Raw genomic sequence first — 215,046 nt, forward strand, 5'->3', positions numbered from 1 at the left:
AGAACATGCTTACTTTATAATTGATGTATTTTAAACTAACATATTATCACTCATTGTCATTGGGATCCTGCTCAGCGTAACTCTGGACAGCGATGGTGAATGGAGGAGAGGCGCTGCTTAATGGCTCACGTTCCTGTGAATTTCTCTAGCTTCTGAGCGGCATAGAAATTTGTGTTGCGTGTCAACATTTTCCTTCGAAAAAGAGCGAATGTCCTGTTTACTTAAACTGCGATTTCTATTCTCACCTGCGCCCCCCCCCCCCCCCCCCCCCCCCCGGTGAGACCCAGTAACCGCTGATGCCTTGAGAAATGCTCCGGCAAACAAAAGCCAGCTAAACAAAGACCAAACTGCTGCCAAGTTGGGATCCACGTTGGCGTATTTGGCCACTGGGGTTAAAGGTCAAGCGACCTTGTGTGCAGAGGGTCAGACGGCAGAGAAATTGTGTATCTGGAGCCGTGAAACAGCTGAGATGGTCGCCCCACAGAACTCAGCCCCCCCTGAACTCTTTGTCTCCATTTAGAATAAATATCCGCTCCACTGTGAACCTGGCAAATACCTTCAGTGCAAATTAATTCCTGTACAGCTTCAGAGCACTTAAAAGATAGATTAACAGGACTATGGAAGCTTCCTGAAGTTACGTACATATACCTATGAGTATAACCTATTCAGTATGTATAAGCTGAGCAGATCAAAACTAAGGCTTTTACTGGATGCCATTTAAAAGCAGGCCTGTCATTTTTAATAAAGAAATTCAGTTTAAACAAGTGGAGCTTACATGGTTGGTGCATTTAATTTTTATTTTGTTCATCGATATATATGACTTGACATAGTATTTAGTACTTGCGCAGTACTTGTCAAAACAATTTAAATAGACAAAATGTATTTTATATACACTACCAGTCAGAAGTTTTTTCACACGCTGAGATTTTCTGCATTTGCATGTCACTCATTTAACATTTACTGAAATATACTCTCAATACTCTTTGCTAAGAAATACAGCATGTCCACCATTTGAGAACCATCATTGGCAGAAAAAGTCATATCTTTGATTCATCTAAGTAACCTTCCCCAGCAGTTATAAAGGCAGAGAAAATTCAAGGTATTCTTTGTGCAAGTGACACAAAATACTGATCTGTTTCATAGGATGAAAGACTTAATGCATTTAAAGTTAAAGGACAGCCTAGAATGTGACTATGCCATCACCGAACAACCAGTTAACAGGACGTCAGACATGCACTGTTACATACGCTTTCCACGTTATAAAGGAAACTCGTTTTATTTGGCGTATGTTTTCATTTATAGTTATTCACTCATCTTTCCAGTGCTTAACAAGAATGAAAAATCTGCAGTTTATGAAATAAATGGAAAAGTGGTAAAAAAGCTGTGGTATGTAAAAACTTTCGACTGGTCGTGAATATAAGCTTTTAGATTCAATTAGAAGAAACAACGTACAAAATAATAAATGTACAATGAATAATCTATTAAGCTGTTCTTCCTGGTCAGGGTTTCCAAGGGCCTGGAAACAATCCCAGGTGGCGTAGGGCATAAGGTTGGGGCTCATCCTGGATGAGAATCCAGTCCGTCACATGAATGTTCCATACATACATACAGCCACTACCGCAAACAATTTGGGGACACCAATTAACCAGTCATTCTTTGGACTGTGGGCAGGACCCTATGCAACACACGGAGAAAACGCAAACTCCACGCCCAGAGAGCACAGCCGGGATTTGAACCCACGACCACCATGTAGCCCCACAACAAAAAAGTGACCAGAAATTCCACACCATGCTCCAACAGGATGTTGGATTACATCTCTAGGTGAGTGGAGTTTAAGTCAAGGGAGGTGATGCTGTGATTATATAATTCCTTTGTAAGACCCCACCTAGAATATTGTGTGGAGGTTTGGTCACCATACCTTAAAAAGGACATTGCTGCCTTGGAAAGGGTGCAACGTAGGGCTACGAGAATGGTTCCTTGTCTTAGAGGAATGTCTTATGAGGAGAGGTTAGCTGAGCTGAATCTGTTTAGCCTGGAGCAAAGGAGACTAAGGGGAGACATGATCCAGGTGTATAACATTCTAACAGGTCTGGGTGCTGTTCAGCCAAATGGCTACTTCAACATTAGTTTATATACTAGAACTCGTGGCCATATGTGTAAATTAGCGGGAGAATATTTTAAACTATATTTGAGGAAGCACTTATTTACATAGAGTGTAGTTTGGAATAATCTTCCTGTTAGTGTAGTGCAAGCTGAAACCCTGGGTTCCTTTAAATCAGAGCTAGATAAGATTTTAACAACTCTGAGCTATTAGTTAAGTTGTCCTCAAACAAGCTTGATGGGTCGAATGGCCACCTCTCATTTGTAAATTTATGTTCTTATGTGGTGGACATCCCGGCTCTCCTGAGGAAGTGAAGGTGTTGGTGGGCCTTTTTGGTGACAGCTGCTGCATGCTATGTCCACTTGAGGTTATTGCTGAAGGTGACCCCGAAGAACCTGAAGCTGCTGACCATCTCCACAGCATCTCCTCCGGTATAGAAGGGGGCATGAGCCGCATCTTGTTTCCCGAAATCCACGACCATCTCCTTAGTTCTGCTGACATTGAGAGAGAGAATGTTCTCCTGACACCACTCTGCCAGGAGTCTCACCTCCTCTCTGTAGGCCATCTCATCATTGTCAGCATTCAGGTTCCTGATGGTCATCAGCAAACTTCATCATAAAAGGGTACAGCCCTGATACAGATTTCTTTCCTAAGATACAAACAACATCAATGTTCCCCCAATGGTACATGTTCTTCATTGTCCATTTCTGCAACTTAAATTAGACTAAATAGTACATTTACCTACAGCTAGGGTATAATTGGCAGCCCCTAAAGGGTACGCACTAGTGACAAGTAATTGTATATGCAGGTACAAGGTACAAACTGGTACTTTTTTGGCAGTGTGGAATCAGCACTTATGTAGATGGTTTTAGCCCCCAACTAGTTGTCCAAACCCGCAGTCAATATGGACATTGTTGCATCCAATTTTTTTGTAATCTTTTAATCACTTTTCACCTCTGAATCGAATATTAACTGTCCATCCATTCACCATTTCTTCCTGAGATGGATTACAGGGTTTCCTTTCTGGACCAGTAAATCAGAAACGCTACGCAGTCCTGACATCACCAACATAATGCTTAGTAACTGTGCATGCTAATAGAAGGTAAGGTTTCCTTATTCCTATTTTTGGAGCATTTATCTTCTGTGAATAAGGAATTGTTTACGCTCTGCGTAAAGGGTCATTCCTCCTCCCCCAGTAATTTCCAAGAGGATGTATTAATCATACTTTTTCTGCCCCAGCACCAAATAAATGACTGGGTAAGGGATTACTGATATCACCTCACTCTCCTGTTTTTTTCTCCATAATCATATGATGGCCCTGTGTTGTGTTTCAGTAGGCAGACTGTGCTTTATAACACCCTACCACCAGGAAGTACAGGTTACTCAGTGTCTTCCCCAGTGCTTGACCCCCCCCCCCCCAGACCCCTAATTCTTCATGGAATTGCAGCTTTCAACTGAGTCCCATAGTCCCAGCCATCAGAAGGGACATTAGTGTGGTATGGAGGTTTACCTACGTGGTTTATTTCGTCTGTCACAATTCTGAATAAGCTAGTTGAAATATCACGGAAGAGTAGACTTCGTTATTAGAGAGCCTTTGAAATCGGCCCAGCCATTACTGAAACACTTCTAATGTTTTGCTTACGTGTATCCAGCTGGATCTAAGGGTCTCCAAGACCATATTTAGAAGCAGAGAAAGGGAAGTACCAAGATCTCCCCCCACGAGCTGTCAGGTCCGTGCCAGGCTGAGGCGGCCCATGGCCTCAGGAGCCAGGGCTGTGAATCTGTGCCATGTGCACACGGGTACAGCAGCAGTCCTGAGTGCTGCACATATCTGACCCTGAGCTCCGCACAAGCCCAGGCACAGATGAGAGCGCAGGATGAAGCATGGGCCTCTGGGCTTCATCATGGTGACACGTGTTTAGCCTTGTCTTCAGCCTGCAGGCTTGGACGGGAAGCACTGCACCAGGGCACAGTCACACCTCAGGTGAAAGTACAGCGACACATTGTCACACCTTATGGTACAGCTGTACTCTGTCACACCTCAGAGTATGGTACAGTTATACGACAGTACACCGCAGAGTATGGTACAGTTATACTACAGTACAGAGTGTGGTACAGCTATACTACAGTACACCGCAGAGTATGGTACAACTGTACTAAAGTACACCGCAGAGTATGGTACAGCTATACTACAGTACACTGCAGAGTATGGTACGACTATTCTCTGTCACAAATCAGTGCAGGGTACAGCTATAGTACGTCACACATCAGACTATGGTACAGATATACTACAATACACCGCAGAGTATGGTACAATTATTCTATGTCACACCTCAGTGCACGATACAGCTATAGTATGTCACACCTGAGAGTATGGTACAGCTACAATCTCTCACATTACAGTGTACAATAGGGCCATACTACATCACACCACAGAGTACAATACAGCCATACTACATCACACCACAGAGTACAATACAGCCATACTACATCACACCACAGAGTACAATACAGCCATACCCTATTACAGAATAAACTAAATAAAGCTGTTGGGCAAACAAATATACAAGGGTTGGACAATGAAACTGAAACACCTGCCCAATAGTGTTTTAGGTTTCACACCTATATATATATATATATATATATTGGCCACCTATAGGTTTCACACCTATATATATATATTGGCCACCTATAGGTTTCACACCTATATATATATATATATATGTTGGCCACCTATATTGGCCTGGTGGCCAATCTTCACTGGCTGCACATCCCATCAGTAAATGCAGAGTGTGAAGGTTGAATTAGCAGAGCAATAACACTGCTGTACATTGTAAATATTACAATGCACACAACATAATAGGAGACATATTAGAGTTCAAAAGGAGACAAATTGCTGGTACACAGCTTGCTGGTCCATCTGTGACCAGGACAGCAGGTCTTTGTGGTGTATCGAGAGCCATGGTATCCAGGGTAATGTCAGCATACCACCACGAAAGAAATTGTCTAAAGGAATGTCTCTAAACTGGATTTCATCCAAAAAGCATAAAGCCGCAGCTGCCCAACTCAGTGCAGAATTAAATGCGCACTTCAAGTTGCCTGTTTCCACTAAAACTGCTCCTTGGGAACTCCACTGGGTCAATATTCATGGCCGGGCTGCTATAGTCAAACCTTTTGTGTCTTGGGTCAATGACAAACGTTGGCTTCAATGGTGCTAGCAACACAGATATTGGGCCGTGGGCAATGTGAGACATGTATTGTTCTCTGATGAGTTCACCTTCACTGTCTGTTCCACATCAGGGAGAGTGACGGTGTGGAAAAGCCCCAAAGAGGCTTATCATCTGGACTGTTGTACCCAGAATGCAGCACGGGGGGTGGATCAGTGACCATTTGGGCTGCAATATCATGGCATTCCGTATGGTCACTATTTGTTCTGGATGAGTCCATATCTGCCAAGCACTACTGAACCATTCACAAGGACAATCTTTACCCAGTGGTTCAAACATTGTTCCAAGGTAGTATCGAGATTATAATGCACTAATACACATGGCAAGACTAGTGACAGAGTGGTTTGGTGAACATGAAAGTTGAACATCTCGCATGACCCGCAAAGTCACCAGATGTGAATACTTTTCAGCCATTCTGGGTTGTTTTGGAGGAGCGAGTCAGGAAACATTTTCCTCCACCAGCATCATTCTGTGACCTGATCACTGTTCTGCGAGAGGAACGCTCACAATCCCTCTGGCCACGGTGCAGGACTTGTGTCTGTTATTCCCAAGATGAACTGATGCTGTATTGACCGCAAAAGGAGGCCCTACACCGCACTAATAAACTATTGCGGTCTAAAACCAGGTGTTTCGGTTTCATTGGCCAGCCACTGTATCAATGTGTTGGTTGGGCATCAATCACATGGTATGACATCACTAATGTTCCCCACAAGTAAAGACAGCTGTGTGAGATCTTTAGTTGTCTTCTCCTGTTGGATGTTGGAGCGCACTGTGAGGGAACAGGGAGGTGACACTGTTTTGCAAGGAATTCGTGGGAAAGGCAGCACGGTGGAGAGGGCGGGGAGGGGGGGGTCCCTTTTGTTTTAGGTTCTCAAGTCTTGCTAGTTTTTAAAGTTATGCAGACAAATCAGCAAACCTTCAAAGAGCAGCATTATATTGTGCAAAGTAGTGTTTATCTTCGGAGTGTGCAAATATGGATCAGATGTTTCGCCAGAGGGCACTATAGTAAGCCGGCGAAGTCAGCTAGTCCTTACAAAGATCTGTATCTGTATATCCTGTATATTCATTACTCGCGTAGTGTTTGTAGGCATCCTACATCATCTGCAGGGGATCACTTTACCGCAGTCGTAGCCGAAGCGTATTAAGGGCCAGCATTTTTGCTGGCCGTCCGTCTGTAAACTAATTTTCCCTTTATGGAGCTATTTTGAGCTCGTAGGCATTATTTAGTTCTCAGTGAAACTTGGGAAGAAAAAAAACTGCATGTTTCCCCGGAGCAATGTTTCCAGGATTTGCGCCAGCGTGGACATAAATAAAAATACCTAAAATCGTGACGCAGGAATCCCCCCCCCGCCCCCCGATGATTTTGAAGAGAGCTGTTTACGGGGAAAGGCTGGCGAGTGAAGCGATTTTGATTTTAGCAAGGTTTAGCAATCTAGATTTAGCAATAAAAAGCGAGCTGCGAAAAACGGTTTGTACTGTCGTTTATTATTTTAAGAATAAAAATCTATATCTGTATGGCTTTGACTCTTTGTGCATGTTCCCTTCCCCGACGTGTCATTTTTTTTTTCCTTACATTTTTATAACATTCGCCACTTGTTCGTACTTCTTCCCATTTGGGCGCAGTCCTGGGATGTCCCCCCCCCCCCTTGGTTTTCTGAAAGCTCTGCAGTGTCACCGGCGCTGGCAGGCTGAGATAAATGGGCTTACAGGAAATGGGGAATATGTTTAGACTCATATCGGGGGAGCTGTTTCTATGCGGAGTCTCGCACTTCATCACCCCTGCCATCGCGGTTGCAGGGCGGTAATCTCCGTCTCTTTCGCTGATGGAATAGCATCCTCACTAGTGGTACCGATTTTTATGACCAGAGAGCTGCGCATCGCTGTTATTTTGTCATTGTAACATTGGGAACGCTCATAATTAAAGAATAAAACGACATTTATGCATAGATTTCTGTCACCGCTAGTCGTAAACGAATGGATAAGCAATGAAAAATAATCACCCACCCATCCATCTTCCAAAACCACTTCTCAGAGGTCACAGTGCAGGGGACACCCTGGACGGAATGCCAATCCATCCTAGTTCACACACGACCACACTACCATTGTCAATATTTCAACAGTATTAAATTTTAATAATATTAAAATAATTACCACTAATAATTATGATGCTAAGATGCATCTAGTACTGAGTTATAATGATAGCTTGAATGCGAGTCAAAGGGATCTTTCTTCAAATTTTTATTACCCCCTTAATACCACATTTTCTTCAGATTTTCAAATGTTTCATATTCCATACCATTAGTGCATCAGACCTCCAAAGGGTCCATTCCCAATTTTCTACTTGGAATGTGCCATTAAGTGTAAACTTGGGAAGATCTTGGTCCCTCCCCAAGAGTCCCAATCTAAATCCCTGAGTGGCCAGAGCAGTGGGGGCCTGGGTAACGGCTGTCGGCCAACAGCTGCAAGGGATGACAGGGGCACAGAGAGAGATACGGAGAGAGACTGAAGGACAGAGAGATACAGAGAGAGACTGAAGGACAGAGAGATACAGAGAGAGACTGAAGTACAGAGAGATACAGAGAGAGACTGAAGGACAGAGAGATGCAGAGAGAGACTGAGGGACAGAGAGAGACTGAAGTACAGAGAGATACAGAGAGAGACTGAAGGACAGAGAGATACAGAGAGAGACTGAGGGACAGAGAGAGACTGAGGGACAGAGAGTGAGTCAGAGCCTAAGACACAGGCAGATCCCAGGATACACTGAGATTATGACTGTGAGACACGCAGGGACAGATCTGACTACAACGACTGCGACTCTGAGTGAGGAACTCCTCTGAGTCCGGCAGCACCAGCGATGCTGTGGACAGGCAGCCAAACCTCCTGGGCTAGTGTTTCACAGCTTGTGGTGTCACGCAAGACAGCAGAGCCTGGGAAGTGACAGGGAGTCACCCCTGGGGAACAGGAACCAGCTCGGGTCAGGCACGGCTTCTGGTCGGCCACGTTAACAGATCCATCCACCTCTGCTGAATACAGGTAGGAATAAATATGTTTTTTTCAGGTAAATAATAAATTCTATTATGTGTCACTAATTCATTAATCAATCCTTCCAAAAGGATGGCTTTCAATACTTCTCCCATCCTGGGTTGTTCCCTGCCTCGTGCCCATTGCTTCCGGGATAGGCTCCGGACCCCCCGCGACACAATAGGATAAGCGGTTTGGAAAATGGATGGATGGATAGATTACAGAATAAAAAAAATCTAATATTGTGGAAAATTGTTACATTTTGATTATATCAGTATAGTCTTCAGTCTTCAGTCTTCTTTCGGAATCTGTGTGACAGAACAGCAGTGTTGGGGAAATTACTCACAAAAGTAAACCATTAAAGACAGAGGTATAAAGTTCAGGTCCAGAAAGTACAAATCCAGACCAAGGTTTTGTTTCAACCAACCAGCTGAGCTCTCTGTGACTATAACACTCTATGCTCAACTGGTTGGTTGAAACAAAACCTTGGTCTGGATTTGTACTTTCTGGATCACAACTTTCTACTTCTGTTTGTAATGGATTACTTTTGTGAGTAAGTTCCCCACACTGTAGAACAGGTGACATTCCGTGTGACTGGTGCACTACCATGTGGCATCGCCATTTGTAAGCAGTTTCCCCATCACATGAGACAGCCTGCAGTGGCAAATGACGCTAAGCTAACAAACAGGCTCATAAAACCTCCCAAAATCTTCAGACGGTGACCAGAGAGTCAAAGGAATTTTAACCAATCAGCCGTCAGGCCTTCCCCACCAATCCCACTTCACACAACTGTGGAAAAATTCAATGAGGTCACCTTCTCTCTCACAACCAATGCCTGGGTGCTAAGCCCATCTTCTGGCAGTTTTAGATCGAGTGCATTTTTTATTTATATCAAGAGAGGCCAATCTTATCCAGAAAGGGCCATTTTGTATGCACGTTTTCACTGCAACTCCCTAATTACAATACTAATTAGAGGACTAATTGACCAAGGAGAACAGCTGACCTAAAGGGTTCCCCAAACACCTGCATACACACCGGCCCTTGGTGGATAAGACTGTCCACCCTGATTTAGATGAGCTGCATATTTCTTACATAAATCACACACACTATTAGTGAACAGTTTCTGCACACACTGACAAATAAATTTACAGCATGTTCAGCATTTGAGAACCTTTATTAGCAGGAAAATTGCATATCTTTCATTCATTGAGCAGTTTAGCAGTTACAACAGCAGAGGATATTTGAGACATTCTTTCTACAAGGGACGTTAAATATTGCTCTGTTTCATGGGATGAAACAGTTAACTGACGCATTTAAAGTTAACAGGGTGTCAGACGTGCACTGTTACATACTCTTTCCATGGTATAAAGGAGACTTATTTTATTTGATGCATATTTTCATTTATAGTTGTTCATTCAACTTTCCAGTGCTTAACAAGAATAAAAAGTCTATGCATTTTATGAAATAAATGGAAAAGTGGTTAAAAACCTGCAGTGCGCAAGACCTTTTGACTGGTCGTGTATTTCACTGGATTGGTAAAGGCAGCCAATGTACTTTACATCACCCATGACCTCTGATGACCTCTGATGATCCATGACGATCTACCTGGCTAAAGGAGTAAGCGCAGCTTTGCTAACGGAGGTATGAACCAACACAGCAGTTATTTATGGTCTATTATACTTCATTCCTGCTCCACACATCTTTTTGCAAGTTGTATGTATATGATTTATAAGTAAAAATACAAAGCATACAAAATATGATGCATACATATTTAATATTTTATCCCTTGATGTGCAAAAATCTCTCAACCAGTCAAATCAAGACTGGGTTGTGACTTACAGCAAAACTCAGCAATATGTTTTGAATAGTGTTGTTTTATACATAAGTATTATATGTATATATATAATATTTTTGTACATCTGATATTTTTTTCAAGAATTAACCCCTGGAATCAACAAAGTTGATCTAACCTAATCTAATCTAATATATATAAATACACATTTTCACTGCAAAGCCAAAACAATCATAACAATTCTGTTCCTCGGTGTTGCAAAGTTTACGGGATATATATGGAAGGTTAACTTCAGTGCAGAAGAGGTCACCCTAATATATTTTGAGAACAGGATGTCTCCACTAGTGATCCCCGTCGATACTAAACCGAACACACGTTGTAATGTGGAAGACTCCGTTTCATATATACAGAGCACACCCTTACGTTCACACGTATGTAAACATTTTTAAATATTGAAATGGCACATACTGTATATAAGGTAAATTTTGTTTATATAGTATTTTTACAGCCTGATTTGTGTGCCTCTGTGTGGTAAAACTGACAGTGATCTATGACCATTAGCAAATTAACGTGACACTTCCTGTCAGCTTGACTCCGTTTGTCCATCTTCACCGCGGATCCTTTTGTGCATTTCTCTGCCCTAATTTGGTCACTGCAGCCAGTCGACAGAGCCCCCCGCAAGCGAAACTGCTCTTTTCTCAGCCCCCCAGCCTCTAGATGAGGGGTGGCCATTCTGAAGTTGCCTCAAAGGCTCCATTTATTGAAGGACTTCATAATTATCGCTTAGTGTCGTCCAGTTTCTGAGTGGCAGTTTGCTTGTTAAGGTAATTTGGAGTTAATGTCATCCGTTATAACCCTTAACTAAACAGTACAGATGAGGGCTGTACTGACTTTTTAAAAACATGTATAGATAACACACACCAGAGTGGACTCTGCTGGACTGCAGTATACTTGAGTAAAGCTCTTAAACTTCATTTCAATAATAAATTTATAGGAACCCTTTACTTGAGAGGACTCAAGTAACTTAGTAACTCAGTAACTGCTCAAGTAAAAATCATGAATAAATACAGTAACTGCATGACATACATGAACCGCCATGATTGATTAATGATGGACGGGGCCCCTATCTGGGCATCCGGGCGGTTTTTCAAAAATCGGCAGTTTGTCCAGATTTAGATCTGCAATTCATGTGACCCTTGTTTCGAAAGTTACAGTGGAGTACCAAGTGAAGGAAAAAGCACCGGCTTTCAGTGTACGGCAGCCGCTCAGTATCATCACACAGCGTCTGCAGGGCTCCTGCACACGGTTACTTAAAGAATCAAGCGATATGTTCACCCCTGCGTCTCACACTGCTCAGGAGTGACCTCAAGCTTCCAGAATTCCACTGGTACTTTGACACTATATTTTTGTTTTCATGTGAACAGTGAATCACATCGTTTGCTTGAAGTTTAAGAAACTTTAGCTTAGTGTTTTGTAACTTTTGTTGACAAAGACTTATATATAGGTATATTGTGTTGATTGTGTGTAGATTGTAAATTGACAGTTAAGTGTAAGGCTACTATGCATCCAGGTTTGCCTGGACACAAACGTTCTTTTCACAGGGTGGGTGGAGAAAACTTCATTAATATTCATGAGAGATGCTCAACGTGATTGGGTGGTGAACGCCAAGACTCATTAATATTCTGATTTATGGACACGTCTTCTTTTTCACCTCACCAAATATGGAAGTCTTACACCTGCTTTAAAGTAAACAAATGCAATTGCATTTCAATGGGAAACATTGTAAAAAACAGTTTTTTTGTTCTGTCATAGACACACACTCTATATATTACAGAGGATTATGCAGTTACTTGAAGCTTGGCTGTTCTAATTGAAATGAATGAATTAGTTGATTAAACCTGCATTTGATTCCTCTGTCAAACGTGTCTGTGATGTAGACTGAAGCGGGGCCACGTCACCATGGAGATTTCCTCCTCCCTCTCGTCTGGGAACACAACAGCCAGACCCCCCAGCAACATCTCCCTGCTGCCCTCAGAACCGCCCTTCCTGAAAAAGCTAGCCCACCTGGACAAGCGCCTCTACAACGACTTCTACAGCGTGTGGATCGCCCTGGTGGTCATCAACATGCTGATCTTCGTGGTGGGCCTGGTCCTGAACAGCCTTGCCCTGTATGTCTTCTGCCTGCGCACCAAGCCCAAGACCACCTCGGTGGTGTACACCATCAACCTGGTGGTGACGGATCTGCTGGTGGGCCTGTCGCTGCCCACGCGCATCATCCTGTACTACAGTGGGGGGAAATGCCTGGTCTGCTCCTATGTGCACATCTTCAGCTACTTCGTGAACATGTACTGCAGCATCCTGTTCCTCACCAGCATCTGCGTGGACCGCTACCTGGCCATCGTGCAGGTGGAGGCCTCCCGTAAGTGGAGGAGCCCCAGCGTAGCTAAGGCCATCAGCGCCTGCATTTGGCTCTTCGCCTTTGTGGTGACCTACTCCTCCTTGACCACTGCCCTCAAGCAGGGTGCCTGCTGCCTGTCCAAGCTCTTTGCGCTCACTGTCTTCGAGTTCTTCCTGCCACTGGTGGTCATCGCAGTGTTCACTGTGCGCATCACCTGCGCCCTGGCCGGGCCGCGCCTCATGCAGCAGAGCCGCGAGCGGCGGATGCGGGCGGTGCAGCTGCTGCTCACCGTGCTGGTCATCTTCACTGTCTGCTTCACGCCCTTCCACGTGTGCCAGGTGTTGGTGTACTTCTACCCGGACATGCCGCACCACGTCATCGTCTACCATGCCACCGTCACCCTCAGCAGCCTCAACAGCTGCATGGACCCGGTCGTCTACTGCTTCGTCACCAACAACTTCCGCGCCACGATGAGGGCCATCTTCCGCAAGGCGGAGCCCGAGCACACCAGCGGCGACGTCATCAGCATGCAGCGCAGTTCCCGGGGGTCCAGGGGCTCGGGGGCGGGCTCACCGGCCGCCAACGCCCACGGTGTGAAGCTGACGGAGCAGAATGCGCCCCAGCAGGGCAGCCTACCTGCCTGAAAGACTGCAACAATTTAGGGCTGGACTTTGGCAGTGTAGCCAGACATCTGTAGAGACTGACAGTGAAAGGGGCGGGGCATTTCGGTTTGGGGGGGGGGCACAGGCCTCATATTCCTGTATTCTATGCTTTTTTTGATCATGTGTCAATGAAAGAGAGGAGAGTATCTCATAATGAAGTTCCTTTTTGAAAATGATCTGGGATTATGGGGTCCTAAATGGATCCAAGTAAGGTTTTTAACAGCTGTAATGATGAAGTCAAATAGGTGATTAAGAGGGTTATTTATTCATTATAAAGTTTGGGCGTATGCACATTAACTACTATAAAATGCGTAATAGGTACTGCATTGTATTGCATTGATGTATTTGCTATTGGTTGTTAAATAATTACATTATGGGAATTTACCAGCCAGTCACGTGGCACCTCTTAGACAATGCATTGAGGACTTGACTACGTCACAGTAACCGAAAGTACACAAGTAACAGATAGCAGCTAGGGTCATGGTTATATTAATGTTAATTGTGATGTAACCCAGTCCATCCTAGTAGGAGAGAGGTCTTTTACCATTCTGCACCGTTAATGAACATAGATAAATAATAGCGCATAACAGCGCATATGTTTTGAACATCATTAAATGTGGTCCCTTCTTATCCACGTGTTCTTCAGTTGTAGCTGCATTGTTGAACATTTCAGTGCTTGTGTAATAATTTCTATGTACATTTCTGCACAATGTTTATTAAATAAAACTAAATAAATAAAACACTATATTCTTAAAATTTATTTTAATTTCTAGTGTGTTGTTTATCGTGGAAGGTATCCTGAGTGTAATCTCACCCACACAATCTAGGTTTTTTCATATCTATCGTAAATTCTCCAGCGTCTACTGGAAGGTTTACACAACTGCAGCCATCGAGTCTTAAAAGTAAAAACCGCAGCTTCACAATATCTGCTGTAATGTATCCTGTTTCCTGCGTTCTTCACTGTTAAACAATGAACACGTACTCAGTTTACCATGCAGACTTGAACATGGCATCTATAATGTAAACATTTTCAGTTTGTTTAAAATATTTTTCCGCTAAGTGCAATGAGAATGAACGTATCCGGTACCTTGTGAGTGAGTGCGCTTATCGATATGCAGATGGACAGATATACATTACATATGTTTGTGCCTCAGAAAGAAACAAAACGGCCATTTATTAGATAAATTCTCTTTTTTCTTATATTACAAAAACTTGAAAGTACACACAGACAAACAGGGAAATCCCATTGCTTTAATTGTAAAGAGCTGACGTTTTGACGTTCACCGCCCAATCACTGTTTTTTCATGTTTTTTCATTGGTATCTCTGACCAGAAATTCATTTCTCGAGAGGATGAAATATTCCTACAAGACGCCTTGATTTCTGTTCCACGTTTCAGTTGTCTTTTGACTTATTTCACTTAGCGTACGGCTGCCAAAATATCACTTACTAACTAGACTCTGCTAGAGGTAAAAAGTAATCTGTGAATATATATTTATATATTTTAATGCATTTTCAAGGGGACGTTATGAAAGAATAAGCAAGAATATTACTTGTAGCCATTTTGATGGATTTTAGATTCATTTACATGTTACGTTTTTGATAAATCAAATACAACAAATGTATATATTGCATCTTTAAGATGGTGATCAAAAATGCATATGATATATTATATACGATAACATAATAAACTAATATACAGAGTGACTTATTCAGGATATCCCCCCTCCGTACCTGACCGGTTCTGATTTAATCCCCGAGTACAAACTAGTCCAGTCGCCGCGCAGCTGGATTTCAAATTGTACTTATAAATGTAACCACTAGATGGTGGTATAATACTAGATTACGTAGCATATTTGAGTCGGTGGTTCTGAGGGAATGGAGTTTGAATGTTACATTAGATATCAAGGATAAACATCTAAATTGCCACTACTGTCATGTGAGAACGACCTTGACCAGAGTTACCAATGACAAATACAGAAGTGTGGTGTTTCTTTTCATATCCGTTATAATTCCCCAGCTGCATGTGGCAATACACAGGCACTGTCACCGGTAATCCTCTTATCAGCAACTTTAGCAAGAAGGTACATAAATGTACCGTAACCGACCCATGTAACGGTAATGTCGCAGCTGCTGTTACCTTGGTCTTAGCGGCACTGCTGTGTGGTCAATGACATTTAGCAAGGCTCCAATTAAGATCGTATAGTTTGGCTTTTAAATGGCATTATCAAACTTTAAATTCTCTGAAATGAACAACAGGTCTTTCTTCTCCTTTTGGCAAAGCAACAAGAATGACTCTTACGGTTCTTTAAGCTAACCATGTGACTGGAATAAAGCGGTATATTAGCTGCTATTCTACTGAGATCTGTGGCACATTAATTAAAAAGTAAATCAAGTCTGCTGAGCAGAGCCGTGGTAATACATTCCGATAATGAAACATTTTTCACGGAGGGGAAAACTTCAGATCTCTTGGGTTAATATTACCGTTGTGTTTTTAATTCTAGAGAAAACACAATAACAGTATATTTCAGTTTCTCATTTATATCAGGTGCATTGTGCCACTTGAATACTGTAATTTATCTATTGTTTAATAGTATCATATAAAGTCAAGCCGATCTTCCATTTGGCATTATTTAAACGTAATGTAAAAAATATAGCATGTATTATGTTTTGCAAAGTTGTTGGTCCAGATATAGATGCAGAAGGACGGGTAAGTGCTTTGGCCTGTGTGCTACCACGTCCTGACCTTCATTTAGCCCGTTGGGTGTGAAAGTAAGGAGACACTGACCTTAGAGATAATTGTCCACTTGACATAAAGAGTAACCCAGTTTGGAGGGACGCCAAGCTGAGCTCCTGGAATGCTCAGGCGTCCCAGTCAGCACCTCACCAGTACACCAACTTCCCGTCTATTCAGATACTCCTCTGACTGAAGAAAGGATCATATCATCACTCACTTGTGACACGAACATCTACAGTTTGGATCGTTTTGTTCTTCTGTAGATAGAGCAGCTATTGTTTTGTAACTCAATTGAACAAGTAGAATATGTTCTTTTCACGAATAGCCCCTCTAGCCAGTCTTTAGGGTGTGTGTGTGTGTGTGTGTGTGTGTGTGTGTGTGTGTGTGTGGATGCAATGAAACAGCACTTTCCACTCCATGGTTGATTCACTTCACTGGAAAAACTAACAAAAGGAAACAAGAACGTCATTCATTCCGGACGAGTAAATTGTCATGTAATACTGACTAATCCTGAATAATACAGAAATATCTATCTATCTATCTATCTATCTATCTATCTATCTATCTATCTATCTATCTATCTATCTATCTATCTATCTATCTATCTATCTATCTATCTATCTATCTATCTATCTATCTATCTATCTATCTATCTATCTATCTATCTATCTATCTATCTATCTATCTATCTATCTATCTATCTATCTATCTATCTCAGCCATAACATTTAAACCAGTGACAGGTGAAGTGAATAACATTCATTACATCATTGCAATGACACCGGCCAAAGGTGCAATTATATATTATCCAAGCAAACAATCAGTTCTTGCGGTTGATTGTTGGCAGCAGGAAAAATCGGGGAAACGTAAGGATCTGAGCAACTTTGACGAGGGCCACATTCAGCTCACTGCTGCATATAGGGCTGCGTGGCAGAAGACCGGTCACAGTGAGCATGTGAGTGTCAGAGCGGGGCATTGGAGCAATGGAAGCAGGTGACCAGATGAGTCATGTTTTCTTGTACATTATGTGAACAACTGGATGCGCCATGTGGGTCGGGGGCACCAGGATGTCCCGCGCGAAGAAGGCAAGTGGGCCGAGGCAGTGTGATGCTCTGGGCAATATTCTGCTGGGAATCTTTGGGTCCTGGCATTCATGTGCATGTTACTGTGACTTATAGACTTACTACCTACCTAAACATTCTTGCAGACCAAGTGCACCTCTTCATAGCAACAGTATCCCCCGAGGGAAGTGGCCTCTTTCAGCAGGATAATGCGCCCAGCCAGACTGAGAAAAGTGTTCAGGAATGGTCCAAGGAGTTCAAGGTCCACATCTCAGTCTGATTGAACATCTATGGGATGTGCTGGACAAACATCCACGGAGATCCCACTTCGCAACTTACAAGACTTAAATGCTCACACGTGCGAGTTTAAATCAGCTTTGTTAAGCCAGCACCTTTTCAGCGTGCGTAATATGAGAGCAAACGTATGTTTGCATACGTCTTTGTAACTTTGTGATATGAATTATTGCGGTTCTGTTAAATGATAGGCCTCGTGGTAGAATCATTGCTGACTTTTGATATGAAAATTAATTGTGTAACATGGCAAAATACACTGCACTAATATTTGAAATGTCAATGAAAAACATTTCTCAACAAATTTTATAAAAATTTAATCCACTAATCATCCACGATAGGACACATGAAAAGCTTTTATGATATGTGCAACTTTGGGAAGCGGATGTCTTCATGGGTAGGTAGGTTGTTTATCTGTTTGTTAGAGCGACCCCTCTCCGTAGGATTTGTCCCTCTCGGTCCCTTTAAATCTTAAAGCCCACCCCTTTATTTAAATCAGCATGCATCCGTCAGCGGAAGCGGTGCGTTTATTTCCGACAGAAATATCTTTTTAAAGGAGAAGTAATACAGCGGATCATCTGCAAGGCGTCCCGGAGGATCGTCTTAATGCACCAAAACACGTCTGGAAAGGCGTTAAAAAAATTGAGGCATTATCCACAGTCACCTAGCCTCAGAGACTTAAGTCACTACAGAAGAAGGACGTCAGGTAAGCATTTTTTAATTTTATATATGTTTATTTTTTTTATTCCTTTAATGTTCTTTTAGTATAGTGATGTTTTGTATATGTTTGCCTTTTGCTGTCGGGACTTTAATATTTCATCGCTGCAAATTTGCAGTAGTATATTTCACTACCTTCTGTCTCGGTATTAGCTGATGGCTTACAGATCATATATTGCACGTATGGTTGTCTGTGGCACTTCGAGCTTAGTATAACAGTATATCAGTCAGAAAGCTTGAAATCACATTTTCACTGCATCATCCCAGCATGCCCAGTAAATTGGCGAATGCTGATAAACGTGACATATTTGCATTTTGGAATTAATCGGCGCAACAGTCCTTGGAAGTTGTAGGCTATAATCTTTATACAGGAACGCGAGGCACCAGGCGATGCTCTCAAATTACAGGTGCACGACTCGCTAAGCGGACTGTATGCAGGGGAAGAGGGCTGCAAAATAAGCATTTGCACCATGAAATACGCTGAAAACAAGCAGAATTATAAAGGGGCACGCGGGCACTTCGCCATCCGATTCCCCCTCGTGCTGCTTCAGCCGGCGTCTTGCCTTAATAAAAAAACATATTTATAGAAAAACAACTTGGCACGGTTGTTCTGAGAATGGCGGTGAGCAGTCTATATAATACAACGGATCATGTGTGCATGTACTCCATATCTACCTTTAAAATACCCGGCAAATATCATATATATATATATCAACTGCTTAAAATAAAGCTGTCTTAAATGCACCGTCTTTAATGTTTTGAAAAAATCCGGTATCGTTTGTGTATTATAGTATACAGCAGCGGCAGTTCAGTGTTTGTTTCGCACCTTCTTGTTTGTAAACCTGGGGGGAATCAACCAAAGCTTAGACGGGGGGTTCTTGTTGATCGTGTGTGATCGCAGCCTCGGAAGGTTAAATTACAGGCCGATAACCTTAATATCGGGTCCTGTACTCCTGCTTATATAAAACCGACCCGGTCAACGCTGTTTCAAATGACACTTGCTAGTGTAACTGCTGGTCCCTTAATTTTACTCGTTTGTAACGCTGGAGTTTTTTTTTGTCGCATGTGTGGATCATTTAGTTATTCCCGTGAATGAAAGTTTATGGGACGTAAAGCAAGCGGGCATCGTTTGATGATGAAACAGGCCTCCTCACTGGGAATTATGTAACTGTATGTAGGGGATACTGGCTGCGCTGCATTGGCATCTGCATTGTAGCGATGGACACATTTAATATGCACACGTGAAATCCTGCATAATACAGATAACCCGATCTAATTCATTAATTGATATGACAACATAGTTTTACAGGTTTAATAATGCATGAAAACAAAATGAAACATTTTGATTCTTGAAGGTGACTTATTACTAATAGTAAACGAAGACTACTATTGTTATTTATCCTACCAGTAATAATCATTAATAGCTTCGAGGAGATGCGCGCGGTTCCGGCGGTTGAACGAGTATAAAAATCTTAAAAGACGCTCCAAAAGGCTGTTCGGTCCCACAAGGCAGCTGACCGTCCGGATTCTGCTGACAGCTGCACTGCGGGGAAATGCGTGTTCACTAACGTCACCTGCATAAACGCCGTTAAACTTGGCATCGAGATTTGGCTTTTAAGCGTTTCGTTTACTTTTTGAAAGTAGGAAGTTATTCAGTTACCCTTTCTGTTATTTTTTTATTATTATTTTATATTTTCTATCACTTTTTCTGGTGTGTGTGTGTGTGTGTGTGTGTGTGTGTGATTATGTTTATATTACATTGTGGGGACCAAAACCTGTTATTTTGAAGTTGTCAACCATTTTCAGGTCCCCGCAAAGATCTGTGAATGCAATCAAAAAAACGTATTTTGCTTGTTTACTTATGGTTAAGCTTAGGTCTGGGTAGGGGTTAAGGTTATAATGTTGGGATTAGAGGGTCCCCACAAAGATATAATTACAAGCCTGTGTGTGTGGGTGAGAGAGAGAGAGAGAGGGTGTGTTTGTGCTGGTGAAGGGGCTTGGGCAGCATTGCAAATACTCGAGGTCTTACACGGGGCAAAGCTGTTTGCGTTTTGGCGATGCTTAAACCGTCTTCGTTTGACCTTTTACAGGTGCCAAGGCTGCTGTCCTGTTCAAGTGGAACCAGGCGGCTTTGTGATCTGCCGCTGAATGAAGTCAGCAGATATTTATGAAGCATTCGCGGCCCTTTGGTGAGTTGTTAAACTACGCTTGTTTTTACTCAGAGAATCTGCAGGGGATGTATTTGTTTTTCCCCCAGTGTATCGTTGAATCAAGCTGGTTGAAACTCAAATCGGTTTAGATAAATCCAGAACAAGCGGCTTTCTTATTAGAATTTCCCCTAGATGCCCACACTTAGCCTTGAAATGATAAAATGGTTACAAGAAATGTTTATGCTGAGTAAAGAAGGTATTTCTAAACTTGAAACGTCACTGGGTGTTTCAAGAAGATGGGCTTCTATCGTAACACGATGCGCACAATGACTCCGGCAGAAAACACTGACGATGCATCCAAGTTAATGCATCAGAGGATGTAAGATTAACTGAAAAATTTTGATATTCATAAAACTATCAAACCTGTGCATTTTACTGATAGCTCTAGCTTCAGCTGTAGCTTTTAGCTTGTGATTGGCTTCCTATTGGGGTCACCCTAGACTTCGGGGTCCCCCAGAGTAAATTTCCTGGGGGGCAGGGGGTGTCCCACGATAACTTTTGTCAATTGATGGATTTTACCTGAGCAACCCTGGTTCCTGTCTTGTGTGATGATGCTGGTGGTGCTGCAGTGGGTCCCATCTATAACAAGCGTGCATACATTAAAAAACAAATCTGAAATCCCTGAATTTACAGTATGCAGCACCTGACATCTTGCAGGCTTTCACCTCGTGCCGAGAGCTTCTGCTCACCCAGGCACATGTTTACCCCCTGCCTACTAGCGACTTCTGCTAATCCCGCTAATTTCTGCTTGTATATTTTCTGAACAAACAGTTTAACTTTTCTAAGCATGTGATTATTATTTTTTTTTCCCACCGCTGCCGCTCCCCCCCCCCCCCCCCTTTGCTGACCTGGCAGAAACACGGTCCCAGCTTGGTCTGGATTTGTTTCTGCTGTCGCACTAGAAACAAAACCATCACTTCCCATTAGCGCCTGCGGGTGCTGGATGCTAACGCCACATCAGCTGATTGTCGAGGAAGACTTGCATAAGGAGGGCTGCGGGGCACGTGGCGCCCATGTGAGGCCTGGCGGCTCGCAGACGGCTGTGGGTTGTTCGAAATGTCTCTGTTGTGGCCCGCAGGTGACGGAATGGTTGAGGAGTCGGACTGGTGGCAGGAAGGTCACTGCCCTGGGGTAGCCTCGGTAAAAGCCCTGCAGCATGTCCAGTCCGTACTGCCGTCTCATACCCTGCGTAACCCTTCCGATAAAATCGCCAGACGCGCTAATAAGCGCCGTTCATCCCTGCCATGTTCCGCATGGCAAATTTGCCGAATAAAGTCCGTGTGATTACAGAGCCGGCGAGTTTCACCTGTTCGGAGACACGTCCCTTAATTACAGCGTTCCTCTGTTTCGTAACAGAGGGGCCCATTACTGAGGAATGGTAATTCCGCCTTATTAGCCCCCATCCCAAGCTCGAGGCCACCACGAGATTGCGGTTATTACCTGGAGTTGGCACAGGGTCCATCTCGGCGAAACCGCCAGGCCCCAGTCCACGGAAATGTTTTTCGCTTAACATCTAGTGTCTTTGCAACTCCCCCCCCCCCCCCCCCCCCCCCCCAGCCTCTCCCTTTTGGGTCCAGGTTTATCTCCTGCTAAACTTCATTTCAGAGGCCAGTTAAAATCTCTGACTGAGCAAGTGTGTTTCAGCCAGTGTGCAGTTGCTAGAACATAAAAAAAAATTGAGTATTTCTGTTATGCAAATACGCAGAATCTTTTGTTGCCGCCCATAAGCTTTGTAACCCCCCCTTCCCTGTTCTGTTTGATATTTAAAGTGCTGCCCCCCCCCCAATGCAGAGCTGTGCTAATAATAGCCCATTTGAAGAGGGAGCTCTTTCAGCACCCACTGATGATCCCCTGGCGTAGGGTCTCCGCATCCCACCCCCTGACAGGGACAGTGGGCCCAATCACTCTCTCTTCTGCCTCCCTGGCTTTAAGATGGACGGGGCCGCGCAGATGTTTCTGCAGTAGGGGCTCAGTGGCGCCCCCATAAGGACCTCCTTGATGGCTTCCACTGGGCAGCTCTTATGTCTGCAGTTTTACCAACTGTTAACAGTCTGACTCTCTCTGCTATTGCTGTCTCCACCTTGGTTTGCCTGTTCTCTCATCCATCTGTCTTGCAAGTGCTTATTTCGAGCAGGGTTTGGGGGGGTGGGATTGGGATGACACACTATAAGAATGTTAGAGATGCCAGTTAGCTTGGCTGTATGTTTTTGGGCTGTGGGAGGAAGCGTATACGAGACGGAGAACAAGCAAACTCCACACACGGGGGGGGGGGGAGGGGGGGGCAGGAGTGGAGCCCCCCAGTCCTGGAGGTGTGAGGCGACCGGGCTGCCAGCGGAGTCTCTTACCGTTGGGTGATGACTTGTCCTCCACCGGACGGACACGGGTGCGAGACACAAAAGGAAATGAAGGTTGACATTCTCAGTGTAGAATCTTCATGGAGCCATAGCGTGTCTCTACAGTCTGGGCCAGAGCTGGTGGCACATGGTGAAGGCGGAGCTATGGGAGGCGGGGGAGTACCCCCCCCCCCCCCTCCACCACTGGGGTTTTTCCATTTGAGAACCTCTCTCTCCACACGAGCCAAAACTGAAATAGAGCCTTTAAACCGCAAGTCATTCGCAGGCAACTTGTGTGCTGACCAGGTTTCCTGGATTTTTGGTTTTGGTCTCAGCAGTTAGGGTGTGCGTGTGTGCGGGTCTTTGCATGCACGAACCTGTGGGTGTTTCTTTGATTTATTGGACAGAATTCTATTTTTCCCCCCCCTGCCCCAGTTTTCCCACTTTGAATTAGCTCCAAACTAAGACCAAGTATTCTTCTCCAGAATAGCACATCAGTGGGATTGGTTAGTTAGTTGCTAACGGTAACCAGTTCATATTGTATTCCCATTGTTTTACTATGTAGGTCTGGGGGGTGGAGCCTGTCCCAGGCAGCACGGGGCACAAGGGGGGGTGCACCCTGGACAGGATGCCAGTCCATCACAGGGCACAGACATGGTTATAATCTATGGGCAAAATGGCGATGCCTGTTAGCTGAACTACAATTCTTTGGAGTGCAGGATGGAACTGAAGTACCTGGATGCAGGAGGAACATGCAGACTTTGCACACACACAGCACAGGTGGGATTTGGAGCCTTTCCACCAGCAGCTGCTAATCTGAGCCACCTATGGACATTACCATGTACCTTTTGCAGTAAAAAGCTCCAAGATCTGTGTCGTTTTAGACTGTAAATGTGCAGGCAGGTCCATGCAGATGTTTCTGCAGTAGGAGCTCAGTGGTCCTCAGACCCAGCATAACACGCTGTGTGCTGCAGAATGGTGACTCTCGTACCTGAGAAATGTCACGGGTACCAGCACTGTTGAAGTAAATCCATCCTACCAAAAGTGTCCAGATGTCCAACATGCTGGTATTTCATGCTTTTGTGGTGGAATCAAACAGCAGTACAGCTGCTTGGTAGAGGGAAGTGCCCTGAATCCAGTTCATAAGCTGCCTGCCTTAGGCGTGCAACCATGACTCCATCTTTGGATGGTTCCTGTCTGCCGTCATCCCTGCTGTTGACTTCCCTGCTCTCCCTCGGTGTTGTACTTGTGTGGTTTGGCGTTTTTGGTTTTGAATCAGTTTCTGATTTCTTGGCTATCCTTTTGGTTTTGATTTAGTGATTCGGTTCCTCATCTTTGTTGGTTTCAACCCTGTTTTGCCTCTCCTACGTACCTCACGGTCAGCGGCCGTGCTCCTGCCAGTGCTAAACACTCAGAAGCTGACCAACAGGAGAGGACAGGGAGTCAGAAATCCTGGCCACACATCTGTGTGCGGTCTGGGGTGTGGCCGTTTGCCTCTGTCGGTGCACCTTGCTTATAACTTTATTTACCAACTCTGTCCTGTTGCCGTGATACTGACCCCTCCTGGGACAACATCTGGCTGGTTTTGCAATCGATCTTTTATCTCTTTTGATGATAGTGCAGGCAGAGATAAGCAAATAGACCTGGCATTAGAGAAATCGGCATATTTGGGTTGTAATGAAATAGCCGGCAGATGTCCGTCAGCTCATGCATGGCCGATGCGTGGTTTCACTGTCTGCACTCAGGTCCTTGCAAACCAGGGATGTCATTTCAGGCCACATAGTCACTCAGAAGCGGCGTAGTGAACCATGTGGTCACGCTGCATCATCGGACACCTCGCTGGATTGGAACTTTCTAGTGGAATTTCCAGGAAATTCTATCCATGTTGAGTCCAGCCCTGCAAAATATTTTAGTTTGCTTTTTTTTTTTTAGGTAGCTTATTCATCATAAATCGTAATGTTAATAATATAAAAATTTAGATCTTCTCCAGAGTGAATTTCTTGCTCACGCCACTGTTTTGGGAAGCCAGTGCCACATGAACGTGTCGTGGCATCTGCACTGCTGTGTCTCTCCAGCTGGTCCTGCCCACTGTGGGGTGCTCTTTGTATGTCACTAAATGTCACACGTCACCCTCGTCTCCTGGAGATTCACATTCTGCCTGCGTCTTGGGTACCGGTGCTCACGGACCCGATGGACTCATGTTGTCGTTGCTCGGCCACCCCTGGGAATCCCCACGGTTGACCTGTTGATGGGGGGGGCGGTAAGCGACTCCATGGGTGCATCCGTGTCACTCTAACACCAAAAGTCGTCATAGAGGGAAGACAAACATTACCCAGTGTAGAGGTTTTTATGTTTCACTTTAACTGTGCCGTGAATCAAAAGCCTTTCATTTCTTATCTTTATAGACTGATAACTTTAAAATTTCAGCCCCCCCCTCCTTTCTGATAGGGGCCACAGAGGTCTGTCACATTGGCTAATGTACCAAACCACTTTTTTTTTTTTTTTTTTTCCCGTGAGTCTGCCGATGACCTGAAATCAGGCTTCCTCATCATACTTTTGTGGGACCCAAAGCTCTACAGTCCCCATGTAATACAACAAAGAACTCGTGTTATATTTCCACAAACTCATTAAGTCTACAAGTCTACTGAAATTCATCCAGTGGACTGAGTGAGATCCGGAAATTTGCTCTTCAGTCAGCCTACGTTTTTTATTTTGGGGGGGGCACCATGCATTATGGTACTTCCCCCTTTGGCAGGAAGCACGTCAGTTGGGTTAACTCAAAGGCTTTATGTTTCATTCTTACGGTAACAATTGTGACTGGAGCAGGCCATGTCAGCCTGGCGGGTCTGTGATGATCCCTGTGCACGAAGCTCTCATCATCAGCCCTATAAATAACCATCAGCCCTGGCGTCCAGCTTCACGCTTGGGCACAGTGTTTGTCTGTCACTATGTACAGGGGAAATTGTCCAGGCTGGCTAGCTAGACCCGACCCCTACCTCTCACCTGCAGTGGGGGGGGGGGGGGGAGGTCCTTCTAAAGGGGCCCCTCAACCAGGTGACCCCCACCCCCAAGAAACCACTAAACCACCAGCTCATATTTTGCAATTTGTAAATAATCAGAATAGACGTCACCGTATAATGCAAGTATAGCTGCAATGAAATGGATTAAGATTTTATAGAAAAGAACAGCGACATGTTGTTCAGTAACTGGGGTTTGTGTGTGTTAAGGACATTTAGCATTGTTAAGTTGAGACCGACTCCTGTCTTTGGCTGTTGAGAGGGCCCCCGCCAGCAGGCGTGCTTAAAATTGTTTGTACCACTTATGAAATGATTGACGTCGTGGGTTTCGTGACCTCGTACCAAGGCACTTGCTGTCGCCCCCTATTGCCAGGCTGAATCCCTCTCTTATGCTCTCTGAGGGGGGGTTTGTGTAATTCTATCAGTCTAAAATGGGCCCCAGCCGGTATCAGCAACTTTGTCTGACCTCGGCCGGAATGGGTCATGTGATGCCAGTCAAGTCGGTGGCAGTAAACGTGGCATCCGATACAAACCGTGTCGTGCCAGGGCCGTGAGCCGTTCTCGTGTTCCCGGGGCAAATTGACCTATTGTTCCGTGTAAAATGGCAGCCCTCGCACCTTCTCACCCCACCCCAAACCTGAGCCGCCTCCTGGTACTTCTGGAATAGTCCGGGGAGTTGGGTTACGGCGGAGCACAGCTCTGGAGGGTGTGGACAGCCGTTGCGTAACTAGCGCCACCGACGGCTGCTAAATATAAAGTGGAACCCTTTATAATGGGGCTGTAAGTCGTCCTGGAAGAACAATGCTGAGCGGCTCTGTGACCTGTTGTAGTTGTAGTTGATATTTGGTGGCAGTTTTTGATACTTGGTGATTTTTGGGAATGTGGGTTAAAAAATGCCCTTGCTTCACATTCCGATAAGGTAGGATGGGGGAGGACACTATGTACAACGGATCCATTGTGTCCTCTTTACGTTGGCTGTGGCATGTTTAACCACCCCCCCCAACACACACACACACACACTGTAGTAACCACAGATCAGGAAGTGCCTGTTGTCAACGGCAACCATACGCTGGAAAGCGTCCAGCTTGTGGATTTGGAGAGTGACTGAGCCATGTAATTGGGCCCCAGTTCGTTGTGTGAGGACCTGCCCGCATGTGTCCCCCTGTCCAGCACGGCAGCGCTTGTTTTTCAGATGACCCCCCCCCCCCCCCCCCCCACGGCTGAAGGTGGCTGATGTGGTCTGATGTGTCCTTCAAAATCCTAAGATGCTAAGACTTCATGCACAAACAGCGCGGCCCAGTTTTGCGCTGATGTAACTTGGCAGTCATGCTTGCAAATAGTTATAGAGATTATTGAAATGCCTTCTGGATGCTGACAAAGCCGCAGGTGTTGCCCTAAATTAAGTCATGTACTGTGCATAATTCACTATCCAACACATGTGATTGCTGTCTGTGCGTCAGGCTTTGAGCCTGATCAAAAACTCCATGTACTGGTCAGCCAGAACATCTTACTTCCATTGAATGACAGCATCCTAAAGATCCTCAACAGAGCTGTGGTGTGGGGTGGCACTCCCCGTCCCGCTTGGACAGAACACGATAGCCGCACTCCCGTCGTCCAGCACGGCTACTGTGCGGAGTGTAATCCGTACCGCGTATGTAGGTCAGCCAGGCTGATGGGGCCTTGTGCCACTTTGCCCACATGGCGAGAAGAGCTGCCTCTGTGTCTGGGAGAGCTCATAACGCGAAGGACGCAAAGGTGTGATTTCTAAGCAAAGATGTCTGCGATAACCCCAAGGTAATGGAGTTTTTTTCTCAAGCTGCGCTTTCAGCTTACACCCATCATTTTGCCTTGAAAATAAACAGAAGGATCCCAGCCACCCTGGGAAGGAGGAAGGTGAGGATTGGTTGCCCGTTTATGACCCCCCTCCCCCCGCCGCCTCCCCCGTTTGATAATCCCAGACGGCTTCCGTACCTGCCTCTGCAGTACAGACTGTCTACCGGCTGTCATCTGACCTCAGTATCACTGAAGGTTTTTATTTATTCAAGCGCACTACAGAATCTTCACAGACCCTTCTGTATTCCCCCCCCCCGGGCTGCCTTAGCGCCCCATCATGGCTCCGGGGTGTTGCCTGAAACCCTGACCCTCACAGGAATGTACCATCTACATCTCATTTGCGGTAACCGGTCTGCTCCCTCTGGCTCTTGGGTGAATTAGAACCTCTCTTATCGGTGCTAGATTAGATTTTCATCTCTTCTGGGTCTTGAATGATTAAACGGCTGATGCTCCGTCTCGCGGGGAGTGTCGCGCTTGTGACCCGTATCCAATAGGGACTCTGAATCTCGTCTACGTAGTGCGTTCACCGTGTGACTTTGATTAATAGCTGTGCGGAGACAAAATGCGGCTTCTCTCAACTGCTTCTGGTATCTGCTGTCAGAGGGTGAAAAAATGTTTAATCTGGTGAATTTGATCTGCTTAGAAAACAAGAAAATGTCCTTGCAGTCATAAACTAGTTTATGGGACTTCTACTTGCACAAAAATGTTCTGAGGATAGAAGGAAAAATTATTGGTTCAGTGAAAGAATTGATTAGTTTGTAGAGGTAGTGGATACAAGCAACTAGAGGAAGTGGGACCAAGACGTCTGATTGGTTGGTCTTGCCTCCTCAAGTTCCTTGGACCCACCTCCTGTACAATCTGATTGGTTCAGAGAGAGAACCAATAATTGTTTCTTCTGTCCTCAGAGCATTTTTGCGTAAGTAAAACTCACATGAGCTAAGAAAGACCCATCCACTCTGTCTGCGGGAAATTTCACAATTCCATGTGGTCTGCCTTACAGGGTGTTTAATATGCCACAGATGTCTCTGAAGGACGATCACCGATTTTTTTTTTTTTTTTTTTTTTTTTTTTTTTTTTTTTGAATTATTCAAAATTTACCTAGCATGTGTATCACGTTTTTTGTTTGTTTATTTATTTTTTACAAATGTGCAAAATTGAATTCTCTGACAGCAAGAGTAAATCTCTACCGGCCAGGTCAGTGCCTTGAATTGTAGCGAGTCTTCCAATAAATATATTTATTTTCATTTCACAATTTGAAAATGAAGTTTTCACCTGAGGCCAAATTCACAGCAGCAACCAGAACAGCTGTATTGTGAGACTGCAACAATAGCATAATGAAAATAAAAGCTTTTCATATTGAGTTCTTGCTACACAATTTAAATAATTCATGAAGCATTCTCGGCCTTTCAGTGCTAACGCAGAGTTAGCATCGTGCTTTTCTGTTTGTGTGTATTGGCAACACTCTTACAGATGGCCGTCTGAATCGTTTCTCGGGGCGATCCCAGCCCCACTGGAACTAGATTGCTGCATGGTCACTCGGGTCACGAAGAGAGGGGTTCGCGTATTTTCCTAACAAACATAGTTAAGCTATCGCCCTTAACGCCCCCCCCCCAACAGGTTAGGCAGCTCTGTTTTATTGTGTGTGTGTGTGTGTGTGTGTGTGTGTGTGTGTGTGTGTGTGTGTGTGTGTGTGTGTGTGTGATTATGTTTATGTTTGTCCAAGGCCTTGTCATCCTTATGTTGAAAACTAGCACTGGGAAAACTGTGTGTGTCTCTGTGTCTGTCTGTGTGCGTGTCTGTCTGTGTGCCTGTCTGTCTGTGTGTCTCTGTGTCTGTCTGTGTGCCTGTCTGTCTGTGTGCCTGTCTGTGGTGTTTTTTTTGCCTCCCCCAGCCCTCAACTCTAACCTGATTTTTATGCAAAGTATACTTGTAAATGTTTATTGTTCTGTGGACATTATTCTGGATGTGTCATGGGCGTGATACATTTCATGGCACCAATAATTGGTCATATTGTATAACAGGAAATGGATGCTAATTGCCATTTTCCTACTTTCCACTAGATATTCTTGTGGGAAACTCTGTAGAGTGATTTTGAGAGAATTCTGTGGTTATGTAAAATAGATCTGCGTACTTGTGACTTAGTGTTGTACACCTATGCAGAAGAGATTTGTTTTTATAAAAGTTTTGCACTCTTGAGTTTTCAAAGACACAGATTTGCAACTTCACATTTGCACATTTTTAGAAGCCATGTTACAACTACGAATCGGGATTATAAATCCACAAACTCAATATACGACTAAGAATTGGGATTACATGTGCACAAGCTCAATATACAACTACGAATTGGGATTACAAGTGCACAAACTCGGTATACAACTACGAATCGGGATTACATGTGCACAAACTCGGTATACAACTACGAATTGGGATTACAAGTGCACAAACTCGGTATACAACTACGAATCGGGATTACATGTGCACAAACTCAATATGCGAGCTCTGAATGCTGGGACTTATGACAGCTTTGTCACAATCAAAGTTTTGTAAACCCAGAACTGCCAGACAGGGAGCAGCCAATGGGCATCATTTGATTTTGTTTCAGTTATTATTGCCTGGTTCTGCCTGACTATCAAAATGAACTGGATGTCTAGACAGGGGTATGACTATCTGCTCTAGTAAGACAGCACCGAACCGTGAACCCAAGCTGAGACAGGGAATTTTGTTTTGAAATTGTTTATTATTAAGATTGCAAACACTATATAGGAAATATTATAAACCAAACATGAAGCAGGCCATATGTTTAACTTTAAGACAAGGCCATATAGGATGTGATCATCTCTTTTTTTATTAAAACGGTGTGGTCAAAACAAACTGAAATGCAGGGTTTCCGTCCTTGTTTGCAAGTATGGCATTCTATTTCCATTTTTAAACATCAGTTTCTTTCGGGGTCGAGGTCATTGGGGACCATTCAGCCCCAAATGTGAAGTTGCAAATCGGTGACTTTGAAAACACAAGTGTGCAAAACCTTTTTTTGTAAACACAAATTTCGCCGCATGGGTGTACAAAACTAAAATTCAGGTACGCAAATTTATTTCACACAGCCATGGAGGTCTGTCATAAAAATCACCCCATAAAACTCTTGTTGTGGAACACTGTTTAACGGCACTTTACTGCTAATCGTCGTAATCTGCCAAAACATGTTAATGCATCTTATTTCAAAGGAAAATTTAAAACCCTTTACGTAATTTTCTTGTTGGTGGCGACTTACTTAACCCAAAGTAGTCAATGGAAGTGTTTGGTTTTTTACTCACGTTCAGTTTTAACCCTGCTGGAGACACACTGAAGAAATTCTTGAGTATTTATTGTTTATTTGAAGTTTTGTGTTTGGTTGGAGAGCTGCTTTCTCCGAGACTAGTGTGGCACAGAGACCTATTGTGTTAACAATACCTTTAATGGCTTTAAACTAAGAATAGAGGATTAGTACTTCTTAGAACCTGCCCACAGAGTGTCAGGCTCAGATCTGACTGCGTCGCTGTAGTTTTCCATAAGATTCCCTCTCGGCACTCATGGGACCCGCCTCCCAAAGGTCAGCCTGTCGTGTCCTGAGCTTGAAACGTGAATAGGGGTGGAGCCGCAGGTCCGCTAGCTGCAGCTGAAACCTGATTGGCTCCCAGAGTGCCTCCTCCCCTGTCACTCACTGATTCAAAATAAATCATTGGCTAATGATAAGGTTGGTGCCTACCTATGAATTATGTCCTTGCTTATGCCTCCCTCCTTAAAAAAAATCCTTGAATTGCCTCTGAATGTGAAGCCACTTTGCAGCCTGCTCATGATGTGTGTCTGTCTTTCTCCCTCTCTCTCTCTCTCTCTCTCTCTTGCTCTCTCTCGCTCTCTCTCTCTCTCTCTGTCTCTGTCCCCCCCATCCCTCCCCGGGCTGCCCGGACCCCACAGATTAATCGGCCACTCGATGGGGATTTTCAGAGGAGCTCCCACCTGCGCCGCCCCCCCTCCTGTGAACCGCCCGGACCCCCTCTTCAGCACCGCCTCTATAGAAATCATGAAACTTGTATTAACTGAATGGAATTTGATATGGATTTTTGCTGCTTGTAGTAGACAGTAAAAACCCGACCCATGTCTGAGCCATATCTGAGTTCACACCCATACCAAATACCCGAGTCTGCCCTGCACGCCCGTCACCACCTCCCAGACACCGTACGGAATATCTTTGTGCACTGAAGGGCTTCTGGAGAGTTCCTGATCACTCGGGACGGAGAGCGACGACAGGTGGCGCTGTTGGAGTCCCCTGCACCCTTCTTCAGACCTCTGGTTCTTTTTTTTTTCTTTTATTTTATTTTGTTCGTTCGGAGTGTGCACAAGCTACTTACATGCTGGTGGCGATGGCTCCCCAGAATGCCGAGTCGGATACTATGCAAGTGCAGGGCCTGGAGGTGGTCCCTGTGAAGAAGCCGGCCGGTGGCCAGGAGCAGGAGAACCGGGACGAGTCGGTGAGCGAGGGGTCCATAGACCGCATCCCCCTGCGCAAATGGGTCATGCACGGGGCCGTCATGTTCGGCCGGGAGTTCTGCTACGCCATGGAGACTGCCTTGGTCACACCAGTATTGCTGCAAATAGGTAAGTCCCGTCTGATTGGCCGGTGTGGAGGATGGGTTGTCCATCCTCAAACACAAATCATGTGTGAGAACAACATCAAAGCAATAGGGATTCGGATGATGTCCTAGTTATGAAAAGCTAATATCTTACTCAGTCAAGGTATAGAAACTTTATCGTTGTGGAATGTGTTTCACAGGAAGTGGAGCAACGTGAACAGGAAATAGATCCCGCACAACTATCTTGTCCCTCGATATCATGGATTTGTCACTTTGTAATAAACATGCAGAAGGGCACTGAATATTTCAGTACCTTCACAAGCTGCATCCAAGTACAGGATGTATCAGACTGGCACTTTATGACACGTCTGCACTCGTTTAAAGGTTTCCCATCCGCCGATGAGCTTCTCGCATGCATTTCTGCATGATGGTGCAGTGCAAGAGCTACTTTGAATAAAAGCACTTTGCTCAGTTAGCAGGATAATGTTTCGTGAAGCAGATGGATGTGTCAGCTCTGAACTTGTCTAAAACGGAGGCTCGTTTTACCCCTACGAGGGCCTGGAGATCCGTGCAAAACCTGTATGTCCTGCTGCATGAATCGACTTCATCTGGGATGTTCTCCTCCCCTTATGTAACACCCTGACTTTTACATCTGGCCTCGGTAATGTGCCCGGTGCCTCAAATCTCATTTTTATGACGTGAGTCCGATTCATCCCAACTCGGAGAAAGGTTGGTGCTTCCATTTGGGTTTAAGCACATAGGTGGAAAGAATGGGTTGGCATTGATAATGTTGCACATTCCCATGTCACCATGGCCATAAACGACCCCATTGTTGGACACTCTGCCATCACATCATAAAAACAGGGCCACCACATAGATACTCCGTAACCTCATACCACTTACAGACAATGGATTCATGCAGACTGTGATTGGCATGCAGAATGTAGTTGGTTTGACGTATATACAACCATGGGCTCGTTTTATCGATCAGGCGGGATGTTTCGAGTATCGCTCCGGGTCACCGGGTAGCAGGGACCTCGATCCCTCATCGCCTGACATCTCCATTTCCCCAAAGGCAGAGATCCCCCATAGTCGTGTTTGACGGGCTAGATTCGGAACCAGCTAAAGGTGCTGCTCTTTGGTCGGCCTTAGCGAGGGGAAGGGACCACCCAGAAGCATACAGAGTGCAGCATCTTCCTTTCATAATGAGCTAATTGGTCAGGCAAATGGGAAAAAAAGAGAGAAGTTCCCGATGAATGCGATGAGTTACCGCTGATGAAATTACGTCTGGTCTTTTATGGTCCTTAATGGACGCGTCTGTCTTATGGGAACCGGCTTTACACTCGATTGCTGAGGTTACTTTTACAGAGACGCGTGAAGGGAAAAAATCCTGTACGTCACAGGAACTGAACCATGTCTTTTGTCAGTGGAAACTGAAAGAAGAATTAGCCTTTTGTTTTTTTTTTTTTGTTCCGTAGTTGAGGCGCCTTGTCATTGTGCTCAACGATGGACGCTAATGCTTTTTTTTGACCTCACGGCTCTAATCTTACACGGCATGAAGAAGAGAAGGGCACTGTGCCCCTTGATGTCTAAGGCACCGTTAGCAGGATAATGCTGCCGTCAAGCCCGCCCTGATGCAGCCACCTCTCCTGAAACGCTGTCCTCCGATCCTGATGGCCTGCTACCCCTGCAGAACCCTCATCACAGCCCTACCGTCCTACTCTATCGTCTTGCAGCCCGGAGCTGTGGAGATGCTGAGTAAGGCTGCGAGTGTGAGGCTGTGAATGTTCACTGGAGCCATCTGGCGTGGCACAGGCTCTCTTGCCACCTTGAGCCTGAAGGGCAGTGCTGGGGGTATTTTAGGAAAGATGGGGGGGGGGGGGGGGGGGGTTAGTCACTTCTTGGTCTTTTGAAATTTCCCTGTCAGCTAAGCTCTCCTGAGCTGGAAAGCCGCTGTGTCGTTGGTGATTATAGCAGAGAGGTTGTCTGTACAGATCCGGAATTGCTGTATGGCTCAGAGGCTGTGCAAGGCTGCCCAGAAGCTCAGGTGCCATTTCATAGCTGGAGATCCTTGGAGCTGTACTGTGGGCTGTGGTTTAGCTTCCTGTCTTCTGCCTATTCTAATAGAAGCCTGATGAGGCCGTAGGTCTTCTGTCTAATCAATAGTTTTATTGACTGTAGCTTTCTGGCTGTAGCTCATCATGCTTGCGCTGTAGGTGGGCTTTTCTCAGAGCCAGCTAACAAGTGATTGGTTTGGGTGACCTTACCTGGTTGTTAGTCTTTACTACTGGGTTTATTCTCCTTATTAACATAAGGTAACGTCGTCCTTGATGCGCTTAGTGGTTTAATAATTATTGGCTGTTTCTAAGGGTCTCACTGCTGCTTTCACATATAGGTGTGACGGACCAGCAGGGGGCACTGTGGAGGGATAGCTGAATTCTCAGATAAAGGGCCATCTTTTAGCCAGATAGAACTTCACATGGAGGCTTTACTTAGCCTTCAGCAGAAAGTCACAAACCGACACTTCCTCAGATCAGAGGTGCCGGGTGGACTCGTGACTTTCTGGTTGCCCTCAATGTGAGCATCCACTTATCCTTTGGAAAACCTCTAACATGATGATGTACAGCTGTGATGGGGGGGAGGGTTTGTACACCTGCTGCAGTTATCTGGATGTCTCCTTGAAGGACATTGATGGGAAAAGTATGTGAAAGTGCAGGATGACGGCCTCTTGAACAGAGGGTAATTGGAGCCAGGTGTCAGCTGTCATCGCTTTGAATCAGAGGGGGAGGCTAATATCCTGCCATGTATAGTATATGGTCACTTCGCTGCTCGTTTCTGCACTGTTGTGAATGTCGATATGGACTCGGCAGTGCAGCATCCGCCTGTGACGGATCGTCAGCCCAGCTGCTGCGGGGAACGTCGCCATGGTCCCTCCCCGCAGGAGATTGCCGCTTGCATCCAAGGCCGGCATTGAAGCACTATGAGGTTCCCGAGGAACTGGCTGGTTTCCCTCAAAAGTCCACGCAGACCTATGGCAGAGAAATTCAACCGGCAGAAGGGTCCTTCTTGGGCCAAAATGGAAAGTTGGGGTTAGAGGTCAGCACAGTTCCTGTCTCGGGTTTCCAAGTTAACTCCATTTAAAATTTTTACCCCATTTTTATCTCAAGTTAACTGTGTCCAGTTAACGTTCTTGAGAACATTCAGTCCTCATTACTTTGGCACAGCTGTTGTTTTAGTGTCTGTGTCTCTTTGCTGGTCGAACTAAGTCTGTTACCCAGCTGGCCGCCGTTTAATCTGCCATCTTGGGTGTCGTGTTTGAAAACTTTATTCAAATGAAGCGATGGGAGTCGCCTCACCCACGCAGAGCACCTGGCCGATAAGGGAGAAGAATCTGCCAAGTGTGGCGTCTACGGGAGGGTTATGCTCCTCCGATCGACCTTGATCTCCATTCCAGCAGCCCTGGTTTCCCCTGATGACCCCTAATGGATTAAATCAGTGTTTCCCAATCCAGCCCTAAGGGACCCACAGTCGGTCCATGTTTTTGCTCCTTCCGAGCTCCCTGCCAGACAGTCCACAGTGGATTACCCTCCTCTGCAGGGGGGGGGGGTCTGGTTTATTTTTCCTCCCTGGCCTCATGCGCCGTCTCCCAGTCAAACATCTGATACATGTGACGCGTTCTGCAGCGCCCTCCACAGGTACACCATGCTATTGTACCCTCCTTCCGGATGAAACGGCCATGTGCATCTACGTTTGATCTTCCCTGAAAAATGCACAGGTCAGATAACCCTGCTTGACGGCTGATGGACCTCTTAAGGGGCCATTTAAATACCCCCCGCTCCAGCAGATGTTTGCAAATAGCCCTCAAGAACATCAAACCCCATTCTGGCTGAAATGTTCCTGCAATACAGTGGGCTCGCTCTATATATTTTTTTTCTAACGGAAGAATTTTGCTCACCGTACCCACAGTGTCCCTCCTCTGTTTCCTGCTCCCCGCATATGGGGAGAGAGAATTTTTTAGGTGTCACCAGTGGGATCAAAGTGTCTTTAAGTCTGTTTCATTACAGCTGTGCATTTACATACACTGATCAGTTTACTTTGCAATAAAACAGACTTGCATTTGCACAACGCAGACGGGCTACTCCTGTCATGCCCTGTCCAGGTGTGGTACGGTGCACCTACCTGAATGTGAAAGCAACTGGGTAATACCTTACTTGATGGGACACACATACTCAGTTACTACTGAAGTACAAACTATGAACAAATATAGTTGCTACTTGATAAAAGATCTCATGATTCATTAATGTTGAATTAACATGAGATCAGTATGTAACCAAGACTTTATTTGTGGTTAATTAATACATAAGTAATAGTATAATACTATATTATTTGTGCCCTATCAAGTAAGGTCTTAGCAGTAATTATTATTCAGGATTAGCATGGTCAATAAAATTTAGCTCTGACATCCAACATGAGAAGAAAGTTTTAAGGATTTATCGACTGATCTGAGGCCTGTTTTGACTTGCAGCTTCTCTGGCTGTGAAGCGTGTCTGTTTGCTCACAGCAGCTTAGACGCCGGCCCCCCGCTTGTTCTGTGACGTAGGGTAATCCCCGTCAATGTCAGATGTGTCATGTATTTGCAGAAGGAGCAAGGAAGTTCATTGGGAATGTTTACCTCCCGCCTGTGCCGGTGGGGGTAACAATGGGGGCTGTGGATTTTGGTGGGTTTGGCGGGAATGTGTGAGTAGGCACATTTCCGACTTCCTGTTTTCCCTTCTGGGGGGTTCTGTGGTGAGCTTGTGCTAGCTTTGGAGGGTGGAGGATTGGGTTACATGGGGGTATATGGGGATTGGCCCCCTCCTCATTCTGTTTGCTTTCGCAATGGTATTTTGGGGATGCGTCACGTTTCACGGGTTGTTGACAGAGTTACATGTCGTCCGCTGATCACAAGCTGGGGGAACAAAGGGTTTGTCGCCATGTCAACGCTCTGTCATTTCCAGGGGTTTGCAGGCAACACTGAGCCCTTTCAATCGACGCACCCGCGTTTAATCGCGGGACAGCGGCGGCTAATGGCGTATTCAGAGCTCGTTTTACAAACCTAAACTGCAATGTTGGCGTTGTGCACATGTTTTCTGAGTTTTGCCATTGAGCAAGACATCCTGTATTTCTACTTTTTAAAATGGAACATTTTAAAAATTGAACCACTCTGTTACAAATATTCACGGTCCAAAATGACTTTCCATCCATCCATCCATCCATCCGTCCATCCATCATCCAATTACATATCCTGCTGAGGCTGGTAGCAGACCAGCAGCCTTTCCCAGGCAGCACAGATCACAGGGCTGGGGAACACCAGTCTAAAATGTTTTATACCGTGCTGATTTTCATGCTATCTTATCTGGCGACCGGCTGTGTTGTGGCAAACAAATTAGTGTTTTTTGCTGGACTCTGTGCCGCCCCTGCTGACATCCTGAGGCGTGTTTCCCTTGGGAACCAGCGTGGCTTTCCAGGTGTGTCAGTGGATTTGAATGTCGGCTCAATTATGTAAAACGTCTTCGTGCCGCATGGAATGACGAGGGCATCCCACTGGCCGCCGGGTTCCCAGCATGCCCTGGGCCTGGAGGCGTGGGATTGGGCCAGGATGGCAGCCAGTAACACATTGATGAAGTTGTATTAAAACGATGCTCAAAAAAGAAGCGTCAATATAGATTATGCATGCGGTGAAATAATGCTTAATAATGCTTAATAACACTTAATAACGTGCTGATGGACACAGTCAGTATAACTGTGTAATGTGGAGCCAGAGGGGCTGTACATTTGACCGTCCACCGCTGGGCCTCATAGGTGACACTTGCTCCGATGTCAGAGTGGGTTTCTGGGAAATGCCCCCCCCCTCCCCCGGGGACTTTTCACACCTGTCTGAGACCACCGCTTTTAAATAGAAAGCCATCTCTTTCAGATTTACCAGCTTTCCCAAACCTTGAACAAGTTGCACACAAAAACAGGAAAAAAATCTCAATATAACCCATAATAATCCCTGTTTATTAAGTGTGTGTTGAGGGGGGTGGTATTGTTTAAATGTACAAAAATACTTTAAGCGCTTTATGCGGCTTCTGTCCCTTGTGGCAATACGATGAAATACAGCCGCATACTGCAACAAAACACCCTGTCCTGGCCCAGCCCCTCTCGCTAGCGCTCTCTCAACACCGCTACACTGACCTCGACATAAACGGCTAATCTCATCCCAGCAAGGTGCCAGAGAGGCAGCTCACTCCTCGGATTGTTTGGAAGCAGAGTCCTGTTTCTCCCTGTTCACTTTCAGAGCAAATCATGGCGCAGCTCTGTAAAGCAGATTAAGTTCAGCTCGTCTCTCTTCCGCTTGTTTATGTGTGATGGGGTCGCTAATCCGCGTAAGAGCCCTGCTCTCTGTCACTGGTGGGATGTCAGCTCGCCTGTGATGCTCGGGTCCTTGTGCCAGGCTGCCTGTCCGCTCCTCATTTCTCCCGCCGCGTCCCCGCGCTTTCACTGCTGCAGTGTTATGTAACGCGCGCGGCCCGGGAGCGCCCAGCTACGGTGCAGCATTCATGCAGTTTTAATTGCGCCCTGCAGGGGCTGTAAACACAGGGAGGGCTGGAAACATGGAAATCTCACTTCCTTGATGGGAGGGGAGTGGGGGGGTATCCCGATGTTGGGATGTACACAGGCTACCAATCGGCACCTTCGCTGCAGCCCTGCATTGTCAACAACCACCCCCCCCCCCCCCCCCACGCCCCCATCATGCAGTGCTGCGCAGGTGACCTTGACTGCGCAGATGAGACGTGCTCTGTGCTCCGCTTGTGGTGGGAGTATCTGCAGTGACTCAGCTATCACATGTTAACGGTGTCTCTCTTGTCCTGGTTGCCTCCCAACCCCCCCACTCCCCAAGATCTGGAGGACTGTTTATGAAAATGAAACCTGCTGTGCAAATGCCCCCCCCCCCCCCCCAATGGGCTCTGAAAAAGTCACTGAACAAGTGCTGGGTGAAGAGGGAACCCATCAGCCCCTCACCAGTCAATAAAGGGGGGTAGGGGGTGAATCCCCTGGGCTGCAGCCTCCCCCCCCCCCCCCCACCACTCAGTGGATTCGACTGTAGACTTGGTCAGTATCTAAGGATGCTTACCACCGCACCAAGTACCGTACTTTTGGTACGGTACTTTCAGTACTTTCCCTTACCTATTGATTACCAGCACCCAAAGTTCTAGTACCAAAAGTGCCAAACTGGCTAGAGTACTTTTTTTCGGTACTTCGGTTCTTTGTGGTGGGGCTTGAAACGCAGCCTTTGTTGATTGGTTATGCAAATAGTCTGCCTCTGAAATGCAATAGAACCGCTGTCTTGAAAAAACTGTTATGAACTGTTCTAAAACAAGATCAAAAGAGCATGACAAGGAAGTTTTTTTCTTTTTTGTGTCCTAGCACATTATTGTAAACGTTTTAAGTATTTTAAGTATTGTGCTGTAATACTTGTGGGGTTATTTATAAACTAAAAAACAGTTCAACCTTAACTTCTCCCAAACCTGTCTAACAAGGGTGAAAATGACTATGATTATCTCTCAGAATGCTGCTTTTGCATGAGTGCTGCATGCAACGCTGAACTTTAAACTGATTTTTAAACTTATACTAGATATTGAAAAGGAATAATTAAAATTGTAATACTTGCTAAGTTTTTTTTTTTTTTTTTTTTTTTTTTTTTTTTTTCCTATAACAGAGCAATAATGTTTTAGGGAGACTCCCGTGTTATAATGTCCATGCAGTAGGAAGGTCTGAAGAAGCCTGATCTCAATCTAGCTATATATTGTGGTTCTTGTCATGTAATTACATCTGCATAATATGCAGTGTCGTTATTAATGTTGCACACCATCCTGCCCTATAATATACTACAGCAAATTCAGTGCAAAATACCTGCCTCCAGTTGTGATGTCATTCAGCACCGGAACCAGTTTTTACAGCAGTGGAAAACCAACTTGGCTGTTAGTGTGTGGTTCCCAGCGTCCAGCTCCATGAAGGCCGTTGCTCCCTGTAAGCCGGGGAAAGCAGGTGTTCTAGTCCCATTCGCCCCCAGCATCTGCTTCCTTCCCGGCCTCGGGCCCCCGGGCCCTTTCGCTTTTCACACCATTCAGCCGTATCCCGGATCTGCCGTTTCTCACAGAAAGTGTGAAAACTGTCGCAGAAGAGAATGGGATTGTTAACAATGTTGTTTTCCTCGATGGGGGTGGGAGAGGATGCATGTGACTTGCCCCCCCCCAACAAAAACGATCCACTGGTTCTCTGCTGAATCAGGACCTACTCTTCTACTATTCTGTCACCTCCCCACATCCCGCCCCATTCTGTTTTGGTGGGTTAGGTCGCTGTGCCTGCAATCGGAAGGTCACTAGCTCAAAACCCAGAGTCGCTAGAACGATTTTCCCTGTGGTCTTTAACACCCATTGCTCCATGGGAGGCTGACCCTGCTCTCGCAATTGTGCATCACTTTCAATAAAAGAATCTGCTAAATAAATGTAAATAAATAAATCAATAAAGGTGAGTCAGATGTTCAGAGCAGCAGATAACCAGGACATTGGCATACATGGCCGATTTTTAAACACACAGTGGTCTGCAGGGGGAGTGAGCGCATGCAGGTTCTCTGTACTGTAGCGTAGGTCAGGGGGTCATGTGACTGACCGGCCCTGCAGCTTACGACACTGACCTTGATCAGAAGGTCACTGGCTGTTATCACCATTGGGCACTTAACCCCGCAAACTGCCCCAGGGGGCTGGAAAAACAGCCAACTCTGCACTCTGACCCCAAGGCCGTCTGCTGTGTCTCATAGATGGGACGTGAATGCTAAAGATTTCCCATGAACTCGTGCAAATGGCAAATAAAGTATAATTATCAGGTCATTATCATTATGTGGGGGCAAGGGAGGGGGGGCAAGGCTCCAACCATCTGTCTGCATACCAGATCACCTTTAAGGAATGACCGAGTTGTGTTTGGAGCTAAAACTATGCACACAAACTTTGTTTTGTTGGTGTATTTTTTCGTTTTGTATATTTTAAAGCAGCTGCTTTCATGCAGAAGTTTGTTTGGCTTCAGTCTCTGATTTTCTGGTTAATTCGACCTGACGTAAACTTTTTGCGTCCCGCCTCTAATATTGTAAATATTTCCTGGAGTGGTGAAAGACTGACTGCTCCCAGTATTGTTAGGATTTTTCGCCTGCTGGGGGAAAAAAACAGCATTATTTACTACAGTCTAATGTCCTGTTTGGATGTTTACCGAGTTTGTTTTGAGGGAAACAACATACGGATTAGCTGATTAAATCTGTCTGTCTGTGTCTTTTGTTTCTGCCAGTGGTACACAGTTGGGGGAAAATCACCCCCCTCCCACCCTATAATCTCATAACGGAAAAATAGGAAGAGGAAGTTGAGTCCTGCGGGTGATCACGCGGCTCTGTCATTTCTCTGGGAAGGAATGGCGTTGCGGAGCAGAATGGAAGGACGTGTTCCCAAGCCTGCTCGCCCGCGTTACCAATTGTCGTTTTCCACGCAAGCCGAAATGGTAGCTTGCGGCGAGATCCTGTGTACAAACCGTTCCCGGGGAAGGTTGCTGATAAGGACCTTTTTTTTAGAATCTTCTCACGCTCTGAGGTGTTCAGTGATGAAGAGCCCAGCTTAAGAAAGCTGTAAAAGATCAACAAAAGCATGTTAGCAACTTTGACGCCTGTGCTTAACTAGCTTAGCAAATCATTTTTCTCCTCGGAATATAGTAAACATTCTCCTGTTGGGTCTTCTAAAATATGGCTGTCCCACAGTATTCAGAGATCACTCAAGAAAAGGACAGCTTTGGTTAATACATCGCTGACACACAGCAGTAATCAGCTGTACGACATCCAAAGCCACTAGGCAGGTTCATCTTGTTTGGTGTATTACAAAGCAGGCACATGCCGCACTCTTTCACCAGGGCTTCGGAGAAGCAGTCTCATCTTTTCATTGACGTGCATTTAGCGCAGAGTTGGAGGAAAAGCATCTTAAAGATATCAGACAGCTCTTAACTTCGAAATGCAGTCAGGAGTCAAATGCAGGGAACAGCCCAGCTGTACCAGGTGAAGCCAGTTGCTGGTGGTACTCATGATGCGCCAAGACATTGTATTTGTTTGTTGTTGCTTTTAGTTCCACACAGTCATTAAGATTTAGTAGTATCACCTTACTCTGTATCATCTATATGTTCTCCACCTGACACCCTCTGTAACCTGTGGCACTTTTCCATCCATTACCAATAAAACTGTTGCGTAATGTAAGATTATGCTTTGTGGTTTCGTCCTCCTGTCTTCCGGAATTGTCTCGGTGTTCTGTCATGCCCCACCTTCTTTTAAGTACTGGACAGTATCGGTTTCCTAAAGTGTGTCCAGCTGATGCTTTTCGCGGCGGCTGGGGTCCGGGGCAAACGTCAAACATCTGACTCCAACCACACAAAACAGAGCAACTTATTCTATTTCCGTGGCTCCCATTATGCTGAATTGTGTCCTGTGAGAGCCGGCCACAATTGCATTGTGGGTAAGCTGTGTCATCCATGTCACTGGAAGATAACTGAGACTACCATTAACAGATCCGCTTGGGCTATGATTTGGAAAGACACACTTTTACAACTACAAGTATATTCCAGATTAGACCTTTTTTCCCTCCCTGGTAGACCAGTTTTTTTTTTTTTTTTTTTTTTTTTTTTGTAGTTACTATGCAAATGGAATGTCACTTTGTAGCCATATTTAATCTAAATTAGTTACTGGTCTGGTCTGCTGATATGAACATGGGTCACCTAGCACCCTCCAACATATCTAATCCCATACAAAGGAATGCTCTCCACCACTCTCCTTCAGACACTCACCCATACATCTGAGGAGGCTTTCAAACATCCTCCAGACCTGAGAAGAAACTTCGAAACCAGTGCTATATATGTTGCAGCTGTGAAAGGAAGTTCCAAATTCAGATTCTCCTTCTAGGTGAGGGAACATTTTGCAGAATTGCTGTTAATCCCTACTTGGCATCACTACATTTTAACCTTGGTTATTGCACACGCTTGAATTGCATTATGGGAAAATGGAAGATAAGGTGGAATTTGTACTTACTGCTAGCCCTTTTGCTACTAAAACTATTGACATTATGGGGAAATGATCTTGTGTCAGAGTCTGGCAACATGCTTTTTACCGAACATTTTCACTGAGCCACCTCACACCGTGGAGCAATAAAGATTTGAAGGTGATAAACACTGCATCCTTCTTCCCGCCTCCTCAACCTGTGGCTTTCACAAGCACAGCATTTTGGAGATAACTTTTTGGGTTTCACAACTGTGACAGAGGGAGGCTTTGCTCTGTCCAGTTAACGTTCCTCAGCCAAGTGCACTTAATTTGTACTGATATGAGCCCAGTTTGAGTTCAAGGCATTAATGTTTGTAATTTGAACCCTTATATAGCTGAGGCACAGACAGTTTTACCTTTCACACATGGTTTCACTCAGGATTAGATCATGCAGAATTAATTCCGTTGTTTCGACCCATTATATTCCTGAGCTCTTCATGTAGAAGGTGGAGAAGAGGGTCTCACTGTACATTATATATATTTTTTTAAAGTCAAGGACAGCGACTATAAGCTCGTAAACAGACTGGTCTCACAAGCACAACCACATGTACATATGTAGACCCTCATTTCGTGAATAAACACAGTGTACAATGTACCGTATCAGCTGCTTTGGTTTGCATGCTGCTGTTCCGTGTCCTCACGGTGACCCCGGCGGTGCATTGTGGGTAAGCCTTTCCAAGCCTGTCACCTGAGTGGTCACATGGCGAAGAAGGCGACCAAAATGTGGAGCTGAAGCCAAGCGGTTTGTGGATACTCATAATAGCTATATTTGTGGGGCGGGGGGGGAGTGTTCTGGTTTCATTGGGTTTGTGTTTTGCAGACTAGTTTTTTCCAAGTGTTTTTGTTTACTGTATGCTAAATTTGGGGCTGCGGCCAGCCAGTTACAGCCTCGTTCTAAATGAAGATACTGTGTAGAGAGTGAAGCTCACGCAGCATGTGTCTCACTGGCGATCGCAGTGAAATGTTTGATGGTAATGTATGGGGTGTCCAGGCCTTCACATCACCCTGCTGCGCTCAGGGAAATCAGGCATCCATAAACAATCGGAGGAGAGTGGTCAGGTTCGGCCACGTGAAATTCCCATCTCCGCATGAGCAAATGTGCAAGAATCAGGAAATCATTACCCCACCCGGTGTCTAATTATCTGGCTTGGAGAGCCGTCCATCATTTCAGCTAAAAGGCCCAGTCGAATGAGCGGCAGAACTGAGTCAGCATTTTGGGTCCTTGTTTACTGCTGCAGGAATGTCTGCAGTGATCCAGTGTGATTATCCATACCAGTGGGCCAAAGAGCAGGTTGTGCAGTGTGGTTTTTATTCTCGGTGGGGAGGAGCATTCAGCTAGGACCACTGCCCGGTTCATCTGTGCTGCAAATGTTATTTTGATATGACGGTTTTTGTTCTTGTTTACATGGGCTGCAGTTTTCCACCTGCATGGCCGCAAGTCCTTCCGTCCGACGTAAGACTCCCATTTTAACGCTGGCGGGCCGGAACATACCGTCAGCATGTTGTCATTGGCCCGTGTCGGAGGTGATGGCCAGCCAGTGCATCCGCGCGGCTCACATGTCACCCCCCCCCCCATATTGTTTAGCTCTACCCCGCCCTCAGCGAGCTGCCCCACTGGCGACAGTCCGACATGGACGGCGGCGTCTCCGTTTGTTGTCTTGTTCTCTGTCCGCGCTTGATCAGGGTATCAAATTAAAAGCCGTCGGGCAGGTTATTCATAATCTCACGATGGCTTTTAGCAGAGTGCACCTGGGCTCGCCGGTCCCCGCGGTGTTACACATCGCCGCTGAGATCGATGGGAAACGCCCTGGGAAACGCACTAGCCAGCGTTACGTCGGATCTTAATGGAAGCTCATCCCCCTGTTCCTCTGGGCTTCAGTTCCCATTTCCCGGCTTTGCATATATTTTCGTTTCGACACCCCTATGCAGAAATGCCATGCAGTTTTAATAGGCATATATATCAGTATTTTTCATCGATGTGGTTGGTAAGTTGCCAAGTGCTGAAGGGTGTTTACTGGTTATGGTTAGGATTGTGTGCGTGTGTGTGTGTGTGTGTGTGTGTGTTTTGGGGGGGGCATCAAGACGTGGAATGGAGCTTAGGAATCATTGTCTCAGCCCTTCCCTTTCAGTTGTTGATACTGGAAACGCATTATAATGTTACCAATGGGAATCCTGACTTGTGTTCCACTGTCCCCCCACCCCTCAGGTCTTCCAGAACAGTATTACAGCCTGACATGGTTCCTGAGCCCCATCCTGGGCTTGGTCTTCACGCCTCTGATCGGCTCGGCCAGTGACCGCTGCACACTGCGATGGGGTCGGCGGCGCCCATTCATCCTCGCGCTTTGTGTGGGGGTGCTGTTCGGCGTGGCGCTCTTTCTCAACGGCTCTCTCATCGGTAAGACTCCGGAAATCGCCACGGGCCGAGTCAGCATCTTACCAACCGGCTGACTGAGTAGCTCGTGCCATGTGTCAGTGTCGCTAGCCTCGGACTGAGCTCGGTTTTTGCCGTGGCCCGACCTGCATGCCATATATGGCCCCTCAGGCCACAGCTGGCGGTCACTGACTAATCCAGGGGTGGGCAATCTTATCCAGAAAGGGCCACTGCGTACGCTGGTTTTCACTGCAACTCCTTAATTAGATTACCGATTAGAGGACTGATTGGCTGAAGAGACCTCACACCTGGGGTTGAAGAGCTGACCTAGGGGTTATCCCAAAAACCTGCATACACACAGGTTTGCGGATAAGATTAGTCCAAGGGTGGGCAATCAGACTAGCCCTGTTAGTGTATAATTAGCCTTTTTCAGCCCATCGAGTATACAGAGGTAGGCTGAGGATTTACCTCCGCAAAGACACAGAACTTCCATGGAGGAACTGAGGCCATTGCCAGTTAGTTTTGCACACTTGCAGTGAGGCTGGCATGTTCTCTGTGACATTAGTAGGTTTCTTGACTGTAGGAGGCCAGACAGAGGGGCTTACATACTGTACACAGCAGCCTACAGGTGTGAATTTCCGAATGCAGAGGTATATATTGTGTATACATTATAATATAATAATGTGTAATTGTGCAATATACATGACTCAGGGGTACTTCCTGCTTGGGGTGGTGTGTGTGCATTTGGGAGAGGCAAGTTCTCTCAGGATGGGATGGTAGCACTTTTGCCTGTGACTCAGACAGACTGACTCGGTTCAGCTGGGCCCAGCCTGGCTCCGCAGGTTCTGTTTCGTCAGTCGGCACCTCCCGCCACAGCCATCTTTAGCAGGGCGGGCGACGTGAGCGTTCCGGCTGTGACATGGGAAAGGACTAGGAACCAGTTCACAGGGAAACACTTCCTGTTGTGGGCTGTTTTTACCTTTCTTTGCCTATCTGGGATCACTTCCTGTCTCCAGCAGTGTTCTGGTCCGCAGTGGCGGCTCCATTGTCGGGAAGCGTGGCACTAGCGCGGCACGGTGTTACCCTCCGCCGCACGGCCTCCGTCTTCACTCATTCTCACCCGTCTCTCAGGGAGAGAGAGCGAGAGAAGAGCAGCACCTCTGTGAAAAATACAGCCGAATAATCAGTTTCTGTCAGCGAGTGGGAACTCATCCAAGGTCCGAATCGCTCCTGAATGGGACAAGCTATAAATATAAAGGCTACGGCTTCCTGTGAAATTACGCGTTCGCCGCGACTCGTACCCACGTCCATCTATTGTCTTATTTATTCCTTTAGTCAATTTCCAGCAACTGTTTTAAAAGGTGTAATTTATGGGTTTGCGTGGGAACGAGAAATGAGATCGGAAAATATTTAGAATAAATCAAAAGGCGCATTTTGCTACGGAGCCTTTTTAAGCGGAGCATTTGAAGAGGTGTTCGTTCCCTCGAAGACTGTTTGTGATGAACGGCTTGTCATGAACAGGGACCCCTGCTGTGCGTGATATTCGCTTAGTGAAATGCTGACTGATCCTGCTTAAAGCTGGATCTGATACAGGCCAAAATGCTGAGTGCCAGGGCAGATGGGAGCCGACAGCAGCCACCTGTGCCCTGTTTGCCGCTGACCCCAGACTGGGAAGTCTGTCCCTTAAAATCATCAGGAGCTGTTTGTTCCGCTTCCTGCCTGTAGGTGTCAGGTGACCTGCAATCCAAGGTCAAGGTTGAAGGTCACAGTCTATAAAATGTAGGTCGGTGAGACTGGATTGGATTCTGACCTTTGACCTATAAAAGTCTTATAAATCTTCTGTTAATGAAAATTGCTACCTGGCTCATGCAAATTTAATAAACTTTTTTTTTTCTTTTTTGCCTTGAGGGATACAAAGTCAAAAATGAATAAAGAGCAACTTTTTAGCTATAATCACGGAGGGACTTTCCAGAAATCATAAAGAGGATTAAGTTACCATTTCTGACCTTGTGAATGTATTTCTACATGTAAAACTTGGTGTGTCCCTGACAGTCTGAATGCGTTCTGCTCATTCTCTATGCTTTACCAAGGGAAGGTCATCTCTGCATGCCTCGTTTGAATAAAATGTGAAAATGCCTCGTCGCTGTACGTCCCTTACAGTCAGAGCCCATATAGATGCCAGAACGTGAGTCACTCGCTTTAGCAACGAGTGTCTGCACGCAACCAGACCTTGGGGCTTTCGATCGGTGCTGCTCACTGCGTGTTTACATGCGTGTGCGTGTATGTCACTGTGTGCGTGTCTCTCTGTCTGTGACTCCTTCCGGTTGTTTATATGCACATACTTGAAAAGTTACCACTTCGGGCTTCTCTCTCTCCTCTAATTCCACGGCATCTGACCTGGACTGACCCTTTGTGGTGAAGCACGTGCCTATGATGCCCCATTACACACCGCAGAGGGTCCCCGGTGCTGAATCGACCTCCCTCTTCTTTCACTTCTTCATCGGAGATGTTGCATTCGTGTCATCCTGCAGGTCTGGCTATCGGAGACGTGCCGAGCAACCAGCCGATCGGCATCGTGCTGACCGTGCTGGGCGTGGTGGTGCTGGACTTCTGCGCGGACGCCACCGAGGGGCCCATCCGCGCCTACCTGCTGGATGTGGCCGACACGGAGGAGCAGGACATGGCCCTGAACATCCATGCCTTCTCTGCCGGTACGGTACAGCAGGGCTTAGAGGAGATGGTGGTACCGGGTGTTTCAGCGATAAGCGACAAGCGAGCAAAATATGCAGAGATTCAGTTAGCGGTACCTGTGTGACGGGACGGTTCTGCTGTGCCTTCCCTGTCAGCCACCCACGTCGCAATACATCACCGCCTCCGCGCCCCAGCGTGACTCACTATTGCGGCAGAGCCGGCGGGCCGGGGGGGGGGGAGGGAGGGGGGGCGTGACTCTCTCCAGCTGGGCAGGGATCAGAATCACTGCTATTTGCCAAGTGCAAAGACAACAATGTACAAGGGCTCTTCCCTAGTGTTGATGACCTACTGACACGCCGGTGAACATAAACATGAGGATGGTGGATGCGTGAGGAGGGAAACAAGCTCATGAGTAGATGAGATGTAGATTTGTGAGTGAATAGAGGCACGGATATATGATGGTGCTTCCATACAATTATAATGGAGATGAATAAATCCTATCGCTTAGTGTCATTGTAGTGCAATATATTACTCACATGTTTATGCCGGAGTAAAGAAACCCTACCACTACCAGTGCTGCTAGCCGTGTAAAAGTTCAGCACATATAATTACGCGCAGCACATCTTCGTTAATGATAACTACATTACTGGCTTATATATTTACCGTACTATGCTTTTTATTGTTATTTGAGCATGTACTCTTTCCACTTAAAAAAAAAAGTTTACTGTAGCCTAGGTGTGTAGTAGGCCTTGTACTCTATGATTGTGCAAGTACACTTTGTGATGTGAACACCATCACGCAATCGCCTAATGACGCATTTCTCGTGACGTCTCCCTGTCGTTAAACGACGCATCACCATACTAGTGCATCTGTGCAGACAGTTGTGGGGTCACGCAAGGTTATATAAACATGCGTGTAGGATGAGCGGCTCGAGCGGCAGGTCAGGAGTGACGTCCTGTGGCGCCATGTCTGAGTGTTGGGTGGACGGAGTGTCAATCTGGGACTGAGGGAGGGCGACTTCATGTCTGTTCCCCATAGTGGGCATCTCCACCAGGCACTACAACGATTCACTCTCTATGTTACCTCTGTTCATAAATGTCTTGGCTATGTTATAAGAATTTTTATCATAATTCTCTGTTCTACATTGTGTTTTTTTTAGATCAGGCTTGTGTACTTCAGTGTTTAAAATCATTTAAGTTAGAGAAAATAAGATTAGACTGGATGAATATGTAATCATGTCACAGGAGGACGTAATTAGAACAATGCTGGATGTCTTGATCCTGCTCTTGATGTCCTTGACCAGAGTTGTCTTGTTTTCTCAATCTAAATTGGGTTTGTTTGCAGCAGTAGAGGGCGCTGTTGCACATGATGACACGTATCTTGTATTAAGTAGCTGACTCTTGCCGGTCTTTTTGCGTGTGTGCACACAGGGCTGGGGGGCGCTGTCGGCTACATGCTGGGCGGTCTAGACTGGACTCACACCTTCCTTGGCCAGGTCTTCAAATCGCAGGAGCAGATCCTCTTCATCTTCGCTGCCCTCATTTTCACCGTCTCTGTGGGACTTCATCTCATCAGCATCGAGGAGCGGCAGTACAGCCCGCAGCAGGACCGGCTGGATGAAGAAGCCGAGACCGCATCCTCAGTCAAACTGAACGGGAGCCTGGCCGCCAGCGCCCTGCCCCAGCTGGATGTCATCGACGAGGACGAGGCCTACTGCGCCTACGAGGACAGCCGCTCTGAGCGGGACGTGGACATGGACTTCCTGGAAGTCAGCATCGTGAGGAGTAAGAGCGACTCAGTGCTGGCCATGCCCGACGCCACGCTGGACCTGGACCATGACACGCTGTTCCTGCATGAAATCGAGCCTTCCATCTTCCAGGACCGCCTGTCCTCCTGCTATGGTACTCCGCCGCGCCGCAGCAGCAGCGCAGGCAGCCAGGACGCCTTCCGAGCTAAGCTGCAGCGCTTTTCGGCCCTCCTGCAGGATGCGCCAAACGATGGCGAGGAGATGCTGCTTAGCGACCAGCTGGACGAGGCAATCAAGGTCCCCAACGGGCTCCCCGCCGGCACCAACAGCCACCCGCACACAGACATGAAGCAGTCAAGCACCAGCGCATCCATGCGACGCCGCCGTCATGCCTTCTACCGGCAGCCGTCCTGCACCTTCTCCTACTACGGCCGCGTGGGCGCGCGCCGCTACCGATACCGACGGGCCAACGCAGTGCTGCTCATCAAGTCGTCGCGCAGCATGAACGACATCTACGAGATGCAGGAGCGGCAGCGCCGACGTGAGCACCGACAGCGGCACCAGAGCGGAAACACCAACTCCAGCGGGGACACGGAGAGCGACGAGGGCGAGGTGGAGACCAGCGTGCGCCTCCTCTGGCTCTCCATGCTCAAAATGCCTCCCCAGCTCCTGCGCCTCTGCGTCTGCCACCTGCTCACCTGGTTCTCCATCATAGCCGAGGCTGTTTTCTATACGGACTTCATGGGTCAGGTCATCTTTGAGGGTGACCCAAAGGTAAAGCCCTGTCTCCCCCCCCCCCGGTTGTTTGCACCCCCTTGAAATTGAGAAGCCTATTGGGCAGAGATGGATAGTTCAGTTGCAGGAACTAAAAATCCAGGCCAAGATTGTGTTTCAGCCAACCTGTTGGGTATAAAGAGTCTCAGTTACTGGTTGGTTGATTTTTACTTTCTGGACCTGAACTATCCACCTCTGCATCAGGGTTTTACTGAGCGGACAGGATCACATGAGGACATCTTTGTTTCTCCTCACCGTAGGCTGCTACTAACTCCACTGCCCTCCAGAACTACCACAAAGGTGTCCAGATGGGCTGCTGGGGGCTGGTTATCTACGCTGCTACTGCTGCAATCTGCTCAGGTGAGTGGTCCGTGTGGTACAAGGGGCTAAAGTGCTTCATGGCTACAGAGCAAGGGTAACTCTTCTGGCTTTCGTAACGTTCCCCTTACCGCCCCTGCCCCAGTTGTAGTTTACAGTGTTCACCATTAATTGAAAGAAATCTTATTACTGTTACTCTGCCTCGACGGTGAGGGTAAGGACTGGAATGAAGGACAGACTGGTATATGTATGAGTGTATATCCATCTGAAGTCATCGTGTTGTCTTGCTCAGCTCTGCTTCAAAAATACTTGGACAACTTCGACCTCAGCATCAAGATTATCTACATATTGGGCACTCTTTGCTTCTGCATTGGCACAGCGGTGATGGCCATCTTTCCCAACGTCTACGTATCCATGGCGATGATCAGCAGCATGGGCGTCATCTCCATGAGCATCTCCTACTGCCCCTATGCCCTTCTTGGCCAATATCATGACATCAAGGAGGTAAGTCTAGATCAGTTCTGTTCTGATCAGGTCAGTTCTAGATTATGCTTTCCTGGTAATTTCTAATGTTCACTGAATTGTTTCTCTGCAGTATATCCACCACAGTCCTGGGAACTCAAAGAGAGGCTTTGGCATCGACTGCGCCATCCTGTCCTGTCAGGTCTACATCTCCCAGATCCTGGTGGCCTCTGCTTTGGGTGCAATGGTGGAAGTGGTGGGCAGTGTGAGAGTCATCCCCATCGTGGCATCCGGCGGCTCGCTCCTGGGCTTCCTCACGGCCAGCTTCCTGGTCATCTACCCCAACACCAACACCGATGAGGCCAAGGCTGACCCGGCCAAGGCCTTGCCGCCGGCAGTGCCGGGCCAGAACAAGCCCGTGGAGAAGCCGAGTGTGCTCCAGCTGACCCGGAAAGGCGACACTGCCGCCTGTAAGGTGGGGTGTGAGTCCACGCTGTGATCCCAACAAGAGAAACCATCGCAAACCCCAACAGCATTAACATCCCCCCCACGTGACTGGTGAAAGACTACCCATTTGTGATTGGCTTTACATAATCTCAGCACAAGGCCTTGTTACAGCCTGTCCTCGCATGGTTTTAGGCTACGGAGCGCAGAGGTCTGTAGCTTCACCCTCTCAGGGCCTCTGAGGGCACAATCATGCAGCTCTCTGGGGATTCAGCAGAACAGCTATCAGGAAACTCACAGCATGTTTTCGCTCCAGTTCTCAGTAACCTGCAATCCGCTTGAATCAAAATAAACAATAAGGACAGAAGTCACATTCTTTATACAGATCCGACAATAATTCTAAAAATATTTTTCACCACCCATGTTTGAAATTGAATTTCGGTAAATTTCCTTACACGAATTGGCAAGTTAATTTTCAAACTGATCAATTATTCTCGTAGACTCACATCGAGTCTCCTGAGCTGATAGCGGGTGTTGGTTCTCATCATTTCCCCATGAGGTGTAGGAGGTGTGAGGATACTGTTTGCTGTGCTGATTCACTTTCGCGTCCCTTCCAAGTGCTTCATGACGTGGAGATGCGCGAGTGGTGCGTGCTGCAGCCGGCATGAGACAGCTCTGCAGAGGTCACCCTTGCATGGTTCCCAGAGGAACCCATTCGTGTGTTCGGTAGTTTCCTTGGGTTTGCTGTGATCTTCCTGTTACTATGGAAACACTGGTTCATTCACTTTCTTTAAGGCATTACTTATGAAGACTACAGTAAACTACCGTTACTTGTTGTGAAAACACTTCCGTCGATAAACAGTATATGAAGATTTCATGGGCACTTTGGAAGCGCGTCCAAGATGGAGCAGAATTTGAAGTACTGGATTGACGTTCTCTACCACTTTCTCTGGTTGTTTTTCTATGTATTAACATAAGTCAGATATTAATGTAAACTGGTTTTGCTTGTACCAGTAGGAGGTGCCATCGCCTACAGGGACTATGGCAGGCAGAAGGGACAAACTCCTTTGCTAGTTGCACTCAGAGCTGAGACACAAAAAAAATCGCCCTTTCCTACATGTACATGTACTGAAAAGTATGAATGACAAGCCAGTATGGAGAGGAGCTACGTGGCCACGCTGCTGGTTAAGTGAGAGACTTGATCCTGCCATTTTAGTTCTGGGGAGGCCTGTTCTCTGGCCTGGGTATTAAGACTACAACGTCACGAGGTCCCATGAATCACTGGGGCACTGACCTTGATGTGACCCACAGATGCTATGGGGCAGTTCTTAAGTCACACATTGTAGGTTTTACACTGAAATGCAATGATGCAAGTTTCTTTTTTTCCTGAATAGAGCCATTGCACTTATGGCTGCGAAGTATTGGAGGCTGACACTTGTCACGTACTACAGGAATAATTAAAAGATAGCGCGCGGTTTCATTTTCCGAGTTAGATTTATATATGATAAACACGTTATGCTCAATGTTTATTTATTCTGTAAATAAACAGAGCGCATAGTCATCTGTATCTGCATATGATTTATATATATATATACCTATCAATCTATCTATAGAAGTAGATTAATGCAAATATTAGTTTATTGCGTTTAAAAGAAAAAAACATAAGCTGATGTCTTCAAAATATGAAAAGATTAACAAAACTTGAAAAGAAACCCCCCCCGTCACATTTCTGACAAATCACGACAGCTGCAATAATGTCTGCCTCACTGCGCGTGTTCAGAGGCAGAGCGATTGTGGTTTTATAATGCATGAGTGGGTGAATGCGTATTCTAGTTACCTTATTTTAAAAGTAATTATGGCTGAACATACAAGGCTTAGAACTACTCGTAAAGGGTATTTTTCAATACTTGAAGTTCGATTTTAGTGACATTCTCCAGAACCTCTTACCATCGACTACGGAATGTAGAGACCGGCCTGGGGTCTGAGTGGTCTGACCCAGGCTGTAGTCTGAATTTGATTCCATCGGATCACAGTGGAAAAGATCGAATGTAATGTTTGTTAATTTACAGCAAAAGATCTTACGGCGCGTGGAACTTGCACATAAAGTTGGGGGGGGGAGGGGCATCTTTCAAAAGAATATGAAACTGTGGATATTTATTTTTTTGAGCTTGTGAAATGGACACTGACTTTATTTAAGAAGTTATTGAAAAATATATAGAGAGAGACTTGGAGCTCTGCTGAATGTCTGAGACCTCTAGTAAGGTGCAGATGGAAGTGTGTGCATGAGCTTGTGGGACGGCTGGGGACGTCGTCCGACCTCGGCTCTCCCCGGCCGGCCGGCCGCGTGTGTCCCCGTCATCCCGCGTTTACAGTCCACTGCTTTGTTTTCCAGGTTAAACACTGACAGCAGATTTTATGAAAGAAAAATTCGTCACCGTTTGCTAAGTGTGCTTAATTTGATGTTCTCATATGAATGCTGACATCTCGTTTTCCTATAAAAAAAAAAAATCACAATCACTCAGAATGTCATTATATAAAAACAACACTGACCTGGGGTAAAAAGGAGAGGTGTAAACTTAATGGGAATCATACTTGTATATAATACAATATTGTGCTTAAAAAAAATCAGAATATTTTTTTGCAGTGTATTATTCCTCATTTAAAGGTTGTAAATAATTCTTGTAGTTCTTTTGCTGCTATTAAAGGCTTATTTTAGTTTTTTTCTATAAGTACTATGTATATAAATAAAGTTTGTGAATATGCTTCTCCTGTAGAACTATGAAAGAACATTATATTGAATGCACCTTTAATGAACCTTAAAACCAAAAATTCTCTACTGTTGTATTTGTTTTCATTGTGTACACATTTCTCTTAGTGAACAGTAAACCTGACATTGTCAGAATCAAGAGGAACTGAAACTGATCTGCATTTTTTTTAATGGAGCTGAACCATCCGCAGGTCTCCTGTCACCCATTTAGGAATTTTCTTGCTGTCATACCAAAATTTTCTCATCCATCACAGAATTTGTCCCAGATATGTTACATCCTGTCAAACAATATTGATTTTCCTCAATTACTGTATGCAGGGAAGAATATACACAAGTACAACCAGTATACGTTTAAGTTTACAGAAAGCATCATTTATCGCCTGTCCTATTGTTATCAACCCAAAAGAATGCCTGTCTTCCTCTCCTATCTTTGTTATGGATTTGGAACCATGTCCTGGAAGGCTGCTTTTTTGATGAAGGACATGAAGAATTTGGATCACAGGGCTCCATGTTGTTTTCAAAGATCGTAAAGTTCAGACTTTTCACGCACGTTTCTAAATCGCTATTCTTGGAGTTTGGTGCCTCCGTCATTTAAACACAACACAAGATAAAATATCACTTTTTATTAAAAGAAAAAAATCGCAGTTTCTTCTATAAATCCATTACTTTTCATTGAATTTATAAAAGAAAACTGCGATTCCCGCCCCTCCTCTAAATTACACATTTGCCTTTAAAAATACCGACACCAGACAGTTTCTTTATTGTATGGTTAACCTGATTTTAACATCGCTGCTCACTTCTCTAAAATGATATATAAACTAGGTGTTCGACGGATGAATTTCGTCTACAATGCAAACGCCGATTTAACATTGTGACTGAACACCCACAAATGCTGAAATAAAATGATTTTAAAATATTTAACGTTGCATTCATTTCGTGTAGTGCCTAACTTTACAGGATCATATAACTTGTTGGATATCGTATTAATTTTTAAGCAGTTTATCTAGTCATATAAATAACCACATTAATTACATGCAAAAATATCCGTTATAACAAATAAAGATTCTTTTTTTAACACACAGTGAATGCAATGGATATTTTTTTACGATGAAATTTAACTGTGTATAGTCACCACGTTAACTAATTAACAAACTAGTTAAAAATATATTGAGAGCGATATTCAACTATTTTTATTTTGATTATTTAATTTATTCACTATCTATCATATAAATTGCCGACACTCCACTCCCATTCACAAATAAATAAGAAACGTTTCTTTTCCCATTTTAAGAGAGGGAACTAGTTAGAATCCAGAACCCCGATTATGTACGTTAACTAGTATAGTCGACGGATTATTATTACATTAATTAGTGTTGTTACTATGTGTAATTACTATGTGTAAATTAATAATGTTTTCTTGGTGTAAGTGGATTACATAATTGCAGTTATGAACCATATGTAATACTTTTTAAATATTTGTGGAGAAGCTTCACCACCATTTCACCGCTCGTTTTTTCTAAATAAAAATGTTGTAAGGTTAAAAAACGAAATATCTCTATTTGAAAAAACTGACAGATTGATAACTTTTTTACGTCTTCATCTATCTTCAGAACTGATTTAATTAAAACGTTTAACGTTTTATTGGTTTTCTTCAGAAGATATTTATTTTAACTCGTCAGTTAATTGTAATAGAAATTCTTGAAACAGATTTTCAAAGACTAAGGACAAAACCGCAGTAGTAACACAATTAGTTCGATAGAAAAACTCAGCTGTAAATCTATCATATTTACAGCCTACGTTCGCCATCTGCTGGACAAGGTGAGAATCTTACGAATTATCAAAATGTGCTTTCTGCCAGGTTTTATCTTTAATTTAATGTATTTATTATGTGGTTAATTAATTTATTAGTCGGTCCTTTAAAACTTGAGGCCCATAACTAAACGGCTTATAAACTGGATATTTGCCGGAAATATAGTTAGTTTTACAGTAAAGCCGGTGTAATGCCCCTTTAATGAAAAAAAAAATCGTTCTTCTCACACTTTTTTCCTCGAATAATAATTCAGACAGGCCTCCGCCAAGGAAAAAAATCTCCAAAATTTTCGGATGTCGATGATAGAATCAATAGCCGAACCTTGTGGTGAGAAAGGCTAAACCCTGCTTTACGCGACTTTTCCAATCACATTTAGAACTATGCACAGGTCCGCCAGTAGAGGGAGCTATGTCAACGCACCACGTCATTCCATCGCAATATGAATCATCTCCCATAGTCACATAAATACAACCGTCTCTACGATACCCGCAGCATAGTACAGCAGATTTTCCCCAACTGACCTAGCCACTTGCACACATACTTAATTCATCCGTCTTCTATACCCACTTATCCTATGCAGAGTCTGCTCCAGAGGCCACACGCACAAGGTAGGCAATAACCCAGGATAGGGCACCACCTAGGGTGACCACCTAATCCCTGTCAGGGGGACGCTATGAGTTAGGACAGGATTTGCAAACTAAACTAAACCATTTCAGTTAATAAGACCCGGATTTCACTTTAGCGCTGAGTCCTTGCTGTGTGCTGATTGGTCAGTCTCCTATAATCATGCATGTGTCACGAATGATAACGTGAAACAACTGGACGAGTCTTTCAATCGAGAAAACAAACCAGTAAAGGCACAAGAAGAATTGACCTAATTAGCCAAACACATGAGCCTCTCGAGATTAAAGTAGATTGTAAAACCTGTAGCCCGTAGCGTCCCTCCTGGCATGGATTAGTTGGTCACCCAAGCACTAACCCATTACAGGCAGGCAGGCAGGCACACATATCTTGGAAACACCAATTTGCCTTAAAACAACCCAGAGAAAACTCCACAACAACAAAAAGAGGGCATACGAACTCCACATAACTAGAGCCGGGACAAAGACTCAAACCCCGGTTCCACGGGTGATGCAGCAGTGCTAACCATATCTTGCTTCTCACACAACCAATTTGTTAAGTCCTTGTTAATTGTTAAGATAATTGTCTTCCTGCTTTTTTAAACGTGTACTCCTGTAGATGATGGATATATCAACAGATAATGCTAGTTTTGCTCTTAGGAACTGCGATCTAATATTAGTTTCTGAATGACATATAGACAGTACGCTATTCACTTATGATATTGCTTGAGCACTGCTAAATTGGACTTTCCAATGGTCTTTCCACCGGGGTATAATCTTGCACAGACTTTTGAAAAACGATCTCACGGTTAGTTGTGCAGAATTGCCATTTTTCAGCTATTTTTAGTAATACGCAGTGGGTGTGACCTTGTGTGTCGTCGTCACGGTGACGCAGCTGATTGACATCCGCAGCCTGCGTCGCTACACAAGCACATGCCGACTGAAGATAGAGGAAAACCACACAGAATGCGCAGAAGTATTTATACATATTCTGCGCATTATGTAATTATATCATACAAACAAAATAAGCTTTCTATACTGAGTACGATAGTCGCCCAGACACATAACAAACGCATATTGCGTTTAAAAGTTTCAAACTTGTAAAAAATTCAAGCGTTTAAAACCCGGCAACACTCCGCTTATTTACTCAGCAGATGGCAGCAAAGTATCTCATAAAGTATCACCGCCTCGCATGGCCGGTAGTTTCTGATGTCCTATTTCCAAAAACTATTAAACTCAGATTCCTTCATGTCTCATCATGTACCATAATAAGCTGTAAATATCCAGCCCGTGATCTAAGCATTGTAAGATTACTATGCAATCAGGTTTTTAAGGGTGAGCCGGAGTGGCTTATTTGCCGTGGCCTGAGTGGGTGGGTCTGCGCAGGTTACGGATACAGGAAGGAGCGCAGAGCGCAGGCAGTTCAGCGCGTTTCATCGCATCGTATCGCAGCGCAGCGCTGTGCGGAGCGGAGCGGCTCCGTCTCATACTGACCGGGGGCTCTTCTGCTTCTCCTCTCCGCCTGTTTCCAGGTCCTAACGCCGAGGAAACCATAGCAAACAGGTAATCAATTATATGACTTAAGTTTGAGCGTTGTTACAGCATTAAGAGGAATCCAGATTATTATTCTGGTGGCAATTTAGATTTAAGCTAGGATCGGTAACACAACAGCAACATGCACCTTATTTCATGTTTCTATGATTTTGCCCGGTTGCCTGTAATCCAGTAGGCGTAAGTCAGAGGAACGCAAATGTGATTTATGAAGGACATGTCTTCCAATGTATGACACAGCGGCATTAGATCGGTGGGGTCCCGTTTTGTAAAAGGCAACGATTTGTTTCAAACTTTAGTTGGAAATTATGATGCCATTGTGTTTTGTATAGAGACACTGTACATTGATTCGTATGTATAGGATGATCATACGTCCTCTTTTCCCCGGACTTGTCTTCTTTATTGGGACCTAAAAACGCCTGAAATGTCAGGAATTTCGCTTCGCTTCGAGTTGACATTTGCTTTCTATACCGTCACTACACTTTATGTGTGTATTTGCGTTGCTTAGTCGCCTTTCTTTGCATCCTGCTTCTGCTGTCCTCTTTTTTGCAAAGCAAAATATGGTCACCCTATATGTTTATACAAAACTATTTATACCAGCTACAGATACCAACTGTTCCTTTAGCTGTTTGTAACACTTAGGAGGCACTGTGAATGAATGCACTGTCTTCCCTTTTCCATTACCTGTGGAATACGTGCTTAAAATGCAGTTATTCAGGAAGGGAGGAAATGGATTCCGGTTAAATGATGTGGCTCCCAGTTTTAATATGGAACAGATGTACATGCTCCATGCTGGGAGGCTGCTCGCTGTGCGGACGGTGACTGCGGGCTGTTTGAATGAACTCCATCGTAAACGACTAAAAGAAAAGTAAATTCATATTCTCGTGTTTCGGCTGCTTATCATGGGCAAAAGTGAGGGGTTCTTGGGGGGGGGGCATAAAACAAAAGGCTGGTCTACACAATGGATTGGATGGGAGTGTAAAGATAACGAGTCACTGTCTCCCTATGTTTCTTTAGTTTACAAAACACACACTTTGCGCGTGGTGAGCTTACGGCCAGTCATAAACAGCATCCGGTTCCAACATTTTTTCCTCCCTCCTTCCTCAGCACGAAGAACCGCAAAGGGTCTGTTTTATAAGCTTAAATGACGCTTACCTAAGACATGCGTGCAAGGGACTGGGTAAATGTCCTTTTGTACAAGACCATAGTCAAATATCTGTTTTTTATCAAAACAGATGTGCAAACACACATGTTTTTGTGTCTGTGTTATATAATAACCTGAATTAAAGAGTGTACACCAGTACCTGCTGAGCTTGTATCAATAAACACAGATTTGGATATTAATTATAGTACATTGTCTTCTTATCACAGTGAGCCCTTTGGTGAATTTACATTATGTTCGATGGCTGGAATCTTGATAAGCCAGTGGAATAAGTTAGGCAGTAATACCTTACTGGAAATGGTATTTGCTTCTGTTTCAGTGAAACTATTGTCGAGTGTAGAAATGCACGATTTTTGTGCTGATGTACTTGTAGCCGCACGAAATTTTATGAGTAGTGTTACAGGTATGAATTTGTGTAAACTTTTTTTTTTCTTTGTGGTGAATGTTATGAAACCAAACTCGTTTTTCACATGTTGTGAGATGTCATCTCTTTATTCGCTTATGTAACGCAGCGACAAACGCTCCGCCAAACAAAACGAGGCTTAGTATCAGCGTAGTGACAAATGAGGGCTGCGGGTTTCCTATCCTGGAAGACAGGCTAATGGCCTTTTCTTCTTACTCTCAGTCTGCTGAAGTGATTGGTTTCAGTTCAGCCCATGCGTATCAGTGTGTCAGATTTCCTTTTTACGCTGCATAAAAAATCCATTGGTTTTTAGTCAAGACTATTATTTTTTAAATGTAAATAATAGAATATATTTTCCGTTTAGCTCTGTTTAGTTCTTCTAGTGGGAGGGGAGCAGAAGTTGCCTGGTGTTATTACTGTTTATTTTCATGTTTTCGGCATGTTTTTTAATCGGGAAAATTTTACTGTTACGTTTTGCTATTTTTATTTGATATATTGTGTTATATGTTGATATAGAAACTGATTGTCTGTGTAGATTTGCTGTAGGTCGTAGACCCACTCCCGGTCAAAGTTTAGGCTTGCTGTTCGTTTGGCGAAAGCCGGTCTCTCTGGCCTGACAAATTCTTTATGACCTCTGATAAGAGAGAGCCATTCACGGAACTCACTTCCTGGACCGCAGTCAACAGGTCTTCTGACTCGCTGGTCTTGTTTTGGCGCATTGTTTGGGTGAGGGGGGGGGGGATCATACCTGTCGTGCTGATTTATTTATCTGCTTGTTTGATTGTTTGTTTATTTATTCATTTTTGGGGTGACTTTTGCAGGTCGTGTCCCTGGCAATATGTTAGGTGGGGCGGTGGGGGTGCTGGGGGAGACAAAAACTCCCTCCGCTGTATGAGTTAAGTGTGTGAAATTTAAGAATGAGCTTCCAGCGATTGTGCTGCTGTGCGGTTTTGTTTAACGGGTGCTTTTCTGTGTATGATCTACAGCAGTGTTTCCCAACCCGGTCTTTGGGGACCCACAAAAAGTCCACATTTTCGCTCCCTCCCAGCTCCCTACTGGAGCAAAAATGTGGGTTGTCTGGAAGGGAGCTGGGAGGGAGCAAAAACACGGACCAACTAGGGCTCCCCGAGGACTGGGTTAAGACACGCTGAACTAGAGCACTTCAGTCTATGCAGGTGTCATCCATGTGATGATATAGGGGCTCCTGTTCTCTTTTGGGGGGGGTCTACTACTTCCTTTTTACCAGTAGTAATTTCAGATGCATATTTTTGAAAACCTGCAAACACTGTGATCACTTCCAGTTTAACAAACCACTTCTATTTTCTCACTTTTACATTCCAGCATTTTAAGCACAATAATTGCCGCAAATGGAAAAGTTATACAGAAAGTTATAGCGGCGCTGAAAAGTTTGTGAACCCTATAGAATTATCTCTCTTTCTGAATAAATGTGATGTAAAACATGACAGTCCTAGAACCGCAGAGTGAATCCAATTAAACGGGTGACACAAAACATTTTACATTCTAATTTATTTTAGGAAAATGATTCAAAGGTACATATTTGTGTGTAAAAAGATATGGGAACCTTTTAGGAATTCGTATGACCTCCATGTCCAGCAGCAACTTCAGCTTCACTTTTAAAAAGGCTGTGAACCTTTTATGGCCTCTATGCAGTTTTGACCTTGTATAAATTCACAGGTCCATGCTTGACATGATGGAGTGCAATGTTTGATAGCTGGCTGTAAATCAAACTGTTTTTGTTTGCCTAAAGAGCAATTAAACAAAGTCAGAGACCAAGCCATTTAAGTATTAAAATCAGTCTTAATGTAGAGTTGAACAGATGTCTTTGCTAAACCTTTTGTGGTTTTTCTTTTTCCTCATTTAGTGCTATTTATACTTGTGCATTTGCATGAACATCCTTTACACATTTACTTAACGTTGCTTTAATGCAGCGTATATTAAATAATCAATTTTCAGGTGGAAATCCCCAAAAATCTGGACCTTTTTACCTTTTACTGCGACTAAATGAAGGTGTTGTGGAAAAGTGTATAGCGCAGATGTCATACTGCGTTTAAAAAAAAAAAAATGCTATTGTGCTAATTGCACTGGCAAGCGCCGCAACTTTGCATTCCCGTTGCATTTCCAATACTACGATATCAGCTGTTTGAGGCGTAAGATTGAGACGTATTGAGTGCTGAAGAAAAAGTGATATCGCCTGTATTTCCCTTTACTTTAATGATGACAAATTATCCCTGTCGTCCTGTAAATAATAATCGATACTTTATTATTCTCTGTGGGGAAATTGTCTTCTTTACGCCTCCCTCAGCTTGCTCTTTGTGGAGTAAGTTGTCCGTGAAGGGCAGCCACCCGTAGCGGCGCCCAGGAAGCTGGGGGTTAAGGGACTTGCTCAAGGACCCGCAGACGCGCTGAGGCTGGGTTTGAACCGGTGACCTTGTGATTACAGGCACACAGGCTTAACTGCCCCCCCCAGTAACAGCAACCACCAGTGTTGCCACTGCCCTTGTTGGGTTATTCGGTAAGCCGCTCCGCCCTCCCTCGCAGCTCTATGCCGCAGGCCATTTGCGCCGATGCCACATGCCAAACGTGGGAAGGCCTTGTGACGCAGGGAAGCAGCAGTGTTTAGGTTCTCGCCCATGCGGGGCCCACAGGTGAAAGGAGCCAATGGGATTAATGAAGACGCTTTTCCACCTACGCAGGCTTAGAGTATGTTTTATCTCGATTCCGAAACTAAAAGAAGATCTTACTAAATGACATAATTGGTGGCCTGTTGCCTGTTTGGACAATGATTATGAATTAGGCAAACTTTATTTGCATGAAGAATTAAAGTTTTTGCTGCAACTTGCATGATCCGGATTTAGATCTGGATTTAAATAATATAACAGCTGCTTTAGGTTACTGTGATCTTAGAACATCACAGCTAAATTCTTTTTCTGTACTTTTCTAAGGCATGACCTATTCAAAAGGTTTGTTTTTTGTGGCTTTTTTCGGCAAATGAGGTCCCGGCTATCCCGGCTGTAACGGCTCAAATCAGAGTGAGACGTTGCATCTTCATGATATCTTCTGACAAGGAATAAAACAGAGACCGCCAAAATCTACTTACCGTTGTCGTACTCGCGTCGTAACCATTAATCATCATGAGACTCGCACTTGCGATAGACCAGAATTCTCTGTCCTGTTCTGGGCGGCGCCAGAACGTTTTCATTCCAAAACACACTGCTTTCAACTGCCACATTATTGGCCTAATAAGGACCATATAAACCTTGATTAAGGCAGGGTTGGAATGGAAACATTATGGTGGGGGGGGGGGGGGGGGCAGGAACAGGATTGAGAACGACTGCATTAGACTGTATTCTGGAATTTTTAAAGGTGAGTTTTGTATGTGGGAAGAAGACAATCAAAACATAGACGGCAGAGGAACAATGATTTTGTGCTTCAGCAACACAGTATATAAAGATGAATGAACAAAGTTCCAGTTCACAATTAAAAAAGAAACCCAGTAAAATTCCATTTTGTACTGGTTTGTTATGTTTTGTTGGCTTCTTATGTCTGGATATGAGGCTATTGGTAAGACAGGTCCTACCAGCACACCCACTGCTGCTGTCTTAAACGTGGGACCTGAGCTCAGCCTGGACTCAAGCGTGTCTCTAACAACGTCCCGCCTCCTAATAAAAAGTCCAGTATTCTGAATTTGATGCCAAACGGAAACTGCAGGTGGTACAGAATTTATGAAAATAAAGGATCATGGGATACGGATCTAGCCGTTTAAATGAATGTCAAGTCACCGGGCATCTGCGAATGAAACTTCACTAGACTTTGACTCCTTCAGAAAGTGCAAACTCTAAGGCATTTATTTTAGTTGCTATAGCATTTAGTCAATGACTTACTAACTGGTAGGGCTGGTGAAACTTGGCATGTTTCCCATCTGTGAACAGCTGTTCTTGGTTTTCATCTTGGTCCCTTCACCCCAGACACATGACACACCCCAGCCTTTCTGCTTTTCATATGGCACGGTTGACTGGTCTACCATAGGCCCCTTCATCACAAGCCTTCTTCTTACCATCAGGTACACATCTGGCTCTCCACCCACAAGGAGCGAGGCCATGGTCCAGGGGGGGCCGGTGAAGGCGGCTCAGCTCTCTCGTTCTGATGGCAGACCTCCTCCCCGCTGGTCTTCTGGAAGTCTGCGTGGTGGTCGGAGCCTCTAGCGACAGGCTTAAAGACATATGTGAGGTAAACGGGGGGGGGGGGGAATAAGTCAAATCTCCTCTCTTAAAAATGTACTTTCTTAAACAAGCATTTATTAATGGTTTACCGCCATTCCATCTGCTGCATAGTCATCTGCAAGATTATTAATGTGGTGCTCGCTTCTCAGGGGAGGGAGAGGGAGCTCCCCCTACTAGAGGCCGAGGTCCTGCAGGTGCACGCCCCTCCCTTCGTGAAGAAGGAGAATGAATCGGAGCCCCAGGTCGGCCTCACTCAGGTGCAACGTCGGCGCTCCTTCATCAAGAAGAAGAAGGAGAGATTCGAGGGCACGGCGCCTGCTGAGTCCTCCGCCAAGAGTACGGACCCAGAAGTGCAGGATGTCACTGTGCCCATAAACATCGACTTGGTGGCCTTGCCCCAACTTTGCTTTCCTGGTGAGTCAGTGAGGAAGTCTCCTAAATAGAACAATGGTGGGTCTTCTCGTGACATTTAACTGCACGTTTGAGAAGTAAACAAGATGCAGGCCTTAGGGTCGAGCAGTGCGCCCCTATGCAGGAAGCCGTTTCTAACACCTGTACAAAACTGATGCATTTGTGAAGGAAATGCGAGTTCCACAGTTTAACACTGTGCTGCAACACCACTTATAACAACACTCTAAACGTCTGGGAACTGAAGAGTTTTGAAAATGAAATGTTGTCATTCATTCCTTGAGAATTTTATACAGCATCTGAACTGTTTGGGAAACAGGATTGTACAAGATCGGCAGACGTAGGTATCTTCACCACGAAACCGTGAAGCATAGCAGTATGACGAACAGATGTTTTTACTAGCCACTCCCATAATGTCACAATACATTCCAATTCGCTTAGCTTGTAGACAGAAAAATAATTAAAAACCTATCATGGATTGTGATTCAAACCAAAAAGAGCATGACGTGACATTCTGGCCATATCGACCACCCCTGCTTGGAACATGTTTGCTTGAATATGCCTCTGATTCAGCCAAATCAGGAGTCATGGCTTAAACTGAAACTGGAAAACGGGAGATTAATCCCACAATAGCGAGCCTTCCGGTGAAGGACGAGGATGTTTACCACATCTCTTCTCTTTAATCAGAGGGACTTCACTTGTCGCGTGATTTTCAAGAAGACCATTACCACTTCCTCGTTTTCACCGATGTCCTCGGCAACCGGACCCATGGAGTGGTCGTCCAGTACTATAAACCAATCCAGGCAAGCATCGCGGGACATTCCCTTTACTTTCTTCTGTTCTTTTTATTTTGAGTTCTTTTGGGGGAGTTGTTTTTTCTCCTTGCTTTGCATTGAGGTCATCGGCAGGATGAGGTCACCCACTATGTGCCTGTTGTAATTGTTCCAGGAGAGGGCGCTATATCAGAATGGACCCTGGTCATCCCCAAAGGGCGCCAGTCTCTACTGCCCTTATAGTATCTGCGTCATATCCAAGTACCCCTACTACAATGCTCTCAGGGACTGCCTGTCAAGGTGGGCTCCTCCACCCGCTGCCAGCCTCCCATGGCTCTCTGTGCTTGGATCTGGCATTAACGTCACCCGCTGTTTCCGTCCTCAGCCTGATGGCTCAGCTGAAGACGTGCCGGAGGGCCGAGTGGGACATGGTGAAGGACTTCGCTGCCAGGCTGGCCCTAGTTCCCATTCCCCCCCCTGGTCAGCTCCACGTGGTGAGGTGTTACCGGGGGGAGCCGTTCCCCTGCATGATTTCTGAGTCCTGTGAGGTCTGAGATACACGATGCTAACCCCCGGCCCCTCCTACACCCAGGTGTTCAACCTCCGACCGCTGCAAATCATCCTGCCCTCCACAGAGGACAAGGAGCAACCTATCATTGACTTAGACCTTCACCTTCCCTTCCTGTGCTTCAAGCCGAGACAGCTTCTCCAGGTGGGTTGGGTTTGGGGGTTGTGGTGGGGTTTCAGTGCTCTGAGTTCATGGTAGGGACAGGCTGGTATCTGGTTGTGTTAACTGCTCAATGTAGAAGACACAATATGTTTCAGTATCTTGTCCCGGTGCCTAATAGCCCTTTTCCTGAAGAACAACTACATTGACACTTCAGAGAAATCCATCGTCAGAGATGGCACAGCCTGTCTTCCTCTTTGCCCATGCTATGAACATGGTAGATAAAGCCCCAGAGGTGCAATATAGAGACCTTCTGACCAAGTCTGATGTCTGACAGCCCTCCATCACAGTCTACATCAACTGGACAAGGATGAGCTTCAAGTCTGCCAGGTCCAGGTCCCTTGTACTGAAGAAGAGGAGGATCATGGACAAGTTCTGCTGTTACCTGGATGCCTTTGCAATTCCAATCATCACACAGAAACCAGTCAGTAGACTTGATGAGGTCTATGACTCCAGTGTCAAAGATGTAGCTACCATCTAAACCACCATCAAGGAGCTTGAGACTTGGCTCGATAGGGTCGAGAAGTCAGGACTGCCTGAAACATTCCCAGCAGCAGCCAGAAAGCCCTAGAAGATGGTTGCTACCAGGTGGTGAAGGCAATGGCAGTCATCGCAAAAAGGGGGACACCACTGTTCCTCTAGAAAGCAAATAGCCTTTGTGAAGGCAGGAGAGCATCTCAGATCACAGCCGCACAGGCGTACGCCACACCGCTCATGACTGGCAGCTACCTGTCAACCTAAGCAAGAAGCTCAAGTGTTCCAGCCCACATCACAGCAATGTCTTTACGACCAGATGTTATTCTTAAGGCTTCAAAACAACCCGCCCTGATTAAACTGTGAAGACTATGGAGGAGGCATTTCAGAGAATGCAGGCCAAGTACCAGGAACCTCTGGAGAAATGTTGGAAACAGGAATTTTCAGAAGATAATACTTAATGCATAACATCGAGGTGTGCTTAGGATCGTTATCTTGTTCAAAAACTAATGATTTTCAGATTTTTGATTGGTATTGTATTTATCAAGCACAGTATCAAGTAATAACTTGAATGTAGAGGGATAGTGGTGTGTTTACGTTTAGAGTAAATGTGCAGGCCCTGCTGTGTGGTGTAACCTGGTGTGTGTGTGTGTGTGTGTGTGTGTGTGTGTGAGCAGGTCATCACCAGCATGCTGACGGAGCAGCGGGTGGTGCTGCTCTCCTCGGACTGGGCCCTCCTCACCTTGCTGGCACACTGCTTCCTGCTCTTCATCCGCCCGCTGACCTGGCAGCACCCGTTCGTGCCCATCCTCTCGCAGCAGATGCTGGACTTCATCATGGCGCCGACTGCCTTCCTCATGGGCTGCCACCTGCGGCACTTCGAGGAGGTGGCGGCGGTAAGGATCTGGCAGTCGGCGGACTTTTGATAAACCGGTCACTCTCCTTGCCCTGAAAATGAAACAAAAACTGCATTTGCTGATAAAAAAAAAAAAAAATGGAGGGAGATTCCGCCATTTCCGCAGGCGAGATAAGTAGCGGAAGCAGGCTGGCTCCCATTGGCTGTTTATTTCCACCAGGAAACCGATGACCTGATCTTAATAAACATCGACGAGGGGACAGTGGTGTCTTTCTCGTCGGACAGCACTGGCATCCCCGAAGTCCCCCTCGTCGCCGAGGACTGCTTTATAAAACGGTGAGGGTCTCGTGTGTCTGGTTCCCAGGGGTCAGAAAGCCTCTTCTGGTTTTTCCCTTATTTGATTATTCATTTCCTGCGCTGTAAATCTACAATAAATTTGATTTGATTTGAAAATGGCCTTCTAAGCTTGTAAGCTGATCAAATCCACATGCCCCCCCCCCCTCCCCCATGGCCTTTCTGACTGGCCTCCCATGTGGAATGGGGGACCTTCAGTTTTACTCATTCACGCTTCTTCACTTCAGACACAGCAGAAGTGTGGTGTTAGTCGCTCGGAATAAGCTGGGAGTAATTCTCCTTAGAGCAGAGAGAGCAGTTTAGCTCCTCTCTTCAGAGACCTTTCAGTAGAAGCCTCGCCTTTGATCTTCATGTTCCCTCCCTGGTTCTGACTTTGTGGGAGTTCCTGTGGTTAGCAGTTGGCTACAAGCTACTCGAGCCCCCCCCCCCACCCACCCTTTGGCAACTCTCTGGGTGCTCAGGTTCAAACTCTGCTTCGGCTCTAGTGTGCTGGCTTTAATTTCACATCTCTGTGGTCTCTGCCCTTGGAGACGGCAATCAGGGGTTTCATCCGGTCTTCCAGGTATTGTCTTTTATCAAATGATGGCATCTGACCCGCTGACTTCACCTGATAATTTCCGCAGTCATTTGCACGTAGGCCGGTGGTTCCACACATCTCCTCACACAATCTGCAATGGTTTCATTTTTGGCCGATGTTTTAATTTAGTTACTATCCGTCTTTCCATTGTACTTATGGCGATTTTAAAATAAAGTACTACAATTTTAAAAGTCTGCAAATGTGTTTAAAAAGGAAAGAAAATGACTAAAGCATAGTTAACCGTTTTATTTAACCATTACATAGCCTACCCAGAGATGTTTGGTTAGTCCTTTTTTTGTCGTCTTTCAGCATGCATAAATAGAACAGAGGAAATTAAAGTTGTTTCTGTTCATAAGTTGGCTTTAGTGTCAAAGCAAATTTTTGCTCCAAGTTGATCGAAAGCATAGGTGAACGTTTTGTGAAGAATTGTCTTTCTCCACTGGTGAGCTGTCAATCCAAGTGATGGAAAGGCCATGCCAGGACAACTGTTCTTCAGAAGAGGGCAGTGGGTTAAAGACCCTGCAGCGAAAAGACGAAGGGGAAATTACAGTTAATGCCGAAACGTGTTCACCGCAACCTACGTTCACCAACATCAAAAAAAAGCCTAATCGGTTGATCTCGCAGAAGGTTGAAGCTCCAACATCCTGTGCAGAATTAAAAAATAATGCAAATGCAGATTTTTGAGCTGGTCAATTCTCTCTCAACGCAGGGGAGAAGCTCTGAGAATGCACTACGACCTGGACGTCAGTCACCTGGCAACCAGCACAGACATAAATGACCTGAGGGCACAGAGGAGACTGTGGCAGCAGAACCTGAACGCAGAGGTCCAGGAGATAACACTAGAGCTGATGGTCAACATCTTTAGGTACCTGCCCTAATGTGGAGTGGGTCTCTTAATTTCTGATTTTTGGGTTGCTGTGAAACCAGCAAACTGAACCAAAGAAAAACACATTTTATGTCCTTAAATCTGTAAAATCTCTTACAAAGTGCTTTCTGACATCCCTGGGCCATATCTGCTCGAAATGTCAATAGTATGAAAGCTTTGTGAAGGATTATTTTTCACTAACCGCATGGCTTAAATTGTTTTAGCGAATCCTGCAGCTGAGTCCAATTCCTCCAGTTTTAATGAGTATTTTTGGATCCCCGGGGAGGTCTGATGCACTGCACCATGTTCGGTGTCCATAATGGATGTCTGCATTTTCAGGGAGGTTCACGATCATCTCAATTACGAGCACCGAGTGTTTAACAGCGAGGAGTTTCTCAAGTCCAAAGATCCCCGGGATCAACCCTTTTATGAGAAGGTACTCCTTTTACCCTCACTTCAGGGGGTGTGAGGACATTGGGCTTCCGATTAGTTTCTTAGTCAGTGGCGGGGGTGAGGTCTCTGAGGCTCCAGAATCATAAGAACATAAGAAATTTACAAACAAGCGGAGACCATTCGGTCCATCGGGCTCGTTTGGGGAGAACTTAACTAATAGCTCAGAGCTGTTAAAATCTTATCCAGCTCTGATTTAAAGGAACCCAGGGTTTTAGCTTGTGCTACACTAGCAGGAAGACTATTCCATACTCTAACTACACGCTGTGTAAAGAAGTGCTTCCTCGAATTCCAGAGAACATAAGAAATAAGCTGGTCAGGTTTATAGGCCAAAATTATTGACACACATGGGGAATTTGTCTCTGTTTTGTTAGTGAGTCATGTATATACCAGATGGATACATAAGTAAGACAAGGCCATGGTGAAATACAGCCTGGCTGATATGTGCAGCGTGGATGTGAGGTTACTGAATGTGTAAATGCAGGAATGCATGTGGTAAAGGAATGGTAAATAAGTCAGCATATCTATTACAGTTGTTCCACACCGATGTTGTATGGCGGGGGCAGTGTAGCTGGGTCAGCTGTTTATAAAGGTCATGCCTTATAGAAAGAAGCTTCTCTTCTGCCTGTTTCTCTGGGTACATAGTGAACTGTACCACCTGCAAGAGGGAGGAAGTTCATTGAGGTTGTGCGGCGCGTTTATTTAATATTTCGTGCAATGCCTGTTTGCAAATGTATGGTTTGAGTTGTGGAAAACACTGCCGCTTCTCTCGACACCATATCTCTGAAACCTTAAGGTTCTGGAGACGCACATATTTAACTGCTTCCTGAAGGAGCGTCTCAACAGGAAGATGGACGCTTTTACACGTCTGGAGATGAGCACGCGGTCGCAGAGGTAAGATTCGGGGCCACCTCCGGATGAACCAGCCAGTGTGATTTATTTGTTACTTAATTACCGTCATGGTCGGCGTGACGCTCTTCACGGTGTTAGTCAGAGTCCCTGATGCCTGAATGATTCCTTCGGGGCTTACCCGCAGAATGAAGGCCATGCTCGACTCCCCCCGGAGGCCCATGATGCAGGAAATGGCAGAGAAATACAGCAAACCTGAGAGTCGCTTAAGCAGGAAGCTGGGAGTGGGCATGAGCGATACGGGGGAGGATGGCTCAGGGGGTCTACCCCCCCGGCAGAACTCGCTCAGGAACACGCCCCGGGGGCACGGTAGGGCAACAACCGGCCAGCAGTTGTATGGTTGTTATGTTTTATGTAGTGAAACTTACCAGTCGCAGAGAGGCTAAGAATTTAACCATAAAACCTTAATCAGGCATAATAATAACTAATAATAATAAAAATGAGTGATATTATTATTATTATTATTATTAATAACAATGCAATATTAAAGATTATTGCTGTTGTTCATTTATTATAAAAGCCTTAGTTAAGAATAATGCTAATATTAATAATCAATAATATCATTAATAAAAATATTATCACTCTCATCACCATAATCAGTATTATTATCCATCCATCCATACATTTTCCAAACCTCTTATCCTATTGGGTCGCGGGGGGTCCGGAGCCTATCCCGGAATCAATGGGCACGAGGCAGGGAACAACCCAGGATGGGGGGCCAGCCCATCGCAGGGCACATTCACACACCATTCAATCACACATGCATACCTACGGGCAATTTTTAGCAACTCCAATTAGCCTCAGCATGTTTTTGAACTGTGGGGGGAAACCGGAGTACCCGGAGGAAACCCGGGGAGATGACATGGGGAGAACATGCAAACTCCGCACACATGTAACTCAGGCGGAGACTCGAACCCGGGTCCCAGAAGTATGAGGCAACAGTGCTAACCACTGCACCACCATGCCGCCCCTCAGTATTATTATATACTGCAATAATAATAATAATAACAATAACAATAATAATAATTATTATTAGTAATAATAATAATAATTATTATTATTATTATTGTTGTTATTGTTATTATTATTATTATTATTATTACTATTAATGATAATGATAATGATAATGATAATAATAATAATAATAATAATAATTATTATTATTATTATTATTATTATTATTATTAGCATTATATTCACCCAAGGCTTTTATAGTAAATTTATTTACAACAGTCATATTTAATTTTTTATTTTTTTTGTTGTTATTATATTATTGTAGTGGCCATAATCATATCTTCCTGACTTACCGTCCCGCTGCCCCCACCACAGCGTCACAAAGGGGCGTCACCACCTTCAGGCTTCCTGACTTTCCCGACCCCCTGGATTTTCCCCGGGTGCAGCTGTATTACTGTGACATCATCAGCTACCTGGACAGGGCCATGATGACAGTCCCTCCCGAAAACTCAGCCCTGCTGGCGAGGTACCGTTATCTGCGTGGCCTCATCAATACTACCATGGGCAAGCGGCTGGATGCCCTGTGCGACTTCCAGAACCTCTACAAGATGGACACGGACATCTTTCCCGGCGAGCTGGTGAGGATGATGGCCGACTCGCTGCCCCGGCAGGAGAGGGTGCTGGCGGAGCGGCGCTCCGAGCTCCAGCGCCTCATCAGCAGGGTCCGCAAGGACCACGAGAAGGACCAGTCTGGCCAGCGCGATGACACCGTGAAGAAATTCGAGCTTCCCAAGAAGCACATGCACCTGGACGACTTCGTTAAGCGCGTGCAGGAGTCCGGAATTGTGAAGGACGTCGAGACCATCAACCGGCTCTTTGATGCTCTCACCGTGGGTAGGTTTTGGGTGTGTGGGGAGCAGTAACAGTGGAGGTCGCATATTAATGCATGCGCTGATGCGGTTTCATTTCTGCGGGTTTCTCTTCTTGTTTGGGAGCATTTCAGGTTTTGTTCCTTAAAAACTGTAGCTGGTGGATCAGTTGAGCTTTTGCTGTCCCCACTAAATCACTACATTGTTTCTGTAACAGACGTACAGATACACATGTTGTGTTTATACTGTGTTAACCTGTAACTGCTATACAGGCAGATTAATTTGAATGTCCCTTAATGGCAAGGTGCGGACGATGCAATGAAGGCTTCTTCCCAATCAGTATTTTATATTGATTCTGCTTGGAATGGTAAGCGGAGCATGCGGCATGCTTTGTGTTGCGCTGTGCCCCCCAGGCCTAAGAGCTTTGGACCTGCCCTCATTTGGCATCGCTGTTCTTTTATGGCACCCCCTGTCTGTCTGGCCTGTCACTGTTCAGTCATTGCAACACGCTTGCCTCTGCTGTTAGTTTTATTGGAAAAAAAATGCTTCGTGCCTTGCTTAAAGAAATATATATAAGACAATGCTAAATCGATGCAATAGCACGGTGCTGCTTTGCAATAGACAGAAATGCGACGGCTTGAGCATGTTTGTAGCGCGGCTCTTTAATCCTTCAGAGAGTAAGTCTAATGCCTACATCTGTGGCTGCCATCTGCTCTATACTCTCCCATCTGTTGGAAACAGAATAGTGACAACTTCACGTTAAATTGCAGTAAGTAGCTGTTTGCTCCATGCCCTGTGTAAACACACAAATAAAATGTCCTCAAGCCATTATGTTATGAAAGTAAGACATTAGGAACTTGACAGTTTAAGCTGGAATCGGAACTGCAGTGGAATTGAAATGTTGCAGTGAAGAACCAGAAAGAAAACAATAGGTTGATTTATGATGGATTAAAACAATAGTCTAATTTGTCAAAGACGCAGGTACATACATCGTTGACTTTTGGGAATATCTGGCAAGACCAAGAACCAGCTAATCATTTGCCCTCTCTGCCCCCCCGTGCCATAAACATCTTGCCCACCGAAAGGTCAGCAGAAACAGGTGGATCCGGAAGTATTCCGTGTCTTCTACACCGTGTGGAAGGAGACTGAGGCCGAAGCACAAGATGTTCACCTGCCTGCTGGGGTCATCGGGCACCTGGACACCAACGAGTGTGTCTACAAGCTGTCGTCCTCAGTCAAAACCAGCCACGGCATGGGCAAGATCGCCCTGACGCAGAGGAGGATCTTCCTGCTGACGGAAGGCCGGCTTGGTTACATCGAGATCACCAAATTCAGGGACATTGAGGTGGGCTAGGCCATCGGTCATCAGCCGAACCCCGGAAATCAGTCTTTGCTTTCAAATTCCCATGCATTTTTTTTATTTTTAATTTTTTTGCAGGATGTGAGAATCTCTTCTGCGCCTTTCCTCCTGCTGAGAATCCCGACTCTGAAGATCAAGAGCAGCCAAAGGAAGGAGACGTTTGAGGCCAACCTTAAGTCGGAGTGTGACTTGTGGAATTTGATGATCAAGGAAATGTGGGCCGGGAGGAAGATGGCAGACGACCACAAGGTAAAAGCTTTTGCCTCCCAACTGTATGTGTGTTGGCTGTTGACAGAGACTAAGCATAAGAATGGGAATTTCATTGTTTGCCGCCTCGTCGTTTAGTTGGAATGTTCCCTTCTGATCCTTTGATGGATATTCCCTAAATCCCTACACAAGAGCACCCTTTCTATTTTGGCCACTTCCTCACTGTGAAATGCGTGAATCACATTTCTTTTTAAGGACCCGCAATACATGCAGCAAGCTTTGACTAATGTCCTCCTGATGGACGCCGTGGTCGGCTGTCTTCAGTCGCAGAAGGCCATCTTCGCTGCCTCCAAGCTGGCGTATTTCGACAAAATGAAACTGGAAGGTACAGACTGTCTTTCTGAGACCTGTGACGTGTGCTTACCAAGGTCAGCCAGACCTCCGTGTACCAGCAGAATGGCTCACGGCCGGTGTCCCACAAACAGTGCCCGTGATGGTTCCCAAAACTACCTCTGAGACCTTGAAGCATAAGATAAACCCCTCCCTGGACCTGATGGCTCCGCAGGCCGTGGACGTCCTACTCTACACTCCAGGTAGGAGCAGTTACACATCTTCGTCCAGGTCAAGAGCGGAGATTTCTCTGGGTCTATTGCCTATTACCGCCTGGAGCTATGAGTGGTGTGTCCTTATGAACGAATATCGACTTTAACAATGAAAACTGCAAAACCCTCCATTTCTCAAGGGCGTAATACGCTACTCCTGATTACCACACTAGACATAATAGCTCAGACATAAGAGACATAACAGCATTTCTGCTCTGGTCTGACTCGCATTATATAGAAAAAGCTTGAATCATAGAATCAATAATTCTATAATCGCTGTTAAATAGATTCTAGAGTGATACTAGGTAGAAAGTATAATTTTACAATATTTTATTTTACAACTACTTGCCCTATTTCCTGTCTCTGTTTCGTGTAGTCCAAGAAGGTCACATGACCAGTAATCCGCCACTGGAGAACTTTAAGTGGCACTGTTGGAAAAGTACAGGGCCCTGCTGGGGGGGGGTTTGACCCAGTCTCAGGCTGTAAATTCCCTCCAGGATAGTCAGGTCACATCACTGTGCTTCCCTGAAGGAAGCGGTGAACAGTCATGAGGGCGCTTTTGATCCACGCTCACAGGTCAGGGCTCTGGGCTTTTGATCCACGCTCACAGGTCAGGGCTCTGGGCTTTTTTGATCCACGCTCACAGGTCAGGGCTCTGGGCTTTTTTGATCCACGCTCACAGGTCAGGGCTCTGGGCTTTTTTGATCCACGCTCACAGGTCAGGGCTCTGGGCTTTTTTGATCCACGCTCACAGGTCAGGGCTCTGGGCTTTTTTGATCCACGCTCACAGGTCAGGGCTCTGGGCTTTTTTGATCCACGCTCACAGGTCAGGGCTCTGGGCTTTTTTGATCCACGCTCACAGGTCAGGGCTCTTGTCTGTGTGTTCTTCACTAAGATAGCCCCTTCTCTGCTCACAGGGCAGCTGAACCTGCCAGACGCAGAGGGAGGTGGGAACCCCAAGCTGTGGTGTGCCCTGAGCAACGGAAAGGTGGTGGTGTTCGACGCTGCTAGCTGGTCTGTGCGGCACAGTTCCATCCAAGTGGGGACCTCCCGCCTGGTAGGGGCTGGCCGCCACACTGCCATGGGCCATGAAGAGTTTAAAATAAGCCTGTTTACAATAATGCCAAATATTCTCAAATGTGTTTTTGTGTGGCAAGTCAAAATAAAAAAGAATTACACAGGTTTACTGTTGTATTGTTATTTTTCAGTTAAAAATAAGTGAAATTTGAAATATCTGCATTTCCAGATGTAATTCTTGTGTAAACTGAGAACCTTCTGTATAAAATTAAGTTATTAAATTAACATATTTGCTTAAGTACCTTGTGACCAGTGGTTCTGTATATTTTAACAAATATATAGGATTTTGCTTCCCTCTAGTGGTAGTTTGTGAATTGCCATGTAAAACGGTTTGCGTTCACACTTGAACTGGCCAATGCTGAGAATCAGATCTGTAAACCCTGTGTTGTACATCTGCAGAACTGCATGCTGGGAGTGGACCAGCATCAGTTGTGGATTGGCTCCCAGGATTCGGTCATCTACATCATCAACACCCACAGCATGTCATGCAACAAGCAGCTGACCGAGCACCGCAGTGAGGTCACGGACTTCGCCCTGGAGGAAAAGGACCAGAGATTCACGTGAGACTCTACTGTCTGTCAGTTTTGTGAATGTCTAATCTACTTTTAGTGTCTCAGACAGCAGAAACCCTTCTCCATTCCTGCTTTTGGCCAACTAAATCGTCATAAATTACCTGTGTATGGAAGATATTCTGTCGTGTTGCCCCCACAGTCTAAGAAGAGAAATGGAAAACGAATGTCCCTTGTGCTACGCAGTAATTATAGGAGCCTGAAGTTGGGGAAACCTGCTGACCTTTCATGATTCATGGCGGGATCCGCTGGTGCACGTGTCATTTACTGTGAATCTCCACTCCTCGCAGTCAGACCCTGGCGTACTCCTGCAGTGCCGACGGCGTGGTGATCACCTGGGACGTGTCCACGCTGCAGGCGCGGAAGCAGTTCAAGCTCACCTGCGACAGGCTGCAGTCCATTCGATTGGCGGGTGGAGCGCTGTGGTGCTGTGAGTTCTGCCCCCTCACCGACGCCCACAGCATTGTGGGTAGCCTTACAGCAGTGGCCCCGGGTGTTTTGGGGAATTCCGGTGAATTCCCTGCTCTCTTAGCCGCACTGCAATGGGGCTGTACAGCCAGTGGCTCCTCATTGTTATATACACGACAGCACTGCTGAGTTGGCATGCAGTGGCCCTCTGCGTTGGCACGTTCCAGGAATTCCCTGATGGCTCCAAGCCCTCGTCCACTCCTAAACTTTTCACAGCGGCGCATTTCAGAGCAGCTAACTAATCTGTGCTAAATTATGACTGAATATCATAAAAAAAAACTCTGTACAAGAAATAAAGCCCTTTCTTCATTACCGTACCTGAAACTTCAGATGAATGTGCCTTCCTGTATAGGCTCTGTGTCTTTCTAACTGTAAGAATGTGTATTTCGACTAAGTTTAACAAATCTACTTATTTGTTATAATGTAAAATGCGTTAAAGCTTCGGGTTACGCACGCAGCTGGGCTGAGAGTACATCGGTGCAAGAATCTCACGCTGGTTATGTTGCGCATTTTGTTTCGAAGCGATTCTGCTCACCGCTGCACGTGACATGGTTTCTGCTCGCCGCTAACACGGAATTCCCCTCGCTCCGACGGGCAGGTGCCAGGGACTGCGTGCTGGAGCTGAAGAGGAATGGAATGGTGTCCCGCCGCCTGTCACTTCCTGACGATCTCCGTAGTGTACCGACAGCCTTTAGCTGCTTCATCCACATCGCGGAGGTATGTGCCTCGCACTGTGTCCCCTCACCAGGCCTAAAGTCTGCAGCTTGTCCTTTTTACTCCTGTTCATGGTGTTAATTTAGTCGCTTATTCATTTTATCTGAGGCTTAAAACGTTCTTAAATAGCCACACCTATGGTAACACTTTACTTGAGGGGACATGAATGTAGTAGTACATGCTTACTTAATGCATTAATTAATCAGTAACTAAGTGCTTCATCATTAATCAGTCAGGACAGTTTGTGTATTTAATGAGGAAACCTATGTTAGGTCATGATTTGTTCTTGAGTAGTAAATGAGTTAATACATTTTTGCCCCAAGTGATGTCATACCATTATTAACTAATTGGTTAACTGTTGACTAATATATTGCCTGAATGGAATACAAGAACTGTCATGATTAATGATGAATGACCATGGGATCAGTACATTAGTAAAATTTAGTCACTAGTTAATTAATATATCAAGTAAGCATGAAATACTTCATTATTAAAGTCCCCTTAAGTAAAGTGTTACCATAAATATATAATCATTTACTTAGGCTTCATTTGCAAGCCCATTTCCTTAACTGCTACACCATCTGCAGCCATATTCAGGAATAGCCCGGGTTTTAATGTAAAATGGACTTTTGGCTTTTAAAGCCTTGGTCTGTCAGTGGTAGTAACACTGCACACAGTGATGTCCAGTAGAGGTCTTCGTGAGGGATAACTTGGAGTCCTTCCATATGAGAAGGACATTGGCTGATGTTGAAAAGCCCAGCGCTTGGCCTGCTGATTCACGACCTCGCTTTCTCCCGTCGCCCATGGCTCGCTGCAGAAAGAGCAGCTGTGGACTGGCTGCACAGATGCGGGCGAGCTGTGCGTGTGGCATTACGGCGACCTCTCCGAACCCGCGCACAAGATCCAGCTGCAGGACTGCGCAGGCGTCAACTGCATCATCAAAGTCAAGAACCAGGTGAGCATGGAGCTTAGACGTGCATCTTCAGATTAGAGCTAATTGAAATTCATGCATTCTGCAAGTTACAGCATGACTTCAGTTCAGTGCGAGTCGGTGTGATCTACTTAGTACTTCAGTTCTATGGTTCCCAAACGTCTCCCCCATCTTTCCTTTTTTGTTGCGTTCCTCCCACTTCATGCCAAACTAGCTAACTGATCTTCAGGCCTGTAGATGAACCAACTGTGCTTGAAGTGAAATATAATAAACGTATGGAGTCCTAGAATTCTAGAAACACAGGAAATTTAACAGGGAAAAAGTTCCCGCTGACTATTCTAGCGGTCTTGGGCTACTTTAACGTCCATGACTGAGCACATAGAAGCCAAGCTGGTGCTGTTTAGAGATTTACACACAGTGGTACTCTAGTCGCAAATACACTGTGTTGTTCAAACCCAGGTGTGGGTCGGCTGTCGGGGGCGGAGCCAAGGGAAGCCCAGGGGAAAGATCTACGTGGTGGACCCGGAGCGGCAAAGCGTGGAGAAGGAGCTAGTGGCGCACGGGGACATAGTGCAGGCCCTGTGCTCCGCCGAGGACCGCTATGTGCTAAGCGGCGCCGCCCGTGAGGATGGGAAGGTTGCCATCTGGAAGGTGGAGTAGAAGAGGTCGTGGGACGACGGCTACACTGCCACCTGGTGGCCGTCGTCCATCATCTGCACCGCCATGCCTGCCAGCCCACACCAAAGAGGGCTTTGTGAGTGTGTAACGCTGCTGCTCGTGGAGGCTGGACGCTGCGGAGAGCGCAGACTTGCCATGAGACAATAAAACGTACAATGAAGACAGCCAGTGAAGTGTCTCAGACAATAATACCCTCACTGTTTCCAGCTAATTCATAGTGGTAATAAGAAAAACTTATGCTATGTTTTATAGTAACTTTTACCATACAGTTTACACACCTGCTACAGTTATTTTATTTGGGCCATTTTGGCATATGTCATTTATATTCTTTTGTTATACATACATATAAAATTTTATTTTGTTCATTTATTTATACTTTTTCGTATGAACTGTACATGCACTAAGATCATTTTAGCTTATTAATTCTAGGGAGAGGAGGTAGTGTAATACAGGCTATCGGAGAGCTTAAAGTTCAGCTGTAAGTGAATTCATCAGATCCTATCAAATTATGATGTGTTCTAGAATTAGCCTTGTATTCTGTCACCTGTAGATTTCAGGTACACCAACAGGGGGCACTAGATACTCCCAGGTTAAAAATTATTGTATGCAAGATTAAAAGCCAATAGCACAAACACACATTTGGGAGCATTGGTTTTTTTTTAAAATCATGGATTAGCTCCTTATGCCGGTTTTTGCAAAACCTTAAACGATCACTTCTATATTCCTGGCAGTTTTGCTGGAAGTACAAACTATGCTTTTCCTATCTTAAGGGTACATTTTGAAGACTGAATATATTCTGTGCGGACTTAACTTCTAGTAGGGAAGAGCAGACATACATTTGTAAATATAAAACAGTTTGTTGGAATAAAGGCTCTGTAAGACTGCCTCTTGGTTTTGCGGAGATGTTTTCCCAGTAAGGGAGTAACGAGAGCCCACCACCGCCTTAGTGAAACTCTTTGAAAGCGTCTCCCTGTTTTCGGGCCTGGGGGTGCGGTGAGGGACACGCAGGAGCCCCGGTGTGAGTGCGCCTCTGTAAGCGCCTGGCTGTTCGTGCCAGCAGAAATAAACCGACCATTTGACGTTACAATCGTGAGCTTGTTTACACCGTGGTTGGAAATGGTAAAAAGTATGTTACGTTCATCCCCCCATTTCCGGTTTAGAACACGTTACAGAATATATTAAAGAAAGGCAGTCTAAATTCATCAACCATAGAAAGACCTTTTGATACTAGAGTACACTGCTGTTTATGAATAACTACTTTATTATTTTTCTATACCTACCTTCTACTGAAGTGTTTTGCGGGGATACTTCGGCTGGACCAAATGCATTTAAAATCGGACAGTACTTTTATTATGGAATGCCTTTATTTACATGCCAATTTATATATTTGCGAATTCTTACACTTCCTTTGCAATACAGGCTTACAGCACCAGGGGTATTTTATTCTTATTTTCGAGTTTTTATATGCACCAGCAGAGCACTGATTGGTCAGTGTTAGTGCATTGATGTACAGCGCCCCTTATGGTCACCACAACACTTGAAGCCTCCACTTTTTTCTTCCCCAGCGAAGATCTTCTAACCAAATACTCGGACGGACGAAGCCCGATTAGCCTCAGCCGTTTGGTAAGCATGCCTGACATAGGGGCATGGCTGCAGTCCTTGAATTCCTTTTCCGCTGTTCAAGTGCAGCTTTGCTTTTAGGATTATGCAAATGTGACTAATGTCTGAAATGGAAAGCCAGTCCTGAGCTGACAAGTTTCACATATTTATTTAGATCCTGTACGCCCGGCTTTCATCATGTGCAAAAAGCATATCAGGCGTCGTATTACTGTTAATAGTTCATGTCCCATAAAAACACACAATTTACGTTGGATATTAAAACCGCTTATTTAAATGATTGGAAGGTCAAACAAAATCATTATACTGTACACATATATTTCTGTTAATTCTATAACACTTGCGATCCAATGCGTTTAGATTCTCTGGGAAATGGATGGTAAAAGGAAATCAGAACAACTTGTTATTATCTGATTAACATGATTTGCTTTTTCTCCAAATCGAACCGTTCATTCTCGTCCAGAATGCTGAGGGCGGTAGCAATGCATTGTGGGAAACCACTCTATAGCGTCACTGACCCCAGACTTACATATCGAAGCACTACCTAGAGAACCATTGGAAGAAATGCTCTTGGATGTGCCTGTTCCACAATGGAAACTCACAGCTTCTCCACCCTTTTCACAGTGTGTGGGTGTGTGTGCGCCATGTGGAATGCATAGTTTTCTACTTGCAGTGAAAACGTCGCCTGTTGGACTGAAATCACTTCAGTTGCACACTCCATTATCAAATCAGATGAAAAGAGCAAAACAATGACTTCATTTTTCCCATGCCTCCCTGGAATTACTTACTGCATAATTAATTAAACATTTCCACAAATGGGCTTTAGTTTGGCCGAAGAAGATATGATGGTAATATATAGCTGGGTTGATATTTCTCCATAACCAAAAATGTATGCTTAGTTGACTATAATGTCCTGCGAGAGACTGTGATATATTTCGTTGGCTCCTAAATGTAGTCACGACGTAAAACCGCGAAAGTTAATGAGATCTTCTCCTCGTAAGCATTTTGTTATATATCAACCCTGCCGGGTGGGGGAGTGATCGCAAGGAGTGGGTGGATTTTGGATAACATTAACTAAAGACGAGATATGCAACACCCAGTGCTAAATCGGGATTTAAAAACACAAAATGAGCAGTATATTATATATATATATATATATATGAAAATAAGTCACTCTTAGTAACCGGTTTACTGGAAAAAATATTTTTTCCACAAATTTATTACATTGGATAAACCCGTCTGCTAAATTGGAAAGCAGATAATCATTCGGATTTGTAAAGATCAATAATAATAAGGATGTTTCCTCGGTACACTTGCAAAGTCAGTATTATCTGTTTCGGGCAAGAAATCAATACTCCTCAAATCATTTGGATTGCCTAAAACTTTTCACGCAGAATCAAATACATGAATTTGGTTGACACGGTACATACCTACTTTCACGTAATTCATCAAGTCACACCTATTATCATATTAAAGATTAGTTTTACTGTAAGTTGCTGTGTTCTAACCGGCAACCTCGAAAAAAGGCATTGAACATTCAATTTACATTGCACTAATTTAAAGCATAAATATACTTGCAGCTGGCCACTGCATGACCTCACCACCAAATAGTGTATGGGACTATTATCGGGGTTAGAACAATAAAGAATGGAGGCACTGGTACTATTATTTTCCGAGTACATTTTCACAGACGCTGTGCGTGCAGCTCCGCCGGCTCGGCCGCGCTCACTGCGCCGAGAGGGTGTGACCGCTGCTTGGCTCCTGCTCCGCGTCCGCCATGTTGGAATGCTCAGCCTGGGATGCGGCGTTGCTGTGTCAGTGAGGGAGCCGCAGCGGGAGCGAGCCCAGAGACGAGAGCGAGCGTCGGAGCGGGCGCGAGCCTAGGAAGGGGACACGGAGCGGCGGGCACACGCACCGCCCGACTGGGAGAGAAGGAGACGTTTGACGGGATTTTAAAACGCCTGATAGCAGCACATAAACACCGAAAAAAGACAGGCGAGGCAGCAGGCGCCGCCGGGGGGGGACTGAGGTGGGTACATTTTCAGTGGTTTTCCTGAAAGGTTTTTTTTACGCCAAAAAAAAAATGAATAACTTCGGCGTGTGTGGGAGCTCCTGACAGTAGTGACTGTGTAAGTGTGTTTGTTATTTCCACGCTGAACTCCAGTGAGGAAAAAACAGAAGTAATTAGATTGGAAAACAAAAAAACAAGGTTTCTTATTTAATAAATTGTTAAAGCCTCCCCGCCCGAATGGTGCAGCCAAGTACGATATGAGGTTCATCCCCAGTTCTTAGCCATGAGCGGACGGTAACGGCCGCTGGAGCTCGGCGTCCGGACTAGCTGTGCGCCTTTAATCCGCCGGTTCTCCGAGCTTCTCGGTTGTTCCTTTAAATCCCTTAAAACCCCACACTTCCAAGCCCCAATGCCCGAAATCACAGCGGCGGGATGCGTCCCCGTCACGTCGCCGTAAAAGGCTCTTTGAGGTTGTGGAGATGTGTGGAAGATCTGTCCACCCCCCCGGTTACTCCTAAGCCGTGTACCTTGCTTAAAGGCTTTGGCACTTGGTTTATTGGTCGTTAATATATATTGCCAATTTGTAAACGGATACTTTTAGATCGGTGAATGTGCCGATCGCTGTCGGTTCATGATACGCGGTGCATTTCCATACCCCGGGGCAATAGGAATTACAGTGCAGAAGGCCGTGTATTTTTAGACCCAAACTGGCTGGCCTTAGCTGCCTACATGCACTTTACATCCACCATCCACGCCTCTTTCTGGTTTATTCTCCTGTGCAATAAAACGCAAAAAATAAACGTCAGCATTGTTCAGCGCGACGTACTCTCCTGTGCACGATTTTTATTGATGTTTAGCAGATAACGTCCGCTTTTTAGCGTGCTTTTATTTGTTGACAGACGATTCGGGCGATTGCGATTTTCAGGTAATGCCTAGATGAGCGAAACCGTCTAAGCAAGGTTGTCTGGTGTTTCCATAAAACATGACTTGCAGAGAACACTGTTTCAACTTTAAACTGGATATAGATGCTGTTAGGATATGCACACATTTGGAGCCCTGACTTTAAAATGAAACAGGTTTCACTACTGATAAGCTGGTCAATATGTAGCGGCTATGCGTAAGTGAAAGGAACCTTAGTGAAAACTCACAGCATTGGTTTAATTATTCATAACAAAATTCTGTTTGTGTGTCTCTTGGTACCAAAAAAATGTTCGCTAATTCTGATCCCAGGACGTCAATGTATGGCCAAAGCCACACTTCTTCAACTTTTTTTTTTTTTTTTAATAAGTTGTTGATGACGGGAAGCCTGCATTAGTCTCCAAGGCTCGTTGCTTTGTTTTGCTCTGATTGTAGATGCAGGATGTTCTGCCTCATTTTGTGTCCCGCAGGATCCAGGGGAAAACACCCTTTTCCTCCTCCAGGCCTGCTATTCTGATACTCTGATCTGGTTGATCTAGCGAGCTGTCTTCTGTATGATACCTTATTTCTTCAGCTTATAATGAGAAGAAGCTTGTAATAAGCATATCGACCCTGTCTGATGAAAACTACATATTTCCTCTTTCTGATTGTGGCTTTTTACCAAATATGGAATATGCACATTCTGTCTACTGACAGTCTGACATCTAAGTGACCAATGAAAATAAGGTTTATGAAGTCATCAATTTTAATAAATTGCTTAATTAAAATGAGTTAATTGTTTGATCTAAACATTTTTACTCATGATGGTTGTTTGCATGGATTACTTTATATTGCTAGTTTTAACAACTTTGATAGCTAGCCAACCAACATTTTTGTTAATTGTCAATATAAAGCGAGATTAGTCAGTCTTTTTGGCTCTAACTTTTACCTCACTGGCAATAATTTATGAAAGTCCGTTTAAAACATTAAATCATTCACTGACAGCTGTGGAAAGACCGTTTTCTATTTGTGGTACGAGGGTTTATTATGTAAAGTAGTTTTGGAGAATATGCATTTTTCATGGTCTTGGAATAATGAAATCTGTGTTTTTCAATGGACAGTGACAAGATTAAGTATTATTGGCATCTGATATGATGTTTAAGGGCTGTGTGCTGAGTGGATCCTAAGGTATGAACACCTGACAGACAAAATTGTGCAGTTATCCTCTGCGTTTTGTCTTCCTCTGCCTACATATCCCTTCAATTTATCTGCTTATCCTGTGCTTTTGTTTAAATTCTGACATTCAAATAATGAACCTGGATGACTTGCGGTGCACTAGGTAACACTATCATGTCACGCAAGGTCGCACATATAAATTGTCCAAGGTGTGTGTGCGCTTGCTTGTCCTGTGGTGGACAAGGTAACCCCCCCTGTCTTATTTCCAGAGCCGTCTTGGGATTTGCTCCCTCTGACCTCATACTAAATAAGTGATTGAAAGATGGATGGATGGATGGATGGATGAAATGAAGAACCTGTTTCTAGTTTTTCAGCAGAAATATTGGGCACTGTAGTGTAAAATAAATTATCATGGGGTCATATTTTATATGTGATGTTACTAGTATTACATCGATATTGGGGGGTAGTGACATACTGTTCTTTCACTTTTTTGTGTAAAACCAAAGATTTGTCTTTAGGCCGGATTGAATAATGAAATAAAATCCTGTCTTCTAAGAAGAGCTGTTACCTCTTGTGTGTTTTATGGGATAATCCCATGTAGTAAAATGCTGTGTCCTGTCTTGAACCAATACGTGATCTCTCTTGTATTTTCAGACCATGTTGGGGGTGAGGGCATCCCTTAGTCCCTCAGATAGAATGTAACAGCCATATTTCTGCAGTAAGTGCTGAATAAGCCAACGAAATCCTTCGTCCTCCGCTACGTAAAATGCTTTGTCATCCAATGCAGTCATGGGCATTATTTTAGTAATCATGACTTTAGCCTGGTGCAGCTAACTGTAAATAATGATAATGTTTAAATATCGACTGGCAGTGTCAGCCAAGATTGACACATTGGACCAATATTGATATCTTGACTTTTTTTAAATCTTTTTTTTTTTTTGTAACAAATATCAGCCAATACCAATATGGTAACTGATATCATGCATCTCAAGGTATTCCAATATCATGTTTATATCGATGACATTAAACTTGTACCTAATACGGATTTTCTCTATGCAGGTACACGCTGCTTGTGGTGCATGGTAATATTGCGAATGGTTCCGCTGAGAAACTCAGTTGTTAGCACAATCTCTGTATCCTGCAGGTTAAAGTGTGTTTCCCTATGCTGAGCTGGCCATGTGTCACTCTATCTGTACATATGGTTTATGTGGCTTTACTTCCTTTTGGGTGGTTAGCCCAGCATCACGAAACATGCTATTGCGTAAAGCTGTAAGATGATTAGTGGGTGATTAATTTAAGTCTGATTGTGCTGGCTGTCTCACATATTGTGAGTCATTTTGTTAAAGAAAATGTGTCAGCTCACATGTTAGGGTCTCAGTGAAATCACAGCCTCAGTGAACTGCTGTATAAACATGAGGCTCTGCTGAAGTGTATAGGGTTGTGAAACGGGCATGGCAGGGTGCTTAGGTGCCACGGTAGTGGCTTTGGTAACCTCAGATACCTGGAGTCTGAAAGGGGAGGATCCTACTGCAAGCATTGAGAGGTTTATCGCTCAGACTGCAACACTGGGTATCATAAATCGGTTTTACAGATGTGTGGGTCTATCTGTCGCTGCTCCTTGCATCACGCCGAACAGATCCAAGGAAAAGACTAAACCTGATGCTCAGAGTATGGGCTCAGGGTAGATGTTTTTAATGGTGCCTTACTGGCCATTTTTGACTGGTGATTTCTGAGGTTAAATTCTATTCGGACCACCTGACGTTGATATTCCATCAGACAGTTCTAGTGACCCATGTCTTTGGACAATCTGAAATTTACCTGTCTCAAATGAAAGGAAGGGATTTTCGTCTGGGGAGAAGTCCAGATGTTTGCAAACGTTATCCTGAATGCTGGCAAGAATGGCAGGAAAAGGAGAAACAAAGAACTGTAGCACATGTCCTGACTACTCTGTTAGCGCATGTCTGAGAACCTCGACCATGTTGGCAATGCAAAATGTTTGTGCGTGGTCACTGAGTAACGGATAACTTAATCCAGTTTTTTGCTTTTTGTCGCTGTTAGTGGTCATTTCGCAGTCCTTGGATCCAGAACATCCTCTGAAAGCAAATTCAGAAAAATGTTTTGACAAGATAGAAGCGTGTAAATTTTGGTGTGCTGTGCTCCTGAGTAAGCTGTCTAATTTAAATTAATGTGGCGACGTTCTCAAAAGTAATTTAGAAAGGCCTTTATTTTCATAAATCACAACAATTCTTTATTCTGCATTTCAGGAGAAATGGTATCTGAAATAAATTTTATCTTATTTACTGGTCTAAAATGCATGTGATAATTCTTCCCAAAATGAATAATCCTTTACAAATCAAGGAATTTTATGTACCCCACCCTAATTTCAACTCTCGCTTCCTCAGTATCACAACAGCTGCAAGGATTTCTGGGTAGAAGTGTTTCAGTACTTGGGGAAAAAAATACATCTATTCAACATATTGCACAGGAGTACTTGTGCCTTTTAAACAATGGTTATGTGCTGAGCAGTCTGAAGAGGGCTTTTCTAAGTGGTTTGCACAGTTGATATTTAATGTCAAAATTAATTAGAATTCGTTATTTCTGAGGAACCATGAAAATATTTTTCTTCTATAATATAAATGTTAAATGTTAGTTTTCCATTATGTTAAATTTGAGATATAATTAATTTTGTTTCTGAAAATTACAGGGCAGGATTTTTTTTTAATGTCAAGTTTTCATTTGTGCGTGGATACTAAAAAGAAACTTCAGTGAAGATTTCACTAAATTCAGAAAGTAAAATCAAAAGGCTGGTTGAGTCTATGTGAACTGACTGAAGTTCTTACAGATTTGTGCAAAAAGGCTGATTTAGGTTGTCTGTCAGCACTGCTGTGTCGTTTCTCACCAGAGTTTGGAATGAAAGTGTGGTGGAACTGAGCTGAGCAAGCCAGGTTGCTTTTGGGGAATTAAAATGGCTCTAATGACCATCTTGGGTGCAGTTTACATCTATCTATCTGCTCATTGATAGCCTGGAACTGATAGGAAAGATGTCATGTCTGCAGGAGTAAAACACAAGACGTTTCCTGCACCATGCCACGTACTTGTTTTGAGCAACAGACAAATGCATGATGGAACTGTGTCCCTTTCTCATGGTAGGTGCGAGACATGTGTAAGTACTATATTTTGGTATCTTTATGACCAGACGTCGAGTAGGTTGATCTGTGACTGATATTAGCTGGTCCTGGGTCTTGCAGGTATTGCATCACCCCACCCCCAGCCTCACAGCCTGTCAGCTCGCATAGCCACATAAGAAACATCAGATAATGCGTGCTTCTCAGATTCAGACCTAGATATTTTGTGGGGGGCAGAAAGCGGGGTAGTGTTTGGGAGGCCATGTCTGCTGATGGTGATGTTTAGGCTAGAGGCCAGGTCCTGTAACTTAGCCCAGCCCCCCGTACTGCGTGCATTCTACTACCCATAAATAAACCATCATGGCAGTTCTGTGAAGTGACCTCCTTCATTCTGTGGCTAAATTTAACTTTTACAGCCGTTTTCCTGTCTTTCACTAATTAAAAAAAATTAAGCAGGATGGACACATTCTGCGTCTGTTTGTGGAGTCGGTGCTAAACAGTTTAATTTGTCTTTCGTTAGTCATTTGATTAACAGCATTACAATGATCGCGATGGCAGTCGGAGGGGTGGACTCCTGTATCTTTTACATTTTGAAGAGATGACGGTTGTGATGAGAATTTGTGTGTCTGCTTGCATGTAGGTAGAGGCAGGCCACGTAAACATACCTGTGGTCAGATTCCTCTTCAGAATAGATGGACTTTTAGTCTTGGTAGGTTTTCGGTATCTTTCGTTTTCAGGCGCGATCAATGAGCACTTTGTGATAAAACAGTATTATTCATTACAATCCCCGCTTTACTGGTGTGTATTTTAGTCACGATGAGGCCGTTTCTTTTGGCGGTTTGTCTGTGTTATTTACGGAAACGCTTGAGAGAGTTTACACTCTTTCCTCAGCTCCTAGAGGCTGTGAAATCCATAAGAATCGTGCACAGAATGAATGCAGGTGTGCCGTGTGATAAGGAGTCACATTTATTTCACTGTTTTATCACTTTGCTGTAGCTTCAGGGCTGTAAGTTTTTCTTTTTTGCTATTTTATTTGTCTGCCGTTCCAGCTCTGGAGGGGGAAGGTGTTGTGTGATCCATTCTAAAATGTGGGCAAAATGTCTGATTCAGATTCACCCGTGTGTGAGATGAAGCCGCTGTGTCTGTTCGCAGTTTGGTGGTTTTTGAAGATGCTTGCTTGTTTAGTGATGGCAGTTTCTTACTGTACCTGAGTCTTTTCCAGAGCTCCCCATGCATGTTCATCACTAAATAATATAGAGCAACCAAATGATATTTTATTAATCAGTTTAAGTTGTCATCTGGTTTGTGCTGGGATGTTCAGTGTAAGACAGTTATTCTTTATTAAATGTCATGATTGTTTAAAGTACTTACCTAGCCTGTTTTAAGTTTTTGTGTAGTTAGCTTCTTTTATCAAAAGCAGGTTATATTTTTACTCATTTATAGCTGGCTGTTTTAATGGCGCAGTCCAGCGTAATCCTTTTAGTTCTGTGACCCCTGACAGCCAGCTTTCAGGGGGTTCACCTGGAATGGGAACAGGTCTGTGGGGGGCTGGGAGAGGAGCATATCCTGACATTTCTGGGAGGCCTGGGGGTAGGTGTCACGATCGGGTACGGGTGAAGCGGCGATCGTGCAGGCAAGCAGGAAGCAGGAAGCAGGAATACGGGGCAAACGGGAGTTTAATACGAGGACAGGGACCGGGAAACAGCTCACGCTTACGAACATCAATGACAGACAAAGCAAACTGGGGAGACCAGGACTTAAATACACAAGACTGATGAAAAGCAAACGGACACAGCTGGGTACAATCCGGGAAACACACGTGGGTAATCAGGGGGCGTGGCACACACGAGGAGCGGACGAGCCGGGCATGACAGAACCCCCCCCCAAAGGCGCGCTACTCCGGGCGCGCCAAGGAAGGGGGCGACGGACGGGACGAGGCAAAACAGGACCTGAAAAACAAGAACAGAATCAACGCAGGACCGGGAACAAGACAGAGGCACAAAACACAGCCAGGGACAAGACAAAGGACAAAACCTGACAGAGGGTCGGGAAAGCAGACAGACAGACAAGAAAGGGCGAAGCAGAGGGCACAGGCGGGACACAAGGGCCAGGAGTGAACAGAGGGAACACAGGAGGACGAGGAGCAGAGACGGGAGGAACGAAGCGAGGGGGAGCAAAAGACGAAGGGGCAGAGACAGGCGGGACAAAGGCAGGGGCGTAGGGAGACAAGGAGGGGGAACAAAGGGGAGCCCGAGGGAGACCCAGCGGGCGACGGGCGGCAGCCGGAGGGGCCGCAGGCGGCCGGGAGGCCGGAGCCGGAGGGGACCGAGAAGGGGCAGAGGAGACAGGGCGAGGGACCCGCGGAGGGGCCAGGGAGGGAGCAGGAGGGAGCACCGGGGAAGGGGACGAGGGAGCAGGAGGGGCCAGGGCGAAGGCCCGGAGGAGGGGGGAGCCGCAGCAGGCGGCGACGTCCGGGGAAGGGCCGGAGGTAAGGGCCCCGCAGGCGACCGAGGAGCCGCCGTCGGGGAACCCCCAGGCGACCGACCAGGACCCGGAGAGGGGAGCGAGGCAGGGCGACGAGGCACCGGAGAGGGACCCGCAGGCGACAACCGACCCGGAGGGCCAGGACCCGCAGGCGCCAACCGAGCCCCAGCGCAGGCGAGGCAGGGCGAGCCAGGGGGCAGGGCGGGCGGGACCCCAGCCCTGCGTCTGTGTCCCCTCCCTTTACGGGACACAGACATGACCCCAGGTCGGGGTCGAATTCGCCGGGGTGAGAGAGACAAAGTCACTGGAGGAGAAGGGACAGGAGCTGGAGCTGCTGCAGGCGGAGGGGGCGCCTCTGGAGCGCGGTCAGGGACTGGAGCGCGGTCAGCTGGCCCGGGAGCCGCTGGAGCGCGGTCAGGACTTGGAGCGCGGTCAGGGGGCGCCTGCCCTGGAGCTGCAGCAGGTGGCTGCAGTGGGGGCGCCTGCCCGGGAGCTGCAGCAGGTGGCTGCAGAGGGGGCGCCTCTGCAGGAACTGGAGCGCGGTCAGGAACTGCAGCGCGGTCAGGAACTGGAGCGCGGTCAGGAACTGGAGCGCGGTCAGGAACTGGAGCGCGGTCAGGAACAGGAGGTGGCTGCAGTGGGGGCGCCGGCCCGGGAGCTGCAGCAGGCGGCTGCAGTGGGGGCGCCTGCCCGGGAGCTGCAGCACGGTCAGGAACTGGAGGTGGCTGCAGTGGGGGCGCCGGCCCGGGAGCTGCAGCAGGCGGCTGCAGAGGGGGCGCCTGCCCAGGAGCTGCAGCAGGCGGCTGCAGAGGGGGCGCCTCTGCAGGAACTGGAGCGCGGTCAGGAACTGGAGCGCGGTCAGGAACTGGAGCGCGGTCAGGGGGCGCCTGCCCTGGAGCTGCAGGTGGCTGCAGTGGGGGCGCCTGCCCTGGAGCTGCAGGTGGCTGCAGTGGGGGCGCCTGCCCTGGAGCTGCAGGTGGCTGCAGTGGGGGCGCCTGCCCTGGAGCTGCAGGTGGCTGCAGTGGGGGCGCCTGCCCTGGAGCTGCAGGTGGCTGCAGTGGGGGCGCCTGCCCTGGAGCTGCAGGTGGCTGCAGTGGGGGCGCTTGCCCTGGAGCTGCAGGTGGCTGCAGTGGGGGCGCCTGCCCTGGAGCAGCAGGTGGCGGCGGCAGCGAAGGCGGCTGCGCAGGCGGCGGCGGCTGCGCAGGCGGCGGCAGCGGCAATGGCGGCTGCACGGGAGCGGGGTCCGCCGGCAATGGCGGCTGCACGGGAGCGGGGTCCGCCGGCAATGGCGGCTGCACGGGAGCGGGGTCCGCCGGCAGCGGCGGCTGCACGGGAGCGGGGTCTGCAGCCCTCTGGAGCAGTAGGAGCTGCCGCACATCCTCTGCCATACTCTCCAGCTCCTCTGGGTCGGAAGCGGGAGTAAACGCCGCAAAGCTCCTCTGGAGTCGCTCCGCTAGCCCCGCTACCTCCGGACTTACTGGAGGGACCAGTTCCCCCCAGATCCTCCAGAACAACCCCTGGAGGGCAAAGAACTGGGAGGCGCAGTTCACCGGCTTCCCTAAGTGAGGCGCGGGTAGCGCCTCCGGGGTGGTTACTGCAGGGGGAGAGAGCTGTGTGTCCGTGGGCGTTGACGGAGGGAGCTCCTCGGGACAGGCAATCGCCGGTCTCCTCCTCCTTCTCCGGCGCCCAGCGGCGGCGAGAGGTGGTGCGATGTCCTGAAAAACAGGCGGTGAAAGGATCGGCTCCGGCTCCGGGTAAGGGTAGAGGAAGGGCTCCTCGTCCTCATCCTCACTGGAGAGCCAGTACTTCCACACGGGATCGGGGTAGTGTGTGGTCAGCTTCCGGGCTGGAGGTAGAGCGGGTACTTCCCTCTCATTCTCCTCCGAAGCGATCCATAGCCGGGAGAGCGAACAGGCTCCCAGGCGGATCGTCTCCTCCGGTCCTCTCCTTCTCCGGGGGCCTTTCCTTTTGTGGTCTGTCATTCTGTCACGATCGGGTACGGGTGAAGCGGCGATCGTGCAGGCAAGCAGGAAGCAGGAAGCAGGAATACGGGGCAAACGGGAGTTTAATACGAGGACAGGGACCGGGAAACAGCTCACGCTTACGAACATCAATGACAGACAAAGCAAACTGGGGAGACCAGGACTTAAATACACAAGACTGATGAAAAGCAAACGGACACAGCTGGGTACAATCCGGGAAACACACGTGGGTAATCAGGGGGCGTGGCACACACGAGGAGCGGACGAGCCGGGCATGACAGTAGGCCTCGCTGAACCACGGCCCAGTCATTCGTAGGGCATAGCAGCCCACGTTTTTAGCACGACCCGCTGGATGTTTGGCCCAGTGTTGAGGCACATTTCAGGGCTGTAGGCCCAGAAGTTCCTGCTGAAAGAGCTACTGTATTTCCAGCATGAATTGCACAGCTGTAGGTCACACTTCGTACTGCCTCTGTAGGTGTCGACTATGTAATTACTATGTAAACGTGTTCTGCATAATTTCCAGTGTGATTAAGGTGTGAATGTTTCTGATAATGTATTGTTTATATTTCACACAATGCATATGCTCACTTCTGTACTCTGAAACTATAGAATGAATAGCTGCTTAAACCCACTACAAGTTGCACTTTAAAAAAAAAAAAATGTAATATGCCACTCCCACCGAATGACAGGGCGGTGTGGCTTGTGTAAGCTCAGTCTCCTCTGAGAGGTCAGATTCTTCTTAACAATAGAAGGAAATGTCGCCATTGGGGGGGGGGGTCCTTAACCTCCGGTGCTGTGAATGTGTGCCTGAGTTACAGAAGCGGTTCATAGCCGTCATCCCTCTCTAGAACATGAGCAATCAAGTACCAGTGTGGGACAGAAGGAGTGGATCTTACAGCCATTTTCCTGCAGTGATGAGAAATGCATAAGAGGAAACAAATAGTGTCTATTCATTCCTGTGTAACATTTGCGGATGGAGGCCAATTCAGTGGTAGCCTTAGGCTTGGAGAGATACATGCCCCTCTGCTAAATTATGTTGCTAAGGATATGGAATGTCCTCTTGATAAAGCAGACATCTCAAGGTTATTGATATCTGAATAGTACCCCTGCGTCCTGGGAAGGGAATCCTCAGGAGCCACTTGGATCTCATTGTGCAGTGTGTTGCCTATATGTCAAATTTTTGTATTGATTCAGATGCTTAAAGTTTCATAAAGGATTTAAATAAGGCAGGAACTTTGTTAAAACCCGGCTATCACTCTGTCCAAGTCTTAATTAGGGCTGGGTGATATGACCTCAAATCAGTATCATGATTAATTGAGCATTCTACCTCGATCTTGATTAATGTGCAATTTTGTTGTTTTTTTTTTGTTTGTTTTATTGATTATTTCGAACAATTGAAATCAAAGCGCAAATTGCTTGAAATAGTGATCATTCCTGTCTGGGTGAAATTGATCACTGTAAGTGGATAATCATTATAACCAATTTTTTTCTTTTTATTTATGTCTCAGGCATATTACCATCTAATTGACAATTGTATTGATATATATTACACGAATATAAGGTAATAATATGGACAGCGTCAGTATTTACTGAATTTTATTGAGTCTTTCAAATACGGTACAGCTATTTTAAGTTTTTCAAATTACAGTACTGTACAAATGAAATTAAATGTTATAATACAGTATTGTACATGAAGTATAGTTTATTGCATCTTGTTGGCTTGTTTTTGGCAGTTTATCATAGGCTTTGATGAGTCTATATTCATAATTAAGAGAAAATAACTTTCTTTTTCCTGTTACTTTTTCTGTGCGCACAGCAGCCTCAGGTAGCTAGCCAGAAGTGGATGGGGTACCGCAAGTGAAAAGAAAAAAAAAATTACCGTAATTTAAAATTTTCCATATGTTGTGTATAAAAAGATCTCAAATGTACACTCTAACAACATTTGATTAAGCGAATTATTAAAATAGTATTTGTATAGGAATGATTCTGTCCCAAGCTTTTTGATCCATATAAGCAGTCGAACACTATAAGCGTGATCACTATACAGAGTTTCCACTGCATTTTAAATATTGCTAGTGGTGGTATTATCTTTGGTAGTTGAAATGGTTTTTCTGCAGCATGTGCATTTGACCTCCTTTTGCTCGGTGTCATCTTCCCTAAAGCCGCAATGTGTCCAAATGACGTATACAGCATTTTTATTTGGTACAAGCTCCTGGAGTTGCTCACTCGGCTTGGTGTTTGAGTTCTCCTCCATGTCACAAACTGGACGGCACGGAGTCACGTGACAATACACACAGCAGTGTGTTTTTTAGGTAACACTACATGAATACACATGGGAGAGAGTTTTTTTTTTTTTTTTTTTTTAAAGTATTTACAGATTGCTAACAGGAAAAAAAACCAAGTAACCAACATGGGCAGGATTATGTTGATTAGAGGTTCTGAATGTCGGTTTTGATTAATTTTTGATTTAATTACCTAGCCCTAGTCTTAATTATTATTAGTGATGAATTATAATGTACTCCAGGAAAAAGGTGTTCAGGCTGGTGTTTGAGACCAGGTGATCTCCAGGGTCTTTCTAGGCACAATCAAGGCTTTTGAATCCAAAAACCATTTTACAGTTTTTCAATGGAATACTGGTCACGTGGTCTGTGATAAAGGAGGATGCAGCTCTTCGGGATTTGCTGTTTGACCTCTGTGGGCTCCCCGTGAGGCACCTCTGCATCCTGTAGCCAAGGCAGCCCTGGAACCACTTCTGTATTCAGCTGTGCGGTTCTGGAAGTTCGTGCCCCAGTGCATGACGACTTACGGCACGGTGCTGTGCGAAGGCCAGGCTTCATGACTCAGCCTGGGACGATCCTCCCCCCCCCCCCCCCCAGACAACTCAACCGACGTTTGTAATTATGCGCTGTGAGTCATGGGGGACCGAGCCTGGGGGGGGGGGACGGGGGGCGGACGGGGGGGACGCCATGACCTCCACGGCTCTGTCTGATACGCTGGATGCTTGTTTTTAGAACATTTTGTTTCTGTAAATGCACAAATGGGGGATGGGGAGGCGGTGACAGGAACTAAAACCTTTCAATATCCGTGTCACGACGGGTTATTTGCTGTTTTAACATCTAGCAAAAAACAAACTTAACTGGAATTCAGAAATGTCTTCAGTAATTGAATTCCGTTACTTTGCTGGCTTGAGCCTGCTATAGTGTCTACATTTATTCATTTTTTAATGCCAGGCTGGTGCAAGATAGTCGTGTTTGAGAAGTAAGAATCTTCAGGGAAGCTCTTATAAAATGTTACCGCATTATGTCATTTATTGTATTAATTTGTAGTAATCATCAGAAATTTTCTACCCCTTATCCATTCAGGCAGTGTTCAGTATTCAGTCCAGTTATAAAAGCTGAGCGCAGTGATATGTATTCTCTGCCCAGTGTTCACATCTACTTCAGGTTGAGATGCATGCCCTGCTTCAGGTTGTTTGGGCTTTGCACCCTCTATGTGCTTCCTGATCAGTGCAGGACTTTCAAACAATTAGAGCTTTGTTCATGTTTTATGGAGGCTTTTCTAAATCACTGTATACCATTACAGCCGATTGAATCAGCACCATCGAATGGGAAGGAGGGTGATGACATCTGCATGACTAAAAGTGATACCGTGATGTAAATGTTTCTGTGCAGCTGGGTCCCCGCTAACATTTCGGGGAAGACTGGGGAGTCGGATTTGGTATCGAAATCTGTACTTTCCCTTGGAGGATTTTTTTTTTTTTAAAACCAGGCAAGTAATTGCCTTCTGCTATTAGTCAGAATTGTATATGTGCTCTGACTATAAAAGGTTTTTCAAAGGATCAGGGGAAAGGTGCTCGCTGGCCAACAGGTTTCCGACTCTCTACTTTAGCCTCATACCATCATGTATGTAACATGAAGTCAATCCTAAGGTCTACAGTGCCTTTCTGTTGCTAACAATGAGATTAATTACAGGATCTGAACCACTAGGGGGATCACTTGCGTCTGTCGCGTTGCACGCAATTTCAAAGGACGCCTTACAAGCATACCTAAGCAGAGCTTCCCCAGGAGGAAACCCCCCCCCCCCCCCCCCCATTGCACTCTCTCATCCATACACATGAAGGGATCATCCACACTTTTCTCACTGTCGAGGCTTTTGATGGGAGCGTTCGAATGCCAGTGTTTAAAAGACATAGATGTAACACTCTGAACAACTCATGCAGTGTCGATGCCTGGGTTTATAATCTGTGGGGAGTGTTTTATTAAGGAGCTTTGGAGCTGAATGTTGCCGCTTGTCAAAGCACTGGAACTATGAATGGAATGTTAAGCTGTTTCTTTTAATGGTGTGAAGCTCAGCTGATGGGGTTAGAGGAGTCACTGTTGTCTTATGAATGAAAGTACGGTTTTGTGACCATCAGACCCCTGGAGCACAGATGGAGCCAGCGGTAGACGCTGTTGCCATTTTCCTTTAGTTAATAATAAGTCTTAAAATGAACGAGGGTTTAAGGCTGTGGGCCAAAATTGAAGGGATTTAATCCTGGGATAATAAGAAAATCCTCTTTTCTGCATAAAACTGCAGGAGGAAAATTGTGGTGAACTCACTGGAAATATTAAAAGATGTTAAAATCTGCAAAGCCTCATGCAAACTACTTACAAACGGTGTTCTTAACAATCTGGCCTTCCTTGAGCTGCACCTGAATGACCACACTGAGGAAGATCTCTAATCAAACTGAGCGTCAGCAGTGTAGGTGTCAGGTGAAGATGCTCAATGAGAAGGTTCTCTGCATGATTCTGGGTAAGCATCCAGTCGCCTATGCCTGTCCACTGTAGTAGGGAGAGAGACATTCCCGTGGTGCTTCAGTATGGTGGTCTTTGTACGATGCTCTAAGGTTCTCTGTATGCGTATAATGCTGACACACTGTATGGGGGCTCCCTTCTCAAGAGAACGCTCAAGAGAGCCAGCTGGGAGGCAAGGAGCGCAATTAACATGTCACTATTTTACTTCCTGTGTCCACCAAGGGGGCACTTGCTGAGACAAAGATGCTTTAACAGCTGCTGAGACCCCGACTTGCAGAAAGGATGTATCTCACTTCCTTCAGACATGATCTTAAAGACCGGCAGATCTGGGGATGGGGGATTGGAGTCCTGTAGAGGGGAAGTTAACATCTGTGTATTGTTAAAATTAACTCGCATTTGAAGGTCTTAACCACATTGATAAATTGAAGTACATTCTGAGAGTAGCTTTCCTGGTTGCTGTAGCAAATGTGCATATTACATTAGCTCCTTTGGCAGATTCTGTCCTGAAGTACATGTCAGAGCGAATAATGGATGTATTAAACAAACAAAGCTTCAGTACAGGGACACAATCAGTAAGTGCTCTGACTCTTGTGCATTGATGAGATGCAGTAGTAATGACGACACAATAGGAAACACAGTGTTCTGATTTAAGATGCATGAGAATACCAGCGGAGTGCTGGCTATGTGACGCATTGTACAAATAACCTCACAACGTGAGCAGCGCCGAAAGCTGAACGTTCACATGCATCCGTGCAGATCTGTAAGATCACTGGTCTCTGGCAAACAATCAGGAAGGAGGCTGCATGGATTCAGGGCTCAGTTTGAGGAAACAGGACGGCCCTCTGCCGCTGGTTTTGCTTTAGCCAGTTTGATGTGGAGCTCAGCATGTCACACACAGTTTTTTTTGTTTTAATTATTCATTTGTGTTCATACTGTGTCATTCTGGCCAAGCTAATTGCGATCTGTCTTTTGATGGTGCTGGAGACGAGGCGTGGTGAGCTTAGGGATAGCTTCTGTGTCCTCTTTTTTTTTTGTCCTTCTCTCCAGTCTCCTGGGGTTTCCTTATGTCTGAGTTGGTAAAGCCATGTATCACCCTCCTACTGCTAATGTGACCGTTAAGTTCGTGTCTGGGTGGCCCCGAGTGGCTGAGGAGCCACTGACGCAGTGCCATCAATGCAGAATAGCTTGCCAGCTCCTCTGCCCTTCGCAGAATGTCCTCAGACTGAATAAAACTTCCTGGTTGCACCTTCCCTGAAGGAAAGAGTCAGGCGGATGAATTATGGATTTAATTCAAGGCTGTTTGCATATGCTTGTGAACGCCGCATTTCATCCAGTGTCCTGGCTACATGCCTTGCCCTTTTATCGCACCAAAATCCAAAAGCATTTTCTTGATTGTCTGATTGCTCTTAAGTGAGAGACTGGCTTTGCTCAACAGTGAGTCTCAAGAGACATGTTTCTGGCCAGCTGCTGCAGTGTGTGTGTGTGTGTGTGTGTGTGTGTGTGTGTGTGTGTGTGTGTGTGTGTGTGTGTGTGTGTGTGTGTGTGTGTGTGTGTGTGTGTGTGTGTGTGTGTGTGTGTGTGTGTGTGTGTGTTTTTCCTCATGTTTTGCATTAGTGTCATCCGGGCCCTCTCTTGCAGTGAGAAACTGTTTCATATCAGAGGTCTTGTTTTGATTTAATAATTTAATTTTAGTATGGGGAAGAGCACTTTTAACATAATATTGATTCCTGTCTTTATTGTGGTAAAATCATCAGTTAATCCTTTTTTAACTGCATGGGCGTCTGCAAGTGTACAATGTGAGGTGAAGCTGGTAATTTGGGAGTTTTGTCCCATGGAGGATTCACACAGGTCTGCCTGCCTGATGATGACATTTTCGTGTAATTGTTCCTTTTTCAGTGTCATGGATTCCGGAGCCCAGGTACTGCACCTTCAGATGACAGTGGCGGTGTTCTTTACATGACTGCTGCTCTGATGTGAGCTTGCTTTAAAGGAATGGTCTGCACCTGAAAATGAAACTTCAGATAAACAAATTCGTTATGATATGACATTGTCCTTAAAAGCAAATATCTTTAGTACATCCTGTGCATGATCTGGAGTGAAAGAAGACCCAGTGAAATGCATTATTTAGTGCTCAGAAGAACAGTGCTTATGTGTTTATGGTTTGTAGATTTGTATATATGTGAAAGTATGTATAATAATGGTTATACCCTGGTTCCGAAATAAATGAGGGTCTTTAGTAATGGTTTGACAGTGATGGGTGTTGTTAATTAACGGTGAATAGACTGGATAATCCTGGTGTGTAACTTTTAGAAAGTTCTATTCCTTCTTGTGGCTAGCTGCTTGAATTCTGGAATGAAATCATTATAAAAGTAGATTTGGTGGAAGATTAATTGGTGGACAGTAAAATTGCATTTTTTTCCAGTTATCTGCTGGAAAGCAGAAGTGGAAAAACAAACCCGTCGTAGGATGTGAGGAAAACCATAGGATGCGATTTAATTTTTCTCACACAGCTGGTTAGTGGAAGCATAGGAAGTGTGTGGGCTATTTTCAAGGGGTACAGGCTGTTTCCAGGGGCTTCACTTTGATGTGACCACAGTGAATAGTTTTCCCTGTGGCCCCAGAGGTGATATCCCCACATGGAAGCAACATCCCTGTGTGTTTGAGATGTCTGGATGAGCTTGAAATCAACTGAAATTGGTTCATTTTGTGTGACTTTGATTCTGATTGTAGTTGTCACAGGTTCTGTGCCCCCCCCTTTATTGCTCTTTCTTTGTATGGCATCAAGGATTCATGAAATGAGCGCATTATGGACCCATTACTAGGAACAGTGTTTAAGAACGGTGGACACTGGTTTATGAGCAGTGGTGTTGATATTCAGATCAAGGAAATGCTAAGAGTTTCCATCCATCTATTTTCCATACCCACTTGTCCTGTGTGGGTTTAGCATGGTCTGGAGCTCTTGAGCTTAAATTTTACTGTTCATAGACTTTGAAGTAAAGTGTCCCTGTGTAATATCGGACACGGTACAATTTTTCTTGGACACACTCTGTGTTGCCTGTGAGGAATGAAATGAGCTTTTATTTCTGGACGAAATATGCTTTATATGTTGCTTTCTGGACTGCTAGGTGAGTAAGAGCTCCCTTTGGCTAATATTAGGTCTCAAATGCCACTGTAGTGCTGCTGGTAATAAACATGAAATCTCACTGCAGCAATCGGCAGGCTCAGGTTCTGCAAGATGTTACATAAAGCCCTGTTTTCTTCATTGTTCCTGCTCTGTAACTGTGTGTGTGTCGGAACTTTACTGCATCGGAAGCAGAGCTCATGTCTCACATCAAGCGGCCCCATCATTTATGTTTTCACCGTTGAAGACAACAAAGCATCTTTCAGACTTTGCGTCATGTTTTTTTTCTCTCCTTGGGGGTAGACAAGGCCTGCAGTATTCATGTGCTGGAGTATAATGTTACATGTGGCTTTAGAACAATGATTTATTCCAGAAGATAGGATATACATGTCCTATTATTAACTGTAATATTTTTTTCCGTTTTAAGACATGTAGAATACATTCTGACGCTCAAAAGCTGCTGTGTAGTTCTTAGGATTCACCATTTCCCTGTTTGATCCCACACTTGTTTTGCCTGTCAGTTGAGGGGAAACGCTGCATAGGTTGGTTGCCTTTAGCTAATCCGAAGATTAGATTCTTCTCTAAGTTTTGATTTCTCTTTTGTTTGCACTCCATGAAATGGTTTAATTGCCCTTCTGTTAAGTTGCCTCTTTTGTCGTGGCCATTAAAGCTTCAGTTGAAGTGAAGGATTAATGTACCCTGTCTTGTGTCTCAGTTGATGGGCATCCAACATCAGGCAGGCGATTGCTTTTGTTTTGTTTTACGTTGTCTCCTGCGTTCCCTCTCTTTCCCTCCTTCCCTTGCTTGCTCAGTCCCTGTACTCCCCTCCTCTCTCTCTCTCTCTCTCCCTCTCCCTCTCCCCTCCTCTCCCCCTCCCCTCCTCTTCCAGCTTTGAATGAGAGACAAAGACCCCCCCCCTGCCTTCCCTACTCTCATTTCTTCTGCCTCTGGTCTGGAGTTCGTCTGCTCGCGGTGTGTGCGCGTCTGAATCAGCACAGGCCACTCTGCCTGCCACCCCTCTGTCACTCTGCCACGATCCTGGACAGAAAATGAAATCGCTTTTACATCAGCGAGGCTAACAAAGACGTTGAAGGAGGACCCTGCAGGATTCCGCACTGCTTTCAGAGCTTGTTGGTGGACCAGTTAGCCTTTTAAATGGAGGGACTATATCATGGTGAGAGTGCCTCTATTTGTGCGCTTTTGAAAAATTTCTTTTCTTTTTGCCGTATTGGTGTCCTGTTGTCCTGGCAGCTTGGGTGTTTGTAGGGTGATGTATAGTAGGTTTGCTGGCTGTTTGTCCAAGAGTGCTAACTTTACCGTTTTCTGCAGATCGGCTTGGTGCAGGGAACACTTCAGCTGTTTGTTTCAAACGTTGATATTTCAAAAATGGGAGTGAATTTGTACTATAGTGGTAGTGAGCAACATGTCGGAGGTAATTTAGGACCTCAATGTACATGTTTTATTATGTGTTAACTGGAAGATTTAAGCCCTTGTTTGTTAATGGCAATGTTGTCATGCTTATACAATTGCTGTACTTACTTGAAGTATACTGTAACCCTTCCTGTCTAATGCAGTGAGGGGTAGTGCCTTTATAAGGGAGATTTTTACCTGTTGTACTTAAATTCCATTTTTGTATTAAGGTAACAATAGTCTAAAAACAATATTCTTGAGTCTACTCCAGATTACATGTAGAACAATCAGTTCTGTATGACTTTTTTGTGTGTATTTAGTATTTTGGCTTAAAATTTATTCACAAAGTTTTTGTTTGCAGATCTGATTTTTCCCATTTTACTTTTATGTCAGTCACTCAGTACATGTGTTGCATGATTAATGTTATTTTCAAAATATGCACATTAACATGCAACTAATGCAGTTTGCCGCGCATCTGTTACAGATCAGTTAGATTGATTCCTGGTTCATTACATTGTTTTTTTATTAATTTTTAATACAGCCTTTATTGTTGTCTATTAATGACGCATGGATGATAGCTGCTGAGTTAGCAGGTGTTGGGTACGTGAGGACTGTAATTTTAACAAGTCTTTACACATTACTCATTCTTTCCACTTTTTTCATCCCATATGTCATGTTCTTTAACTTAAATGATTTAAATACTATAAATAATTAAGATCTTATTACGCATCCAGTGATGTGTAGAGATGTCATTAATACTGTAGGTTAGGTAAACAGTTTTTACATTTTTTTTTATATAAACATACTTTTGCAGTATTGAGATAATCACAGCAGATCTTTTCACCTGCTCTGTCCTGTATTGATACTAATGTATATGGCTCCGGAGGATATTTTGGCCATTTGGCGGCGGGAGCTCATGTGCTTCTCCCCCAAGAAGCGCCCCCAGTATGGCCTCTCCACGCACTCCATCTGCAGGATCCCCAGCATGGTGTCCTAGGACACAGCCATACACCCGTGCTGCTCTGTGTCCGTCCCTCTGAGTGCCTAGGATACGTGCGAGGTGTGAGTGAGAGAGAAGGGGAGAGAAAACGGCATGGGCAGAGCGAACGGCTTCATGATGATAGATGTCAAAATGTCGGCCTGTTAACAAAATAGAAGTGCTGGATGTTATTTATGATTATGGGGTTGTTTGTGTGAGATGGGGAGAGAGAATAGCGTGGCAGGTGTTAGACCCCCGCAGGCCGTCGGCTTTCTCCGCTCTGCGCTGCAGCGTGTGCCCCAACAGAGCCTACAGCCTCAGGGCCTTTGTCTCGCAATGGCCCCGCACCGGCGTAAGCCGGGCCTGGACAGGGTCGAAGACAGATTATCTCAGCGGTGGTGGGCGGCATTGGCTGTGAGATGGCAGTCTGTACCGGTCGACTAGCACACTTCAGACCTGGGAGTTGAGTGGAAAAAACACGGCACATTAAGGTAGCATTGCCCTGAACTGCATCTTATTAAGCATTTTTGCAGTCTATATTCTGAAAGGCTTGGTACGTTATGCCAAGCGTCGCAATTCGACATCGCACATCATTTCTTAACGACAGCACAAACTAGATCACAGTGGTCAATGCTCAAAACAGGCTGAAATAATGATACTGCCGCACTTTAAAAAAGGAGCAAATTTAATAAAATGTCTGCTTTACTTGCGAGTTGCTTTGTTGCAAAACGAACATATATTCATTACCGAAAGCTCTTAATTTGTTTTTTGTAAAACACAAACGTTAGGGGACTTTTGTTTTATCTAAAGAGCTGCATTATCCTCTGATGCCGACCTCATCGTACGGTTTTGGGTGATTAAGCGGCGTCTAAGAATGAGAGAGCGGGGGCTGTGACGTGCTTCACGTGCTTCTGAAGCTGCTGTTCTCTGCAGTGCTATAAGGTTGCATGCTGCAGATAAAACGGATCACTGCAGTGATGCAAGTCCAGGCTGCAGTGGGTCACTGTGCTTGATGGCCTATGTGAATACCTCAGTATGATGCTTAGATTGATTTATTGTGATTTTTCACTTTGGTCTTGCACAGCTTACAAACTGCATTGCTCATATTCAAGCCATGAGATTCGTGCATCTTAGGTATTGGAGAAGCTATGTGATGTTTATTGGCCTTTCGCAGCTACTGCCATCTATAGGCATTACATAGCTATCGCAGCACACTAATTGAAATGGAGAGATGGGTATGACGACATGCAGAAGTTTCGATGCAGGGGTTCAAAGTATCAGTGCAGCACTGTGGAAAAATATAAACATAGTTCAATTAATTGTAGTATCAACACAGCTGCAATATCCATTTAATATCCTTGATTTACTTGCCTTGATAATGACCACTGAGTTGTGTTACCAGAAGTGAAAGTCATCAGACTAATCGGCATCCAGAAAATAAAAACTAAGCCGGAATAGGTCTTTATTGCGTTCATGTGTAAACGGCGGTCCAAAGAGTCCTGTTTTCTTCTTACTTGTGGAAACGTGCTGGAACTCGTACCAACTCTGTGTGCCGAGATACCGAGGAGTTGCTCCCCATCATCCAGAAAGGCGGCCTATGATCAATGGCACCAGGAGCCGTTCAGAAGAGGAATTACATGGCACCGCTTAGCGTCGCTGTGGCCCTGTGGTCAGGGCCCTGCCAGGCAAGCGCTGTACATCAACCTTCCTGCTGCGTAGACCGACACTGCAGACCTACAGATAAAATACTCTGTGGCTTTGGATACTTGTTTTCCAGAGGCTTTTTGCAGTTAAATGGTAGCGGTTTTACAGTGAAACGTATAGTCTTTCTGGTTAGCCAGTGAGGAAGTCCTATTCTAATTGGAAAGGGTCAACTGGTTTGGTTAACTAATCCCAATCGTGATGTTAAGGTCATCCAGTCAATCAGTAAGGACTTGTGGTTCAAAAGCTGTACTCAAACTGAATTATCTTGTCCTGACTTGTTTAGGATTTTGGGATCCACTTTGTCAACAGGATTTTCACACAGACCTGCCTCCCTTTACCAGTCCCAAGGGCAGGAAAAAGGAGAAGGCCATCCCAGTGTTTGACAGTGAAGTACCAGTAGCCTTGCTGTACTCACAGCGTTTCTCTATTGGAAAAAAATGTAACTCATTCAGTATGAATGAAAGGGCTGAAAATGCTTTGATTGCATATCTCCTGCTTGTGAGCTGGACACGCTCAAGTGTGCACAGTGTTTTTCTCTCTTCCAGCAGAAACGTGTGTAATTATCCTGGAGCATAATTGTTGGGCTTGTATTTAAAATAGTCCCATTACAGCATTCTTCACCCTTTTGGAAATTTGGAAGGCTTTTTTTAAACCTTTTAAGTCTAAAATACACTTTTAACAGTTACGTTGTACAGCTTTAATGAGTGAGAATATATGGTTATTAGGTACAATCAGGTACTGTTACTATCACCGGTTTCCTTATTCTGGCAGATTGATGTCTTTCGCTCTGTACACTGTCAGTAATGCCTGTCAATGTTCTTTCCATTAATATTCTTGTTTCTGCACCAGTAGTCCTTAATCTCCTGTTTGATGTATATTCCAAGATAAAATACCAGACACATGATCTACTGCCTGTTTGGGTTTTGTGGCAGTACCCCACCACCTCGCCTACTGTTTTTGAAACATCGATCTTTGCAAATCCCAGGCTGCAGTTAAGCTACGTATCGTCTCCATTCTTGCTCCAGAAGCTGCACTTTGAGCCGGGTTTACACCCCCCATATTATTTCCTCAAAGGCTAAATGAATGAGAAAATGCCCAAGTCGATAAGTGTGTCCCGTTCAAAGGCCCCCGGGCACGCAGGCAGACTGGCAGGTGTTTGCCATGCAGGCTTTTGTGAGGTTGGGAGCAGAAGTGTGACGTCCCAACCAGCCTGACCTCCATGTGGGCCACATGAAAGCCTAGCATATGTAGCCCAGCATGACCAGTCTAATAAAGAACAACCTCCCCCTGCCCCGCCCCACTTTATGAAAAGAACCGCAGAGCTGGTTTTAATCCCTTGAGCCCGGAATGAGGTCAGCTTTGGTACCCATCAGCTTCCAGTTTCTCTTGCCCCCTCCAAATTGAGTATTATTGGTTTGCTTAAGTAGGATATTTTACCATTGTAAAGTGTTTTTACGTGCTGAAGCTGAAAAGTGATAGTTCACATGCTCAATGCACAAGCTTGTTGTTGAAGTTTGTAGGGAGTGCAGTGAGGAAATCAAAGAATTTGCATCCTAATAAATGCAAAAAGAGGTCAAAGGTCAAGCCTGTGACATCACACTTGATGTATGTGCTTAAGGTGGAAGGTGGGATTAGCCATGTGGACCTGTGTCTGACAGCTGTCCTTCTAGCTAATAACTATTTCATTGTGCTTATACAGACCAAAATTATGGAATATAAAGTATAGCGTTTTAAATCTTGCGAGGGTGGCAGATGTAAAACTTTCAGCTGTAGTTGCTATAGCCTTTTGCTCTTTGGACACTTACTGCTCCTTATTTGATAGCCTCCACTGAAGACCAGTATGTAACCAGGCTGTTGTGCTGCAGACCAGATGTCTTCAGAGGCTATTCAAAACAGACGTGGTGCAGAAATGTGATGGCTGGGGGTGGAACAACAGCCGCTTAGTAACCCTGTCTCTGCAGCTTCCAGTAAACCCCTTGTTTCTAGTTCTGACGTGCCCACTTTAGATCCTGTACTGGATCACCAGTAAGGAAGTAACTTCTTGTGATAGCTTGAGTACTCTGGAAGCCGTAACAGACTCTATGCCACCTGCCAAAGCAGGTTATTTCCAGAGCTGTCCTTCATTTCAGGGTTAAGTCAGACTCAGGCAATGTGTTAATAGTGTTTATATTAAACATAATTTAACTGTCTTTTTTTCTGTTAATATTTTTGGAAGACTTTGTTTTCTAATTATTTTCAAAGTTCTCTGATTACTTTTGGCTTTGCCCTTTCTGGGCTTTGGTGAACCTGCATTATTATCTTTCCCATACTCTCTCTCTCTCTCGTTTCATACCTTTTCGATGCCCTTTATTGCTGTTCATCTTTCTCATGTTCGGTTAATCCTCAGTCTGGTTTCACTTCAGCTCACTATTTGGGGAAAGTGTTTACAAATGACAGAGTACTCACTAGTATATCACTGCGTTACAGCTGTACAAATATGAAAATATGTATGATTATGTAGTGCATCATATAGAATCCTTATCTGTTTGATGCAGCTGAATTGTGATCTTGGCATACGCGAGGTGCTTCTTGGTATGGTTGTCATCTCCTGGGTGATGATACACAAAATGCGGAGAGTTATGAACATTATTAATTTGCTTTTTGCAAGCTGGGGCCTATTTTAATGAAGCACTGTTTGTCTTATCAGCCCATATTGCAGCTTGGATTTGGCTTTTAAATGAATAACCCCTATCGGTAACTGCAACCTGAAATGGAGCCGAGTCCTTCCTGTCTGTATCCCTTTCAGGGCTGCCATACTGAGGTGGGGGAGGGGGGGAGGGCTGAGTTTCCGTTGCCTAATTGCTCTGTAAATCACTGACTCCCCCTGACCAAGGTGCTGGCAGAGAGCCGGCTGCCCGTCATCCTGCATCTGCTCCCAGGTGTCTCTCTGGTACCAGTGTAGCCCAGTGATTCACCTAGATGTTTTAAAATGGCGGAAAGTGATACACAGCTGACCTCTCTCTCTCTGTCTCTCTCTCTCGCTCACAGATATTTCAAGAATTTCCTACTACACAGGTAAGTGCCTTGAAGGTATTTTGAAATATGCAGTATGTATTAGGTTGGTCATTTTATCAACGTATAAAAAAGTTCAGGTTTCCTATAAAAGACGTAAATCAGCACATGTTTCTAAAGCTCTTTAATTAATGAAAACAGTATCCTGTCGTGGGGATTGATATGATGTTGAAATAAGGTATGACGAGGGTTTCTGAGTCCGAGAACAGTGAGTGTGACTAATGGGCTTCTCCAACCTCGGCTGCTGTTTATAAAAGGGCCAGGAGACGAAAGTCTACTGTGAAGTGCTTCGGTTTTCAGGGACATTCAAAATGATGTCTGTGAGCATGATCTCTCTTTGAAATTAGTTGAAAAGGCCAAGTTGCTGCCACTCTAATCGACATTTAAGAACCTTAATTGATGCGAGTACCACAGAAGTAGAAGTGACTGCATCTGAACGGTACACTGGTCTCCTGCTAAACTTTTTGAAGCTGAATATTCTGGTCTTCTACCAGTGGTGTTGTAAAGGATTGAAGTAATTGGCGATCGAAGGGGCTTCAGAAGATGTGCTGCTAGATGACCGCAGTCTGTAGCACTGTATGTCAGCTTGTCTTTGTTGAATGTCCAGCACATTATTTTTAGGGATGCACTGATACCGGTATCGGGTATGGGGCCGATGCTACGCTCATGTGCTCATACTCGTTCTTGTAAAAATTGTCTGATACCAAGAACTGGTACCACTTAATTGCAACTTTATGTTAAAAGTCAAAGCTGCTGCATTTTTTTTGTGCTGCCCAATCAGATTTTTGCATCTAGCAAGAGATTTGTCAACCAGAAACATTTGGGAAGGATAAATGCACCAGAACACCGACTTTGGCAAATTGGCAAGTATATGTGGAGGATGTCAGCAGTTTGGACGTACTTTAAGATAAGAGACGACGACAGAAGTAAAGCAGACTGTAAGCTCTGTTCTACTAAAGTGTCAAGAGGAGGAAGGAACGGCACGTCATTTAACGCAAGCAATTTGATCAAACATCTAAAGACACACCATAGTGCAGAGAAATTGGAGTCTGCTAATGCTAGCAGAGAAAAACTACAACAATCTTCAGCGCAAATTCTGGAGCTCATGCTGCTTCCCTGGGACATACTGTGTGAGATCATGCTGACGGTCACGTTTATGAATCCCCTGGCAGATGGAGGGAGAGACGGCAGCTCAAGAACGAGTGATATAGATCGACAGTTTAATGTTGGCCATTGTGTGTATTCTGAAGGTTACGCTCTTAATCAGAATATTTGTTCTCCATTTTCTGGCCCGAAAAGGGAAGTCTGTCTCTGGCTCCAGTAGAACTGTGGTTGCAATTTAATATATATATACACACACACACACTGCAGTTATGATTAACAAGTGTTTGGAAAGGTGGGGCAGACCGCAAGAGGCGGAGGTTTTGTGTAAAAGCTCAATGTTGAAGCTGGTGTTTAACTATAAACACGCAAACACACTTGTGAGTTATCTAAGGTGAGGCCGAGGATTTATGTTTGTTTCTGTATGTCGCTTCAGGGAAATTCTCTTGCCCACTTTGATTCCTTTCATATCATCACATCTCATGGCCATGTGGTTGATTAATTATTCACGGTGGTCACTATGCGCTTGTCTGTGTTAATTGTTCTGATTTGCCTTTTTCTGAGAGATAAAAGGCTGTCCTTCCTAGCTGAATACTAAGCAGAAGATTCAGAGAAGCGCCTTAGCTTTGCTTAAGCGGCATAAAAAATTCAGAACATTTTTTCATTTAAGGCTCTTTTGAAACACAGTGGATGTATAAAAACGTGGTATTTCCATAAGAAGGTGAAATTGAAAGCAACCTTGTACCTGACCGGTATTACCCATGAATCTTGGCATCAATATCAGAGGGAGACAGCTGGTTAGATTGAGTGTTTTTGATAAGCCTTTCTGTTTGACACCAGGGACTTGGGTGGTTGTGCAGAGAAGCTGCACTTATAATCATATGCAGTTTGGAAGGCTGCTGGATCGATTAATGACAATGAAAATAAATATGGGTTTCAAGCTCGCATATCTCTGCACCCTGGCTTTGTAGCAAGCTTCACGCAAGTTAGTAATCTATATAAATTCAGCGTATGCTTATGCGTTATCAAACTCGGTTAGTGGAGCACGTCACATACTTCTGTTTTGGTATATAATGGAAGCGATAAGCACTGAAGTGGCGGTGAAGAAAGGAACAGCTCAGCAGCCATAGCATCTTTTGAAAGAGGAGATATTGTGGACAAACAAATTTTATGCGGATTATTAACCTTTGGGTATCACAATACACCTCCCACTAATATAACGGACATACTACTAATCTGTTTACCAAATTGTGGGTGTAAGTAAATGTCCGTATTGTACCAAAAAGCCAGCGTCTGGACAAACGTTTTAACCGTCGTCTAAAGCTGTAGTGATTATTGTGCATGCACGTATAACCATGAGGAAATCATGATCTGATGTTATGCAGCCCTAGGACTCGGCGAAAGGACTGAATCATACCCTGTCCTATTGCTGTCCCTTGGTATGTAAATGACAGCTTGAAAGTCAGTTGAGTGAGATGGTGGGCTGAATGTGAGGTTTTGAGAGGAGCACATCAGGTCTCCGGGGCACCCGGTAGCCTCCTTTGTTTTCTAGTCCTTTTGTTATGGCCTTGGGTTCCTGTCTTTGTGGTGTCATGTTTATAGCTACAAGCACAGCTGTGGCCGTTCTGGAGCTGACCTCCACAAACTCATTGCTCCTCCTGTTTGAGCAGGCACCTTGCGCATCATTTGTACATTTGTACATTCATTTAAGCTGATGACATAGGTTTTAGATGGTATAGCAATGGACTGGTAGGCTTTCCTTTTGGCATTTAACTGGTGAGTAGTAATTTAGGGCCATTGCAAAGGTTTTCAATAATGTGCTTAATTGTTTCTGACATTGGGGGAATTTCAGCTTCTCTTCTATTGTGTTTACTCGATACAGCTCTGCTAAATGGGCCATGAGACCTATATAGATACATTGATGCATGCTGAGCAGTGAAGCAGGTTCCTGATTTGCCAAAAACAAATGGTTTCTGCTCACAGATCTGAGGCCTGTTCATTAAGGTAACTGCTGTAATGTTTAATGTCCAGTCAAATGGAAATGAAGAACCTTCATCCTTGTACTAGCCAGAAACGGCGAGTTGGTTCCTGCCTTGGTGTGATGATAGAGTGGGAACAGACCACGTGCTCATGACCCTTATTCATACAGTGTCAGGTCCCTCGAGCTTCATTGTACCTGTGTCCAGAAGGAACATATGGCTGAAACACTGCCCCCTCTGGCCAGGAGGTAAGCTGCACTTGTTCAAATAGTGGATGTGTTATGTACAAAAACCTATTCTTGTATTCCCTGCGAAGGACTAACATCCTTATGCTGACTGGGATAGGCTCCAGACCTAATTATGTTTCTATTACAGGCCAGAATCTAGTACTGAAATATAATGAAATATTTTATTTTGGGGGTAGTACTGTTGCTGCTTAGCTCGAGGCTCAGGGGGTTGAATCCAGCCCCCCACCCTGTGTGTTTGCACGTCCTCTCCGTGTTGCATGGATTTCCTCCAGGTGCAGATAACTGCATAACTGTCTGTTATGCAGACAATCCGGATTCTCCTTCACTGGGACTTGGGAGGTTCCAGCACAAGTGTAATGACTGGGGAGGTGTGAGGGTCTGCACCACTTGAGCCTGGGGTGTATAATAATGCAGAATTGGGCTGGACTGGTCCTGTGTCTCCAAGGAGATTGTCCGTCTGTATGTATTTTAGGGTTGTTACACAATGTCTGCTATTGGCAAGTACTACATTTCAGTCCCTTTTATGAATAATTCACATTGGCAATGTAGGGTTTTGCATCCTCATCCCAGGATGTCATGGTAACAGCTTTTGCATGAGAGAGGCTCAAACTACAGACTTGATGCTATGGTTGTTTGTCTGTAACATGGAACTGCTCAGGCTGTGTGTGAGGCTGGGGGATCTCGCCAGTCCTGTTTGACGCAGGCATGTTGGCTGGGGCCAGAGCCCAGGCCGTGAGGTATGATGTTAACCATTTAGGTGTGAGGTTTTACCAGGCTGAAGGAGTGGTTAGGAGTCGGCCACACTTTCAGTCTTTGTCACACGTATCTTACTTTTGCTCTCTTGATCTGATCATTTCAAATCGTTTAAGGAAATCTAGTGGAAATTGTTTTTTCTTTTGGTATAAAAAGGATATTAAGGTGGGCGAAACACAAATTGGTAATAAGGGAGACCTTTAATCTGCAGGTACACACTCCCCGGGAACTATGCAGTGCTGTCTTATGGAATGAAGACAGAGAATAGAGTGTCATTACCCTGATGCGTGATCTCGCCAATGTCACCCACCTGGGAGCACGTGCCCCTGAACCTGCCATTGTGGCAGATCTGACCTGTAATGCTGAGGCCCACTCACCGGAACATCAGCTCCTCCGAGGAGCACAGAGGGGAGGCCCTTATGTTGCTCTGCAGGGAGTGCTTAATGTTGTTGGGAGACGGGCCCCAGTAAATGAAGACACAAGTTATTAATGTGGAGCTGCCTGATCGACTTGCCATGCTTACAGTGGCTTTTTAGCACAACCACAGCTGGGGGCGGTCTGAGGTGGAGATCAGAGATGGCGCTCTGCGACTACAGCAGGTGGAGCTCTGGCAGAAGCTCGTTGTTTGAAGGGGCGGCAGAGTGCCTGAGGCCAGGGGTGGTTTACTAGCTGGCAGACATGAGCCGGGTCAGCCTTGGTTTGCAGCCCCTTTCGGCTATGGAAAATGCCCTGTCCGTTTGGTAAACACCGAGCAGGCTGTGAATTGGAGCAAAGCTGAGATTAGCATATTAATGAGGGTGCTTCTCTAATACCCCCACTCGCCCTCCTCCTCCCCCTACTTCTTTGTTAGTAGCCCACCCTTCCTCAATTCCTGAATGAGGCGGTGGACACAGGGTCTCCCTCCCTCCCTGTCTGTGTGTGTGTGTGTGTGTCTCTCTCTCCCTCTCTCTCTCTCTCTCTCGCACTCACTCACTCAGCCTCCCCCCGCCTCTTTTGCTCCCTCTCTCTCTTTCTCTGAGTCACTCTGTCCTCACACTGCCTGCCTTCCTGGTTGATTCGCATGTAACAGCTGCTCGCTCTCGATATGGACTGAAGGAGTCGATGGATATCTGTTGAGTCTGGGAGTTTTCTGTCCTTGAGGAGCTGATTCTTTCTTCCCACCCCACCCTCGGTCTCCTCCTACTGATGCCACTTTGGATTAGGAGTTGGAGGAATGCCCCTGGCAGGGGATCTGCCCTGAGTCGTTTTCCTTGGGAAGAGCGAGTCGGGAAGGGGAAGAGTGGTGGGGGAACTTCTAGCAGCGCGCTACCTTCTCGTCATGCCCCGTGACGCGCCCTGAAGTCCCCAGCCTTGCTGCTGTGACTCTCTACCCCCAGGACTGCCCCGCACCCAGGGTCAGAGGGCTGCGGCTGGGGTCGGGCTGGGGGTGGGGCTTAGGCCGTCCCCATGGAGACAAGCGGCTGCAGCCCTTTCCCCAAGTGCTGGGCTCCAGGTACCTGTGCTTCGTGCCTTCCTGCCTCTTTGCAGTTCATCCTCCACCCTCTGCTGGTGTCCTTCGCAGTCGCTGTTTATTTCTCTGCTGCGGGGGACTTGCTGGCAGCATACCCAATGCCCCTGGCTTATAATCGTCGCTTCATGGAGCTACTGCAGGCCTGCACTCCTATCCCTACTGCCCATCTATCCTCAGATTGTCCGCTGTCCTTCGGTCCACACTTTTGTTTCGAGCAGAAACTGTGGCTGAGGTCATTCTGAAAGTACAGTAAAAAAAAAAATGCTTTTCTCCACAGGGTCACATCAGTCTGTTTCTGTCTGGAGGAGACTTATGTTTCTGTACAGGACAGCAGGAGCTTATGATTGGTCTTTTGTATGTTTTTTTTGCCTCATTGCTGGTGCCAGGTTTCTGTTTGTGGAGAGAATGATCCCTGTACCTGGGTGATGGGTCTGTTGCGTTCTCCTATCAAACAGACCCATTACTGACCGTGGGACCACAGCTGGTTTGGGTTTTCTGGTAATTTTCACTGTCAATGTGCAATAAACGGGATTTACGCGCCTCGTTTCTCATTTATCTGGTGCTAAAGCTAGGAGGGCACCACGTAGCGTGGTGGCTCAGGATGGCGACGTGTTAAAATGCTAAAATACGGCATAGAAATCTGTATAACTTTGGATGCTTGGAGGTAACTAAGCAATAAAATGTAAATGGTGATTAACGAAGGAATAGGATTTCCTGTGGGGCCTCTGGTGCATTTCTGGTATCGTGTGGCACTGAGCGGCGCCGTGTGACTGGTTATTGCTGACCGTGGTTATCAAACCCTAAAGTACAGGAACTGAATTTCACTGCTTCAGTCTGTGCAGGGCAGTGCCCTGTCTTACTGCCTGTGACGGGCATGTCCCTGCCTCCCACTCTTCGGTCCTCTGATTCACGTATTACCTTGCGCTACAGCGGACAGGTCCACTCTGACAGACAGGTTTTACGTAACACTGGCACAGCAGGTGTGCGTCCTAATGGTCGGTGCTGAACGTCGTTAGTCACGCTTCCTCTGACATGAAAAAATGAAAATCGGACAAACTAAAATAATTGCAGCCTGTATTACGAAGCGGGGTTACTGGCTTATCGGGGTAACTTGTCGGATTTAAGGTAGCACAGTTTAAATGGACTTCATATCCGTTCACTTGCATTTTGCCCAGGCTACCTTAAATCCGACAAGTTACCCCGATAAGCCAATAACCCCGTTTCTTAGTACAGACCACTGGTTACTAAGTCTTGGTGTTGAATGAGTTAATGACATGCCAGGAGTTTCTGGGGAATCAGCTCATTCTCTGATGATTGATTTAAAATGGTAATTAAAATTAAGTGGCGCAAATGGATCTTTCCTGTTTTCTTCTGTGCATCTGTATGTGTCCTTGAAGACGTGGGGTTTGCATCCCTGTCCTGTGCGTGGTGCTTCCCTGAGGATGTTGCCGGCATTCCCGATGAGGCGTCAGCTAGCAGATCCCCGCCGTCTCTTCAGGCTCACGGCACCCCGTCAGCCCTGATGCCTGGGGCAGGGGCTTCTCACTCTCTATAGATTTACCGTTGCTAGCGTAGAGATTTCCCCTCTCTCTCTCTCTCTCTCTCTCTCTTTCCTGCCTGTCTTCTGGTCAGTTATGGGAGGTGGACGTGTTGGCTTACCTGCTAATGGACTCTGGTCACATAGCGGGTGCAAAGGGCTTCTTCCGGGCTTAACAGGCTGGAATATCTAGGCCTATATGTAGCAGGTTCTTCTGTGTGTGATGCATGTAGACCAGCTTACGGGTGGATAGTGGCTAGGTAGCCTGCATGCTTTTTGTAGAGGACAGTGGATCTCTCCCCCCCCCCTCAGGATGTTGGATATGCTGACAGGACTCGACCCGGCTGCCCGCGGTGCCCAGCTAGCTAGTGTATTAGAATTTGGACGCCCCTGCTTCCTGTGCAGTGCTGAGTCCTAGAAAGAAGCACTACTGAACACTATCGGGTTCCCACAGCAGAGATGTTGGTCTGCCTCAGCCCTTCGTGTTTGTCTATTAGTGTCTGAGGAACCTTCTGGTTAAGTTTGCCAACCTGGAAAATAAGCTCCTGTAAATCAACCAAAATGCCCTTCTTTGTGTTATGGGCCGTCCTTCCCGAGCTGGAAAACCAGCTGTTTCCGTGTTTGCTGGGTTGATTTTGCGTGTTCCATTTGGCTCTGTGTATGTTTATGTGGTTGCCTGTACATTTTGTGTTTTTTCAAACCTTATGGGGATGCCGTTCGGTAACCCTGAAAAAATGACATTGAGGGAGAGTCGTGCTGTGTAAAAATGGTGTCTTCCGAAAAATGAGTTAATGTGCTTTTAAATCTTGACGGCGCAGAGGTCGGATTTCTGCTCTGAAGTGCATTTCTGTGTGTTTGTGAGGGGTGAGGGAGGAGAAAGCGGCGCAGCACGGCGTGGGAGAGCTCCTGGCTGGAGATGACCCCGAGCCAGGCCGGAAGGTCCAGTGATTAGCAGCTCTTTGTTAGCACCGCATTGAACTCCCCATCAGGTTAGCTGTGAGTGGAGCCGGTGCCTTGGCGCGCCCTGCCACGCTCTCAAATGCTCTCCCGTCAGAGGCCGAATGCTGCCTGTACTCGCCATTCCTCACTGTAGTTTACAGAATAGCAGCCTGTCTGAATTACACTGCCGTAACGGCGCGATTTTCTTATATCTGGTTACAGATTTACTACAATGAAAGTAATAATGAAAACTGATGAAGACGGAAAACAAGGGAAAGCTGTGTGCCGTGTGTGTGCGAAAGGTCAGGTTGCTAATCTGCCGTTCCGAGGGATTTTGTTTTCAGCAGAATGCTTGATAGACCCTTTCATAGCGCTGCCATATCGGTTATTGCCTGGTGTTCTGTTAGCTACGTCCCAGGTCTTTGTGGTGTGCCTGGTAATGAGCAGATGTTTTTGCTGCCACCATCTGACCTGAAACCTGTGTTGAATGGATATGTAATGAGAGTGTGGTGAAGTGAATGGGATAATAACTATTAACAAACTCTGACAAACAGTCAGTTTTTAAAACCAGAGCGACCAGGTGATTTATAGGCGGTGTTGTACTGGGCTCGCCAGGCTGACCCACAGGTTTTTGCTTGAAGATCCACCTGTATGTCCTGCATGTTCCTCTGACGATTAGGCGTGTTTTGTTGTTTTGTCCTCCTGCATATTAGTCCCTGCGTGTTTAGCTCCTTCGGTGTATTAATCACTTTCCTGGCTCTTCAGGGATTTTAGTGAAGTCGAGCCAGAGGCTTTCTTTAGATTTTGAAATGAAAACTAACCTTAAACATCTTATTGAGGTTGTTTTAACACTTTCTAATTATTTCTGACATTTTAACCTTTTCACTCTGTTTAGGGCTGCTGCGATTAGTGAGATAGTCGATGTCGACACTAAATTAATTGAAAACAATATTTAAATCAATGCAACTTTTTAAAATTAATAACATTACCTCTTTGATTTCTGAAATGCTTCATTCCATTGTAACAAATGTTTGCTTGTTGGGACCAGTGTTCTCAAACTAAAATTGAAATGAAAATGGACTCATGAACACCCAGTAGGACAAGCGGTTTGGAAAATGGATGGATGGATGGACTCATGAACTGAAATAAATCTAAAAACGATATTTACCAAACAAAGTGTTAGACTTTAAACTGCAACAAGTACCGCCATACCACCACTGTCGTTTAACCTTGTCTAATCAGTTTATAGAAAAATAGTCCTTTTCAACAGCCCAAAATCATTTTACTCTCCATTTGCTCACCATGAATATAGCCGTGGTTGCTGGCATTGCATTAAAAGCCAATTTAACCATTAGCCTTGGGGTTGTTTTGTTTTGATGCCCCACTTTACAGGTGACTCCTGGGTAATATCTGAGGCTGCCGCATATGGCCCACTGCTGAAGAGCCGTCCATTCATTCGGGGCACCATCAAAGCAAGAGAAGGGCTCTGTTTTCACAATGATGGCACCGGTTCCACCATCTCAAGCAGGCCTCCTGCTCTTCACATGCAATGGACTCATCACAAATTGCCAGAACGCCCCACGTAAATCACGAGCATTTGGGAACCAAAGCGCAGATGTTATTACGGCGCTAGTTTGATATTTTGGTAGTGGGCATGATGCTCACCGGAGTAGAATGTGTAGCTTGCCAGACCAGTGGGTAGGAACAAGAGATACGGTAGCCCCTTCCCCAACAACAAGGGCAGGGCCTTCAGTCCTGGTGCCCTTGGCATAGGGTACCTAACCAGCACACTGATCAGGGTGAATTGCAGAAGGAGGGTAACGCCATCGCTACCCCAGTTTGCCTTGATGCGCATGTGTCTGTTGATGGACGTCAGAAGGTAGAGGCCCAGCCAGGGTTTGTTCCAGTTGACCCAAAATGCTCCCTCTACGAGAACCTGGCTGACTCTCGTGTGTCTGGCACATATCACTTCTGTTTTGGTCTGAAGTAAAATCACACATGAGGAGAGCGATAATCTCACGCTGAGTAAAGATGGGCTTTTCATTGGTAAGACCAGTTGTCATGGTTTCAAGTGCTTGGAGCATCCCTCCAGTGATTGCTGGAGATGAGAGGCTTGATTAGCAGGCGTGGTGGTGTGTGAGGGGAGGTCATGCTCATTTTCATTTAACTGCCCGGCCTTCTGCTGACATCTCGGCCTACCAGCAGGAGCACCAATGGACATGTGGTCTTCGGGGGCACTGACCTATGGGCTCGTGTTTGTGCCCAAGCTCCCCAGCTGGAGCACATGGTGACAAGGACCAGCAGGTGCCAGCGTGGCGCTAGTGTGAGGCTTTCTGCTCAGTTGGTTGGGCCCCCCAGTATCCTGAGCAGGGACTGGGGGTGTTTGCTAAATGCGTAGTTTATTTTTGTGGGCCTGGTCAGACATCAGGATGGATGGCTGCTCCCCATTAACAGGGCTGTGACCGGCGGAGTCGTCCGCCTTGTGCTCAGTGAGCCGGCCGAGCCAACGCGAACCAGCCCTGTGCTGCCATGGCACCATGCCAACCCGATCGGCAGAGACGCCTAACTTGGCACCATGTCTGGCGAGCTAAAATGTTTCTCTGTGACCAGTGACCAAGAATAAACGTGCAGCTCATTATGGTTTCCTTAGCCTGTGTACGTATGATATATCCATTTGCATTTTTTTTGTAAGTTTATTTGAATGTCTAAGGTGTTTATTGTTAAAGACATTAAATGGCATGTTTTTGTTAGGTTTAGTGTTTTTGAGAATTCAAGACTGGCTTTTTGTGGCCGCTTTATAGTAGAACTTTTTTTTTAATTACTACGTTACGGGGATTGTTGTTGTCCAACGGGCAACCCTGTGCTTTGTTTACTGTTTTGAATCAAGCTCTTCTGGGCCAGTCGTTTCAGTGTTTCACTCCCCATTTTGTTTGGTCTTCGATAGGTGTGCCGTTCCCACAGTAGCCTTGCGCGTCTGTCTTCTCAGTGCTATATGTCACGTTTCGCTCATGGTCATACCCCCTGTGAGCCGAGCAGAGTTGTCTTGAGTAGAGCGTTAAAGGGTCCTGCTACCCTGAAAGAGAATCACTGATCAAAGCTCGACTCGATTAATGTATTAATGGACACAGCCTTTTTAGAAAGCAGAGCAGATGTGAAGCTGCTCTACACATGTTTTTTTATGTTCAGACACATTGTTGAAGGCAGAAGGAATGGTGTCTCTGTGTTTGCTGATATATGTAATTTTTTTACTTTAAATTAAATCACAATCTTTGAATTTTAAAGAATGGTGTGATATGTCTGAGTTCTAAAGAAGCTGCCTCGCATGGTTTTTCTTTGACACAGCACAAAGATCTTCTGGGTAATGCACAGGTATTTAGGGCAGCCATGTAAGGGTTGATCTCAGGCCGGAGGGCAGGTGTGTGCAGGGCCACAGGCCGGGGCCATCCCCGCTGGCCTTAGGCCCGCTGAGCCGCGCGGAGCTTGTTTGTGCTGTCAGCTGGCGTACCTCTTCTCGGGGGCAGCGCATCGCTGTGTGACGCAGCACCGGCTCATAATTTGCCCCCACCCCTTCCCCCTGTGGGGCGGGGTACCTGGAGTCTCACTGACAGGAGATGGGAATGAGGCCAGGAGCCTGGCGGTGCGGTCTGGCTCGCTCACTGGAGGCTCCAGGCGGGAGGCGACGCTGCGATAACCGACGTGTGACGTTACGGCACAGGAAAGAGGCCAGGCCGTGCGTGTGTCTGCGAGTGTGTGCGCGCGTACCCGCACAGGCGTGCACGCTCTGGTGTGTGGTGCTCAGCTGCGGAGGGAAAAGCAAAGGAGGACTAGCAGCAGCTCACAGCCGCCCCGCAGCCTTGGAGCGGCCCGGCACCAGACGTGCATGCCGGCTCTCAGCTTCCACAGCGCGCCACTCATGTACTCTGAGGCCTATGGCTGCCTGTCAGCACGTCAGTCCAAGGTGGCCTGCACCTGCTGGCCCTTTCTGCTCAAAGGTAGGAGCGTGTTCTCTGCCTATAGCCGCGTTGTCGCCAGGCTCGAAGGGATGGTCGTGTTCTTTAAATCTGTAAGCGTGTTTTTTTTTTATTAGGGCTGAGAAGTAGGGCAGTGTTCTTGTGATCGACGCAGCTCTGCTTTACCAGGGCTGGGGACTGGGGGAGCGCTGTCTGTCTTCGTGTGCCTGTAACCGTGTGCTGTCTTAGGATTGAGAGGCGTCCTGTGTTTTTCATAAAGGTTGCGCAGTGGAGATACCGTTTCATGTCTCCCCGCTGACGTCTCCATGAGCCTCTCACAGGCAGCTCGACTCCTCCACTATAATCAGGGTCGTTTTTTCAGCTGCATGCTCGGTGGGTGTGGCTGGCTACGCACTAATTGTACCAGCAGGCTGCTGCTTCGATGTGGTCCGGCCGGGCGCCCTTTACAAGGCGGGGGGGCGAGGAGGCCCTATTTCTCAGGGAATTCTGTCCGCAGTTCACGGCATACGCCTCGTACGACGGAAGGTTCTCAAAAGCTCACACGGTCGGACACAACCCAGTAAAATCAGGGAAGCTGGCATCCCTGTTCAGTGGGGCTTGAGCAGATACTGGCCTAGCGAACTCGTGGTCAGTCGGCACAAAGCCTGCAGAAGCCCATTGGTGTAACCTGAGGCGTTTATGGTTTTCGGTGAGAACTTCTAGGGATGGACGTGCTATTTTTAGGCTGGTTTAAATAGCACTCGATCATTCTGCGACACGTCCCCAAATTATTTTTAAGGTTTCACATTAACACAAGCGGGCCACCATATATGTGTTTATCTTGGATGATATTTGAACTAGCTAGAATACGATGCTTTTTTTTTCCCAGTGCGGTTAATTTATGCTGTTTCAGTCATAAATGTGAGGTGGTATTTTTGCCTCTGTGTCATCGTGCCAGGCCTTACAGCTGTGAAATTCGAACTGCGTTTACCGTTCTGTTACAGAAGTGGCATCTGAGTGTAAAACCGCAGTCACAGTGGATCCTTCACTTGATTACCCCGGGCTCGCTCCGCATCAGGGTTAATTCACGTGTGGCATGTTGCCGTCACCAGTCGCCACATGGGAATATCATGTGATGTAGATAAAACTCCAGTCCCTGTTAACATTACAAACAGGCCGTATCTCTTGTCCAATCCAAACGAATTAAATGAATGTAATGAGCGTGTTCCTGACTGGCTCCGTGTTTGAGTCCTCCCCCGGGAGTCCGGCGGATGGGCCTCATCCACTCAGCGCCCACATTCCGCACAGTGGCACTAGAGTGGGCCAGGGGTCCCTGTGAGAAACGTGCTGTTTTCAGCCACCATCTAGCAGCCTCTGCTCTCTCCTCCGCTCAGATGATAATGCTGACTGTAGAGAAAAAGGCCTTGCTTCTCTCATGCTGCTCTTCAGTGGGTCTCCTCCTTGCTTTATGAGGACATATTTACTTCCCAGCTTCTCCTCCATGCAAGCGTGTCTTTATATTTTTTCCATCTTTTTTTGGTACCGTTTCCCTTCTGACTTTCTCTGTTTGTCTGAAGGGGGTGGGACGTTGTTCACAAACTTCTGTCTGTGCATCAGAGTACTTTCTCTTCGGACCACCTGCTCTAAAATGCCGACCCGCTAGAGGCTTGTCACAGCACGCAGCACTAATGCATGTAACTGGTTTCCATGTCTCACTGGGTCATGAATAAACTTAAGATTCAAGAGTCTGATCTTTGGCTTTGAGAGTATCAGGAAGTGGATCCAATGATTTCAAGTTGAGTTTGAGCTGTTGAGTGTTGCTGAAGGTCCCTTTTAAGGTTTTGCTGTGTGTTTGATTGTGCATGTGCCCTGGGTTCAGGTTAGGGTTACCTGGTAAAAAAAAAAAAACCACGGTACTCGAGATTTGAAATCGGTGTAATACCAAATTTGTATTTTTTTAAAAAACAGTACTTTTATTATGCAAATGGAGTGTTTGATCTGGCTAAAAGGAATCTGTCTGACAGCGGTGACATTGTGTTGTGTGACACAGAGCAGCAGCAGAGAGAGCAGTGCCCTTTTCCACTTGGTTCAGAGAAGAGATGGCAGCGGCTTCAGCAATACCTGAACATACTGACAAACGGGGAAGTGAAATATAGAGAGATTTTGGCTATAAAATGGACAAAAATACGAGCCCCTAAACACAGCAGCACTGTTGTGTAAGTTCTGTTTTAAAGTGTCTCGCACTTCTGTTGGACCTGGCCAGATATCTGTTGGACAAACATCTCAACATTTCTCAATCAAACAAGTGATAGTTGGCTAGTTCACTGCCCTGCTGTGCCCATGAATGAAGTGAGAGTGATTTGAAATGCCTCTCGGCAGCAATGATACACAGGAATGCGCGGCTCCATTTTACAGGTAGTCCACACTCGCTGATTATTTAAACCTGATAGTGATTCGCACCGCTAATATTAATAAAGACAAAATGAAGCTCGACCTGCTTTTTTGGTAGCTTATTATGCTTAAGTTTTATTTTAACTGACCCACCCACAAATGACCCGAATATGATGAAAAACTTGGAAAAACAGCACAATAATCAGATTTGAAAGTTCCCCCCTTTTTTAGGAACAGTATAGAAAATTATTGAAACAGAAATTCGTAACTTAATATCAATATTGAAACAATATGGTATTGTGACAACACTAGTTTAGGTCACGTCAGTTATGGTCACCTTTTGTTCATTGTTTGTAAAGTACACAAGATGCAGAAACACCTTTTACCATTAAATATTATTTCATTTTGACTAGAGCTGCATGATATATCGCAATGCAGTTGTTATTGTATGGTGCATGCGCAATAATCATCAGGGCTTTAGGTGACAGATTATCATTTGTTTACAGACAGTAAACATTTGTCTGGATGCCGGCAGTATATAGAAGTTTATACTACCGGCCCACAATTTAGTAAGCAGATTAGCAGTATGCTTAAAATATTAATAAGCAGCATATTGTTATACCAAATGTTAGTAACCTATATAAATTTGGCATATCCTTATGTTTATTAAAATTCGATTAGAGGAGCGAGTCACATCCCACTGTTTTGGTAAATCATGGAAGTGATAAGCGATGAAATGGCAGCGAGGAAAGGGCCAGCTCAGCAACCACATCATCTCGCTAAAAAGGAGATATTGTCGATAAACAAATTTATGCAGATCGTTGACTTTTGGGTGTTACAATACACTTCCCATCAATATTTTAGGCATACTACTAATCTGCTTACCAAATTGTGGGTATTAGTGAAAGTCTGTAGAGTAAGGAAAAGCCGACGTCCAGGCATGTTTACACCAGTCATCTAAAGCCCTGGTGATTATTTCACATGCGGCATTTAATCTCGATGAGATATCGTGCAGCCGTTCATGTAAGATTTTTATTTGTTCTGTTGGAGCTAGTTGGTCATTTGATGGAGTCCTGCATAGTAGCATGCAGCTCATGGACGCCGGGCACTTTCCAGAGCTTTCAGAGGGTTTGCCCGTTCGGTGGTGAGGCGGGATAAAGACGTCGTGAAATGCGTGCTTAGCTGCACCATGCTTGTCAGTTTCATTCAGTCGCTTGTACTCGATTTTATAATGGAGTAGTGAAGCCACCTGACCCTGCCGGATGCATCTATAATTCATATTGTCTGGGTCTGTGGCCCAGTGTATCATAACTTCCTTTTTGCATTCAGTTACATTTCAATCAATAATCGACTGCACTTACGGCCTTCTGCTAATGTCTCTCCTGGATTCTCATTGGCAGCAGTATTTATAGTCGGTGTTATTGCATGTCTGTTTCCTACTTAGCAGAGGGGTAAAAACAGGCTGTTGAGAAGGGGGTCCTTAGTCTGTACTTTGATGTACCCTGACCCCCTAGCTTGTCTTGTGCATCATACTTGACAGCAAGCCCCCATAGCTTTTCAAATAGTTATATGAATATTTGCACAATAATACTGTGTTTATTACTGTGTGTTGTGTGGGTGAGCTTTCTCTATGAATGAGCTGTGTTGTCATGCTTTTCATGCTTCTGCCATGATTGATTTCCCCTCCCTTGCTGCCTCTCCCTCATCGGTCTGCTTGACTAACGTTCTGCTTGCTGTCTCCTTGTTGTTCGAGCAGAATATGACCGACACCTAGCACCCAGCAAAGGCATGGCAGCAGCATACCTGGACCCCAACCTGAACCACGCCCTTGCCTCGGGGGCCAAGTGTCGCCTCAGCATGGGCACGGAGCGTTCCCCCGGTGCTCCGGATCGTGTGCTCAAGGTCTTCCACTGCTTCGAAAGCAACAGCGAGCCCAGCACCTGGGCCAGCAATATCCGCCATGGGGACGCCACGGATGTCAGGGTGAGTGCAGGCCGGGTCACGCAAAGGTCATGCCAGCAGGCACATGGAGGGGGAGGGGGGGTAGCCACTTCCTCCCTGGTGCTCACCTGCTGTTGGGAGGGCTGAATAATTGAATGCGTGGAGTCGGCAGGTTCGCTTTCTTGACATTAATCTGAAAGCACCAAGAGGAATCTTATGAATTTTGCTTTTTCTCATCAGCGTTGAGATTTAAGTGCTTGTTTGGTCCCCATGTGTGTAGGAGGGTTGCCAGTTTGACCTCCCAGGCTAGCTTTGCAGATCATACCCACAGTTGCAGAAAAGAGACATGCACCTGAGCAACTTTTATCTTCCCAGCCTAGACCGTGCAGCTTTCGTGCCGTTGTAAGACTCTGTGATTCTACTAAGGTCCCCATTGTAATAATAAAGCCAGGAAACAAAGTGTGGTGCTGAATTCTGGCAGATGACTCTGTCTCCGTCTTCCCCACTGATTAAGTTATATCTGTTTCAACATGCCGCCCCGGTGCAGTTTGTTCTCCCAGCAGTGATTCTTTTTAAACTACAGAAGAGTCTCGTCTGTTTCTCGGGACATGGCAGCATTGATGTTTGTTAATAAGAACTGGCTTTATTCTGTGCTTCGCTCCAGCGAAAGATGGTGATTAAGCGGAGGACAGATGCCGTGGCTTTGCCAGTGAACCTCCTCCGAGGGCAGAGGAGATGCCATTCAGAGGTTCTGGAAAGGTGCTCCTGTCACCTCTCTGTGGGCTTGTGGCTGCCTTTCGCTGTTCTGTAATCTCTCTGTCCCCCATGGCTCTGAGATCCACCGCTTCGGTCTCCCAGCGAGACACGGTGGCTCTCGCAGGCTTTAGTAATAATTGCTGCTTTAGAGTGCTGTCATGTTGGCGACCGTGACCATTGCTTCGCCAGTCAGTTTCGTATTTGACAAAAATCATTAACAGGGCCATTAAATGTTAGTGAAATGCCAGTGGTCTCAGCGCCCATGTCCTCCATCTGAGGTGGGGCTGTGGGTGTCCTAGCAGGCGATGCAGTGATTGAATGTGTTTATGGTAGGGCATTTTGCACATGTGAACCACAAAGGAAAGGGGAATTCATCATTCAGGCTGCGCCTCTCGGTGATGGTTGTTATCTGGCTTTGTGGAAGATGCAGTCTTCGCCGTGTATAATGGAGTGTAGAAGGTAATTAGTACTGGCAAGTTAATGGTTTTGTTGTTAATGTTGCATGGCTGTAAATGAGTTTAGTTCTTTACTGCACGATGGACTCTTTATAATTCATGTATTGACTTGTAAAACCTCTATCTGTGTGGAAGGACATGCTGGATAAAGGTTCACGTTCTCTGTCTCCAGTCAGCTGTGGAAATGCGCAGATGCATAGCCTGCAGTCAGCGGCCTTTGACTCTGCTTCCAGCCTCTGGTTCCCCAGAGCTGAATACCAGGGCTTCGCAATATATCTTTTCAGTGTCGCCATCGCATTGAGCGCATGCACAATGATGACATCGCAGGGCATGCGATAAGCAAGGCAAATTAAATCAAACATGTCATGCTTTGCCTTTTTTGCTGTTTGATAGAAAAGGAAAACTAACTAATCCACAAGTGTATCCCATATGAGGATATTTGGATACATGGAGTTTGTTGCCAGTGACTGACATGCAGACTCTGCATGTGCAGCAAGCCACCAGTCAGAAATAGGACTGGGTGACCTGGGATAGTGGGATAATGTTTACATTCTCATATTGCGATAGTTAGTTGAGTTAAAATTATTCTCATACTCTCCTTTATGTCCAGATGTTATACCGCAGTATACTGCATTTTCAAAATTAAAATTTGCAGTATTTCGATTCTTTGGTGATAAGATTCACCAAGATTCTTGTCTATTATATGTTTAAAAATCAGTTTAAAGTTTACCATCACTTCTTTTGTATGAGTTCTGCATGTGTTCTCCTAGCCGCTCATATTTTCAGCCTTGCTGTTTAAATTACTTGTAGAAATATAAAAGATTTGTTTTGAACTCTTTTTGCATTATAATTATCATTATGGCACATGAAAAATCACATTGCAATATTTGAAAATTTTCCAATATCATGCAGCCCTATCATATGCTATATCCAGTGTGTGTTTCGTCTGACATGGCTTATTCTACCCAGAATTTTGTCCGGAAGGTTCCAATCAGAATGCTGAGTGAAACCATGTGACAGCGATGAGACTTTACTATGAACTTAAGAATTCACTTCCCATCCCACACACCTAAAAAGACATAGCAGGCTCCTTTGTTCATATAGACATTCCATGAACATAAGCTTGAACACTTCGCCAGAGTATTATTTTTTGCTGAATGTTAATATGTTAATGTGGGTAGGGTTGCACTGCATTTTCTTGCAAGTATTTAGTTTGTATTCCTGAATGGGCCTATGAGTGTTTAACTGCATTGTGCAAACTGCATATATCTAGACAGCACTGTGAAAATTCGGATATCTTAATGAGAGAGCCCAAGCTCTGGGTCATTTTTACATAAAAAAAATATTAGATTCAGTTAAACTATTTTTTTTCCGACAGTAACAGTTTGATAAGCATGTTTGGAAAGCTGGAGTGACATGCTAGGCCAAACAGTGGATGCGGATATGGAAGGCCAGAAATAAAGCCTCGTGGATGAGATCACTCGTCCCAGCCGGCTTCACTTTACCAACATCTTTAATCACATTCACATATAACAATTCCTCTTCCATACACTGTGACCCTCATATGCTAACATTACTCAGCCATTGTTTTGACTGAAAGCTACAAGTGCTTTGGTAAATTCATTTACATGTTTTTCCAGAAACCCAACTGACTTCCAAGAATTGTAGCTAATTATCAAGTTGATGGACAGATTCAGACTCTACCATTTACCTAAGGTTAGCAAAGTCACCGGGCTAGCGATTAACCTTGGAGCCTACATGTGTGAATCACCTAACTAAAGAGTCTGCACTGAGACCTTCGATATTTTATTAGACATGCTCACATAAATTTATTGTAGACTAAATTAACCTAAGCATGGAAACTAGGAAGTTAATTAGGTTGCTTACCTCTCAGGCAGGTTCAGGGATGGCAGTGAATCTTCCTGCTGCCAGTGACTGGTGGCCTCGTCATTATGGGGGAGGGTTTACGTCATGCAAACATTGTATTTTTAAAGCCCCTTCTGCGTGTGCGGACGTGTTGTGGAGAGTTCCTGTCTTTCTGAACAGTTATGATATTCAAAAACATACAAGGCGGCCAACAGCTGAATTTTAGATATCAGTAAATAAGGTGAATGAGGGTGAGAGAGCAATGCTCTGCTATTTACAGTGAATACAAAAGAGGGACCGAATGTGATCTGAATGTCCACCAGCCTCCTGGGCCACCATCTACCAGGGGGCTCCTCCATCTTAGGGGTGTCCCTATGCGGGAGGCCGCTGTACAGGGGTGCATGCCGCGGCGTTCCCGTCCCGCCTGCGTGGCTGCTGTTCTGTGCCCCTCTAGCGCTACGGCTCTCCCGTACGCTCGGGGTGGATCCTGCTCACGCCGCTGTGAAATTGCGGCGTTAATAAATGCCCAAGGACACGCCAGGATGGACATATCTCGAATGGATGGGCGGTCAACCCTGAAACCCGAGTTTACTTATCCCCCACGAGTGGTACCATTACAGATAATGACAGCAGTTTTATTTGAGAGCGTGTGGTTCTGCGAGATGGGCTTTTAAAAGCCGCTGTGCGTGGAGCCCGCTAGCACGCGTTCTCCGTCCGCACTGAGCACTCGGCGCGGTTTGCCCAGCCGTTACTGGAAGGGAATAGATTTTTCTTCCACTCACCGGCTCCCCAAAGACACGAGGAAGCGTCTCCAGCGCCGCCCACACGTTGGGGGGGCCTCCTCTCTTTTCCCCGGTGTTGGGTTACTCCAGTGTGAGCCTCACAAATGAGGCTATAGCTCGAGGAGGCCTTACCTCCCACACACCATCTCGCCATGGTAACTTGATACCGTACATCATATTTACTGAAAGGCCTTTCTGTGTGATTCATTGTTCACCATCCAGATGTCTGTCCCACTAATGCAGAAAAGGTTTTTATTTTATTACCTGAGTTGCAGCCAGACTGATATTCTTTTACTACAGAATGTTGCTTTTGTGTCATATTAAACTCTGATTTGCAGATGTTCTCTTTGCCAATTATTGTTGTTATTGATAGTCTTAGTCTAACTGTTGATAACTATCACTCAAGAACAATGTTTAGTGAAGTCTTTGAAGCTAAATTTGAATGAATTTATTTTCCTGGCTGGACTCTGTAAATCTTTTGTGACAGGTGGTCTCCAGCAGCCATAGCTGTTGAACTTCAATAAGCTATCCCCAAAAATACCCACAAGACCTGGAATTACATAGACAGGCACAGGGCTTGCATTTTTGCTTGTTGACTCATCTAGAGATGTTATCTGTACATCCTTTGTGATGTGATTTAATTTGCATTTGCTAATCTTGAAAACATGTATTAAATACCCATTTTCCTAGAAGTGATTACTTCACAACACACACCTGTGCACGGTTTATATTTTAGGGAGTCTGTCAATTGGTGGGCTTGACCTAGAACAGATCTGCCTTCCTGGCTCAGCCACGGGACAAGGCACCGATTCAACAAGGCGCCCTATCAAAGATCAGCCTGTCTGGAGCATCCTCACCCAAGCTGGCAGCTTCTTGGCAACTCTTATGGAGCTTATGGAGCTCGGTGCTCTTCCATGTGCCCAGAACTCGCATTATATGGGAAACTAGGACATCCCACCACCCTTAGGGCCCCCATCCATTATTATTCAGTGGCTGGGGTTGGGCTGCCGCATGGCTTTAGTGTCAGGTTTTTGTGTTGGGTCATCGTCGAGCTGTCCCTCATGCCATATTGTGACGTCTCCAGATAAACCGGGAGATTCACTGCTCGATTGGAAGCAGTTATGTTGTCTGTCACTTGTAGCCGCTGACCTAGAAAGAGTTCCAGGCTCTACAGTAGTGATTTACGACTGTGGGCCGCACCATGATGTGCACATTCTGCTGTGTTTTCTGGCGTGAAAAAGAGCTTGAAGGAATGGGATGGGGGGGATGGGGGTGATGGGGGGGGGGGGGGGTGACACAGCTTTGCCAGAGAGGCCAAAGGGACACTGGGTGAGCTGGGAACTGCTCCCCACGCTACCCTGCCTTCATGAAGCATCAGTTCTGGGAGATAACTGCTCAGGTCGGAGTGAATGGTTGAACTAGATATACGGCCGATTGCATGGGGCTGCCTGTCGTGACACTGTCCCTGTAATCCCATCAAAAGGGCCATGTCCTCCCACGCCTCAGCTTAGCGCTTACAGCCGCGCTCACGTTGGCCAGGCTCAGAGCTGCTCCTCGGCTCTGTATCGGTCTGCAGGGTGGCCTCGCCCTCGGGGCAGTGGGTGTGCGTGGCAGCCTTCCCTCTGGTCCCCCCGCCGAGTGTCCCATTCACCAACCCGCGTTGCTTTTTTCCACCCCCGCAGGGTATCATCCAGAAGATCGTGGACATCCACAAGGTGAAGTGCGTGTCCTGCTTTGGCCTACGCCTCAGTCACGTGCAGTCGGGGGAGGTGCACTGGCTCCACCCAGACATGGGCGTGTCTCACGTGAGGGAGAAGTATGAACTCAAGCACCCGCAGGAGGAGTGGAGGTAAGACGGCCCGGCTTCCATTTCTGGCATAGGTCAGACTTCCAGGCTGCTGTGATTTCCCTGCCCAAGGCAACCGCAATGGCTGTAACACGAACCTATGAAGGCCTGACTGGCTTCCTGCCGCTGATGGTTTCCTGTAGCTGAGATGGCCGGCATCCTGTCGTCTTCTGCTTTTGTTCCAACGTGTCTGCACCGTGTCTGGAGCATAGCAGCATCCGGCCCCCTGTCAACCGGAGCTGAATTCTGTCTTTGTTGTCATGGAGATGCATGCAGCATTCCGGGCCGCCGCAGCAGAGTGTGGCATTCTGGGACTGACGAGTCTGCATGTGCTCTTTATGTCTTGGAGGCTGGATGTAACTCTCAACATGGATTCTCTGCGTGGAATAGAACCCTCTGCCGCCATTGTCTTACTGCTGAGGTCTTTGCAGATATTTATAGTGTGAAACAGAACTTTAGCGTCTTGCATATGGTGGTTTTCTGGAGCCAATCAGGGTAAGATTTTTACAACATCAAAGGCCCCTTGTTTGCCTTGAACATGCAACCTTCATTACAAGCTCAGATTCTGACAGCTGGCCTTACATGGTAAAGAGCATTTAAATACCAGGGCAGCATGTAGCTGTGTATTCCCAGTTATGATGGTATTTGCTAGGTGCAGCAGTACGTTTTCCTTTGCTTTGAATACGGGCTCTTGTTGTATGTTCGCTTTGTTGAAAAGGTTGTTTGTCTTTTCCCCAAGTCAGTTTTTGGAGTGGTGGCTTATAGAAACGTTTGCTAATGGATTATCAAAGTTGTTAGTGTGTGTCTGCGTGCACACAGTGCGTTCATTGGCTTCACCGATATTTAATTTCTCCGGATCCAGAGTGGCATGATGCTGACCTTGCCTCACCTCTATGACTCTTGGCAGGATGGTTGCATGCTCTCACAGGTTGGGCCCTCTTCTTTACCCCAGAGCTTGTAGCATACAACTAATTACACAAATCCCAGCATTCATTCCAAGGTACACTCTGTCTATGAACGGTTCGCTAAAGCAGATTATTCAAGTGTTCTTTTGGGGAGCAGTGATCATGGAAAGGATTGTCCCATTGACTGTTGAGTTGTATTACGATGATCCTCCTAAATACTTCTTCCTGTTTCTGCCTGCACGCATGCAGTCTAGTTATATCTCTGGCATCTGGGTCCTTGCCATAAACCGTGATAGGATTAGGGCTACGATGCTCTGAATCATTTTATATTGCGATGAATTAAGCATAATGTAACGTGAGATATTATGGAAGTTTATTGAAAGCATCTGCCTGAAGCTTGTACAGCTTGATTTATTTTCTTGTTCTCGTCTTAATTGTATCAGCAGTTGGACCTCCGGGTTGCACACTGCGATTAGGAATGCAGTTTGCTTGCGCTGCACAGCTGTTACAGAATGCGTGGATGTACAGCTTTACTGACCATGACTCGGTGGAAGTTCAGGCCTGTTCCTTCTATCTGTTCCTGGTTAAAGGCTAGTAGCTTTCCTTTGAAAAGGAGGCGGATGCTAACGCACGCAGCTTCTCCGTTTAGCATTAGCATTCTTCACTCCTCGCTGCCGTTGCTTTAGGGACTCCAGAGCCTGCTTGGAATTCCAGTCGTGATGGGACGAGCAGTCGCTCTCGTCTTTCAGCTTTTCCCGCAGGTTGGACCCATCTGAACTGTCATGCCATCCGTCACTGTCCATTCACGGTCAGCCTGAAATCCATTCCTTGATTGTATCTGCATTCTCACAGCTCTGGGTTGAGCGATGGCGTTTCCTTAATGTCCTGTCTCTGGTCCCCATGTTCACCTTGTGGTACACTTTAAGGTTTGCCTGAAGCTTCCTTGTAAGGACAGTGCAGGAGATGTAGTCAGACCAGGAGAATGTGCATTTTGTGACAAATTCAGACATCTTTCAGCACCTCAGCCCACCAAACCTGTACTGATGTCAGGTGCATTATGTCATTCCTGTCTTCACACAGACAGATGTTGGCATGAAGAATTGTTATTCTTATATGATATGTGTTCTTTGTGGTTCCTGTTCAAGCCTCTGTTTACCTGCTCCTATTTTTGGAGGGAGGAGATGAGCCTTGCTGAGAGAGGAGATTCAAGGCAAGGGTGGCTTCCCTTGAGGATTGAATGTTTTACCGCCCCCTCCCCCCAGATTCTGTCCCTTCAGCTGCTATGCTTGGGAGCCAGGAGAGGGCGTCACACTGGGTAATTACTTCCCAGGGGAAGCTGTTCCTTTTCCCAGGGGAGCAGAGTGTTGAAATCCATTGTGACAATGTGTGACTTGATGCAAGTTGAAATACATTTGGCTTAAGTATTTGGATTAAATGTATACTGTCATCACTTGGGCAGTGTAAACTGCGTCGATCAGCTTTCCGTGATAACCGGACCCCTAGCTCTAAGCCTTTGCCGGAGGTATTCCAAGCAGCAAGACAGAGTTTTCAACAGGAAGGAGCAGTGGTGCAGGCGATCATGACAAATCAGTTTATATGGTGTCTATTTAAGTGATACAAAAACGTGTGTGAAGTAGCCGTGTGGAGAATTTCCTGGAGTCAGACCTGCTTAGTGATGGAAGCCATCAAGCCTTTGCACCTTGGGGCTTGGCAGTAGAGCCGGCATACGTTAGTGAAGCCTCGCAGATCACTGTTAGCCCTTTGAAATGACTGGTTTAAGTAAACTGCAGGTGAGTTGCTGCTCTCATTGATCACTTTCATTCAGTTGGGGGGTCTAATGGAAAAAAAAAGTGGTAAAATGATAATGTGTTTCCTGTGGCAGAGGCTGAAGAACAGGTGGTTTATGTTAGTGTCCTGTCACTTACCTGATATCTGTATTCCTAACTGCGTTTCTTTCACATTTTTTATGTGAACCTCTCAGATGGGATGTGTTTGCTGTAAGCCAGTTTGCACTGGCCTCGGTTTGGCCCTGTTTACTCTCTCCCACTCGAGTTTCGGCACTCTGAAATCTAAGCAGCTCTTGGCTCATTGTGGGACCTTGCATCATCTCACCTGAAGTGCAGTGCTGGTTGTTCAGAGTCCCCGCTGCTGCTGCAGTGAGTGATAACTGGGCTGGTGCATGTGGGTGAAGGGTGCAGAGCATCACAGATGGGACAGCGTGGCCCGTCAGCGTCGGCTGATGACTTTGGGGTTCATGCTCTGTTCAGCTGGCTCTGCGTATCCCTTGGGAAAGCAGGTGCCTCCACAGAAACTTTAATCTAATTGTGATGTTAAAAGGGGAAAATGCAAGAGCAAATCGAGAGGTCCTGCAACTTCCTCTGTCAATTTTAAACCATGGTAACTCTGAAAGTTAGTGAGCAGTAGTCTCACAGGTCTCTTGGTAAAGTGTTGGAAAGTGCTGAAAATGGCTGCCAGGCACTGAGGGAATGTAGCCATATGTGGTGTTGAACACTAAATGAGCCCTATTGCTTCGCTCCCTTTTGACCTTTTCTCTCCTCCCTCAGCACTCCGAGGAGCCCGGCATGACATGCACTTCATGCATCTTGTGCTCTCTCTCTCGCCCCCTAGGTATGAACTGCGCATTCGCTATTTGCCAAAAGGCTTCCTGAACCAGTTCATTGAAGACAAACCAACCTTAAACTACTTCTACCATCAGGTGAGTTTGCTGGCACAGACTGGGTCATCTGAGGCCCCCTGGATCTCCAGGATCAGGTGTTATGGAACAGCATGTTTGGGGAGCAGTTTTAGTAGGTCAGTCATTCCATTTGGGCATCCGCCTCTGAGGCTCCCCGAAGTTCTCCGTTGAAGGGAAGCGGGGCATGTCTAGCTACTGCTAGTTTTGCTCAATTTATGTGACATTTGTTTTTAGATTGATTTTATAAATTTTTCTGAGGGTGAGGGTTAGTGATGGGAAGGGCTAGCACTCTGGATGGGCTAGAGTACCGGCTTTGATTACCTGATGGAAGAGTGCTGAGAGGAGCCAGGGTTTCGGTGACTCTACGACGCTGCTCTGATGCTGGCTCTGAGTAATCGACGGCTCTCCTTTCTGCTGTCTGGGGTAGCGATGTGCCTTTTCCATTGAAGTGGAGCCAGACCGTCTGCGTGAAACACACAGCCTGCGCTCGTAGTGCGTGGTGAGCGGCACATGGAGATGGGTGGCATTATCTACCCACTTTTAGGGTAGTGCCCATGCTCTCCGCCTCCTCCCGTTGGTTCTGCTGCCTTCCCGCCCACCTCCTGACAGACCACCTACTCCTTCCCTCATTCCAGCACCGTCTTTCATCCCTGGGAGCCCGGGTGGCTCTTGAGACATGGAGGCTCATCGTAAACGTAGCTGAGATGTGCCAGTAGCGAGGAGTGTGACATATAGCTGTAGGAGTGCTAATGAGGTTCTGCCGTATTTACTTTAACACCTTGGCACTTGACGCATAATGAGCCTCTGATATTGTTTTACAGGTAAAAAATGACTATATGTTGGAAATAGCAGACGAGGTCGATCAAGATATTGCACTGAAGTTGGGCTGCCTTGAGATCCGGTGAGTCTGAAGCATAAAACCATGAATTTCCCCTCGCATTTGCAAGTCATCGTTTTGTGGTGATCCTTTCATTTTACGCACATCCAGATTCCATTTGATACGTCCTCTAGTTTGTGTTGGGAAAAGCCTGAGTGTGTGTGTTGCTGAAGCTAAGCTAAGATGAACAGATGAAGTTCTGTAAAATATTTGTCATCCAAAGCTTTCAATATTGACCTCGATATACTGTTGTTGGGAATGTATGTAGATTTGTTTGTGTTTGTGGCATTTTGACAGTGGTGTTATTTCTCCCCAACAGGAGGTTTTTCAGGGAGATGAGAGGGAACGCTCTGGATAAGAAGTCAAACTATGAGTTATTAGAGTAAGTGACCCTAATACCATCGTCCTTTAAAACGCATGACAAATGTTCAGCATTAGTGACATGCTTGCATTTCTAGATGCCTTCAGGTCTGTATGAGCAAACCATTGCTCTAATTGCACCTGTGTAATGCAAGTGGACACTCGTGGGTCGTAATATGGCGGTGATTAGCAGGCCACGTTGCGACGTGCGCTTGCTGATGGGGGGGGGAAATTTAGGTATGTATTTTGGGAGTATGCAGCCTCTTATTCTGAGTGTATTTTTGCTAACATCGCTGCTTAACTTCTATAGTCCCTCAGTGCAGTCGCTTTCTCTTCTTAATTTGAATTCTATATGCAGCACATGGATGCTGAAATGTGCACACACTAGCTTTTGGTCATTATCTATGTGTCCAGGCATCACTGCACAGCGTGTAGAGGATCGGACTTCCGCCTCGAGGGAAATTAATATCCTCAGCACTGAGAACCTGCAGACTTGCAGTTGAATTCTTCTGTGAAATCTGCAGCATGAGTACAAAATACTACATACATTCTGATATATGTAGGTCGTCAGCTCAGGGGTTAATCTCAATAGAAACCCTGTTCTCTGGTGTTTCATTGTATACGAATGTGGGCAGCTGTACAACAACGGTACCTCTAGGAGAAACGTGCTAAATATATCCTTTATTCTAGTGATCTCATATCTGTCATCGGAGCTGACATCATTCTGTAAGGACTCAGCTGTAGGTGAAACTGGGACACACAAACCAGTGCGTTGGTGTTGGTTCCTGCACCCACCTGCTTTTTAAAAGCCTCAACTGAAGATGTTTCTTTTGTCTTATGTTGGTTTCAGTGGCATGTTGACTGAAGATGTATTTTTCCCATCGTGTTGGCTAACTTGCAGAGGTGGAAAGTTCAGGTCCAGAAAGTACAAATCCAGACCAAGATTTAGTTTCAACCAACCAGTTGAATATAAAGAATCCCATTCACAGAGTACTCAACTGGTTGGTTGAAACTAAATCTTGGTCTGGATTTGTACTTTCTGGACCTGAACTTTCCATCTCTGGCAACTTGATTGATCAGTCACTGGACAGTGCTGCTGTTGGTATGGACTGTTTTTATCGTTTTGCTTGCTGTTGTCTCAGATGGTCCTGTTCTGTTATTGGCATCTAGATGATGCCGTTCCCTGACGCATTTAACAGATGAGATTTAGCTTCATTGCTATCAGCTATCCATGGCTGTGAGAGGTTCACAGGAGGCCCCAGCAGCGGATCGAGGCCCCTCTGAGATCAGATGGGTCTCTGAGGGGCGTCAGTGCTATTAACTCCGATGCAAACACAGGATGCCGGTTTTCATTCCAGCCGATCCCATCACGCGCAGATCGTCGTCGCTGGCTCGCGAGCTTCAAAAGATTGCCGTGCGTTTCCTTCAGATAAAACCTTTGATGGCCGCTAGCAAACGGAATCCTCCCTTAAGAGTTTGGCAGGGAGATGAAAGCCGGCGAGCGCTACGGAGAGCGTTTCCGAAAGCGCGGCACAGAGGCCACATAGTGCCTTCCTGTCTATGCTGTCTAATGCCCTGCTTTTCTCCTCTCCCCAGGAAAGATGTGGGGTTGAGAAGATTCTTTCCCAAGAGTCTGCTGGACTCCGTTAAGGTGAGCCATGTCCTAATGCCCTCAGCTCCACCTTCACCTTGGCGAGTGGGCAGGTGGGCAGGCGGAGTCTCACCTCCGGAGCCTCCTCTGCACTGCGCGCCCCTCTGCTCGGCTTCTCACCGGGCTCTGGAGAATACATGGCCTAGTTCCGCCTCCCGCACGCGCCTCAACCGGCCAGGATTGCAGCCCCACCCCCTCCCCCCAGAACAATGGCCGCTCATTCGTCATTGGGGCACTCCTCCCGCCCCCCAAACATTTCGCTTCCGATCAAAGCACTTGATGCCAATTTAGCCAAAACAGCAGCCTTTTGAATGGATGCAGATTCGCTGGGATTTACAGCAGTGAATGAATATGCATGCCGGCTCTCTCATTTTTTATTTTATTTTATTTTTTTTTACAAGGTCTGCTGGATTTATGCACGGAAACGGAGGGTGGCTCTCCTGCGACAGCGGGGCGGCTGATAGATTTACGGCACGCGCCTGGCCGCTTTGTTTGCCGCTGGCAGCTGGGTGTGAAAGCAGACCCCCGTGACCCTAGGTGCCCGCGAGTGATCCAGAGGGGACAGATGCTCGGGCCAGGGTGCTGCGAGGCGGCCCTAGACCCTCCCTCCCACGTTATCATTAACCCCCCGTGGGATTTCAGAGGGTGGCCAGAGGGGGTGTGTAATGGGGGTTCCCCTTACAGGGCGTCCCCGCCTGTCACGCAGGCCATCTGCGGCAGGCGAGCACAGATTGTGCTGTGTGGGACAGCCACCTGACCTCATATCTCTGGCTACACATGGGGTCTACATCCCCCTTATTCACATCGCGACGTCGATACTGGCATTATTAATATAATCATATATGATGCAGGAAAACACTGTTTATAAATGATGATTCCCCCCTCCCCCAGCTGTCTGTTCGCTCCATTCTTGACATGACAGATGGCCCTGGCTGTAATGTAACTCAATCAAATCATAATCAGATTGATGCATTAATCATTTTTATTGCCCAGTGTGGCATTTGCATAATTAAATCGCTGATTCATACCCAAAAGGACACATTCACATGTGTTTGATCATTCTTAAGAAAACTTCTCTGAAATCTGTATATGTCCTATGTCCCATCCCCCCCCCCGGTACAAATGAGCTGTACTGTATTGCGAGCCAGAGCTGGGGCTATGGTGGGGGTCGCAGTCCTTAATCGTCAGCTCCCATGTGACTGGAGTTGATGGATTGAGATACCAACAAGCTTCCTTTCAGGATGGGTGGATGGCATGAGGATTGAGGAATAAGCCTGTGTCTGTCTCTTTCTACCGTCCTGATCTGGGATGTACCTCTAGGGTTATCTGTGACACCTTAATGGACGGATTGTCCTTGGTGTGCAGTCAGGCTGCCTCTTCCCCCTCCCCAGAGCCGGTGCATGGAGCTCGGCCGCCTGACTCATGCCGGTGTTCCTCCCCACATGTGCAGGCGAAAACGCTGCGGAAGCTCATCCAGCAGACCTTCAAGCAGTTCGCCAACCTGAACGACGAGCAGAGTGTCCTCAAGTTCTTCGAGGTCCTCACTCCGGTCTACAGATTCGATAAGGAGTGCTTTAAGTGCGCCCTAGGGGTAGGTGGTCCCAGTGCCTCGCACGAGGCTCGTTGAATTCTGACCGCATCATTTTCACAGGAATGATCGTAATTTCAGACCAGTCGGTGTCTGGTGGGGTTTGGTCTGCTTGGGGGATTGTTGAACAGTGACCCCTGCTGGACATCAGCTGAAAATATTGTCGTTTCTTTTTCCTACGTTCAGGCTCTGTGTTCTGATGAGCATTGTAGCACAGACCCTGTAGAATCTCGCAGCTGCTCTTGACACGCATGGTCACTGGAAATTCAGTTGTACGCATCTCCGAAGCTTTGTCCTCGGTCTTATCGTTAGCTTAAATGTATGTCTGAACCACTCAGAGGAGTGAGAATATCATGCTTCTGCCCCTTCAGCTGAGCTGGGTCATCTCTGTGGAGCTGGCCATCGGTCCAGAGGAGGGAATCAGCTACCTGACCGACAAAGGCTCCACGGTGAGTAGGGTCACGCCCTCACCTTGGCCGCTGTCGCTCTTGGCTACGCGCTGCGCTGGCTCAGCACGCGTCACTCTGTGTCCGCTTCTTAGGCTAGGTGGACGGGCTTTATCGGTATTCATGGCTTAGCTGTAATAGAAGGCGGTGCCTAGTCCTTTTAATGACTGCCTGTCTGTCTGGATATACAGGGATCTCGCTACAATTACGATATCATTAAAGGCGAGAGGTTGTCTTTCATCAGTGATAGAGCAGTCAGAGCACTGTCACAGCTGTGGACCCCTCAATAAGCATTGGATTAACAGGCTCCGGTTAGCTCATGTCAGGTATTGATCCTACGCCTCCACAGCACCTCCTGGTGGCAGGGCCCGGCGTTTTCACCACCAATCAGCATTTCAAAGCACGCCCTGAACTATTTATATGGAGCTGTCCTCCGGGCTTCATATAATGAGGCAGGATGAATATTCACTTCACAGGGCACAAGTGTATTAAGGAGGGGAATGTTGAGTTACCCCGAGGAATTCTCTCATAACATTTTCTGGGTGTTGTTTTGTGCACAGGGCGAAATCTATTTCTGAAGGGAAAAGCCTTTCACTAGTTTCCTTGTAAATGAACAGAAAAATCTCTGTATTGGTGCTTTTTATGTGTGAAATGAGACTGGCTAGTTTAAGGGTTCTGTGCTCGCCAGTTTTTAACTTCATGTGATGTAATGAGAGCTTAAGGGGCATTTTAGATGTGTTTTTGTTACCGGCCGGCTCAGAAACTCTACATTTGAGTTTGAATGCGTTTTGAAAGAGTAGCCTGCAATTGTTGTTTTCTGTTTTTGTTGTCAGCTTGTAATTTTTGTTTGAAATTGTCCGGCTGTTGGCTTTAAGAGGACCCCGCCTGTTTTTCGCTGAGCTTTCAGAGCAGTGTTTGCCATTTTCTGAGGACAATGGGCTTCACACCAGCGCTTTCCTCTCCTCTCCTTTCTCCATCAGCCGACCCATCTGGCCAACTTCAACCAGGTGCAGACCATCCAGTACTCCAGCACAGAGGACAAGGAGCGCAAGGGGATGCTGCAGCTGAACGTGGCGGGAGCGTCGGAGGTGCGGGCTACCCCGCAGGGAGCCGTGGGGGGTGGGCGGCCGGCTCATGGAGATGGGGGCACACCTGAGGCAGACCCCGAGTGCGGAGGCAGGTGGCTAATTACAGCAGCTGTGGAGCTCCACAGTGCCGGTGGCCCCGCCTCTCTCCGCTGCCGGGCTGTCGGCTCGCTCGCATTCCGGCTCCTCTCCATCTCTGCTTCATGCGTACGCATTTCTGTCTGGAACAAGCTCCTCCAGGGCCTGCTGCAGCGATACCTTCGTGTCTCCATGTGTCCTTCAGAAGGCACCTTGATTGCACCCCGGAAATATCAGCTCTCCGACGTCTTATGCAGAGTAGTTCAGCTAGTGCATGTGTTTTTCTCATATGAAGACTGTCTCATATGAAGACTTGAAACTTGACCTGCTGGAGATTTTGTCGGAGTGAGGTGTACATTGATAGTGTTTACATACCCACTTCAGTCAGACTCGAACCTCTGTGTGTGTGTGTGTGTGTGTGTGTGTGTGTGTGTGTGTGTGTGTGTGTGTGTGTGTGTGTGTGTGTGTGTGTGTGTGTGTGAGAGTGAGAGAGTCAGTGTTTTTGTGTTCATAAGTATGTCTGCCTGTGCGTCAGTGAAGACGGGCTCTGTGTGCGTGCATGTGCGCGTAGCCCCGCTGGGAGGGGACAGCCCTTTGATTCACAGTCTCCCTCTGCTGATAAAGCCTCTTTGTCACTCCCCTGTTTTGCAGCCGCTCACAGTGACGACTCCGTCCCTGAACACGGCGGAGAACATGGCCGACCTCATAGACGGCTACTGCCGTCTGGTCAATGGCAGCTCCCAGTCCTTCATCGTCCGGCCGCAGAAAGGTAGGCATGTCCCGTCTGTGGGCTCACTTCCAGCCCCCTCCTGGGCTGGGGGCAGGATCTTGTCAGGGATCTGTTTAAAATTCCTTGAATGATGCTGTTTCTGGAGGCTGGGCGGTCGCCGTCCCAGCGTGGCGAGGGAACAACTGTTAGCATTTTTTTTGCCATTCAAACAATACTATATATGCACATAAACCACTAAACAGCTGATGTGAAAAGACTATTTGTCATATTCTGAAGGTATTTTATTAAGTTCTTGTCAAAGTTTTCATTCATGCATTTACATAACAGGGCTATGTATGCGGCAGTTAGCTTAGCGTGATTGACTTGTACTGTAAATAAGCAGTAATCCGCTGGTCCGTGTTTTTGCATGTGGTTCTGCGATGCTGCAGAGCATCTGGACCGGGGGGGGGAGGCGGGAGCCACACATAGAACTTCTGTCTGTAGGCAGTGCAGGGATGTTTGAGCAGCCTGGAATGCGCCCCCTCCCCCCATTGACTCACTTTGAGGCAATTAATGAATCTTAACTGAACCCGAACTCAGTAATGGAAGTGAATTGATTATTATGCATTAAATAGTGTGGGAGGGGTGGTTCTAGGGGAACCGTTTAATTTGTTTTCACACCCCTAAAGGTTAATTTTGCTTTAAGACAGTGCTTCTGGTGACATTTCTCAAAGTACATTCCCACAATTATCGGAATGTAATTCCCACTATCAGAAACTGCGAGTATAGCTTCAGGCTCATAGAGGTCAGTTTCTCCTATGCTACAGTAAGAAAAGGTGTTTTTTGTCCCCTGTAATATCACAGCCGTATTTCTGCTGACATGTTCTTCTCTGGCTGTCTGTCCACAGAGGGGGAGAGAGCCTTACCGTCAATCCCAAAGTAAGTTCTTCACAAATTGTCACTGTACTAAATGTAATCTCTAAAGTCTGTCCGGCGATCCTTCAAATAGCCGGGCCCGTTAATAATAGACTGTAAATAATGAAGTCATCTGCTCGTCTCAGCTGCTGGGCGAACCCCATTTAACTTTATGTTCAGGATTTGCTTTTGTCCAAAATATCCTGCTACATAAGGGGAGGTCTAAAACTGTAATGTACACGTGTTCCTTTCCTTGTAAACAGTCCGCATGGTGTAAACGAATAAACGAATGTTGGAAAAACAACTAGAAAAATACTGAGGTGTTTGACTCCACTGCGGACCAGCAAGGGTCTCAAGCAGTGCATGCTGGGAAGTACAGAAACACTGTGCTATCCATACGTCACAGTATGGCAGCTCTAGGATGCAATAGCTAGACTTTTTAAGGAGAATTCTTTGTAATTTGCTTCTTAACTAAACCCTGTTTTTTTTTGTTTTTTTTTTTTTGAATTACCGGTTTTGCTTTAACATTTCCAGTTTTCCAGCATGGCCTCCGATCCCCCGCCGAAGTGTGATTTAATGTTCACTCCTCTCCGAAACTGCACCTTTCTGGCACCAGCTGCTCTCACAGTTTTGTTCAAATAAGGAGAAGTGTCCTGACCCCCGCCCTTCCCAGCACAGCTTGGCTTTCACGTTCTGTTTAAAAGCCCCCTCGCTCTCCTCTCTGATTTTCTTTTTCTATGGTGCATTGGTGAGGAATTTCTCTGTGTGCTGCAGTGTGAACGCCTCTCTTCTCCGCCTCACCCAGCTGTCTCCGACACCTCCCCCTCCCCTCGTCATGACGACGATCCGACCGCCCCCCCCCGCCGCCCTGGCCAGCGACGTGATTGACATGCAGACAACAGAAAAGACTGGAGCCAAGTTGGGCTATCGATGGGATTCATCTTCTCTAACCTCTGTTCTTCCAGGCTCGCCAATAATGAGAAGCGACTGGAAGGGATCCGGACGGGCGTCCGTGCCATCTCCGTTTCCGGTAAGCACTCCTGAGCCGAGCCCCCCTGGTTCCGGAGGGACCGCGATCGTGCCGGTGAGCCGTGCTGACCTGCCAGCCCTTTGCTGTGTGATGTAAATGCCTCCTCTCCTCATTGTGGGAACTGCTGCCCGCTCAGTCCATGTGCTTTTTCCCTGAGGTTGAGACCCTTGTTCTTCTGTTGACGTGTTTGTGGGACTTGCTGCTGAATAACAGTGAGGCTCCACTCGTCTGTGATGACTCTCCTTCTGTGACAGCACACCATGTTCCCGCATCAGCCCTGATGCACCCGGCCACGCATCACTTGTTCTCTGGTTATATTGCTGTTTTAGGGATGAGCTGTGTTTTTTCCCTTTTCCTTATGATTATAACTGGGTCTGGTCCTCACAAGGCTCTGTTGGCCCGGGCTTTCCCTCTGTTCTTTGTTATGTTACTTCATACTGGCTCTCTGGCGTGTCTATCTATAGGAGATGGCAGGTTGTAATCGGCAGATCAGATGACCCCCATCTTGTTATTTTTAGATCTGAGCAGTGAAGTTCAATCAGGTACAACTGAGGACGTTTGTGACAACGCAGTGCAGTGTCTCGTATTAGCCAGTCGCATCATTCTTTTTGCAGTCCCACCCCCCCCAGCTATCCCTGTCTGTGCACACGTCAGAAGATGCGTACATAGTGCCGTAAATAAACATCAGCCTTCATTTAGTGTCTGTTAAGTGTTTCTTGTTCGAGACACTGAGGTTAGCAGATGCTGTCTGATAAATTATATTAAGTCTTGTGTTATATTTTGTTCAGTATTATGGTATAGTCTATGTAGGTGTGTGTGTCCGTTGTGTATATATTACATGTATTATATAATTGGTCCCCGTGAAAAAAACCTGTTATTTTGATATTGTGTAAAACATTTTTTTTTTCAGGAAACCCAGGAAAATCAAAATAAAAAAAATTGTGACTGTAGTCGAAAAACTAAAAATGCCAAAAGTCTTTGTTTTTGTTTAGTTATTTATGGTTAGGGTTATGCCTATAGACATGAATGGCTGGTCCCCACAAAGATATGAATACAAACATGTTTGTCTGTGTGTGAAACGGGGCTGGATTAAATCTGTGCTTTCTTTCTTTACTGTGTTGTGTAGCAGGGGTTTGCTTTCCCAGGACTTGGCGGCGGTTTGTTTTCTGTGAACGCACCAGGCCCATTTCCGCGTCGTCATTCCACACTCGTGCTGTGCTCGGTCCTATTTAAACACGATCGTCTGAGGTTACCTGGTCCTCCACGTGCCCTCCGCCCCGCCCCGAGATGCTCTCCATGAGCGGGCGTTGCTGGGTGGGAACTCAGCTCCCCCGGAATTCCGTTTCCACGATAAGTCAGGTTGCGGGTGATGGCAGCGTGCCTAGCGGATGTCAGGCTCGGTGACACATGTGCCACGGAGCTCCACAAATTAGCGTGCCTGAGGATTAGCAAGTCACGGGGGGGGGGGGGGGGGTTGGGGGCAGCTGCTAGGGGTCTGTGTGGGAGGCCAGAGCACTGCAGTGAATCTCATGCCCCAGGTTCCCCTTCTGTCAGCCCTGGGAAGTCCACCTGCTTCAGCCCTAACCGGGTCAGCACTGTGACGGGGTCACATGACAGCCTGGGAAGCCGTTTGGTTGGTTCGTCATGCACCTGGCTGCGCTCGGTCAATGCAGCTTTATTGAGCAGCCTCCGCCAAGCGTTCGTCCAGCATTGCCTGTGTCTGTATCCTTGCCGAAGCTGACGGTTGTTTATGGACCTGCTGCTGTGGTCTGGCTGTCTCTGTAAAACGCTGCCGTGAGTGCCTGGCCCCTCCCGACTGCCCGGGGGTCTGCGTCACACACGGCACAGCACGGCGCATGCGCGCCGGTTCACGGGCCCTGCCGGCAGAGCTGCAGTTCCTGTTTTTACTGACCTCCGCAACTATCGGCGGAGCGCCTTCTGGATGAGGGAGCAGTCATTCTGAGCAGCCTCTCTGTCTCGCGTACACGCACAGCAACACACACACGCGCATGCAGATGAACGTCAGTGGACTGAGATATCCAGCAAACTGGTCTTTGCCTCTTAAATGTGAGGCCCCCAGGGCAGACGTGTAGAACAGCGCAGTGATTGGCCGCGACACACAACTGGCACATAAAGGGCCGATTGAGAGACCTCATGCTCGGGGGGGGGGGGGGGGGGGCACACAGACGGGTCCTGTGTCGCTGGTGACCTCAGGGTCAGAGCCCGGGGTGGGGGCCCGGGAGGCCGTCTCATAAGGGCCATTTGTGTTCGGACACGGAGGCCCGGACTCCCGGCAGTGGAGGCCAAGGGCTGTGGCAGTGCAGTCATGAGAGTGCCTGCAGGGTAGTGGTTCGAGTCCCACTTGGGACTCTGTTGTGGTGCCTGAGAGCAGGATACTTCAGCTCATTTCCCTGCAGTAAAATATTCAGCTGTATATGATATTGTGTTGCTTTGGATGAAAGAGCCCTTCAAGGAGCAGCAAATATAAACAAGGTTCTTTCTGGTTTCCCCTTTCCGTTCAGTTGTACTCGCAGGCTCTCGGCTGATCTGATGAGCAATTCGTTTCACCTTTCAAGTGAGGCTTAAATGACTCCTTTCGCTGCTCCATTTTCTTCCCTAATATGGAGCGGAACTCGCATCGATCAGTGGTAATTATAATTGGTCCGATGTTTAGATGATGATCTCCGCCAGGGGAATCCCTCTCAAGGTGCTCTACAGTCCGTTGATTAGAAGCACGGTTTCCCCACATGACTGCCGGAGGGCGGTGTTCACGAGGACCGCCCGTCGTTAGAGGGCGCCAGAACTGCCGCAGGGCTTGTCTGAGTCAGCGAGCCACATCTATCTCCCAAGACGTTTCCTCGGGTCGGTGCTGGATCAATTGGATGTCATTGTCAGATAAACAGCTCTGCCATGTTGTGTGTGTGTGTGTGGCGAGATGTGGAGAGATACAGCAAGTCTGGCTGGCGATCTGCATCAAATCGAGGACTTTGTGGCTGGCCTTGTACGAGGATGTTTTGCACGTATCCTACTGTACAGTTGTAGTATCCATGATGTTGAACAGCTAGTTAAGTAAATGTGCTGTATCCATTTCTGTCCATTCTTAATTCACTTGTTACCAATCTTCTGTGTGTATCTGTCTCTCTCCTCTCTCTCTCCATCTCTCTTGGTCTGTCTGTGTGTGAAGAGTCATTGACTCAGACTCCATCTAAAGCCCCGAGAACCAGGCGCTTTGTCCTCCCCTTCGTCTTCTGTTCCCACGAGTCTCCCCCAAAGGGTACGGCCCTCTGGCCTGCAGCCTGTTCCAACTAACCCTAACCCTGGTGTGGTTCTGGCCCAGCCTGGGCTCCCTGTACCTCCCGGTGCAGTGGAGGTGGTGTGCCGCTGTGGCCTCTGAGCTGAGGAGTGTCCGACTTAAGCGTGCATCTTTGCTGCCGAGGCCTTCTGGTCCACTATACACTTTCTGCTCTTTGCTTTAATCACTAATAGCTTGGCATCAGCAGACCCACACCACATGCTTTCAGCAGGTTGTGTCAAGCTGGCTTTCTCAGAGAGCTACTGAGCTTTGGTTTGCAATGGAGTGCGATGTGATTGTAGGTCGGACTTTCCTCTGGCACACAGTTCTCTCCGTTGCGCTGGGTGTGCTCCCAGAATGCCGCTCTCTCTTATGGTGATGACATTTAAATGCTGGGTGTTGAAATGGATGTGGAGGCAACCCACGGCCGTTACTCTTGGCCGGGTTCCGGTAGCCTTAGATCATGAAGTATCTCCCCCAGCCACAGGTGTCTGGTGGGTGCTTGCCTAGCTGTTTGGGACAATTAAAGGGGTGAGGCATGATGCTGCAAGTCTGGAGGGCCTGATGCCTGGCCTTTCTCCTGCCTGTGCCTTGCTTCTCTGACCTTTTTATTAAAAAATAAAAAGAAATAGGCAGATCCCTTTCTGTCCAGTGTCAGTGTTTTATGCTGCCGATTAATTTGGATTCTGGAGATCATTAAACATTTTTTGGTAAGCATCCAGGAAAGGTCCAGACTGCTGCTGGTTCCGGCTTTATCTGGTCCTTTGTGCCGGCGTATCTTTCGAAGGCCACAGCAATAAAGAATAAAGATCACTTGCTCTGCATCTTAAAGGGGTCGATTTCTTTTAACGTGTACGAGAGCATCCAGTGAGTAGCCTAACATCTCATCTCAGCGCATTGTGGTTGAGGCTTGGTGGCTGCATGACGTCTGAATTGATAAGTCAACTTGACACTGACACGTTAAGAATCTGAGAGTGCAGGAGTTTGAGTTGTCAGATACTAACACTGACCTTTAAAATGATGTGCATGTTTGTCGATCTGTATATCACTAAAGGATTTAGTAATATACAGATCTATATCACAGATCTATATCTTTTTGCCATTCTGTTTTTCTGAGTGCAATAATGAATGTAACACTGATATGCAGGATTTAGAGAAGGCTGCCAAGAATTGTGCACCATAAATATTAGACATATTCTTTAATACAGGATGGCAGCATAATGTAAAATGTGTGTGTGGCTGGTTAACACGTGTGTGTGGAATGTATGAAAGCAGACCCACTTTTTCAAGTGTTCAGAATATCTTAGGAAGTTTTTTTTTCCCATTTGGTGTTTTCAGTTCAGAAGCTCTGTCTGAAAAGCGTCTGCGGGATTGCAAGCGCCAAGCTCCGCCCCCTGGCTGGTCACGTGACACTGTGTACCACCTTGCAGACTCCGCATTCAGCTTCAGGGCACAAATAAACAGGAGTGCGCTCTCGGGGCCAAGGCTATCATGCTTGTTTCTGTTCACGACGAGTCAGTCTGCCAACCTTCTCTCTGAAGTGTTTTTAACTGCAAGCTCATTTGATGAAGAAGGTGTTTAGTACATTCAGCACTAGAGAAAACAGTCGCCATGTTTCCTTTCTTCCTCCCTTGTTTTCTCAGTGTCCCAAGGTTCATTATGGTTGTCATCTTGATCTCTGGTTGTGTGAAGCCCCCCCCCCTTTAAATAATGCTCTTTCCTCTTCTGTCTTTCCCTCTTTTCTCTGCACGCAACCCGGACCTGCAGAGGAAATTAGTGGGGACGGTAAAGTGTGGCTTTTCCAGTTTCATCTCACTCTAACTCCCTACTAACCCTGGACATGCTGTGGTGGTCCCTGTCTGATGCCTGTCTGATGTGCGGTGTTCACGCAGCCCTGTAGCCCCCCCCCCCCCCCCCCCCGTAGGCCTGTAGGCTCTCCTTGCTGTGCCGCCCCCATGTGTTCGGCCACATTAAAACAGCCCTGGATGCTCTGTGGCTAGCCATGCTCTGTGGGGAAATCGCAGGCTTCGTCGCATATAAACAAACATAAAGCGCAAATGTCACTCTGTAACTCGCTATCAGAGAAACAGCCACAGGAGCCGATTTCCCTGCAGGTGCAGAAGGTGATATGCCAGTTCTCTTCATATTGCCCCCTTAGCAGTTAAAATATGCTGCTTTGGAAGCTGGGTCCCTCCTGCTCTCTGTCCATGCCAGGTACACTGTAATTACCCACCTGGTACCATCCGTTTGTATGAGCAAATGTGCTGGCCAGTGAACACCGGAGTGGGAACATCTCTGTCTGATTCCTTTCCATCTATTTTCCAGTTCTGAAGCACCACATAAATACATTTTGCTATCAAGCCCGTGCTGAACCCTCCCCCCCCCTTCCCCCGCCACCCCCATCTTCTGGTGTCCTGGTTATCGCCCCTCCAGCCTGTTTCTCAGAGCTCTCGGCACAGACAGAGTAACTCTGGGTTACTGATGACTTAATCTGTTTTTCCCGGAGAGAGAGACGAAAAAAAGAGCACTCCTTAGGTCCCGCACTTCCCCATCCCTCCTCCCGTGCTCTCAAATGTCACTGCCATGCCGCTCCGATTGGACACCAGCGTGCGTGTGCTCCGCACCAGCAGCCCTGACAGCGTGTGTGCGCTGGGAGGGAGAGAGGAGCACATGTGCGTGTCCGCCTGTCCCCACGGGCGCTCGCCGACGCGTGCCTTTCTGCCTGGCGTCGAGTGCTCCGTGTGTATGGGTGTGTGCGTGCGTGTGTATGTTTGGATTTTTATTTTTGGCTGTGGGCGTCTACGTGTCCTAACGCTCTACTCTGACAGAGAGCAGATCCTGACTGAGCCCGTTGTGTTTCTGCAGAGACGGACGACTATGCAGAAATCATAGACGAGGAGGATACCTACACCATGCCCTCCAGTAAGTAGAGCAGAGCGCCCGTCCGGTCCGCTTAAGGTGGGGACGTGCCGGGCCGATGGCCAAGAAGCACGCGAGGCGCGCCAGCAGCCTGCACACCAGACTCCTGCATCCGCAGATGTTCCCTGAGACGTGGCTCTCCTGCCTTTCCTGGCCCTCTGTTTTATTTCAGTTTTTTTTCCCTCCTCCTAAACAAATGCTCTCCATGTTCTCTTCTGTGCTCTTGCGGTTTGTTGAATCGGAAGATTGTAACTGTTTATGGGTCCGTCTTTCTCTCCTCCGTTTTAGTTTACCGCGGAACCCGGCAGGGGGCATCGCTTACGCCGTCGTTTCACTTGTATCAGTGCGTGATTCGCGCAGCGGAGACCACGAGGGCGTTTCGGTCACCATCGCCCGAACCCCCCGGGGTGTTGTTCGGGCCAGCTGACTGTGGCTGTGATTGGGGGTGGGGGATCATGCTCATACACACCTCATAGTTCATGCTCACGTGCTGAGGTCCCCCCCCCCCCCCCGGAACGTGCCATCTGGTGGAAGCAGCCTGCAGACAGCTGCTCCTATGCTGCTCTCGTAGAATAACATCGAGAAATGGCTGAGCTCCGTCTGAGTGTCGCTCTCACGGAGATTCGCTTTCGTCCCCATGCTCTCGTGTTGCTCCCCATCCCCGGCTCTGTGCCCCCCCCCCCCCCCCCGCCCCCCCCCCCCCCGTGTACTCTCTGTCTGTGTGCTCTCTTCTGGTGTATATTCTAAAAGACAGCTTTGCTCTCTCTCTACTTTAATGGCACTGCAGAGAGCTATGGATTAGACGAAGGTAAAGCGCTCTCTTTTTCTGTCCAAGTCTGCCTGCTCATCCGTCAGTGATCGTGTGGTGGTGTCTGCTTTTCAGTTTGTGTTTGATTACTTCTGCCTGCCACATTTCTTGTGTGTGTCAGTGTGTGTGTGAATATTTGTAATGTTGCTTTGCCTCTTACTGGCACTGTGTCGAGTAGCACATGTGCATTTTAGTAAAGTGGAAAGAGATTATTAATTGAAGCTGTGACTAACCCATTGAATCATCCAAGAAAACGACGCTCTGTAGTGGTAAAATCACCCAATTGGGAGCATTAGAGACTTTTTAAAAAAAAAAATGTTTTGATAGGGTGAGATCTGCTTGCGTTTCTTTGCCAACCTGACCGACCTGAAAAAGTTCAGAATGCTGCATGGAATGTTAATGCTTTTCATCTGACACGGCTTGAAGTGCAACAGCCTCTGTTTACAGCTGCATGCATTAAACACAAACACCAGGAAAAGCCAAATGACCCCTCTTAGATACTTGGTGATGTAATTTCCCATCAGCCCTCTCTTGTGTACATCTCCCTGGATACTGTAACCACTAACAGTCCAGGTAAAAATGTGCTTCACCTGAGCTGCTAGCAAGAGGCCCAAAGCAACAATAACAAAGAAAGCATGTGTTCTTCATCGTCATTACTTCCTGCTATGGTCTGCACTCCATCTACTGGCTGGAAGGGTTAAGAGTATCTCTTCTGATTTCTCAGAGGGGCTGATTTCGCAATCAGGAACACGTTTTTAATGACTAAGCTCTTTTTTTATTACTAAACTGCTCGTAAAAGATGGAGCCAAGGTTTCTGTTTAGATTCCGTAGTGCTGTAGTGTTTCGGTCATGTGGTGGCCCGTCCCTCCTGAGCTGTGTCACTGACACTCGGATCGTTTGCATGTCCAGCCAGGGACTACGAGATCCAGAGAGAGCGTGTGGAGCTGGGTCGCTGCATCGGCGAGGGCCAGTTTGGGGACGTCCACCAGGGGATCTACATGAGCCCAGTAGGCATCACCGGAGCCCTGCATCACGCCCTGCGCAGCCAGGCTAGCATGTAGCGTACATGACAGTGTGTTCACTGCTGATATACAGTACTGTGCAAAAGTCTTAGCCTGTCAAAGAAAACGTAGAAATGATCTTCATGTTTCTGGAAAACTGTAATGCTGTGCCTGTCAAGGTGTGACATCCTAGCCATTTTAAGACCTCTTCTGAGGTCACCTCAGTATTTGTAGCAACCATGCAATACGCCATTGTCTTTTTTTGGCTCGACCACTACCCCCATCTCGTCTGGCTGATCAATACCTCACTGAGTTATTTAAGTAATTAAGTTAATTAATTAATTGAGCTGGTAGTGAAATTTAACAAACACATGGAATGGCAGGGGCACCTGTGAGGAGATGTTTGGGAACTGAAGTGGTGTTCATCTAGCCATGCAAGTAGAATATCAACTTTTTAAAGAACATAAAAATAATGTTTTTATTGTGTTGTTAATTTGCTTTTAATGTTAGATTGATATTTTTTTTTTATTCTGAAAAAATATACAGTTACTATCCACATAAATTTGGGCCGGGCAGTATATAGAATTTTTATGGTGTATCGATATATTTATAAAAGGAGATGTAGGATGACAATGCGCTTCACATATAAATATACTTTTATTGTGCCTTCAAATTAGGACGTTACTAAAGATTTTGAATGGAGACCAGTAGTGTTCCTTCCTGCTTGTAAGCAGCCTGAGAGCTATGGTTGTAATGTTGCACAGAATCCACGAATTCATAGCTAAAATCAAACCATTGAATTAATGCGATCTCGTTTTGGTTTTAAATAAAAATATTGAGATCCGGTACATTTTCCTGGCCTAAGACTTTTACATAGTGCTGCATGTGTAAGAGGGTTAGTGGATTTGCACATTTACATTTAGCTTTTTCAAGCATGATTTAGATTTTTCCAGTGTTTCCCTAAAACGCAAATTATGCATTTTAATGTTTTTTTTTTAATTGCAGTGTTCTGTCTGTTTCCACACGGTTATTTAGCAGCTGGACTTTTTAAGAGGTTTCTGCTTGATCGTGTGACTAACCGCAGTCGGTTGTTATAGCGCCTTCTCACATCACAGCTGTCTGTTTCCACCGCTGTTACCTCCTGGGCTGTATCGTCACGTCGGCCATTGTGCCCACAGGATAACCCTTCCATGTCCGTGGCGATCAAGACCTGCAAGAACTGCACCTCAGACAGCGTTCGGGAGAAGTTCCTGCAGGAAGCCCGTAAGTAGCCAGTGTTGCCGTGGTGCCTTGGCAACAACGTGTAGGGGGCGTGTTTAAACGGGTCGGTTCATTGCAGCTAACACTGACGTAATCGATCTGGATCACGTTTAATGGCTGCTAGACCTCCTCTCATGCGGAGAAGACGGGGGGTTTCCTGTTGGACACTTTCCTAGATGTTTGGTCCATGCTTATTTTTTGGGAGAAGAACAAGCCAGGTCCTGTTTCCCATTAAAAAGTTTTCCTTTTCTCATTCCCCGGAGAAGCCGGCAGCGTGTTTGGTAGAAAATCAGGGGCGGGGTAGGAAAGGTTGTTGTTGGGAGGGGGTCGTGTACCGCTCAGGGTCCTGGCCTCCGCTGCAGACGCGGATCAAATGGTCACCCGGGGGATACATGGAGGGCACCCCCGGGTCCTCGCCGGGATGCTCACGTTTCAAACCGAATGTGACGTGTCAGGCCTTTCCCAGCGCCAGCCTAGGCTTGGCGAGCAGACGCACTTCCCGATCTGGCCGGCAGACAGCTGTACAGTAAATTCTTAGCCGGTCGTCTTACAGCAACAGCCCGTCCTGATTTAATTACCTGCCCCACGTTTGAGCTGTCATATCTGATTCCCTTCTTATGATCATTTAACCATCTGCAAGCTGGATCACTGCTTCTGACACACTTCCTGTCCCACAGTGACTATGCGCCAGTTTGACCACCCTCATATAGTGAAGCTGATTGGTGTCATCACAGAAAACCCCGTCTGGATCATCATGGAGCTCTGCACTCTGGGCGAGGTGAGCATAAGGTTTGGGCTTTTATGTCGACACCTAGCCACCATCTTCCTTGTTGCCAAAACTCAGTATTCCAGCTCTTCAATGCCCCCTGGTGGTCCATCGGTGTGCTAGCATTTCACTAATAAGAATGGTCCTCACTGCAGTTAATCGTACTATTGGTCATTTTGATTTCTTGAATTTCTTCCTGCAGCTGCGGTCTTTCTTGCAAGTAAGGAAGTACAACCTGGACTTGGCCTCACTGATCCTGTTTGCCTACCAGCTCAGTGCTGCACTGGCTTACCTAGAAAGCAAGCGGTTTGTACATAGGTGAGAGCCATTCATGAGCATCTTCCATTGGGAGCTATAAAATAATAGGTTTTCCCCTTATTTGTGGATCGGCCATGTTGAATTGATTGTGATTGGCTGTATGTTTCTGTCCTGTCTTTCCCACAGGGATATAGCTGCTAGGAATGTCCTGGTGTACTCAACAGACTGTGTGAAGCTAGGGGACTTCGGTCTGTCCCGATACATGGAGGACAGCTCGTATTACAAAGGTGCCCTTTAACACAAGTGCATTATCATTCTAGGGAAGCCCATTCTCAACACTGCTGTATAGTTTTATCATTTGTGGTATTTGCGTTAATATTTTTGTATTTTCTGCTTAGTTTACCAGCTTGTGATATGCTAGTGCGCTTCTTGAAAGCATCACTCTAAATGATCAGTGTATAGTATTTTTATGCATTGTTGGTGCCCCCTACTGGCAGATTTCATTAAATTCAGCCATGATCAAGGCAGATTAACACATATTGAGTTGAAAGTTTTATATATCACATCCGGTTGCATTTTGTGGGCTCTCTTGTAGTCTTTTTTTAGTCTTTTTTTTTTTTAATCCATAATGCACTGTGTTGTCATTGGGGCTGTGATTTACAGCCTTAGTGTTCAGGCAGCTCAGCAGTTTGCCTCACAATGTCATGTGATTCTTCCAGCTTCTAAAGGGAAACTGCCAATTAAATGGATGGCTCCAGAATCTATTAACTTCAGACGCTTTACCTCAGCCAGCGATGTCTGGATGTTTGGTAAGTTAAAGGACAGCAGTGCTTCCTCTGACTGTGTCTGCCTGTAGGGAGGGCGGTGCAGCGTCCAGGTGCTTTCAGACAGCCCCCTGCTTAACTCACCTTTTCACCTGCTCCAGGCGTCTGCATGTGGGAGATCCTCATGTATGGGGTCAAGCCCTTCCAGGGGGTGAAGAACAACGATGTCATCGGCAGGATAGAGAACGGCGAGCGGCTGGCTATGCCTCCCAACTGCCCCCCCACGCTGTACAGCCTCATGACCAAGTGCTGGGCCTATGACCCCAGCAAGAGGCCTCGCTTCTCGGAGCTTAAAACCCAGCTCTGGTGAGCCCCCGTGTCGCGGAGCTGAAGGCCTGGCTCTGGTGAGCCCCCGTGTCGTGGAGCTGAAGGCCTGGCTCTGGTGAGCCCCCGTGTCGTGGAGCTGAAGGCCTGGCTCTTGTGAGCCCCCGTGTCGCGGAGCTGAAGGCCTGGCTCTGGTTAGCCCCCGTGTCGCGGAGCTGAAGGCCTGGCTCTGGTGAGCCCCCGTGTCGCGGAGCTGAAGGCCTGGCTCTGGTGAGCCCCCGTGTCGCGGAGCTGAAGGCCTGGCTCTGGTGAGCCCCCGTGTCGCGGAGCTGAAGGCCTGGCTCTGGTGAGCCCCCGTGTCGCGGAGCTGAAGGCCTGGCTCTGGTGAGCCCCCGTGTCGCGGAGCTGAAGGCCTGGCTCTGGTGAGCTTTGTGCTGTCAGTTAGTGTATGTTTAAACTGGCTTCCTGTGTGGTTACTTGTCTGATTTCTGGTTGCGAACGTCTCTCCCTTGAGTTAAGAGATCTAACCATAGTTATGTTGGTTTCCACCCCAGCGACTTTTATCATCGAGATTTCAAAATACTGGAATAAAGTTGGTTTTGAAACCGCCATATGTCTGGATATTATGAAAATCCAGATGCTGCCCAAACCTAATGTGGCACAAACGCGTGACTTTAAGCAGCCAATGGTGTAAGATGGTTGAGATACTGCATCTTTATCTTAGATAGAGCAGCACCGTTTAGTACTGTTTTCAGGAGACAATACTCATTATTGTAAAACTGTTCATCCTGGCTGGAAAAAGAGCCGTTACTTATCCCATGTTGTTGTTGGATATGAGGTATAACGTTTGACAATCCACATTGAAGGGAATCTTGCTGTTAACCTAATTACACTGTTCTGCAGGGTATAAACAAATCGAGCTGTAAGTTTGACACCTTTCTTTGAAATAATGAGTCACATGGTAGCAGTCTACATAACTTCCTGTCTGAGAGTGACCTCATCAATTGCATTCTCACAGACTGCAGATCTCTGATCTGTCCTACCTAAGTACCCCAGGGGGAGATTATACAGGTAAACGATACCATCCTTAATCCAGAGCAGCATTGGAGTTGGGCTTTCCCAAGATTCAGGTACGAGTTTTCGGGCAGAAGGATGCCTGCAGCGCAGTCATTTATTGCGTTCATGGTGTGATTTTGAGCATTACCCTGCTACGTAAGCCTTTAATGCGCTGGCCTTGTCTTCCTGGAAACCACGCAAATATTTCGCTGATGTTTATATCAAAAATGTGCCGTATGTGCCAAGCGCTGGATCAGGCGCGTGCCAGGTGTGCAGTATGTTTGTGTTTGAGGAAGGCTGACGGAGTAAGTCTCTGCCCTCCTGTGTCAAACTATGGAGCAGGAGGGACCATATTCAGAACTATGGGACAATCGAGAGCCCTTTTGCTGTGAGTTTGGAGTGCTGGTTTGTTTCAGCATCGTGCTGTGCTTGTGCTGTGTGCAGCCCCATTATTCTGAGGTTTTGTGGGCCTTCATTGGACACCCCCTCCCCTGAGACACCCCCCTCATGGACCTGCGCGTGTACATCAGAGCGCAGCCTGGAGATTCACCCCCCCAGAATATGGGTTTGTGAGAGCTGAGACGTCTATAAGCTCAGGTATCCACGAGGATCCAAGCGATAAGGAGTGACTGTGCTCACTGAGGAGGTACGGGAATCCGGGGTGGGGCTCGCTGCCGGGCATGTCCCACTCCGCTGCCTTTGGCAGGTAAGGGCCAGTTCCCAGACGCACCACACCCCGTTTCTTGCGATTGTAATGGTCGTGATCATTATGCAGCTCCGGTAAATACTGGGAATGATGACAGCAGCGATGTAAACTTTCCTTAAAAATTTCCGGCTTGATGAGTCTGTGAAACAGGGCAGCTGTGGAAGGTAATGCCCACAAGGCCATACCTGGAAAGTGAGTTGTCACACTGCTAGAGCAAAGCTCTAATGTATGGTGTCTGGCATGCGACCGTTTGGTCACTGGGGTTGCACACCACATGTGCTGGGGCTGCTTAATGGTTTCATTGCCTGGGAGGTTTGGGTCAGTGTGGAGGTGGAGTGCTTCAGTGAGGAACTGAGCCAGGCCTTTGGCCCTGGGATGTGCTGAGTGATGGTTAGAATAGACCTGTCATTAATTGCACCACACTAATTTCAGCCTAGTCCATTTCTGCTACTTGGTGTTCCCCTCATTTTTATCCCTCTCTTGCTAGGAGACCTTTTGTATTTCTCTGTTGCTATAGTGCATTTTCTCACTCCAGGTTCAGTGTAAGTCTCTCTCCGCTCATTTTTAAAATCATGGGGTGGTGGCTGACTGGTGGCGTGGGCCAGAGCAGTCGTGCACCGGCTGTTGTCATGGGCAGTCCCTTTCCTGGCGGGCGGGGGTCTCCCGTGGGGTCACGGTGCCCGTAAGTGCCTCACCCATGTCTAGTGGAGGGCACCGGGTACCAGGTTTGATTGGTGTCACTGGCGGTACAACTTTTGGGGTCAAAGTGAGCGTGTGGTCCACACTGTTAGTGGGCTTCCTTGCTGGAGAAGAGAGCTGGTCCTGGATCAGTTTCTTTTCATGTTTTATTTAGGATTTTCTGGTTTTGAAATTGTCATTAAAGGAGTGAAGCAAACAGGCAAAACTCAAGTGGCTCATTTGTAAACTCGGCGACGTCTGTTCTTACGTGATTTTCTGCATGGGTGAGGCACTCTGCTGAATTTTGCTCGTCTCCTTTTCGTTTTACGTCAAAGGTTGAAGGGAAGGATCGGCCTTACAGGCAGCTGTAGATAGCGCTCAGAATAGGTGACCCCCCCCCCCCACCATCGCTGCTTCACTGCTTTGCTAGCTACTCGCATGTCTCCAGATGCCAGGGTGAGGACCTTTCCAGAAATAGGCCCATCTGTCTGGGAGCTGGGGACTGAGCTGTCTGCCACCTCCATCAGGACCTGCTTGTGTCTGGTCTGCCTCCTGTGCGCGCGCGTGTCTGTGCGCGCGCGTGTCTGTGCATATCTCCGTTTGTCTCTCCCCCATGCCTTGCTAAACCCATCTTCTTTCCGAACCCATAATGGCTGTACCAGGGCTAAAAACTAGCTGAGAGTAACAGTACCAGGGCCCGTTGGGTCCGACCTTGGTGTGAAGTATGTTTTTGTGGTCAGGGACTCACATCGGGAAGTGGTCATGCCATTGAACAAACCGTCTTTTTCTCCCATTATCACATGAGACACATTGTCAGCCAGCTCGTCCCCAAGTCAGTCAGCCTTTCGCTGCCTCCTCTCGTACCGCCGGGCCGACCTTGGGCCCAGTGGGAAATGGAATTCATAGCACAAGACAAAAGAAAGGTGGCAGGTGTTTATTTGGGCTGTGAGGGTGACTCTGTGTGTGGTGACCCCAGCACCATCTTGGCGGAGGAGAAGGCTCAGCAAGAGGAGCGCATCCGGATGGAGATGCGACGTCAGGTCACCGTGTCGTGGGACTCTGGCGGACCCGACGAGGCCCCCCCCAAGGTGAGCGGCCGTGGCTGTCCCGCCGGCTCCCGTGACGCATCCCCCTTCGCTGTCGGCCTCCCGCTCACTGTGCCACACGTCTGCATGACCTACATGCACATGCTGCCCTGCAGCTGGTCTCCAGGTCCACACAGTCCTGGAAGGATTGGCTGCCTTTAGTGCCGCACACAGAAACTGGAGCTGTCAGCCTTGTCCATCAGCTCACTTCCCCTGGCAGAGCTGGGTAATGACGTCATACATTTGCCCATTAATCCATGGGAGGTCGACACTGGGGCCCCGATGTCAATGTAACACCTGAGTCGAGTGTGGGACAGTAGGGTGCTGCTTACCCCTAATGGCCACCTGTTAGACCAACACGCTGCAGATGTTAGCCTTTAACCCTTGCCTTCACTTTTGCCAAGTTTGCTGTCTGCACATTTCCTTCTGTTAGTTCCCTCCATGATTCTGTTAGTTGCCACACGTGTGATTTCTCACATTCCCTCCGGCTTGGTCATGAATGGTCAGCTCTGACAGGCCGCTTAGGGTAGATGTTCTCTGTAATGTCGTTAGTCAGTCGAACAGTGGCATTATGGGAAACCCATCCAAGTTTAGCTGCTCAGTGTACATTGTCACCCTCCCCTACACCATCTCCCAGTTTGTGCCTCTGCTTGATAAATGCCTTCCATTGTGTCCGAGCCACACCAAATCAGCGTCCATGGCTCACTTTCCCAGGGGACGTTTGTTCCCCTGATTGTTCGCCCGTCCCTCTCTGCCTTGGTCAATCCTTGGATCACACTGTTGATCTCCTTTCACTGACTGCACCCCCTCTCCCTCTCTTGCCGAGTACAGCCCAGCAGGCCTGGATACCCCAGCCCCCGGTCCAGCGAGGGCTTCTACCCCAGTCCTCAGCACGCCGGACAGCACAATCATTACCAGGTATATACTCCATCGCTGACTTTCTCTTGAATCAGCTTAGGGATTTCATGTGATTTGTAGGATGTGTGCTGTACTCACTGACAGTGAGAGAGAAAGTGTCTTCCCCCCCACCCCCCCAGGGAATTTTGTTTTTAGCCGCCCATGCAAGCCCCTTGAAACATGAGGATTTTTAAAAACTGTTTAATGATGTGTCACATACATAAAATACCCTGGTAGGAAATTTTAAATTGCTTATGATGTTTAAGCTCCTAGTGTTTTTCAAGCCAGTAATAGTCTTTGTAACGTGATGATCACTGTGCACTGCACCTCATGCCAGTTTCAAAGCCGGTGATAAGTGGTGTTTTATTTTACTGTTGTTGTTTAATCATAGTTATAGTTATAGACGTCCCATCTACAGGTATCAGGGTACCCCGCTCCGCATGGCATGTCCCCCATGCCCGGTGGAGGGTACCCACCCCAGGCTTCTGTCCTGGATCCACACGACTCATGGAACCACCACCGGCCACAAGACATCTCCATGTGGTCACCCAACGTGGAGGTGAGCTGGGAGATGGTAGGGGCACCCTCTGTTAATCTTCAGTGGAAACACCATCCCTAATAGCGCTGCTGACTGATTTTTGCCAGGATGGAGGGCCGCTGGATCTGCGGGGGATGGGCCAGGGTCTGCCCCCCCACCTGATGGAAGAGCGGCTGATGATGCAGCAGCAACAGATGGAGGAGGATCAACGCTGGCTGGAGCAGGAGGAGCGCTTCCTGGTAAAAGACTCCATCTGTACTCGCCTTCAAATCCTCCCGAGGCCCCTGCTGTCCCCTCCTCTCCCCAGCTGAGACACCCCCCGTCTCACTTACGCTGTCCCCTCCTCTCCCCAGCTGAGAGACCCCCTGTCTCACTTACGCTGTCCCCTCCTCTCCCCAGCTGAGAGACCCCCTGTCTCACTTACGCTGTCCCCTCCTCTCCCCAGCTGAGAGACCCCCTGTCTCACTTACGCTGTCCCCTCCTCTCCCCAGCTGAGAGACCCCCTGTCTCACTTACGCTGTCCCCTCCTCTCCCCAGCTGAGAGACCCCCTGTCTCACTTACGCTGTCCCCTCCTCTCCCCAGCTGAGACACCCCCCGTCTCACTTACGCTGTCCCCTCCTCTCCCCAGCTGAGAGACCCCCTGTCTCACTTACGCTGTCCCCTCCTCTCCCCAGCTGAGAGACCCCCTGTCTCACTTACGCTGTCCTCTCCTCTCCCCAGCTGAGACACCCCCCGTCTCACTTACGCTGTGCCCTCCTCTCCCCAGCTGAGAGACCCCCCGTCTCACTTACGCTGTCCCCTCCTCTCCCCAGCTGAGAGACCCCCCGTCTCACTTACGCTGTCCCCTCCTCTCCCCAGCTGAGACACCCCCCGTCTCATTTACGCTGTGCCCTCCTCTCCCCAGCTGAGAGACCCCCCGTCTCACTTACGCTGTCCCCTCCTCTCCCCAGCTGAGACACCCCCCGTCTCACTTACGCTGTCCCCTCCTCTCCCCAGCTGAGACACCCCCCGTCTCATTTACGCTGTGCCCTCCTCTCCCCAGCTGAGAGACCCCCTGTCTCACTTACGCTGTCCCCTCCTCTCCCCAGCTGAGACCCCCTGTCTCACTTACGCTGTGCCCTCCTCTCCCCAGCTGAGAGACCCCCCATCTCACTTACGCTGTGCCCTCCTCTCCCCAGCTGAGACCCCCTGTCTCACTTACGCTGTGCCCTCCTCTCCCCAGCTGAGACCCCCTGTCTCACTTACGCTGTGCCCTCCTCTCCCCAGCTGAGACCCCCTGTCTCACTTACGCTGTGCCCTCCTATCCCCAGCTGAGAGACCCCCTGTCTCACTTATGCTGTGCCCTCCTCTCTCCAGCTGAGACACCCCCCGTCTCACTTACGCTGTCCCCTCCTCTCCCCAGCTGAGAGACCCCCCGTCTCATTTACGCTGTGCCCTCCTCTCCCCAGCTGAGAGACCCCCCCGTCTCACTTACGCTGTCCCCTCCTCTCCCCAGCTGAGACCCCCTGTCTCACTTACGCTGTGCCCTCCTCTCCCCAGCTGAGAGACCCCCTGTCTCACTTACGCTGTGCCCTCCTCTCCCCAGCTGAGACCCCCTGTCTCACTTACGCTGTGCCCTCCTCTCCCCAGCTGAGACCCCCTGTCTCACTTACGCTGTGCCCTCCTCTCCCCAGCTGAGACCCCCCCATCTCACTTACGCTGTGCCCTCCTCTCCCCAGCTGAGAGACCCCCTGTCTCACTTATGCTGTGCCCTCCTCTCCCCAGCTAAGACCCCCCGTTTCACTTATGGTATGTCTTCCTCTCCCCAGCAAAGAGACATCCCCTGTTTCTTGCACCTACGCCGAATCTCCCCCCAGCACAGAGAGACCCTCTAGAGTTTACGGCTCTTTTTCAGTTTCCCAATGTTTGTTCTGGCATGCAGGCCTGTGCGCGTTTGTGTGTCGCTGGACGTCTCTGTCCTGCTGATGCACGATGAGGCTCTTTTCAAAACAGACCAATAAATCACCATGGTAGTGCACTGAACTCAGGACCACTCCAGCAAAGAAAGGAAACGAATTGATGGGAACCATGTGAAACTGGCCCACAAGCTGGACGCGGGAGGAATTTAGCTGCAACGTGGAAATAAACGCTTTTCCTACTGAGAATAATATTTTGAGAACCGCGAGCACTTTGTCAAAAGCAGTGAAAGGTTTACACCAAGCCACTTTTTCCAAACAAACCCGAGAGCTCTGACAGGGAATGAGGGACATACTGAACATCATGAACTGACACTTTAATGAACTTGGAAGACATTTGGTGCTTCTGGTTCTGCCGATGGTGTGAGTCATTGTGTGGCAGGGTTCCTATATTTTAATTTCTTAAATGAGAAGCTGCTTTGATTTGATATAGAAAAGCCTCTGTTTTCTAAGGGCAGTGCTATGGAAAGATGGAGAAAAGCCATTTTGGACATAATCAACGCTAGTGTTTGGAGGAACATTCACTAGTGACTGTCTAAATCTAGCAGTCCTGATATGTGGAGGTCTGGCTTTGCTGGAAGCATTTCTTAAGCTCTGTGATGCCAGAGCAGCATATGTGGAAGGCAGCAGCTCCTTGAGGAGGTGTCACTGTCTCGGTAGGTTGAGGAGGTGTCTTCTCTGGCCTCATCGCTTTTCAGTTTGCAGGACGACTGGGGCGATCTTGCTCTCTCGGTTATTAGATGTTACCAGGGGTTAGAAGGGAGAGAAGTTAGCGTGTGTGTGCTGCGATTCCCAGCTGCCGCTCTCAGGCAGACGGTGCCCAAAGGTGTAGCATTGGCTCGTATGTAGGTTTGTTCTCATTGCTGTTCAAATACAAGGGCTGTGATTAAGAATGAAGATTAAGTTACTGTTTAACACCTTCTGTGTGTGTCGAGATTTAACCATTAAATCTGACCTGCTGTTTAGTCAGAGGTTGACATTTGAGAATGAGTGGGGAAACTGCAGGCTTTGTAGATGTGATGTGGGAGCGAGCGAGCGAACGAATGGGGGTGGTGGGGGGGGGGGGGAGGCGGTCCATATAAGCCTCGTCCTCCAGCGAGAAGCGGGAGTTTGCAGTCGACTTGTCTCACCCTGCTGATGGAATTAGTTACGGCCGCCTTCACTGTGCAGTGCCAGCTAAGGGCTACCAGGATGCAGGTCTTCAAGTCCTGCTTCGGGAAGCGGGTACGGAGCAGGGGTTTGGGCTGTGGGGTGGTTACTTATTTATAAACACAGGCTGCCCGGGCGTCTCGCTGAGCCGAGCGATCGCTGCGTAGAGGCTGCGACTCCCTGCTGAGCCCCACTGAGCCGCTGGCTGGAGAAAATCAGGACTTTTGTGATGAAGCAGATTCCAGTTCCAGGCCAGACGTCTGCCTGGACATGTTCTTTTCAGTTTGCTGCTAGAAAAGGGGGAGGCTTCTGCTTCCACCCGGCGATGGCTGGCATCTGAGGCGGGCAATGGGCTGCGAGGGCATGGCCCAGCATGCTGCCTCCATTCCGGCATGCCGTCCTGCTCCATTTGCTCTGTGCTTGCCAGCTAATGGCCCCTCTCCTCTTCCCGGCAGAAGCCAGAGTCCAGGAACTCCAGGGGTAGCATCGAGCGTGAGGAGGGTGGTCTTCAGGGCCCGGTGAGTGTCTCGCGCCCGCCATGGGCTCGGAAACCTCTCTGCCGTCATTCTGTCATCGTCTGCATTCTCCCTCTCCTGTCTCGCACGCGTACACGTGAACACGTCGGCACGTGTTAGCACGGTGTGTTGCCACGCTGGCTCAAAGCAGGACGAGGGAGGGGGGGGGGTGGCAGGTTCGGACACCTCAGTTCTGTGATGATAAACATCACTCCTGACTGCTGGGCTGTTCACCATCTTTGTGACGATCCTGCTGATCCGTTACATTGATTTATTTTTATTCGGTAAAACTTGCCTGGGAACTAGAAAGATGGACTTGAATAAATGGGCTATTAATGAAAGTCTGATCTATTGCAATCAACTTTGCAGTTCTTCCTGGGATGGCAGAACGAAATGCAATCTGTTTTTTTTTTTTTAATTCGTATTATTATTATTCTGGTTGGAGTTTTTCTTAGAAACAGAAGATGATTCAAAATTCTGATGTGCAGTGCAAGCTGCCAGTCTGCGAACGCTTCCCTGGCCAGCAGCCACATTTTCCGATTCCGGAATTCAGGCTTGGACACCAAGGTGTTTATGGGAGCCTGCTTTAGGATTCCTGGGAAAAGCTGGCCTGAAGGGAATTAAATCCGCTGTTAAGGATATTTTAATGACCTATTCTGAATGTTTGACTTAAGTCAGGCTACACACAGACATGTCACAGCTGGCTGATTGTTTTTGTGCTTTCAGCAGGCGGGCAACCAGCACATATACCAACCCGTAGGCAAACCAGGTAAGGATGTTCCGGGTCTTGCATGGGTCAGCTCCTTTCGGTGGTTTTTCAGACTGCTGTGCAACTCTGACAGATAGATGGCGCCGGTGTTCCCTCTGCTGCAGGCCCGCAGTCTGCATTTCAGCATTTGCATTTAGCTGTGTGTTTATTGGGAGCCTCCATTTGATCCCCTTTGATAGTTTCCTTGTCGTTCTGCCATGCAGAGCATGCAGCCCCCCCAAAGAAACCCCCCCGCCCAGGAGCACCGAGCCACTTGGGCAGCGTGGCCAGCCTGAACCCCGTGGACAGCTACAATGAAGGAGTCAAGGTAGGGGTCCCTCCGCAGTAGCCCCCCATCAGGCCGGCCTGAGAATGACAGATTCATGTCACACTGTTAACATGGCAGCTTAGATTTCACTGCATTAAATGCTTGCCTGCATGTGGGATCGCAGTTTCTTCCCCCTAGCCTTTTTTTGCAAGGTTCCTTAAAATGTTCAATTTTTGCGTTCCCTTGGAGTTACGGTTCATTGCACGCGTGAGACTCGTTCCCGGTTAGCCGAGCCCAAACTCGGCAAACTCTGCAGCTAGGATAACCCTCACGGCCAGTGCCTGTGGGCCCGTTAACCAGTATCCCTGCTCGGATTGGGCAAGCCCAGAGCCGCTCCCAGGCCTGCTAGCAGGATGTGCAGGTCCCAGAGGAGAAGGCAGGCCTCTTCCCTGGGAAAATATTCATTTGACACGGAGGAGGAAGGCAGCTGGGAACCATTTCCCCGTCCCAGGCCTCAGTGGTCAGGACCCCAGTCCCCCAGGGATGCGCTCTCTTGTCAGGCGAAGTCATAGTCCCAGCTTACCAGTGGGAGCCAAGTTAGTAGCGTGGGGTCTCGCAGGGGGTCCTTTTTAAGCACCGAACGAGGCCCCAGCAAGCTGTGAAGACGGCATGAGATGAAGTGGTGTGTTACTCTGAAGCAGAGTGGTGTGTAAGCAGTCCACTGAGGTACATGATGCAGTTTTATCTAATCTCAAAGACATGTGATTTGTATTTCTGGACAACATGCACGACGTTAGAAGGCGCACGTGAGCGCACACTGTGTTGAGGCGTCGATTGTGCGCTGTCTTGAGGCATGTGCTCACAGTGGGACTTGTTACCTGCTCGCACCGGGCCAGCGGGTTGCATGAGTCCTGCCTGCTCTTACTGCACATGCATGTGTGTGTTTTTGTGCTTGTGCCTTTATTAATTGTTTTTCCTTCCTCTGTTCCTGTGCACCCTCTGTGTTCCCCTCTCTTTTTTTTGCCTCTGCCTCACTGTTGTTGAAACTTAGCCTTGGCGGGTAAGAACTCTATGTTTGTGTCAGTCTGTCTGGGCCCCGGGGCCACCTCAAGCCCTCACCATTGGGACTCTGTGTCGTAGCTCTCGGCCTGGCAGCCCTTTGCCCCGCACTAAGCTCTGTACCCCCTAGTCCTTTTCCTGGTTAATTAATCATGCAGCATTAAATTGAGTCTCTGTACAGAGGGGCAGCTGTGGGTGGTATCCCCCCCCTCAGAGCGAGCTGTAGTGTCCCCCTTACTAACCCTAGTGCCTCACCTCTGTTGTCTTCTCCCTGGGCTGTGGTGGTCCCTGTTTGTGTGTGGACATGACCCTCAGAGAGCCGTGTGAGGCTGTGCGGCCAACTCAAGAAACTCCACACGTCTGTCACCGCTGAACACGACTCTCTGACGGTTCATGTTTGCACCCTTTGTCTGAGTCTTGTGTTTTTAAGTTGTGATTTCAACAACACAAAAATGCAAGGTGAAGATGAATCATCTCTGTAGTCTAGAAGTAATTCTAGTGCATTAATAGATTAATATAAAGTCATGAAAAATTCTGTCCCATCTTTTTTATTTTTAACTTCCTGAGATACCAACAATTTTGCAAATGGTGGAGACTGATTCTCCCAGAATCTATGCGGTTCAGAAAAGTCACTGTTTACTTCTGGAAAATGGTAATTTCAACATGATGAACGTTTTAGAAAACTCCATAAGTGTAGTATTTTTGGTCTTGCAGTTTGGGCCTGATCTAAATTAGACTTTTAGTGACATCTAGTGGTAGATAAAATAAATTACAAGCCCTCACACTGCAGAACGTAAACAGCCTTCTGCAATGTTCGGCATGACTGCTGGTACTCAGATTTCAGCTGTTCCTTCTCTGAATGATACCTGGAATCATGGCCAACTTCAGTAATTTACACAATAAAGTGCCTCAAATTAGAAACATGACCGCAAGACTGGAGAACGCCAAACCTCATTCATGGTCCTGACAGGTTCTCTTTGTCCTCCTGCACAGATCCAGCCCCAGGAGATCAGTCCTCCACCCACGGCTAACCTAGACCGCTCCAACGATAAGGTGTATGAGAATGTCACAGGGCTGGTGAAAGCAGTCATCGAGATGTCCAGCAAGATCCAACCCGCTCCTCCAGAGGAGTATGTGCCTATGGTGAAGGTATGAGGACAAATATCGGCCGACTCTTCCCATCAACACAATGCTGGGGAGACATGTGAGTCACTGTGCTGTCTGTACAGGAGGTGGGATTGGCACTGAGGACGTTGCTGGCCACTGTGGATGAGACCATACCTGTACTCCCAAGCAGCACACACAGAGAGGTGAGCACAGTGGCGAAATTTCGTCCCGACAACCGATCCCAGGTCAGTTTTATGGCGGGTGACGTTCCCTACCCCCCACAGATTGAGATGGCTCAGAAGCTGCTGAACTCGGACCTGGCAGAGCTCATCAATAAGATGAAGCTGGCACAGCAGTACGTCATGACCAGCCTGCAGCAGGACTACAAGAAGCAGATGCTGACGGCCGCGCACGCCCTGGCCGTAGACGCCAAGAACCTGCTGGACGTCATCGACCAGGCGCGGCTCAAGATGATCAGCCAGCCTCGGCCACACTGATGCCAGGATGGAGGGCCCCGCGGCGGGGCGTCCCACGTGCTGCCAGACTGCTCTGGCCTTCAGGGGTCCAGCGGGGCGCATGCTGGGTGGCCACCACACACAAGGACCCTAAGCAGCAGGGAAACCGCGCGGCTTCATCCCTCGCTCCCTTCCAAGAACACTTAAGACTCCTCATACCGATATCACGTTCCAGGACCTGTGAACACCTGTTACAGACTCATTCAGCTGCACCTTCCGGTTTATACCGACTGTCCTTTTATATCCAGAGACAAAGTCCAGTTCTGACAGTTCCCAGAAAAAAAAGGTTTATGGAAAAAGCAACTGGAATCCTGGAGAGATCCTGGCTAGAGAGAGGAGAGTTCTGGGAAACCCAAAGGTTGAGAATTCTTCACATTAATCACACTGCAGCTTCCTTCGGTGTATCATTGTAATGATCAGTACGCTTACCCCCCCATCAATGCAGAATCATAAATATATATTTTGGAGGTTCACTACATTTTTTTTTTTCGAGCTGATATATAAGCTTGGGGGGAAAATCTCTGAAGCGACAAATAAACTGAAAGTGGAAAAGAAATATTCTGCTTGTCTTTTTTGAATTAGAAACAATGTGACTTTTTTGTAGTTGGATAATAGTTAAGTATGAAGAATTTAAAGCCACAAAATAAATGTTACATTATTAGAGGGGTATTTCACAGCGGTGTGGGGATCCATGCGTCAAACGGTCAGAGACTTTTTATATTGTCATGTTTACTTTTACACGTCCTTCCTCCCCACATCATTTTTAGCCAACTGGTCTAAGGAAGAGATTTTGTTTTACCCCAGCTACAGTATGTTTGTTACATTAATCTGCTTTTGGGTATAAATTATTCTCAGGAAGAATGGCCTGTACAGTTCCTTGAATTAATAAAAAGATTTATCATTAAGTTCTGTCTCCAAGGATTATTTCCCATTCCAGTATACGGTCACGAGAAGCACAAGACGAAGGAGAGGATGCCAGCCTATCGCGGAGCACAGATGCACTCTTGGTAACAGACCTCATTTCCCCAAGCAGCATATTCCTGGGTAGTTATGTGGCTCTGCAGGTTGGGACACTATAGCCATGGCCAAAAGGTTGCTGGATTGAATCCCACGTCAGCAGCGAGCGCAAGAGCACGGCCCTTAAGGCCGATCACTCCAAGGGCACCAACCTTTGCCTGTCACTTTGGACGGAGACCTACAGCCCATAGAAATCTCCCCAAAAGACCTACCAAGCAACACTAAGTCACAAAGCATCTTAGGTTAGATTTCCAATGATGATTCTACAGGAATTTCAATGAGACTGGGGTGACATGCTTCTCAGGATATCAGCATCGGACCTATCCTCACCAGGGTCTGTATTCTTGCCGAGCTGGTAGTCTGGGTTAAATGGGAGTTTTTTGTTCACTTATATTTGACCTGGGGTAGTAACCTGCCATTTTGTAACCAATACTGAAAAATGCACTTTAACTACTTTTGTCGACAAAATATCAGTTTGACCAAATCTCATGAAACCCATATTAACAAGATCTATAAACTAATAAGACACAAACACTGGAAGTGATATATAGCATCCCAAACATAATGGGCAATTTCCCATCCTTGATAAGATGCTTAGGAAAACTCACTGGTGACATTTCCAGGCAATTTCAAAAATGTCTCTTTCACAAGTGAGAATATTTGTCACCCCCCCGCAAAGAGGACCAGCTCAACACAAAGGCCAAATTTAACACAATCCACTTTCAGCATCTCAAACTGACGTACTCATGAACACCGTCAGTCACCCATGTACACCCTAAACCCCACCTTCTACTGACCTGCTACCATCTCAGCTCCTAAACCTCCAACATCGTCCCCCCCCACCTCCAAATGAGATCAGGCTTTTATAAACAGGAGTGACGTCGCTGCTGCAAGTCAATAGGATCCAACAAGTTTCCAGAAACAGGCTAATTTTTCCAATTTATTTCTGAATGTTTTACAAAAACCACTTCAGTCAAAGAGACCAAAGCCCATGTCGTCGTCAGACTCCTCAGACTCTTCCTTCTTCTCTTCTTTCTTCTCCTCCTCAGCTGTAACAAAAGCAGACTGTGTGAGAACCTTTATGGGTGGGGAGGGCATCTTCCAGGGGGTGCCGATGGTGTTTGGGTCCTTACCTGGGGCTGCCGCTGCAGCTGCGGGGGCTCCTGCGGCGGGGGCAGCGGGGGCACCGCCACCGGCTCCCACGTTGCAGATGAGGCTGCCGATGTCCACGCTGGACAAGGCCTGTAACAGGGCCAGTAGTCAGTCCTGCTGCTCTAACATCTAATACACCCTCATCCCTAGATCACAGAGTTTGCACGCGATGAATGACAGATTACCCAGACTGGGCACATGGGATTACAGTTAAACCTCGCTGATTACTGAAGGCGTCTAGATAAACTGTAAGACCCGCCTTACACGCTGCTCACACACATGCAGCGGCCCTAGCCGCACACGGTCACGGAGCGGCTTCCCTCCACATGCCCGCCGGTGACCCACTCACCTTGGCAAACAGACCGGGCCAGAACGGCTCGACAGTCACGCCGGCTGCCTTGATCAGAGCATTCAGCTTGTCCTCCTGCAAGTCCGGAGACACAATCACGTCAGGTACAAGCTTACTTATGCTGGACATGCCTGGGGCCAAACCATGTACTACCAAAACGAGGAACTGGATATTATCAACATAAAAAGAAGGCAGGGACCCGTTCTTGACGTAAAGCATGTGGCTTAAGCTGTTGTAGGTTAAACTTCGCCAACTATGATGAGCTTGACTAACAATAATGACAGCGGATCCAAACGGATCTGACGAACTATTACTGAACTAACCGGCAGACCTGATCCATCATGCTGTCAAATTTCACCATCCGACATGCGTGCATTTAAACGTAAACTCCATGCGGCTCCATGTTTACACTTAGGCTGTAAAACAAGCAAGACGAGCGCCTTTTTCCGCCATGTTGTATTGCCATGAAAGAACGGCGGGAGGGCTTACCGTGACCGTAACTTCATCGTCGTGGAGGATGAGAGCAGAGTAAATACAGGCGAGTTCTGAGACGGTGGCCATTTTGCTTTCAAGAAGTTATATTTTGGGTAAAGGATGCCTAATTTTCGTGGTGCTAGTCGCCGGATTCAGAGGCCTTAGCTTCGTCAGAAGAACCGAACACCTTAGGCACGTTTCCCAGCGCTTCTGTCTTGGCGGAAAGAGGGTAGAGGAGGGCGGGGCATTTTTATTTATATCACAAATGACATCACGATACGTTCTGCGTCATTTCCAACGTGCCCCATGTGATCGAGGCGTATATCAACCCAACCCAGTTCCAACCCATTTCCAACCCAGTTCCAGTGGACCATGCACCCCGGTTAGATGACAGAATTTAGCTGCGAACTTGCGTTGATTTCATTGGCTAACATTTGCGAACTTGAAAGCGGGCGGCAACTTCTCAGGGGTTGTTTTGTCCTTTTCTTAAAAATTACGCTAAGGAGTTTCTTTCATGAGTAAAAGTAAACCCAATGGTTTTCTTATAATGGAGTCTTTCATTCATAAATATATTTTTGTTATCAGTTATTTGTGCTAGAAGTGTAGTCATAAGACCATAATCACACCCCAGCCGGTCAGGAATGTCATATTTGTTTTATGAGCTACAGTAAACTGTCATTAATAGGCTTACGATGGGGAGCTCCATTTTTCTAACTAATTATTTAATTGCTTGATTGATTAGTTTTTTTTTTATTATTTAATTTACGTTTTTTTTCTCATTTTGTCACAAGAAACGTTCCATACCATTTATATACCAGTATATATAATTATATATCCTCCTGGCGGCCAGTCTCAAACACCTCACCTACTGTACGTGTCCCGACGTCGGAGCTATAGGCTATCCTTTCAGTAAATAGTTCCCCAAATATTAACTGCAGCCTCGTGTCAACTTATATTTGGGACCGTGACCAGTGGATGCAAGTGAATTTGGGCGTATCTTCATAGCTGTATGGACGGCGTAAGACATTAACTACAGTACGGTAAGTAACATTTTATGTAAGGAAATAGCGCAGTACAGGTTATGTAGCATACCTGCTTATTGCAGCTGTCCATCACATATACATTGTTGTACATTATGCATACAGCATTAAAAATTATATGGACAGCGGGTCATTATAGGGCTGGCAGTGCTGCCCATTTCCCTGTGTCTGTTACACTATGCTTAGGCTGCTCATTCCTGCTCCTGGACATCTAGCTCCCTGCAGAGCTTATGTGCAGCCCTAAGTTAACAAATCTAATCTAAGATAATCAGGTCCTTTAGTGGCATCTCAGTGTTAGAGCTAAGCTGTTTTACCATGTATTCCTCGCTTTTGAATCAATGATATTTTCATTTTCAAGACTCTTACAAGTCACCGAGCTTCTAAAAAATATTTACACGTGAGTGCCTCATTTTTGTAATAGTGTAGATGGAAAAAATGAATGCATTTTATACAGTATCTGCTTTAGAGGAGTAGAATTTCAATAGTGATTTTTTCCTTCAAAAATAAACATACGTCGGTAATTAGATAATTAAAAAAAAAATCCAAAGAAAAGAAAATAAATTGTAATAATTCCAAAATGACAAGAAAAATTATCAACATGTGGGGGTGGGCAGTCATGTGTTGTGAGACCAGTTTAGAAAAGCATCACTCATCAAACACTCAGGAGCCAGGCAAACTGTCACCTGAGACGGGTGGAAAATATACATTTCCTGGAGGGTGTTATGGAACAGGAAGTTGCCTAACATGTAATTACAAATTATAATAGAGTAAGGGGAGTGGATATGCCAACGATGTGTAACGTTAAGCGCTGATGTAGCGGAGGGCATAGATGGCACACAGCGGCAGGGCCAGAAGCAGGGAGTGCAGACTGGCAGTCGTGGCTCCGCTGTAGTTACACAGATCAGAATTGCAGCAGGTGATCGTGGTCGTTCCGCTGTTCGTGGCTGAGGAGACAGAGGCTGCTGCCGAGCAGATATTGGCGCTGCTGCATTGCTTCACTATAGCCATGACATTTCCTGCAGGGTACAGGGAACCCCAAGCCATTTACATCCATCCAAGCAGGCCTGATGGTGACTGGTGTGCGATTTCGGCGAGATTCTCACCTGCAGTGACCACTGTGTTCATGCAGGTGTCGAGGGGCGCCTGGCAGGAGGCTGTGTTCTGGTTACACTGACTGTTAGTCGTCGTAGAGCTACACACGTAGCAGTTCAGCCCATCTGCTGTGGTTAAAAGGAGTAATTAGCATACTACATATAGCATTTATGACTCATTTAATGTCTACACCCTTCCAAACATTTCCTCCACTGTCAAATATGACAAAGCAAAGCAACATCAACAAACAGATAACTGAACATTTCACATTACATTCATGTGAATCCAGCCACTTGACCAGCATACCAAAACATGGAGACAAGTAGCTTGATGACTTGATGCGATAAATACTCTTTCACCCCCGATTCCATGAAAGAGGAATCAACATTTGGTTTCAGTTTAACATTGCAGAAATTCATGATGGTTCAAAGGAACGCTTTGAATTTGGCCGTTTTCACAATGCAGACGATGTTCCAGGAACTGCTCAGAATGATCATTGTCTGATTGGCGCCAAGAATTTGAACCTAAGCGGTTATGAAATTAAACTTATGTCCAAATACAAGAACTCCTGGACTAGTAGAGTGTCAACGTACAGTATATCGATAAATCCATGGATAAAATAAGGTGCTAATTGACTAATAATTTTAATATGTGCAAAATGTACACCATATCACACCTGTTCGTTTCAGTTTTGGAGCTACAATGATTTGACAGCCCTGAAAAAATATTAATATTAGTTTTCAAGTGTAAAGTCTAAAGTATCAATTGCCTACAATACAAAACCACACTGGTGTTTATAAATGGATTTAAATTCTAGACAAAGAAATGGGACGTACCTGCGGAACTGAGCCAGCAAAGCAACAGGAGAATCAGCAGAGTCTTCATGCTTCGTAGTAGGTGCTGCTCACACTCAAAGAGACTCCCTGTCAGACACAAGGTGACTTGTTCCTATGAAGATACCCCCTGAGGAAGAAGAAAAGTGTTTTAAGTGGAACAGGACCCACCTTCCTTGCTACCTGTGGTAGAAATGGGCTTGACCTTAAAAGAACTGAGAAATCCCTGCACTTGCCTCTCAGCTGAGGAACATCAACAACATTGTGGCAGTCAGTTACGAGGTAGCTCGCCCTGGGGCGTGTATCACAAAGCTGGATTTCTTGCTTAGCCGGATAAATTGTCAGATTTAAAGTAGACTGGGCTAAATGTAAATGAACAAAGATAAAGTCCATGTAGTCCAGACTAACTTAAATCTGACAAGTTATCAGACTAAGCAAGAAATCCAGACTTTAAGATTCAGATCCTGGTTCTTTACCGTCCATGATGACTGGGTAGGTCATTAGGGGGGTTGTCGCATACGTCTCCGGGTTAAAAAACATCCGCCAAATGGCCTGAGTTTGTAATATAAAAATTGTTCATTTGAGTGAGGCGACTATACTGAAAAAATATTGCCTGGTCAATGAATAAACAGAACGGTAATTTATCAGCGATACCTGGATAGTAACGTCATTTTTATTATTACTATTGTTTTAGCTGCTGCTGATGTTATGTTCAGCATCGCATGCTGATGTGATGTTTTGCCTTTTCATGTCCTCCTTGTGTTTGCAGTGAATAGGATTTATAGGTTTATATTCCTGATTATCCAGAAAAACTACTTTGGACCGATATATTATACTGTATGTGTCCCATTATTTTATTTTCCTTAAATTGCTACATTATTGAGTATTAAACTTAAAATGAAAGTATAAATTAGTAGTATTAGTAAATAATGTTATTTTTCTTGTTAGCTATAGGGTTGGTTGAGAACAATTTGATTCCAACTACAGTTTTGACTCCTCTCATTGTTCTGCGTCCATAGCTATTGTCTGAGTGCATCACTGTTAAAAGCTGATGGACTCATACGTATGAAATGAGTCTGTATTATCATGTTTGTTGCTAGGTAACGGCAGGGGAAAATAAATGACTGGTCTGGATTTTCAGGAAATGCAAAACACTTATGCGCACGCGTGAATGTCGTTGTGTTTCGGCTAATCTGAAACATAAACTTTGATCTTGTCATGTGTTAACAAGTTATTTAATAATAACACAAGATATGATGGAGCCAGCCAATGCAGGACTTTGAATTCCGTCAGCAAAATCTTGAAGTCAATCCTATACTGTATCTAACAGGTAACCAGTGAAGACAGGCTTCGTGGCTGAGTTTTGTACATACTGGACGCGAAACAAATGAGACTGCATAATTCCGAGATATAGCGAATGACAGGAGTTTAGTCTAGAGGTCACTATCATGCCCTGGAGCTGTGTCTTTAAAAAATGCTGAAAATTTGATAGTGGTGATAAAACAGCTCACTGTCGTAATACCTACAGAGCTCTAGTGTTAAAACGGATGCTGTGTTATTACAAGTTACGACTTGCCAACTAAAGAACTGGACTGATGGTTGGCCAACTGTAATACATTTACTAACGGGATCTTTTAGGTTTCAACTATCGAATAATTAGCCAAAAATTTTGCTAAACGAAATAAATTATCATTCATTGCGCCTCTCAAATGTAATTTATACAGTAGATTTATATTGTAAGATGCACACACGGTGAGAGATTTATACAAATCTAAGGACAGGCGAGGATCGGACAGGCCAAGGAGCTATATTTACAATTACTCGCGGGGCATGCTGGGACATGCACACTCCGCCGGCGCTAAGATATAATTTTAATTCATTTTCATATCGACACCCCATGGTGACAGCAAACTCCACCTGAACTAATGCACAGTCTCAACTACACTTATTTACCCGGTTTCAGATTTATTTCACATTCAGATCTTTCTTTTTTAGTTTCAGATCGTATTTTTTCTGTTCCAGACAGGTGTAGGGGCGTAGAACAATTTCAGCAAACCTAATATCGGCGACGGGCACAATGTATCCCACATCCAATTGGCAGCAAGTAGCTTTGCATCAGTAAAATCCAATTTATCAGTATTAAATCATTTTACTTTATTAATTTCGTGTTCATATATTTAGTTCACAAATTAATGTTCTCGGGGGTCATTATGCTTCCAGACCACAGGAGGGCATGTCTTTTATCACAAACTTGCCTGTGTAAACTGTTGCGTGAAAAGCCTTCTTTTACATATAGGTTTGGGAAGGTAAAACAAGGCTCCTTGCTCACTATGGGCCTTTCGTGACTCAGCAAAAGACGAAATGCATTTTGTGGTTCCGCAAAGCTATTCCGTCATTGCACAGAATCAGTTTTTTCCACAAAATGACTCAGTATCACTCAGAAAATATATTTTGTGCACAAAGCCAATTTATTTCGTTATTAAATTAATTAAATAATGCTTTTTTTTTTGTGGCACAGATTGTATTTTGTACACGAAAATGAGCGCTTGACACTTGGCGCCCCATACTCAGATAGGGTAAGATTTTGTAATAAGTGTAGCAAACTAAAACTCCTATGTCCGCTACAACTTAAGCGGGTCCACTGGTAACCACTGCCACCACCTTTCTTTATAATTTATCTGGGGAGGTCCAGACACCAAAGCCAAGAGTATAAATAGAATATTACTTTATTTCATGTAATAGCCGGGGATCACAATCCTTCCCAGAGGGCAACACCAGACAGTAGGGGCAATACATCACACGTGTTGACTCCACAACATCAGATCACACCACAAAATCCATAATTATAAATACACAAATCTAGTGAGGGAAAAAGCACTGCACTCCGTATATCACCCAAATCACCCCCATCAGTCTCCTTCCCCACCCTCAACAACTGCACTACCAACCCCGGCTAAAATCAACACACAACCGCACACATTCATACGAAAAAGACAGAAACCTTTAAAAGGACGGTTACTTCTCAGGGGAGAGGCAACACAGCCCCCCGTCCTTCCCCCAAAGAAGGAAGAGGCTCTACTCCCAAAGCGCACTTCGCTCCGCGGCTCCTTATCACTCACACATCGCTAACTTCCCTACACATTCATCCCCCCACCTCACTCTTACCTACTTATCTTCGCCCGCGGCCGATCTAACATCAGCGACGGACACACCACATTTCCCCCAACATTAACCGCGGACAGCCAAGGGATTCCCCTCCCTCCCGAACCACACTGGTCCTTTCTCCACCAAACCAAACCAAACATAGAACAACAACTCAACCTATTCCACCCCCATTTAAAAAGACATTCCTCCCCCCCAGCTGTAACCCATTAACAATCACAACAGATACTCCCCACAACATTCACCACAATTTTAAATAGATTACGCGGTCATGATGAAATAGTGTTTCGATCCAATTGCTGAGGACAGACGATTATATATACATGTGATATAATCGCCAAGGTGTATGATCTGAAAAAAAATTGAAATAATCTAACATTCCTTCTTATAACACAATACACTATTTTCTTGTTGCCATCGAACATTTTTGAAAGCATTGTAATTATAAGCTTGTAATTGCTTGGAAGTAGTATTTCTCTTTAAAACGGAGGGTACATTGTACATTTCTAACGAGGAAGATTATAGACACATGGAGAATAGGTCTTTGCTAAGAGGTGTTTATTTTCTAATGTGCATCGCGTACATTACATTTAAATGTAAAGAATCGAATAAACATCTGCATGCACCCTTAGGACGTCAACCATGCTCCAACAGTTACATATTAAACTTGTGAGAAAGTAATTAAATTAGCATGGACAATTAATAGACGTTCTGCTTCTACTGATCAGTAAAATCTATGGGATGTTGGCCATTTGCAAGAAGGAATGTCGAGAATGATTAATGATATTTGTGTATAAGTATAGATATTTCCTTTTCATATCCATCAGAGTGTCTCAGGTCTTGTGACCCTCCTGGCCGCCATTTTCTGCTCTCTACAGTCATTGGCTCGGGGGTGTGAGTTGGGGGCCAACACAGGCAGCAGCAGAGCGGGATCTTGCACAGTCCCACATGACGGCATAGCTGTAGTAAGCACCCAACACAGCACATATATGGCCAGGATCCCCAGGAGCACCAGCACTGTCCTTCACCGTGCCCTCAGCTGGACCTGGACCTGCAACGTCTGGACTCCTGGGAGATGCATGAACCTGAGTGTTTGCACAGCACTGTGTATGTATACATGTATGTACAGTACAGCCACGGACAAAATTAAGAGACCACAGCACATTTTTTGTTTCACTCATTTTTCACTTCATAGGTGTGCATCTGTGCATAATACTGTATATTTTTTTTTGCATACTGCACCTGGGACTTCAGTCCTGCTTCTAGGAGCCTGATACAAACTGTCCTAGCAGTGCACTTCATTGTCAGGGTCAATGCCTGTCTGCTTCTGCCATTTGGCCAGCAGGTGTCGCTGGCTATCCCCCTGTCTGATAATACTTCTGTATTTCCCCTATTCTCTCGAGTGCTGCATAGCTTGGTGGGTTGATCTTGTGACTTGGAGACTACGAACTCCTTGGTCATGGGTTTGAGACTGACTAGAGACAAGCTTCACCTATATTCATCATGTTTTAGTTTTCCTACTGTATTATCTATCTTTGCTTCCCTGTTGTAGCATTTCCCCCCTTCTGCTGTCTAAATATGTTTTGTATATTGTTGTGGTCCCAGTTGTCCTAGTAAAGTTAACCTTTAGTATTTGTTATGTTTCCTAGTCTTTGTGCTTGCTGTGTTTCATAGATGCTTTATTAGTTGTTGTGAATTCCACCTATTGCTCATTGTCCTGCGCTTTCATTGATTGGTTAATTTGGGTATTGTTCTCACCTGTCCCGCCTCATGTCTTGTTAGCCTTGTGTATATTTAAGTTCATGCTCCTGCTGTTCTCCAGTCAGTCATTGTTCAAGCTATTGTGTGCTGTTTCTCTGTTTGGTTTTTCTAGTTTGCGTCCGGTTTTGTTCTTTTCCCTAGTTGTTACTTTTTGTAGCTAAATCTTGTTCCTTCCTCTTTCTTTTGTCCCCACGTTCACCCTTTGGTGGTCTGTTTTGTTTATTAAACTCATTTGTCTTGGAACCATAATTGGATCGTTGAAAATGAAGTCAAAGTTGCAACGATCAAAAATAATGTTGCAATTTGCGAGAATGAAGTAATAGTTACGAGAAGTCATGAATTTTGTGAATAAAGCCAATGCCTGCCAATTGAGGAACGGATCTCCATCCTCCCAGGGCAGGGATCTCCATCCTCTCAGGGCAGGGATCTCCATCCTCCCAGAATTTTCACAGATCACCATCAGTGGACAGGTGGGCTAAACCTACTAAACGTTCAATGGGCTTAATGATACATAAAATACGGCAGAGTTTTGTAGATTTTGTCGTGATGTGGTGTTATATCGGAGGTGTTGCTAGCAAATGGGGTGTCATTGTATGCGAACGTGCAACTTATCCAGTGAACAGTTTTCACTTCTCAATAAGAAACTTTTTATAAGGAACTAACATGTGATGGACCGGATAAAGCTGCAGACCTGATCAGAGAAGTTCAGCTGCTGCAGAAACCAATATTAAAAATATCTGTACTGATGTCATAGGTCAAGGATAAGTAAACAATAGCACAAGGGAATATAGGGGAAGTAAGATGAAGAAAGTAACTGAAAACAACTTGTTTAAATAGGATAGTCAAACCATAAGGATAATTGAAAATAGGTCGACCCTGCCTTGAACCAAAAGTGGACCCCTATAAGCAAAAGTGGCTGATGACCACAGAAATCTGACCCCTCCTGAAATTGTCTGTAAGCTGTCGCATTTTTGGCTCTAAAGGATGTATGCACTTGTTGTTCGGGAGCAGAGCACGAGACGCATGAAAGACCGCTGAGTGTCTGCTCCTCCAAATCTTTGCGGTAATGAAGTTTATCAGACTCTTAAACAAATCGACTTCAGTGAAATTTCTACCACACTTGGTCCATTGGGAAATCTTAGGTTCATTTGTATTTTTCCATGACATTGCTATTGGTCTTTCTGCATTTAGCAGACTAGGATCTGTACTAGAATATTTACTTTTTTCTAGGTACTTCTCCAAATGAGTTGACTAACTGCATCAGGGTGGGGGTGGATTTCTTTAAATTTGACAGATGCAGAATAATGTCGTCAGCAAAGACGGAGACTTTGTGTTCATATTGTCCAGTTGTTGTTCCAAATATATGTGGATGCGATCGAATTGCAATGGCAAATGGCTCAATTGCCAGAATAAACGGTATTGGAGAAAATGGACACCCTGGACGGCAACCTTATTTTTATGTCAAATGGGTTTGACACATTTCCATTTGTTATAATTTCTGCCTTAGGATTCACGTATATTATCCGGGTCCATGTTATAAAGTTACTAAATCCAAACCTTTCCAAAACTGCATAAAGGTTTGCCCATTTCACCTTGTCGAAAGCCTTTTCGCCATATAGAGAGAAAAGTGCTGCATCTGTTTCATCTTTATAATTATGTATTATATTCGGTACTCTTCTTACATTATGGAATCCCTGGTTTGGTAGCAAGGTAATCAAGGCCTCGTTCATTGATATAGGTAGACATTCAGTTTGAAAAGCCTCTATAAGCATCTCCAAGAGTGGGTTTAGTAACGTATTTAAATTTTTTAAATATAATTCAACTGGTAAACCATCTGGTCCTCCTCCTCTTTCCTGCTTTCATACTATTTATATCTTTTTCCATTTCCTGCTTAGTTATTGTTTGTTTCAAGTAATCTGTATCCTCCTTTAATACAGATGGTATTCCCAAGCTATCCACAAAGCTATTTCTACATCAGTATTATGCTGTTTTTCATAGTATATCGTTCCCAACTTTTCGGTCTGCCAGGCCATTAACTTGTCGTCTTTATCACCAGGCTCATAGGAAGATTGTTTGAGCCTCAATATGCTTGCAGCTTCCATTGAGGCCGATAATTTGTCATATTCCTCCCTTAAAATTTTTTTCTCCAGTTAATGATTGTTTTGCTGGCAATATTTTCCTTGAAGCTGTTTCATTTCTTTTTCTAACTGCATTCTTTTTGTTATTCCTTTTTTGATATTGAACTAGTGCTGCTAATTATACGCCCCACCTTATACCTGGCCTTGTCTGGGTTGTGCTGAATTAAAAATAATATATCTGTCTCCCGTGGCATGGTGGTGCAGTGGTTAGCACTGTTGCCTCACACCCCTGGGATCCAGGTTCGAGTCTCCGCCTGGGTCACATGTGTGTGGAGTTTGCATGTTCTCCCCATGTCGTCGTGGGGTTTCCTCCGGGTACTCCGGATTCCCCCCACAGTCCAGACATGCTGAGGCAAATTGGAGTTGCTAAATTGCCCGTTGTGTGAGTGAATGGTGTGTGAGTGTGCCCTGCGATGGGCTGACCCCCCATCCTGGGTTGTTCCCTGCCTCGTGCCCATTGCTTCCGGGATAGGCTCCGGACCTCCAGCGACTCAGTAGGCTAAGCAGTTTAGAAAATGGATGGATATCTGTCTCCCTAGATATTTTATAATGTCATCTATGTTGAAACTGCCACCTAGATGGATCTTTACACAGGTTATTGTCTTCATACACTAAGCAACAAGATGCATGGTCCGAAATCGGAATGAGTTTGTAATAACAAGTTTGGATTTTATATATTAGAGTTGAAGAAATTAAACAATAATGTATACGCGAATATGTCTGATGGGTACTTGAACAGCACGAGTATGCTTTGTTGTCTGAGTTAAGCTCACTCCAGATGTCTATCAAATCCCCCTCCTCCATAAATTTATGTATAACTGTTCTGCTCCTGTTATGTGCTTGATCATCATCCGTAGATCGATCTCTACTTGCATCTAGTCTGCTAGTAAAATCTCCCCCTATTATATATATACAGTACTGTGCAAAAGTCTTAGGCAGGCAAAGAAAATGATGTTCAGATTATCCTCGTGTCGGTGTAAAACTATATTATGCCTGTCAGTGTGTCAGCTTAGCCATTTCAGAACCTCTGCTAAAATCATCCTAGTATTTGCAGTGACCGTCCAGTGCAGCCATGTATTTTTTGACTTGACCACTAACACACCTCATACATAGTCAATCTGTCACTGACTTTTTAAACCAATATATTTAATTATTCGATTGAGCTGCTGGTGAAATTTAACAAAATCATGGAACAGCTGAGGTGCCCCTGAGGAGAAGTTTGGAAACTGAAGCGGTGTTCATCTAGCCATCCAACTGGATATCAGTAACTTTTTAGAAAACGGAAGAAATTACTAGTTTTTATTGTGTTACTCTTAATTTGCACATGTTCTAATGTTAAATTGTGTTTTCTGTTCTAAGCCAAAGTACACTTGCTACCCAGATAAACAGCTTTAAACATTTCTTTGGACTGCCTAAGACTTTTTAACAGTATTGTGTATATATATGAGTGTAAAAAGAATAAGAAATAAATCTAATTTTTTACTCGCTTATCTAATGTTGGAGTGTATGCATTTACTAGTATTAAACTTTCTGCTAACAGTGACCCTTGTATTATTAGATATCTGCCCATTTTATCTTTAATGATATTTATCATTTCTTTTGGAACCGATTTGATTACGAGTGTCATTACCCCCCTTGCTTTGGATGTAAATGGGGCTGTAAATACTTCACCCTGCCATCTTTTTCTTATTTTCTTGCTGTCCTCCAGTAATGTATGAATTTCCTGGAGGAATGATTTTAGCATCCATATCCATAAGTCTGTTCATCACTGGTTCTGAACATGGTTTTTTGCATTCCTCTGCAGTTCCAAGATGTCCACTTAAGTTTCATTCCTACCGACATACGGTAAGCAATCAATCATGTCTCCACATTGTGGTTTCCAAGTATCAGCACTAACTGCTCCACACAATGTGAGGACCAGCCAAACCCTCACTGTTCAAACATCTTCCATCTGCCTTTCTGAGCTCCATTGTTAAACGCTCTTAAAGTCTCACATTGAAGTTCTTAACGCCATACATGAAAACCACTTGGGAATTTGTGTGAAGCAGTGAGAAATGATGTTCTGATGGGCGTAAGTGACATTCAGGTGTGGGGATTACACTCGTTATGCAAATGTTAATTGTCGTTTAAGAAATGCTGCAAAGCAACCGAGAGAAACTGTAATTACAGACAAGGGACTATATTCAGTAGACTGGTCCTTGGCAAATTTCAGTAATGCTGCCTTTATCATTATCACTGACGTTGTATTTTAAGACCAATTTATGTCAGCATCATGTATCAATTACACAGGAGCCAGGAAGCTATCAGAAGGGGAGCCATTCTCACTTGTGACTCAGCAGGAAAGTACACATTTTAATTGAGGATGGGATGGAACAGTAAGTTGACTGACATGTAATACACAGTATATCGCAATAAGGGGCATGGATATGTCAAGCGCTGACATAGCAGAGGGCAGAGATGGCACAGAGCGGCAGGGCCAGAAGCAGCGAGTGCAGACTGGCAGTCGTGGCTCCGCTGTAGTTACACAGATCAGTCTTGCAGCAGGTGACTTTGAGCAGCTCATTGCTGGTGACCATCTGAAACATGGAGTTTGCGGAGGCTGCTGTTGAGCAGAAATCTGAGGTGGTGCATTTCTTGAGTATGGTCTTGTGACTTCCTGGAGGACACAGGGAACCACAAACCATTTACATGCAGCCCAGCAGGCCTGATGGTGACTGGTGTGATCTCGGCGAGATTCTCACCGGTCCTCTCCACGGTGCTCATGCAGGTGTCATGAGGCGCCTCGCAGGGGGCCGTGTTCCTGTTACAGGCGGCGTTATCCGTGGTGATGCACGAATAGCATTTCAGCCCATCTGCTGTGGCCAAAAAAAGTTATTAGCATGCTGACTCATTTAATATCCACACCCGTCCAGACATTTTCTCCGATATCAAATATGGCAAAATGAAGCAACAGTGACAGATAACTAACTGAACATTTCACGTTACGCTGATGGAAACCAATGGTTTTGCTGCCCATGGAAAACCAGCCGCTTCACCAGCACAAAGACAATTAGCTTGATGACTTCATGTAATAGTGTGACAGTGTAGAGATTCCATATATCAGGAATGAATATCTGGTTTCAGTTTTGCACTGAAGAGATTTGTGACGGTTCAAAGGAACGCTTTGAATTTGGCCGTTTTCACAATGCAGACGATGTTCTAGGAGCTGCTCAGAATGATCATTGTCTGATTGGCACCAAGAATTTGAACCTAAGCAGTTATGAAATTAAACTTATGTCCAAATACAAGAACTCTTGGACTAGTAGTCAACGTACAGTATATCGATAAATCCATGGATAAAATAAAGTGCTTTGAAATAATGATTGACTAATAATTTTAATATGTGCACAAAAACCGTGCTCCATATTACCTGTTCATGTCAGTTTTGGAACTACAGTGAATTGACAGCCATGAAAACTCAGTGCATACTTGGAAATAATTTTTCAGATTACATTGCATAGCTGTAAAGTTTCTAACGTATCAATTGCCTACAATACAAAACCACACTGGTGCTGATAAATGGATTTAAATTCTAGACAGAGAAATGGGACGTACCTGCGGAACTGAACCAGCAAAGCAGCAGGAGAATCAGCAGAGTCTTCATGCTTCGTAGTAGGTGCTGCTCACAGTCAAAGTGACTCCCTGTCAGACACAAGGTGACTTCTTCCTATGAAGAAGACCAATCTTCTAAACTGCTATTGCTACCTGTGGTCTAAATGAGCTTGGAAGGATGTCTGGACCTTAGCAGAACCTACTGTTGAAGTCCCTGTGGTGGAAAAATGACAGAGGCAGTCTAGGAGACAGCAAGAAGGAAATGTATGATTGGCTGCTTGCACCAGATCTTATCATGGCATTATAAGCTCTCAGGTCATGGGATGTGCACCAACTATGTGACAAATCTTTCCTGTGCACCCACAGTCAAGGTAGCTTCCTCTTTCAGACTCAGAAATGTGCAGAAATCAGCTCTGCACTTTCCTACCCTACACAGCGAAGCATGCAGCTCTGCTCAGACAGCGTTCTTTGTGATTTTCTCACATCTCACATTTTACTATGGGATGTGTGAGGTGACATGGGTTTCTTGCACTTCAGCAGTAAAACGTGACCAGTTTCATGGAGTTGGAGGTGACGTCACTTACTGAGAAAGGAATTGAGGTACCTGGCCATAAGTGGAAATTAGCGGGAGAACATTTTAAAATGAATTTGAGGAAGCACTTATTTACACAGCATGTAGTTAAAGTATGGAATAGTCTTCCTGATAGAGTAGCGCAAGCTAAAACCCTGGGTTCCTTTAAATCAGAGCTGGATAAGATTTTAACAGATCTGAGCTATTAGTTAAGTTCTCCCCAAACGAGCTTGCTGGGCCGAATGGCCTCCTCTTGATTGTAAATTTCTTATGTTCTTATGTCCTCCCATTAATCTCAAGGCGAGAGATGAGAGCAAGTAAGAAGAATGACCCTGACATTGGGCGTGTGCTGTATCATAAATTTAGGGACACCAAACCAAGCCAAGCAGTGTGAGGTCAAGGCAGTAAGCGTGAGTGGCTGCTTTTGAAGGGGTGGAAAAAGCTGGCTGTGAAGGACAACCAGCTAGGTTCCATTGAGCAACTAGTGTAGCCAGAGAAATTTCATGACTATGTGAAATCTGCCCTTCATGATGACTCGGGACATTTTGGCATGGAATGCCAGTTTCACAGCAAACATCTGCATGTCTTCTCACCACATCCATAAACCTCCTCTTAGACCTTCCTCTTTTCCTCTTGCCTGGCAGCTCTATTCTCAGCATCCTTCACCCCACACACCCCACATCGCTCCTCTGTACCTGTCCAAACCGACGCATCTTGCCTCTCTTGCTCTCCAAACTGTCCAACCTGAGCTGTCCCTCTAATATACTCATTGCAAATACTGTCTGCTCTCATCTCTCCCATCGCAAATCTTAACATCTTTAACTCTGCCACCTGTCTTTTCGTCAGTGCCACCGTCTCCATCCCATATAATGTAGCTAGTCTCACTTCTTCTTTCTCTCCTTCTACTTTCGGCTTCTATTTCCTTTTCTTCCTGTCTTCTGCATCTTCCTCTTTCAAACAAACTGCTCGAGGAGTGGAGATGAAGTGAAAGGGTACAAATTTTCAAGAATAAGGAAGATCGTGCAGAGCTGTAGTAACTAAAGAGGGACACAGCTGATGAACCACAGCCTGAAGTTATGGGAAAGAGTAGTGGAGGTTAGGTTAAGAAAAGAGTTGATTATTAACAGGCAGCATCATACAAGTATCATGGTGTTGTGACGCTATTGCTATTTTTGAGTTTTTAATATTATTGCTGCTATATGACTGACACTAAATTAATAATGTAATATCAGCGTAACTTAGAATATTAAAAATATTACGAAGCTTGTGAGTTTTTGCATGCAACGCAGCACGAGAGTCAGACCAATCACCTTAGTAACCATTGCAGTTCAAACTATGGTGGTTCAAACCAACGTAGTTTAAACTACTGTGATGCTACCAAAGTATGACAGTTTTGGGAAACAGTCATACTCCGGATCTTAGTTAGTTTTAACTCGCATAGTATGATGCATCGTTAATGCTAACCTCTGTTGTAGTTGTCACACTGAAACCAGTCAGAACCAGGCAGGCACCTGGCAAGAGCAAGAAAACAACAGGAAACGCACCCCAGGCTGAGTGTATTTAAAAATGGGGGGTATGCACATGATGTCACAGCAGGCTAGTTATACCCACTGAACGGCAAAAAAGACTGTGGCGGCATTAGTGTTCGGCTTGAATGCTATGAAAAAACACACCTAAAATGAGAGAGAGCTGTCATGTGATTGACTGTCAAAGCAGTTTAACAAGAAATGGCTTTTCTCAGACTGCTGAAAACTGAAGATAATGTGTAAGCATACTGGTGATATGGGCTTGGAAGGAAATCTTGACCTTAAACGAACTGAGAAATCCATTGAAAAAAAGTGCATTTATTTTTACATTCTTAATAAAAATTTATTTTCTTGCTCTTCTGCAGGGGCCTGTTTCAGAAAGCAGGACTTCTTTCTTAGTTGGATAACTTGTTGAATTTAAGGTAGTAGATTTGGAAATTCCACCTTCCATAAAGCTCACAGTGAAGCACATCCGTTCGTGCCCGCAGAGATCTGTGACTTCCAGGTGCCACTACAGAGTAGACTGGGCAGTGCTTTTTGTAGCTGTTCACTTTGGGTTCGACTGAAAGGGGAAACTTACTGTCCTATTAATAAAATGCAAATTCCTGTCCATTGGCTCGTCTGCATCACTGATTTTCATAGGCCTTTGTAAGCCTGGCTGCTTTCTGACCATCGGAACACAGACAGGAGACTTCTCAGCCCTTTGTATACAACACAATGTTTTATTTTCCAGGAAAATTACAGTATGTAAAAAGCTAAATTTAAACACACATGAATTAATTACAGACAAGGGACTATTGGAATTTTCAGTAGACTGGTCCTTGAAAAACTTCAATAATGCCATCTTTGTTTTTGTAATCATCGTCATCATCATCATCATCATCATCATCATCATCATGTTGCCATGTTCCTGGCTTTTTCAGCAACACCAAAGCATTAGCTACCAGCAAAGGAATAACTGGAAATGGTCAGTGGTAGGTTCTGCATAACTCACCTTCAATAACATGTACTCAAAACAACCATGAAACAATGGTTATCACATGTCCCAGAACGGGTTTGGCACACAATTCCTTTTTAAAATGGTCAAAGCAAAGAAATAACTGTAAATCTGGGGGAAAAAAAAAAACACAAGAACATGGAACCATTCCCACAGAGCAGGTGAGGGAAGCTCATTCGAGAACTCGAGAAGGAAGTGTGCTCACTGATGAGCGCCTCACGCTGGGGGAGACAAGCAAATGCAGCCAGAAACGGACTCATGCTTCTGCAGGCCACGGCCAAGCTTGCTGCAAGCAGTCAGTCCTGAGCGAAGCGATACTGAGCTGACGAGAGCGCTAGCGCCCCCATGCATACGCTGATGGAGGGGAAAGTGTACGTGTGTGTGTGTGTGTATGTGTGCGCGTGTGTCAGGACGGGGGGGGAGGCGGGGCAGAAATCTGATTGGATGCATCAGCGGTGGTGAGTCAGCCACACATGTGCTCACATTGTCCTGCCGGCGTCTGATGCTGCCTCCCTGTGAGATACTGGGCTGCAAATATTTTGTTGGATTCCACTGGTGCGGTCCCGTCCTCCACCTGGGACTTTAGTCCTCGTGCTCCTTCGCTGGTGGCTTCTCGTCATACGACACCCCGTATTCATTGACTCTGCTCTTATCTACAGGGTACAGCCTTTGGGGAAGAAGAAGGATGTTGGCTGTAATGACAGGGCATCAAGCGACCATCTTGGTTTACAATACGAGTGAGTTTCCGATGTCAATTTTAACAATAATATACATTTATGCACCTATTAAAAATTAACCAAAGATACTGAAGGATGGTCTACAAAAAAAAATCCTCAGAATTTTTTGCTTTTAATGCTTTACGGACTAAACAGAAATATTTTCCCCTCCAGACTCTCCCACCTGAACCAGTATATTCTTTTACGATATTTGTGATCCACAGAATGGTTTGCAAATGTCACATTTCCTCCAGCTCTCTTAACTCAAGGAAGACATACAGGAAGTGCGTGGTGAGGGAGGTCATCTCCGCTTTGATAACCTTATGGACACGAACTTACTAGGGATGTCCTGATCCGATCCATTCAATATGGATCTACAGTCCTGCTACAATGCGACTAATGCATTTCTGGAAAAGTCTCGCATTCACAAAAATCGCATATTAAAATACACATATCCAATGGGAATGCAACAGGGCTAGGGGAAAGCAACTCGAAAACTTAGTAACTTAGGCCAAATAAATTTTATATAAAAAAAGTGGTGCCAGTGGTCAATAATGTAGTCATATGCATTTTAAATAAGAAAAAATAATACATGAAATTACGTATTAAACATCTTTGATGTTTCTGCCTAGAAACCACTTCAATCTAATGTGCTGAACTCAAACTAGTCAATGGCTGAGAGTCGAAAACAGTGAGTCACAGCCACCATGTGGCGGGGCATGATCACTGCACGAATACAACGGATAACGGTGTGCGGAGGGGCACCATGTGGCCGGGCATGATCACTGCACGAATACAACGGATAACGGTGTGTGGAGGGGCACCATGTGGCCGGGCATAAGCACTGCACGAATACAACGGATAACGGTGTGTGGAGGGGCACCATGTGGCCGGGCATAAGCACTGCACGAATACAACGGATAACGGTGTGCGGAGGGGCACCATGTGGCCGGGCATGATCACTGCACGAATACAACGGATAACGGTGTGCGGAGGGGCACCATGTGGCCGGGCATGAGCACTGCACGAATACAACGGATAACGGTGTGTGGAGGGGCACCATGTGGCCGGGCATGATCACTGCACAAATACAACGGATAACGGTGTGCGGAGGGGCACCTTGTGGCCGGGCATGATCACTGCACGAATACAACGGATAACGGTGTGCGGAGGGGCACCTTGTGGCCGGGCATGATCACTGCACGAATACAACGGATAACGGTGTGTGGAGGGGCACCATGTGGCCGGGCATAAGCACTGCACGAATACAACGGATAACGGTGTGTGGAGGGGCACCATGTGGCCGGGCATGATCACTGCACAAATACAACGGATAACGGTGTGTGGAGGGGCACCATGTGGCCGGGCATGATCACTGCACGAATACAACGGATAACGGTGTGTGGAGGGGCACCATGTGGCGGGGCATGAGCACTGCAGGAATACAACGGATAACGGTGTGTGGAGGGGCACCATGTGGCCGGGCATGAGCACTGCACGAATACAACGGATAACGGTGTGTGGAGGGGCACCATGTGGCGGGGCATGAGCACTGCAGGAATACAACGGATAACGGTGTGTGGAGGGGCACCATGTGGCCGGGCATGATCACTGCACGAATACAACGGATAACGGTGTGCGGAGGGGCACCATGTGGCCGGGCATGATCACTGCACGAATACAACGGATAACGGTGTGTGGAGGGGCACCATGTGGCCGGGCATGAGCACTGCACGAATACAACGGATAACGGTGTGTGGAGGGGCACCGTGTGGCCGGGCATGAGCACTGCACGAATACAACGGATAACGGTGTGCGGAGGGGCACCATGTGGCCGGGCATGAGCACTGCAAAAATACAACGGATAACGGTGTGCGGAGGGGCACCATGTGGCCGGGCGTGAGCACTGCACGAATACAACGGATAACGGTGTGTGGAGGGGCACCATGTGGCGGGGCATGATCACTGCACGAATACAACGGATAACGGTGTGCGGAGGGGCACCATGTGGCCGGGCATGAGCACTGCACGAATACAACGGATAACGGTGTGTGGAGGGGCACCATGTGGCGGGGCATGAGCACTGCACGAATACAACGGATAACGGTGTGTGGAGGGGCACCGTGTGGCCGGGCATGAGCACTGCACGAATACAACGGATAACGGTGTGCGGAGGGGCACCATGTGGCCGGGCATGAGCACTGCAAAAATACAACGGATAACGGTGTGCGGAGGGGCACCATGTGGCCGGGCGTGAGCACTGCACGAATACAACGGATAACGGTGTGTGGAGGGGCACCATGTGGCGGGGCATGATCACTGCACGAATACAACGGATAACGGTGTGCGGAGGGGCACCATGTGGCCGGGCATGAGCACTGCAAAAATACAACGGATAACGGTGTGCGGAGGGGCACCATGTGCCCGGGCATGAGCACTGCAAAAATACAACGGATAACGGTGTGCGGAGGGGCACCATGTGGCCGGGCGTGAGCACTGCACGAATACAACGGATAACGGTGTGCGGAGGGGCACCATGTGGCCGGGCGTGAGCACTGCACGAATACAACGGATAACAGTGTGCGGAGGGGCACTGAAGGCAACATGACCACAGTCTATGCAAAGCAAAAATGGTGGCCTCTTAGTGGTAGTGCAGCAAAGAGAATGAACATCTCCTGACATCATTTTATGCCAGTAAGTTATGCGTAAACCTAAAACAGGGAATTGGCCTCATCTAATGCTTAAAATGCCAACAGACTTCATGTGCTCAGGCTGTAATTCCGTAGTTAAGACTGTTACATAACAATCTAGAATTTCTGGATTAGTTTTACCACCACCTTTCACATATGTGGGATTTGTATTTGAAAAAGGGAACAATGGTGTTTGAAATTCACGGCATGTACCGTACTCACCTTATTCAGCTATATCCTTATTCATTTTCATTTCATGGCACCTTTAAAATCTATGTTTAAAGTGGTGGCAAATTATCTTTTGATCATAGTATCTATTCAGTGCTGTGCTATATGTGATACTTACTTAAGAAGAGATGAAAAGCGGTTTGACTGGTTCGAAAGAATGATTCCTTCACAAATTGGACATCATTGTCTTTTGACTGCGATGGCTGTTTTTGTGCTTTTTTTCTCTTATTGGAAAATCACGCAAATACAAATGTGATTCCGCATTGATATATTAGTATCCAAGCCCAAAACAATCACATCAGATTCACGGTGTGATATCACGCGTTGTAGCAGGGCTGACCGTGTGTCGATTCCAAATCCCAATCCGATCTTTTGTTACATTTTTAAATACACATACAGTAGACGTCTGCAATCTCCGTCTGCGTAACCTCGTAATTTCATAGCATTCTTCCTTACGATGTTTCCTTATGTGTCTTTCATTGTATAACAAAACGACACTGTGTTGCTACCTCCTCCTGAAAGGATGGTGTTGCAAACACTGCAAGTACCTGCTGGGCTACTTTGAGTTTCCATTGTGAAGAATTTCCGTACGGCTGACATCGTGTCAGTTTGCAGTTTCAAGCCACTTACTTTAGCGTGTGAGGGAAGTTTACGATCTTTCCCGGTGGATGCAGGAAACTCGATTCACCTGATCTTTGATATTGGCCTGGGACATCACTGTTGCTTACCATCGCTGATACAGATAGATGAGGAACACTACATCATCCCGGAAGCAGGCTAGCCGGTGCGATGTGGGCATGGTGATGATGAAGGCGAAGACATCGTCGATGAAGGTGTTGAACGCCTGGGAAACAGAGGGAGCCAAGCCACATTCCCCATCATCATCGGAAGGGTAAGGTATTCTATCCATCTTTCATGGCATTAAACCATGTAAGAAAAGGCCAAACGTCACACTCACCTTATACATGAACGCCTTCCATGGTAAATGTGCCACCGACTTCAGCTGAAAACACAGTAAGACCAGAAGAACCATCAGCGTAAAGAAGTGCAGTACAGGGGTATGGTGTTCAGGCGACTTTGGGGATCTGCGGATCGGACCTTGTAATTGACGAAAAGTTGGGGAAGCATGAAGAGAAACCCGAAGGCATAAACCCCTGTGAACAGGAAGCAGGATGTTACCATGGTGCCAGCGGATCAGCGGAATCCATCACCGCTCACTGAATCGCTAGGCGACATTTTGCATGTTATGGAAATTTGGCCTCACCGTTGACAAGACTGTTGATCAACCAGGAATACCAACTGTTACAAAAAAAAAATAAAGAAGATTACTGTCAGGGGTCTCCGCTATGCCACCTGGAACAGGCTCCAGTGAATGGATGGATGGAAAACAATGTCATAATTATAAAAAACACAGACGAGAGGCAGACATCAGTGCGTAATTTTACCTTTTGTACTTGACGTATATCAAGGCGTAAGCGGCTCCCCCGATACACAAAGGGTACAAAAGGTACGACAGGTACTTCATCGCCTGCCAATGAGAAGACGGGAATGTCTGACGTCATCACCAGTCACTGTCATCAGGCGCCACAGGCTTCAATAATAATAATGATGATAGTAGTAATAATAATAATAATAATTATCAAAAAATGGTGCATGTGTTTATGGGAAGTTACTGTTGATTCTGTGAGGCTATGAGGTTTTGAGTTATTTTTCCCTTACCTGAGCATCATACTCCTCTGTCCGCTTCTCAGACTCATCCAGCTTCCCAAACTATGAAAAGACGACTTATTATGGTTCAAGTCTCCCAGCATACGCGTTTCACTCCTTATTTCCCAGAAGGACATGTGTTTACGCCACCCCGAGGCAGCATTTTCGGTGTTGGGGCAGTGAGGTTGGCCCAACAGCCGACAGGCTCCTGAATTTCACACTCACCAGGAAGCAGGGCTTTATGCCGCTCCAAAAAACCTGTATCTTGAAGGCTTTCTTCACCTTCCAAACCTGGGGAAATGAGGATTTAAGCAGTGCGGTTCATCCAGGGACCTCGGACATGACAGACGGGCTCATTCAGACAAGAGGACAACAGACGGTTATCAAACAAAGAACAGGGGTCGTCAGAGGTGTACCTCAATGATGGAGCCCACACCAGCGGGGATGAGAACCAGCAGGCTCGTCTGCTCATCCAGCAGGTACAGAAATATCACGATGGTGCTGAAGCATCGCCAGAGAACTGAAACAAAACCAAAAAGATTATTAAAGTAAGACTTTAATATCAACCACTAATGCATGCAGTGAATTGCAGTGAATCACACAGCAAAAGACACATGATTCCCAGCCTTAAATCCCAGCCTTAAATCTAACCACTGCCCAGACAGGGCTCTTCCTGTGTTTTCTGTGGTTTGGAATACAATTAAATTTCAAGTCGCAAATTTCCAATACATTTCCAAAATTAAACTGGCTCTTCCTGGCATTAGGAAATAGATTTCCAAAAAGCCCGTCTCCAAAGTGTCCGTGCCAGAGTTCGGCCCCCACATGTTCCTGCGGCCCCCACCTCACCCTACCTGCTTTGCTGGACATGCCCACCATGCTCTTCTTCTTCTTCCAAAAGCTGATGTCATTTTTGAAAGCCAGGAAGTCAAAAAGAAGCTGCAAGCCAAAAACGAGGAGGATGTTTAAAATTGTTTTTGAAGCAGAGCATAAGCTCTGCATGTATTGCTGTGCTGGATTTCAGAAATTAGCTAGCAAAAAAAAACAAAATGGTGATGCGTGTCGGCCTTCATGAAAGTTTCCCTGAGGGAGAAACCAAAATCACTCACGTGGAACGCGGCCACAAAGAACGTCAGCGCTAAGAAGTACAGGTTTGTGTCCACGAAAATCCCCTTGATTTCATCTGCATCTTTTTCAGTGAACCCTAGTAGAGGAAGTGAGAACTTCAGTACTGCAAAGTCCCATGTTACGTTTCCATTAGTCTTTGCCAAACCTACCTCTACTTCAGCCATAATCCCCAAGCAAAGGCATCACCACAGAGATGCTCATTAGCGCTTAACTACAACCAGCACCATGATCATCTCCTGCAAGGTCCAACATCTCCCACAAACCCTCTTCACATTTAGCTGCTCAACAGACGCAACCTCAGCTTTACCAAACTGCTGCAGCGAGTAGACCGCATCCTGCATGTGGACCCAGAAGCGCAGTTTTCCCAGGGAAATGGTGTCGTACGATATGGTGAGCGGGAGTTCAATGGTGCTACTGTTGATTTCCTGCAACAGAGTCATGTGACCTCAGTCTTCTGTCCACTTCAAACTACTTGTACAGCATGGTACTCATTCACTCACAAGGGCCTCTGAGTAACACACACACACAAAGTGGACAACCAATAAGTATTACAAACATTCATGCAGTACTATTCCATTCAGGACGCATTAGAAAACTATACTACAAACCAATACTATATAGCAAAATAATTTTATGGACAATATTCTGCTTACAGTGTGAAGTAACTACAGCCATCGTGAAAACTAGCTAATATAAGCAATCGGTGCACAGATTCTCTCTCCACAATCCTTCTTGCTATACTTTTGGTGAATATATAATAAACGTATTCTTTGGTAAAATAAACTGAACTGGTGGCACCAGGAGTGTCGTTAGAGATTTCAGGCCCCATGAAAGCATATCATTTTGGGTCCCCAACACAGACCAATTATCTTCCAAATTTTAAGGGCTGCTAGAATCGCCCTGTCTGTCCCCCACCGTCTGGGTAGCAGTCATTTATACACCAGATGAAGGTACAGGAGATACTACATAAATACGAACTGAACAGCACTTACCATTAAGTCCTTCACTCTATTACTAAGCTCATCTACAAATAAAAGTGGGAGATAGACCATCTTCTTTCCGTTCTGGATCCTACAAAACAATCAGCATGGGTGAGAACCCGTAGCAAACCGGGCTTTCGGGCTGACATGGCGGTTACTGCGCAGGGGTCCTACACTCTCAAGTAGCGATGCACATCACTGGGAATGGCCTCCCTGTCAAATATGAAGTCCTCAGACACGATGTTCAGGGTCAGGCGAGACCGCCAGTGCGACACGGGCTTCGTGGGACCATCACTGACCCGCTTCTGCTGCTCCGGTGGCTGGAGTTACAGGTAAAGGAACCAGGTTTTAAGGTGGATGATGGAACAATCACCCGAATAACAGAACTAAGATCACGTTCACCAATCGGTACTTATCCAAAATACAACTGAATGTGCACTGCATAATTGACACCTAGCCCCGCCCACCCACAGAGTCTGAATTCCCATTGGTTGGCATATTTTAATGCCGGAGAACCCCCACCCCCCCAGTCAGCAGATTTTATCATCTCCTGGGTTAGACAGACAAAACTTGTTCAGAAACCAGGCTTGGGAGATATTGGGACCAAAGCCAACTCACCTGCTGGTCCTCCTGCCCAGAGATAAGGCTGACCTCAGGGGGTTTGGGAAGCATGTAGGTGGTGAGCTGGCTCACATGGTGCACCTGCCGACTGTCCTGCCAGGGCGACACGCCTGCCTGGTGCACGAATACCAGCGTGTACAGAGTCCCATTGTTTCGTGTTTTCTTTGGTAGGGACACGTTAATTTTCCTTTAAATACAGAACAGCAACAACAGGCTGTGAGTGCAAAAATGATACTTAAGTTTGTCAGAATATTTCTACAAAAACGCAATGCATTCAGCTGTCAAATAACTTTGGCACAGAAAAACCTACCCCGCATGCATATACATTTAAAATATTTTTATGCATTACACAAAATACTGAGAATCAAAACTTAATTGAAGAAACCGCCAGACTTCATTTGAAACCAGTGACAGCTCGACGTCAGCTTTTCTAAAGTTTGTATAGATAATCTTTTAAACGCTGGTCTGTAGTCCTAAGCATTTGTGGTCTCTCCTTGCACATCTCGAGGCTCTCTTCCACGTGGGAGAATGACGAATGCCAAACAAGCTTACCTCTCAAACTTGGAATTGATATCAAAGTCGTCAACCTTAAGAATGAGATTTTGTCCGCCATTTCCATTCGGCTTCAGCGTCGTGTAGATGCTTAGCTGTGTAATTAAAAGTGAATTCAATAAGCTCTCCGATCACACTCTTTATGAGAAGGCTGTCAGCTAAAGCAACTGAACGAGTCCTAATCTATGAATAATACGGATGCGAGCTTCTCGAAAAAGCGGCATTGTGTTTTAAATGGCAAACAGGCAGAGAAGTCCACACTGATGCATCATCACAACGGTTCAACAGCGCATTCACCTACCTGAAGGCGAGGCTTATCTGCGAGGTAAGAGCCGATGCAGCCTTCGGCCCTGGGTCGATCGCACGGCTTGGTGTACACGATGCCGTACATGACCCAGCAGGTGTGGAGCACGTAGACGACGAACACGCCGACGATCAGGGTGGTGAAGGAGGTCTTCTGGAACATGCCGCTCCTGGTCTGCTAGCAGCGGGACGAGTCGGCGGGGTTGGCGTCTCCGATACTCAACATCGGATGTCGATATGAGGGGGAGAAATACTTTAGAAACGGGTGCAGGAGATCTTCCGGGCTCGAAGCGGCTCCATGACCTGAACTAGCGCTCACGGTCCAGCGATGGGTGACGTAACTCTACCTAATACGTTTAATGACACGCCGGCTATAAATATGCACATATAATTTTACGCGTAGTGAATAAATAAATAACGAATCAGGCACATTATGCCATGTTATTTTAACAGTATCTCATATAATAGAGACTAAAAAATAAAGGAAAAAAAACGGTGACAGGGCGGAACTGTTCTTTGATGTTTAACGTTTCATGGGGACAGCTGATGATGAAGGAATTCATCGAGCAGCGCGGTGCATGTTGGGTACGGGTAGTCAGTGACCGGGTAGCCGGTCTTCCGAAGGTGCTGGCTGGGGTCCATTGCTCTGAACTGTCCTCTTCGCCTCTCCGACTTGTTAAGCGGGCGGTTTGGCAGGAAAAGGCAGGCGTGTTGTGATACTGTCACATCTGCGTAACTGCTGGCTGTTCATGGTCAGGGTCGACGTGTGTTGCGGAGCGGTTGTTTATTAAAAACTCTAGGGGCTGCTGCAGCTTTTGATAATCGTAGTTTACAAAGTCGTGGGAACTTGGGTTAAGCCCGTTGAATCGATTAATTCAAGCAGTTTGTCCAAATGGAAGTGTTCTCCAGGCTGCTCTCTCGGAGTTGTCTATGGAGGACACTGGATCGAAGAGTCGTGGTCTCCGCCGTACTTCTCGCCCCCTGCTACGTCCGTAGACATCCATGCACTCGAAGCCTCGCCTTCCTGTGGCGGCGGACAGACTGGGTCGCTCACCGGGCCTGCCGTTGGCGGAGGTCGAGTCCCAACAGTATGTCTGCCTGGATTAATACTGCATACTTCATGCTATTCATGCTGGAATTTCAGAGCCTCCCATGCTTGGTGATTGGGTTCTAGGCGCTTCTTTAAGTGGAGGTTGCCTCTATAAAAGTCGTGTCATGGAGAGGTATCATCGCGGTTTACCTGTTGTATGAAGAAATGTTATTCTGTTTTTAAAAGCACATTCTGTATTTCTTTTGTCAGTTGTCTTCTGTCGCCATAGAGCAATGGAGACGTCACAGGCTGCGCTGTCAAGCGTGGTACCCGTGTTTTCAGTTGTAAGTCTCAATGAACTTTATATTGGCTTCATATATATTATTTACACATGTTTGACTGAGCATCACTGTTGTCTCATGTTTCCATTGTTGGGGAATTTAAACCTCACCTCTGTCCTGTGTGTTCTTCCTGTGTTGTGTGAATTTTCTGCTGTAGTCCAAAGACTTGTATATAGGGTAATTGACATCGCCTCCCCCCCCCCCCCCCCCCCATACATCTGGCTGGCAATTGCAAGATAACTGTAATCTCGCACATAGAAATTATATTTTTTTTATTAAACTTGATGACTGTGTCCACATTGTCTTTCTTTTTGTTTGCAGATGAAATTTGACACGGAAGGGAATGTGACTTCATTTGGTGTGTGGAGGTCAATTTTTGTGTTATTGTCACCAAAATTTACTTGTACTCCATTTTAAATTGTCACGTAAATGGCCTTGAAATCAGACTTTAATATTTTGCATACGGTAGGCTACACAGAACCTTTGCAAAAGATTCGATTGTCCTCTCACTGGCTGTATTTCAGAGAAGAAAAAGACAGAGCTGTACCAGGACCTTGGCCTGCAAGCACGAGACCTGCGGTTTCAGCACACCACCAGCATCACTGGGAGGAACAACCTCATCATCATGCGCATGGAGGTCGGACATGCCCCTTGGAGCCCTGCTCCAACCTGGGCGCGATTTTCACAGTGGTGTGTAACTGGCCATGTTTGTGTATTGTGATCTTCAGCTGCTCGTATCTGTTTGGCCCACAGTCTCTGAAGGCCGTGGTGACGCCGCACGTCCTGCTGATCCTGGACTTCCGTGGTTTGGGGCTGGAACGCTGGCTGCTGTATGAGTTGGCCCCGCAGCTGGCGGGAGAGGGACCCCTGGCCACCTACTCTCTGCCTTTCGAATTCAGAGTCATTGAAGCTATACTACAGCATCGAGTGAGGCCCTCATTATCTTATTTACCTAATTCCAACCAGATGGTTTTCATATTTGAATGATAGATGGATAGATTTATGTGGTGCTTTTCAAGACACCCAAAGAGCTTTGCAGAATCAATGGGGATCCACTTCAACCACAACCCCTGTGTATCACCTACATGGATGAAGCGATGGCAGCCATTCTGCACCAGTACACTCCCCACACAGTAGCTAAGGTGGATAAGGGGCAGGAGAGGATTCACCAGTTAGATACAGGGGATTATTAGGAGGCCAGATTTGATAGGACCACAGTGCACAATTTCAGCCAGGATACCGGGGTACCACCCCTACTCTTTAGGAAGATGCCCAGGGGTCTGTTATGACCTCAGAGAGTCAGGAGCTCAGTTTTACGTCTCATCCAAAGGACGGCACCATTTTTACAGCATAGTGTCTCTATCTCCGCACTGGGGCACTGGGATCCACACAGACCACAGGATGGGCTCCGCTATTGGCTACACCAACACCTCTTCCAGCAGCAGTCCAACTTTCCTAGTTGGTCTCCTCGCCCCAAAACTGAACAGGCCCAAACCTGCTTAGCTTCAGGTGGTTCATCTCAGACATTCTACTCAGAAAAATGTGCTTTTATGCTTTTCAGTTTGCTGTAGTTTCAGAGCTTATGTGTAAATAAACACAATTAAGATCTTTATTATCAAGGATTGTGCTTGATGTCAGGAGAAGAATAATGGTTCTTCCTATCCGCAGCTGAGTAACCTGCAGACCCGGCTGAATGAGGTACAGCCACTCATCCTGGACACGCTTGAGTCCCTGGTGGATCCGAAGCTCCTCTCTGCAGATCGCAGCCAGCTGCACGTGCTCCTGCAGAACAGCAAGAGGTAAACATGCGCATGCGTCCGCTCCAGCATTGTGTGCTTTGTGTGAGCCTGACGTCGGTAATTGGGCGTGTGGTCTGACTGCCGCCTCTCTGCCCCAGCCTGTCAGAGCTGGAGACGGACATCAAAGTCTTCAAGGAGTGTCTGCTCAAGATCCTGGACGAGGATGAGCTCATTGAGGAGCTCTGTCTAACCAAGTGGACGGACCCCCAGGTGTTGTAGGTGAAACTTTATGACACTTCTTTGTAAGGTTTGCCCTTTAATGTGTGTTTAATATGCACGGAGAAACACAAAAAAAGTCTTAGGCAGTCCAAAGAAATGTTTAAAGCTGTTTATCTGGGTAGCAAGTGTACTTTGGCTTAGAACAAAAAACACGATTTAACATCAGAACATGTGCAAGAGTAACACAATAAAAACTGGTAATAAATTCTTCTGTTTTCTAAAAAGTTACTGATATCTAGTTGGATGGCTAGATGAACGCCGCTTCAGTTCCCAAACTTCTCCTCAGGGACACCTCAGCCGTTCCATGAGTTTATTTGTAAAAGTTTGTAATTAAATAGATTTTAAAAGTCAGTGGCAGATTGACTAGCTGTATGAGGTGTGCTGGTGGCCAAGTTACAGATGACATGGCTGGAAATACTGGGGTGAGTTTAGCAGAGGTTCTGAAACGGCTAAGCTGACACACTTTGACAGGCATAATATCATAGTTTTACACCGACACGAGGATAATCTGAACATCATTTTCTTTGCCTGCCTAAGACTTCTGCGCAGTACTGTATCAGCCCAAGTATTTAAGCCGCAAAAACAGAGAATAGTTTACTACGCGACTCCCATACTGTGTGTCCCCATTGCCGTGTGTGACTCTGTGAGTGACTCCCTCGCCTGTCCCTCTGGAGGCAGTGAGGAGAGCAGCCAAGGCATTGACCATGCTGATGAGATGGAGCTGCTCCTGGAGAACTACTTCATGCAAGCGGAGGATCTGGGCAACAAGACTCGAGAGCTGAAGGGGCTCATTGATGACTGCGAAAGCGTCATCTTCATCAACCTGGATAGGTCTCTTCCCCGTTTTTGCTTTTACATTTTTGAGCAGCGTCATTCGCAGTCACAGGATAATGAAATTACAATCATAAATGTCCGCATTGATATACAATTACAGAAAGCATAAAGATTGAGTGAGAACGTTGGTGTAGTGCAGTGTTTCTCAACCCATTCCTTAAGGACCTCCCAACGGTCTACATTTTCGCTCCCAGCACACTTGTATCAGTTATTTTGTATTCTTGATTGTTTGGTTCAGGTGTGCAGGGAGCAGGAAGGGAGCAAAAATGTGGACTGTTTGGGGGTCCCCCGAGGGTTGGGTTGGCTAACACTGGTGTTGAAGACTTGCACTGCCTGACACTCTTTCATAAGTCTAATGTTTCATAACTTCTGGATTTCTCTTCTTGACAAAAAAGTCACCGGAACGTAATGATGCGTCTGAACCTCCAGCTCACCATGGGCACCTTCTCGCTCTCCCTCTTCGGCCTAATCGGGGTGGCCTTTGGTATGAACCTCGAGTCTTCCTTTGAAGAGGTACGTGCAATATTCACACCATCCTGGACAAGGCTTTGGGGGGGGGGGGGGGTCGGTCGTCTGAATTTACTCCCATTTTCTGTAATGTCTATTTCTAGGACTTCAAAACTATTTGTACTTGCAAAAATAATTTAGACCAGCTAATTCACATATGCTCAATTAAGTTCACAGAAAGTTTTAATGGCAACATCAGACTATCTTCTACATGATTTGGCCTATTCCCAAGTTCACTGCCGTTTCGCATAGAGAAAAAAGAAAGCGGTAGAGTGGATGGAGAGTAACCTTTGTCTTTTACTCTGTCTGTAGGATCCCCGTGTTTTCTGGCTGGTGACAGGCTTCATGTTCCTGGGCAGCGGACTGATTTGGAGGCGGCTGCTGTCATTCCTGGGCCGGCACCTTGTCCCATCCTCTCCACCCACGGTATCGCCCATCGCTTTATTTCATGGTTATTCAGTGTTCAGTTTGTTGCCATGGAGATCTCTGTCCACTGATTGGTGCTTTTTTTTTCCCTTTTTTTTCCCCCTCCCACTGAAGATCCCACCCGTGTGGAAGAGGGGTCAGGTGAACAGCCTCAGAGGGGCTGAGTCTAGGGCTGGGGTGAAATGAGGGCTTCTCATTGGAGAACGCCATACATCGCTAGCCAATCAAAGCTGCTCTCACGCTGCTGGGGAAATAGAGCTTTGTTTTCTAGCCATTTGTGAGTGGGGAAAAAAAACTATTTCACAGTGATTATAACCAGTAATCACTACTGACAGCCAAAGAAGGTTTCTGTTATGTGTTCTGTAACTGTACTTATTTTAATTATGAATATTTTTGTTTTGTTAAAATGTTTTTATATCTATAGATTACCCACTAAAGCACAAGTCCATTCTTACCTTTGGCCAGTGAGAATATTAAGGAATTGGATACATTCAAGAAAACATAATTCTTGATAAAGACATTCTAATCCCACAGTATTTTCCACATTTCTAAAATGTTCACTTAGGCTTGTAAAATGTCTGTGTTGATGGGAGGGACACCAGTTTCCCTTTGGTAATCTGTTGTCTCTGTGAAATGTAATTAACACCTTATTTATGTGCCTCTGCGGTAAAGGTACTGTTGCACCTCAGCAATTATTCGTTTTCATCTCTCTTGTAGTCGAGATATTTGCAGTTCTCGTTTGACAAATTTATCTGTCAAAACAGTGAGTGATGCTTTCGCCTCAGGCTAGAAACAGAGTTATCCAGTTGTTGGGTCGTATGTGCGAGTTGCAATGCAATAAATTGCGATGACATTGTGTGTCATTCAAATGTAGTGTAACTGGAGCACATAATGTTGGGTACAGTTTTATCCAAGTCATTGTTTCTCACACTGATCTCTGGGGACCTCCCAGCGGTGAGGGAGCAAAAATGCGGACTGTCTGGCAGAGTGCTGGGGGGTGAGCAAAAATGTGGACTGTCTGGGGGTCCTCGAGGCCCGCGCTGGGAAATACTGGTTTAAGTATTACATATTGTTGTCCTGTATGTACTGGACATGTTTTAGGAACTAAAATAAGATTATGGGGAATGAATGTTATAACAGTAGTGTACTGGTTATTAACAGCGTGTGTACTTGTACCCCCAATGGCAAATTGTTTTTGTTGAGCTTATCTTTCAGAAAGTTATCCGAAGCTGTACATGAAATGCGACACTGAGATTCAAATGACATTATTTTCTGAATAAAAGTGATAAAATACTTAAACTGAAATTTTACTTCCAAATCATTCACTTGCATAACAGGTGACCACTCTTCTGATTATGGTGGCGTGATATGGCGGCTTTTTCATACAGAAAATCCGTTGTATTAAAATACTGCATTTCCCAAGGTTACGCACTATGAGAATTGCTAAATTATAGCTATAACAACATATACAACCAACCGGTTTGGACTTATAATTCTGGAGCATGCACTTTTTTTGCAGTGGTGTTAGATACGTCCCCTTAAAAACTGTCACTCTGGGACATTCTCTGCCGGCGCGGAATGACGTCGAAGCAGACGGTTTTAGTACCAGCCAATGAGAGCAGCGGAAGTGAGTCCCGCCTCCCGTACCGCGCGTGCTCTTATCCCATAATTCCTGTACTGGGGTATACTGTGGACTTTGTTTTCCGTAAAGGTACATGGTTACTTTGATATCTCTTACTTTTAGCAATTATTTGCAGTTACGATATTCCTAAGTAGAACGCTATGTGTGTAATGTTCGTATATGAATCTTGTAACACAGAAACAAATCTGACTTCAATGAGGTACACATAAGATATTCTTCGAATAGTAATCTTGATATATTGTACCCTGGGGGTAACAGTTAATTCATGAAACGTATTATTGAATAATGCAAAGTTTTAAAATTAACATTTTGTTCTGTGTAATTCGGGATTGCCAACTCTCCCGCGTCCGGCGTGACACTCAAGTTTTATACTTCAGCGCTCAGACAAGAAATCTTCCGGCATATCTATATTATTCCATTATAAACTTAAAATTAGCTGCATCAGAATCGTTGGGGCAGTTTGCAAACCCTACAGACCAACGATTCTCAACCCATGCGTCGCGGAACGTCCTGAATGGGTCGCGAGGCAGAGTTGGAAATGTAAGCATTTTAAAACCAGCAAGCTCCTATGCTGATCCACAATCAGATTTCCCCAGCCTCAATCCTAGAATTAACCTGTATGAATGGGTCAACGGCTGCAGCTGCCTAGCGTAAAAATAACGAGCATTTACCCAATCCAAGAAGCCAAACCACAAATGCTTAGTTTAAAATTCACTGTCACATGCAGTCGGATTTGCTCGATAGGCATTGTTTGGCGTGACTTTCTTAGTGCCCTGCGTGTTTCATCATAGCTCTAATTTAAACCTATACTTGATATAGGGTCGCGACTCAGCTGGCATGATAAAAAATGTGTTTTGGTACAAAAAATGTTGAGAACCACATCTACAGACTACTTACAAATTATTAAAACTATTACATACATGCGTGCAGACTGGTCTCAAACAGAAAATCTCACAACAGCCAGCTGACCAAAGTTGGTGACACTAATGATTTTGCACTCTCAACTGAAGTGTTACCTATACAATACATCACTTCCGATCCCTGCTAATAAAACATACCAAAGTCCTGCACCCGTTTACTACACATGTACAGTAGCTTTTGGTTCCTCTTAAGTATAACAGCATAGCTAGTAGGCGGCAAAGCCTATATTCTAATGTTTGCTATTGAATGATATTTTTAAACTGTTCTAATGGTCCTCTTAGGAAAGCATCTGTTCTGCTGTGCTTTGAAGAGAACATGAGTGTTCAGAAGGACAGAGTGATGGCCGTCAGCGAGTGGGACGAACGCTGGCAGACCGGAAGAATCGGATTCCATCAGCTTCATGTTCACAAGTAAAATAAGGCGCCAGTTTTTTTTGTATGGCGTATTTTAAAACAACCAGTGGTCGACCAAAGCACTTTACACAGAAACAGGAACACATACAACAGAAATTACCACGCCATACCTCATACTGTCAAAACTCAACATGGCTGAACAAATGCTCCGTACCGTGTACTTTACTGGAATGCTTCAGTAGATGTCCTCGCTTTGCAGGATGCTGCAAGAATGCATTGACAGGGTTCTTTGTGGCCGAACAGGGGTCCGGTTTTTCTTTCCTCTCTGTGGAAAGGCCGTCGACATGAAATGGTAGGTAATTCCCATAAATAAGCCAGGAAATATGTATTTGAAATTTCATAAACAAACAATCAAGTGGGGTAAGTAACCGTCTCTCATCTCTCTCTTACCAGGCTTGCAGATATGGGCCATTCTGTGGTGGGGGTGGAAATTTCTGAGATGGGTATCAAGCAATTCTTTGAGGACCACAATATGACCTACACTGAGGAGACAGTGCCTGCTATCCCAGAAGGCAAGCTCTTCAAGGTAGCAGCAGAGCGACTACCTCCACTGTTAAGTAACTGTTGAAACATTTGCACCACTGTTACCTTGAGGGGTTGTTGAGTCTTACCCTGCAGTATTTTATCATGCTTCAGGGTTCCTCAGGTAATCTGTTCTCCCCCTGCATATGTCCTATGGAATCTCCCACTTTGTACCCATGGAAACATCTGGTTTGGGCCAGTCCCTATGAAACACTTGTCCTGTGTTCTCCTTAGACACGTGTTTGTTTTTTATCCACAGAGTCCTGATGGAAAGATCTCTCTATATCAGTGCAGTATTTATGACTTTTCCAGGTATGAGTTACCGCAAAAATATGAATGGAAAAAAATGCATTGACTTGCTTCTTTGTGACTGAACTGAACCACCGGATTCCGATTTGTTTTTAATCTATTTAATCAACTGTATTCCTTGATTTGAAATTGAACTTTCCAAGTATAGCATCATGTTGATGTTTTCGTCATGTAGAGGTAACTAAAAATGCAAAGTTAACTCTTGTGAGTGATGTAAACCATTGAGGGAAGCCTTTTTGCAGAAGCGATGGCCTCCCGTGTCCATCTATGGTCCTTCAGTTCTGTTGCAGGACAGTTTGGAGGGATCTGGGACAGGGGTTCCTTGGTGGCCATAAACCCTTGTGACAGAGAAAGGTATATGACAAAACTCACTCTGGCTGTGCAAATTTAAACGGAGAATTTAGCATGGAAAGTATAATCAATAAGCCTCCCTGTGTATCGAAGGTATGCCAGCATTTTACTTTCCCTAATGGACAAGGACTGCAGGTATCTCCTGGACACGTTACTGTACAACCCTGAGCTGTTTGGGGGTAAGAGCTTCAATCTGCCCCAAACAAATATGGCTTTTACAGAGTGGTATTATTAAGGTCCTCGCCAGTGCAGGATTGTCTGTGTCTCGCTTTATTTACCTGCAGGTCCACCCTTTGCTGTGTCAGATGAAGATATAAGGACTTTATTCGGTAAGATAGTCGCCAGGGCTGCTCTCACCAAGAGTAATGTGACCGTGACTGTGTATGATAGAAGTGGTACCAAGAAATATATACAGGAATGAAGCATGATCATATGTTTTCCGACGAAGACTTTTCCTTGCATAACCAAAAGGAAGATGAGAATGTCGCCGTTGTGTTCTGTGAGCCGTGTGTGAGTTTAGCTGACGTCAGTGTGCTCTATTTCAGGAAGTGCCTGTGAGGTGCAGTTACTCGCGTCTCAAGATGCGTTTGAAGAAAAGCACAAGGCATGGGGGCTGGACTATTTGACGGAGAGAGCGCATCTCCTGACCCTAAAGAGCAACTAAGCTCCTCTGCTTAACCTCCTCCTAATGGGTCTGGTTGTAATCATAGCTACTCGGACAAAATTGTGAACATTCCTACTAAAATTGAATCTTATTTAGGATACGACTGGCATTAAAACCATTAAAACTTTACAGTTGTTGATTTAATATGAAATACTATGTCAGCAACACAAGCTGGTACTGTAAACTGCTACTGGAATTACAGACTAGGTGTGGAAATGTGTACTCTGATGTATTTTAGTAATAAGGCTAAAGATATTGACAAAAAGAATGCTTTACACCTCCGACTGACGTGTCTCAGTTGACAATCCAAGATGATTGTTTTCTAAGTAGTGAAGTCCAGGACCGGGGAAAATTTGCCCAGCCCCCCCCCCCCAGCGACAGTCCTGCTCCTGGGGGTCGTTAGGTGCCATCACTTGTGGCTACAGCCCCGAGTATATTAGCCCCGATGCCAATCTTCCTAAAAACAAAAAGTCAAACCCCCAGGTAAACGTGACAGCCCCCACCTGAGAGAGAGAGAAAGAAATAAAGCTTTATTAATCCCTCGATAAGGTTCCTCTCTGTTCCTGCTTATAGTTACGTGTCCTGCCGTGATATCAGTTAATTTCCCTGCATTGAGTGGGAAAATTACAAATGTGCCTCATGCCGTCACCAATCCAACGAGGACGGTAATTGCTGGTAGAATTTGAATTTAAGGCTCGTCATACTGTTCATTATACACTAGTGCTTTGTCACAAGGTTGACTGACTCATAGTCCGTCTTGGTTAATTGATTTATACCGGCCATATTCTCATTTCAACTGCCAGCAATTTATTGGCTTCATAGTTAAATTTGGTTTCATTGGAATAGCCACGCTATTTATAATGAAAATCCATCCATCCATTTTCCAAACCGCTTATCCTACTGGGTCGCGGGGGGTCCGGAGCCTATCCCGGAAGCAATGGGCACGAGTCAGAGAACAACCCTGGATGGGGGGCCAGCCCATCGCAGGGCACACTCACACACCATTCACTCACACATGCACTTTATAATGAAAATGCACAAGGTAATTTCTGTACATTTATGAAAGGTTTTACTTTAAATATTTTTCAACAAACCGCAGCAATTTATAATTTTGAATAAATGGCAATATAATTTTAAACATACGTGCTGATGTCAGGGAAAAACACCAAGGACCTGTCATTACAAAACCATCAGAATCGACCAGCGTTTTGATTTAGAATAGGCTCACTTTGCATAATGTTTGTTAATAAAATAATTTTGGTAGTAGGTGTATTTTGCTCAGAAAGAACAAGAACAAATTTTAAAATTACAACATACGCAAATGAATAGTATCAATAAAATTTGCTGATATATTGTTTAATGGCTATAGCAACAAGTCTGCTAATCTTCTTCAGGGGCACCCAAACCATTCCGCGTATATATTAGTTAAAATTAACAACCAGCTCAAATATTTAGTTACATAATTACTCACTGAGGCACTGATTAGACAAACAAGTTTGGGTAAACGTGGACTTAAATTGGCGTATTTCAGTTATTGGCGTATATTTCACATCAGTTGGTCTTTAAATCGGATTCTTCAGGATTTAGATCCCGTCCTTTGAACCCCGAACCTGAGATCCTGCCGGTTGCCTGGCAACTGACGTCACTAAACAAATGCAGGCTTCAGTTGGGTCGATTTCAGAACGAAAGGGTTCCGTTCGGGTTCCGAAGCGAAGTGGCAATGGCCAAACTGGTAATGATGAATCCGCCACTTTGGTCTCCTGTTATACGCTACTTCTCAACTTGTTTGTACTACTTTGGCTTGTTTGTAAAGGTGTTATATGGAAGCGCTGTACTGCACGTTTCCCTCGGTTCTGTAGCTGTAAATTAGTTTCTTCTCTTGTTATGTTTCGGGCCGTAATTTTACAGATCGGCATTCCTCCAGATGGGACGTGGAGCTGGAGCGATGAAACGAAAACTCTCGTGTTTTTACGGTAATTAAGTAACCTGATCATCATGCATCGAATTACTCTTACAGACTATGGTGAAAAATGTGGCTTTTTTGTTTTTTAATTTGTTGTGTCTGTCATTTATAATTCTATGCATCTTCTTCTTTAGCTCAAGTGATAACGATGAAATTACAGAAAATGTGAAGACCAATCTCATGCATACCCCTGAGTTTACTGGCAAAAGACTTGAAAGGTATATTCATCTATTTAAGTGACGAATCTATATCGCTTTAAATGACCCATAAGATACCGAATATTTTCATAATAGATACATCAATAACTCGTCACATACCGACATGTGGTCTAATGCAGTTCCGGTCACCTGAATGGGTAGTGTCCATATCGAAAAGATAATTGTGATTCACTGGTAAAATTAATCCATGATTAAGTTTTTCTCATTGTACTAAGGTCTGTACGGTCCTCAGCCTTGGCTTCGAAGGGTCACGGTGGCACTTGTGTTCCAGAGGAGCGAAGTAACATTGGCCAAGTAGCGGGGAATATTTACTTAAAGAAGTACCAGTCAGACTGTGTCACCATTGAGCACATTAAAGGCAGGTATCCCTGTGGGCAAGCCTCTATCTCTTCATTTTATACGATGAAATAAGTTTTACTTTATTGATCCCACGGGTGAAATTCTTGAATTTTATTATGTCTTGTGTATTAATATTTCACATTATCTGATATCAGTGCAACATCTTATTAATGGACTGAATATATTATTCCTATCAGTGATATTCACAGACTTTTTGAGGGGCAGGTGCTCGAACAGGGGGACATAGGGGCGTGGCTGACTGAGGGAGGAATTTACATCATTGTCTGTTATCGAATAAAAGACAACTGGGATATGAGGGGAGGTACTTTGGGGAGACTTTCAATATGAAATATTTCAGTACCTAATGTCAAAGTAATAGTGCCAAATATACAGCTCTGAAAAAAAATAAGACCACAGAAAGAAAATCAGTTATACTAATTTCTCAGTTTATGGGTATGCACCTGTATAAAATATACTTTTTAATTTTTTTTTGCAAACTCCAGCCTGGTTTTTCCCTGCTTCACACTGATGAAGGGCTTCTTCCTTGCTTTATGGGACTTAAGTCCTGCTTCTCGGGGCACTTTACACCATTGAATGTTTCCCATTCTTTCTGAAGGTCACTTGAGGTCACCTCCCCACTGCCGGATAAATTAACGGTCATCTCTGGCAGTACAAAGTCGTTTCTGCCCTCTGCCTGGCTGGTTTTTGGTCATTCCCAGTGCCTCCTGCTTCACCTTACTCTTGTGTACTGCAATCTTAGAAACTTTGAGCCTGGAAGCAACCTACTACTCAGTGTAGCCTTATGCCAGCAGAACCATGATTAAAGTAGAATTAAATAATTCAGATTTTTAAAATCTATAGAGTGCATGGTCTTTTAATATTTCCATGGGCACCTGCTTTTTCTCCATCTCTTCATTATGGTTGCAGAGGAGGCCCTCTCTCATCTGCAAAGGGAAAAATCTCAACGCATCCCGCCACACTTCCTGTCTCTGCTAAGGTGGGGAGTGATCGCCATTTATATTGCCGTACCCCCCGCCCCCTCCCATCTAGATGCTTACAAATTCTCTGGGTTTTCCCATGCCAGGGGTGATGCTCTGGATGACTTCCTGCGTGTCCTATTACTGTACCTGTCCTGCTTTTTTGAACGGAGGATGCTGGCCAAGAAGACCAAGACACGCATGGCGTGAGTGAAACACGACGCCCACCGTGAAACGGACGTGGAGTCGCCGGTCACATGTTCTCCCTGTGACCTCATTTACCAGTTTAAGGGAACAGAATTACGCAGTTTCATTCTTCAGTGTAATATTCCATGTTCCAGAGAATTATTCATACGAAATCCCTTTCTTTTAATCGTCCTACACTGCAGTCTGAAATCCTGAATTTCATTATATCTCTGTGTTCATAGCCCTTGATTGTCAGCGGCTTTAGAAGTCACAAAGTATCAACTCGACATTTCAGTTCCAGGAAGTAAGAATCCAGACCAAGATTTTGTTTTAACCAACCAGTTGAGTTCTCTGTGACTGTGACCCTTTATACTCAGTTGCTTGGGTTCTGGATTTTTTTTTTTTATCTAAGTGAAACCCTAATGAATCACGAAGGGTGTTTTTTTTTTTCCCCTCAGAGAGCAGAGTGTAACAGAACAGCAGGAGATGGTGGAGGCTGCTGCCAAGCTGGACCTGGCCCTAAAGCAGCTTGCCTCTTGCTATGCCAGCTTGATCCTAGGAGCGAGTCTGCCGCAGCACCATCACATGGCATGCGGAAGGTCGGTGCTCCGAATCCAGGGCTCTGGGATTAAAGTAACAGCTGATCAGAAGGAGTGACACTGCGTTAGGGAGCATATGCGCACTGCTGGACGTTCATGATGTATCTGATGCACATGGTCAGACTGACCAGCGGTGCCAGTGGTTAGATAAGCAGGTTTGTGACGGGCAGCACTGGAGCCACCGAACATTATGCACTGGAACATATGGTGCAGTGTTTTTTTTTTTTCTAGTCTAGCTGGCAGGCTGCTTCCAGTTACCTGAGGGTGCAGATATCTTTCAAAATACTACAAATAATATAAATACATTATATACCTGTACACAATATATGACTATATAATTAAAAGGTGTAGAAGAGACAGGCACCATGCACTGAATACATCAAGCTGTTCTGAGTAATAATGTATCTAAAGTTTAAAGTTGGAAGGTTGTTAATTTAATGCTTACATACTTGGAGGAACCGTGATGAAATCTGTGGCTGCCAGTAGTTTTAAATGAACACGTGATGGGAGCAACGCCTAAGATGAGTAGAAACAGAAAATATGATGCAGGTTATCTGCAATGCTGTGTGTGTGTGTGTGTGTGTGTGTGTGTGTGTGTGTGTGTGTGTGTGTGTGTGGGGGGGGGGGGTCAGAAAAACTTTATTTTATTGTGACCTGTTGTTTTTTTTGTTCAAATGTGAAAATTGATACGTGTGTGTGTTTGACACCAACAGGAGCAGAACATCATCGACTTTCAGAGACAGGCAGTTCTTTGAAGTGAGTACGGGAAGTTATCGCGGAACAAAAGCCAGACCACGATTCGTGCCAAGGATTCGGCCGGCTGAGACCCTCGCTGGCTGGGCTGCTCCGGTCAGTCAGATTGGATTTATGTTAAGAAGCGTGCATTTGTCTCAGTGGGTGTACAGCTTCATCTGTTATTCCGCCTGGCTGACGTTCGGACGAAAGGACCTGCTGGGGATCCAGCAGGAGGTGGGGAGATTGATGCGCTCCGATACCTTCAACCCTGCTCTGAGAGTGAGGAGGAGTGGAAGCGTGGAGGAGCCCATCTGCAGCACCTCCCAGGGAGAAGCAGGGGTCGAAGGTCATACCCTGCCACATCCGCACCAGAGGTATGAAACAGCACTCATGTGCTCAGCTACTGTTAACTCTACATGGGAATACCCAGTTTCATCTTTTTAAATCTATATCTAGGTTATGATTTATTGCCTGGCAAATTGCTCTCTCAGGTGGCATGGTGGTGCAGTGGTTAGCACTGTTGCCTCACACCTTTGGATCTGGGTTCGAGTCTCCACCCTGACTCTATGTGTGTGTGCTCTGTCATCGTGGGGTTACCTCTGGTTATCCCTCAGTCCAAAAATATGCTAAGGTGGATTGGAGTTTTCAATTTGCCCGTATGTGTGAGTGTGCCCTGTGATGGGTTTGGCACCCTGTCCTGCCTTGCACTTGTGACCTGGGAAGTAGATGGACGGACGTTTCCTTCTCCCACTTTGTCTAGTCCTCAGAAGTTCTCAGCTATTCAACCTGCAGGCTTTCAGAGGTCTGCGTGCCCTGAATCACTCTTGCCTGACAGGAGGAAGCCCGAGAAGAGACCTGCTTTCAGCAGAATCGTGACACAGTGTTCTCCTCTTCTGGTGGCCTTGCTCCCCTCAGCCGCCCCGTGCCCGTCTGCCGCACTGCTGCCTCCGACAGCGCCCCCCGGTGGAGCCTGTGATATGGAAGCCCTGAAAGAGCAGCTCGCCTCTCAGCTGGCTTCTGCCAGGTAACACATGCATCACTCACCGCCACTGAAGCTCATGACTCTCAGTTAACCTTGCAGTGTTCAGAGTCACATTTTATATTTTAGCTTGATGCCTCCCAGGGTTGGGGGGTGGCACATCCACACTGCAACTGGCTGAATTAGTTTCCAATACTTTCTAGGCGCTTTTCCACAGCACCAAGTACTGTACTTTTGCTATAGTACTTTTGCTATAGTACTTTTGCTATAGTACTTTTGCTATAGTACTTTTGGTACTTTCCCTTTTTCCATTGTGCACCAGTACCAAAGGTTCCAGGACCAAGTGTGAAACCAGCTGGGGTACATTTTTTAGTATTTGGGGTGGAACGTTAATATGCTTAAATGACTATGATCCATGATCCATGCCCCCCTCCGCCTTGGAGTTAGCGAAGGTGTCAAGCTCTGCGAAGTAGAAAATCCAGCTGGACGGCAGTAGGTTCTGGTGCTAATGAAGCATGTAATTCCACACCTTCCAAGGACAGTGTTCTTTCTCTCCAGTGGGTCCTGTTAATGGCTGGATACTTATTTAATGCACAGAGTCACTTTCTGTTGTTGTGTTATACAAAGATGGGTGTGTTAAACCGGGGGTGTCGTCAGGGACCTGCTGAATAAGATACCTCTACCCCCTGCATAAAGCCTTACACTCACCTCCACCCGTATCCCTACTGTAGGTTTGGTATCCTGGGAACGCCTCTACATCAGGTCAGCAGCACCACTTTCCAGCCTGTGGGAGAGGATGATGAAGAAGCTGATGAGGAAGAGCTGGAAGAGAAGGAAGATGATGAATAGAATGGCAGGATGTCGCTAGAGTGACATTCAGACAGAATGACACCTGCGTCCAGCATTCCTGCGGCCTTCCAGATGGCCCACAAAAAGTTTAGTAACTCATAAATGCATAAATATATGTACAGGGCTGGTTTTGGAGGACGTCAAGTGTGGTTACAGCAGTCTCTTGCGTGATATCTCGCAGTGATCTTTGTATCTCTCCTTTGTCGTATGTTTTTGTACCGTGTTTTTACTCAAAGCTGTACTAAATTCCAAAACACTTCACTCGTCAAGCAACCAAAACAGCTTACGGAGCTTTTCCAGATCGGGGGGGGGGGGGGGGGGGGGGGGGCGGTGACGAGACACATGCAGGCTTCTTAACATAAATCCAATCTGACTGACCGGAGCAGCCCAGCCAGCGATGGTCTCACAACACTTACCATCCAGCTGTCTTTTGTATTACTTTGTGTTTAATATTCGGTTTTGTTTTACGCCTACGGTCCCTGACCTGATTTGTATTTCATATTGATTTCAGTTATTTGCCACTTGGGGGTGCTGTTGCTGCAGGCAGAGCAGCGAACGGGGTGTTTGACTTTGCTAAACTGAATGAGCGATCTTCACATCTTGAACATCCTAAAGTGAATGCATCATCTCCACAAATGCGTAGCAATATTACTAATGATCTATCTTTTGACCACTGCTGACCAAGACAACTTCCTTATTGCGCCTGCATCCACTCCCATGGAGTCTACACCAAAGTGACAGCTTAGTTTTTTTTGTACCAACGATATTATATAAAGCACGATATAAAGTACCCTTCATAATACAAGAACGCGTGATTTAATGTAATGTCATGAATTGTTCATCGAGGTAAAATGTCGCTTTTTTTACACGCGCCCGTCGGATCCAATCATAAACCTGTCACGAACCTGTTTTTGCTACATGCAATCAACCGCAGTATATAAACAGTCACTGAAATTTCACACAAACCATGGAGCCAAGGCCATGTGGTCCAATGATATCATGCATCTTTGGATTCAAATGGTTTTGATGGCATTTTAACTGGATTAATGAGGGTGTTTAGGTTTTAATCAGGCCGGTAATTGAGTAGTGAGAGCTAATTTTCCCCTCGACGATGTTAGCTCTCCCTCTAACTGATGGGGCGCAGAAAAAGCTAAAAATAAGTTCCGGGAATCGAGGGAAAAATTAGCACGACGAGACGTGTTGGTTTGGCAAGGAGACGAAGCTGTCTCTCAAAGCCAGTCCTTTCCATAGATCAGGGACCCGCAGACCGCGGTTTACGGCCGCTAGGAAGACAACAGGGACCTGCAGAGGGTGGGTGTTAGGCTGCCTCTTACACCAGGAAGCCTCACTGCAGATGATGCTTCAGCGGCTGCAAAGGTCCCATAGGGGATTCGGAGGCTGCCTCTTCTGGCAGCTCTTTAATGATATGAAGCTTAGTCCGTTTTATTTTTATGGGAATAAAACAGCTGTCACATTAAAATCCTCCTGGAGCTGTCAGAATGACTCTCAGGTTGCTAAATGGCACCGAACAAAAACTGTCAGTGTTTGAAAACGTTTTCCTTTATCAAATTTTATGCCTTTCATAGATCTAATAACAATTCACTAAAGAAAGCGACGGATTTGAACGCTTTTATGATTGAGGTTCAGTTCCACTCTTATCCCATTCATACAGCACCGGTGGCTCAAACTGCATGGCCAAAACACTAACCTGTTACACATGGGTCTAGCAAATAACTAAATGAATTAAAAAATTTATAAAAACCGGAATTTTTAATAGACCCTGTGGCTGGTGCTTGTTATGTCTTACTTTAAGTTAGGCCTGCATACTGCGCTTGGTTAAACAGTTAGTTTAGCCAAACAGTCCAATTCCAGGTTATGTGGTTACCCTAGCTGGAGTTGATGTGACGTCACGGCTCTGAGATGGAAGGGTACCCTGTGTAAAGTGTGTCTCTTTCGTCCCATGATTCAAATCCGCATCTGAACTGGACTAAACAAACAATGAATAATACAATAAATAAACTGTCGAATATTAACGCGCTAATTGCTCGTTTGCGTTATGGCTGCTTGTCCATACGCCTGTCCCACATTACCTGAATTCAAGTTCCTCAAACAACGAATATAGCTCCGAAAAAGATATTCTATGCTCTGTACATTATATTTGCGCGTACACTACCTCCCACACTGCGCTCCTTCCCCACTGTATTTCACTGCTACATCACTGGTACAGCGCCCTCCGGCTCCTCAGTGAGTTGTGCTGTACTGCACTGCAGCAGGAAAATAGAGTGTGTTCACTCTCCATGGGGAGGAGGTGGAGCGACACCCACGCTGTTAGGAAAAGGCAAAATCTTTCTAATCCTGTCTGACTGACAGAGTGATTAAACCGGGTCAGTAGACGGTGTCGAGCTAGGTTCGGCGTTTGTTCCCAGTGCTGTTGCTGGATCCGATCCTGGTGCGGGAATCACATCTCTGAAGTGAAGTAATTCGGCTGAAAAAGGAACAAAATGAGGGAAGTACAGTAATTACGTGCAGAATGATCTGAGGGGAGAAGAAGCTCGGAGCAAATAGCTCCAGAATGCAATTTTCCCAGAAGTTCACAAAGCACACAAAAGCACAGATTATCTTGCAATGCGTGCAATATTGGATTTCGAATTGATGACAATTGCTCTGAGCACAAAGTTTTTAGACATTTGACACTACAAGCAATAAAGATACCTGAAAATCACTGTAAATACGATTCAGCCCCTCAGACTCTGAGTGAGAACAGCTTTCACATTTGTCACTGCCTTGGATGCCACTCCATTAACCGCAAGTTAAATAAACCGACAGTTCATAAGTAACTTATCAATCTCTAAGTCTGTAAAGACGTTTTGCACGTTCACAGCTGACTGTATTAATTTAGATGCAGAATTTTACCCAGTATCAGCGATCTTTAAGCTATACTAATTTATAAAAATGCTTTAATTATTCAAAACGGCTTCTTTCTAAAATCATATCCTTATAAATGGCTCATACTGTTCCCAAATATAGATGGTAAACAATTACAAGTTAACATTTTGCTTGTTTATTTTCCCAAAAGGCTGAAACTTTGCCATCTCACTTGATGAGTACAGCAAGTCTACTACACGTATTTAATCCTGATGACTTATTTTAATTGCGATCTTTACACCTAACTGCGAAGTAAACGATCATTCTCGAAATCCAGAAAGAAAAGGAGATAAGATGCTAAACTTAATGAACGATCTGAATGAGCTAAAACAGGGCCGCGAGAGCCATCCACAGCGTCTGTGTCACTCAGTGGTCACATAATGCTGTCAAGTTTACGTTCCTTTGTCCTTTAATGTGACAGCTGGGGTAGGGGTGGGGGTGGGGGACTTTGATATTGTCAGGTCAGACCAACAATAGAACGATTCGACAGAAAAAACAATACATTTAAACTGTTTTGACTTTAAGCGAAAGGATATACAGATAAGCTTCTGACTTTCCTGTCTTTATTTTGCATATTGACAGAATATTGCACAAGAGTTTTCAAAAAGTGATTCAGGAAACCGTGTATGCAAACCGTAAATCATTTACCAGAGTAGTTCTTTAAGTCCTACCCATTGTGATTTCTAGAGTATTATACAATGGTCAGGCCTACTGCACATATCGGTAGGGGGAGACAAAAGTCGGCTATTGTGAGATTTGTTAAAGTATAACAAACTTCGTACAACGCGTCCAAATTGAATTGAATGCGAGTAAATTAAGCAATTTTAGTGCCAAACTATTGAATGACATCATCACGCTTTAATAAAAAGAATTAAAGTACACATTGTTCTTTTTGTTTCACACGCAAATAAACGAATCAGCGTATAATAACTAC

General features: G+C 46.0%; 12 protein-coding genes across 40 annotated transcripts; 7 read left to right on the forward strand and 5 right to left on the reverse strand.

Annotated features, from left to right (window-relative positions):
- The first annotated feature begins 7,793 nt into the window (after nucleotides 1-7,793).
- Nucleotides 7,794-13,239, forward strand: LOC125719610 (G-protein coupled receptor 20). The gene is made up of 2 exons (XM_048994560.1): nucleotides 7,794-8,361; nucleotides 12,079-13,239. The coding sequence occupies exon 2, from the start codon at nucleotides 12,101-12,103 to the stop codon at nucleotides 13,181-13,183; it is 1,083 nt and encodes a 360-aa protein (XP_048850517.1). The 5' UTR covers nucleotides 7,794-8,361; nucleotides 12,079-12,100; the 3' UTR covers nucleotides 13,184-13,239.
- Nucleotides 13,240-17,832: 4,593 nt separating this feature from the next.
- On the forward strand, nucleotides 17,833-55,634 carry LOC125719113 (solute carrier family 45 member 4). Of its 2 annotated transcripts, none has more exons than XM_048993616.1 (9): nucleotides 17,833-17,993; nucleotides 20,095-20,193; nucleotides 31,349-32,029; nucleotides 45,351-45,539; nucleotides 48,047-48,226; nucleotides 49,637-50,727; nucleotides 50,988-51,087; nucleotides 51,338-51,549; nucleotides 51,641-55,634. In XM_048993616.1, the coding sequence occupies exons 3-9, from the start codon at nucleotides 31,783-31,785 to the stop codon at nucleotides 52,004-52,006; spliced, it is 2,385 nt and encodes a 794-aa protein (XP_048849573.1). In that variant the 5' UTR covers nucleotides 17,833-17,993; nucleotides 20,095-20,193; nucleotides 31,349-31,782; the 3' UTR covers nucleotides 52,007-55,634. The 2 variants fall into 2 exon arrangements, with proteins under 2 accessions (XP_048849573.1, XP_048849574.1); XM_048993617.1 differs by lacking the exon at nucleotides 17,833-17,993 and adding an exon at nucleotides 18,489-18,626.
- Nucleotides 55,635-58,555: 2,921 nt separating this feature from the next.
- Nucleotides 58,556-79,963, forward strand: dennd3a (DENN/MADD domain containing 3a). Of its 2 annotated transcripts, XM_048993678.1 has the most exons (25): nucleotides 58,556-58,711; nucleotides 64,346-64,512; nucleotides 64,655-64,919; nucleotides 65,601-65,716; nucleotides 65,862-65,986; nucleotides 66,072-66,180; nucleotides 66,279-66,398; nucleotides 67,565-67,783; nucleotides 67,964-68,079; nucleotides 69,384-69,539; nucleotides 69,879-69,975; nucleotides 70,786-70,883; nucleotides 71,026-71,207; nucleotides 72,228-72,746; nucleotides 73,026-73,088; nucleotides 73,807-74,066; nucleotides 74,160-74,330; nucleotides 74,544-74,673; nucleotides 74,774-74,881; nucleotides 75,808-75,947; nucleotides 76,367-76,527; nucleotides 76,827-76,966; nucleotides 77,603-77,721; nucleotides 78,536-78,673; nucleotides 79,109-79,963. In XM_048993678.1, the coding sequence occupies exons 2-25, from the start codon at nucleotides 64,429-64,431 to the stop codon at nucleotides 79,307-79,309; spliced, it is 3,837 nt and encodes a 1,278-aa protein (XP_048849635.1). In that variant the 5' UTR covers nucleotides 58,556-58,711; nucleotides 64,346-64,428; the 3' UTR covers nucleotides 79,310-79,963. The 2 variants fall into 2 exon arrangements, with proteins under 2 accessions (XP_048849635.1, XP_048849636.1); XM_048993679.1 differs by lacking the exon at nucleotides 73,026-73,088.
- Nucleotides 79,964-82,649: 2,686 nt separating this feature from the next.
- ptk2aa (protein tyrosine kinase 2aa) lies at nucleotides 82,650-166,644 on the forward strand. 17 transcript variants are annotated; one of them, XM_048993014.1, is made up of 35 exons: nucleotides 82,650-82,973; nucleotides 107,654-107,680; nucleotides 123,842-124,068; nucleotides 129,568-129,734; nucleotides 133,265-133,352; nucleotides 134,153-134,232; nucleotides 134,528-134,590; nucleotides 136,165-136,219; nucleotides 137,670-137,810; nucleotides 138,179-138,256; nucleotides 139,234-139,341; nucleotides 140,068-140,185; nucleotides 141,034-141,064; nucleotides 142,006-142,070; nucleotides 145,255-145,344; nucleotides 147,130-147,147; nucleotides 148,228-148,284; nucleotides 149,069-149,089; nucleotides 149,999-150,096; nucleotides 151,269-151,353; nucleotides 152,028-152,128; nucleotides 152,319-152,434; nucleotides 152,561-152,661; nucleotides 153,094-153,183; nucleotides 153,300-153,504; nucleotides 156,879-156,990; nucleotides 157,819-157,905; nucleotides 158,303-158,443; nucleotides 158,530-158,661; nucleotides 161,983-162,045; nucleotides 162,769-162,811; nucleotides 163,015-163,118; nucleotides 165,111-165,266; nucleotides 165,347-165,427; nucleotides 165,509-166,644. In XM_048993014.1, exons 3-35 carry the CDS (start codon nucleotides 123,874-123,876, stop codon nucleotides 165,719-165,721), a joined length of 3,303 nt encoding a protein of 1,100 aa, XP_048848971.1. In that variant the 5' UTR covers nucleotides 82,650-82,973; nucleotides 107,654-107,680; nucleotides 123,842-123,873; the 3' UTR covers nucleotides 165,722-166,644. The 17 variants fall into 17 exon arrangements, with proteins under 17 accessions (XP_048848971.1, XP_048848973.1, XP_048848972.1 ...); XM_048993015.1 differs by lacking the exon at nucleotides 82,650-82,973 and adding an exon at nucleotides 85,728-85,746; XM_048993004.1 differs by lacking the exon at nucleotides 82,650-82,973 and adding an exon at nucleotides 101,482-101,707.
- Nucleotides 166,645-167,683: 1,039 nt separating this feature from the next.
- On the reverse strand, nucleotides 167,684-168,969 carry rplp1 (ribosomal protein, large, P1). The gene is made up of 4 exons (XM_048993020.1): nucleotides 168,747-168,969; nucleotides 168,258-168,332; nucleotides 167,890-167,998; nucleotides 167,684-167,805 (listed from the first exon to the last, which is right to left on the reverse strand). The coding sequence occupies exons 1-4, from the start codon at nucleotides 168,816-168,818 to the stop codon at nucleotides 167,726-167,728; spliced, it is 336 nt and encodes a 111-aa protein (XP_048848977.1). The 5' UTR covers nucleotides 168,819-168,969; the 3' UTR covers nucleotides 167,684-167,725.
- On the reverse strand, nucleotides 168,860-171,826 carry LOC125718849 (lymphocyte antigen 6B-like). 2 transcript variants are annotated; one of them, XM_048993019.1, is made up of 3 exons: nucleotides 171,700-171,826; nucleotides 170,875-170,988; nucleotides 168,860-170,787 (listed from the first exon to the last, which is right to left on the reverse strand). In XM_048993019.1, the coding sequence occupies exons 1-3, from the start codon at nucleotides 171,746-171,748 to the stop codon at nucleotides 170,573-170,575; spliced, it is 378 nt and encodes a 125-aa protein (XP_048848976.1). In that variant the 5' UTR covers nucleotides 171,749-171,826; the 3' UTR covers nucleotides 168,860-170,572. The 2 variants fall into 2 exon arrangements, with proteins under 2 accessions (XP_048848976.1, XP_048848974.1); XM_048993017.1 differs by having other exon boundaries at nucleotides 170,875-170,991.
- A 9,263-nt stretch (nucleotides 171,827-181,089) lies between these two features.
- On the reverse strand, nucleotides 181,090-182,674 carry LOC125718883 (CD59A glycoprotein-like). Of its 2 annotated transcripts, none has more exons than XM_048993122.1 (3): nucleotides 182,352-182,674; nucleotides 181,499-181,609; nucleotides 181,090-181,413 (listed from the first exon to the last, which is right to left on the reverse strand). In XM_048993122.1, exons 1-3 carry the CDS (start codon nucleotides 182,398-182,400, stop codon nucleotides 181,187-181,189), a joined length of 387 nt encoding a protein of 128 aa, XP_048849079.1. In that variant the 5' UTR covers nucleotides 182,401-182,674; the 3' UTR covers nucleotides 181,090-181,186. The 2 variants fall into 2 exon arrangements, with proteins under 2 accessions (XP_048849079.1, XP_048849078.1); XM_048993121.1 differs by having other exon boundaries at nucleotides 181,499-181,612; nucleotides 182,352-182,673.
- Nucleotides 182,675-185,147: 2,473 nt separating this feature from the next.
- Nucleotides 185,148-194,692, reverse strand: clptm1l (CLPTM1 like). The gene is made up of 17 exons (XM_048993111.1): nucleotides 194,363-194,692; nucleotides 194,062-194,156; nucleotides 193,507-193,696; nucleotides 193,063-193,208; nucleotides 192,901-192,979; nucleotides 192,216-192,333; nucleotides 191,890-191,984; nucleotides 191,635-191,719; nucleotides 191,200-191,303; nucleotides 191,009-191,074; nucleotides 190,796-190,846; nucleotides 190,522-190,604; nucleotides 190,341-190,375; nucleotides 190,175-190,230; nucleotides 190,035-190,079; nucleotides 189,805-189,920; nucleotides 185,148-186,109 (listed from the first exon to the last, which is right to left on the reverse strand). Exons 1-17 carry the CDS (start codon nucleotides 194,525-194,527, stop codon nucleotides 186,025-186,027), a joined length of 1,614 nt encoding a protein of 537 aa, XP_048849068.1. The 5' UTR covers nucleotides 194,528-194,692; the 3' UTR covers nucleotides 185,148-186,024.
- On the reverse strand, nucleotides 186,664-189,793 carry LOC125718881 (uncharacterized). 5 transcript variants are annotated; one of them, XR_007384967.1, is made up of 2 exons: nucleotides 187,750-188,257; nucleotides 186,664-187,277 (listed from the first exon to the last, which is right to left on the reverse strand). XR_007384967.1 is itself a non-coding variant. In XM_048993118.1 (2 exons), exons 1-2 carry the CDS (start codon nucleotides 188,762-188,764, stop codon nucleotides 186,823-186,825), a joined length of 939 nt encoding a protein of 312 aa, XP_048849075.1. In that variant the 5' UTR covers nucleotides 188,765-189,793; the 3' UTR covers nucleotides 186,664-186,822. The 5 variants fall into 5 exon arrangements, 2 of the variants coding, with proteins under 2 accessions (XP_048849075.1, XP_048849074.1); XR_007384965.1 differs by having other exon boundaries at nucleotides 186,664-187,336; XR_007384966.1 differs by having other exon boundaries at nucleotides 186,664-187,336; nucleotides 187,632-188,257.
- Nucleotides 194,693-194,825: 133 nt separating the features above from the next.
- Nucleotides 194,826-200,819, forward strand: mrs2 (magnesium transporter MRS2). 2 transcript variants are annotated; one of them, XM_048993115.1, is made up of 11 exons: nucleotides 194,826-195,452; nucleotides 195,665-195,738; nucleotides 196,057-196,093; nucleotides 196,260-196,372; nucleotides 196,489-196,662; nucleotides 197,404-197,534; nucleotides 197,633-197,749; nucleotides 198,432-198,584; nucleotides 198,983-199,100; nucleotides 199,407-199,520; nucleotides 199,635-200,819. In XM_048993115.1, the coding sequence occupies exons 1-11, from the start codon at nucleotides 195,257-195,259 to the stop codon at nucleotides 199,704-199,706; spliced, it is 1,299 nt and encodes a 432-aa protein (XP_048849072.1). In that variant the 5' UTR covers nucleotides 194,826-195,256; the 3' UTR covers nucleotides 199,707-200,819. The 2 variants fall into 2 exon arrangements, with proteins under 2 accessions (XP_048849072.1, XP_048849073.1); XM_048993116.1 differs by lacking the exon at nucleotides 194,826-195,452 and having other exon boundaries at nucleotides 196,057-196,103.
- Nucleotides 200,820-201,139: 320 nt separating this feature from the next.
- LOC125718882 (probable thiopurine S-methyltransferase) lies at nucleotides 201,140-204,471 on the forward strand. The gene is made up of 9 exons (XM_048993119.1): nucleotides 201,140-201,231; nucleotides 202,365-202,493; nucleotides 202,696-202,788; nucleotides 202,890-203,022; nucleotides 203,278-203,330; nucleotides 203,607-203,681; nucleotides 203,772-203,857; nucleotides 203,963-204,007; nucleotides 204,224-204,471. The coding sequence occupies exons 2-9, from the start codon at nucleotides 202,399-202,401 to the stop codon at nucleotides 204,340-204,342; spliced, it is 699 nt and encodes a 232-aa protein (XP_048849076.1). The 5' UTR covers nucleotides 201,140-201,231; nucleotides 202,365-202,398; the 3' UTR covers nucleotides 204,343-204,471.
- A 541-nt stretch (nucleotides 204,472-205,012) lies between these two features.
- On the forward strand, nucleotides 205,013-213,203 carry LOC125718879 (protein phosphatase 1 regulatory subunit 36). 4 transcript variants are annotated; one of them, XR_007384963.1, is made up of 11 exons: nucleotides 205,013-206,315; nucleotides 206,440-206,523; nucleotides 206,739-206,881; nucleotides 207,790-207,859; nucleotides 207,947-208,045; nucleotides 208,484-208,624; nucleotides 209,338-209,380; nucleotides 209,519-209,733; nucleotides 210,195-210,383; nucleotides 211,070-211,273; nucleotides 211,699-213,203. XR_007384963.1 is itself a non-coding variant. In XM_048993113.1 (11 exons), exons 1-11 carry the CDS (start codon nucleotides 206,063-206,065, stop codon nucleotides 211,185-211,187), a joined length of 1,179 nt encoding a protein of 392 aa, XP_048849070.1. In that variant the 5' UTR covers nucleotides 205,013-206,062; the 3' UTR covers nucleotides 211,188-211,466. The 4 variants fall into 4 exon arrangements, 3 of the variants coding, with proteins under 3 accessions (XP_048849070.1, XP_048849069.1, XP_048849071.1); XM_048993113.1 differs by lacking the exon at nucleotides 211,699-213,203 and having other exon boundaries at nucleotides 205,013-206,074; nucleotides 206,251-206,315; nucleotides 211,070-211,466; XM_048993112.1 differs by lacking the exon at nucleotides 211,699-213,203 and having other exon boundaries at nucleotides 211,070-211,466.
- The last annotated feature ends 1,843 nt before the right edge of the window (nucleotides 213,204-215,046 follow it).

This window comes from Brienomyrus brachyistius, chromosome 23 (assembly GCF_023856365.1).
Source record: "Brienomyrus brachyistius isolate T26 chromosome 23, BBRACH_0.4, whole genome shotgun sequence".
NCBI lineage: Eukaryota > Metazoa > Chordata > Actinopteri > Osteoglossiformes > Mormyridae > Brienomyrus > Brienomyrus brachyistius.

What these genes read in the sequence shown, in the direction of transcription:
- LOC125718881 (XM_048993117.1), bottom strand. Translation starts at nt 188,118, where the DNA reads ATGCCCCGCCACATGGTGCCCCTCCACACACCGTTATCCGTTGTATTC. An exon ending in TGCTCATGCCCGGCCACATG is followed by an intron (nt 187,278 to 187,631) that starts GTGCCCCTCCAC and finishes CCCGGCCACAAG; the next exon opens with GTGCCCCTCCGCACACCGTT.
- LOC125718879 (XM_048993112.1), top strand. Translation starts at nt 205,996, where the DNA reads ATGCAGGCTTCAGTTGGGTCGATTTCAGAACGAAAGGGTTCCGTTCGG. An exon ending in AAAACTCTCGTGTTTTTACG is followed by an intron (nt 206,316 to 206,439) that starts GTAATTAAGTAA and finishes CTTCTTCTTTAG; the next exon opens with CTCAAGTGATAACGATGAAA. An exon ending in ACTGGCAAAAGACTTGAAAG is followed by an intron (nt 206,524 to 206,738) that starts GTATATTCATCT and finishes CATTGTACTAAG; the next exon opens with GTCTGTACGGTCCTCAGCCT.
- rplp1 (XM_048993020.1), bottom strand. Translation starts at nt 168,818, where the DNA reads ATGGCCACCGTCTCAGAACTCGCCTGTATTTACTCTGCTCTCATCCTC. An exon ending in ACGATGAAGTTACGGTCACG is followed by an intron (nt 168,333 to 168,746) that starts GTAAGCCCTCCC and finishes CCGGACTTGCAG; the next exon opens with GAGGACAAGCTGAATGCTCT. An exon ending in GGCCCGGTCTGTTTGCCAAG is followed by an intron (nt 167,999 to 168,257) that starts GTGAGTGGGTCA and finishes GCCCTGTTACAG; the next exon opens with GCCTTGTCCAGCGTGGACAT.
- LOC125718883 (XM_048993121.1), bottom strand. Translation starts at nt 182,400, where the DNA reads ATGAAGACTCTGCTGATTCTCCTGCTGCTTTGCTGGTTCAGTTCCGCA. An exon ending in TTGCTGGTTCAGTTCCGCAG is followed by an intron (nt 181,613 to 182,351) that starts GTACGTCCCATT and finishes TTTTGGCCACAG; the next exon opens with CAGATGGGCTGAAATGCTAT. An exon ending in GAGCACCGTGGAGAGGACCG is followed by an intron (nt 181,414 to 181,498) that starts GTGAGAATCTCG and finishes TGTGTCCTCCAG; the next exon opens with GAAGTCACAAGACCATACTC.
- LOC125718882 (XM_048993119.1), top strand. Translation starts at nt 202,399, where the DNA reads ATGAGTGTTCAGAAGGACAGAGTGATGGCCGTCAGCGAGTGGGACGAA. An exon ending in CAGAAGGCAAGCTCTTCAAG is followed by an intron (nt 203,023 to 203,277) that starts GTAGCAGCAGAG and finishes TTTTATCCACAG; the next exon opens with AGTCCTGATGGAAAGATCTC. An exon ending in CAACCCTGAGCTGTTTGGGG is followed by an intron (nt 203,858 to 203,962) that starts GTAAGAGCTTCA and finishes ATTTACCTGCAG; the next exon opens with GTCCACCCTTTGCTGTGTCA.
- clptm1l (XM_048993111.1), bottom strand. Translation starts at nt 194,527, where the DNA reads ATGTTCCAGAAGACCTCCTTCACCACCCTGATCGTCGGCGTGTTCGTC. An exon ending in CAGATAAGCCTCGCCTTCAG is followed by an intron (nt 194,157 to 194,362) that starts GTAGGTGAATGC and finishes TTAATTACACAG; the next exon opens with CTAAGCATCTACACGACGCT. An exon ending in CAGAGGAGTATGATGCTCAG is followed by an intron (nt 190,605 to 190,795) that starts GTAAGGGAAAAA and finishes TCTCATTGGCAG; the next exon opens with GCGATGAAGTACCTGTCGTA.
- dennd3a (XM_048993678.1), top strand. Translation starts at nt 64,429, where the DNA reads ATGGCAGACCTCCTCCCCGCTGGTCTTCTGGAAGTCTGCGTGGTGGTC. An exon ending in GAAAAGGACCAGAGATTCAC is followed by an intron (nt 76,528 to 76,826) that starts GTGAGACTCTAC and finishes CACTCCTCGCAG; the next exon opens with TCAGACCCTGGCGTACTCCT. An exon ending in TCATCAAAGTCAAGAACCAG is followed by an intron (nt 78,674 to 79,108) that starts GTGAGCATGGAG and finishes GTTCAAACCCAG; the next exon opens with GTGTGGGTCGGCTGTCGGGG.
- ptk2aa (XM_048992999.1), top strand. Translation starts at nt 119,625, where the DNA reads ATGCCGGCTCTCAGCTTCCACAGCGCGCCACTCATGTACTCTGAGGCC. An exon ending in TACCTACACCATGCCCTCCA is followed by an intron (nt 148,285 to 149,068) that starts GTAAGTAGAGCA and finishes ATGGCACTGCAG; the next exon opens with AGAGCTATGGATTAGACGAA. An exon ending in AGCAAGCGGTTTGTACATAG is followed by an intron (nt 152,435 to 152,560) that starts GTGAGAGCCATT and finishes TCTTTCCCACAG; the next exon opens with GGATATAGCTGCTAGGAATG.
- LOC125719610 (XM_048994560.1), top strand. Translation starts at nt 12,101, where the DNA reads ATGGAGATTTCCTCCTCCCTCTCGTCTGGGAACACAACAGCCAGACCC.
- LOC125718849 (XM_048993017.1), bottom strand. Translation starts at nt 171,748, where the DNA reads ATGAAGACTCTGCTGATTCTCCTGTTGCTTTGCTGGCTCAGTTCCGCA. An exon ending in TTGCTGGCTCAGTTCCGCAG is followed by an intron (nt 170,992 to 171,699) that starts GTACGTCCCATT and finishes TTTTAACCACAG; the next exon opens with CAGATGGGCTGAACTGCTAC. An exon ending in GAACACAGTGGTCACTGCAG is followed by an intron (nt 170,788 to 170,874) that starts GTGAGAATCTCG and finishes TGTACCCTGCAG; the next exon opens with GAAATGTCATGGCTATAGTG.
- mrs2 (XM_048993115.1), top strand. Translation starts at nt 195,257, where the DNA reads ATGGAAGTGTTCTCCAGGCTGCTCTCTCGGAGTTGTCTATGGAGGACA. An exon ending in AGGGAATGTGACTTCATTTG is followed by an intron (nt 196,094 to 196,259) that starts GTGTGTGGAGGT and finishes GCTGTATTTCAG; the next exon opens with AGAAGAAAAAGACAGAGCTG. An exon ending in AAGCTATACTACAGCATCGA is followed by an intron (nt 196,663 to 197,403) that starts GTGAGGCCCTCA and finishes TCCTATCCGCAG; the next exon opens with CTGAGTAACCTGCAGACCCG.
- LOC125719113 (XM_048993616.1), top strand. Translation starts at nt 31,783, where the DNA reads ATGCTGGTGGCGATGGCTCCCCAGAATGCCGAGTCGGATACTATGCAA. An exon ending in ACCAGTATTGCTGCAAATAG is followed by an intron (nt 32,030 to 45,350) that starts GTAAGTCCCGTC and finishes CCCACCCCTCAG; the next exon opens with GTCTTCCAGAACAGTATTAC. An exon ending in TCTCAACGGCTCTCTCATCG is followed by an intron (nt 45,540 to 48,046) that starts GTAAGACTCCGG and finishes GTCATCCTGCAG; the next exon opens with GTCTGGCTATCGGAGACGTG.